General features: G+C 59.9%; 6 protein-coding genes, 3 long non-coding RNA genes and 2 pseudogenes across 9 annotated transcripts; 7 read left to right on the forward strand and 4 right to left on the reverse strand.

Annotated features, from left to right (window-relative positions):
- Positions 1–8,554: 8,554 nt before the first annotated feature.
- Positions 8,555–9,328, forward strand: LOC141972523 (uncharacterized). Its single transcript, XR_012635407.1, has 2 exons — positions 8,555–8,864; positions 9,005–9,328. It is a non-coding gene; the product is annotated as an uncharacterized LOC141972523 (long non-coding RNA).
- A 3,914-nt stretch (positions 9,329–13,242) lies between these two features.
- LOC141972468 (scavenger receptor cysteine-rich type 1 protein M130-like) lies at positions 13,243–235,832 on the reverse strand. Its single transcript, XM_074930334.1, has 17 exons — positions 235,436–235,832; positions 234,531–234,857; positions 234,132–234,446; positions 233,462–233,776; positions 22,477–22,791; positions 20,497–20,805; positions 19,954–20,268; positions 19,049–19,375; positions 18,650–18,964; positions 17,980–18,294; positions 17,445–17,507; positions 17,053–17,367; positions 16,599–16,634; positions 16,180–16,317; positions 15,367–15,462; positions 14,721–14,873; positions 13,243–13,379 (listed from the first exon to the last, which is right to left on the reverse strand). Exons 1-17 carry the CDS (start codon positions 235,830–235,832, stop codon positions 13,243–13,245), a joined length of 4,188 nt encoding a protein of 1,395 aa, XP_074786435.1.
- On the forward strand, positions 26,658–35,903 carry LOC141972500 (E3 ubiquitin-protein ligase PHF7-like; annotated as a pseudogene).
- On the forward strand, positions 56,536–57,572 carry LOC141972426 (olfactory receptor 6E1-like; annotated as a pseudogene).
- On the forward strand, positions 64,027–79,273 carry LOC141972427 (scavenger receptor cysteine-rich type 1 protein M130-like). Its single transcript, XM_074930296.1, is given in 19 exon segments — positions 64,027–64,117; positions 64,711–64,814; positions 67,047–67,321; positions 67,323–67,476; positions 67,478–67,952; positions 69,622–69,930; positions 70,713–71,036; positions 72,706–73,014; positions 73,243–73,557; positions 74,136–74,462; positions 74,547–74,861; positions 75,217–75,531; positions 76,004–76,066; positions 76,144–76,458; positions 76,877–76,912; positions 77,194–77,331; positions 78,049–78,144; positions 78,638–78,790; positions 79,017–79,273. Coding segments are annotated over 19 exon segments (4,371 nt in total).
- On the forward strand, positions 88,663–104,013 carry LOC141972428 (SUN domain-containing protein 5-like). Its single transcript, XM_074930298.1, has 9 exons — positions 88,663–88,929; positions 89,874–89,926; positions 99,388–99,531; positions 100,544–100,637; positions 101,219–101,294; positions 101,846–101,952; positions 102,537–102,704; positions 103,049–103,138; positions 103,583–104,013. Exons 1-9 carry the CDS (start codon positions 88,663–88,665, stop codon positions 103,709–103,711), a joined length of 1,128 nt encoding a protein of 375 aa, XP_074786399.1. The 3' UTR covers positions 103,712–104,013.
- On the reverse strand, positions 141,473–143,792 carry LOC141972519 (sperm-associated antigen 4 protein-like). The gene is made up of 5 exons (XM_074930425.1): positions 143,756–143,792; positions 143,534–143,640; positions 142,782–142,949; positions 142,348–142,437; positions 141,473–141,903 (listed from the first exon to the last, which is right to left on the reverse strand). The coding sequence occupies exons 2-5, from the start codon at positions 143,624–143,626 to the stop codon at positions 141,775–141,777; spliced, it is 480 nt and encodes a 159-aa protein (XP_074786526.1). The 5' UTR covers positions 143,627–143,640; positions 143,756–143,792; the 3' UTR covers positions 141,473–141,774.
- LOC141972529 (uncharacterized) lies at positions 161,074–163,343 on the forward strand. Its single transcript, XR_012635413.1, has 3 exons — positions 161,074–161,118; positions 161,966–162,353; positions 162,951–163,343. It is a non-coding gene; the product is annotated as an uncharacterized LOC141972529 (long non-coding RNA).
- Positions 204,322–209,386, reverse strand: LOC141972515 (SUN domain-containing protein 5-like). The gene is made up of 10 exons (XM_074930422.1): positions 209,345–209,386; positions 208,895–208,959; positions 208,277–208,338; positions 208,036–208,076; positions 207,690–207,783; positions 207,033–207,108; positions 206,375–206,481; positions 205,623–205,790; positions 205,189–205,278; positions 204,322–204,744 (listed from the first exon to the last, which is right to left on the reverse strand). The coding sequence occupies exons 1-10, from the start codon at positions 209,359–209,361 to the stop codon at positions 204,616–204,618; spliced, it is 849 nt and encodes a 282-aa protein (XP_074786523.1). The 5' UTR covers positions 209,362–209,386; the 3' UTR covers positions 204,322–204,615.
- On the forward strand, positions 221,111–223,275 carry LOC141972527 (uncharacterized). The gene is made up of 3 exons (XR_012635410.1): positions 221,111–221,198; positions 222,046–222,433; positions 222,883–223,275. It is a non-coding gene; the product is annotated as an uncharacterized LOC141972527 (long non-coding RNA).
- A 1,027-nt stretch (positions 235,833–236,859) lies between the features above and the next one.
- Positions 236,860–241,152, reverse strand: LOC141972469 (scavenger receptor cysteine-rich type 1 protein M130-like). The gene is made up of 3 exons (XM_074930336.1): positions 240,822–241,152; positions 237,963–238,277; positions 236,860–237,080 (listed from the first exon to the last, which is right to left on the reverse strand). The coding sequence occupies exons 1-3, from the start codon at positions 241,150–241,152 to the stop codon at positions 236,860–236,862; spliced, it is 867 nt and encodes a 288-aa protein (XP_074786437.1).
- Positions 241,153–244,346: the final 3,194 nt, after the last annotated feature.

Genomic DNA, 244,346 nt, shown 5'->3' on the forward strand with positions numbered 1-244,346 from the left:
GTCTACAGCTCCCCCAGCCCCTACGGAGCTCATTATAGCCCCTATGCGACACCCCCAGCCCCTACACAGCTCCTTATAACCCCTCTAAACCCCTCCCCAGGTCCCTACAGCCCCTCTACAGCTCCCCCCAGCCCCTACAGAGCTCACAATAGACCCTCTACAGCCCCCCCAGAGCTCCTTATAACCCCTCTACAGCCCTCCCCAGATCCCCATAGCCCCTCTACAGGCCCCAAGCCCCTACACAGATGGCTATAGCCCCCTTACAGGCCCCCCCGAGCTCCCTATAACCACACTACAGCTCCCCCCACCCCTACAGAGATCATTATAACCGCTCTACAGCCGAACCCAGCCCGTAAAAAGCTCCTCATAACCAATCTAGGGCTCCCCGCTCAGCCCCTACAGAGCTCCCTATAGCCCCTCAACAGCCCCCCCAGCTCCTATAGAGCTCCGTATAACCCCTCTACAGCTCCCCAGCCCCTACAGAGCTCGTTATATAAGCTCTGGACACCTCAGTCCCTACAGAAGTCCCTATAGCCCCTCAACAGCGACCAGAACTCACTATACCCCCTCTACAGCTCCATCAGCCCCTAGAGAGCTCCTTATAACCCCTCTACAGCCCTCCCCAGCTCCCTATAGTACCTCTACATCCCTTCAACAGCCCCTGAGCCCCTACACAGCTCCCTATATACCGTCTACAACCCCCAGCCCTTACAGAGATCCCTATAGGTCCTCTACAGCTCCCACAGCCCCCGCAGAGCTCCTTCTAGCCCCTCTAAAGCCCCCCCAGCTGCTACATGACTCCTTATAATAACTCTACAGCCCACCAGCCCCTACAGAGCTCCTTATAAACCCTCTGCAGCCACCCCAACCCCTACAGAACTCCTTATAGCCCCTCTACAGCCCCCCAAGAGCTCCCTGTAACCACTCTACAGCCCCCTCCAGAGATCATTGTAACACCTCTACAGCCCACCCCAGCCCATACAGAGCTCCTTATAGGCCCTGCACAGCTCCCACAGCCCATTCAGAGCTCCTTCTAGCCCCGCTCAAGCCCGCCAGCCCCTACATGACTCCTTATAACACCTCTACAGCCCACCAGCCCTTACAGAGCTCCCTACAACCCCTCTATAGCACACTGAGCTCCCAATAGGGCCTCTACAGCCCCCCAGTCCCTACAGAGCTCCTTAGAACCACTCTTCTGCCCCCCCAGCCCCTAGAAACCGCCTTACAACCAGTCTTCGGGCCCCGCAGCCCGTACAGAGCATCTTATAATGCCTCTACAGCACCCAGCCCTTACAGAGCTCCTTATAAACCCTCTGCGGTCCCCCAAGCCCCTACAGAGGTCCTTACAGGCCCTGTACAGCTCCCACAGCCCATTCAGAGCTCCTTCTAGCCCCTCTAAAGCCCGCCAGCCACTACATGACTCAATATAGCCTGTCTACAGATCCCCCAGCCCCTACGGAGCTCACAATAAACCCTCTACAGCCCCCCCAGAACTCCTTATAACCCCTCTACAGCCCTCCCCAGATCCCTGTAGCCCCTCTACAGGCCCCAAGCCCCTATACAGATCGCTATAGGCCCCTTACAGGCCCCCCCGAGCTCTCTATAACCACACTACAGCCCCCCCCACCCCTATAGATATCATTATAACCAATCTACAGCCGAACCCAGCCCGTAAAAAGCTCCTCATAACCAATCTAGGGCTCCCCGCTCAGCCCCTACAGAGCTCCCTATAGCCCCTCAACAGCCCCCCCAGCTCCTAGAGCTCCCTATAACCACTCTACAGCCCCCCAGCCCCTAGAGAGCTCCTTATAGCCCCTCTACACGCCACCAGAGCTCTCTATAGCACCACATCAGCCCCCCAGCCCCTCCAGAGCTCCCTATAGGCCCTGTACAGCTCCCACAGACGTACTTAATAGTCCCTCTACCCCCCATGCCAGGCCCTACACGGCTCCTTATATCCCCTCTACAGCCCCCCCCAGCTCCCTAATTTACCTCTACAGACCACCAACCCCTACAGAGGTACTTATAAACCCTCTGCAGTCCCCACAGAGCTCCCTGTAACCACTCTACAGCCCCCTCCAGAGATCATTGTAACACCTCTACAGCCCACCCCAGCCCATACAGAGCTCCTCACAGCCAATCTAGGCCCCCCCCCCAGCCCCTACAGAACAGCATATAGCCCTGCTACAGCCACCTCAGCCCCTACAGAGCTCCCGAGAACCACTCTTCTCCCCCCCCAGCCCCTAGAAACCACCTTACAAACAGTCTTCGGGACCCACAGCCCGTACAGAGCATTTTATAATGCCTCTACATCCCCCCAGCCCTTACAGAGCTCCTTATAAACCCTCTGCGGCCCCCCAAGCCCCTACAGAGGTCCTTATAGGCCCTGTACAACTCCCACAGCCCCTACAGAGCTCCTTCTAGCCCCTCTAAAGCCCCTCCATGACTCCCTATAGCCCCTCTACAGCCCCTACAGAGCTCATTATAGCGCTTCTGCAACACCCCCAGCCCCTACAGAGCTCATTGTAACCCCTATAAACCCCTCCCCAGGTCCCTACAGACCCTCTACAGCCCCTCAGTCCCTACAGAGCTTCCTATAGAACCTCTACAGCCTCCTAGCCCCTACAGAGCTCACAATTGACCCTCTACAGCCCCCTCAGAGCTCCTTATAACCCCTCTACAGCTCTCCCCAGAACCCTATAGTCCCTCTACAGCCCCCCAGAGCTCCTTATAGGCCCTGTGCAGCTCCCACAGCCCCTACAGAGCTCCTTCTAGCCCCTCTAAAGATCCCCCCAGCCCTTACATGACTCCTTATAGCACCTCTACAGCCCACCAGCCCATACAGAGCTCCCTAGAGCCCCTCTACAGCCCCCGAGCCCCTACAGAGCTCCCTATAACCACTCTACAAGCACCCCAGTCCTCAGAGAGCTCCTTATGACCACTCTTCCCACCCCAGCCCCTACAGAGCTCCTTATAATGCCACTACAGACCACCAACCCCTACAGAGCACCCTACAGCCCCTCTACAGCTCCGCCCTGCCTCTACAGAGCTTCTTATAATCCCTACAGCCCCCCAGATCCCACAGAGCTCCCTATATTCCCTCTACAGACCCCAGTCCCTACAGACCCCCCTACCTGCGGGCTGTCCCCATCCGTTATTGGCAGCGATCCGGCCACCAGCGGCCCCTGGGGACGGGAAGAAGAACCGCTCCCACTCCACACCAGTACAGACCAGTAGGAACCAGTGACACCCCCACTCCACACCCCCTGTACATCCCTGGGCACCTCTACTATAGCCCAGTGCCCCACCCACCCATCCCAGTGCAGCCCAACCTCCTCCCAGTCCCTTCCAATATACCTCTGTGCTCCCCCCAGTTCCTCCCAGTCCCCACTCACCTTAGCCCCCCCACCAGGAGGTCAGTGAAGAACTGGGGGTTCAGGTACTCGTTCTGGAGGAGAGAGGCAGAGGGAGAGCAAGAGCCCTCCCAGTATAGCACAGTACTTTCCAGTATGTCCCAGTTCCCCTCCCAGTACTCCCCAGTATGGCCCAGTGACCCTCTTACCGCTCCCTAATACATCCCAGTGTATCCCAGTGACCTTCCTAGTGCTCCCCAATATATCCCAGTATATCCCACTGCTCCCCAGCATGTCCCAGGGCCGCCCCAGACTGTCCTAATGACCTTCCCAGTGGCCCCCAGAGCTCACGGCCAGCAGCAGGTCCAGCTTGGCTCGCAGCAGCAGGTCATCAGCGGTGACGGTGGCCACACGGGGGATTTGGGGACCCCCAACCTCAGGGGAAAGCTCAGCCCCTGCCCTGTCTCCTCTGTGTACCCCAACAGACACTGCACCCCCCAGCCCCCCTGCAGGTGAGGGGGAACTGGGGGGCCCGGCAGGGAACTAGGGACCTACAGCAGAATATTGGGGTGAAAGGGGAGTATTGGGGTGCTGTAATGGGATACTGCTGGGATATGAGGGATACTGGGGGGATACTAGTAGTACTGGGATTGTACAGGGAAATATTGGGGTGCTACAGGGGATATTGGGGTGATACGGGGGATTGAGGTACTATGGAAAAATATTGGGATGCTAGAGAGGGATATTGGGGTTCTGTGGGGGATACTGGAGTGATACAGGAGATACTGGAGTCCCATAGCAAAATACTGGGGTGCTAGTGAGGGACACTGGGGTTCTGTGGGGGATATTGGCATGATATGGGGGGACTGGGGTCCTTGAGGTTTTGGGGTGCCAGTGCAGCTTTTGGGGTACCTGCACAGCATCGACGGTGCCGCGGAAGACGGGGTTCCCGAAGCGGACGGCGCGGCAGTGCCGGGGGGGCCGGGCTGCAGCAGGTTCTGACCGTACTTCTCCAGGATGCTGAGCGCTGTCCGTGGCCCCCCCAAACCCTGTGGCCGCACCCCCCAGCGGCTGGGGGGGACAGGGAGGGTCAGAGAGAGCCCCCAAACCCCCACCGCACCCCCACACTCCCCCTCCCACTGCCCACATTCCCCATTCCCCCATATTTTGAGTGCCTCCCCCGCATTTTGGCTGCCCCCACCTCCCCATTTTGGGGTCCCCCCCAACGCTCCAGGCACAGGTTGTGGCACAGCAGTCGGGCACCGTCCAGGTGTCCACACTTGTCTTGGGGGCGGGGGGGCTGTAGGGGGCCTGGGGACCCCCAAAATCGGGCTCAGCTCTGCCGGTGTCGCCTCCCCGGGGTCCTGGGTCGGAGCCGCCTCCAGTGCCGCACGCAGCGCCCCCCCGAGATCGGGCGGGGGGGCGCCTCACTGCCCCCCGGGGTTCAGGGGAACCCCCCTGGGTCGGGGGGTGCCCCATTCGGAGCGGCCCGCGATGGGGGGGCACCCCTAGGAGGACCCCGCGGTGTGGGGGGAGCCCTCAGGGTCTTGGGGGGCCCTCAGAGGACTCCGGGATGCGCAGGGACCCCCGGCATGTGGGGGGAGTCCCCTCCGCCGGGACGGGGGCGCCGGGCTCGGCCTCTTCCGCCATCACCTGAGGGGCAGAAACCGGGAGAAAAAGGGAAACTTTTACGGGGGGGAGGAACGAAAATAATGTGTTAGCGGGGCAGCGGTGGCACTAATGGAGGCGCAGCCCTCGCCTGGGGTCCCCGAGGGATCCTGCCCCCCAAAACCCCCTGGTCGGGGGATCCCAGTGGGCGGGGGGTCCCTCTCCCCACACTGTCAGGTGGGTCCCGTCCCCCACTGCCAGGTGCCCTGCCGGGGGGTCGAGGGGGGAAGGGGACGGGGATGCGTGAGGGCCCGGGGGTACCAGGGAGAACTCGGGGACCCCCGCCCCAGCGTAGGGCGGTGCCGCGGGGAGGGGGCGCCCAGCGGGGAGCCCCTGCCTACCTCAGGAGCCGGCGAGGAGAAGGGCAGAAGTGCAGGAAGAAGAGAAGGAAGAGAAGGCAGCCGCGCCCGCCCCGACCGGCGCCGACTACAAAATGGCGGCGGCGACTGCGGGGGGGGAAAGCGCCTTCCCGCCCTGGGGCCGTCACGCCGCGCCGGCCCCGCCCCCTCGCTGGCAATGCCCTCACCCGCCATGGCGGCCGCGGCGTCGCCCCGCACCCCCTCCGCGTCCTGCGCATGCTCCTCTCTGGCCCCGCCCCCTCGCTGGCAATGCCCTCACCCGCCATGGCGGACCCCGCTCCCCTCAGGGCCACCGTGATGGCGGCGGCGGCGGCCCCGGCAGCTTCCCCGGGCTCCGGTGAGGCGGGAGGGCGGGTAGGGGAGCCCCGGGGTGGGGGGGCCCTCGGGGGTGGCGTCGCGCCCGCGTCGCGGCCTCCCCCCGCCCGGGGGGTGTGAACCCGGCGGCTCGGGGGGGTCGGGTCCTCCCCCCCCTTCCCCTTCCCCCCCTCGCCTTTCCCTTCCCCGCCCTTCCCGGGGGTCACCGGGGCCGTGACGTCCCGGCGAGCACGGGGGGCGCGGGCCGGCAGCGGCAGCGGGGCCAGGCGGGGCCCGGCGTCCCTGGGGGGCGGCGGGGGGGTCAGGGGCAGCCCCCAGGGACCCCCCCACACCTGCCCCGAGGCAGCGCCCGCAAATCCCCCACAAACCCCCACGGGGACGTTTCCCGGCCCCGCAGAGACCCCCCCAGGTCCCCCCCAGCCCACAGAGACCCCCAGCCCCGGGTCACCGAGGGCCATGGCCCCCACCAGGGCAGCCCCACGTGGAGGCGCAGGGGCTGGAGGAAGTTTTGCACCAGCCCCACGGGGGTGTAGGCCCCCAGCCCCAAATCCTCCAGCCGCTCCTCCCCTCCACACCCCCGGCGGGAGGGGGCCTCTGCCCCACAGCCGGGGGGGGTGACAAGCGGGACCCACAGCAGGGGGGTCCGGACTGAAACCAAGAAACTCCCTCACCAGTCGGAATCCAAAGGCACTGCTCGGCGGGAATTCCTGATCAGCAGCGCTGGGGTCGCCCTGGGCTTTCTCCACCATAAGGGCTCCCCCGAACTAGCGGGGGCCATCAGTTTACACACCCGCCAATCATACACAGGCGTGAATTTCCTGGAAAGGGGTGTTTTATGATCACGACTTCCCGGGATTCCTTTGCACAGCCCCAGCATGCCCAGTGACAAGAGAGTGAGGGGCCTCGGTGGCCGAGGGCAGGAGTACGGGCTCTTCTTCGCGGGGTCGGCTCTTTGTGGAGCAGGAGCCGTGAGGAAGGTCCAGGTGTCGTCCGCCTGCATGGGCGAGATCACCCTCCCTAGACGGTATCTCCGGGCCCTTGTCTTCGAGTTGCCCTTAGCTCGGTTGCCCAAGCACCCACCGAAGGCTGCTACCGGTGAGGTGTATGGGGAGCGTTTTACTTTTGTCCACGCAGACCAAGAGGCCGAGGGAAAACCGCTGAGGAGTCGCTGGGGAACAAACACGAGCAAAACCTTCCTGCCTCGCAGTTCACACTTCATCAGAAATTCCCTGGTTTGAGCCCTTGCAAGACCCACGGTGGGCTCTGTTCGCCCCGTGGTGGGGTGGGGAGGAGAAGGGGGGTTATAGGGGGGTCTGAACTACAGCCCCTGCCCCCCCCTCCCCTTGAGCCCCCCCGCCCTGCCCCAAGTCCCCAATCTGCCCCCCCCGAGCCCCTGTCCTGCCCTGTGGCCCCCTAGACCCCCAACGTGCTCTCCCAGAGCCCCTGTCCTGCCCTGTGCCCCCTCCAGACCCTCAGTCTGCCCCCCCAGACCCCAAGTGTGCCCTCCCAAAATCTCTGTCCTGCCCTGTGGCCCCCCCTACGACTGCCCTAAGACACTCTGTGTTCCAGCCGCTGTCCCCAAGACCTCTCGGCCCTGTGACCAGTGGCCCCTTCTCCCACCACACCCTCCCCCTCCCCTCGACCAGGCTCGGGGTCACCCCTCGGAGTGACTCTTCCCCTTTGTGCCCCCCTTGGCTGCCTGCAGCCTCACTTTGCAGGCGCTGGGCCTTGCCCAGGAGGCGGGGTGGAACCGAAGCGTGGTGAGCTGTGGAAGGCGGCAGCTTCATTCAACAGCTAAGACAAACATGGGTGGTTGTGTGCAGTCGGGGGGCGTGGGCAGGACCGAGCAGGCCGTTGGCACTGAGGCTGCCGTTGGCTCAGCAGGCAGAGCCCCTGCAGGAGGTGGCCGTGGTGCACTGCAGCCTGCGCTGGATCCTCTCCCTCCTGCTGCTCAGGCCTTCCCTCATTTCTGCAGGAGCTCCTGCAAGCAAGTGAAGAATTTTCCACCAACTTCTGGGGTAGAAGGGGGCGGGAGCTGAACCCGCCTGATGGTGTTGGTGTTGGCCTTGGCCTCTGAAGGGGGGTTGAGGGGAAGGCTGGCCGTGGCATTGGAGCAGCCGTTCCTGCTGGGGGCAGCCCCACCTGTACTAGGATCCACTCGTAGTAGTGCTGAGTGGAGGTGTAGATTCCGGGCCGTTTTGCTCTCGCGCAGCCTCTCCCCCAGCTGGTCACCCCAGCGAGCCAGAAGTAGTCAGCACTCCTGTCTTTGCAGACGAGAGGACCGCCGCTGTCCCCCTGCGACGGAGGAAAGAGGGTCACGGTGGTGTCGGGTGGCCGCTGGCAGCACTGGGGCCGGCTCCTTCTCTCTGCCAGCACCCCCAGAGCTGTGTCCGCGGCACAGAGGCTCTGCTCAGGTGCTGGGGCCGACAGGACCTTGTCTGGGAGGGGGTGGTGGGCCCGTGGGGTAGGGCTGGCGCTCATCTCTGCACAGCGACGCTGGCCGGGTGCAAGAGGGATGTTCCAGGGCTGGGAGCCGGACCTCGGGGCTGCCAGGAGCGCTGGGTGGGCTTTCTGGGCAGAGTCCCGGGCCTCTGGGGCAAGTGGGGCCCTGGGCAAGGACCTGCAGCCGGGGAAGGGGAGCCCCAGCAGCGGTGGGGACCCAGCGGTGGTGGGAGGGCGACTGGCCAGGCACAGCCCGTGCCGGGGGGTGTCTGGGCGGCTCTAGGGGGCTGCCGGTGCCGCTGGGCGCTGCCTTAGAGTCACAGAATCCCAGAATCCTTCAGGTCGGAAAATCCCCTCGGGATCATCGAGTCCAACCCTCAGCCCGACTCTACAAAGTTCTCCCCTGCCCCTCATCCCCCCACAGCTCATCCAAATGGCCCTTAAACACACCCGGGGATGGGGACTCTCCCCCCTCCCTGGGCAGCTTCTTCCACTCTCTGACTGTGGGAGACATCGGCCTGTCAGCCCTGCACAGCCCCTGAGCAGCAGCAAGGCTTTGATGAGGAACAGCCCTGGGGAGAAAGATCAGAAACTGCCGAGTTGTGCCGAGGCGTCAGGGGAAAACGAGGGACAGCTGCCACCCTGAGCTGTGGGAAATCCTGACCCGTGAGGAGTTCCCGCCGCGTGAACAGCGCCTGAGCGAGCAGGGGATTGGTCTGCGCAGCGTGTGAGAGTGCTCTGGTGCTGATAGGAGAAAGGATTGATGGCTGTCCAATTGCCGATTTGCTAATTGTGAAGTAAGAGCTTTGGGGAGTGCATAAGTATGTGCTATTGTAATAAGAAAGGGTCTTTCCTTCCGCTCTTCAGTGCAGAGTCCGTGCCCCGGTTGCCACAAGCCTGGATCCAGCCTCACCTGGACTCCTCTCTGAGAAGGAGTTGCGAAAGCAAGGGGATCTGTTCTGAACCTCGTGTCTCAGCGGGAGCTCTTCCTTACCCTTTGTACCTCTCCCATTAGGCAGAAACCTTTGACCAAGTCTGGGATTGAGATTGAATCTACCTGCATCTAAGCTCCATCAGGAGTTGAGAAAGCAAGGGGGTCCATTGTGAACTCTGTGACTCAGCGGGAGGTCTCCCTTACCTTTTTCTGTTTCTGGTCTCTGTGTAAATAATTTTAAATAAATTTGAACTTGATTTTCCTTTGTATGTTTCTTCCAGGTAGTAAGGAATAGAGTGAATGCTGCCACCAGACTTTGCAAAATCACCCTTTTATAACATCACGTTGAACTCACTTTTTGCTAATACCTTCCACAGCGACTCTTCAAGTGATCTAAAACACTCACCCGCAACACACCCGCCCGGGGCTCCAAGGGCCCTGGGCACCCCCTGCCTGGCGGCGGCCTGGGCCAGCTGGCAGGTGACAGCGGGGACCCGGGCAGGCTCACGGGGCACTGGCAGCGCCGTGACAGGGGGCAGCGCTCAGGCAGGGACGGCGGGGACATGGCTGGGGGGGTGAAGCCCCCGCCGGGCGCCTCCGACGTCCTCGGCGGCTGGATAGGGACCCTCTCTGCAGGGGGAGCGAAGAGGGGTGACGGGGTGAGAGCCGGGCGGGCAGAGCTGGCGGGGGAGTTCCCTGGAGAGCAGGAGCCTGAGGAGGAGCGGGAGCCTGCTGCTGCCCCTGCCGTGGGGGTTGGGCGCTGCGGGGTCTCTTTGGGGCAAACAGGGTTTTGGGGGTCTGGCCCCACGGCCATCATTCCACCAGCACCTGCTTCAGCCAGCCTTACGAGGTTTTGCTGCTTCACCCCACAACTCCCCAGCCCAGCGGTTCCCATCCTGCTGTTCTGTCTCCAGGGATGATTTCCCATCCCCACAATGGTTCCCCTCCCAACAGCTTCCCGTCCCAGGGATGGTTTCCCATCTCAAGGACGATTTCTCAGCCCCGCGATGGTTTCCTATCCCGACACTCTCCCCACCTCCATGATCTCCCATCGCAAGCATGGTTTTCTGGAAGGAGGTGAATTCTGTGTCCACGGGGAAGGGACAGGGCAGCGGTGGCCCTGCGATGCTGATGTGTGTGCGCTGCCCCATCCTGCCCCGGCAGTGGGGATGAGCGGGGGGTTGGGGTGTGGAGAAGTTTTTGGAAGATAACGGCCACCTGCTCCTTGATACCGACATGGTAACTCTGTGCTAGCTGCCCCTGTGTAAAGAACTCACTGTTCAATGTTCCTCTCTGGCTGCCACTGCACAGAGAGCTATTGTTCAGCAAATTCCTTACCTAGAGATATGGAGTGAAGTTGAAACACTGAGTAGGAGGTCCATAGGCTCGTGCTTCTTGCGTGTGCTTCTCGCGTTGTACCAATGAAATATGAGTTATATTGTGTGGACAGTGGCTTAGAACCAATCACAGCTTGTTTAGCTGTATGCGATCACGCCCTAATAGTATATAAGATGCTCTGTGCTTAATAAAATTGGATCGAGCTGGCAAACCACATTGGTGTTATTCTGGATACCCGGGCTGTATCCGTCGACACAAAGGAGCACACACTTACTGCTGAAGCCCTGGGAGCGTTACAAGGTGATGTCGCCGTAGCTCTAAGTTGCATACAAGCCCAGTTATGGATGCAAACAGTAGCAGAATCTGTAATAAGGGAAGGAGAGGAGGGTGCACTTCCCACTGAAATTCGAAAAATAGTTTGGGATAGTGCCCAGAGACAGAGACAAAGTTACAATCATGGTGGAACATGGTCAACTTCACCTATAGGCCTGACACGTGTACAGTAACGACTTTTGTGTTAACAATATGTGATGCAAAATTAATCACCATACACCCCATTGTAAGTCTCGGAGTCAATTACAACGGGACCCTGCTGTACCCCTTTGCACATAAGACCTGGGCTATGAATACTGGTAATAAATGGCAAGCAGTAGATCTCGAACCCTGTATCATGAAAGAACAACAGGGATTTATATGTGACAGTAATACCTTAATAACCCAGGGTACCTGTTAGATACTGACCAAAAGATCTGCCACTTTGAAGCACGCCCCAATGTAGATTTGAGGACCGTTGTTGTCTGTACCGGAAAGGGATGTGCATGTCTAAGGACACTGTGTGACACAATAATCATAGATGGGCAAGAGAAGAAATTGATACAGCATCTAAATTATTGTATTCGTAATTTCACCATCATCCTGGGGTGTGATTTCACTTATTCTGCCCTGGTGGTTACACATTCCCTCTTGAAAAGCAGCCTCATGGTAAAGGTACTTCCTGTCCCCACAGGGTTAAATGTCAGTCATATAGAAAGCCTATTAAAACACCCAGACTTGCACCGGACACTGGAAGAAGTTAAGGAAAAAGGGCAAGAAACTTTACTCACAACCTTTCATGATGGGGAAAGGATAAAAAAGGTCTTAAAGATGGTTGAGCAGGAAGGGGAACATAATTGCTGGGATACGCTCTTCAGATGGTCGCCGACAGCTACTGGCACCTTAAACACAGCCCTTCACCCAGTGGTTGCTTTATTAATAGCTGTAGCAATTTTGTTGATCCTTACTGTAGCTATATATGGATGGATCTGGAGACTTACAAAACGCTTGCAAGCTGTGTATGACGCTTTATGTCACAATCCGAGCTTTAAGCAATAAACTGATTGATTTGTAGGATAGCACTAACATATTATAGGACAAGGGAAATAGATTAAGAAGTAGATAAATAAGTAGTAAAAGAATTTACTAAGTAAGAAGAAAAGGGGGGGATGAGACGGGGAGTCTAAACAATCTTAGATTGATGGTGCAAGGCCTGCGCAAAAACAAGGGGAGGCGTATGGGACTGTTCGAACAAGACATACCAGGTGCTGATAACGTTGCTAGGCTGCAATCTCCTAGCCCAAAGAGAAGTTTCTTCTGGTCCTTGAAGTTGTGTGTTCCAGCAACAAATCACCCGAGATTCCAGCACAAACTGGCCTGGCGGTTTGGCCGGGGCCCAGGGAACAACTGAGGCAGCGCAGAGCGACAGGGTGAAAAGTTCATCAGCGAGGAAGAAGAGGTACTTCACCTATCCGACCCTTGCCCAGAAATTTCTGACCCCTGACCGGAGCTTGAAGAGCTCATGGCGCAGGCGCAAGGGGAGGAGACCTGATTACCATGAGGAGCGAGGGGAGGCGGGGGTACACTACGTATATGTACAGGCGTTCCATGAATATGCACTATTCTGTAACGTATCAGCCGGACGGGAGCTGCAAACGGCACGCGTGCTTGTGGTGGAGCGATCCCCCATGCGCCCGGCGCTGAATAAACATACCCACGTTATAACTCCAGAAGTTATAGAGTGATTTCTCTGCAAAACAAGGGAACCTGGAGATGCTGAGGTCAGGCACGGCCCTGCCAAGGGGGTCTGGTGGGGCCGGTGCCCACTTCTTGTTGCTGGGGTGTTTGGTGTCTCCATCCGCCCTGTGTGGGTGGGATTGGAGAGGCACAGGCCTGTCCACAGCCAGGCAGAGGCGGCGATAGCCAGGAGGTGGTGCCTCGGCTGCTCCCCCAGCAAGACACTGGCAACTAAATGGGGTGTGAGACACGGACTTTCCCTTCAGGGTGCCCAGCCCCTGGGCATGGTGAGCCCAAACTCAGAAACAAGGCTGATCTCCCGGGGGCTTTCCGCAGCTGAGCTCTGCCCGGTGTGGGGCTGCAGTGCTGAGGGTTGGGGTCTCACTGCGCTCCCCTCAGGTTCTCAGGAGCTGCAGGAGCACCCCCAGCTCTGGGGCACAGTGACAATCCCGCTTGGCTGCAGAGAACAGACCCAGCCATCAGGGCCAGAGTGTTCCGGTGCCCAAATGCCATGAAACAGGTTCCTTCTGCTCAGGGGTGCTGCCCCCTCCAGCGTACCCAGGCCTGGAATGAAGAGCCAAACCTCTACCAGCTGCCAGAGTAAGGCAGAAATATTATACCTGTGGGAGGGCAGAGCTGGCGGGGAGGTGGCACGGGACAGGCACTGGGCTCTTCTCCCCAGTCCCCGCTTGGGGCACCTTGAGGCCATACTGCCCAGAGGCGCCCACCATCCTGTGTCCAGAAGATAACACTCCCCTCTTCTTCTTTACTTCACTTTCAGACCTTATTCCTCTGAGATGCGGGGCTGGAGCTTATCCCAGCGGGAGTTTGTCAGGGGCTGGAGGCTGTGTTTGCCACGCCCATGTATGTCACCCGTCACCGTGGGGGTCTTGCCCTGGGAACTCTGGTCTCCCATGGGGGCTGCCAGCAAGAAGGCTTCCGGGTGTGGGGCAGAGGGGTGTGTGAACCTCAGCTCCCCCCGGCTCCCCCCAGGGTCACCCCAGGGGTGGAGGAGCTCCCAGCAGGGAATGGGCCAACACTGCAATAGCAGAGGATGTTCCCAACATCTGCCTCCTCCCCGCTTCTGCTCCAGGGCCAGATCCTGCTGTCTGCAGGGCTGCAGAGCTGCGGCTGCTCCCCACAGGGAATCCGGCCAGAGTCCCAGCCCCGTGTGAACAGAAAGTGGCTCTGCACTCTATGCTGGGGCCTGCCCTGAGCACCAAGGGAACTATCTGCATGTTACCATCTCCCCTGGTCAGGCTGGGGCGCTCCGGGCCCTGTGGTCACCTTAGGCTCACTTCTATGAGCCAGAGCCCAGGGCTTCCCCTGACATGGCAGCTCTGTCATGGCCTCTGCACTGCGGGATCCCTGTGGCTGAGTCAGGGCCTGGGGGAAAGAGCAGCCGGAACCCGCGGGTGAGGAGACGGGTGCTCCCACCGGGGTACATCACGGGAACGATCAGAGAGACATTTTGACTAGGAACTGCCTGTGGCCAGCGGGATGGAAATATTTCTGTCACTAAGAGTATTCCCCAGGGACCACAAACCTCTGTCCTGAGACACGGCCCTTCCCTACCACTGAGTCTTTGTTCTCTGCTCCCCCGACCAGCCTCAGGAAATGCCCTGACACCTGGCAGGCAAGGACAGCCCTGGGTCAAAGCCCCCACAGACTTTTAATGAGAACAAATAAGGAGGCCCAGCATAAAAATGGGAATAAAGACAGAGGAAACACCCGCTGATTTCTGCTGCCCATGGGCCAAGGGAGTCGGTTCCCTGGTGCTCACGGCTCTCCCAGCTGCACAGACCTCTCCTCCCTCCCGCCTGCACCCAGCTGCAGGGCAGGGATGGGCTCTCCTGGCCGGGGGCTCAGGGACTGTTGTGCACCAAGCCACAGTGTCACAGGCGTTGGGTCCTCATGGGGATGTGCCACAGACACCTCTTCAGCATCATCATAGCCCATGCTCCCCGGGGACAGGGACGAGGTGTCTCCTTCAGCTCCAGGGACCTCGGCACTTCTCCGGGAGCGGGGGGTGACCCCTGCAAGCAGCAAAGCTGGACGTTTCAGTTCACCCTTGGCGTCTGTACCCCACCACCCTCCCTGCTCCTCACCACATTCAGCTCCTTCTCCCACCTCCAGGCCTTTCAAGGAAAACTCCCAGGCAGGTTCTGCCTTCCCAGGAGGTTTGGGCCTCAGTACAGTAGTGACATGGGGGGCAGCAGGGATGGCACCCTAGGAACAGCCAGCGCTGTCTTTCCCTCTCACCTCTGGGTGCATCCCTGGGGCCTGCTCCCTCCTCCGGCATCCTGGGCATTTCCCACTCTCCCTGCCCAGGCACAGCATCCTCCCCCAGATCAGAAACCTCTCGGGCGTCATCGTAGCCATCTGCTGGGTGATCTCTGGGCAGGACAAGGACATCTGAAAGGAGAGGGGAGCTGGTGACAGAGAGAAGAGACGTCCTGCAGAGCAGAGGGTGGGAGGATGCGCAGGGACCCAGGACTGAGACACTGGGCTTGGCAGCACCACAGGAGATGCCCATGTCCTCCCCATCCCCAATGGTGACACTCAGTGACTCCTCTGTCCATCACATCTCTGCAGGGAGATCAACCCCTTCCTGCCAAACCCTGACTCAAAGTTGCTGCAGAGCTGCCCCAGGCCAGCCCCTGCCCTCACTCCTCAGGTGCCACATGGGGTGCAGGGGCAGGAAGAGAGGGGCTGTCCGGCTGGGACAGTCTGATCTGACTGGGAGAAAGCTTCTCTCTTGGGCCCAGGACCCGGATGCTCTCCCCACAGACCCCACGGACCAAGCACCAGAGGGACCATGGACTGGGGGGCTTCAGGGGATCAGCTCTGGGTTGGGGCCAGCAGAAAGGGTCCTGCAGATGTGCCTCCAGGGAGGACCCACACCCACCTGAGTGACCAAACGTGGCCTGCTTCTCCAAAGCTGGGCTGTAGCCAATCTCCTCATACACGGCCTCGAGGAAGGGCTCCTGAGCTCTCCTGGAGCCTGGGGACAGAAGCAGGGCTGGCACAGGGACAGGCAGAGGGGCAGTGGGATCTCACTGTGCTCCCCCAAACCAGTGCCTTGGGCCAGCCCAGGACTGCTCTGACAGCACAGCCCCACGGTGCTGCCCAGGCACGGCTGCCACATCCCCCGTGAGGGCAACATCGCTGTGGAGATCCTCTGGGGCTGCGTCGCCCTCGCACCATCCCTTTGAAGACAGCGCTCGTGTCCCTCTGGCCCTGGGTCATGTCCCCCTTACCTCACCCTGGAGCAGCTCCCACATGTCCTCTGCACCCGGAGCTTGCCCCTGTCTGCCCCACGGGTCCATAGTGGGGCCCTGTCCTGGGGGTGGGCAGGCCTGGGCAGAGGGAGAGGCTTGGGCCTGACACCGTGGTGATGGGCCCTGCTGCCCCGCACTCCTCCTCGCACCTCCCTTGCCCCAGAGCCCCCTCCAGCAGTACCTAGAGCACTGCCAGCCTTGGCCGTCCCCGCTCTGCCACTTCTCTCCTCGCCCCATCGCTAGCTCCCCCCACCTCTGGGCTCTCTCCAGCCCTTGCAGCTGGTGGCCACGGACAGGCACTCAGTGGGGCAGGACATGAGAAGGTGGCAGCACACAGTCTCATCCCCCACTCTGCTTGTGCCCCTCGCTGACACGCCCCACAGCGCCCCACAGCCCTTCCAGGAGGTATCTCCCCCTGGGACCTCTGGGGAAGGACCCACCTCTGCGCCCAGCCCTGGCGCTCAGCACTTGCCCAGCCAGGAGGGCCAGGAGCAGGCAGAGAAGGGCCCCCAGGATGATGCAGATGATGACGGGCACTGAGACACTCCCGCTGCTGCTCTGACGGCCTCGGGTGGCAACTGCAGGGGAGAGAACATGGGAGAAGTACAAGACGTGGGAGAGGTGGACGCAGAACCAGTCCTGACCCCATCACACAAGGCAGGATTAGCTGGGGGGCTCCAGGAGTGAGTGTGGGGAAGCTTCCACCCTGCTGACAAAATGAAAACTCTCCCTCTCACCCTCCCATCACCCCAGTGCCTCCTCCAGAGAGTTTCACAGCCCAGCAAGGAGCCCCTTCCATCCATCTGTGAGTCACAGCCTGGCCCCGGGGTTACCCAGCCTGAGGGGAAAGGCAACTTACCTGCTTGGGGAGGGGATGTTGCCATCCTGGGTGTCGCTGCAGAGGAGGAAAAGGAGAGCGGGGCTGAGACAGTGGGTGTGCGGAGAGCGGGGAGCCTCCTCCCAGCACACCATGGGGGTGTCTGTAGGTGGCCCTGACACATCCAACCCACATTGCCCCTCCTGTAGTGCCCAAAAGGGAGGCCAGGCCAGGGCCCAGCGCCCCTGCTCGGGGAGGCAGGCAGGATGGCACAGGCAGCCCAGGGGATAGCCCTGGGGCTGCAGGGCCCCATGGGCAGTGGCCAGAGCACATCCAGTTCAACCGAGGCTGCTCCCTGCCTGGCACCAGCCTCCTGCACTCTGCAGGAACATTCTTGCTCTTGGGAGGTCGGGGCCATGTCAGGACCTCATGGACTAAAGGTCTTCCCCAGCTCCCTGCCAGTGCCCGACCAAGGGGTCCCAGCCCTGCCACTCACCTGAGCAGCGCACGGCAGCATCTTCCTTATGCCGGCAAGCACCGCCGTCCCCAGGCCGGGCACAGCAGTCCTGCAGGGACGGCTCCGTCCCCCGGCACTCCACCCGCTCCAGCCAGATGGGGCCCGTCCCCATCCCAAAGGCAGCCTCACGCAGGGCAGACTCCGCAGGGCCACAGCCCAGCTGCCTGCACGCCACCTCGGCATCCCGCATGTCCCAGGAGTCGTCACACACCGTCCCCCAGGAGCCACAGTGCCAGACCTCCACTCTGCCCGAGCACCCGTCCTCACCGCCCACGGCACGAATCTTCTCCCTGCCTGCAGAAGGCAGAGACCTCCCATGGCACCAGGGCAGCAGGCAGAGCCCTGCCAGACACAGAGGGGCAACTCCTTACCGGTGCAGCTCGAGGAGTTGGGGCACGGGGCCAACGGGGCCAGGGGCATTTCTGGGCGTCCCCCTGAAGAAGGAAACACTGCGGTGAGGGGGCTGGTTTGGGGGACCATGCAGACGAGAGCGGGGCTGAGCTCTGCTCGGGCCTCCCTGTACCATCTCGGTCATGGCAGAACTGAGCTGCGGTCGTCCAGGGGACACGCACGGGACCGTGGGGGGACCCCGAGTGCTCAGCCCCAAGAGCTCCCTGGTTCGCAGCGCAGCAGTAGCTTGTCTATGGAGGGGAGGCTCTTCTGAAACCTGTCTGGTCTCTTCTGAGACCTCACCTGGAGATGCCTCTGCCTCCCCCAGGCGCTGCCGGCAGCCTGGGTGGCAACTGCTGCTGGACGGGTGTGGCTGTGGCCGTGTTTGTGCCACTGGCAGCAGAAGGGTCTGACACGGAAAGGAAAAGCCCCTCCCAGCTCTTTCTCTGTGCCTGGCCGTGGCCAGTGGGGAGCAGGAGCTGGGCTGACGGGAGTACCCGGGAGGATCAGAGTTACCGTTGCAGGTGATGTTGGTCTCCTCTCGCGGGTCTTGGCACGACTGTGGGTCCCAGGGAGTGGAGGGACACTGCCAGAAGGAGCCGGTGCTCTCCCCACACTGCACACGATCCAGCCAGGCAGGGCCAGACTCCCTGTAAGGCGGCTGGCGTCTTTCCAGGGTTCCTCCATCGCCACAGCCCAGCTCCTTGCACACCAGCGTCACCGTGTCGGGAGTCATCGAGTTGGAGCAAACGCTCCCCCATGTCCCGTTGTAGAAAACTTGCAGGAGCCCAGAGCAGCCGTCGCCGTTCTCCAGCCTCAGGGCCATGAACTCTGGGAGGAAAAGGCCCCAGAGGGGAACAGGCTGCCCTGGGGTGTGGGAGCCAGGACACCTCTGCACCCCCAGGCCCTCAGCCAGGCAGGGGCAGGGCCAACACGTCCCCTTTGCACCCAGGGCCAGAGAGAAGTCCCTGATGGACACACACCCCTGCCCCTCCCGAGAACCCTCGGGAGGGAATGAGCTCCCCAGGACCCCCAGTGGGACTGAGGGTGCCCAGGCACGGGTGCCCACAGGATGGGCTCGGGCAGGAGCTCAGAGGCAGCCAGGGACAGCCTCAGCCATGCCCGGCTCTCCCCACGTCCTGGCCCCCCCAGGAACCAGGCTCCCACCACCGCTCCCGGCACAGACCTGAGCAGATGACTCCCGCATCCTCTTTGTGCCCGCAGTCGTGCTGCCCCCAGGGCCCAGCCGGGCAGTCCCAGAGAGCAGCTTCGGCCCCGGAGCAGTTCACAGCAGCCAGCCAGATCTGCCCGGAGCCTTCCCCGAAGCGAGCGGAGCCGGCTGCCTCCACTGCCCCTCCGCAGCCCAGCTGGTGGCAGACGACGGCGGCATCAGACAGGTCCCAGCCATCGTCGCAGACCGTCCCCCAGACGCCCTGGTAGTAGATCTCCACTCTCCCCGCGCAGCGCCCGGCCCCGTTCGCCAGCCGCAGCCACCGGCTCCCTGCAGCGGGTACAAACCCCGGTTGCTGCCAGGGACCGCCTGCCCGCACAGACGTCACCCGGGGGCCTGCGCAGTGACACTCACCCCCGCAAACGACTCCCACGTCCTCCGCGACCCCTGCCGCCAGCGCGCTCTCAGGCAGGGAGGTGTTGCAGAGGCTCAGGCTGGCCTCGTGCCCTGCGCACCGGACCCCTCGCAGCCCCACGGGGCCCGTCCCTCGCTCAGCCTTTGGGGGGCTGTAGGCTGTCCCGGCCTCCCCACACCGCAGCTGCCGGCACACCACGCTGGCCTCCTGCACGTCCCACTGGTCATCCAGGACTCTGCCCCACGCCCCGTCCTGGAAGATCTCCACGCGTCCGTCGCACCGGCTCCCTCCGCCCACCAGCCGCAGGGATCCAAAGCCGGCCGAGCCTGGGGAGAGCAGAGATGCCACGGCCAAGGGCGGCACCGGGAGCGTGGCACCCTTCAGGGAGCGGGGCGAGGGGGGATTTCCCCACCAAACGGGACAAGATGGAGCCTGTGCTGAGGAGAAGCGAGGGCAAAGCCTGGGCCCTCCCTGCACCTCACAGCCAGGTCTGCTGCTGCTGGGGGCACCCAGGCAGCTCCTGCTGGGTGCTGGGACGAGGCTCTGCAGGGCTCTCTGCGGGATGGGATGTGGGTGTCTGCAGCCAGAGGGATGGGGCAGAGCCCTGCGGCCCTGTCCCGGGCTCCTTGCACAGTACGAGAACAGAGGAGCCCAGGCCTGGCGGTGTGGCACTGGGGCCTCAGCCCCTGCCCTGGGGGCAGATGCCTGCCTCCCTTCAGGCCTCAGCTCTCCCAAAGCGGAGCGCTCACTCTGAGCAGGGAAAGCCCTCCAGATGGCTCCTGGGGAAGCCAGGGCTTCTCCGCGGAGAAGGTCAGCCTGGTATGGCCACGGGAGCCCTGCTCTGGGTGGCCGTGATGCACACAGATGACAAACGGAGTGAATGCAGCATTCTCCTGGCACTCACCTGAGCAAATGACAGCAGCAGTGTTCCCTCGGGAGCACGGTGAGGCCCCCAGGGCGGTCACTGGGCACTGCTGCAGGTGGGCTTCAGTCCCGTCACAGTGGAAGGAGTCTCTCCAGACAGGGCCAGTCTCTCTCCCAAAATGCTCTCCCCCAGGAATGGACTCAGCAAACCCGCAGTTGAGTTGACGACAGAGAACGTGGGCGTCCGAGAGATCCCAGCGGGAGGCACAGAGGGTCCCCCAGGTCCCCAGCACCTGCACCTCCACCCTCCCCGCACACACTGCGCTGCCGTTCACCAGCCGGAACCCTGTGTACTCTGGGGACAGAGGAGGAGGAGAGAGGGTGGATGGGTGCTCTGGGACCCTCAGCAGCTGCCGGAGAGGCCAGAGGGACAACATGCCCTTGTGCTCCTTCTGCACTATTTTCCTGCTGCAGACAACCCCACCCACCCCTCCTGTCCTCACACCCGGCCCAGCGCGGTCCTTGCTCTGGTGCCCAACCCCCGGCACAGCCCCAGCGTTCAACACCCTCCCTGAGCCCTTACGTGTGCAGCTGACAGCAGCGCTGTTTGCGGGGCTGCAGGGCTGGTCCCCGCGGGACCCCCTGGGGCAGGAGGCCAGGAGGGATTCATTCCCCACACACTGCAGCTCTCCATCCCAGGCGGGACCCGCCCCTTCTCCAAAGGGACTTCCTCCAGGGACAGGCAGGGCTGCGCCGCACTGCAGCTCCCTGCAGAGCACGTCCGCAGCTTTGGCACCAAAGTGGGAATCACAGACAGTTTTCCACTGGTCCCCGTCACGGATCTGCACACGGCCTGAGCAGCGGCTCTTCCCCTCCACCAGACGGACAAATCCTGGAAAAAACCCAAAAGAGCTGGGAGTTCCCAGAGCCCTCTGGCAGTTACATGCCCACATCCCTCATCCCCTCCAAGCAAGCCGTGACCAATTCTCCCATTGCACAGCCCAGAGGAAGCTGCTGGGGGAGTGTTGGTGACACAAACACATCCCGGCCCCCTTGCACCCCTCCACTGCTCCATCACAGCACTCGGGGCTGTGTCTGGCACAGACCCACAGCAGACCCTGCAAACCATGTGGATGCCTTTGGGACCGAAGTGTGAGTCACAGACAGTTTTCCAAAGGTCCTCATCAAGGGTCCCTCTACGTCCTCAGGAGGGGCTGTCCCCTCAGAGCAGCTGCAGAGATTCTGGAGCAGCCAAAGACCCCTGAGAGTTCCCACAGCCCTCTGGCAATTCCCTGACCGATCTCCCAGGTGGCCACAGACAAAAATCCCTACGACATCCCCAGCTGCTCTCAGGGGGTGCTGATGGCCCAAACACATCAGCCCCCACCCTGCTGCTCCTCAGAAATCAGCACAGCACTCGTGGGCTTGCTTCTCTCCCCACAGCCACAGCCACAGGAATCTCTCAGACAAAGTGCTGCTGCCCCAGAGACCTTGGGCTGCCCAGTTCTGGTCCCTGGGCACTGTCACACCCAGAGCACTTGGGGTTCAGGGAAATGGGCCCTGGGGTGTTCCGTTTTGCAGCTTGATCTAGTCCACTGAGCTCAGGGAGATGCATGAGGAACCCCTTGGTGACATGAGAAACAGAACCCATTGCCACATGGGTCTTGTGCTGTTGGGGCGCTGCTGAAGGACAGGAGAAATCACAGGTCTAAATTACAGTGAGGCTGTACTTGCAATCGGTGACTGTGCCACCACCCTGCTCAGGCGCCTACCCAGGAAAGAGGTTCTCAGCCACGGCCAGAGTGCACTGCTGGGCATGCACGTCCCTGCCCGTGGCCGGGCAGAAGGCCGGAGAGTGGAGAGAAGAGCAGCCCTGGGCTTACACGAGCTCCCGGTGCAAGGGCAGGCACAGAGCAGAGACAGCAAGTGCTGACAAATCCCCCGTGGCACCGAGCAGCCAGGGGCCGGGGCAGGCAGGAGAGGCTGGGCAGCAGGTCAGCACTGCCTGGCGGGGCCATGTCCCCATGCTCCGGCTCTCATGGGGTGACCTGGGAGAGGAACGAGGAGCCACGTGCCACCCTGCTCTTCTGACCAAGCCCAGCGCTTCTCCTCTCCATGTAACCCCTTTTCCACCGCGAAGGGACTCGTGACTGCCAGGGGGCACAACCCAACAGCAGCTATCCATCTCATGCCCTCGGCCAGGACTGTGGGTGGCCACAGGAGTCACTTGTGGTGCCTCTGGCACGGGGGCACGTGGCCCTCAGCACTGACAGACAGGTCCTGGGTGAACAGGAGGAGAGAGATGGGAATCGACAGACAGGGCAGGACAGGGATGGAGGGTTCATCTGCGGCACCTCAGGGGCCAGGCACCGTAAGGGCAACCCTGGGCAGGGTCCCACTGGCCTTTCCCCAGGGACTGGGGCACCAGTGATGACAGTGCCAGCTCAGCAGTGTGACCAGCCACATTGGGCACTGCTCTGGTGCCTGACGGCTGATCCCTGAGGGCACTGCCAGGTTCCTTCCACAATCCCAAACCGAGATGGAGAATAAGTTGTCCCCTTACCTGAACACATCACTCCAGCGTCCTCTTCATGGACACAGTTATGTTCACCCCATCCTTTGTGTGTGCAGTCAGACAGGGCAGATTCGGTGCCATTGCAACCAACATCGTCCATCCAAATTGGGCCAGATCCTGGCCCAAAGTGTCCGTACTGAGGAGCTCCAACAGCAAACCCACAGCCCAGCTGCTTACAAACCACTGCTGCATCATTCATGCTCCAGTGGTCACCACACACGGTCCCCCACTGGCCCTGGTGTTTCACCTCCACTCTCCCAGCACAGCGACTGCCGCCATCCGCCAGCCTCACCTCCACAGCTCCTGCAAACACCGACATGAGATGGGTCAGGAGAGCACCAAGCCCCAGCACTGCGGGTCTGAGGGAAGCCCCAGCCCGGGTAGTGTCAGAGGTACCAGGGTGGGAGCCCACTCACCCCCAGGCTGTCCCCAGGGCACTGCAGGGGTCCCTTCTCTCCCCATGGGCTGTGCAAGGCTGCGGGTGACAGCTCCAGCCCTGATGGGTCATTTGCCATCCCACCACACAGGGCATCTTTTCACAGCCCAGTGGCTACCTCCCTCCTGCCCATGGCCACCCGCACATGGCCCAGCCCTGCACTGGGCCCCTGCTCCTCCCCAGCACCCCCTGAACAGCCCCATGTGCCCAGGCCTGCAGCTTCCCATGCAAACTGCCTGCCCCAGCACCATCCAAACCCACCGCCATGCCCAGGGCTTTCCCTGTTCCCACTGAGAGGATCCGGAAGGTCCCTGCACCCACATCCCCTCCTCACCCCCGGTGTCAGCCCAGTCCCTGCACTGGGCCGGGCCCCCCAGCAGGATGTCCCTCTATGGTAGATGCCCCAGTCCCCTTCTCTCAGTGGGGTACAAACTGTCCCTGTGGGGTCAGGGCTCCCCTGGAACAAGGGGGCAGGGAGCAGCACACAAACCCTTCGGGGCACCCGAGAGATTGGCTGTGCCCTGGGGGATCTCTGGGGGCTGCCATCACCCACTAGGCCACCACCGGCTCCAGAGGCTCAGTGACAGGGAACAGGGGGTCCCAAAAGGAACCCCAGGACAGGGTGTCTGTGAATCCAGGCAGGCACAGGCTGCCCTAAGCAGCAGAAGCCTGGAGAAGGAGATGATGCTCTCTCCCACCCAGGTGGGCACAGGGCCCAGGGACTGAGCACATTCGCCCCTCATCTCAGTAGCGCCTGCAAAGAGTCCCCATTCCCCGACAGATCCCGATGACCACGCTGGTACCCGCTGGCCCTGGGCTGTGGGACAAGGGAGATGGCACTTACCCCTGCACAGCTGTACCCAGAGGAGCAGCCACAGCACCTGAGGGGACAGGAGTCCCTCTCTGCCCATCCTGAGCCTCCTGCCCCGCCCGCACGTCCCTGCTGCGCCACGCTCCCTGCCACAGCTCCTGGGGACTCGTGGGGACAATGACGACGGGAGGGCAATATCTCTCTGCACTGCCAGCCCAGCTACAGGAGGAGCCAATCACAGCAGCAGCCCCTTTTTAGACATTATCGGGAGCGATCTCCCCTCCGACACAGCCCAGCCCTCCAATGAACTTCTCCAGTGCCATTCATGACCATATATGAGGGATGGCTCCGCTGCAGGTGTCACGTCACGGTGGCGGTGGGGCGTCACAGGACAGGGTCAGTTGTAGTGGGGGAAATGGGTTTTTCATGCCTTGAAGCCTGCTGTGTGGACCAGGAGCGCTGAGCATCTCCTACACTGGGCACATCCAGGAGCCCAAGGTGCGCGTGTCCAGCCATGCCCCTGCCATGGGAACCGCAGGGCTGGGACTGCCCCGGGGGCTGTGTCAGGACGGGAAGGAACCAGCCCCTGCCCCTGCTTCAGACCCCTCTGTGCTGGGAGCAGCAGCTGGGAAAGGGCCTTAGCCCAGGCCAGAGCCCATCCCCGGAGCGCTGGCTCACCCGCCCCTCCCTGCAGAGCCCCAGGGAAGGGCCCTGCCAGTGAGCTGGAGCTGGAGCTGGGCCCTGTCCCTGTCCCGGCAGCAGACACACAGCTCAGACATATCCCTGACTCTCGGCATGTCACCGAGGGGCCGTTATTCCCCACGGGTGGCTCGGGAGCCGCAGCCTGCAGGTGCACAAACCACAGCCCACGTGAGCTCGCCGCGCTCCCTGCGCTCCCCCCGCAGAGCCCGGGCAGGAAGTCTGTGGTTTCCTCCTGGCGCCGAGCCCAGGCACATCCCTGCGGTGCCCCCGAGCCACCCCACGGGGACAGCTCCAGCCAGGGCTGCAGGGGCTGCTCCTTCGGCCTCGCAGACACGGGGCCGGGCAGCTCCTGCCCCTGCGACGCCCCTCTGAGGCACACGGCCGCTCTGCGCTCAGCCCCACGGCCACGGGGGGCATCGGTGACGGGACCTCACACCCTCCTGTGGCCACCACTGTGTGCCCAGGAGTCACACTGACAGTGACCTCACACCCTCCTGCCGCCACTGCTGGGTGCGCGTGCGTCACGCTGTCACACGCGTGTGCGGCGTAGGGACTTCTGCTGGCCATGGTTCTTCCAAAAAGCCACATCTGGGCACGCTCTAAAGATCCTTTGGTGACATCGGAAGCACCCACACAAGCGATGGGCCAGATCCTGGCCTGTCAGCTGCTCAGGCACCAGCGACATCACAAGCTCACACACAGCCAGGGGCTGCTCCTGGCCTATCTGCTACTCAGCCCCCGGCGATGTCACAGCATCCGCCCCTGCTCTTGGCCTGCTCCTGGCCTATCGGCCGTTCAGACACCAATGACCTCAAACCCGCCGACACAAACTCTGGCTCTGCCCCTGCCCTGTCAGCTGCTCAGGCAGCGGGGACATGATGAGCACCTACACATGCCGTGGGCCTACTCCAGGCCGAGGAGCTGCTCAGGCGTGAGTGACCTCATCAGCACAGACACAGCCGTGGGCCTGCTCCTGCCCTGTCAGCTGCTCAGGCAACAGTGACCTCAAAACACCCTACATGTATTTGTCGTGGTGTGACCCCAGGCAGCAGCTCAGCCCAACAGTCCTCACGCACTCTTTCATTAAATACAAGTTAGTTCTATCCCAGCCAAAACCAGTACAATGCCAGCTGCCTGCTCCTGCCCTGTCAGCCACTCAGGCACCAGTGACCTCACGAGTACAGGTACACCCATCGCCATGTTCTCACTGGTGAGGTACTCGGCCTCCAGTGACCTCACATGCCCCTGTCGAGGCCGTGCACCTGGTCCCGGCCAGTCAGCTGTTCAGCCAGCAGGGACACCACAAGCACAGTCCCAAGGCATTTGTCTCCCTCTTGCCTATCAGCTCCTCAGACACCTCTGACCTGACCACCACGCATCCCTCCGCTTGTGATCTGCTCGCCTACAAGGGAAGCAGGCACAAGTGACCTCGCAAGCTCTGACACAAGTCATGTGCATGCGCTTGGCCTATCAGCTGCTCAGGCACCAGCAATCTCACAAGCCCTACCGTATTCAGCACATTTACACCCAGCACCCCCTTCCCCATCCCCTGACATGACACACACACACAGAGCAGACTGGCTTTGGCTGGTGTGGCTCAGAGGGACCTGGACCAGTCCCAGCACACGCCTGACTCCTCCCCTCACTCAGTCAGCCAGAGTTATTCGGGCCATTCAGTCCGGTTACCAACCGAAGGACAAGGACATTTCTGTAGCACCAGCCTGCACCCCACAGTGCTCCTAGAGGCAGCTGTGAGACCCCCCCAGCCATGGGGAAAGGGAGTTTTCCCCACCAGCACCCTACCCCTCTCTTTGGCACCTCCAAATCCAGTCTGTGGTTCCTGGGCTAACTGGCGAGTTCCTCTGGCTCACATGGTCTTTTCTGGGATCCCCTCTGGGTCCTTTCACTACTGTCCCCATGCACATATTCTTCTGGAGTTGGCATTTTGTCCTGCTTTCCCATGTTCGCAGACAGTGTTGCCTGTGCCTTGCAGCACCAAGAAGAGCTCAGAGTCTGCCCCAGTCTACGCTGCCTGGCCGTCCGGCAGGGCTGGGCTGCTGGGGCCTTCCAGTCCAGCTGGCAGCATCAGGCTCTTCTCTGGCTGTGCCAGGAATGGTGCTGAGGGCCCCTTAGTGGTGTGCTGGGAGGGGCCATTGCCCTGGGGCATCTTCCAGCTTGTCTGTGTCCCCCCACCTTCTTGAGGTCCCCCCCAGCCCAGACATGTCCGGACTTCTGCAGCCTGGTGAGGTAGGGGTGGCTGAGGGATCTGGAGTTCTTAGGCCCATCGGTGTGGAGGCTCCAGGCAACACAGGAGTAGCCTGAGAGTGACCGAGGGGGGATTTCAGAGATGATGGAGATTTTATTTGTAGTAAGATACAGCATGAGAAGGAAGTAATGCCACACAGTGCAGCTGGAGTGGCCCAGACTGCGCACACAGCAATATCAGTCGAAGGGCAGTGCTGTGGTGTGACGAGTCACCCAGAGGGAGACTGGAGCAGCCCCAGGCTTTGTGTTTGCAGGAGCAGCCAGGGAGGACGGAGAGATCTCAGTAAAGGAGGGAAGATGCTGAGCCGAGAGCAGGGTGTGCTAGCCGGGTGGATGTCTCCAGCCTGCAGAGAAAGAGGTGCAGGTGTGGGACATGGTGGGACAGCCTGTGGTGGAGACGGTCGAGGGATGAAGTCTGAAAATCCCCCAACAGGAGATGGGCTCTTTCGGCCCTTGGCTCTGGCTGCTGTCTCAGCCACAGATGCCATGAGGAAGCCCCTTCCCCTTCCAGCACTGGGTGAGATAGGGAATTTAAACAATTTTAGTTAGACGGCGCAGGACTGAGGAGCTTGCGCCAAGATGAGGGGGCTATGCGCGAAGACATACCAGGGGCTGACAGTGTTGCTAAGATATTATCTTCTGGCTCAAACAGAAGCTTCCTATTGTCCTTGAAGTAGTACAAATCAGCAATAGATCACCTCAAATCCTAACACTAATTGGCCTTGCGGTTTAGCTAGGAGCCAGGGAACAACTGAGGCTGCGCACAAGGATAGGGTAAAGAGTTCATCAGCGAGGAAGAGGAGATACTTCATCTGTAAGACCCCCGCCCAGGAATTTGCGACCACCAAAGGAGCTCAACGCGCAGACGCAAGAGGAGGAGACCTAATTACCATGAGAAGCGAGGGGAGGCAGGGAAATATTATGTTTATGTATAAGCATTCTATGAATATGCATTATTATGTAATATATAAGCAGGATGAGAGCTGCAAGGGGCGCACATGCTTGTGGAGGAGCGATCCCCCATGCGCCTGGCGCTGAATAAACATACCTACTTTACAACTTCACAGTTGGAGAGTTAGTTTTTTCCGCAAGTCACTGGGGAAGGGGAAAGCTTTGTTCTAAAAACCCAAACTTCTTCATGGTTCTGAATTTGTTTTCAAAAAAAGAGGTTTTCTGTCACAGCTGGGGCTGTGCAGACGTTCTGCTGTGTGACTGTGCTGTCCTTTTCCCTTGAACTCGGGGGGTTTTGCTCTCTGTAGGGGTCTGTGGTGTCTGCGGGGTTTACCTGTCAGGTTTCCCCAGGGAAAGGGAATTTTAGCCCTTTATTTTTACTTCAGGTGGGAAAGAAGTGACACATTTCATATTCTCTGCTCTCTGTGGGGATTTGGGGGGTTCAGCCTGATGAAACACCTCGGAGCGGTGCTGCAGAGGGTGCCGGTCACCAGAGCCGAGAGGTGCTGCTCAGGAACCGGCATGAAGCCCGAGGGCGAGAGCTGGCCCAGGCGGGCTCTTGCCTTCTGGCTGTGGGACAGTGTTTCCCAGCTGGGAGGTGCTGGGAGAGACGTGGGGGGTGAGCAGGGGTGTGCTGGAGCCCAGCCCCTCTGCAGAGCCCGGCTGCTCCTCTGGCTTTCTGCACAAAGGTCAGTGTCTGTGCAGAGCTTCTACTTCACACCTAACTCACTGAACACGCTGAACTAACCTGACCATAGAGAAGACTGAGGTGAAGAGACCTGTTCTGTCAGTATTGGGTCCAGTGTCTGAACTGTAGTTCTCCCAAGAAGCAGCAGAAGGAGGGGTGTTCCTGCATCCATTCCCGCTCTCTGCTCTGGGATGCTGGGCCCACAGCCCTGCCAGCTGCCGGGTGCAAGGCAAAAGGTCTCTCTTCATTAAAATGACTTGTCTCATTTCAGAAACTGCCCACACAGAGTTCAGAGTTGTACTTTCCATATTCTGTTTGCACACTCGGAGAGAAGCAGTGGGGGGGTTTCAGGGCTGTGCCTGTGAAAGAGGCTTTAGGAGATTCTTGCCTCCCAGATGGGTGATGAAGAGGGTGAGAAAGTCATGGATATTGTTGATGTTCCCCAAAGCAGTTTGCTTTTGTGTAGCTTCTAGCCAGAGGCTGAATATTCGCAGTCTGATTTGGCATCAGCCTCGAAGCCTTTTTTTCCCGGTATGATGTGTGTGCACAGGAGCTGTCTCTTCCATTGTCACGGTTCTCCCTGTAGGTAAATGCTGCACCCGTCTGTACAGATGCTGGGCAGAGCAGAAGCTGTAGTGCCAGTCCACAACGGCAGCTCGGTGCTGGGATCCTGCTGCAGCTCTCCCAAGTGAGGAGGTTTTTGTTTGTTGGTCACGGATGTGTTAGAGGAATTTCCCAGGTTTGGTATCTAATGGGAAACCCCGGGGATGCTTCAGGGTGTCAGGTCTGGTGAAAGATGGTCCGTGTCGGAGTGGCTGCCTCAGTCCTGTGCGCTGGCTCCCCGCAGGGCGGCATCGACACCTGCCAGGTAGGAGCCTGCGACAAGGCAGCGCCCAGCGGCACCAGCAGCCCCCTAGAGCCGCCCAGACACCCCCCGGCACGGGCTGTGCCTGGACAGTCGCCCTCCCACCACCGCTGGGTCCCCACCGCTGCTGGGGCTCCCCTTCCCCGGCTGCAGGTCCTTGCCCAGGGCCCCACTTGCCCCAGAGGCCCGGGACTCTGCCCAGAAAGCCCACCCAGCGCTCCTGGCAGCCCCGAGGTCCGGCTCCCAGCCCTGGAACATCCCTCTTGCACCCGGCCAGCGTCGCTGTGCAGAGATGAGCGCCAGCCCTACCCCACGGGCCCACCACCCCCTCCCAGACAAGGTCCTGTCGGCCCCAGCACCTGAGCAGCGCCTCTGTGCCGCGGACACAGCTCTGGGGGTGCTGGCAGAGAGAAGGAGCCGGCCCCAGTGCTGCCAGCGGCCACCCGACACCACCGTGACCCTCTTTCCTCCGTCGCAGGGGGACAGCGGCGGTCCTCTCCTCTGCAAAGACAGGAGTGCTGACTACTTCTGGCTCGCTGGGGTGACCAGCTGGGGGAGAGGCTGCGCGAGAGCGAAACGGCCCGGAATCTACACCTCCACTCAGCACTACTACGAGTGGATCCTGGAACAGATGGGGCTGTACTGGACACCAAGGGCGGCTCCAACGTCACGGCCATGGAGTCCTTCTCTCAGCGCCTCAACCCCTCTTCAGAGGCCCAGCCCAACACCAGCACAGTCGGGCTGGTTTAGCTCCTGCCCCTTTCGCCTCCAGCAGCTGCTGCAATTCTTTACCCGGCTGCAGGGGCTCCTGCAGATCCTAAAGGGAACAAAGGCTTGAGCAGCAGGAGGAAGAGGATCCAGCGCAGGCGGCAGCGGACCAGGGCCATCTCCTGCTGGGACACTCCCTGCCTGCGGACCCAAAGGCAGCCTCCGTGTCAAAGGCCTGCTCCGTCCTGCCCACGCTCCTCTGAGCGCACACAAACGCTCAGCCTGACTTAGTGGTTGAAATAAAGTTGCCGAGTTTCCCAGCTCGCCACGCTGCAGGCCAGTTCAGTCTCCTGTGCAAGGCAAGGACTTCCATGCCTGGCACCTGCAGGGTGAGGCTGCAGGCAGCCACGTCGGGCACAAAGGGAAAGAGTCCCTCCAAAGGGCTGACCCCGGCCTGGTCGCAGAGGAAGGTGCTCAGAGCCACCCGGCACGGAGGGGACTGGCACATCGGGGCAGAGAGGGGACAGGAAAATGGATGTGACACGCAGACAGCTCTGGGGCACGTGCACACACACACACACACACACCCCCCCCACGCGCACAGGCAGCGCGTGCACACGCTGCAGCACGCACGCACGCGGGATGCAGCCACCCGCACCCCCGCACGCACGCTTGCCAGCAGAGCAGGGTAACGGGGGGAGCAGAGCAAAGGATCCTCCTGTCGCCGACCCCTTGACAGTCTGCAGCTGCTCTCCATCGCTCATCGCCACCCAGACTGAGAAGGCTGAAGGGGTTCGGTTCTCCTGGAGTCGGGGCCAAATAACGGGCACTTGTCGCCGCACATCTGCACTTGGGACTCGTCCACGTCTGACTGACACGACCACGGCTGTGTAACACAGCGCAACACCCACAGTCTGTCCTAACACTCGATAACCGCGCCCAGAGGGCACCGCTCATGAAACAGCAGGGCCAGGCCTGAGGCAGAGATCTGCCCAGGGCAGGGGGAACGGGGAGGAAGATGCCGTGCTGGAAGCGCTGGGCTCCTGAAACTGACGGCAGCACGGGCGCCATCCGGACAAAAAGCTCTGCCGGCTCATTCCCATGGAGTAATTAGCGGGAGGTTTTGCTTTCTGTATGTGTGAGGTTGTCCTGTCCCTTGCTAGAGGGGGGTGTCTCGTGCAGGTGGGCAGTAGGGGACGTCCCGATGGACTCAGCCCTGGCAAATCAAAGCTGTGTCCTAAGGACAGAAAGCAGAGCTGAGCTGAGAGACGGGAGCACTGTGAAAGCCACGGCCTGACGGCCAGGCCAGAAGAGCAGAGCTCTCCAGCCTCCATCCGAAGGGGCCACTCCCAAAGTGCCTCCTGCCCTCTGGTCAGTAAAGCCGTCCCTGACAGAGCGGGGACATCTCTGAGAACGGGCCCGACACCTCCACTAGGAACAGCAGACGAGCCCCAGGTGTCTTCAGCACAGGGTGGGCTGCATTATCGACAGCCAGAGAATTAACTAAATGCCGTTCGACTCATTTGCCTGCTTCATCTGGAGCACTTTTAAATCCCCATACACGGATCCAAGGTGCCGGAGGAATTTTAACCAGGATGCTAAACAGTGGTCAAGAAAGGGATTTTAAATAGACAAATGGAACTTCCTTCAGTGTTGAAGGAGCTGTGAATGAACTGCTCATCCACCCTGGGTACCAGCTCTTGCTAGAAGGAAGATTTATTTGGCTCCATCTTGCTTAAAATACTGAGCTGAATCCGCAGATCCTGTCCTGGAGGAAGAGGTGACCCTGCCCTGAACCTCTGTGCAGCCCCAAACTGCTGCTGCAGGTTAAGGGCCAGAAGCAAAACAGACCAAAGAATGAGCTGACAGAAACTGCTGGGTTTGGAGGCCTGGTATCCCCCTCCCACAAGACACGTCCCAAGACACCTGGGCTAAAGGATTGTTCCTTCCAGTACCAGAGGTCCTACAGCAAACGCCCTTGTTTTCTCCGGGGTTTGGTCACCAGAGAGCTGCCCACCAGCCCCTGGGCAGAAGAGCACACATCCTAATTAAAGGCAACACGTAAAAGCCCAAAACAACAGAAGTCGAGATTCATTGGTGGCATCTGGCAAGTGACAAAGATACAGCAGCTTTTGGTAACAATTCCTTGAAGGGAAAGCCAGAGTTGAGAGGCATCCCCGCTGGGAGGCTCTTACAGAGGAGAGTGTCAAACAGCGTCAGCTGGCAGGTTTGGGCGTTGTCTGGGAAATGTCAAACCCTGTCAAGTACCACAGAGCTCTCTGCAGCCAGGCCCAGCGAGGGACTCCTGTGGGCTCACCTCTGAGAACACAGAGCGATGGGCCCCCAGCCCTGCCGACAGAAAACACCTTCTGAGCAGCGGGCGCAGAGAGTACAGCGCCCTCAAACCACCAAAGCAGCCAGGTCAGCCCCCGGACACCCAGCGTCTCCCCGCAGCACCTGCAGCCACGTCTGCAGCCCAGCCCTGCTGTCAGGAGTCCGCTCGGGCTGGGCGGGTCAGCGCCCGCACGTGGGGGTGCTGATGTCACCGTTCTACGGTGACCGCCAGAGCTGATCCTGCCCATGTATGGGGGTCCTGATGTCACAATGGCCGCTGTGCCCCACGGCAACAGGCCTGTAACAAGGGTCGCTGGGCTCCAGCCGTGCGTCAGTGCGACCTGGGAGGTGAGGAGAGGGCAGGGGAGGGATGGGGCTGGTCGGGGGCTGCTGAGGGAGGAGTGGGGGGTCCCACACCTCGGGGCGCCGGGGCTGTGCTGAGAGCTGACCCGCGCCCCGCTTCTCCCTCAGAGTCAGCCGAGGAGCATCTGGGAGAGACACCCCGGTGCTGCTGGGACAGGGACGCTCCCAACGCTCGCTGAGGACGTGCGCCATGGCCGAGAGGCGAGAGGAGGAGGCCCCCGACTCCATGGAGCAGGGTGAGAGCAAAGTTTCCTCCCACAGCACAGCAGAGGGGCTGTCGGGGGGTCAGCGTGGGGCCGAGCGCGGTGGCAGGGGGAGGCAGTGCCTGCGCTGCCCTTTCCTCGCCACGGCCCCCAGCCCTGCCCCTCAGCCCCTCAGGGACGGGGCAGGGCCCTGGGGACAATCCCTCAGGGATGCTTCCCCCGGCACACAGAGGTGCTCATTCCCGCTGGCATTTGCTCTCTCCCTCCAGAGTGTGTGCTGTGTGGCCAGGCAGCGGCGGACCAATTTCTCTGCGGGCCAAGAGTAGATGTGGAATTCCTGTGTGTGCATTTCTTTTGCATGGTGAGTCCCGCGGGCCAACCTCCTGCTCCCTGACATGCACTCCCAGCCACGCTCTCCTCATCACTCCTCTCTTCTTTTCTCTTCTCTTTTGCAGATTTTTGCCAGTGTGCTTTTTGACTGGCAGGATGACGAATCAGGGGAGCATAAATATGTCACTGAGCACATTGACCACATAGTCGAGCGGGCAGCGTGGAAGGTGAGGACCTGACCAGGTCAGGGAGATTTATATCAGGAGAGGTTTGGGGGAGCTTACCCCAGAGGCCAGGAAAGAAATCTCAGCCCCTCCAAGCAGCTCCAGGACAAAAGCCTTGCTCCCCGCAGCTCCACAGAGGCTCCAGCCCAGGAGCCTCGTGCGCCGGGCGGATCTGTGGGCTGTGACCTGGCAGCGGCCACATCCTGCGCCCTGCCCGGAGGCGTGGGGCTGGCTGGGGAGGCCCTGGGGCTGCCGCTGACGGGGCTGCTCTGCTCTTTCCAGCGATGCTTCGTCTGCGGGGAGAGCGGGGCCGCCATCACCTGCACCCGGCGGGGCTGCGACCGCAGCTTCCACCTGCCCTGTGCCATGGAGGGTGAATGCATCACCCAGTACTTTTACCCATTCAGGTACATCCTCTCCCCTCCTCGCCCCCACCGGGGAAGGACCCAGCGCTTCTCACCTCACCCATCCCTTGCCTCTGCCCCCCAGGTCCTTCTGCAGGGAGCACCGCCCAGAGCAGGAGGTGGAGGCAGCTCTGGAGGAGGACACCGAGTGCCTCATCTGCCTGGAGCCTGTGGGGGACAGAAAGTCCTTCCACACCTTGGTGTGTCCCGCCTGCAAACACGCCTGGTTCCACCGGGGCTGCATCCAGGTAGGAGCCGTTCCCTCGCCCCGGGGACACGGCAGGAGCTGGGCAGCACCAGGGCCTGACTCCTGCTCCTTCTGTTTCCGCTGCAGGGTCAGGGTCGGTACAGCACTATTAGTACCTTCAGCTGCCCCCACTGCAGAGACAGAAATGACTTTCTCAGGGACATGCTCACCATGGGCATCCGAGTCCCCATGAGGTTGGTGTCCTGCCGGCTCACAGCACAGGAGGCTGCAAGCCCTGTGCCGTGCCCGGGGCTCCCCTGCAGTCCTGCCCCTCCGCTGTCCCGTCTGCCTGGGCTTCAGCTTCAGGGAGGAGCTGGAAACCGGGCAGGGGGCAGGAGCAGGGCTGCCCTGCATCGGCCTCATGCTGGGGCAGCAGGGGCTCAGCCATTTCCCTTTCTCCATCAGATTGCTACCACAGGGCAACAGGCCTCCATTTGAAGCACTGATCCTGAACAGCCGCTGCGATGCCCGTGAGTGCCTGTGTCCCGGAGGCAGGGAGCACGCAGAGGAACAGGGGTAAGTTGGCAAAGCAGCACCCTGGGCTCTGCACGGGATCGCTGCCTCGCCAAGAGCTGGAAGCAGAAGGACTGAGAACAGGAGCTGTGCCGCACAACCCCGTGCTGTGGTCGCTTTGTCCTCACAGCCGTGAACGCTTTTGCTTCCCCAGGCCCTGGGAACTGCTGCTGTGCAGCTCCTGCGCTGCCAGGGGCACCCACCAGCGCTGCTCCAGCGTCAGGAACAGCCAGACCAGCTGGGAGTGTGGGAGTTGTGCTGGCCAGGGCACCGGTAAGAGGCAAAGCACCTTCATGCCCCTGGGCTGGGGCCAGGGCCCAGGCAAGGCCTGGCAGCGGGTGCCCAGGCTGGGCTTGGCAGAGCCTCTCTGCCCCAGGAGGGCTGGGGGCACCGCTCCGGCCTCTCCACTGTGGCCTCTGTGCCCCTGACCTTCCCGCTTCCCCTTACAGCCTCCACTGACAGCTCAGAGCTCGCTGGCTCTGGCAATGGTAGCGGCTCAGGATCGGGGTCATCCCACGGCTCGCCAGCACCGGAGAGCAGCAGCCCCAGCACTGGTAGCCAGGCGGCACCGGGGCCGTCCGACTCTCAAGTGCTTCAGGGCAGCAGCAGCAGCTCCAGCTCACCTGGGCCCGAGCACAGGCAACGCCGCTCCCAGGTGCAGCGTCGTGCCCAGACGCCCTACAGCCGGCCCAGAACACGCCGGGAGAGGAGCCGCGCGCCAGCACCAAGGGCTGAGGGCAGCACCCCCGGCCAGGCAGCGCTGGGGACGTCCCCGGGCTCCCCAGTGCCGGAGAGCAGCAGCCCCAGCACCCCCAGCCAGGCGGCACCGGGGCCGTCCCAGGACTCCCCAGCGCTCGAGGGCAGCAGCAGCTCCAGCCGCCGTGGGCCCGTGCGGAGGAGGGACGGCTCCCGCCTGGAACGTCGGGCCCAAACCCCTTACAGCCGGCCCGGACGCAGACGCGGGACCAGCCGTGCGCCGTCCCCACGTGATGGCCCCGATCCCCCTCCACCAGCACAATAAAGTTGTCCGTTGGCCTCTGCCCTGGGAGATTCCCCGCTCATCTGTCGGCTTCCTCCGCCTCTCCCTTTCTCCAGGGGCAGCGTTAGGGGCCGGGCCCAGAGGGTTTCTTCCCCCGGGGCCTGGCAGCCCTTGTCCAGCCCTCCCTCCTTGCGGGCTGGCCTTGGCCGGCTGCCCAGCGCCATGGCCGTGTGCCTCGGGCCTCGCTGGCCCCGCAGCCGGCTCAGTCTCCCCGGGGAAGGGTCACACCAGGGGCAAAGCTCCTTTACTTTACAGGTGCCGACCGGTGCCACGGCTGCAGTTGTGACATGGAGATGGCTGCAGACGGTCTAGCAACTGTAATAAAACAGTAACAGTGATAGAAAGGACAAGCGGGTGCTGCACCCTGTGAGTGCAGTCCTGGCACAAGGAGTTCTTGAGGCGGGACATGAAAGCAAATGAATCTTACCTGGCTCTGATTTTTCTGGCCCGGGAAATCTGTTCCCAGCGTGATGTGTCAGCAAGTACTGGGAAGTGAGTGAAGTGCAGGCCACTGATGTGCTGTAGTGAGCTGGCGGGAAAGCCGTTGTATGAAAACACACCCCTCCTTGCTAAGCAGAAATGGGAATTCTTTAAGAATTGTCTGTTGGGTGCTGGGAGGACTAGTTGGGGACTACATCCCCCCTGTGTCGGCGTGGAACAGACGTCTGGCTCTGGGCTGGCACAGCAGAGCCCCAGCGGGACGAGGCTGTGCCTGTCCAAATGCACAGCTGCCTGAACCGTAGCCACCAGCTTCCAGCAGCACCAGAAAGTGTGCAGGGCTTGAGCTGTGCCGGAGCTGGCTGTAACGCGCCAGGTAAACCTGTTCTCTGGTGTCTGACTGCTGGGGCAGCCTTGCTCTGGCTGGGGAACAGGAGCTCTGGAGGCAGTACTGTGACAGCAGGAGTGCTGTGAAGCAACGAGAGGGAGCAGTGTGTCGAACTGCACCGTCAGACACCGCAGACCTTGGGTGTGACAAAGGGAACTGCTAGAGCACAGGGCAGAGGGCGCGGGAATTGTGTCCTAGGTGGCTTCCTGGGGAAGACGGACTTTTTCTCACGACTTGGCTTGCCCGCTCCCCACTGAGCTTGGGGATGCAGATCTCGGAGCTGCCTCCATTTCCATGGGGCTCTGCTGCCGAGCTGCCCTTCCAAACCCTGTGGAGAACGGACCCGCAGGGGGACGCTAATTACCTTGCATTTTGACCATAATGGCCTGGGGGGAAGAACAGGGGCAGCTGTAAGGAACAAAGGAGATGTTATGTCTGATGATCCCGGATCTTTTTTCCCTGGGCGTTAGGCCTGCTGTGGAAGGCAGGAGGAGGCAGTGGGAGCCCGGGTCTGCTCAGCTGTGTGGGTGCCCCGTTCCTGAATCCCGGCTCAGCAATGGGATGCTTGTTAGAAAGCAGGGATCGAGAAGGGAGACCTGGGCCGAGCTCTTTGCTGGCAGAACTGTGCTGAACTCTGTGGCCTCGCACCAAGAGCTCATTTGCCTCCCAGCGCTGGAGGGCTGAGCAAATGCTCCCCGCGGATGGGAAACAAATTGATCCGTCTCCCCCCTGCCCTTTCCTTCGTCCTTAAGGAAAGGGGGAAAACCCTACTGAAGATGGGGTCCCTGGCACTAAAGCTGAGTTGTGTGGAGTTACTTTCCAAACGGGCATTACCTCTATGAAACCAGAGCAGATGAGGAAGGTCGGGGTGGCTGAGGTTTGGATTTAGCTGCCGCTGTGGCTCTGACAAGGCCATGAGCCCATCCTGCCATAGCTGAGTGTGAGCAGCACAGCCCACTCGAATACCTGCCAGAGTCAGTGTGTCGGACCCCAGGGAGCTCCTCTTCCCCAGGTTCACCAGCTGGAGAAGAGATGGTGTCCATCCTCACCCTGCCGCGGGCTGTGGCAGCCGCCTTCGGGAAAGGAGTGGGCTTGGTCTGGCTCTGGGCAGCGGAATGGGATATTTACCCTGTGCCTCAGAGGTACCTCCTGGGCAGAGCAAAATACTAAGTGATTTTTTTGGTGAATGTTCATTCTCATTCTGATTTCATGCTGTCTGCACTCTTTTGTCGAATCCCGACTGTTCTCCCCAGCTGTCCATCACCCACACTCCTCTTTGATGGCTCTTGTCACAGACAGCCTGGTAAAAAGATCTTGGTTATTTTCTCTTTCCTTTTTTTCCCTTTGACAAGAGCCATGAATTTTTGCAGCTGTCCTGACTCTCCTCCCCTGCGCTCCCTGGGCAGCAGTGTGGCAGTGAGAGCTGCCCCCCCGGGAGGAGATGTGCTCTTCTGCCCAGGGGCTGGTGGGCAGCTCTCTGGTGACCAAACCCCGGAGAAAACAAGGGCGTTTGCTGTAGGACCTCTGGTACTGGAAGGAACAATCCTTTAGCCCAGGTGTCTTGGGACGTGTCTTGTGGGAGGGGGATACCAGGCCTCCAAACCCAGCAGTTTCTGTCAGCTCATTCTTTGGTCTGTTTTGCTTCTGGCCCTTAACCTGCAGCAGCAGCTTGGGGCTGCACAGAGGTTCAGGGCAGGGTCACCTCTTCCTCCAGGACAGGATCTGCGGATTCAGCTCAGTATTTTAAGCAAGATGGAGCCAAATAAATCTTCCTTCTAGCAAGAGCTGGTACCCAGGGTGGATGAGCAGTTCATTCACAGCTCCTTCAACACTGAAGGAAGTTCCATTTGTCTATTTAAAATCCCTTTCTTGACCACTGTTTAGCATCCTGGTTAAAATTCCTCCGGCACCTTGGATCCGTGTATGGGGATTTAAAAGTGCTCCAGATGAAGCAGGCAAATGAGTCGAACGGCATTTAGTTAATTCCCTGGCTGTCGATAATGCAGCCCACCCTGTGCTGAAGACACCTGGGGCTCGTCTGCTGTTCCTAGTGGAGGTGTCGGGCCCGTTCTCAGAGATGTCCCCGCTCTGTCAGGGACGGCTTTACTGACCAGAGGGCAGGAGGCACTTTGGGAGTGGCCCCTTCGGATGGAGGCTGGAGAGCTCTGCTCTTCTGGCCTGGCCGTCAGGCCGTGGCTTTCCCAGTGCTCCCGTCTCTCAGCTCAGCTCTGCTTTCTGTCCTTAGGACACAGCTTTGATTTGCCAGGGCTGAGTCCATCGGGACGTCCCCTACTGCCCACCTGCACGAGACACCCCCCCTCTAGCAAGGGACAGGACAACCTCACACATACAGAAAGCGAAACCTCCCGCTAATTACTCCATGGGAATGAGCCGGCAGAGCTTTTTGTCCGGATGGCGCCCGTGCTGCCGTCAGCTTCAGGAGCCCAGCGCTTCCAGCACGGCATCTTCCTCCCCGTTCCCCCTGCCCTGGGCAGATCTCTGCCTCAGGCCTGGCCCTGCTGTTTCATGAGCGGTGCCCTCTGGGCGCGGTTATCGAGTGTTAGGACAGACTGTGGGTGTTGCGCTGTGTTACACAGCCGTGGTCGTGTCAGTCAGACGTGGACGAGTCCCAAGTGCAGATGTGCGGCGACAAGTGCCCGTTATTTGGCCCCGACTCCAGGAGAACCGAACCCCTTCAGCCTTCTCAGTCTGGGTGGCGATGAGCGATGGAGAGCAGCTGCAGACTGTCAAGGGGTCGGCGACAGGAGGATCCTTTGCTCTGCTCCCCCCATTACCCTGCTCTGCTGGCAAGCGTGCGTGCGGGGGTGCGGGTGGCTGCATCCCGCGTGCGTGCGTGCTGCAGCGTGTGCACGCGCTGCCTGTGCGCGTGGGGGGTGTGTGTGTGTGTGTGTACACGTGCCCCAGAGCTGTCTGCGTGTCACATCCATTTTCCTGTCCCCTCTCTGCCCCGATGTGCCAGTCCCCTCCGTGCCGGGTGGCTCTGAGCACCTTCCTCTGCGACCAGGCCGGGGTCAGCCCTTTGGAGGGACTCTTTCCCTTTGTGCCCGACGTGGCTGCCTGCAGCCTCACCCTGCAGGTGCCAGGCATGGAAGTCCTTGCCTTGCACAGGAGACTGAACTGGCCTGCAGCGTGGCGAGCTGGGAAACCCGGCAACTTTATTTCAACCACTAAGTCAGGCTGAGCGTTTGTGTGCGCTCAGAGGAGCGTGGGCAGGACGGAGCAGGCCTTTGACACGGAGGCTGCCTTTGGGTCCGCAGGCAGGGAGTGTCCCAGCAGGAGATGGCCCTGGTCCGCTGCCGCCTGCGCTGGATCCTCTTCCTCCTGCTGCTCAAGCCTTTGTTCCCTTTAGGATCTGCAGGAGCCCCTGCAGCCGGGTAAAGAATTGCAGCAGCTGCTGGAGGGGAAAGGGGCAGGAGCTAAACCAGCCCGACTGTGCTGGTGTTGGGCTGGGCCTCTGAAGAGGGGTTGAGGCGCTGAGAGAAGGACTCCATGGCCGTGACGTTGGAGCCGCCCTTGGTGTCCAGTACAGCCCCATCTGTTCCAGGATCCACTCGTAGTAGTGCTGAGTGGAGGTGTAGATTCCGGGCCGTTTCGCTCTCGCGCAGCCTCTCCCCCAGCTGGTCACCCCAGCGAGCCAGAAGTAGTCAGCACTCTTGTCTTTGCAGACGAGAGGACCGCCGCTGTCCCCCTGCGACGGAGGAAAGAGGGTCACGGCGGTGTCGGGTGGCCGCTGGCAGCACTGGGGCCGGCTCCTTCTCTCTGCCAGCACCCCCAGAGCTGTGTCCGCGGCACAGAGGCGCTGCTCAGGTGCTGGGGCCGACAGGACCTTGTCTGGGAGGGGGTGGTGGGCCCGTGGGGTAGGGCTGGCGCTCATCTCTGCACAGCGACGCTGGCCGGGTGCAAGAGGGATGTTCCAGGGCTGGGAGCCGGACCTCGGGGCTGCCAGGAGCGCTGGGTGGGCTTTCTGGGCAGAGTCCCGGGCCTCTGGGGCAAGTGGGGCCCTGGGCAAGGACCTGCAGCCGGGGAAGGGGAGCCCCAGCAGCGGTGGGGACCCAGCGGTGGTGGGAGGGCGACTGGCCAGGCACAGCCCGTGCCGGGGGGTGTCTGGGCGGCTCTAGGGGGCTGCCGGTGCCGCTGGGCGCTGCCTTGTCGCAGGCTCCTACCCGGCAGGTGTCGATGCCGCCCTGCGGGGAGCCAGCGCACAGGACTGAGGCAGCCACTCCGACACGGACCATCTTTCACCAGCCCTGACACCCTGAAGCATCCCCGGGGTTTCCCATTAGATACCAAACCTGGGAAATTCCTCTAACACATCCGTGACCAACAAACAAAAACCTCCTCACTTGGGAGAGCTGCAGCAGGATCCCAGCACCGAGCTGCCGTTGTGGACTGGCACTACAGCTTCTGCTCTGCCCAGCATCTGTACAAACGGGTGCAGCATTTACCTACAGGGAGAACCGTGACAATGGAAGAGACAGCTCCTGTGCACACACATCATACCGGGAAAAAAAGGCTTCGAGGCTGATGCCAAATCAGACTGCGAATATTCAGCCTCTGGCTAGAAGCTACACAAAAGCAAACTGCTTTGGGGAACATCAACAATATCCATGACTTTCTCACCCTCTTCATCACCCATCTGGGAGGCAAGAATCTCCTAAAGCCTCTTTCACAGGCACAGCCCTGAAACCCCCCCACTTCTTCTCTCCGAGTGTGCAAACAGAATATGGAAAGTACAACTCTGAACTCTGTGTGGGCAGTTTCTGAAATGAGACAAGTCATTTTAATGAAGAGAGACCTTTTGCCTTGCACCCGGCAGCTGGCAGGGCTGTGGGCCCAGCATCCCAGAGCAGAGAGCGGGAATGGATGCAGGAACACCCCTCCTTCTGCTGCTTCTTGGGAGAACTACAGTTCAGACACTGGACCCAATACTGACAGAACAGGTCTCTTCACCTCAGTCTTCTCTATGGTCAGGTTAGTTCAGCGTGTTCAGTGAGTTAGGTGTGAAGTAGAAGCTCTGCACAGACACTGACCTTTGTGCAGAAAGCCAGAGGAGCAGCCGGGCTCTGCAGAGGGGCTGGGCTCCAGCACACCCCTGCTCACCCCCCACGTCTCTCCCAGCACCTCCCAGCTGGGAAACACTGTCCCACAGCCAGAAGGCAAGAGCCCGCCTGGGCCAGCTCTCGCCCTCGGGCTTCATGCCGGTTCCTGAGCAGCACCTCTCGGCTCTGGTGACCGGCACCCTCTGCAGCACCGCTCCGAGGTGTTTCATCAGGCTGAACCCCCCAAATCCCCACAGAGAGCAGAGAATATGAAATGTGTCACTTCTTTCCCACCTGAAGTAAAAATAAAGGGCTAAAATTCCCTTTCCCTGGGGAAACCTGACAGGTAAACCCCGCAGACACCACAGACCCCTGCAGAGAGCAAAACCCCCCGAGTTCAAGGGAAAAGGACAGCACAGTCACACAGCAGAACGTCTGCACAGCCCCAGCTGTGACAGAAAACCTCTTTTTTTGAAAACAAATTCAGAACCATGAAGAAGTTTGGGTTTTTAGAGCAAAGCTTTCCCCTTCCCCAGTGACTTGTGGAAAAAACTAACTCTCCAACTGTGAAGTTGTAAAGTAGGTATGTTTATCCAGCGCCGGGCGCATGGGGGATCGCTCCTCCACAAGCATGTGCGCCCCTTGCAGCTCTCGTCCTGCTTATATATTACATAATAATGCATATTCATAGAATGCTTATACATAAACATAATATTTCCCTGCCTCCCCTCGCTTCTCATGGTAATTAGGTCTCCTCCTCTTGCGTCTGCGCTTTGAGCTCCTTTGGTGGTCACGAATTCCTGGACGGGGGTCGTACAGATGAAGTATCTCCTCTTCCTCGCTGATGAACTCTTTACCCTATCCTTGTGCGCAGCCTCAGTTGTTCCCTGGCTCCTAGCTAAACCGCAAGGCCAATTAGTGTTAGGATTTGAGGTGATCTATTGCTGATTTGTACTACTTCAAGGACAATAGGAAGCTCCTGTTTGAGCCAGAAGATAATATCTTAGCAACACTGTCAGCCCCTGGTATGTCTTCGCGCATAGCCCCCTCATCTTGGCGCAAGCTCCTCAGTCCTGCGCCGTCTAACTCAAATTGTTTAAATTCCCTATCTCATTCCCCCCTTTTCTTCCTACTTAGTAAATTCTTTTACTACTCAAACCATCTTACAGCTCACTTTTTTAACTAAGTTGTGTTAGTCTACATTACTCTTTTGAAACTCGGGTTATATTTTATCTGTTGTGTGCATTTGCTGCCTTGATGCTTTGCCCTGTATTATTCCTTGCTTTGTTCAGTTAATCCAACATGTTGTATCCAACGTGCAATTTACATCTACTGCCTCACCTGATGGTGTAAAACAGATTCGTGCTGTTCGCCAATCAAAGTCTACTGCTGTATTAATCATTTCAACCTTATATACACATGTATCCTTGTTTATATTTAGGCTAGGTGCTTTTAGGCCTAAACACCACATGCGCGTTGGGCTGGGGGCGTGGAAATCCTTGTTCTTGCTGCGTATTTGGACTTCCATTTTGGAGCTTTGGAATCTATCGCAAGCATGGATATGGATTGCATTTCTGCGCTAGCTTTAATTCTTGTTTTATCGGCTATTGCCTTATTTGTTATTGTAATGTTTCTTCTTTGTCGGTGTGAATGTCAGTTCTGTAAGTTATCTTCACGTTCTTCTGCAGCTTCGCCTGAATCTCCTGAGCAGCAACCACCGCAATCCTCTGTTGGTTCTCCTGCATCTCCTCCTCAGCTATCGTCCTCTTCTGCCGCTGTTTTTACTGCTACTATCCCTGAACCTCAACCATCGTGTTCTTTTGTTGACTTTCCGGAATCTCAGGTTTAGTTTATAAGATGTTTTTGTTCTATAAAGTTAGAAATAGTAGTATTGCTTACTTGTTTTGGTTGAAAATCAAAATAGAATTTTCTAGGCTCACATGACGCATGCGCTTTGGGATAGAAAAGGGGGGGTGCGGAGAGCCTTTTTCCCACTGCGCATGCTGATCCCGACCCCAGCGGACCGGAGCAGCCGACCGCGTGGATCTGCAGGGCCGTAATCAGTTTGTGATATCTTTTGTTAAAAAAATGGATCGCCTTTTGGCACTAATTTTGATTCATGTTGTCTTTTTTTCTCTATTGGCTATTATCTTACTTATCATTATTATACTTTTGTTTTGTCCTGGAATTTGTTGTTCTTGTAGAATATCACTGCGTCCCTCTACTGATTCGTCGGAGCCTCAAACTTTATAAAATTTATAAAATGCTTAGGCTTTGTAAAGTTGATTAGTTTTAAACATGTTATATTTGTTAGATAAAAATGTTCAAGTATTGTTAAAAATATATGTTTGTTAGATAAAAATACTAAAAATGTTTATTGTTGTTAAAAATAGTGTTAAAAATATTGTTACAAATATATACTTGTTAAACTAAGATGTTTTGTAGTAGTTAAGAATAATGTTAAAAATATATACTTGTTAGTTACGGTATTGCACTTTTCCTAGCTTTTCTCTTTCTCTTTCTGTACTGTTATCTTTCACACCACCACGACGGCAGCAATGTTGCGCCATGGAGCGGTGTAAAGACTTTTGGTTTGTCTCAGCATTGCTGCCTCCATGAATACCACTTCCTGGCTACAGCATCTTGTTGTTGTGGAGGAGTACGTTTAGGAGGCGACAAACAGTCCCTGGCAAAACCACGACATCCACCAAAGGCGAAAAACAGCAGCAGCCTTACCAGCACCCACCGAGCTGCACCTGCGCGCGAGCCAGGTGGAGGGGAAGCCACGGCGAGGCTGAAGACGCTGCAGATCGGCCCCTCACCAGCACGACCACCATGGACACCTGGGCACGCGCGTATGGAGGACCACGGGGCGGCACATAGAACAACGAGCCCCGTGGAAATGGGCGGACAGATCGTGGGGACGGGGACTATAAAAGGACAGACTGCGTACTCCTCTCAGAGGGAGAAACTAAAGCAGAAGATTGTTAGAGGATGCTGTTTGGTGGAGACTAACACGGAGCCAGGAACGTGGAGCATCATCGGGCCGCCAGAACATCGCGGGATCCCTGGTCGTGGTGGTGGTAATTAGTTGCGCCTCTACCGTGTTCTTGCTTAGGGATTCCGACCTTTTCCTTCTTTCCTCTCTGTCCTATGGCTCTGATCAATTGTTATAGAGAATAAAGTTTCTAAGGTTATACAGCATCTGACCTCATTCGTGTCTTAATCTCGCTTTTGGCTTGGTTCGTATTCGTAAAAGAGCTATATGGAGAGATAGAGGCCAAGCCAAATTAGTCTCCTATAACTAATTCAGTGTTAGTAGAATCTACCCCAGTCTTTTAAAACTCGGATTATGGTATAAAGCTTCATGCATAATTTGCAGGCGTTTTGTAAGTCTCCAGTTCCATAGATATATAGCTGCAGTAAGAATTAACAAAATTACTACAGATATCAAAAGAACTACTACTGGGTGAAGGACTGTGTTAAAAATTCCGGTTGCCGTTGGTGACCATCCAAGGAGGATGTCCCACCAATGATGTTCTACTACCTTTCGTACTTTCGTCAAAATCTTGTGAATTTGTTCCGTATCATGTGTTACTTTCTATTCTAGAGGAAGTGAAACAAAAAGAGAAGGAGATGCTAATAGTAGTAAGTCTTGGTGCTGTAGCATCTCCTTCACTCTTTCCAAGTTCATTCCTATGGGGGTAGAGCCTATTCTTTGAAACAAGGTGTATTCCGTTTCTATCACTTGGGAGCTCAGTACGGGGATAACATAGTTAAAGTCACACCCTTCAGTTTTAGTGAAATTATATGATTTTTCTGGGCGTGATTCCAAGGCCAGTCTTTAGGTTCCTGGGCACAGGCAAGAAGGATAATTCTAAACCATATTAACAGTTCCAACTCACGGCTGATCAGGTCTCAATCCAAAAGTTTTTGTTTGAATCTGAGTTTTAATGGTCCAGCTTCAGTCACCTCCCAGCGCTGTTTAGGAGCCTTCTTGACCCTAGTATGATGTATCCATGACGTGTGTTCTTTAATTTTCACTGCAGTAAAGGTCGTAAGCAGCACCTGGAACGGCCCCTCCCATTGTGGTTCCAGCGTTTTTTTCTGCAAGAGACTTAACATACACACAGTCTCCAGGCTGTATATCATGTACCGGTCCGTCTAACCCTCTACCCCGAGTTCCGAATACATGTTTCCCAATTTTGTTAAGCTGTTTGCTTAATGCTATCATGTATGAAGTCATAGTTTCCTCCCCAATTTGCACTGACATTCCCTTTTGCACTGCGTAAGGTCTGCCATATAACATCTCAAAAGGACTCAACCCTTCCTTGGCCCTCGGTTTTGCTCGTATGCGCAAGAGTGCCAATGGGAGAGCCTGGGGCCAGGTCAGGTTTGATTCCTGACCGAGTTTTACTATTTGCTGTTACTTCTCTTTGTTCTTTCCCTAGCTTTATTGTAACCAGCGGATCCGCTAGGGTGGATTCCCCAGGTCCCCGTCATTGTTCGTTTAAATTGGCTAGCATCTGCTGCTTGCGGCGGGTTCCTCCTTTCCCTTTATTTTTCCATCTCCCTGGACATTCGCTTTTCCAATGTCCAAATTCTCTACATATGGCACATTGATTTCTTTTGAGTGGGGGCAGTTCCGGTCTCCTCTGCTCCCCTTCCTTGATCACTGCAAGCATTTTCTTATGCCCTTTCTTGTAGTCCTCCTCCCTATTCCGAAATACTCTCCATGCCTCTTCCAATAGTGTCTCTAAGTTCCTGCCCCGGGAGGAGGTACTTTCTGAAGTTTTCTCCTAATATCCCGTGTGGCTTGCCCTAGGAACAGAGAAACCAGATGTTGTATCCCTGCCTCTGAGCTCGGGTCTAAGGTGGTGTTACAGCGCATTGTATCTCTCAGCCGATCCAGGAACTCTGATGGGGACTCGGATGGACCTTGTTTAATTTCATAGAGTGTGGCCCAATTTATTGTTTTAGGGATAGCCCTCTCCATTCCCTTTGCAATCCACTCTCGGTATGCTCTTAATCTCTCCACATGTGCAGACCGATTGGGATCCCATTTCGGGTCATCATGTAAGGGGAGGAACTCCTTATAGTCCCCCCCAGTAGCTCTATAGTGATCCTCAGCCAAATTTTGTGCTGTTTTTAAAACCAGCTGTTTTTCGGTCTCAGTTAAGTGATCCAGTAGCAGCTGCATGTCTTCCCAGTCAGGGTTGTGCTGCCTTATAATGAACCGAAAATGCCTAGTCACACTCTCAGGGTCATTTCGGTAGTTTTTAGCTTTCTTTTCCCGTATCTCTAAATCAGAGGTAGAAAACGGCACTTTAACCAACATAGTGCCCTGGGGTCCCACCGCCTCTCTGAGGGGTGCTTGGAGAGCTTTAGGAGCTCTTCCCCGCGTCCTGGAGGAGATTGGGCTATCTGGAGAAATGGGCTGTTCCTCCGAGTCCTCGTCCTGTTCCCGGGACTGAGGAGGGGGTTTGAATAGGTCCTCCGAGCTCTGCTCTTTCGCCCTTCTAGTCTCATCCGTTCTAGTACACCTCTGTCCGATGCTGCATGATGAGCAGCACCTTTTTAGTTCTCCTTTCATTTCTCCCTTATAATCCTTTTCCAGGGCAAGCACTAAAGGGTCTTGTGGTGGGACTAATCCACAATCCCTCTGCCACTCCGGGGGATTCCGGAGGGTGAAAAACATATCTGCGTAGGACACCTCGTCCCACTTCCCCTCTCTCCGTAAAAATAACATTAATTGTAGTAACGTATGGTAGTCTAAGGTCCCATTCAGTGGCCATTTAGCCTCCTCTTCCAGTTTGTAAAGTGGCCACCACTGATTACAATATTTAATCAGAATTTTCTTACTTTCTGTGCTTCCCCTCCCCGCTATGTCTTTCCAGTGCGTGAGTATGCAATCCAATGGGCTTTTCTTTACAATTCTTCCCTGCTTATTCCCCATTATTATTTCTTCTCAAAATCCTTTCTTTCCACTTACAGCAGTTTCTACACTGTCTTTTAACCTTCTCCCACTCTTCCTCCTTTACTTCCCAAAGTTCCGGTATCTTATGACTTCTTCCACACACTAATAATTATCGACTCCTGTCTTTCGACCGAGAGGTCTAACGACACCTCTTCTTCCCGGCACTCTGCACACCTCGACCTCCTCTTATCAGACGCACAGTACCACTTACATCGACAGTCTACGCACTCTGCTAATACCCATGCGTGGTGAGGATTCCCCTTACCGGGGGGGGCAGGAATACAAAGAAAGCAGGGGATTCTCCCACGGACCCGGGGGGTATAATCGACTGGTTGTTCCCGGTCTAATGCTACCAGCTGCCCAGAAGGAGTTGCATACAGCCCTTCTAGCAGGTATAAATCATTTCCCCGTGCCAACCATTCATTGCTTCTACGCAAATAATCACTAGATTCCAACCCAAACCAACGGAGAAGGGATCCGCTTTCCCGGTTCATGCGATGTTTTCACAAAACATTCAAAGACAGTGCATTACTTAAACAGATAGAAACTTCTCATTTGTTTTGCAGCGGCTGCGTCTCACTCACGCCCTGCAGGCACACAGACACACAGCAGCGGCTGCTCTCACTCTTAAAGGGCCCGTCACACCTTCCACTCACACCACAAAATAAAACAACAACTAGGTCCGTGTAGCGTGTACCATAAACCATTAACAATTTGCCGTAAGTTCAAAACCAGTATATCCACAAGTAGTGCACTATACAATAACAGCCCGGAAAAATAGAGTAAGATCTTACAGGTGACGGTAATTGGTAATTACCAGAGCCCTGCCCAAATGCAACTGCCTCTTATATACCAGTCATCGGTAGCTTGACCCAAAAGACCTTACACCTTTCCCTTGGCTTTCCAAAACCAGAACCAAATGGGTACCCCCTCCTTGGGACTAGGCTGTGCGCCAGACGTCTCTGCGCGTCTTACCAGCAGCCCGTTACCCTTTAAACATACCTTTGTCCGCGATTTAGATGGTCCTTGTCTGCTCCCGCAGTGGACAGCTGGGAGCGGAGTTCCTCCGAGAAAAGCTTGGGGTGCACCTAGGACGTCCACCCTCCAGCAGTGTCCCGGCAGCCGAGTAGAGAAGGTCCCATCTGGGGTGCCAAGACGTCTTACGGAGATAAGATTCTACAACCGTGAAGTTGTAAAGTAGGTATGTTTATCCAGCGCCGGGCGCATGGGGGATCGCTCCTCCACAAACATTTGCACCCCTTGCAGCTCTCATCCTGCTTATATATTACAAAATAATGCATATTCATAGAATGCTTATACATAAACATAATATTTCCCCGCCTCCCCTCGCTTCTCATGGTAATTAGGTCTCCTCCTCTTGCATCTGCGCGTTGAGCTCCTTTGGTGGTCACGAATTCCTGGACGGGGGTCGTACAGATGAAGTATCTCCTCTTCCTCGCTGATGAACTCTTTACCCTATCCTTGTGCGCAGCCTCAGTTGTTCCCTGGCTCCTAGCTAAACCGCAAGGCCAATTAGTGTTAGGATTTGAGGTGATCTGTTGCTGATTTGTACTACTTCAAGGACAATAGGAAGCTTCTGTTTGAGCCAGAAGATAATATCTTAGCAACACTGTCAGCCCCTGGTATGTCTTCGCGCATAGCCCCCTCATCTTGGCGCAAGCTCCTCAGTCCTGCGCCATCTAACTAAAATTGTTTAAATTCCCTATCTCACCCAGTGCTGGAAGGGGAAGGGGCTTCCTCATGGCATCTGTGGCTGAGACAGCAGCCAGAGCCAAGGGCCGAAAGAGCCCATCTCCTGTTGGGGGATTTTCAGACTTCATCCCTCGACCGTCTCCACCACAGGCTGTCCCACCATGTCCCACACCTGCACCTCTTTCTCTGCAGGCTGGAGACATCCACCCGGCTAGCACACCCTGCTCTCGGCTCAGCATCTTCCCTCCTTTACTGAGATCTCTCCGTCCTCCCTGGCTGCTCCTGCAAACACAAAGCCTGGGGCTGCTCCAGTCTCCCTCTGGGTGACTCGTCACACCACAGCACTGCCCTTCGACTGATATTGCTGTGTGCGCAGTCTGGGCCACTCCAGCTGCACTGTGTGGCATTACTTCCTTCTCATGCTGTATCTTACTACAAATAAAATCTCCATCATCTCTGAAATCCCCCCTCGGTCACTCTCAGGCTACTCCTGTGTTGCCTGGAGCCTCCACACCGATGGGCCTAAGAACTCCAGATCCCTCAGCCACGCCACACAGGTCATGTGCACTAGGTCCCAATCCCAGCTTGGCAGACCTTCACTCCACACTCTCCAGTTTTCTGTACATCTCCAGCATGAGGAGACACACCCTGGGACACACCCATGAGTGTGGGCCCAACCAGTGCTGAGTCGAGGGGGATGGTAAGGCAGATTGTTTGCGTGGCCCACGCTCCTCCAAACGCAGCCTCGCAGGCAGCTGCCTTTGTTCATCGTGTCCACACTCTGCTGGCTCATGGGGCATCCCTCGTAGTGCCCAGGTTCTTCTCCTCAGAGTCGCTGCTCGGCCGGTCAGGTCCCAGCCTGTCCTGATCTATGGGGCTACTCACTCCCTGCCCTCCCCATGCAGGACTGGTCACTTCTCCATGTCAAGCTCCAGGTGACTCCCTTCTGCCAAATCCCGGAGATTCTGAGGGTCCCCTGGACTGAATCTCCATCTGCTCAGCTTTTAATGTTTGCATTTCGACGGGTCATCTTGATTGGGGGGTCTCTCACAAGAGAACTGCATGAACCTTTGACATGGTCCCCCACAACTCCCTTCTCTCTAAACTGCAGACATCTGGATTTGATGGACTATTTGGGGTCCGTGCTGGGACCAGTACTGTTTAGTGTCTTCATCAGTGACAGAGACAGTGGGATTGTCACCGAAATCCGGGATAAAAGAACTTACCGACACCAATGTGATGCAGACAAGCAGACACTCCTTTATTGACGGCCGGACGTGTAGGCGAGTATCCTCACCAACGACACGTGCCAGGCACCAAGATCATACATCTTATATGGAACTTACTCATACATATTCATTAAGTCTTCATACATAATCATACAATTTCCCAGAAACCATTAACATATTCTCCTCCTATTTCTGATTCTGCGCAGTAGAGGTTAGAAGTGTCTAGAAATGGGTCTGGGGTGTAACATGAGTAGGTGGCCCATGAGTCGGGGGTCGCGATCTCCCCCTGCCGGAATTACCTTTTGCTCAAGGACACCGTTTTCTTGGCAGGTACCTGCAAGCTGTTACGGTCACTGCCCTCAGTTCCCATTAATCCTGGACCTTGACAACTCCTTGCATGCTTCTAGTCCTATGTATGTATTATAAATCAGCTTACAAATCATCTTGTGTTTTGGTTACCTATGTTTTAACTGTTTCTACTAGATAATTGCGGCCAATCCCTTCGGCCTTGGTACGGGGCTGTACAGGGAACATTTAGAGCAGCAGCTGGTTGTTAGGTTCAAAATACAATAAATGTAAAATGATTTTTACTAAAATATCCCTTCATTCTCTACTTATATTAAAATCAAAACACACTCAAACACAATTTGATCAATTGATAATAAAATCAGTAACAGGATCAAGTGCACCCTCAGCATGTTTGCAGATTACACCAAGCCGAGTGGTGGGATTGCCACGCCTGAGGGACGGGATGCCATCCAGAGGGACCTGGACGTGGTTCCATGTGAATCTTGTGAAATTCAACAAGGCCAAGTGCAAGGTCCTGCACCTGGGTCAAGGCAACCCCCGGCATCAGTACAGGCTGAGGGATGAGAGGATTGAGAGCAGCCCTGCAGAGAAGGCTCTGGGGGGGACTGGTGGATGGAAAGTTGAACAGGAGCTGACAATGTGCACTCACAGCCCAGAAAGCCAACAGCATCCTGGGCTGCATCAGAAGAGGCATGGCCAGCAGGTCGAGGGAGGGGATGGAGCCCCTCTACTCTGCTCTGCTGAGACCCCCCAGAGGGCTGCGACCAGCTCTGGGGTCCTCAGCACAGGAGAGACACGGACCTGTTGGAGAGGGTCCAGAGCAGAGCCACAAAAATGTTCAGAGGGATTGTTCAGCCTGGAGAAGAGAGGGCTCCGGGGAGAATTATTGTTGCCTTTTAGGACCTAGAGGGGGCTTAAAAGAAAGATGGAGGGAGACTGTTTAGCAGAGCCTGTTGTGGCCGGAGAAGGGGTAATGGTTTTAAACTAAGAGGGGTTGGTTCAGATAGACAGAAGGAAGAACATTTCTGTAATGGGGGTGTGAAACACCGGAACAGGCTGCCCAGAGGCGGTAGATGCCCCATTCCTGGAAACAGTCAAGGCCAAGCTGGACGGGGCTTCGTGCAACCTGATCCAGTTGCAGATGTCCCTGCTCATTGCAGGGGCTTGGATTAGGTCAGCTTTAATGGTCTCTTCCAACCCAGTCCGTTCTGTGATTCTATTCTGACTCTTTCACAGCCACCTCCGCATCCATTTTCCTGCCCGGTTCCCTCACCTCTGATTTCCTTCTTCCCCAGCCCCCAGAGATGGTCACCTTCTCTGGTTGGTCCCTCCATAATCTCTTCAGTGACGGCCTCAGTGGGGCATGAAAATACCCTCAGACACATGAAGGTTGCCTTCTGAGTTTCAGTTCTTCAGAGCCTTGTTCTTTCTTCTTTCAGCATCTGCAGTTCAGGAACTTGGCACCAGAGGGATCATTAACGTGCAAAACACCCCAACAAGCCGAGTCTCTGGGCAGAACTTTCCTTAATTCCTCACATTTTATGTGGTTAATTTAAGAGGTTTCAGGAGCACAGTCAATGTGAAAAGCTTTAATACTCGGTATCCGTGAGAAAGAATTTATTCTGTTTGATTTTCCTTCTGTTTTCTGGATTACAGATTCTGTGATATCAGGAATCTCCAATTGTCTCCCCAGTCTCCATGGCCTTTCAAAGATGATGGAGCATGACCCCACTGTGACATCGTCTTGCTCTCTCCACACTCTTGGCTGCAGCCCCTCTGGTGTTGTGGACTGCCAAGGGTTGACCTTGATCAAGCAGCCCCTGATTTGGTTTTCATGGCCACTGACTGTTCTCCTCCAGAGTCTTGCCTTGAGGCCCAAAGGCCTGCGAGACCTTGCTGCTGAAGACTGAGGAAAAGAGGACAGAGAGTATCTCAGATCTTTCTCCACCTGCTCTTACTAAATGTAGCAGTGCCCCCACATTCTCTTTGCCACTTCTGTAACTAATCCTGAAGCAGTAAACACTCATTATGATGCTCTGGAACTCACTTCCACATTTCAGCTGAGTTTTGATACAGACCATTGCCAAGCCTGGAAGATGCTCTCCTTGAAGGCCAGTTGTGCTGAGCTCTGCTTCCCTTCAGCGCTGCTGACCGTGAGATCATCAGTAAAACTCCCCAGAATAGGCCCAAGGCTGCTCCTCTGGTGTCTGGCACCTGCAGCCTTCTAATCTGCTTCCTCACTCCCCTCGGGCACTGGGACCCCACCATTTCAAGGTCAGGACAACTAGTCTGCACACCCCTGGCCAGCTCTGCCTTCCACTCACCCCTTCCCCCTCAGGAATGGGAAGGAAGAAATGCAACAAGAGGCTCAGGAATCAGTTAAGGGCAGGGAGGGATGACTCAACCATTATGGCCACGGACAAAAGACAGACTCGTTAGGAGAAGAAAAGAAGCATCCGTTTAATTAAAGCACTAAGAACAACGTTAACAAACAGAGTGGGACAATGACAAGTATCACCACATCTTAAAAACACCTTCACCCCACCCTGTCTTTTCTCTGAGCACGCCTTTCCTCTTGATTTCCCTTCCGGCTCCCTGCAGCAGAGCAGGTGGGCGGTTCATCACCCGATGCCGGCAGTTGGATGGTTGGAGGTGAGAGGACCCAAAGGCTGTGGCCTCGTGTTCCATCTGGGCTGCCAAAGTGTTGAAGAAGTTTCTTTACCTCGGTTTCTTCAGCTAGTAGTCTCTCAGGCATTGAACCTTATAAAAAATAATTTATTCAGATGGGACAGCCAGAAGATAACCACACAGCTCAACCCGGGTGCCTCTGGAGAGGGACCCCGAAGAAAGAAATCCCTGGGCAGGTAGACCCTTACAATCTCTGCACCCGCCCCTCACACACTCTTCTCGCACCGTTCATGGCGCCCTTCGGCCCCATGGTGATTGCTGCTCTGAGATCTTCGAACTCCTCATTGGATTTCTTCTCTGTCTCCAGGCACGCTGTTCACAGTGTCTTGTTGAGTTGCAGCTTCTGCCAGTGGCTGTAGCCTCCTTATCTCCTGGTTTGCGCTGGCTCTGGAGGCCTTCCCTTGCTTAACCAGGTAAAAGTTTATCATACCGAGGTGAAAGTTCACAGCCTGCAGCTTGTCCCCATCCAGTGTCGGGTGAGGTTTCGAAACAATCCCAAGAGTGAGATTAAGACACAGGCGAGGTGAAACGTTGCCCAAACTTTCAGGCCTTTTTCCTGCGAAGATAGATAATAGCGATAGGACAGAGGGAAGCTGCAAAGGTCAGAACAACTAAACAAGCAAATGGAAGAGATGCGCAAGCTCAGTTACCACCACCATGGATCCAGCGGCATCGCCTTGGTTCGGTCTCGGTGCAGGTGATGGGGAATCCCTCGAAAGAAGAGCACACAGCCCTTTTATCAACCCAGACCCCACGATCAGGCCGCCCATTTCCACAGAGCTCATTATCATATTCGCCGCCCTGTGTCCCTCCATGCGCGCATGCCCAAGTGTTCACGGTGGTTGTACTGGGGGGGGGGTTTGGCCAGCGATGCTTTAGCCTCCGCACATCCTCCTCATCCCGACTTCTTCCCCCAGCCCTGCGTGCCCGTGCAGCTTGGTAGATGTTACGAAAGATGTCGCTGTTCCAGCTGCAGGCAGACACTCTGGTATTTTCAGGGATATTTTTGTCCTCCTCAGGGCACACTCCTTCACAGCAATGGGATGGCGCAAGAGCAGTGCCGAGACAAAACAGCCGACACAATCCCTTACACAGCCTCAGGCATCAGCTAATCCAGCGACTCATGTGGAGTAAGTAACGTGAAACAAGCAGTGTGACAAACCGCACAACACTGTGCTCCAACCCCTGCGTCCCAACGACAGACGATTGTCCCCGAGTGAACAATTCTACTTAAAACTTACTTAGTTAAGCTAAAATCCTGGTATTTCTTAACAGGCCATTAGACCCTCCGTGCCCAGTGTAGAGACCGCTTCTTCCGTGGCATCATCCCTTTGCTGAGAGCAGCCCACAGGGCAACAGCTGCTCTGAAACACGAGCGTCGCTCTCTGCCCCGCTGTGCTGCTGAGCTCCCTCACGCTGACTGCTGTGCTTTGTGCCGACATTCTATGCACCATCCTGAGGACAAGCTCTGGGCAAACCACAGTCAGGCCTTTGCCACCTGCATACCCTTCCCCTGCACATCCTCTATTTCTTCACGCACTATCGCACGTCGGAGCTGTATGTTGGATGATGTGGGGCCTGAGGAGAAGCTGCTTGGTTGTCAGCTGTCTGCAAACATGCAGGTTCCTCTAAGCAATTGCATCCAGCAGAAGAATCATTTTAGATAACTTATGTGTCACCGAACAGCGTAAGGAGACACAACCCTTGAGTGCTTGAGCTGACCCGCAAAACAGAAACTGGAACTGCTGCCTCTGACTCCCCGATTCACTCTGCTCATACTGCTGTAGGTGACTGAGCTCGTGCTTTTGCTCAAATCCAGCCAGGGCATTAATCTCAGGAAGTTTTCCCAGGGAAGCCAGTGCAGAGATTCCCCCCTGTCAGGCTGGAGGCAAAGAACAGGCCGGCACTTGGGACCTGTGACTGCCCTGAACCCCAAGCTCAAGTGTCAGTACAGACATGGGGCACCGCCCTGTACTGAACCTCCCATTTTACTCCTTGTGTAGGTGCTGCCCATTCTGCCCTGGGACAAAGCCTGCGGGAACAACACACTCTGTGAGGAGACTTTGCTTTGCTGCTTCAAACCCACCACCTCCTCCCCTCCCTCTCTTCCCCTGCCATTTGGAATCATCCTGTTTTGGGAGTCATCATCTGCTCTGCTCCTTTCTATGTCTAAAAACAATTGTCAACGTGAAGGGGAAACCGTCAGTCTTTACTGCATATATTTTTCTTGTGCTTCCTTCTCTTCCATGCGTATTTTGATTAAAAAAATATTAACTGAATAGATCGGTGATTTGAGACTTGAGCAGTGAGTTTCATCTCCTTTGCTGCATGTGCCTGGGAGGACTTGTTTTCCCAAGGCTCCCTCTATAGTCAGTGGAGACAAGAGAAAACACCCGAGGCTGGGTCCTCCCAACCTATAACTGGCCTGCCAAAGAAAGGTTACAGATCTCTGCCAGACACCCTTCTCTGACCTGCATTTAGGTCAGGACATTTGACAGTCATAGCAATGAGCAGCTGTTTGGGAACAACTGCATTTCAGTGCAGACGGGCGTCAGGTGAGGCTCTCTGGAACCATAATGAATTTCAGTGGATATTTAGACTGCTGAAGAAGACAAATTTTACTGGACCCAATTTCACCCGCTCCCCTTTTCTGAGGAAACAGGGAGCGAGAAGCTGTGGAGGAAAGCAGGGGATACAGGAGAGATATTTGATATTACTTACCTTGAAACCAACTGATTCTCAGGGAGTCCTAGTCCAAGAAGGCAAGGACTGAAAAGTAGAAAGAACAGCTTTCAACAAACAGATTTGACTTGCTTTGCTTTGATTTGATGGTTTAGCATTTGTGCAAGAGAAGAGTTTTGGCACACAGGTGTGACTCATATTTGCAAGAGGTCTGAGTGAATTTGGTATTTCCCTGGAATGGGGTGAAATAGCTCACAGCCTCTTTAAAATCTCCTGTTCTGGAGAAAGAATCCTTTGGGAGTGTTTGAAAGAGGTAGGAAGAAGACAACCAATGATGTGAGGACTTTAACTGAAAAGTAAACCAAAAATCAGAGGGTGAGAAAAGCCCGAAGGACTATCTCTGTCTGTGTTACGGAGGCAGAGTGCTAGAAAGGAAAGAAGCAGAAAAGGAAGGGTAGAACCTTTCCTGCAGACTGTGAAATGATCACACTCGGGTTTTGCCATGTTCCCATCTCAGCGGATGAACTGAAATTCAGCATGGGACCAGAAAATGAAAATGCAGGTGCTGAGTTCAGCCTAGAGGGCTTCTCAGCGCTTGCCCAAAGGCTGCAGCTCTTTCTCTCTCCGCTCCTTCGGCTCATGCACCTGACATCAGTGACGGGGAACACAACCATCCTCTTCCTCGTGTGTGTGTATCACCGCCTGCAAACCCCCATGTACTGTTTCATCAGCAATCTGTCCTTCCTGGAAATCTGGTTTACATCCTCCACAAGCATCCAGTTGTTTGTGAGCCTGGGTACTGGTAGGAGAACAATCTCTCGGAGCGGCTGCTTTGCCCACTCCTATTTCTGTTTTGCCCTGGGCAGCACAGAGTTTGTTCTCCTGGCTGTCACGTCCTTTGACCGCTCTGGTGCTCTCTGCCAGCCTTTGCGTTATGCTGCCATCATGAAGCCTCAGCTCTGCATCCAGCCTGTGGTTGGTGCTTGGGTCATCGGCATCCTACTCCCGAGTTACCGTCTGCTCCTCCTCTACCAGCTGACTTGCTGCGGCTCCAACCAGATCCACCATTTCTTTTGTGACAACTCCCCCTTATTCAAATTGTCCTGCTCTGACAGCAGCCTGCTCTGGAAAAGAGACTCTGTTTTACTGCCATTTGTCATCCGGGCTTCCTTATGTTTAACTCTGGCCTTTCACATGGGCATCCTTTCCTGTATTCTGCACCTCCCAGCAGCCTCTGGGAGGAAAAAAGCTTTTGCTGCATGTTCTTCCCCTCTCACCACCTTGGCCGTTGCGTATGGAGCTGCATCGCTCTCTCCATGCGTCCTGCAGGAGATGTTTCCTTGGAGACAAACAGAACTGTGGCTTTGCTGAACACTGTCCTGTTCCCATTCTTAAATCCATTCCTCTACACTCTTACAAACAAGACTGTGCTCCTGGCCCTGAAGGAAGCCATTGCCCGTGTGACACTACAGCTTTTCCCCTACTCACGGGGCATTTCTGGACAGCAATTCCAGTGATCTGCTCCCATCAGGTAAATAATATCAGTGCATATGGATGAAACCTCCAAATACAGACGCCTCAGGAAGTTTCTGTTCTTGTTGGACTGTGTCAGGTGGAGTGAGAAGAAGCTCATCTGCACACACAGAGTGACACCAACAATGGCAGGAGCAGTAACTCAGTTAACAGCCTGCCCAGCTGCTCCCAGGCCCATCCCAGCAGAGCCACCAGCTCACCAGGAGCCCCTCTCCACAGACGGAGCAGAGCCCCGAGGCCCAGGGGCAGGGGGGATCCCCATTTGCAGACTCCTGAGGAAGGAACATCTTGTCCCAGCTCCTTCCAGGGCTGCCCTGGGAAGCCACCAGCCCCCTTGGCCAGGGGGGAAACCCACTGAGATGAGGCACTGAGAGCAGCTCTGGATCAGCATCTGGGCTGAGGGGAATCTTGCTGGGGGTGTGGGACACATTGTGGGATGCAGGGGAAGAGCAGGTTTGGATTGCACAGGAGTTATTATGGGATGTGTAGGGGAGGACGCTGACAAGTGCAGTCTATCCACTCTTCTCATTAAACTTAATTTCTCTTTCCTGTGCGAGGGAATCTCACTTCTGCTTGTATGTGTGAACACGGGGGTGTGCGTGCAGAACTGGAGCAGGAGCAGGGGGTCAGACAGCCCATATGTCATTAGTGCCAGCCCCTGAGAGCCTGGAGGGAGAGAACTGAAGAGCCTGTGTGTGACTGGCGTGCTCTGCACCAGCATCTGCAATGGGGCGGCGGCCTCGGAGGCTTCTAAGTCCCGATGCCTGCAACTGGGGAAGCTGGTACCCAGGGGCAGCTACTGAGGAGACTGAGTGTCTGGGCCCAGCTGCTGGAGGGATCCACCCTGTACAGGAATATGGAATGGAATGGAATGGAATGGAATGGAATGGAATGGAATGGAATGGAATAGAATAGAATAGAATAGAATAGAATAGAATAGAATAGAATAGAATAGAATAGAATAGAATAGAATAGCTCAGTTGGGAGGGACCTGCAGTGACCATCTACTCCAAACACCCGACCACTTCAGGTCTGACGAAAAGAGAAATCCTGTTGTTAAGGGCATTGTCCAAATGCCTCTTAAACACTGACAGGCTTTGGGTGTCAACCCCCTCTCTCGGAAGCCTGTTGCAGTGTTTGACTGCCTTCTTGGTAAAGAAATGCTTCCTCATGCCAACTCTGTGCCTCCCCTGATGCAGCTTTGAACAATTCCCATGAGCCCTATCACTGAACAGCATGGCGAGAGCTCAGCACCTCAGTCTCCGCTTGCCCTTCTCAGGAAGCTGCAGAGACCAATGAGGTCACCCCTCAGCCATCTTTTCTCTAAACTAGACAGACCCCGCGTCCTCAGCTGCTCCTCACAGGACATGCCTGCCTGCCCGTTCACCAGCTTTGTTCCCCTCCTCTGGATGCATTCAGGGACCTGCACATCCTTCTTAAATTGTGGGACCCAGGACCTCACCCAGTACTCAGCGTACTCACGTGCAGTCACGGTACTCAGGGCACTCAAGGTACACCTCAGTGCTAAATAATTCAGGATGGTCACCTCCCTTCACTGGCCTCTTGGCTGCCAGGGCACACTGCTGGCTCCTCTTGAGCCTGCTGTGGACCAGCGCCCCCAGATCCCTTTCTGCTCTCCAGCCACCCCTCTCCCAGTCTGTACTTGTGTCCGGCGTTACTTCATCCCAGGTGTAGAATCTGGCATTTGTTCCTGTCAAACATGGTGACTCCTCTGGGTCACGGCTACAGGTGTGTCCCGATCTGATACCGGGGAGGGTTCTTAAACCATCCCAAGAGCGAGATTAAGAGACAAACGAGGTCAGATGCCGTACAACCTTGTGAACTTTATTTTGCATACAACTGGCAATAGCGATAGGACAGAGAGAAAAAGGAAGGGTCAGAATCCCTAAGCAAGGAAACAGTAGAGATGCAGCAAGATGAATTACCACCACCACGAATCCAGCGATGTACCGTTGGCTCGCTCCTGGTGAGGTGATGGTGCTCCAAGCTCCAAAAGCGGTGACAAGGCTGAGAGGGAGAGAGAGAGACAACAGGCATCCCGGCAGAGGAGTAGGCAGTCCTTTATGGTCCCAGTCCTCCTGACTTCTCCACAGAGCCCGCACATTTCCACGGGGCTCATTGTCTCGTGGTCCTCCATGCACGCACGCCCCGGCATTCACGGTGGTCGTGCTGCCTGCACATCTTCTTCACCCTGATTTAACTTTGGGTGGATGTCGTGGTTTTGTCTGGGACAGTTCCAGAGCGTAATTCTCCATGTCCACGGGACACTGAGGCCAGGAGTGGTGGTGGTGCAACAGCACTGTTGAGACAATCAGAGTCCAACACAGTCCCTTACAAGGTGTTAAAGCGAACAGGGCCCAGGAGGGTGCCCTGTGCCGCCCCACGTATGTCCCAGTATGTGCCCTTGGGAAGTTCACGAGTCTCTCTCGGTGCCCAGGAACGTCACCCAGGAGGACTCTAACTCACGGCGCACTCCTCGCCAGAGAAGGCTCGTGCAGCCTGCGGCTCCCTGGGTGGCACTTAGGGCCTCTTTCACAGATGGGAGCAACATTGGCTTGTCCTCACTCTCAAGAGACCTCTACCAATCCCATGACCTTTCAAAAGGAATATTCCAAAGAAATACTGATCTTCCCCTGTTCATTACCACTCTGCTGCCTGTTACATGGTGTATTTAATTTCTTTAATCGTTCATACATTCTCACCTGCCCGGATAAAACGACCATTTCTAGAGTCATCTTTTCAGATGCCGACTGCCCTAGGCAAAGGCCTTTACATTCTTCTCCAGTTTTCCCCTCCCATTCCTCCTTGTTCATTCAGACACCTCTCATCATGCTGCTGCTTTGAGCTCCAGGGACTCAAGCCTTGCCTGTCTTTCAGTACTCTAATTGTCTCAGCCAACTCTTCCATTATCTTTCTGTCTACCTTTTCGTATCTATGTAGCTAAAACATTTCTCATAAGATCATCCCCTGTCGAAAGGTGACCTCATTAGAGACATCTTGTACTTAGCATATGGTCGAGGAGGTGCTTTATTGTTTATGAGACTGGATCATGCTTCACTTCTCTTTGCTTGCAAAGAGGAGAAAATCTTCTGTGCCTGTGTGCATCCAGTTCTCTAAGGAGAGCAGGTGGAGATGGTGCAAGGGAGCTGTGACCTCAGAGAGCAGTGGAGAAGTCTGATGTAAGGGAAAGGGATGTAAATCCCGTCTGGCCAATGACAGAAACGGTGAGACTGGGGCAGTGAGGAGCAAGGCTGTCCATGCAGTGCCAGACCTCAGGGACTGCTTCTCCTACCTGTGCAGAGCTCCTGAGGAGATTCTCTGGATCAATAGCAATCGCAGAATGCTTCTAGCACCTCTTCTCTAATCTGAAATGTAAATAAAGATAACCTTTACAATATAAAACCTTTTTGATTAGAACCTCTATGAAATCTTCCTTCTTAACTACACTGGAACTACTCCAAGTAGCTGTACATGCGTTGAAGACTTGAAGAAAATGAAAGGGAGGGAAATAGCTCGTTCGGGCTTTCAGTATTTTAATGAGCTCCACGGTGTGTTTGGCCCTGAGTCCATGAACCGCAGACACACAGAGACTGAGAAAACTAGTCCAGGAGTCCAAGTCAGCAGCAAAGCTCAACGTGCCTGGAAGCCCTGCTTGGCCCCGCCGAGGGCCAGTACTGACAAAGCCTCCCCAGGGACTCGTCAGAGCAGATAACCGGCGGCGGTGATTGCAGGCAGGCAAAGGCCCCGTGCAGGGGCTGTAATGCTGCAAACCCCCTTGCTTTGTTTTATGGAGCAGAAAGGCCGAGGCAGCTGCCATAGCCAAGGGGACAAACCTTGGTCCTGTTGGGCCTTTTCGCCTTGCCAGAGCCCTTGGCCATCTCGACTGCCGGCTCTCCTACACTGGCCCGTGCCTGCACCTCCTTCCCTCCAGGCTGCAGACACCCATCTTGCTTTCCCACCTGGCTCCCACCCCAACATTTCTCCACCTTCACTGATGTCTCTCCACCCTCACCAGCTGGTCCTTGAAAGACAACGCCATGGTCTTACCCAGACTCCCTCTGGGTGATCCCTTGCACCACAATGCTACCATCTGAGTGAGATTTCTTTTCCTCAAGTGCAGTCTGAACCTCCCAAGATGCACTTTGTTGAGATTTCCTTCTCTTTCAACTAACAAGAAATGGTCCATCATCTCTGAATCCTCTCTTCAAGCACTTGGAGGCTCCTTCTGCAGGTCCCAGAGCCTCCACTTCAGCAGTCTAAAGAAGCCCGGGCTTCTCTTCCCCAAAGGCCCCAAAGCCCATCCTAGCAGATCTTCTCTGGAGAATCTCCAGTTCCTCCTCATTCCTGCAGTTGGCCACATGCGCCCTAACGCAGCCCCATGGGCAGCTGGCCTTACTCAAGGTGACATGCCCCTCTGCCTTGGATGGCATCCCTAGTAGCGACCAGGCCCTTCTCCTCTCGGGGTCACTCCTATGCCAGTCAGGTCCCAGCGTGCCCTCACCTATGGGGCTATTCTGTCCCCAAATGCAGGACTGGCCACTTGGCCTTGTAAAGCTTCATGAGGTTTCTACTGACTGAATCCCAGAGATTTTCAGGGTCCCCCAGCAATGAAGCTCCATCGGGCCAGCTGTTAATGGGCACGTGCAGATGGCTCACCCTGACATGGGCTGCCTCTGACAAGATACCAGCATAAGGACATGCAGGACAGAGCAGATAATAAAAGGAGGCACTTGTGCAATTATATTGTTCACCAAGGGTCACGGTCCCACGGTGAGAAGCTCAGAAAGTGCACAGGAAGGAAAGGGTAAACAGAGACGGGCTATTTGCATGGGAGGGCACAGGGAGGGTCAAGGGAGACATTGTGAGTAGGAAAAGGAAAAGAAAAAGCAAAGCACTGGAAATGCTCAGGGCTGTTTGGAGGTACCTGCCAAGCAGCCCTGCATCTGTGCAACAGTGCCTGGAGTGGGGCAGGAAATCCCAGAGATCATCTGACCACACTTTCTCCGTGACTTCAGCCGTCACCAGGAACCTGAGTGATTTCCCTCCCGTCACGAAGGAAAGATCCCTGGTGAATTGAAAAGCAGAATCCTTCAAGCTGGGAAGGACCTGAGGAGATCTCTAGGCCAAGCTCCTGCCGACAGCAGGGTCACCTCTGGGGTCAGTGCAGGTTGCTGAGGCCTTCCAAATTGATTTTCATCTTCCAAAGCTCCCAAGATGGAGATGACACCAGCTGTCTGGGAAATCTTATCCAGTGTTTGCCTGTTGAAATTTCTTTCAGCCGATGCCCATTGGCCATCATCCTCCCATCATGCACAACAGTGAAGAGCCTGGTTGCTTCTTCAGGATGATGAGGGAAGATCTGAGGAAGAAGCTATGGCAAGGCTGCTATTAGGTCTCCCCAAAGGCGTCTCTTCTCCAGGCTTTGCGCCTTTGCAGCAAAGGTGGCCAATTGCTTTCTGGGCTGCATTAGGAAGAGCACTGCCAGCAGGACGGTGGAGGTGACCCTTCATCTCTCCTCAGCAGTGCTACAGTCTGTCTTGCTCACTTGCCTCGGGCTTTTCAGCCGTACCACTCTCACTTGCACTGCAGCCAAAGCGGCCTTCCACATCTTCCACCAGTCCAGTCCTGTCTTCCTCTGAAAAACAAGTCCAGGAGAGCATCCCCATGTTGGGTCAGGGATCCCCTTCCACCTTCTCTTCAGCCAGTGTCCTCTAGCAGAGGTCCGTGGTCTTCAAAGTGCCCATTGATTACCAGGGCCTAAAACTGTGTCTGTGCTCCACGAAACAGTAAACCCGAGCAGACCCCGGCCTGTGCTGGGCTGGGCCGTGCTCCATGTACAGCTTGGGCTTCAGGCCGTCTTGTGCTGAGTGTGTCCCTTGGGTGCAAGTTAACCTTGACTGTAAAAGAGAAGAGAGCAGGAAGCTCCCACCTGCCAGCAGCAGTCAGGCCATCTGCATGACCTGACCTCTACCCAAGACTGCAGCAACCAGTTCCCATGTGAACATCCTCTTTTGGGGGCAGTAGAAATGATGAGTAAAATAGCTTTCCTTGTAAAAAAAACCTGAAAGAGCTCACAGGAGCAACACGAGATAACACTTCAACATGTGGAATCTGCACGGCTTGCTGCACCAAGATCAGAAGCACATCCTGGGGCAAAACAAGTCTGCTGGGGGGAACCTCAAGAAGGTGGGGGGACACAGACAAGCTGGAAGATGCCCCAGGGCAATGGCCCCTCCCAGGACACCACTAAGGGGCCCTCAGCACCATTCCTGGCACAGCCAAAGAAGAGCCTGATGCTGCCAGCTGGACTGGAAGGCCCCAGCAGCCCAGCCCTGCCGGACGGCCAGGCAGCGTAGACTGGGGCAGACTCTGAGCTCTTCTTGGTGCTGCAAGGCACAGGCAACACTGTCTGCGAACATGGGAAAGCAGGACAAAATGCCAACTCCAGAAGAATATGTGCATGGGGACAGTAGTGAAAGGACCCAGAGGGGATCCCAGAAAAGACCACGTGAGCCAGAGGAACTCGCCAGTTAGCCCAGGAACCACAGACTGGATTTGGAGGTGCCAAAGAGAGGGGTAGGGTGCTGGTGGGGAACTCCCTTTCCCCATGGCTGGGGGGGTCTCACAGCTGCCTCTAGGAGCACTGTGGGGTGCAGGCTGGTGCTACAGAAATGTCCTTGTCCTTCGGTTGGTAACCGGACTGAATGGCCCGAATAGCTCTGGCTGACTGAGTGAGGGGAGGAGTCAGGCGTGTGCTGGGACTGGTCCAGGTCCCTCTGAGCCACACCAGCCAAAGCCAGTCTGCTCTGTGTGTGTGTGTGTGTCATGTCAGGGGATGGGGAAGGGGGTGCTGGGTGTAAATGTGCTGAATACGGTAGGGCTTGTGAGATTGCTGGTGCCTGAGCAGCTGATAGGCCAAGCGCATGCACATGACTTGTGTCAGAGCTTGCGAGGTCACTTGTGCCTGCTTCCCTTGTAGGCGAGCAGATCACAAGCGGAGGGATGCGTGGTGGTCAGGTCAGAGGTGTCTGAGGAGCTGATAGGCAAGAGGGAGACAAATGCCTTGGGACTGTGCTTGTGATGTCCCTGCTGGCTGAACAGCTGACTGGCCGGGACCAGGTGCACGGCCTCGACAGGGGCATGTGAGGTCACTGGAGGCCGAGTACCTCACCAGTGAGAACATGGCGATGGGTGTACCTGTACTCGTGAGGTCACTGGTGCCTGAGTGGCTGACAGGGCAGGAGCAGGCAGCTGGCATTGTACTGGTTTTGGCTGGGATAGAACTAACTTGTATTTAATGAAAGAGTGCGTGAGGACTGTTGGGCTGAGCTGCTGCCTGGGGTCACACCACGACAAACACATGTAGGGTGTTTTGAGGTCACTGTTGCCTGAGCAGCTGACAGGGCAGGAGCAGGCCCACGGCTGTGTCTGTGCTGATGAGGTCACTCACGCCTGAGCAGCTCCTCGGCCTGGAGTAGGCCCACGGCATGTGTAGGTGCTCATCATGTCCCCGCTGCCTGAGCAGCTGACAGGGCAGGGGCAGAGCCAGAGTTTGTGTCGGCGGGTTTGAGGTCATTGGTGTCTGAACGGCCGATAGGCCAGGAGCAGGCCAAGAGCAGGGGCGGATGCTGTGACATCGCCGGGGGCTGAGTAGCAGACAGGCCAGGAGCAGCCCCTGGCTGTGTGTGAGCTTGTGATGTTGCTGGTGCCTGAGCAGCTGACAGGCCAGGATCTGGCCCATCGCTTGTGTGGGTGCTTCCGATGTCACCAAAGGATCTTTAGAGCGTGCCCAGATGTGGCTTTTTGGAAGAACCATGGCCAGCAGAAGTCCCTACGCCGCACACGCGTGTGACAGCGTGACGCACGCGCACCCAGCAGTGGCGGCAGGAGGGTGTGAGGTCACTGTCAGTGTGACTCCTGGGCACACAGTGGTGGCCACAGGAGGGTGTGAGGTCCCGTCACCGATGCCCCCCGTGGCCGTGGGGCTGAGCGCAGAGCGGCCGTGTGCCTCAGAGGGGCGTCGCAGGGGCAGGAGCTGCCCGGCCCCGTGTCTGCGAGGCCGAAGGAGCAGCCCCTGCAGCCCTGGCTGGAGCTGTCCCCGTGGGGTGGCTCGGGGGCACCGCAGGGATGTGCCTGGGCTCGGCGCCAGGAGGAAACCACAGACTTCCTGCCCGGGCTCTGCGGGGGGAGCGCAGGGAGCGCGGCGAGCTCACGTGGGCTGTGGTTTGTGCACCTGCAGGCTGCGGCTCCCGAGCCACCCGTGGGGAATAACGGCCCCTCGGTGACATGCCGAGAGTCAGGGATATGTCTGAGCTGTGTGTCTGCTGCCGGGACAGGGACAGGGCCCAGCTCCAGCTCCAGCTCACTGGCAGGGCCCTTCCCTGGGGCTCTGCAGGGAGGGGCGGGTGAGCCAGCGCTCCGGGGATGGGCTCTGGCCTGGGCTAAGGCCCTTTCCCAGCTGCTGCTCCCAGCACAGAGGGGTCTGAAGCAGGGGCAGGGGCTGGTTCCTTCCCGTCCTGACACAGCCCCCGGGGCAGTCCCAGCCCTGCGGTTCCCATGGCAGGGGCATGGCTGGACACGCGCACCTTGGGCTCCTGGATGTGCCCAGTGTAGGAGATGCTCAGCGCTCCTGGTCCACACAGCAGGCTTCAAGGCATGAAAAACCCATTTCCCCCACTACAACTGACCCTGTCCTGTGACGCCCCACCGCCACCGTGACGTGACACCTGCAGCGGAGCCATCCCTCATATATGGTCATGAATGGCACTGGAGAAGTTCATTGGAGGGCTGGGCTGTGTCGGAGGGGAGATCGCTCCCGATAATGTCTAAAAAGGGGCTGCTGCTGTGATTGGCTCCTCCTGTAGCTGGGCTGGCAGTGCAGAGAGATATTGCCCTCCCGTCGTCATTGTCCCCACGAGTCCCCAGGAGCTGTGGCAGGGAGCGTGGCGCAGCAGGGACGTGCGGGCGGGGCAGGAGGCTCAGGATGGGCAGAGAGGGACTCCTGTCCCCTCAGGTGCTGTGGCTGCTCCTCTGGGTACAGCTGTGCAGGGGTAAGTGCCATCTCCCTTGTCCCACAGCCCAGGGCCAGCGGGTACCAGCGTGGTCATCGGGATCTGTCGGGGAATGGGGACTCTTTGCAGGCGCTACTGAGATGAGGGGCGAATGTGCTCAGTCCCTGGGCCCTGTGCCCACCTGGGTGGGAGAGAGCATCATCTCCTTCTCCAGGCTTCTGCTGCTTAGGGCAGCCTGTGCCTGCCTGGATTCACAGACACCCTGTCCTGGGGTTCCTTTTGGGACCCCCTGTTCCCTGTCACTGAGCCTCTGGAGCCGGTGGTGGCCTAGTGGGTGATGGCAGCCCCCAGAGATCCCCCAGGGCACAGCCAATCTCTCGGGTGCCCCGAAGGGTTTGTGTGCTGCTCCCTGCCCCCTTGTTCCAGGGGAGCCCTGACCCCACAGGGACAGTTTGTACCCCACTGAGAGAAGGGGACTGGGGCATCTACCATAGAGGGACATCCTGCCTGGGGGGCCCGGCCCAGTGCAGGGACTGGGCTGACACCGGGGGTGAGGAGGGGATGTGGGTGCAGGGACCTTCCGGATCCTCTCAGTGGGAACAGGGAAAGCCCTGGGCATGGCGGTGGGTTTGGATGGTGCTGGGGCAGGCAGTTTGCATGGGAAGCTGCAGGCCTGGGCACATGGGGCTGTTCAGGGGGTGCTGGGGAGGAGCAGGGGCCCAGTGCAGGGCTGGGGACTGTGCGGGTGGCCATGGGCAGGAGGGAGGTAGCCACTGGGCTGTGAAAAGATGCCCTGTGTGGTGGGATGGCAAATGACCCATCAGGGCTGGAGCTGTCACCCCCAGCCTTGCACAGCCCATGAGGAGAGAAGGGACCCCTGCAGTGCCCTGGGGACAGCCTGGGGGTGAGTGGGCTCCCACCCTGGTACCTCTGACACTACCCGGGCTGGGGCTTCCCTCAGACCCGCAGTGCTGGGGCTTGGTGCTCTCCTGACCCATCTCATGTCGGTGTTTGCAGGAGCTGTGGAGGTGAGGCTGGCGGATGGCGGCAGTCGCTGTGCTGGGAGAGTGGAGGTGAAACACCAGGGCCAGTGGGGGACCGTGTGTGGTGACTACTGGAGCATGAATGATGCAGCAGTGGTTTGTAAGCAGCTGGGCTGTGGGTCTGCTGTTGGAGCTCCTCAGTACGGACACTTTGGGCCAGGTTCTGGCCCAATTTGGATGGACGACGTTGGTTGTAATGGCACCGAATCTGCCCTGTCTGACTGCACACACAGCGGATGGGGTGAACATGACTGTGATCATCGTTTGGATGCTGGAGTGATGTGTTCAGGTAACGGACAACTATTCTCCATCTCGGTTTGGGATTGTGGAAGGAACCTGGCAGTACCCTCAGGGATCAGCCGTCAGGCACCAGAGCAGTGCCCAATGTGGCTGGTCACACTGCTGAGCTGGCACTGTCATCACTGGTGCCCCAGTCCCTGGGGAAAGGCCAGTGGGACCCTGCCCAGGGTTGCCCTTACGGTGCCTGGCCCCTGAGGTGCCGCAGATGAACCCTCCATCCCTGTCCTGCCCTGTCTGTCGATTCCCATCTCTCTCCTCCTGTTCACCCAGGACCTGTCTGTCAGTGCTGAGGGCCACGTGCCCCCGTGCCAGAGGCACCACAAGTGACTCCTGTGGCCACCCACAGTCCTGGCCGAGGGCATGAGATGGATAGCTGCTGTTGGGTTGTGCCCCCTGGCAGTCACGAGTCCCTTCGCGGTGGAAAAGGGGTTACATGGAGAGGAGAAGCGCTGGGCTTGGTCAGAAGAGCAGGGTGGCACGTGGCTCCTCGTTCCTCTCCCAGGTCACCCCATGAGAGCCGGAGCATGGGGACATGGCCCCGCCAGGCAGTGCTGACCTGCTGCCCAGCCTCTCCTGCCTGCCCCAGCCCCTGGCTGCTCGGTGCCACGGGGGATTTGTCAGCACTTGCTGTCTCTGCTCTGTGCCTGCCCTTGCACCGGGAGCTCGTGTAAGCCCAGGGCTGCTCTTCTCTCCACTCTCCGGCCTTCTGCCCGGCCACGGGCAGGGACGTGCATGCCCAGCAGTGCACTCTGGCCGTGGCTGAGAACCTCTTTCCTGGGTAGGCACCTGAGCAGGGTGGTGGCACAGCCAGAAAAGGCAGGTACAGACTCACTGTACTTCTGCCCTGTGACATGTCTCATTTCCCAGCAGCGCCCCAACAGCCTGAAACCCTGTGGGAATGGGATTCTCTTCTCATATCAGCCAGGGGTTCCTCACACCTGGCCCTGAGCCCAGTGGGGCAGAACAAGCTGCAGCAGCCAACAGCGCCTGGGCCCATTTCCCTGAACCCCAAGTGCTCTGGGTGTGACAGTGCCCAGGGACCAGAACTGGGCAGCCCAAGGTCTCTGGGGCAGCAGCACTTTGTCTGAGAGATTCCTGTGGCTGTGGCTGTGGGGAGAGAAGCAAGCCCACGAGTGCTGTGCTGATTTCTGAGGAGCAGCAGGGTGGGGGCTGATGTGTTTGTGCCATCAGCACCCCCTGAGAGCAGCTGGGGATGTCGTAGGGATTTTTGTCTGTGGCCACCTGGGAGATCGGTCAGGGAATTGCCAGAGGACTGTGGGAACTCTCAGGGGTCTTTGGCTGCTCCAGAATCTCTGCAGCTGCTCTGAGGGGACAGCCCCTCCTGAGGACGTAGAGGGACCCTTGATGAGGACCTTTGGAAAACTGTCTGTGACTCACACTTCGGTCCCAAAGGCACCCACATGGTTTGCAGGGTCTGCTGTGGGTCTGTGCCAGACACAGCCCCGAGTGCTGTGATGGAGCAGTGGAGGGGTGCAAGGGGGCCGGGATGTGTTTGTGTCACCAACACTCCCCCAGCAGTTTCCTCTGGGCTGTGCAATGGGAGAATTGGTCACGGCTTGCTTGGAGGGGATGTGGGATGTGGGCATGTAACTGCCAGAGGGCTCTGGGAACTCCCAGCTCTTTTGGTTTTTTTCCAGAATTTGTCTGTCTGGTGGAGGGGAAGAGCCGCTGCTCAGGCCGTGTGCAGATCCGTGACGGGGACCAGTGGAAAACTGTCTGTGATTCCCACTTTGGTGCCAAAGCTGCGGACGTGCTCTGCAGGGAGCTGCAGTGCGGCGCAGCCCTGCCTGTCCCTGGAGGAAGTCCCTTTGGAGAAGGGGCGGGTCCCGCCTGGGATGGAGAGCTGCAGTGTGTGGGGAATGAATCCCTCCTGGCCTCCTGCCCCAGGGGGTCCCGCGGGGACCAGCCCTGCAGCCCCGCAAACAGCGCTGCTGTCAGCTGCACACGTAAGGGCTCAGGGAGGGTGTTGAACGCTGGGGCTGTGCCGGGGGCAGGGAAGCAGGGCAGGGGCTGTGCGGGCCTTGGCATGAGACCAGGAGGGGTGACCTTGTCTTCTGCAGTCTCAGTTATGCAGGAAAAGAGACAGGAGCCAATGTCCCACTTGTGTTCTCTGCTCAGGAGTTTGGTGCAGGGCTGCAGAAAGGGTCAGGATGGGGACAGAGGGACTGTGTGCCCGTAGTGACTGTAGCCGCTCCTCTGGGTGCAGCTGTGCAGGGGTCAATGCCGGCTGTCCTGTCACAATGTCCTGGGGCCAAGGAGCCCCACAGGGATCCCTCTGGAAATGGGGCTTCTTCCCGAGTGTCAATGTGACAAGGGGGACGGTGAACAGGTTCATTGAGCCTGTGCGGCTCTGAAGGGGAGAAGGGCTTTTCTGTTTGCAGGGCTCCCACGGTTGTGGCCGTTAGTGCCTGGGTGTGTCCATGGATTTGCCACCCTTGGGCACCCTTCCTGGAGCCCGGGCTCTGCCAGCTCTGTTCCTTATGAGCGGGTGGTGGCTAAACTGGTGGCTCTTTGCTCTGTGACCCCAGAGGCACAGCCAGCCTCAGGGGTACCTGGGAAGGGGTGTGGGCTGTTCACCCTTGCCCTGGAGTCAGGGTGAGACCCAGCCTGAGCAGGGGGAGGTTGTGGAGGCAAGGGAAGTGGGGCTTCCCCCAAGGGAACCTGGACAGGGCTTCCCCCAGACCCCCAGCGCTGGGGCTCAGCGCTGTCCTGACTGTTCCTGTGTCAGTGTTTGAAGGTGCTGTGGAGGTGAGGCTGGCGGATGGCGGCAGTCGCTGTGCTGGGAGAGTGGAGGTGAAACAACAGGGCAAGTGGGGAACAGTGTGTGGTGACTCTTGGGACATGAATGATGCAGCAGTGGTTTGTAAGCAGCTGGGCTGTGGGTCTGCTGTTGGAGCTCCTCAGTACGGACACTTTGGGCCAGGAACTGGCCCCATTTGGATGGATGATGTTGACTGTAATGGCACCGAATCTGCCCTGTCTGACTGCACACACGATGGATGGGGTGAAAATGACTGTGATCATACTCATGATGCTGGAGTGATCTGTTCAGGTAAGGGGACACGTTATTTTTCATCTCTGGGGGTGGGATTGTGGAAGGAACCTGGCAGTGCCCTCAGGGATCAACCGTCAGGCACCAGAGCAGTGCCCAATGTGGCTGGTCACACTGCTGAGCTGGCACTGTCATCACTGGTGCCCCAGTCCCTGGGGAAAGGCCAGTGGGACCCTGCCCAGGGTTGCCCTTACGGTGCCTGGCCCCTGAGGTGCCGCAGATGAACCCTCCATCCCTGTCCTGCCCTGTCTGTCGATTCCCATCTCTCTCCTCCTGTTCACCCAGGACCTGTCTGTCAGTGCTGAGGGCCACGTGCCCCCGTGCCAGAGGCACCACAAGTGACTCCTGTGGCCACCCACAGTCCTGGCCGAGGGCATGAGATGGATAGCTGCTGTTGGGTTGTGCCCCCTGGCAGTCACGAGTCCCTTCGCGGTGGAAAAGGGGTTACATGGAGAGGAGAAGCGCTGGGCTTGGTCAGAAGAGCAGGGTGGCACGTGGCTCCTCGTTCCTCTCCCAGGTCACCCCATGAGAGCCGGAGCATGGGGACATGGCCCCGCCAGGCAGTGCTGACCTGCTGCCCAGCCTCTCCTGCCTGCCCCGGCCCCTGGCTGCTCGGTGCCACGGGGGATTTGTCAGCACTTGCTGTCTCTGCTCTGTGCCTGCCCTTGCACCGGGAGCTCGTGTAAGCCCAGGGCTGCTCTTCTCTCCACTCTCCGGCCTTCTGCCCGGCCACGGGCAGGGACGTGCATGCCCAGCAGTGCACTCTGGCCGTGGCTGAGAACCTCTTTCCTGGGTAGGCGCCTGAGCAGGGTGGTGGCACAGTCACCGATTGCAAGTACAGCCTCACTGTAATTTAGACCTGTGATTTGTCCCGTCCCTCAGCAGCGCCCCAACAGCACAAGACCCATGTGGCAATGGGTTCTGTTTCTCATGTCACCAAGGGGTTCCTCATGCATCTCCCTGAGCTCAGTGGACTAGATCAAGCTGCAAAATGCAACACCCCAGGGCCCATTTCCCTGAACCCCAAGTGCTCTGGGTGTGACAGTGCCCAGGGACCAGAACTGGGCAGCCCAAGGTCTCTGGGGCAGCAGCACTTTGAGAGATTCCTGTGGCTGTGGCTGTGGGGAGAGAAGCAAGCCCACGAGTGCTGTGCTGATTTCTGAGGAGCAGCAGGGTGGGGGCTGATGTGTTTGTGCCATCAGCACCCCCTGAGAGCAGCTGGGGATGTCGTGGGGATTTTTGTCTGTGGCCACCTGGGAGATCGGTCAGGGAATTGCCAGAGGGCTGTGGGAACTCTCAGGGGTCTTTGGCTGCTCCAGAATCTCTGCAGCTGCTCTGAGGGGACAGCCCCTCCTGAGGACGTAGAGGGACCCTTGATGAGGACCTTTGGAAAACTGTCTGTGACTCACACTTTGGTCCCAAAGGCACCCACATGGTTTGCAGGGTCTGCTGTGGGTCTGTCCCAGACACAGCCCCGAGTGCTGTGATGGAGCAGTGGAGGGGTGCAAGGGGGCCGGGATGTGTTTGTGTCACCAACACTCCCCCAGCAGCTTCCTCTGGGCTGTGCAATGGGAGAATTGGTCACGGCTTGCTTGGAGGGGATGTGGGATGTGGGCATGTAACTGCCAGAGGGCTCTGGGAACTCCCAGCTCTTTTGGGTTTTTTCCAGAATTTGTCCGTCTGGTGGAGGGGAAGAGCCGCTGCTCAGGCCGTGTGCAGATCCGTGACGGGGACCAGTGGAAAACTGTCTGTGATTCCCACTTTGGTGCCAAAGCTGCGGACGTGCTCTGCAGGGAGCTGCAGTGCGGCGCAGCCCTGCCTGTCCCTGGAGGAAGTCCCTTTGGAGAAGGGGCGGGTCCCGCCTGGGATGGAGAGCTGCAGTGTGTGGGGAATGAATCCCTCCTGGCCTCCTGCCCCAGGGGGTCCCGCGGGGACCAGCCCTGCAGCCCCGCAAGCAGCGCTGCTGTCAGCTGCACACGTAAGGGCTCAGGGAGGGTGTTGAACGCTGGGGCTGTGCCGGGGGTTGGGCACCAGAGCAAGGACCGCGCTGGGCCGGGTGTGAGGACAGGAGGGGTGGGTGGGGTTGTCTGCAGCAGGAAAATAGTGCAGAAGGAGCACAAGGGCATGTTGTCCCTCTGGCCTCTCCGGCAGCTGCTGAGGGTCCCAGAGCACCCATCCACCCTCTCTCCTCCTCCTCTGTCCCCAGAGTACACAGGGTTCCGGCTGGTGAACGGCAGCGCAGTGTGTGCGGGGAGAGTGGAGGTGCAGGTGCTGGGGACCTGGGGGACCCTCTGTGCCTCCCGCTGGGATCTCTCGGACGCCCACGTTCTCTGTCGTCAACTCAACTGCGGGTTTGCTGAGTCCATTCCTGGGGGAGAGCATTTTGGGAGAGAGACTGGCCCTGTCTGGAGAGACTCCTTCCACTGTGACGGGACTGAAGCCCACCTGCAGCAGTGCCCAGTGACCGCCCTGGGGGCCTCACCGTGCTCCCGAGGGAACACTGCTGCTGTCATTTGCTCAGGTGAGTGCCAGGAGAATGCTGCATTCACTCCGTTTGTCATCTGTGTGCATCACGGCCACCCAGAGCAGGGCTCCCATGGCCACACCAGGCTGACCTTCTCCGCGGAGAAGCCCTGGCTTCCCCAGGAGCCATCTGGAGGGCTTTCCCTGCTCAGAGTGAGCGCTCCGCTTTGGGAGAGCTGAGGCCTGAAGGGAGGCAGGCATCTGCCCCCAGGGCAGGGGCTGAGGCCCCAGTGCCACACCGCCAGGCCTGGGCTCCTCTGTTCTCGTACTGTGCAAGGAGCCCGGGACAGGGCCGCAGGGCTCTGCCCCATCCCTCTGGCTGCAGACACCCACATCCCATCCCGCAGAGAGCCCTGCAGAGCCTCGTCCCAGCACCCAGCAGGAGCTGCCTGGGTGCCCCCAGCAGCAGCAGACCTGGCTGTGAGGTGCAGGGAGGGCCCAGGCTTTGCCCTCGCTTCTCCTCAGCACAGGCTCCATCTTGTCCCGTTTGGTGGGGAAATCCCCCCTCGCCCCGCTCCCTGAAGGGTGCCACGCTCCCGGTGCCGCCCTTGGCCGTGGCATCTCTGCTCTCCCCAGGCTCGGCCGGCTTTGGATCCCTGCGGCTGGTGGGCGGAGGGAGCCGGTGCGACGGACGCGTGGAGATCTTCCAGGACGGGGCGTGGGGCAGAGTCCTGGATGACCAGTGGGACGTGCAGGAGGCCAGCGTGGTGTGCCGGCAGCTGCGGTGTGGGGAGGCCGGGACAGCCTACAGCCCCCCAAAGGCTGAGCGAGGGACGGGCCCCGTGGGGCTGCGAGGGGTCCGGTGCGCAGGGCACGAGGCCAGCCTGAGCCTCTGCAACACCTCCCTGCCTGAGAGCGCGCTGGCGGCAGGGGTCGCGGAGGACGTGGGAGTCGTTTGCGGGGGTGAGTGTCACTGCGCAGGCCCCCGGGTGACGTCTGTGCGGGCAGGCGGTCCCTGGCAGCAACCGGGGTTTGTACCCGCTGCAGGGAGCCGGTGGCTGCGGCTGGCGAACGGGGCCGGGCGCTGCGCGGGGAGAGTGGAGATCTACTACCAGGGCGTCTGGGGGACGGTCTGCGACGATGGCTGGGACCTGTCTGATGCCGCCGTCGTCTGCCACCAGCTGGGCTGCGGAGGGGCAGTGGAGGCAGCCGGCTCCGCTCGCTTCGGGGAAGGCTCCGGGCAGATCTGGCTGGCTGCTGTGAACTGCTCCGGGGCCGAAGCTGCTCTCTGGGACTGCCCGGCTGGGCCCTGGGGGCAGCACGACTGCGGGCACAAAGAGGATGCGGGAGTCATCTGCTCAGGTCTGTGCCGGGAGCGGTGGTGGGAGCCTGGTTCCTGGGGGGGCCAGGACGCGGGGAGAGCCGGGCATGGCTGAGGCTGTCCCTGGCTGCCTCTGAGCTCCTGCCCGAGCCCATCCTGTGGGCACCCGTGCCTGGGCACCCTCAGTCCCACTGGGGGTCCTGGGGAGCTCATTCCCTCCCGAGGGTTCTCGGGAGGGGCAGGGGTGTGTGTCCATCAGGGACTTCTCTCTGGCCCTGGGTGCAAAGGGGACGTGTTGGCCCTGCCCCTGCCTGGCTGAGGGCCTGGGGGTGCAGAGGTGTCCTGGCTCCCACACCCCAGGGCAGCCTGTTCCCCTCTGGGGCCTTTTCCTCCCAGAGTTCATGGCCCTGAGGCTGGAGAACGGCGACGGCTGCTCTGGGCTCCTGCAAGTTTTCTACAACGGGACATGGGGGAGCGTTTGCTCCAACTCGATGACTCCCGACACGGTGACGCTGGTGTGCAAGGAGCTGGGCTGTGGCGATGGAGGAACCCTGGAAAGACGCCAGCCGCCTTACAGGGAGTCTGGCCCTGCCTGGCTGGATCGTGTGCAGTGTGGGGAGAGCACCGGCTCCTTCTGGCAGTGTCCCTCCACTCCCTGGGACCCACAGTCGTGCCAAGACCCGCGAGAGGAGACCAACATCACCTGCAACGGTAACTCTGATCCTCCCGGGTACTCCCGTCAGCCCAGCTCCTGCTCCCCACTGGCCACGGCCAGGCACAGAGAAAGAGCTGGGAGGGGCTTTTCCTTTCCGTGTCAGACCCTTCTGCTGCCAGTGGCACAAACACGGCCACAGCCACACCCGTCCAGCAGCAGTTGCCACCCAGGCTGCCGGCAGCGCCTGGGGGAGGCAGAGGCATCTCCAGGTGAGGTCTCAGAAGAGACCAGACAGGTTTCAGAAGAGCCTCCCCTCCATAGACAAGCTACTGCTGCGCTGCGAACCAGGGAGCTCTTGGGGCTGAGCACTCGGGGTCCCCCCACGGTCCCGTGCGTGTCCCCTGGACGACCGCAGCTCAGTTCTGCCATGACCGAGATGGTACAGGGAGGCCCGAGCAGAGCTCAGCCCCGCTCTCGTCTGCATGGTCCCCCAAACCAGCCCCCTCACCGCAGTGTTTCCTTCTTCAGGGGGACGCCCAGAAATGCCCCTGGCCCCGTTGGCCCCGTGCCCCAACTCCTCGAGCTGCACCGGTAAGGAGTTGCCCCTCTGTGTCTGGCAGGGCTCTGCCTGCTGCCCTGGTGCCATGGGAGGTCTCTGCCTTCTGCAGGCAGGGAGAAGATTCGTGCCGTGGGCGGTGAGGACGGGTGCTCGGGCAGAGTGGAGGTCTGGCACCGTGGCTCCTGGGGGACGGTGTGTGACGACTCCTGGGACATGCGGGATGCCGAGGTGGCGTGCAGGCAGCTGGGCTGTGGCCCTGCGGAGTCTGCCCTGCGTGAGGCTGCCTTTGGGATGGGGACGGGCCCCATCTGGCTGGAGCGGGTGGAGTGCCGGGGGACGGAGCCGTCCCTGCAGGACTGCTGTGCCCGGCCTGGGGACGGCGGTGCTTGCCGGCATAAGGAAGATGCTGCCGTGCGCTGCTCAGGTGAGTGGCAGGGCTGGGACCCCTTGGTCGGGCACTGGCAGGGAGCTGGGGAAGACCTTTAGTCCATGAGGTCCTGACATGGCCCCGACCTCCCAAGAGCAAGAATGTTCCTGCAGAGTGCAGGAGGCTGGTGCCAGGCAGGGAGCAGCCTCGGTTGAACTGGATGTGCTCTGGCCACTGCCCATGGGGCCCTGCAGCCCCAGGGCTATCCCCTGGGCTGCCTGTGCCATCCTGCCTGCCTCCCCGAGCAGGGGCGCTGGGCCCTGGCCTGGCCTCCCTTTTGGGCACTACAGGAGGGGCAATGTGGGTTGGATGTGTCAGGGCCACCTACAGACACCCCCATGGTGTGCTGGGAGGAGGCTCCCCGCTCTCCGCACACCCACTGTCTCAGCCCCGCTCTCCTTTTCCTCCTCTGCAGCGACACCCAGGATGGCAACATCCCCTCCCCAAGCAGGTAAGTTGCCTTTCCCCTCAGGCTGGGTAACCCCGGGGCCAGGCTGTGACTCACAGATGGATGGAAGGGGCTCCTTGCTGGGCTGTGAAACTCTCTGGAGGAGGCACTGGGGTGATGGGAGGGTGTGAGGGAGAGTTTTCATTTTGTCAGCAGGGTGGAAGCTTCCCCACACTCACTCCTGGAGCCCCCCAGCTAATCCTGCCTTGTGTGATGGGGTCAGGACTGGTTCTGCGTCCACCTCTCCCACGTCTTGTACTTCTCCCATGTTCTCTCCCCTGCAGTTGCCACCCGAGGCCGTCAGAGCAGCAGCGGGAGTGTCTCAGTGCCCGTCATCATCTGCATCATCCTGGGGGCCCTTCTCTGCCTGCTCCTGGCCCTCCTGGCTGGGCAAGTGCTGAGCGCCAGGGCTGGGCGCAGAGGTGGGTCCTTCCCCAGAGGTCCCAGGGGGAGATACCTCCTGGAAGGGCTGTGGGGCGCTGTGGGGCGTGTCAGCGAGGGGCACAAGCAGAGTGGGGGATGAGACTGTGTGCTGCCACCTTCTCATGTCCTGCCCCACTGAGTGCCTGTCCGTGGCCACCAGCTGCAAGGGCTGGAGAGAGCCCAGAGGTGGGGGGAGCTAGCGATGGGGCGAGGAGAGAAGTGGCAGAGCGGGGACGGCCAAGGCTGGCAGTGCTCTAGGTACTGCTGGAGGGGGCTCTGGGGCAAGGGAGGTGCGAGGAGGAGTGCGGGGCAGCAGGGCCCATCACCACGGTGTCAGGCCCAAGCCTGTCCCTCTGCCCAGGCCTGCCCACCCCCAGGACAGGGCCCCACTATGGACCCGTGGGGCAGACAGGGGCAAGCTCCGGGTGCAGAGGACATGTGGGAGCTGCTCCAGGGTGAGGTAAGGGGGACATGACCCAGGGCCAGAGGGACACGAGCGCTGTCTTCAAAGGGATGGTGCGAGGGCGACGCAGCCCCAGAGGATCTCCACAGCGATGTTGCCCTCACGGGGGATGTGGCAGCCGTGCCTGGGCAGCACCGTGGGGCTGTGCTGTCAGAGCAGTCCTGGGCTGGCCCAAGGCACTGGTTTGGGGGAGCACAGTGAGATCCCACTGCCCCTCTGCCTGTCCCTGTGCCAGCCCTGCTTCTGTCCCCAGGCTCCAGGAGAGCTCAGGAGCCCTTCCTCGAGGCCGTGTATGAGGAGATTGGCTACAGCCCAGCTTTGGAGAAGCAGGCCACGTTTGGTCACTCAGGTGGGTGTGGGTCCTCCCTGGAGGCACATCTGCAGGACCCTTTCTGCTGGCCCCAACCCAGAGCTGATCCCCTGAAGCCCCCCAGTCCATGGTCCCTCTGGTGCTTGGTCCGTGGGGTCTGTGGGGAGAGCATCCAGGTCCTGGGCCCAAGAGAGAAGCTTTCTCCCAGTCAGATCAGACTGTCCCAGCCGGACAGCCCCTCTCTTCCTGCCCCTGCACCCCATGTGGCACCTGAGGAGTGAGGGCAGGGGCTGGCCTGGGGCAGCTCTGCAGCACCTTTGAGTCAGGGTTTGGCAGGAAGGGGTTGATCTCCCTGCAGAGATGTGATGGACAGAGGAGTCACTGACTGTCACCATTGGGGATGGGGAGGACATGGGCATCTCCTGTGGTGCTGCCAAGCCCAGTGTCTCAGTCCTGGGTCCCTGCGCATCCTCCCACCCTCTGCTCTGCAAGACGTCTCTTCTCTCTGTCACCAGCTCCCCTCTCCTTTCAGATGTCCTTGTCCTGCCCAGAGATCACCCAGCAGATGGCTACGATGACGCCCGAGAGGTTTCTGATCTGGGGGAGGATGCTGTGCCTGGGCAGGGAGAGTGGGAAATGCCCAGGATGCCGGAGGAGGGAGCAGGCCCCAGGGATGCACCCAGAGGTGAGAGGGAAAGACAGCGCTGGCTGTTCCTAGGGTGCCATCCCTGCTGCCCCCCATGTCACTACTGTACTGAGGCCCAAACCTCCTGGGAAGGCAGAACCTGCCTGGGAGTTTTCCTTGAAAGGCCTGGAGGTGGGAGAAGGAGCTGAATGTGGTGAGGAGCAGGGAGGGTGGTGGGGTACAGACGCCAAGGGTGAACTGAAACGTCCAGCTTTGCTGCTTGCAGGGGTCACCCCCCGCTCCCGGAGAAGTGCCGAGGTCCCTGGAGCTGAAGGAGACACCTCGTCCCTGTCCCCGGGGAGCATGGGCTATGATGATGCTGAAGAGGTGTCTGTGGCACATCCCCATGAGGACCCAACGCCTGTGACACTGTGGCTTGGTGCACAACAGTCCCTGAGCCCCCGGCCAGGAGAGCCCATCCCTGCCCTGCAGCTGGGTGCAGGCGGGAGGGAGGAGAGGTCTGTGCAGCTGGGAGAGCCGTGAGCACCAGGGAACCGACTCCCTTGGCCCACGGGCAGCAGAAATCAGCGGGTGTTTCCTCTGGTTTTATTCCCATTTTTATGCTGGGCCTCCTTATTTGTTCTCATTAAAAGTCTGTGGGGGCTTTGACCCAGGGCTGTCCTTGCCTGCCAGGTGTCAGGGCATTTCCTGAGGCTGGTCGGGGGAGCAGAGAACAAAGACTCAGTGGTAGGGAAGGGCCGTGTCTCAGGACAGAGGTTTGTGGTCCCTGGGGAATACTCTTAGTGACAGAAATATTTCCATCCCGCTGGCCACAGGCAGTTCCTAGTCAAAATGTCTCTCTGATCGTTCCCGTGATGTACCCCGGTGGGAGCACCCGTCTCCTCACCCGCGGGTTCCGGCTGCTCTTTCCCCCAGGCCTGACTCAGCCACAGGGATCCCGCAGTGCAGAGGCCATGACAGAGCTGCCATGTCAGGGGAAGCCCTGGGCTCTGGCTCATAGAAGTGAGCCTAAGGTGACCACAGGGCCCGGAGCGCCCCAGCCTGACCAGGGGAGATGGTAACATGCAGATAGTTCCCTTGGTGCTCAGGGCAGGCCCCAGCATAGAGTGCAGAGCCACTTTCTGTTCACACGGGGCTGGGACTCTGGCCGGATTCCCTGTGGGGAGCAGCCGCAGCTCTGCAGCCCTGCAGACAGCAGGATCTGGCCCTGGAGCAGAAGCGGGGAGGAGGCAGATGTTGGGAACATCCTCTGCTATTGCAGTGTTGGCCCATTCCCTGCTGGGAGCTCCTCCACCCCTGGGGTGACCCTGGGGGGAGCCGGGGGGAGCTGAGGTTCACACACCCCTCTGCCCCACACCCGGAAGCCTTCTTGCTGGCAGCCCCCATGGGAGACCAGAGCTCCCAGGGCAAGACCCCCACGGTGACGGGTGACATACATGGGCGTGGCAAACACAGCCTCCAGCCCCTGACAAACTCCCGCTGGGATAAGCTCCAGCCCCGCATCTCAGAGGAATAAGGTCTGAAAGTGAAGTAAAGAAGAAGAGGGGAGTGTTATCTTCTGGACACAGGATGGTGGGCGCCTCTGGGCAGTATGGCCTCAAGGTGCCCCAAGCGGGGACTGGGGAGAAGAGCCCAGTGCCTTTCCCGTGCCACCTCCCCGCCAGCTCTGCCCTCCCACAGGTATAATATTTCTGCCTTACTCTGGCAGCTGGTAGAGGTTTGGCTCTTCATTCCAGGCCTGGGTACGCTGGAGGGGGCAGCACCCCTGAGCAGAAGGAACCTGTTTCATGGCATTTGGGCACCGGAACACTCTGGCCCTGATGGCTGGGTCTGTTCTCTGCAGCCAAGCGGGATTGTCACTGTGCCCCAGAGCTGGGGGTGCTCCTGCAGCTCCTGAGAACCTGAGGGGAGCGCAGTGAGACCCCAACCCTCAGCACTGCAGCCCCACACCGGGCAGAGCTCAGCTGCGGAAAGCCCCCGGGAGATCAGCCTTGTTTCTGAGTTTGGGCTCACCATGCCCAGGGGCTGGGCACCCTGAAGGGAAAGTCCGTGTCTCACACCCCATTTAGTTGCCAGTGTCTTGCTGGGGGAGCAGCCGAGGCACCACCTCCTGGCTATCGCCGCCTCTGCCTGGCTGTGGACAGGCCTGTGCCTCTCCAATCCCACCCACACAGGGCGGATGGAGACACCAAACACCCCAGCAACAAGAAGTGGGCACCGGCCCCACCAGACCCCCTTGGCAGGGCCGTGCCTGACCTCAGCATCTCCAGGTTCCCTTGTTTTGCAGAGAAATCACTCTATAACTTCTGGAGTTATAACGTGGGTATGTTTATTCAGCGCCGGGCGCATGGGGGATCGCTCCACCACGAGCACGCGCGCCGTTTGCAGCTCCCGTCCGGCTGATACGTTACAGAATAGCGCATATTCATGGAACGCCTGTACATATACGTAGTGTACCCCCGCCTCCCCTCGCTCCTCATGGTAATCAGGTCTCCTCCCCTTGCGCCTGCGCCATGAGCTCTTCAAGCTCCGGTCAGGGGTCAGAAATTTCTGGGCAAGGGTCGGATAGGTGAAGTACCTCTTCTTCCTCGCTGATGAACTTTTCACCCTGTCGCTCTGCGCTGCCTCAGTTGTTCCCTGGGCCCCGGCCAAACCGCCAGGCCAGTTTGTGCTGGAATCTCGGGTGATTTGTTGCTGGAACACACAACTTCAAGGACCAGAAGAAACTTCTCTTTGGGCTAGGAGATTGCAGCCTAGCAACGTTATCAGCACCTGGTATGTCTTGTTCGAACAGTCCCATACGCCTCCCCTTGTTTTTGCGCAGGCCTTGCACCATCAATCTAAGATTGTTTAGACTCCCCGTCTCATTCCCCCCTTTTCTTCTTACTTAGTAAATTCTTTTACTACTTATTTATCTACTTCTTAATCTATTTCCCTTGTCCTATAATATGTTAGTGCTATCCTACAAATCAATCAGTTTATTGCTTAAAGCTCGGATTGTGACATAAAGCGTCATACACAGCTTGCAAGCGTTTTGTAAGTCTCCAGATCCATCCATATACAGCTACAGTAAGGATCAACAAAATTGCTACAGCTATTCATAAAGCAACCACTGGGTGAAGGGCTGTGTTTAAGGTGCCAGTAGCTGTCGGCGACCATCTGAAGAGCGTATCCCAGCAATTATGTTCCCCTTCCTGCTCAACCATCTTTAAGACCTTTTTTATCCTTTCCCCATCATGAAAGGTTGTGAGTAAAGTTTCTTGCCCTTTTTCCTTAACTTCTTCCAGTATCCGGTGCAAGTCTGGGTGTTTTAATAGGCTTTCTATATGACTGACATTTAACCCTGTGGGGACAGGAAGTACCTTTACCATGAGGCTGCTTTTCAAGAGGGAATGTGTAACCACCGGGGCAGAATAAGTGAAATCACACCCCAGGATGATGGTGAAATTACGAATACAATAATTTAGATGCTGTATCAATTTCTTCTCTTGCCCATCTATGATTATTGTGTCACACAGTGTCCTTAGACATGCACATCCCTTTCCGGTACAGACAACAACGGTCCTCAAATCTACATTGGGGCGTGCTTCAAAGTGGCAGATCTTTTGGTCAGTATCTAAGCAGGTACCCCGGGTTATTAAGGTATTACTGTCACATATAAATCCCTGTTGTTCTTTCATGATACAGGGTTTGAGATCTACTGCTTGCCATTTATTACCAGTATTCATAGCCCAGGTCTTATGTGCAAAGGGGTACAGCAGGGTCCCGTTGTAATTGACTCCGAGACTTACAATGGGGTGTATGGTGATTAATTTTGCATCACATATTGTTAACACAAAAGTCGTTACTGTACGCGTGTCAGGCCTATAGGTGAAGTTGACCATGTTCCACCATGATTGTAACTTTGTCTCTGTCTCTGGGCACTATCCCAAACTATTTTTCGAATTTCAGTGGGAAGTGCACCCTCCTCTCCTTCCCTTATTACAGATTCTGCTACTGTTTGCATCCATAACTGGGCTTGTATGCAACTTAGAGCTACAGCGACATCACCTTGTAACGCTCCCAGGGCTTCAGCAGTAAGTGTGTGCTCCTTTGTGTCGACGGATACAGCCCGGGTATCCAGAATAACACCAATATGGTTTGCCAGCTTGATCCAATTTTATTAAGCACAGAGCATCTGATATACTATTAGGGCGTGATCGCATACAGCTAAACAAGCTGTGATTGGTTCTAAGCCACTGTCCACACAATATAACTCATATTTCATTGGTACAACGCAAGAAGCACGAGCCTATGGACCTCCTACTCAGTGTTTCAACTTCACTCCATATCTCTAGGTAAGGAATTTGCTGAACAATAGCTCTCTGTGCAGTGGCAGCCAGAGAGGAACATTGAACAGTGAGTTCTTTACACAGGGGCAGCTAGCACAGAGTTACCATGTCGGTATCAAGGAGCAGGTGGCCGTTATCTTCCAAAAACTTCTCCACACCCCAACCCCCCGCTCATCCCCACTGCCGGGGCAGGATGGGGCAGCGCACACACATCAGCATCGCAGGGCCACCGCTGCCCTGTCCCTTCCCCGTGGACACAGAATTCACCTCCCCCCAGAAAACCATGCTTGCGATGGGAGATCATGGAGGTGGGGAGAGTGTCGGGATAGGAAACCATCGCGGGGCTGAGAAATCGTCCTTGAGATGGGAAACCATCCCTGGGACGGGAAGCTGTTGGGAGGGGAACCATTGTGGGGATGGGAAATCATCCCTGGAGACAGAACAGCAGGATGGGAACCGCTGGGCTGGGGAGTTGTGGGGTGAAGCAGCAAAACCTCGTAAGGCTGGCTGAAGCAGGTGCTGGTGGAATGATGGCCGTGGGGCCAGACCCCCAAAACCCTGTTTGCCCCAAAGAGACCCCGCAGCGCCCAACCCCCACGGCAGGGGCAGCAGCAGGCTCCCGCTCCTCCTCAGGCTCCTGCTCTCCAGGGAACTCCCCCGCCAGCTCTGCCCGCCCGGCTCTCACCCCGTCACCCCTCTTCGCTCCCCCTGCAGAGAGGGTCCCTATCCAGCCGCCGAGGACGTCGGAGGCGCCCGGCGGGGGCTTCACCCCCCCAGCCATGTCCCCGCCGTCCCTGCCTGAGCGCTGCCCCCTGTCACGGCGCTGCCAGTGCCCCGTGAGCCTGCCCGGGTCCCCGCTGTCACCTGCCAGCTGGCCCAGGCCGCCGCCAGGCAGGGGGTGCCCAGGGCCCTTGGAGCCCCGGGCGGGTGTGTTGCGGGTGAGTGTTTTAGATCACTTGAAGAGTCGCTGTGGAAGGTATTAGCAAAAAGTGAGTTCAACGTGATGTTATAAAAGGGTGATTTTGCAAAGTCTGGTGGCAGCATTCACTCTATTGCTTACTACCTGGAAGAAACATACAAAGGAAAATCAAGTTCAAATTTATTTAAAATTATTTACACAGAGACCAGAAACAGAAAAAGGTAAGGGAGACCTCCCGCTGAGTCACAGAGTTCACAATGGACCCCCTTGCTTTCTCAACTCCTGATGGAGCTTAGATGCAGGTAGATTCAATCTCAATCCCAGACTTGGTCAAAGGTTTCTGCCTAATGGGAGAGGTACAAAGGGTAAGGAAGAGCTCCCGCTGAGACACGAGGTTCAGAACAGATCCCCTTGCTTTCGCAACTCCTTCTCAGAGAGGAGTCCAGGTGAGGCTGGATCCAGGCTTGTGGCAACCGGGGCACGGACTCTGCACTGCAGAGCGGAAGGAAAGACCCTTTCTTATTACAATAGCACATACTTATGCACTCCCCAAAGCTCTTACTTCACAATTAGCAAATCGGCAATTGGACAGCCATCAATCCTTTCTCCTATCAGCACCAGAGCACTCTCACACGCTGTGCAGACCAATCCCCTGCTCGCTCAGGCGCTGTTCACGCGGCGGGAACTCCTCACGGGTCAGGATTTCCCACAGCTCAGGGTGGCAGCTGTCCCTCGTTTTCCCCTGACGCCTCGGCACAACTCGGCAGTTTCTGATCTTTCTCCCCAGGGCTGTTCCTCATCAAAGCCTTGCTGCTGCTCAGGGGCTGTGCAGGGCTGACAGGCCGATGTCTCCCACAGTCAGAGAGTGGAAGAAGCTGCCCAGGGAGGGGGGAGAGTCCCCATCCCCGGGTGTGTTTAAGGGCCATTTGGATGAGCTGTGGGGGGATGAGGGGCAGGGGAGAACTTTGTAGAGTCGGCCTGAGGGTTGGACTCGATGATCCCGAGGGGATTTTCCAACCTGAAGGATTCTGGGATTCTGTGACTCTAAGGCAGCGCCCAGCGGCACCGGCAGCCCCCTAGAGCCGCCCAGACACCCCCCGGCACGGGCTGTGCCTGGCCAGTCGCCCTCCCACCACCGCTGGGTCCCCACCGCTGCTGGGGCTCCCCTTCCCCGGCTGCAGGTCCTTGCCCAGGGCCCCACTTGCCCCAGAGGCCCGGGACTCTGCCCAGAAAGCCCACCCAGCGCTCCTGGCAGCCCCGAGGTCCGGCTCCCAGCCCTGGAACATCCCTCTTGCACCCGGCCAGCGTCGCTGTGCAGAGATGAGCGCCAGCCCTACCCCACGGGCCCACCACCCCCTCCCAGACAAGGTCCTGTCGGCCCCAGCACCTGAGCAGCGCCTCTGTGCCGCGGACACAGCTCTGGGGGTGCTGGCAGAGAGAAGGAGCCGGCCCCAGTGCTGCCAGCGGCCACCCGACACCACCGTGACCCTCTTTCCTCCGTCGCAGGGGGACAGCGGCGGTCCTCTCGTCTGCAAAGACAGGAGTGCTGACTACTTCTGGCTCGCTGGGGTGACCAGCTGGGGGAGAGGCTGCGCGAGAGCGAAACGGCCCGGAATCTACACCTCCACTCAGCACTACTACGAGTGGATCCTAGTACAGGTGGGGCTGCCCCCAGCAGGAACGGCTGCTCCAATGCCACGGCCAGCCTTCCCCTCAACCCCCCTTCAGAGGCCAAGGCCAACACCAACACCATCAGGCGGGTTCAGCTCCCGCCCCCTTCTACCCCAGAAGTTGGTGGAATTCTTCACTTGCTTGCAGGAGCTCCTGCAGAACCTGAGGGAAGGCCTGAGCAGCAGGAGGGAGAGGATCCAGCGCAGGCTGCAGTGCACCACGGCCACCTCCTGCAGGGGCTCTGCCTGCTGAGCCAACGGCAGCCTCAGTGCCAACGGCCTGCTCGGTCCTGCCCACGCCCCCCGACTGCACACAACCACCCATGTTTGTCTTAGCTGTTGAATGAAGCTGCCGCCTTCCACAGCTCACCACGCTTCGGTTCCACCCCGCCTCCTGGGCAAGGCCCAGCGCCTGCAAAGTGAGGCTGCAGGCAGCCAAGGGGGGCACAAAGGGGAAGAGTCACTCCGAGGGGTGACCCCGAGCCTGGTCGAGGGGAGGGGGAGGGTGTGGTGGGAGAAGGGGCCACTGGTCACAGGGCCGAGAGGTCTTGGGGACAGCGGCTGGAACACAGAGTGTCTTAGGGCAGTCGTAGGGGGGGCCACAGGGCAGGACAGAGATTTTGGGAGGGCACACTTGGGGTCTGGGGGGGCAGACTGAGGGTCTGGAGGGGGCACAGGGCAGGACAGGGGCTCTGGGAAAGCACGTTGGGGGTCTAGGGGGCCACAGGGCAGGACAGGGGCTCGGGGGGGGCAGATTGGGGACTTGGGGCAGGGCGGGGGGGCTCAAGGGGAGGGGGGGGCAGGGGCTGTAGGTCAGACCCCCCTATAACCCCCCTTCTCCTCCCCACCCCACCACGGGGCGAACAGAGCCCACCGTGGGTCTTGCAAGGGCTCAAACCAGGGAATTTCTGATGAAGTCTGAACTGCGAGGCAGGAAGGTTTTGCTCGTGTTTGTTCCCCAGCGACTCCTCAGCGGTTTTCCCTCGGCCTCTTGGTCTGCGTGGACAAAAGTAAAACGCTCCCCATACACCTCACCGGTAGCAGCCTTCGGTGGGTGCTTGGGCAACCGAGCTAAGGGCAACTCGAAGACAAGGGCCCGGAGATACCGTCTAGGGAGGGTGATCTCGCCCATGCAGGCGGACGACACCTGGACCTTCCTCACGGCTCCTGCTCCACAAAGAGCCGACCCCGCGAAGAAGAGCCCGTACTCCTGCCCTCGGCCACCGAGGCCCCTCACTCTCTTGTCACTGGGCATGCTGGGGCTGTGCAAAGGAATCCCGGGAAGTCGTGATCATAAAACACCCCTTTCCAGGAAATTCACGCCTGTGTATGATTGGCGGGTGTGTAAACTGATGGCCCCCGCTAGTTCGGGGGAGCCCTTATGGTGGAGAAAGCCCAGGGCGACCCCAGCGCTGCTGATCAGGAATTCCCGCCGAGCAGTGCCTTTGGATTCCGACTGGTGAGGGAGTTTCTTGGTTTCAGTCCGGACCCCCCTGCTGTGGGTCCCGCTTGTCACCCCCCCCGGCTGTGGGGCAGAGGCCCCCTCCCGCCGGGGGTGTGGAGGGGAGGAGCGGCTGGAGGATTTGGGGCTGGGGGCCTACACCCCCGTGGGGCTGGTGCAAAACTTCCTCCAGCCCCTGCGCCTCCACGTGGGGCCGCCCTGGTGGGGGCCATGGCCCTCGGTGACCCGGGGCTGGGGGTCTCTGTGGGCTGGGGGGGACCTGGGGGGGTCTCTGCGGGGCCGGGAAACGTCCCCGTGGGGGTTTGTGGGGGGATTTGCGGGCGCTGCCTCGGGGCAGGTGTGGGGGGGTCCCTGGGGGCTGCCCCTGACCCCCCCGCCGCCCCCCAGGGACGCCGGGCCCCGCCTGGCCCCGCTGCCGCTGCCGGCCCGCGCCCCCCGTGCTCGCCGGGACGTCACGGCCCCGGTGACCCCCGGGAAGGGCGGGGAAGGGAAAGGCGAGGGGGGGAAGGGGAAGGGGGGGGAGGACCCGACCCCCCCGAGCCGCCGGGTTCACACCCCCCGGGCGGGGGGAGGCCGCGACGCGGGCGCGACGCCACCCCCGAGGGCCCCCCCACCCCGGGGCTCCCCTACCCGCCCTCCCGCCTCACCGGAGCCCGGGGAAGCTGCCGGGGCCGCCGCCGCCGCCATCACGGTGGCCCTGAGGGGAGCGGGGTCCGCCATGGCGGGTGAGGGCATTGCCAGCGAGGGGGCGGGGCCGGAGAGGAGCATGCGCAGGACGCGGAGGGGGTGCGGGGCGACGCCGCGGCCGCCATGGCGGGTGAGGGCATTGCCAGCGAGGGGGCGGGGCCGGCGCGGCGTGACGGCCCCAGGGCGGGAAGGCGCTTTCCCCCCCGCAGTCGCCGCCGCCATTTTGTAGTCGGCGCCGGTCGGGGCGGGCGCGGCTGCCTTCTCTTCCTTCTCTTCTTCCTGCACTTCTGCTCTTCTCGCCGGCTCCTGAGGTAGGCAGGGGCTCCCCGCTGGGCGCCCCCTCCCCGCGGCACCGCCCTACGCTGGGGCGGGGGTCCCCGAGTTCTCCCTGGTACCCCCGGGCCCTCACGCACCCCCGTCCCCCTCCCCCCTCGACCTCCCGACAGGGCACCTGGCAGTGGGGGACGGTACCCCCCTGACAGTGTGGGGAGAGGGACCCCCCGCCCACTGGGATCCCCCAACCAGGGGCTTTTGGGTGGCAGGATCCCTCGGGGACCCCAGGCGAGGGCTGCGCCTCCATTAGTGCCACCGCTGCCCCGCTAACACATTATTTTCGTTCCTCCCCCCCGTAAAAGTTTCCCTTTTTCTCCCCGTTTCTGCCCCTCAGGTGATGGCGGAAGAGGCCGAGCCCGGTGCCCCCGTCCCGGCGGAGGGGACTCCCCCCACATGCCGGGGGTCCCCGCCCATCCCGGAGTCCTCTGAGGGCCCCCCCAAGATCCTGAGGGCTCCCCCCACACCGCGGGGTCCTCCTACGGGTGCCGCCCCATCGCGGGCCGCTCCGAATGGGGCACCCCCCGACCCAGAGGGGTTCCCCTGAACCCCGGGGGGCAGTGAGGCGCCCCCCCGCCCGATCTCGGGGGGGCGCTGCGTGCGGCACTGGAGGCGGCTCGGACCCAGGACCCCGGGGAGGCGACACCGGCAGAGCTGAGCCCGATTTTGGGGGTCCCCCGGCCACCCCATCCAAGACAATTGTCGACAACTGGACGGTGCCCGACTGCTGTGCCACAACCTGTGCCTGGAGCGTTGGGGGGGACCCCAAAATGGGGGAGGTGGGGTCAGCCTAAATGCGGGGGAGGCACCCAAAATATGGGGGAATGGGGAATGTGGGCAGTGGGAGGGGGAGTGTGGGGGTGCGGTGGGGGTTTGGGGGCTCTCTCTGACCCTCCCTGTCCCCCCCAGCCGCTGGGGGGTGCGGCCACAGGGTTTGGGGGGGCCACGGACAGCGCTCAGCATCCTGGAGAAGTACGGTCAGAACCTGCTGCAGCCCGGCCCCCCCGGCACTGCCGTGCCGTCTGCTTCGGGAACCCCGTCTTCTGCGGCACCGTCGATGCTGTGCAGGTACCCCAAAAGCCGCACTGGTACCCCAAAACCTCAAGGACCCCAGTCCCTCCATATAACCCCAATATCCCCTATAGCACCCCAATATTCCCCTGTACAATCCCAGTACTCCTAGTATCCCCCCAGTATCCCTCATATCCCCGCAGTATCCCATTACAGCACCCCAATACTCCCCTTTCACCCCAGTATTCTGCTGTAGGTCCCTAGTTCCCCCCCGGGCCCCCCAGTTCCCCCTCACCTGCAGGGGGGCTGGGGGGTGCGGCGTCTGTTGGGGTACACAGAGGAGACAGGGCAGGGGCTGAGATTTCCCCCGAGGTTGGGGGTCCCCAAATCCCCCGTGTGGCCACCGTCACCGCTGATGACCTGCTGCTGCGAGCCAAGCTGGACCTGCTGCTGGCCGTGAGCTCTGGGGGCCACTGGGAAGGTCATTAGGACAGTCTGGGGCGGCCCTGGGACATGCTGGAGAGCAGTGGGATATACTGGGATATATTGGGGAGCACTAGGAAGGTCACTGGGACACACTGGGATATATTAGGGAGCGGTAAGAGGGTCACTGGGCCATACTGAGGAGTACTGGGAGGGAAACTGGGACATACGGGAAAGTACTGTGCTATACTGGGAGGTCTCTTGCTCTCCCTCTGCCTCTCTCCTCCAGAACGAGTACCTGAACCCCCAGTTCTTCACTGACCTCCTGGTGGGGGGGCTAAGGTGAGTGGGGACTGGGAGGAACTGGGGGGAGCACAGAGCTATATTGGGAGGGACTGGGAGGAGGTTGGGCTGCACTGGGATGGGTGGGTGGGGCACTGGGCTACAGTAGAGGTGCCCAGGGATGTACAGGGGGTGTGGAGTGGGGGTGTCACTGGTTCCTACTGGTCTGTACTGGTGTGAAGTGGGAGCGGTTCTTCTTCCCGTCCCCAGGGGCTGCTGGTGGCCGGATCGCTGCCAATAACGGATGGGGACAGCCCGCAGGTAGGGGGGTCTGTAGGGACTGGGGTCTGTAGAGGGAATATAGGGAGCTCTGTGGGATCTGGGGGGCTGTAGGGAATTATAAGAAGCTCTGTAGAGGCAGGGCGGAGCTGTAGAGGGGCTGCAGGGTGCTCTGTAGGGGTTGGTGGTCTGTAGTGGCATTATAAGGAGCTCTGTAGGGGCTGGGGTGGGAAGAGTGGTCATAAGGAGCTCTCTGGGGACTGGGGTGCTTGTAGAGTGGTTATAGGGAGCTCTGTAGGGGCTCGGGGGCTGTAGAGGGGATGTACAGGTACTATAGGGAGCTGGGGAGGGCAGTAGAGGGGTTATAAGGAGCTCTGTAAGAGCTGTGGGAGCTGTACAGGCCCTATAGGGAGCTCTGTAGGGGCTGGCGGGTTGTAGAATGGCCTTAGGGACCTGGGAAGGGGTTTAGAGGGGTTATAAGGACCTCTGTAGGGGCTGCGGGTGTTGCAGAGGGGCTATAATGAGCTCTGTATGGGCTGGTGGGAGCTGTAGAGTGGTTATAGGGAGCTCTGTAGGGGCTGTGGGGGTTTTAGCAGGGCTATATGGAGCTCTGTTGGGTCGTAGGGGGGGCCCTAGATTGGCTATGAGGAGCACAGTACAGGCTAGGGTGGGCTGTAGAGGGTCTATAGGGAGCTCTGTAGTGGCAGTTGGGGCTGTAGAGGGTTTATAAGGAGCTCTATAGGGGCTGGGGGTCTGCAAAGGGGCTCTAGGGAGCACTGTAGGGACCGGGGGGCTGTAGAGGTGCTATAAGGAGTCATGTAAGGGCTGGGGGGTCTTTAGAGAGGGTATAAGGAGCTCTGTAAGGGCTGGGGGGCTGTAGAGGCATTATAAGATGCTCTGTACGGACTGCGGTGCCCGAAGACTGGTTGTAAGGCGGTTTCTAGGGGCTGGGGGGGGAGAAGAGTGGTTCTAAGGAGCTCTGTAGGGGCTGAGGTGGCTGTAGCAGGGCTATATGCTGTTCTGTAGGAGCTGGGTGGGGGGCCCTAGATTGGCTATGAGGAGATCTGTATGGGCTGGGGTGGGCTGTAGAGGTGTTACAATGAGCTCTGGAGGGGGCTGTAGAGTGGTTACAGGGAGCTCTTGGGGGGCTGTAGAGGGGCTATAAGGAGTTCTGTAGGGGTTGGGGGGGGCTGCAGAGGGTTTATAAGGAGCTCTGTAGGGGCTGGTGGGCTGTAGAGTTATTATAAGGAGTCATGTAGCAGCTGGGGGGGCTTTAGAGGGGCTAGAAGGAGCTCTGCGGGGGCTGTGGGAGCTGTACAGGACCTATAGGGATCTCTGTAAGGGCTGGGGGTTGTAGACGGTATATAGGGAGCTGTGTAGGGGCTCAGGGGCTGTTGAGGGGATGTAGAGGTACTATAGGGAGCTGGGGAGGGCTGTAGAGGGGTTATAAGGAGCTCTCTAGGGGCTGATGGAGCTGTAGAGGGGGTATAGGGAGTTCTGGTCGCTGATGAGGGGCTATAGGGACTTCTGTAGGGACTGAGGTGTCCAGAGGTTATATAACGAGCTCTGTAGGGACTGGGGGGCTGTAGAGGCCCTATTGGGAGCTCAGTGTGCTATAGAGGGGTTGTAGGGAGCTCTGTAAGGGCTGGTGGGCTGTAGAGGTGCTATAAGGAGTCATGTAGGGGCTGGGGGGGCTGTAGAGGGGGTATAGGGAGCTCTGTAGGGGCTGGGGGGCTGTAGAGGGATTACAGGAAGCTCTGTAGGGACTGAGGGGCTGTAGGGACCTGGGGAGGGGTTTAGAGGGGTTATAAGGAGCTGTGTAGGGGCTAGGGGTGTCGAAGAGGGGTTATAATGAGCTTTGTAGGGGCTGGGGGGGCTGTAGAGGGGCTATATGGAGTCATGTAAGGGCTGGGGGGCTTTAGAGGGGCTAGAAGGAGCTCTGTAGGGGCTGTGGGAGCTGTACAGGGCCTATAGGGAGCTCGGTAAGGGCTGGGGGTCTGTTGAGGGTATATAGGGAGCTCTGTAGGGGCTGGCGGGTTGTAGAGTGGCCTTAGGGACCTGGGGAGGAGTTTAGAGGGGCTATAAGGAGCTCTGTAGGGGCTGCGGGTGTTGCAGAGGGGCTAGAATGAGCTCTGTATGGGCTGGTGGGAGCTGTAGAGTGGTTATAGGGAGCTCTGTAGGGACTGTGGGGGTTTTAGCAGGGCTATATGGAGCTCTGTGGCGTTGTAGGGGGGGCCCTAGATTGGCTATGAGGAGCACAGTACAGGCTAGGGTGGGCTGTAGAGGGTCTATAGGGAGCTGTGTCGTGGCAGTTGGGGCTGTAGAGGGTTTATAAGGAGCTCTATAGGGGCTGGGGGACTACAGAGGGGCTCTAGGGAGCTCTGTAGGGACCGGGGGGCTGTAGAGGCTCTATTGGGAGCTCAGTGCTATAGAGTGTCTGTAGGGAGCTCTGTAGGGGCTGGTGGGCTGTAGAGGTGCTATAAGGAGTCATGTAAGGGCTGGGTCGTCTTTAGAGGGGCTAGAAGGAGCTCTGTAGGGGCTGTGGGAGCTGTAGAGGGACTATAGGGTTCTGGGGAGAGCTGTAGAGGGGTTTTAAGGAGCTCTGTGGGGGCTGTAGAGGGTCTGTTGTGAGCTCTGTAGGGGCTAGGAGGCTGTAGAGGTTCCATAGGAAGCTCTGTACGGACTGAGGGGCTGTAGAGGGTCTGTAGGGACCTGGGGAGGGGTTTAGAGTGGTTACAAGGAGCTCTGTAGGGGCTGGGGAGGCTGTAGAGGTGCTTTAGGGAGTCATGTAGCGGCTGGCGGTCTTTAGAGGGGCTATAAGGAGCTCTGTGGGAGCTGTACAGGGCCTATAAGGACCTCTGTAGGGGCTTGGGAGGCCGCAGATAGTGTATAAGGAGCTCTGTAAGGGCTGGGGGGCTGTAGAGGCATTATAAGATGCTCTGTACAGACTGCGGTGCCCGAAGACTGGTTGTAAGGCGGTTTCTAGGGGCTGGGGGGGGAGAAGAGTGGTTCTAAGGAGCTCTGTAGGGGCTGAGGTGGCTGTAGCAGGGCTATATGCTGTTCTGTAGGGGCTGGGGAGGGGGGGCCATAGATTGGCTATGAGGAGCTCTGTATGGGCTGGGGTGGGCTGTAGAGGTGTTACAATGAGCTCTGGAGGGGGCTGTAGAGTGGTTACAGGGAGCTCTTGGGGGGCTGTAGAGGGGTTATAAGGAGCTCTCTAGGGGCTGATGGAGCTGTAGAGGGGGTATAGGGAGTTCTGGTCGCTGTTGAGGGGCTATAGGGACTTCTGTAGGGACTGAGGTGTCCAGAGGTTATATAATGAGCTCTGTAGGGGCTGGGGAGCTGTAGAGGGGTTGTAGGGAGCTCTGTAGTGGCTGTTGGGGCTGTATAGATGCTATAGGGAGCTCTGTAGGGGCTACTGTGCTGTAGAGGGTCAATAAGGAGCTCTGTAGGGACTGGCGGAGGCTGTAGAGGGCCTCTAGGCAGGTCTGTAGAGGTTGTAGGGCTCTGTAGGGGCTATAAGTATCTCTGTAGGCACTGGGGGCTTTAGAGGGGTTATAAGTACCTCTGTAGGGGCTGGTGGTCTGTAGAGGTAATTTAGGGAGCTGGGGGGGGCTGTAGAGGGGATATAAGGAGCCGTGTAGGGCCTGGCATGGGGGGTAGAGGGACTATTAAGTACGTCTGTGGGAGCTGTACAGGGCCTATAGGGAGCTCTGGAGGGGCTGGGGGGCTGATGAGGTGCTATAGAGAGCTCTGGTGGCGTGTAGAGGGGCTATAAGGAGCTCTCTAGGGGCTGGGGGGCTGTAGAGTGGTTATAGGGAGCTCTGTAGGAGCTGGGGGGGCTGTAGAGGGGGTACAGGGAGCTCTGTAGGGGCTGGGGGCCTGTAGGGGGGCTGTAGGGACCTGGGGAGGGGTTTAGAGGGGTTATAATGAGCTTTTAGGGGCTGGGGGAGCTGTAGACGGGCTATATGGAGTCATGTAGGGGCGGGGGGGGCTTTAGAGGGGCTAGAGGGAGCTCTGAATGGGCTGTGGGAGCTGTACAGGGCCTATAAGGAGCTCTGCAGGAGCTGGGGGGCTGTAGAGGCATTATAAGATGCTCTGTACGGGCTGCGGTGCCCGAAGACTGGTTGTAAGGCACTTTGTATGGGCTGGGGGGGCGAAGAGTGGTTCTAAGGAGCTCTGTAGGGCCTGGGGGGCTGTAGAGGCCCTATTGGGAGCTCAGTGTGCTGTAGAGGGGTTGTAGGGAGCTCTGTAATGGCTGGTGGGCTGTAGAGGGACTTTAGGAACCTCTGTAGGGACTGAGGGGCTGTAGAGGTGCTGTAGGGACCTGGGGAGGGGTTTAGAGGTGTTATAAGGAGCTCTGTAGAGGCTGGGGGTGTCGAAGAGGGGTTATAATGAGCTCTGTAGGGGCTGGTGGGATGTAGAGGTGCTATAAGGAGTCATGTAGGGGCTGGGGTGGCTTTAGAGGGGCTAGAAGGATCTCAGTATGGGCTGTGGGAGCTGTACAGGCGCAATGGTGAGCTCTGTAGGGGCTGGGGTGAACTGTAGAGGGACTATAAGATTCTCTGTAGGGACTGAGGGGCTGTAGAGGGTCTGTAGGGACCTGGGGAGCGCTTTAGAGGGGCTATAAGGAGCTCTGTAGGGGCTGCGGGTGTTGCAGAGGGGCTATAATGAGCTCTGTATGGGCTGGTGGGAGCTGTAGAGTGGTTATAGGGAGCTCTGTAGGTGCTGTGGGGGTTTTAGCAGGGCTATATGGAGCTCTGTGGCGTTGTAGGGGGGGCCCTGGATTGGCTATGAGGAGCACAGTACAGGCTAGGTTGGTCTGTAGAGGGTCTATATGGAGCTCTGAAATTGCAGTTGGGGCTGTAGAGGGCTTATAAGGATCTCTATAGGGGCTGGTGGGCTGTAGAGGCCCTATTGGGAGCTCAGTGTTCTATAGAGTGTCTGTAGGGAGCTCTGTAGGGGCTGGTGGGCTGTAGAGGTGCTATAAGGAGTCATGTAGGGGTTGGGGGGGGTGTTTAGAGGGGCTAGAAGGAGCTCTGTAGGGCTGTGGGAGCTGTACAGGGTCTCTAAGGAGCTCTGTAGGGGCTGGGGGGCTGTAGACGCATTATAAGATGCTCTGTACGGGCTGCGGTGCCTGAAGACTGGTTGTAAGGCACTTTGTATGGGCTGGGGGGGAGAAGAGTGGTTATAACCAGCTCTGTAGGGGCTGGGGTGCCTGTAGAGTGGTTCTAGGCAGCTCTGTAGGGCTAGGGGGGGCTTTAGAGGGGCTATGAGTATATCTGTATGGTTTGGGGTGGGCTGTAGAGGGGTTATAGGGAGCTCTGGTGGACTGTTTAGGGGCTCTAGGGAGCTCTTTTGGGGTTGGTGTGCTGTGGAGGCATTATAAGGAGCTTTGTAGGGGCTGGGGGAGCTGTAGAGGGGCTATAGGGAGCTCTGTAGGGGCTTGGGGACTGTAGAGGTGCTATAAGGGGCTCTGTAGGGGCTGGGGGGAGCTGTAGAGGGACTATAGGGAGCTCTGTAGGGATTGGCGGCCTGTAGTGGTATTATAAGGAGCTCTGTAGGAGCTGGGTTGGTGAAGACTGGTCATAAGGAACTCTGTAGGGATTGAGGGGGCCACAGAGGGTCTATAAGGAGCTCTCTGGGGACCGGGGTGCTTGTAGAGTGGTTATAGGGAGCTCTGTAGGGACTAGGGGGGCTGTAGCAAGGCTATAGGGAACTCTGTAGGGGCTGGGGTGGGCTGTAGAGTGGTTACAGGGAGCCCTGGGGGGGCTGTAGAGGGGCTATAGCAAGCTCTGTAGAGGCTGGGGGGAGTTGGAGAGGGGCTATAGTGAGCGGTGTAGGAGCTGGGATAGCTGTAGAGGGGCTGTACGGAGCTCTGTAGGGGCTAGTGGGCTGTAGGGAGCTCTGTAGGGTCTGTAGAGAGGTTAAAAGGAGCTCTGTAGGAGCTGGGGCTTGCTGTAGAGAGACTATAGGGAGGTCTGTAGGGTCTGTGGGGGGCCGAAGAGTGGTTATAAGGAGCTCTGTAGGGGCTGGGGTGCCTGTAGAGTGGTTCTAGGCAGCTCTGTAGGGCTAGAGGGGGCTTTAGAGGGGCTATGAGGATATCTGTAGGGTTTGGGGTGGCTGTAGAGGGGTTATAGGGAGCTCTGGTGGACTGTTGAGGGGCTATAGGGAGCTCTGTAGGGGTTGGTGTGCTGTGGAGGCATTATAAGGAGCTCTGTAGGGGCTGCGGGAGCTGTAGAGGGGCTACAGGGAGCTCTGTAGGGGCTCCGGAGACTGTTCAGAGTGTATATGGAGCTCGCAGGGGGCTGTAGAGGGGCTATAGGAAGCTCTGTAGGGGCTGAGGGAGCTGTACAGGGCCTATAGGAGCTCTCTAAGGGCTGGGGGGCTGTAGAGGCTATATATGGAGCTCTGTAGGGGCTCGGGAGCTGTTGAGGGGATGTAGAGGTACTATAGGGAGCTGGGGAGGGCTGTAGAGGGGTTATAAGGAGCTCTCTAGGGGCTGATGGAGCTGTAGAGGGGCTCTAGGGAGCTCTGGTCACTGTTGAGGGGCTTAGGGACTTATGCAGGGACTGGGGGTCTGCAGAGAGGCTATAAGGAGCTCTATAGGGGCTGGGCGGAGCTGTAGAGTGGTTATAGGGAGGTCTGGGGGGCCTGTAGAGGGGCAATAGCGAGAGGGCTGGAGAGGTGCTATAAGGAGCTCTTTAGTGACGGGGAGGGCTTTAGAGGGGCTATGAGGAGCTCTGTGGGGGGCTGTAGAGGGACTATAGGGAGTTGGGGAGGGCTGTAGAGGGGTGATAGGGAGCTCTGGGGGGCTGTTGGGGGGCTATAGGGAGCGCTTTAGGGGTTGGTGGGCTGTAGAGGCATTATAAGGAGTATAACTGTAGAGGCAGGGGGGAACTGTAGAGGGGTTACAGGGAGCTCTGTGGGGGCTCGGGGGGCTGTTCAGGGTGTATATGGAGCTCTGTAGGGGCTGGGGGGGTGTAGAGGGTATATAGGGAGCTCTGAAGGGGCTTGGGGGGCTGGTGAGGGTCTATAGAGTGCTCTGTAGGGGATCGGAGGGCTGTAGAGGTACTATAGAGAGCTGGGGCGTATGTAGGGGTTTATAAGGAGCTCTGTCGGGGCTGGGGGAGCTATCGATGGGCGATAGGGAGCTCCGTAGGGGCCTCGGGGCTATAGGGAGCTCGGGGGGGGGGGTGCTGTAGGGGGCTATTAAGGAGCTCTGTAGAGGCAGGGGGGTGATATAGAGGGGCTATAGGGAGCTCTGTAGGGGTTGGTGGGCTGTAGTGGCATTATAGGAGCTCTGTAGGGGTTGAGGGGCCGCAGAGGGTCTGTAAGGAGCTCTCTGGGGACTGGGGTGCCTGTAGAGTGGTTATAGGTGTCTTGCGGAGATAAGACTCTACAACCGTGAAGCTGTAAAGTAGTGTGGTGGTTTGACTCTGGCTAAATGCCAGGTATCCACCAAGTCCCTCTATCACTTCCCCCCCCCCCTTCCCTTTGTTTTCTCAACAGGGTAAAGAGGGGAAAGAAGATAAACTAACCCTTGTGGGTGAAACAAAAGCAGTTTTAATATAAGCAAAGCGAAGCCAAAGTCCGCGCGCGGAAGCAAAAGCAAACAGATTTATTCTCTCCTTCCCATGGACAGGCGCTGTGGGGCCTTCTCGGGAAGCGGGGCTCCAATACGCGGAGTGGTTGCCTCGGAGGACCGAGGGTGACCCACCCCTCCCTCCTTTCTCCCGGCTTTATACTGAGCCGACGTCACAGGGTCTGGAATATCCCTTGGGTCGGTTCGGGTCAGCTGTCCTGGCTGTGTCCCCTCCCGAGATCTCGCCCACCCCGTCCCGCTGGGGGAAATGTCAGGAAGAGCCTTGGTGCTGTGTGAGCACTGCTCAGCAGCAGCCACCACACCAGGGAGCTGCCAACACCCTGCAGCTCCCAGCACAAACCACAGCACCACGGGGCTGCTGTGAGGGAAAACCGATTCCGGCTCAGCCAGACCCAGTACAAGTAGGAACGTTTATCCGGCGCCGGGCGCATGGGGGATCGCTCCACCACAAGCACGCGCGCCGTTTGCAGCTCCCGTCCGGCTGATACGTTACAGAATAGTGCATATTCATGGAACGCCTGTACATATACGTAGTGTACCCCCGCCTCCCCTCGCTCCTCATGGTAATCAGGTCTCCTCCCCTTGCGCCTGCGCCATGAGCTCTTCAAGCTCCGGTCAGGGGTCAGAAATTTCTGGGCAAGGGTCGGATAGGTGAAGTACCTCTTCTTCCTCGCTGATGAACTTTTCACCCTGTCGCTCTGCGCTGCCTCAGTTGTTCCCTGGGCCCCGGCCAAACCGCCAGGCCAGTTTGTGCTGGAATCTCGGGTGATTTGTTGCTGGAACACACAACTTCAAGGACCAGAAGAAACTTCTCTTTGGGCTAGGAGATTGCAGCCGAGCAACGTTATCAGCACCTGGTATGTGGCTCTCCCCCCTTTTCTTTGTCCGTGCACAGGCCTCTGTCTTGTGCCATCTGACCAAAGTTACTCAAATCCCCTATCTCAGCACTCAAAATATGGGGGCAGTGGGAGGGGGAGTGTGGGGGTGCGGTGGGGGTTTGGGGGCTCTCTCTGACCCTCCCTGTCCCCCCCAGCCGCTGGGGGGTGCGGCCACAGGGTTTGGGGGGGCCACGGACAGCGCTCAGCATCCTGGAGAAGTACGGTCAGAACCTGCTGCAGCCCGGCCCCCCCGGCACTGCCGCGCCGCCTGCTTCGGGAACCCCGTCTTCCGCGGCACCGTCGATGCTGTGCAGGTACCCCAAAAGCTGCACTGGCACCCCAAAACCTCAAGGACCCCAGTCCCCCCATATCACCCCAATATCCCCCACAGAACCCCAGTGTCCCTCACTAGCACCCCAGTATTTTACTGTGGGACTCCAGTATCTCCTGTATCACTCCAGTATCCCCCACAGAACCCCAATATCCCTCTCTAGCATCCCAATATTTTTCCATAGTACCTCAATCCCCTGTATCACCCCAATATCCCCTGTAGCACCCCAATATTTCCCTGTACAATCCCAGTACTCCTAGTATCCCCCCCAGTATCCCTCATATCCCCGCAGTATCCCATTACAGCACCCCAATACTCCCCTTTCACCCCAGTATTCTGCTGTAGGTCCCTAGTTCCCCCCTGGGACCCCCAGTTCCCCCTCACCTGCAGGGGGGCTGGGGGGTGCGGCATCTGTTGGGGTACACAGAGGAGACAGGGCAGGGGCTGAGCTTCCCCCTGAGGGTGGGGGTCCCCAAATCCCCCGTGTGGCCACCGTCACCACTGATGTCCTGCTGCTGCGAGCCAAGCTGGACCTGCTGCTGGCCGTGAGCTCTGGGGGCCACTGGCTAAGGTGAGCGGGAACTGGGGGAAACTGGGGCGAGCACACAGCTATACTGGGAGGAGGTTGGGCTACACAGGGATGGGTGGGTGGGGCACGGGGCTATACTGGGGGTGCCCAGGGATGTACAGGGGGTGTGGAGTGGGGGTGTCACTGGTTCATACTGGTCTGTACTGGTGTGAAGTGGGAGCGGCTCCTCTTCCTGCCCCCAGCGGCCACTGGTGCCTGATTTGGTGCCAATACCAGATGGGGACGGCCCGCAGGTAGGGGGGTCTGTAGGGACTGGGGTCTGTAGAGGGGCTATAGGGAGCTCTGGAGGGGCTGGGGGGGGTGTGTGGAGTGGTTCTGTAGGGCTCGGGGGGGGCTATAGGGGGGTTCTATAGGGGCTGTTGGGGGCTGGAGGTGCTCTATGGGGCTTCTGTAGGGGTAGGGCGGTGCTGGGGGGGGCTCTAGGGGCTGCAGGGGTGCTTCTGGGGTTGCGTGTGGGACTGTAGGACCCCTACAGGGCCCCTATAGATCCTGAGAGTGTCCCCCTGTGACTCTGGTGGGTCGGGCACCTCCTGCAAGGGAGCGTTGCTGACAGCGCTGGATAAATCACCGGCTCCTCTGCTCCCACGCAGGATGACCCAAAGAAGCCGCAGCTTTTGCTGGCTCTTCTTAGGGAAGCCTCTCCTGGGAAGCCCCGGCAGCTCTGGTAGCGGATACCTGAACAGAGTGTTTTTCCCTTTCAGGAGCTGAGACGTGTGTGTGCGGCACCCCTGGAGACCCTGCGGTAAGAGACGTTTCCTGAGCTGGAATTGTGTCTGTGCAGCAGTCTTGGCTGACCTCGTGCTACCTGCACTCCTTTTCCTAACAGCCAGGGCTCTGGTACTTCCCTCCTGCCTTTGCCTTTTGCTCAGCCTGGCGAGGAAGGGGAGCACGTGCGGAGCAGGGAAGGCACACGTGTCTGCTGCTTGCTGAGCTCAGACGGTTCCCAGAGGGGATGGGCAGCTCTCTGACAAGAGCGGCTTTTGTCTTCCTGCAGGAACTGGCAAACTTTGTTGGCAGAGCAAACCCAAAACAAGGAGCGTCTGCGGGAGCAGGTGGCTCAGCTGAAGGCGAAGTTCAGCAGCGCAGAGGTGACCCTGCATTTTGGGGAAGGAGGGGTGGCTGGGCAGAACCCCCGAGAAAGCACTCCTCGGGGTTGTTGGTGGGCTCAGACCGCTGACTGCAGCGAGCCAGCCTTTGCCAGGGGCTTGCTGGGTGAGCTGCTGCGCTGCGCAGGCCCTTCTCCGGGCCCGGTTTCTCTGGGCCGCTTCAGGCAGCGGAGGACTCCCGGCAGCCTTCCCTCGGCACGCCGGGGCCTCTGCCTGCTCTGGCCGGGCCCCGGGGGCAGTGGTGAGACCCAGGTGTGCTCACGGGGTCAGCCAACGCCGGCGGGGCCTGGGACCGTCTCCCGACCGAGCTGGAGAGCGTGGAGGGTGGGCACGGGACGGTGGGGACCCTCATCAACCCGCCTCGGGGCTGCGGCCACGGCCACGGCACAGATCCTGTTCCTCAGGCCTGGTGGCTCACACCAGCAGCAGAGCGTCTCTGGGCTCTGCGGACAAGGCTTGGCTTGCACCTCGGGCACTGCCCCTTTGCCTCTGCAGGCGCTAGTGGCCACGCTGCTCTGCCCGCTGACATGGTCCTTTTCTGTGTTCATTCACATCTTTACCAGGAAGTTCAGGACAGCAGCCAGGCAGCGCCTGCCAAAGTCTCTGCCGCGACGTATGACTGGGCCCTGAAAAGCTCTGGTATGGACGCAAGCAGCCCCACCTCCTTGCCCTGCGCTTGCCTGTAGCCCTGCCCAGAGGAGGCCGTGCTCTCCAAAGCGGGGCAGCTGAAATGCTGCCTGGGGTCCCCGAGCCAGGCTGTGGCCGAGCGGCTCTCTCGGGCTCCCTCCCAGTCCTGCCCTTGGCCCCTGCGCGGGGGCCTCTGGCGCTGCCCCCGCACACGCTGCTGCGCTGATGGAGGGGCTCTTCCTGCGGCTGCGTCCGCGAAGGGAACGGCTGGGTCACCCTTTGCTGCCCACGCGGCGAGCCCTCGGCTTTGCTCCGCTGTCGTCGCCCCGGCGCCTGCTGCCCCCCAGCACCCTCAGACCTTCTCCTCGTGGCGCCGTGGCGGCAGCAGTCGCCAGGCACGGGGATGCCGTCCCTGCCCCGCGCAGCCGGGCGCCCCCGCGGCCTGGGGGTGAGAACAGCGCTGACAGACGTGGAGCTGCTCGGCGGCACCAGAAATAGTGTCTGAGCACCGGGTGCTCCTGGTCTGGGGCCTCTGGCAGTGACCTGCTCTCCCTCCCTTACAGGTGCCTCCATTGACATGCGGAGAACTTCGGAGGCCTTCAGCTGCACACACTGGCGCTGCAGCGTTGTGGAGTGGTTCTCTCAGTCCACACCTGATGCTGTTTTGGAGGTACTGTAGCGGAACTCACGGGTGCTGGTTTCCTTCCCTCCGGTGAAGCTGGGACCGACCTCGGGGCTCTCCCCTCAGTGCAGGGCAGTGCCGCTCCAGCCCGCAGTGCCCATCAGGTTCCTGAAGCCAAAGCTCGGACACAGGGCTGGGCCTGCTGGAGAGGAGCGGTTCCCCTCAGGAGGGGAACGGGGCTGAGCTGAGCGGAGCTGCTGCCCCTTGCCCACAGGCCTCTGTCCCAGCTGAGTGAAAGACTTTCTCCCTGGTGACCCCCTTTCCACACCTGTCCCTAACGGTGCCTTTTCAGGGGTGGGGGGTGCCCTGCTGAGCGCTGGGCAGAGAGGTGTTTCTGTAAGGCCCTGACTAGGGTGGCTTCGTAACCAGTGTTCTCCTCTTTTCCGTAACACTGAGAGCCCCCTCTGTCGGGCAGGGAAGGCGGCCTCCTGCTTCTGTCCGCCCCTCACGGGCGCCTCATTTCCGAGCTGCAATAGCCCCCCCAGACACGCCGGTCCCGTGCTCCGAGCGGCGCGAGCTGTGTCGTCCCCGACGCGCTCTCGCCCCTCACTGCTCTCTCGTCCTGCCTGCAGCCGGATATGTCCCCAGGGAACTGCTGGCCTCTGCCGAGGCACCAGGGCCAGGTGGTCATCAGGCTGCCAGCACGAGTCCATCTGACCGCCGTCAGCGTGCAGCACATCTACAAAGATGTGTCTCCGTCCGGGACCGTCGTCAGCGCCCCCAGAGACGTCGCTGTCTTCGTAAGTCTCTGCCGGGCGCGTCTGGTGGGGTCTGGCCCTGGGGGAAAGCCGTGACAGGGACTCGCCTGCGGCCTTCTGTGCGTTCCCTGGGGCTTGTGTCCTGCTCTCTGCTGAGCACCGCGCTGCCCTGGGGGGACGCTTCGAGGGCTCCATCCCTCTCGGGACATCTTCTGGCCGAAGCACCTCCGGGTTCTTGACCCTGAGGAGCCTGAGCTCCGCCCCGGGCAGTGTCAGACAGCTGCTGGAGCCCGGGAGAGGCCGGGTACCTGCCCGGGCTGAGCCAGCGCGCACGTCCCCTCTGTGGGGCTGAGTCTGAACTGCTCTGCTTGTGCTTTGGCCCCAAGGGACTGGACGCGGATGGAGAGGAGGAAGCGCTGCTCCTGACGTTCACCTACGACGTGACCAAAGAGGCCATTCAGACCTTCCCTCTGAAGGTACGCTCCACGCGCGGGGGAGGATGCCGGGGGGCGAACCAGGCTTGGCTGGGAGCCCACGGCAGGGGGGTGTGAACGCTTCCTCCCTGGGCACAGGGCCCCGGGCCCCCGCCCAGAGAGCCCTGGCGGGGCTGAGGCGCAGGCGGTGGTTCTCCTCGCAGCAGAGCGTCCCCTTCTCTGCGGGAGGCAGGCAGAGCGGGCAGCGGGGCCTGGAGGGCCAGAGCAAGGGGCAGGGGGGCGCAGCCCCGGCCGGGCCGGCACGCAGAGGAGGCCAGGAGCCTTCCCCCGTCCCGTGCCCCGGCCTCCCCAGCAGCCCCGGTGGCAGCAGCCGCTCCCACCCGCCGCCGGGAGCTGGTTCCTGAGCAGGAGCAGGGCCGGCAGGGAGGGACTGACTGCACTGTCGCTCTTAACCCCTCTGCCTCCCTTTCCCTCTTGTCTTCGCAGACCGCGCCGTTTCCCAGAGCCTTTTCGTATGTCAAGTTCCTTGTGAAGAGCAACTGGGGCAACCCCGAGTACACCTGCGTTTACCGAGTGCAGGTGCACGGGCTGAGGGCGGGCGCAGGAACCAGCTGAGCCCTGTCCTGCTCTGGGCCAGGCGGGAGTTCCCTCTCCGTGGCCGAGGGGAGCACGGCCGAGGGCAGGGCTGCCTTGGAGCGTTCCACGTGGGGTCACGTCCCGCTCCCCGTCCAGGCGGACGCTGCTCCCCCGCGCCCCGTTTCGGTTCCGGGGTGGTGGCGGATTCTCTGGAGCGGTCGGGTCGCTGCTGGGACGGGCCCAGACCGGCCACCGCTCGGTGACCGCCTTCACCTGCTCGGCCTTGCTGTTGTTGTGTTGGTCCTGTTAGTACTAGTAAATCTTTTAGTTCAACCTGTGAATTTCCTCTTTTGTCCCTCTCCTGTTTCACCGGGCTGGGGTGGGGGGAAGTAAACAACTGGCCACGTGGCGATTGGCTGCTGGCCGAGTTCAAACCACAACACACCAGAGAAGAACAAGAAGGACCAACAGAAGAAAAGAGGGAAGAAATAACTAAAGGCTGTGGCCTTTCAGCTCAGCGTGGATTTGTCTCCATCGGGGGGGCACCAGAAGAGCCCTGGGGGGGCGGGGGTGCCCACTGCTATGGCCCCTGCCCAGCCTGCCGGTGGGTGTGGGGGCACCAGCAGCCCTGGGGCCAGCTCCTGGGGGCTCTCGGGGCCGGGGGGGAGCCCCTTCCCCACCCCGTGAGCGTCCCGGGCCGGGTCTCGCTGCTCTGTCCGGCAGCCGTTTGTGCCCGGGGACACCCAGACACAGACTGCGCCCTGCCGCCAGGCCCCCCCTGCTCAAGGCCTGGAAATAATTAATCGCCAGAGAGCGGCTGCGCAGATCCGGCCAGTGCACGCATTTCATTTCCCGCCGTAACAAAACTTCCTCAGCATCTCCTTCCTTCTCTTCCTCCCTGGAAGAGGAGGGTACAGGGGGGGCCCGGCGCTGGGGGAGACGCTCTTCCTGCGCCTCCTCCTTCCGAGAGTCTTTTTCCTTTACCTTTGTATTACAAAACACACAACGGCCTGGGGAATACCTTGCACAGTCTATTATTAAGGCCACACACATATATCAAATTTGCTCGTCCCAAAAACTATATGGACAATTAGCTGGCACTTTACCTGGTTAAAAATACCGCTGATACCAGACAAGTTGTGAACCACCAGACAGCTCCAGGCAGTCATCGCTTCCTACCCCCTCCACACCTTCACAGCTGAAGTCGCACGCTTCTCTCACATTCAGAATCACAGGCACCTTACGCGAAGCAATAAATATTTACATATACGTGCAAAATCACCCACAGAAGCAGCTCACGAGCCCCCACGGCAGGGAGCAGCACTAGAACCGAGAGGCTCCCGGTCCTCACGGAGCTGGACAGTGCTGTGGCACGAGCACAAGTTCAGTGCCAAGATGCTGCTCAAGAACACACTCTGCACTGCTGACATCTGGGCTCTGACCAAGTGTTCACTGACTTCACACACTGATCAGGGTACCTCCCGACTAGAAGCACTGCTGCCTTACCAACAACATAACTACCCGTAACCAGTTTACAAGAAAATCTAGTCAAACTCTCCATGAAAGAGTGTGATTCCTCCAGCTCCTATCACAGACGGGTACACAAAATGCTTCAGGTAACAGACAAAACTCCTCCCCAACAGACGGAGATTGGCCTCTTCTTGAGGGTTCAGCTACCTATGACAATTAAAAGGGGTCTTCTTTTCTCATTCTGATAATAGAACCTAGTCAGCAATGAGTATGTTCAATGCATTTTGAAAAAGTCCGAATAAACTAATAGAGACAGGTAAATACCACCAAGAATTCACACTTGACAAATTCTTCTAAGAGACGACTTATAGATGGCTTTTTGATTTCCAAAAGCGTCATAATCATGTAGGAGCTACTTCTGTATGAAACAGGTCATGACCCGGGGGAAATAAAGTCCCTTGTGTGTAAGGCACTAGCTGAGTCCTTTAGGGACTGGGTTCCTTTTCAGAACGTACCACAGATTCCCTCGGCGATCTTTAGAGAAATTATTTGGTTTATGCCTTCACACTCTGTATCTAAGGAGGGCCAGTACCTTTTTCGTCACCTTTCTTTGTGTGGTTTGCTAAGTATGCAAATTCTCTGCCATGGGAAACGTCCCTTCTCCGCGGGCTGCACCACACATTGCACCATGGAGGCTCTAACCCAGACAAGGACTAAAGTAAGGAATTTCCATCCATCCCTCAGCGCTGAGGGGGAAAGAGCTACGGATTCAAGTGTGCATCTGACACAGGTCACCCTGTAGGACGCAGACCGACGTATTAAAAACACAAGTGTTGCGGTGAGGGAATAGCTGTCTTTTTCTACCTGCCAAGCCACAGAGCTGTGGCGCTCAGATCACAGCTAACCCTTGCAGGAGGTTAAAACCTTCGCAGGAACAAAAGCACAGACACCGATATGACGGTTACTACTTGTTCAGCTTTTTAGCTGTGCAAATGCCTTATATATGCTCCTTAAAGGGACCCACCTGAAGCATGGCTGTGTTTTGGTCACATCCTTCTTTGGCATCTTTGATTGGTTCCCTATTCTTCCCGTACATCGCGAGCTCTTCCGCGCGCCTCTCCCTACACACAAGCAATTTGTTGTTTTTAAATAGGTTCAGTGCACCAAAACTCACAAACAAACAAAAAGCAAACAACAAAAACCATTAATGGGGAAAAACCTCGGGTTTGACCTTCACCAGTAAACCCAGCGCCATCCACTGACCCCGTGTTTCTGTGCCCGGTGTGCCCGCCCGCAGCTCCGCACAGCAGCAGGGCTCTTCTCAACCCCGGGCTCTGCCCAGGGACACGAGAAATCACAGCGCTGCCAGCTCACAGCAAAGGCTCCAGGCTCTCGCCTCTGAAGCAAAACCCTTCAGATCTGCACTTAGGCATTTTAGACAAAGTCCACCAGCAATGCAAACAGCTCCGTCCACCACAAAAACAACCCCGGCTGCTATCGGTACGTGTGCCGCCGGGCACGTGTTATCAAGGGCAGAAACCCAGGGCCTGGAGCATCGCTTCACCGCGGGTGTATCCAGAAACACACGATCCTGGAGATCCTGGCACCACTGCCCGGGGTTCCTCCCGCACCAAAAAGAGTTCTGACACTTCTACGCGTTTCCTTCCCGTTTACACCCAGCACCAACCGGGGCATCAATTCCTGTTTCTCGAGCCGTTACACTCTTGCCTTGATTAAAGCGTTTCATAACAGCCACCGCAGGCCAGACTCTCACCCAGATCTCCGGGAACCTCGGCAGATGGGTCTGGAGGGGAACGCCCGGTACCGCCGGGGGTCTGACAGCGGCGTTCCCTCGAGACAGCTCCCCTCCAGCTTTCCAAAACCCCCGAAAACACCCACAGTCCCGGTCAGACCGAGAAGGAGCGGGAAAACGGATCCTTTGCTCAACCTCACTGTTGCCCAAAGTGCAATTTCCACGCGGCCCTGGCGCCCAGAAACCCCCATTTTATTCTCACGTTTTCAACCCTCCTCCGCGCTCTCGACCCGCCCCTCGCGCAGTTTCTCTCTCCCGCGACCACGCGCAGACCCTGAGCGGATCCCCCCGCGTGTTCCCGGCCGCCCGCCCCGGGTCCCCGCGCAGAGCCCGCGGGAATCCCCCGCCCGGAGGAACCGCTGTCCCGGGACCGAGCGGCCGCGCCCGGCCCCGCCGGCCCCTCCGGCGGCACCGCCCCGCCGGCCCCGCGGCGGCACCGCGCAGCGCCGAGCGCCGCGGCGCCGACGCCGGGACGCGGCGAGCGGAGCGAGCGGCCGGCAGCGGCCTCGGGGCGACGGAGCCGCGGCCCGCGGCGGCGCTTCCCGCCGGCCCCGCGCCTCGCTCCGCGCCCCCCCGCGCACGGCCCAGCCGCCCCCCCGGCCCCTCCCGCGCCCCCGAGCGCAGCCTGACCGCGGGAGCGGAGCCGCGGGGCGATCCGCGCCGTCCCCGCCGCCGCCGGGGAGCCGCCGCGCGTCCGCGCGGGACCGCGCCCGCGCGGGGGGGGCCGCGCCGGCGGCCGTCTCCGCGCGGGGCTCCGCGCCCGCCCGGCCCCGGTGCCCGGCGCCTCCGGCCCTGCGCGACGGGGCCGCCGCGCCCGCGGCGAGGGGGGCGCCCGCGTCTCCCGGGGCCGGTCGCGCGGGGCCGCGGCCGCGTCTCGGCTCCGGGCGGGGCCGGGACTCCGCGGGCGGGGCCGCGTCCGCGCACGGTCCCCGCGCCGCCGCCGCCGGGCGCTCTGCGGGGCTGGAGCGGCGCCGCCCGCCCCGCCCGCCCCGCCCGCGCTGCCCGCGCCCCGCAGCGGCGGCCGGGCCGCGGGCGGGGGGCGCCGGGCGGGGGCTCGGTGTCTCCCGGCACTGCCTGGGCTCGGCCTGCCCCGCGCGGCCGGGCTGAGGCGCCTCCAGCCCCGGGGGTGCCGAGGGGGCAGCGTCGGGGCCCAGCGCCGCCCCCCGCCGTCTGCCCGGCCCCGGGGCGCGGAGGGCGCTCAGGTGTCTCCCGCCGTGGCTGGCAGCTCCCGGCAGCAGAGGATCCCGGAGCCACGGCCCGGCTGCGGCGGGCGCGGGAGCAGGGCACGGGGCCGGGGGTGGGCGTCATTCTGGGGTCTCGTTGCCAGGCACCCCCGGACGGCGTCGAACCGGGAGAGCTCCGCTAGATGCCTTTGCCGGCGCATGACGCTCTTTCCGGAGCTCCCTTTAAAACGCACAAGCTGTTCTGTGTCCGGGCGCTGCCGTCCCCGCCCCGCAGTCACCCAAAACCCACCACGACGCTTGGGTGCGCTGCCAGTCTGCCGCGAGCCCGGGCGGAAAGAGCCGTTCTGCCCCGCGGGGACGTCCCAGGCGACGTCAGCACGAAGCGCAGGGGCCGGGTGGGAAGGCCGGGGGAAGCTCGCGCTGGTGCCGATGGCCCCCGCGGAGCTGGAGGAGGAGCCGCTGGCCGGGGGCTCCAGCGGGGACCACGGGGCCCTGGCAGCAGCCCCCGGCCTCGGCTGCGCTTGGGGACCAGCAGCCCCCGGTTCTCGGCCTTTGCAGAGGAGACGACGCGGCCTCCGCGGGGGGGTGTCTGGGAGCCCTGGGCAGGGCTGGGGATCCCTCCTGGAGCCAAGGGCTTGCTGAAGCCTCCTCTGCCCGCCTGGGGCACCTCGGGGCGGCCCTTCCCTCCAGGCACCTCCCTGCAGCTCTGAGGTTGTCCCCGACGCTGGCTCGGAGCTCAGGGGGACGAGTGGCACCATGTGCGTGCGGGGAGCAGGGGAGGGGAGAGGCACGAGGGCTCCGCGCCAGGTCAGACAGCCCGGGCCAGGGGCTCTCCCTTTCCCAGGCAGGCTCCGACCTTCCGCTCCCACGCGCGCACACGAAGACACCCCCCTGAGATCCGGTACCTGCCCAGGCCTCAGCCCCTGCCCCACGTTTCCCCAGAGCTGCCTCAGGCAGACACCAGCCCCCGGGGCTCCCAGAGCTGTCGGTGGGGCAGAGGTCCCAGGAAGGACCAGGGGGCAGAAAGCCAGCCTGCCCCCAGCTCTGCTCTGCCTGGGAAAGCCGAGCCCAGCCCAGCCCAGCCCCACCTCTGCGGGGAGAGCAGCTGGGCGAGGGGCAGGGGGACGGGGCTGCCTCCAAACCCAGCTCAGCTCCCCTCGGGGCTTGACGCCGCTGCTTCTGCCTGACAGGAGGGACCGAGGAGCTCCCGGTCCAGCTCTGCTGTGGGCTTGGAAGAACGACAAAGACCGGCTGTATTCAGTCTAAGAGTATTTTCTGTATTTAGAAAAAGAGCACAACGGGTGGCCGAGGGCATCCAGAGCAGAAGGGGTGGTCGGGGGCACCCAGAGCTCTCGTGCGCGGAGCAGCCGCTACTTCTTGCCACGTTTCTTGTTGGATTCCATCAGGAGCAGCCCCTGCTTCTTGATGTCTTCCCGGGAGAAGACAAGGTCGTCTTCGTCATCAGAAGCAGGGGGGTCTGGAGGAGAGAGCAGAGAGGAGCGGGTTGGGGAGGGTCTGCGGGGCCACCTCCGCTGTGCCCGTGTCCCCGGGGAGATGTGGCCCGTTTTGGAGGGCTGGTGGCGTCCCAGAGAGCCCCGGGCCAGGCCCTCGGGCACAGGCACTGTGACGGGCTCTCCCAGCCCAGCGTCCCAGGGTGACCTGCAGGGCCTGGGGATGCCACCGCTGGGGTCCCCCCCCAACACTGCTGGGGCTTCCCACAAAGGTCTGGAGCTGGGGGGCGGTGGGTTCACCCCGGCTTTGGGAAAAAAGCTGCCAAAAGCTCCTTGTCTGCTCCAATGGAAAGTACCAACGGGTGATGCACAAGGCGACTGCTCACCACCCACCGGCCAACAGCCCGCTCCTGGCCAGTGACCCCGACAGAACGAAGATCCCGCTGCTGCGAAACACAGCCCTGGGGCTGTGCTCCCTCCCAGCTGGAGAAAATTAACTCTATCCCGGCTGAAACCAGGAAACTCTTGTAGCAGATAAAACCTACTCTGGCGGTGTGGGAGAGAACCGGACATGGGCGAGCAAATGCTCCAGGTGACCGCAAGGGAGAGACGGGGCAGGCTGGAGGGTTTCTGCCGGATCGAAGCAGAAGGTCCGGGCTCCGTGCCGGGGTGTGAGAACCCTCTGGGACGAATCGGGGGGTCCAGGAAGGTGCTGAGGGGACATGATGGGGGCCTGGGGACACCCCGAGAGGAGTCATGGCCCAGTGGCGAGCTGGGTAACCGCCCCGCACAGCGGAACCCTGCCCCACCCGGCCTGGGTGACGCGTCACAATGTGACCCCCTTTGTGACATCACTCCGTGTCACCCCCGGCACCGTATCTGAGCAGCGCAGCCCCGCAGTGTCTGACAGGACCGGAAAGGGACAGGGCAGGAGCGCAGCGAGGAGACTCCTGAGCACAGCCCGCGTCTTTTCCCATCGCTCCTTAAAGCTGAACCCCCCCACCGTCCCTCAGCCATTTCTGAGGATGGCAGAGAGACCCCCCAGCAGCCCCAGGGTGGTTTGGGAGGAGGTCGGGGCTCCCCAGGAGAGCAGCTCTCTGCCGGAGCCCTGGGAGGTGTCCACGGTCCAGCCACTGGGGATGGGTGAGTGAGGGGGCTGACGCCAGGACCCCGTTTCCCCCGTTTCAAGCTCTTTTCACCCCTTGGGAGGCTGGTTGGCCGAGATGGCCGTTGTCTTACCGACTCTTCTGTGATTCTGTGTAGACGAGACGCTGCCAGAGGAGATTCCAGAGGAAGCGGGATGGGATTCTGACGGCGCCTGGTTGCTTTCTTTACTTGACTGCAGCGACATGAGGACGGTAACGAGCTCCCCCCTCGCCGGGACCCTTGTCCGTGTCATCGGCTTGTGTGAGCAAAGGGACCCAGCGGTGGTCGAGCTGCTCAGCCAAGCTCAGCGTGACACGTCTTCCCCCGTCCTTCCTCCCGTAGGTGTTTGGCGAATACTTCTGGCCTTCTCAGAAGACGGACGTTCTCCTCGTGGCCATCGAGGCCTTGACGGCAGACGATGCCCACGACAGGCAGATGGGCAGTGACATCGTGGACATGGCCACGACAGACCCCGTGTCCTGGCTGACGGATGTAAGTGCCCCGTGGCTGGATTGTCCTTCCGTGTCAAGACGTGTCAAATCTTGTTCTTCCCTCCTGCCCTAACCGGGCTCTCTCGGGCACCCAAAGCCACGTCAAGGCAGCAGGGAGGGGTGGGAAGGGCAGCACCATCCTCACCCATGTCCTCTCCAGGTGCCAAAAATCCTGAGACACATCCACAGAAATGTGGAGCGGATCCGCGAGGAGCCGGCCCGGCGCAGCCTGCACTCACTGCTGCTGCTGCTGACAGACTGGAGCCCCAGGGAGGTGGTCAGGAGCCTTCTGAGCATCTCTCCAACGTGTGACAGGTACCAGCCCTGACAGCCTTGAGGGCTCGTTCCCCACGGGGAGAGTGGCCCAGAGACTCTCTGGCTGCCAGACCCACGGGAAACTGCGGGATATCCCCGAGGAGCAGGGCTCTCCATCCCGCCGCGCTTCCCCCTGCAGCCAGAGCCGGCCCAAGCAGAGCCCCTGCCCCACGGGAACAGAACCTCACCCCCCTCGGCCTCCCCGGGCACCCCGAAATGAGGGGGTGGGCAGGGCCGGGGTCCGGGGGAGCCGAGGCAGCTCTGCTGAGCGAGTTGGCTCTGGCTCCGCAGGGCGGCCATGGCCATGTGGGAGGTGATGATCTCCGTGCCCTGGGCTCTGCGGAGAGTCATGTCGGAGCTGCTCGGCGTGCTGCAGGACTGGCGGCTGTGCAGGGTGTTCAGCTCTGCCACGGATGACGCCTGCATCTACCCCTTGGCGGTGAGTGACCCACGCCCAGCCCCACCGCTCTGCCTTCCTCCTCCTTCCCCTGCTCAGCACCAGCCAGACCCCCGTGCCACACGCTCGGGCCCACCCCACGCTGGTTTGGCCCCACCAAGCCTGTCCCGGCACAGGCAGCGCTCTGCCCTCCCCCCTGCCGGCATCCCCCTGCCCAGCTCCGCAGCCTGGAGACCCCGGGAAGGGGCAGAAACCAGAGTCGAGGCAGTTGCTGGTCCTGGGTCAGAGACGTGGGGACTCGGAGGTGGCCGCAGGGGGAGAGGAGACCCTTGCCATGGACCGTGCTGGTGCGGGGAGGGAGCCCTGCAGCTCTGCTGGTCTCTCACCGCTGTCTCCATTGTAGCTCCTGGCCTGCGCTAACATCGACAGGAAGGAGTTTTCTGCCCTCTACAAAGCCCAGCGGTACCTGAGGCATCCCAGCCCAGTGATGCTCTCGCTGGTGCTCACGGGCCTCATCACGCTGTCGCAAACACCTGGAACGGTGAGTGGGGGGTCGGCAAGGGGAGCCACATCGGCAGGTGGGGGCTGGGGCGGTGGGGGGGTCTTTCACCGCTTCACAAAAAGGCAACGGTGTGTTTCGTACAGGCCAGAAAACTCCCGGTGCTGCTCCCTGACGTACTGGAGACCCTGACAGATGCCGACGCCGATGTCAAGACGAAGGTCCTGGTGTTGTTCATCAACGTGCTGGGTCACGTGAAGAGGGAGGAGGCCAACCTCATCTCCCTGAGCCTGGCGGAGAAGCTCCTGCCCCTCTTCGATGATGTAAGGCTGCCATGGGAGCCTGAGCCGAGGCGATGGCTGCAGGATGGGTGCCCTTCAGGGTGGCCATGCGGGAAGCTTCTGGGCAGGGGTCCCCCCCTTACTCCTCTTGTGTAGCCTTTGGGGGCTCTTCCCCTCCCCGCTCCTCTTCCGGGCCCTTTCAGGGCTCCGGGGCGTTGAGCCACAGCTGCAGGTCTGGCCGACGGCTCCTGCGTTCAGGCTCGGACCCCGGAGCAGCTCCTCTCCCCCGGCCACGCTGCCGCCCTGCTCCCTGTGGGCGAGGAGCGGCTGGTGCTGAGCTCCCTCTGTCCTCCTCCCTGCCAGGAGTGCAGCCGGGTGCGGGAGCTCTCCATCCGCCTCTTCAAAGATGTGATGAAGACCGCGGTGTGGAGAAATAAGAAAAAAATGGTGAAGAAAGTGCAGGGGGTGTTGCTGCCTCTGTTCTTCCACACCAACGAGCCCATCGAGAGCGTGGCCAAGGTGCGGTGACCAGCGATCGGTGTCGCGGGGAAGGGTGTGCTGACACCACGGGGGTGGCCTGGGCGTGAGGGACAATGGGAATATGTGTCACGGCAGGTCCCGCTGCACTGGTCCCAGTGCTGCAGAGCTGGAGGGGGAGGTGGGGCCCCCCCAGCCCAGAGGAAGGGTCCCTGCAGCCCCAAGCACCAGCAGGGCTGGGGAACTGGGCACAGACATTTCCCTGCTCAGCAGCGGCCTGTGGCCACCGAGCCCCCGAGTCCCCACGGGCTTTGTGTGCTTTGAGCCCCCATCCCTGTCCCCCGGGGCTGTGCCAGGCCCAGAGCAGGAGGATGCCAGGTCTCCTTCCCCGGGCTCTGGTGCCATCGCCCGGCCTCTGCTTCTCCACAGGCTTCCTGGGACACCCTCCGCGCCTGTGCAGTGTTCCTGGGCTGGAGGAGGCTCAGCTCCCTGGCCGAGACAGAGCAGACACACCTGATTAGAGAGTGCTTGGTAAGGACAAGCCCCAAACCCTCAGGGCGGGCTGGACGGGGGCTGCAGCTGTGCCGTGGGGGGCGCTGTGCCGCTCTGCATCGCCACCCTGCTCCAGCCCCGCTGCCCCAGCTGCACCCTCCTTCCCTGCCCTCCAGCACGCAGCCCCCAGGGCTCTTCTCCAGGAGAGCCCGGCCCAGCTGGGCCCTGGCAGCGGGACGGAGGGGTCTCGGCACCCCCAGCCCCCTCTACCTGCGGCTCTCTCTGCCCCTCAGCCCCACGGGGCTCCTGGCTGGGAGACGGGACTCACTGGGAGGGAGCGGGGGTGCTGGCAGGAGGGACTGCTCCGGATGGCTGCGGAGGGTCTGTACCAGCTCCGTGCTCCCGTGCTCCCTCAGATAACGCACAAGAGGAACAGCGTGGACGAGTATCTGCTCCAGAGCCTGCCCTACCTGAAGGACCCTCAGGCCACCATGCGAGAGGAGGCCGTCAGGTTCATCGGTGAGTGCCCTATTTCTGGCCTCCTGGCCCCAGTCCCCACTGGTGGGGCTCGCTGGGGGTCTTGCTGGATCCCAGCGCCCTCAGGTGCTGTCCTTGCTGGAGGACAGCCCTGCCCAGGGGGAGCAGAGCTCTGACTGGTGCTCTGTGCCCCAGGTCTTGCTGCGCGGCACTGGAGGATCCTCAGGTGGAAGAAGCTCTGGGAGATCTGCCACAGTGGTGAGCGGGGGCAGTGCTGTGCTGGCGGGGGCTGGTGGGGCAGGGGACAGAGCCTGGGCTGCTGGGCTCTCTGCGGGCAGGGGGGTTCACCTCTGCTCCCTTTCCTTCTCTTGCAGCCCTCCAGTCCTTGGGCAACGATGTGGAGTCGTCGATCAGGTCCCTGGCAGCTCAGACCATCCTCATCCTGACAGCTCTAAAGCAGAAGCCAAGGTCAGGATGGAGCCTGCGGTCGCTGTGCTGCTGCGCCTGATGAGCCTCGGAGAGGTGCAGTTCTCAGGGAAACGGCCGTACTTCAATAAATCTTTTTTTTAAATCAAGCTGGAGCAACAAGCCCAGTCCCATGGTGTCCTTCCCACAGGGACCCCCCGAGCAGTGTCCCTCTGCCACTGCGCCCAGGGCCACACCCCCGCACCCAGGGTGTCCCGCGAGACCACAAAGCCCGGAGAGGAGGAGGAGGAGGGAAGCTTTAGCCCATCCTGCCCCTCCCAAGGCGTCTCAGGGCACAAAAAGGCACCCACGCGCCCAGCTGGCACATCACCATTTGTCCCAGGACCCCACTAGCTCCCACTGGACCCTTCTTGCACCCCATTACTGCCCCCAGGACCCCAATATCTCCCCCAGAAACCGTCCCCAGGAGCCCATTAGACCCACAGCCCACCCCCGACACTAATAACCCCCTCAACTCCCCCATGGCCCAAATAACACCCCCCAAGTAACAAGACGCCATTACATCCTTCCAGACCCAGAACCGCAAGGAACGGTCCCTAACATCTCCAGGACCCCCACACCCCCCCGACTCCATTACACTCCCTCTAGGACCCAAATAACCCCCACAGGGACCCCAATAACCCCCACAACTCCCACAGAACCCCAATAACACCCCCAATAACCCCCCGGGTCCCCAGTGCCCCCTCACGGCACAGGCAGGAGTGCGGGCAGGTGCTGGGGGGACACAACGTGCTGGAGCCCCCCGGGGTCCCCCTGGCCCCACAGGGCCCACTGCCTGCCACACTCTGCCAGGGCTCCGTGGGCTCCAGGGAGGCGGCCTGGGCAGGAGGCCTCCAGCTCTCCATGGCCTCCCCTGAGGGGTGTTCCTGCAGAGATTCGGGTCACCCAGGCAGTGGGAATTCCTCCTTTCTAAACACTCCTGTGTGCTGGCGGTGATGGAATGTTTCTCCCGCCAAGGTGGCACCAGCCCCGGCAGCCCCAGCACTAGTGGTGGTGGCTCCGGCCCAGCAGTGGGTGAGCCAGGGGCTGGGCCCATTTCCCTGGGGGGTGGGATCGCTGGGGAAGGGGAACGCTTTGCTCTAAAAACCCAAACTTCTTCATGGTTCTGAATTTGTTTTCAAAAAAAGAGGTTTTCTGTCACAGCTGGGGCTGTGCAGACGTTCTGCTGTGTGACTGTGCTGTCCTTTTCCCTTGAACTCGGGGGGTTTTGCTCTCTGCAGGGGTCTGTGGTGTCTGCGGGGTTTACCTGTCAGGTTTCCCCAGGGAAAGGGAATTTTAGCCCTTTCTTTTTACTTCAGGTGGGAAAGAAGTGACACATTTCATATTCTCTGCTCTCTGTGGGGATTTGGGGGGTTCAGCCTGATGAAACACCTCGGAGCGGTGCTGCAGAGGGTGCCGGTCACCAGAGCCGAGAGGTGCTGCTCAGGAACCGGCATGAAGCCCGAGGGCGAGAGCTGGCCCAGGCGGGCTCTTGCCTTCTGGCTGTGGGACAGTGTTTCCCAGCTGGGAGGTGCTGGGAGAGATGTGGGGGGTGAGCAGGGGTGTGCTGGAGCCCAGCCCCTCTGCAGAGCCCGGCTGCTCCTCTGGCTTTCTGCACAAAGGTCAGTGTCTGTGCAGAGCTTCTACTTCACACCTAACTCACTGAACACGCTGAACTAACCTGACCATAGAGAAGACTGAGGTGAAGAGACCTGTTCTGTCAGTATTGGGTCCAGTGTCTGAACTGTAGTTCTCCCAAGAAGCAGCAGAAGGAGGGGTGTTCCTGCATCCATTCCCGCTCTCTGCTCTGGGATGCTGGGCCCACAGCCCTGCCAGCTGCCGGGTGCAAGGCAAAAGGTCTCTCTTCATTAAAATGACTTGTCTCATTTCAGAAACTGCCCACACAGAGTTCAGAGTTGTACTTTCCATATTCTGTTTGCACACTCGGAGAGAAGCAGTGGGGGGGTTTCAGGGCTGTGCCTGTGAAAGAGGCTTTAGGAGATTCTTGCCTCTCAGATGGGTGATGAAGAGGGTGAGAAAGTCATGGATATTGTTGATGTTCCCCAAAGCAGTTTGCTTTTGTGTAGCTTCTAGCCAGAGGCTGAATATTCGCAGTCTGATTTGGCATCAGCCTCGAAGCCTTTTTTTCCCGGTATGATGTGTGTGCACAGGAGCTGTCTCTTCCATTGTCACGGTTCTCCCTGTAGGTAAATGCTGCACCCGTTTGTACAGATGCTGGGCAGAGCAGAAGCTGTAGTGCCAGTCCACAACGGCAGCTCGGTGCTGGGATCCTGCTGCAGCTCTCCCAAGTGAGGAGGTTTTTGTTTGTTGGTCACGGATGTGTTAGAGGAATTTCCCAGGTTTGGTATCTAATGGGAAACCCCGGGGATGCTTCAGGGCGTCAGGGCTGGTGAAAGATGGTCCGTGTCGGAGTGGCTGCCTCAGTCCTGTGCTCTGGCTCCCCGCAGGGCGGCATCGACACCTGCCAGGTAGGAGCCTGCGACAAGGCAGCGCCCAGCGGCACCGGCAGCCCCCTAGAGCCGCCCAGACACCCCCCGGCACGGGCTGTGCCTGGCCAGTCGCCCTCCCACCACCGCTGGGTCCCCACCGCTGCTGGGGCTCCCCTTCCCCGGCTGCAGGTCCTTGCCCAGGGCCCCACTTGCCCCAGAGGCCCGGGACTCTGCCCAGAAAGCCCACCCAGCGCTCCTGGCAGGACCGAGGTCCGGCTCCCAGCCCTGGAACATCCCTCTTGCACCCGGCCAGCGTCGCTGTGCAGAGATGAGCGCCAGCCCTACCCCACGGGCCCACCACCCCCTCCCAGACAAGGTCCTGTCGGCCCCAGCACCTGAGCAGCGCCTCTGTGCCGCGGACACAGCTCTGGGGGTGCTGGCAGAGAGAAGGAGCCGGCCCCAGTGCTGCCAGCGGCCACCCGACACCACCGTGACCCTCTTTCCTCCGTCGCAGGGGGACACCGGCGGTCCTCTCGTCTGCAAAGACAAGAGTGCTGACTACTTCTGGCTCGCTGGGGTGACCAGCTGGGGGAGAGGCTGCGCGAGAGCAAAACGGCCCGGAATCTACACCTCCACTCAGCACTACTACGAGTGGACCCTGGAACAGATGGGGCTGTACTGGACACCAAGGGCGGCTCCAACGTCACGGCCATGGAGTCCTTCTCTCAGCGCCTCAACCCCTCTTCAGAGGCCCAGCCCAACACCAGCACAGTCGGGCTGGTTTAGCTCCTGCCCCTTTCCCCTCCAGCAGCTGCTGCAATTCTTTACCCGGCTGCAGGGGCTCCTGCAGATCCTAAAGGGAACAAAGGCTTGAGCAGCAGGAGGAAGAGGATCCAGCGCAGGCGGCAGCGGACCAGGGCCATCTCCTGCTGGGACACTCCCTGCCTGCGGACCCAAAGGCAGCCTCCGTGTCAAAGGCCTGCCCCGTCCTGCCCACGCTCCTCTGAGCGCACACAAACGCTCAGCCTGACTTAGTGGTTGAAATAAAGTTGCCGAGTTTCCCAGCTCGCCACGCTGCAGGCCAGTTCAGTCTCCTGTGCAAGGCAAGGACTTCCATGCCTGGCACCTGCAGGGTGAGGCTGCAGGCAGCCACGTCGGGCACAAAGGGAAAGAGTCCCTCCAAAGGGCTGACCCCGGCCTGGTCGCAGAGGAAGGTGCTCAGAGCCACCCGGCACGGAGGAGACTGGCACATCGGGGCAGAGAGGGGACAGGAAAATGGATGTGACACGCAGACAGCTCTGGGGCACGTGCACACACACACACACACACACACACACACCCCCCACGCGCACAGGCAGCGCGTGCACACGCTGCAGCACACACGCACGCGGGATGCAGCCACCCGCACCCCCGCACGCACGCTTGCCAGCAGAGCAGGGTAATGGGGGGAGCAGAGCAAAGGATCCTCCTGTCGCCGACCCCTTGACAGTCTGCAGCTGCTCTCCATCGCTCATCGCCACCCAGACTGAGAAGGCTGAAGGGGTTCGGTTCTCCTGGAGTCGGGGCCAAATAACGGGCACTTGTCGCCGCACATCTGCACTTGGGACTCGTCCACGTCTGACTGACACAACCACGGCTGTGTAACACAGCGCAACACCCACAGTCTGTCCTAACACTCGATAACCGCGCCCAGAGGGCACCGCTCATGAAACAGCAGGGCCAGGCCTGAGGCAGAGATCTGCCCAGGGCAGGGGGAACGGGGAGGAAGATGCCGTGCTGGAAGCGCTGGGCTCCTGACGCTGACGGCAGCACGGGCGCCATCCGGACAAAAAGCTCTGCCGGCTCATTCCCATGGAGTAATTAGCGGGAGGTTTTGCTTTCTGTATGTGTGAGGTTGTCCTGTCCCTTGCTAGAGGGGGGTGTCTTGTGCAGGTGGGCAGTAGGGGACGTCCCGATGGACTCAGCCCTGGCAAATCAAAGCTGTGTCCTAAGGACAGAAAGCAGAGCTGAGCTGAGAGACGGGAGCACTGTGAAAGCCACGGCCTGACGGCCAGGCCAGAAGAGCAGAGCTCTCCAGCCTCCATCCGAAGGGGCCACTCCCAAAGTGCCTCCTGCCCTCTGGTCAGTAAAGCCGTCCCTGACAGAGCGGGGACATCTCTGAGAACGGGCCCGACACCTCCACTAGGAACAGCAGACGAGCCCCAGGTGTCTTCAGCACAGGGTAGGCTGCATTATCGACAGCCAGGGAATTAACTAAATGCCGTTCGACTCATTTGCCTGCTTCATCTGGAGCACTTTTAAATCCCCATACACGGATCCAAGGTGCCGGAGGAATTTTAACCAGGATGCTAAACAGTGGTCAAGAAAGGGATTTTAAATAGACAAATGGAACTTCCTTCAGTGTTGAAGGAGCTGTGAATGAACTGCTCATCCACCCTGGGTACCAGCTCTTGCTAGAAGGAAGATTTATTTGGCTCCATCTTGCTTAAAATACTGAGCTGAATCCGCAGATCCTGTCCTGGAGGAAGAGGTGACCCTGCCCTGAACCTCTGTGCAGCCCCAAACTGCTGCTGCAGGTTAAGGGCCAGAAGCAAAACAGACCAAAGAACGAGCTGACAGAAACTGCTGGGTTTGGAGGCCTGGTATCCCCCTCCCACAAGACACGTCCCAAGACACCTGGGCTAAAGGATTGTTCCTTCCAGTACCAGAGGTCCTACAGCAAACGCCCTTGTTTTCTCCGGGGTTTGGTCACCAGAGAGCTGCCCACCAGCCCCTGGGCAGAAGAGCACATCTCCTCCCGGGGGGGCAGCTCCCACTGCCACACTGCTGCCCAGGGAGCGCAGGGGAGGAGAGTCAGGACAGCTGCAAAAATTCGTGGCTCTTGTCAAAGGGAAAAAAAGGAAAGAGAAAATAACCAAGATCTTTTTACCAGGCTGTCTGTGACAAGAGCCATCAAAGAGGAGTGTGGGTGATGGACAGCTGGGGAGAACAGTCGGGATTCGACAAAAGAGTGCAGACAGCATGAAATCAGAATGAGAATGAACATTCACCAAAAAAATCACTTAGTATTTTGCTCTGCCCAGGAGGTACCTCTGAGGCACAGGGTAAATATCCCATTCCGCTGCCCAGAGCCAGACCAAGCCCACTCCTTTCCCGAAGGCGGCTGCCACAGCCCGCGGCAGGGTGAGGATGGACACCATCTCTTCTCCAGCTGGTGAACCTGGGGAAGAGGAGCTCCCTGGGGTCCGACACACTGACTCTGGCAGGTATTCGAGTGGGCTGTGCTGCTCACACTCAGCTATGGCAGGATGGGCTCATGGCCTTGTCAGAGCCACAGCGGCAGCTAAATCCAAACCTCAGCCACGCCGACCTTCCTCATCTGCTCTGGTTTCATAGAGGTAATGCCCGTTTGGAAAGTAACTCCACACAACTCAGCTTTAGTGCCAGGGATCCCATCTTCAGTAGGGTTTTCCCCCTTTCCTTAAGGACGAAGGAAAGGGCAGGGGGGAGACGGATCAATTTGTTTCCCATCCGCAGGGAGCATTTGCTCAGCCCTCCAGCGCTGGGAGGCAAATGAGCTCTTGGTGCGAGGCCACAGAGTTCAGCACAGTTCTGCCAGCAAAGAGCTTGGCCCAGGTCTCCCTTCTCGATCCCTGCTTTCTAACAAGCATCCCATTGCTGAGCCGGGATTCAGGAACGGGGCACCCACACAGCTGAGCAGACCCGGGCTCCCACTGCCTCCTCCTGCCTTCCACAGCAGGCCTAACGCCCAGGGAAAAAAGATCCGGGATCATCAGACATAACATCTCCTTTGTTCCTTACAGCTGCCCCTGTTCTTCCCCCCAGGCCATTATGGTCAAAATGCAAGGTAATTAGCGTCCCCCTGCGGGTCCGTTCTCCACAGGGTTTGGAAGGGCAGCTCGGCAGCAGAGCCCCATGGAAATGGAGGCAGCTCCGAGATCTGCATCCCCAAGCTCAGTGGGGAGCGGGCAAGCCAAGTCGTGAGAAAAAGTCCGTCTTCCCCAGGAAGCCACCTAGGACACAATTCCCGCGCCCTCTGCCCTGTGCTCTAGCAGTTCCCTTTGTCACACCCAAGGTCTGCGGTGTCTGACGGTGCAGTTCGACACACTGCTCCCTCTCGTTGCTTCACAGCACTCCTGCTGTCACAGTACTGCCTCCAGAGCTCCTGTTCCCCAGCCAGAGCAAGGCTGCCCCAGCAGTCAGACACCAGAGAACAGGTTTACCTGGCGCGTTACAGCCAGCTCCGGCACAGCTCAAGCCCTGCACACTTTCTGGTGCTGCTGGAAGCTGGTGGCTACGGTTCAGGCAGCTGTGCATTTGGACAGGCACAGCCTCGTCCCGCTGGGGCTCTGCTGTGCCAGCCCAGAGCCAGACGTCTGTTCCACGCCGACACAGGGGGGATGTAGTCCCCAACTAGTCCTCCCAGCACACAACAGACAATTCTTAAAGAATTCCCATTTCTGCTTAGCAAGGAGGGGTGTGTTTTCATACAACGGCTTTCCCGCCAGCTCACTACAGCACATCAGTGGCCTGCACTTCACTCACTTCCCAGTACTTGCTGACACATCACGCTGGGAACAGATTTCCCGGGCCAGAAAAATCAGAGCCAGGTAAGATTCATTTGCTTTCATGTCCCGCCTCAAGAACTCCTTGTGCCAGGACTGCACTCACAGGGTGCAGCACCCGCTTGTCCTTTCTATCACTGTTACTGTTTTATTACAGTTGCTAGACCGTCTGCAGCCATCTCCATGTCACAACTGCAGCCGTGGCACCGGTCGGCACCTGTAAAGTAAAGGAGCTTTGCCCCTGGTGTGACCCTTCCCCGGGGAGACTGAGCCGGCTGCGGGGCCAGCGAGGCCCGAGGCACACGGCCATGGCGCTGGGCAGCCGGCCAAGGCCAGCCCGCAAGGAGGGAGGGCTGGGCAAGGGCTGCCAGGCCCCGGGGGAAGAAACCCTCTGGGCCCGGCCCCTAACGCTGCCCCTGGAGAAAGGGAGAGGCGGAGGAAGCCGACAGATGAGCGGGGAATCTCCCAGGGCAGAGGCCAACGGACAACTTTATTGTGCTGGTGGAGGGGGATCGGGGCCATCACGTGGGGACGGCGCACGGCTGGTCCCGCGTCTGCGTCCGGGCCGGCTGTAAGGGGTTTGGGCCCGACGTTCCAGGCGGGAGCCGTCCCTCCTCCGCACGGGCCCACGGCGGCTGGAGCTGCTGCTGCCCTCGAGCGCTGGGGAGTCCTGGGACGGCCCCGGTGCCGCCTGGCTGGGGGTGCTGGGGCTGCTGCTCTCCGGCACTGGGGAGCCCGGGGACGTCCCCAGCGCTGCCTGGCCGGGGGTGCTGCCCTCAGCCCTTGGTGCTGGTGCGCGGCTCCTCTCCCGGCGTGTTCTGGGCCGGCTGTAGGGCGTCTGGGCACGACGCTGCACCTGGGAGCGGCGTTGCCTGTGCTCGGGCCCAGCTGAGCTGGAGCTGCTGCTGCTGCCCTGAAGCACTTGAGAGTCGGACGGCCCCGATGCCGCCTGGCTACCAGTGCTGGGGCTGCTGCTCTCCGGTGCTGGCGAGCCGTGGGATGACCCCGATCCTGAGCCGCTACCATTGCCAGAGCCAGCGAGCTCTGAGCTGTCAGTGGAGGCTGTAAGGGGAAGCGGGAAGGTCAGGGGCACAGAGGCCACAGTGGAGAGGCCGGAGCGGTGCCCCCAGCCCTCCTGGGGCAGAGAGGCTCTGCCAAGCCCAGCCTGGGCACCCGCTGCCAGGCCTTGCCTGGGCCCTGGCTCCAGCCCAGGGGCATGAAGGTGCTTTGCCTCTTACCGGTGCCCTGGCCAGCACAACTCCCACACTCCCAGCTGGTCTGGCTGTTCCTGACGCTGGAGCAGCGCCGGTGAGTGCGCCTGGCAGCGCAGGAGCTGCACAGCAGCAGTTCCCAGGGCCTGGGGAAGCAAAAGCGTTCACGGCTGTGAGGACAAAGCGACCACAGCACGGGGTTGTGCGGCACAGCTCCTGTTCTCAGTCCTTCTGCTTCCAGCTCTTGGCGAGGCAGCGATCCCGTGCAGAGCCCAGGGTGCTGCTTTGCCAACTTACCCCTGTTCCTCTGCGTGCTCCCTGCCTTCGGGACACAGGCACTCACGGGCATCGCAGCGGCTGTGCCTCATGATCAGTGCTTCAAATGGAGGCCTGTTGCCCTGTGGTAGCAATCTGATGGAGAAAGGGAAATGGCTGAGCCCCTGCTGCCCCGGCATGAGGCCGATGCAGGGCAGCCCTGCTCCTGCCCCCTGCCCGGTTTCCAGCTCCTCCCTGAAGCTGAAGCCCAGGCAGACGGGACAGCGGAGGGGCAGGACTGCAGGGGAGCCCCGGGCATGGCACAGGGCTTGCAGCCTCCTGTGCTGTGAGCCGGCAGGACACCAACCTCATGGGGACTCGGATGCCCGTGGTGAGCATGTCCCTGAGAAAGTCATTTCTGTCTCTGCAGTGGGGGCAGCTGAAGGAACTAACAGCAGTGTACTGAGCCTGATCCTGCAGCGGAAACAGAAGGAGCAGGAGTCAGGCCCTGGTGCTGCCCAGCTCCTGCCGTGTCCCCGGGGCGAGGGAACGGCTCCTACCTGGATGCAGCCCCGGTGGAACCAGGCGTGTTTGCAGGCAGGACACACCAAGGTGTGGAAGGACTTTCTGTCCCCCACAGGCTCCAGGCAGATGAGGCACTCGGTGTCCTCCTCCAGAGCTGCCTCCACCTCCTGCTCTGGGCGGTGCTCCCTGCAGAAGGACCTGGGGGGCAGAGGCAAGGGATGGGTGAGGTGAGAAGCGCTGGGTCCTTCCCCGGTGGGGGCGAGGAGGGGAGGGGAGGTACCTGTATGGGAAAAAGTACTGGGTGATGCATTCACCCTCCATGGCACAGGGCAGGTGGAAGTTGCGGTCGCAGCCCTGCCGGTTGCAGGTGATGGCGGCCCCGCTCTCCCCGCAGACGAAGCATCGCTGGAAAGAGCAGAGCAGCCCCGTCAGCGGCAGCCCCAGGGCCTCCCCAGCCAGCCCCACGCCTCCGGGCAGGGCGCAGGATGTGGCCGCTGCCGGGTCACAGCCCACAGATCCGCCCGGCGCACGAGGCTCCTGGGCTGGAGCCTCTGTGGAGCTGCGGGGAGCAAGGCTTTTGTCCTGGAGCTGCTTGGAGGGGCTGAGATTTCTTTCCTGGCCTCTGGGGTAAGCTCCCCCAAACCTCTCCTGATATAAATCTCCCTGACCTGGTCAGGTGCTCACCTCCTGCGCTGCCCGCTCGACTATGTGGTCAATGTCCTCAGTGACATATTTATGCTCCCCTGATTCGTCATCCTGACAGTCAAAAAGCACACTGGCAAAAATCTGCAGAAGAGAAGAGAAAAGAAGAGAGGAGTGATGAGGAGAGCGTGGCTGGGAGTGCATGTCAGGGAGCAGGTTGGCCCGCGGGACTCACCGTGCAAAAGAAATGCACGCACAGGAATTCCACATCTACTTTTGGGCCGCAGAGAAATTGGTCCGCCGCTGCCTGGCCACACAGCACACACTCTGGAGGGAGAGAGCAAATGCCAGCGGGAATGAGCACCTCTGTGTGCCGGGGGAAGCATCCCTGAGGGATTGTCCCCAGGGCCCTGCCCCGTCCCTGAGGGGCTGAGGGGCAGGGCTGGGGGCCGTGGCGAGGAAAGGGCAGCGCAGGCACTGCCTCCCCCTGCCACCGCGCTCGGCCCCACGCTGACCCCCCGACAGCCCCTCTGCTGTGCTGTGGGAGGAAACTTTGCTCTCACCCTGCTCCATGGAGTCGGGGGCCTCCTCCTCTCGCCTCTCGGCCATGGCGCACGTCCTCAGCGAGCGTTGGGAGCGTCCCTGTCCCAGCAGCACCGGGGTGTCTCTCCCAGATGCTCCTCGGCTGACTCTGAGGGAGAAGCGGGGCGCGGGTCAGCACAGCCCCGGCGCCCCGAGGTGTGGGACCTCCCACTCCTCCCTCAGCAGCCCCCGACCAGCCCCATCCCTCCCCTGCCCTCTCCTCACCTCCCAGGTCGCACTGACGCACGGCTGGAGCCCAGCGACCCTTGTTACAGGCCTGTTGCCGTGGGGCACAGCGGCCATTGTGACATCAGGACCCCCATACATGGGCAGGATCAGCTCTGGCGGTCACCGTAGAACGGTGACATCAGCACCCCCACGTGCAGGCGCTGACCCGCCCAGCCCGAGCCGACTCCTGACAGCAGGGCTGGGCTGCAGACGTGGCTGCAGGTGCTGCGGGGAGACGCTGGGTGTCCGGGGGCTGACCTGGCTGCTTTGGTGGTTTGAGGGCGCTGTACTCTCTGCGCCCGCTGCTCAGAAGGTGTTTTCTGTCGGCAGGGCTGGGGGCCCATCGCTCTGTGTTCTCAGAGGTGAGCCCACAGGAGTCCCTCGCTGGGCCTGGCTGCAGAGAGCTCTGTGGTACTTGACAGGGTTTGACATTTCCCAGACAACGCCCAAACCTGCCAGCTGACGCTGTTTGACACTCTCCTCTGTAAGAGCCTCCCAGCGGGGATGCCTCTCAACTCTGGCTTTCCCTTCAAGGAATTGTTACCAGAAGCTGCTGTATCTTTGTCACTTGCCAGATGCCACCAATGAATCTCGACTTCTGTTGTTTTGGGCTTTTACGTGTTGCCTTTAATTAGGATGTGTGCTCTTCTGCCCAGGGGCTGGTGGGCAGCTCTCTGGTGACCAAACCCCGGAGAAAACAAGGGCGTTTGCTGTAGGACCTCTGGTACTGGAAGGAACAATCCTTTAGCCCAGGTGTCTTGGGACGTGTCTTGTGGGAGGGGGATACCAGGCCTCCAAACCCAGCAGTTTCTGTCAGCTCGTTCTTTGGTCTGTTTTGCTTCTGGCCCTTAACCTGCAGCAGCAGTTTGGGGCTGCACAGAGGTTCAGGGCAGGGTCACCTCTTCCTCCAGGACAGGATCTGCGGATTCAGCTCAGTATTTTAAGCAAGATGGAGCCAAATAAATCTTCCTTCTAGCAAGAGCTGGTACCCAGGGTGGATGAGCAGTTCATTCACAGCTCCTTCAACACTGAAGGAAGTTCCATTTGTCTATTTAAAATCCCTTTCTTGACCACTGTTTAGCATCCTGGTTAAAATTCCTCCGGCACCTTGGATCCGTGTATGGGGATTTAAAAGTGCTCCAGATGAAGCAGGCAAATGAGTCGAACGGCATTTAGTTAATTCCCTGGCTGTCGATAATGCAGCCTACCCTGTGCTGAAGACACCTGGGGCTCGTCTGCTGTTCCTAGTGGAGGTGTCGGGCCCGTTCTCAGAGATGTCCCCGCTCTGTCAGGGACGGCTTTACTGACCAGAGGGCAGGAGGCACTTTGGGAGTGGCCCCTTCGGATGGAGGCTGGAGAGCTCTGCTCTTCTGGCCTGGCCGTCAGGCCGTGGCTTTCACAGTGCTCCCGTCTCTCAGCTCAGCTCTGCTTTCTGTCCTTAGGACACAGCTTTGATTTGCCAGGGCTGAGTCCATCGGGATGTCCCCTACTGCCCACCTGCACAAGACACCCCCCTCTAGCAAGGGACAGGACAACCTCACACATACAGAAAGCAAAACCTCCCGCTAATTACTCCATGGGAATGAGCCGGCAGAGCTTTTTGTCCGGATGGCGCCCGTGCTGCCGTCAGCTTCAGGAGCCCAGCGCTTCCAGCACGGCATCTTCCTCCCCGTTCCCCCTGCCCTGGGCAGATCTCTGCCTCAGGCCTGGCCCTGCTGTTTCATGAGCGGTGCCCTCTGGGCGCGGTTATCGAGTGTTAGGACAGACTGTGGGTGTTGCGCTGTGTTACACAGCCGTGGTTGTGTCAGTCAGACGTGGACGAGTCCCAAGTGCAGATGTGCGGCGACAAGTGCCCGTTATTTGGCCCCGACTCCAGGAGAACCGAACCCCTTCAGCCTTCTCAGTCTGGGTGGCGATGAGCGATGGAGAGCAGCTGCAGACTGTCAAGGGGTCGGCGACAGGAGGGTCCTTTGCTCTGCTCCCCCCATTACCCTGCTCTGCTGGCAAGCGTGCGTGCGGGGTTGCGGGTGGCTGCATCCCGCGTGCGTGCGTGCTGCAGCGTGTGCACGCGCTGCCTGTGCGCGTGGGGTGTGTGTGTGTGTGTGTGTGCACGTGCCCCAGAGCTGTCTGCGTGTCACATCCATTTTCCTGTCCCCTCTCTGCCCCGATGTGCCAGTCCCCTCCGTGCCGGGTGGCTCTGATCACCTTCCTCTGCGACCAGGCCGGGGTCAGCCCTTTGGAGGGACTCTTTCCCTTTGTGCCCGACGTGGCTGCCTGCAGCCTCACCCTGCAGGTGCCAGGCATGGAAGTCCTTGCCTTGCACAGGAGACTGAACTGGCCTGCAGCGTGGCGAGCTGGGAAACTCGGCAACTTTATTTCAACCACTAAGTCAGGCTGAGAGTTTGTGTGCGCTCAGAGGAGCGTGGGCAGGACGGAGCAGGCCTTTGACACGGAGGCTGCCTTTGGGTCCGCAGGCAGGGAGTGTCCCAGCAGGAGATGGCCCTGGTCCGCTGCCGCCTGCGCTGGATCCTCTTCCTCCTGCTGCTCAAGCCTTTGTTCCCTTTAGGATCTGCAGGAGCCCCTGCAGCCGGGTAAAGAATTGCAGCAGCTGCTGGAGGGGAAAGGGGCAGGAGCTAAACCAGCCCGACTGTGCTGGTGTTGGGCTGGGCCTCTGAAGAGGGGTTGAGGCGCTGAGAGAAGGACTCCATGGCCGTGACGTTGGAGCCGCCCTTGGTGTCCAGTACAGCCCCATCTGTTCCAGGGTCCACTCGTAGTAGTGCTGAGTGGAGGTGTAGATTCCGGGCCGTTTTGCTCTCGCGCAGCCTCTCCCCCAGCTGGTCACCCCAGCGAGCCAGAAGTAGTCAGCACTCTTGTCTTTGCAGACGAGAGGACCGCCGGTGTCCCCCTGCGACGGAGGAAAGAGGGTCACGGTGGTGTCGGGTGGCCGCTGGCAGCACTGGGGCCGGCTCCTTCTCTCTGCCAGCACCCCCAGAGCTGTGTCCGCGGCACAGAGGCGCTGCTCAGGTGCTGGGGCCGACAGGACCTTGTCTGGGAGGGGGTGGTGGGCCCGTGGGGTAGGGCTGGCGCTCATCTCTGCACAGCGACGCTGGCCGGGTGCAAGAGGGATGTTCCAGGGCTGGGAGCCGGACCTCGGGGCTGCCAGGAGTGCTGGGTGGGCTTTCTGGGCAGAGTCCCGGGCCTCTGGGGCAAGTGGGGCCCTGGGCAAGGACCTGCAGCCGGGGAAGGGGAGCCCCAGCAGCGGTGGGGACCCAGCGGTGGTGGGAGGGCGACTGGCCAGACACAGCCCATGCCGGGGGGTGTCTGGGCGGCTCTAGGGGGCTGCCGGTGCCACTGGGCGCTGCCTTGTCGCAGGCTCCTACCTGGCTGGTGTCGATGCCCCCCTGCGGGGAGCCAGCGCACAGGACTGAGGCAGCCACTCCGACACGGACCATCTTTCACCAGACCTGACGCCCTGAAGCATCCCCGGGGTTTCCCATTAGATACCAAACCTGGGAAATTCCTCTAACACATCCGTGACCAACAAACAAAAACCTCCTCACTTGGGAGAGCTGCAGCAGGATCCCAGCACCGAGCTGCCGTTGTGGACTGACACTACAGCTTCTGCTCTGCCCAGCATCTGTACAGACGGGTGCAGCATTTACCTACAGGGAGAACCGTGACAATGGAAGAGACAGCTCCTGTGCACACACATCATACCGGGAAAAAAAGGCTTCGAGGCTGATGCCAAATCAGACTGCGAATATTCAGCCTCTGGCTAGAAGCTACACAAAAGCAAACTGCTTTGGGGAACATCAACAATATCCATGACTTTCTCACCCTCTTCATCACCCATCTGGGAGGCAAGAATCTCCTAAAGCCTCTTTCACAGGCACAGCCCTGAAACCCCCCCACTGCTTCTCTCCGAGTGTGCAAACAGAATATGGAAAGTACAACTCTGAACTCTGTGTGGGCAGTTTCTGAAATGAGACAAGTCATTTTAATGAAGAGAGACCTTTTGCCTTGCACCCGGCAGCTGGCAGGGCTGTGGGCCCAGCATCCCAGAGCAGAGAGCGGGAATGGATGCAGGAACACCCCTCCTTCTGCTGCTTCTTGGGAGAACTACAGTTCAGACACTGGACCCAATACTGACAGAACAGGTCTCTTCACCTCAGTCTTCTCTATGGTCAGGTTAGTTCAGCGTGTTCAGTGAGTTAGGTGTGAAGTAGAAGCTCTGCACAGACACTGACCTTTGTGCAGAAAGCCAGAGGAGCAGCCGGGCTCTGCAGAGGGGCTGGGCTCCAGCACACCCCTGCTCACCCCCCACATCTCTCCCAGCACCTCCCAGCTGGGAAACACTGTCCCACAGCCAGAAGGCAAGAGCCCGCCTGGGCCAGCTCTCGCCCTCGGGCTTCATGCCGGTTCCTGAGCAGCACCTCTCGGCTCTGGTGACCGGCACCCTCTGCAGCACCGCTCCGAGGTGTTTCATCAGGCTGAACCCCCCAAATCCCCACAGAGAGCACAGAATATGAAATGTGTCACTTCTTTCCCACCTGAAGTAAAAATAAAGGGCTAAAATTCCCTTTCCCTGGGGAAACCTGACAGGTAAACCCCGCAGACAGCACAGACCCCTGCAGAGAGCAAAACCCCCCGAGTTCAAGGGAAAAGGACAGCACAGTCACACAGCAGAACGTCTGCACAGCCCCAGCTGTGACAGAAAACCTCTTTTTTTGAAAACAAATTCAGAACCATGAAGAAGTTTGGGTTTTTAGAGCAAAGCGTTCCCCTTCCCCAGCGATCCCACCCCCCAGGGAAATGGGCCCAGCCCCTGGCTCACCCACTGCTGGGCCGGAGCCACCACCACTAGTGCTGGGGCTGCCGGGGCTGGTGCCACCTTGGCGGGAGAAACATTCCGTCACCGCCAGCACACAGGAGTGTTTAGAAAGGAGGAATTCCCACTGCCTGGGTGACCCGAATCTCTGCAGGAACACCCCTCAGGGGAGGCCATGGAGAGCTGGAGGCCTCCTGCCCAGGCCGCCTCCCTGGAGCCCACGGAGCCCTGGCAGAGTGTGGCAGGCAGTGGGCCCTGTGGGGCCAGGGGGACCCCGGGGGGCTCCAGCACGTTGTGTCCCCCCAGCACCTGCCCACACTCCTGCCTGTGCCGTGAGGGGTCACTGGGGATCCAGGGGGTTATTGGGGGTGTTATTGGGGTTCTGTGGGAGTTGTGGGGGTTATTGGGGTCCCTGTGGGGGTTATTTGGGTCCTAGAGGGAGTGTAATGGAGTCGGGGGGGTGTGGGGGTCCTGGAGATGTTAGGGACCGTTCCTTGCGGTTCTGGGTCTGGAAGGATGTAATGGCGTCTTGTTACTTGGGGGGTGTTGTTTGGGCCATGGGGGAGTTGAGGGGGTTATTAGTGTCGGGGGTGGGCTGTGGGTCTAATGGGCTCCTGGGGACGGTTTCTGGGGGAGATATTGGGGTCCTGGGGGCAGTAATGGGGTGCAAGAAGGGTCCAGTGGGAGCTAGTGGGGTCCTGGGACAAATGGTGATGTGCCAGCTGGGCGCGTGGGTGCCTTTTTGTGCCCTGAGACGCCTTGGGAGGGGCAGGATGGGCTAAAGCTTCCCTCCTCCTCCTCCTCTCCGGGCTTTGTGGTCTCGCGGGACACCCTGGGTGCGGGGGTGTGGCCCTGGGCGCAGTGGCAGAGGGACACTGCTCGGGGGGTCCCTGTGGGAAGGACACCATGGGACTGGGCTTGTTGCTCCAGCTTGATTTAAAAAAAAGATTTATTGAAGTACGGCCGTTTCCCTGAGAACTGCACCTCTCCGAGGCTCATCAGGCGCAGCAGCACAGCGACCGCAGGCTCCATCCTGACCTTGGCTTCTGCTTTAGAGCTGTCAGGATGAGGATGGTCTGAGCTGCCAGGGACCTGATCGACGACTCCACATCGTTGCCCAAGGACTGGAGGGCTGCAAGAGAAGGAAAGGGAGCAGAGGTGAACCCCCCTGCCCGCAGAGAGCCCAGCAGCCCAGGCTCTGTCCCCTGCCCCACCAGCCCCCGCCAGCACAGCACTGCCCCCGCTCACCACTGTGGCAGATCTCCCAGAGCTTCTTCCACCTGAGGATCCTCCAGTGCCGCGCAGCAAGACCTGGGGCACAGAGCACCAGTCAGAGCTCTGCTCCCCCTGGGCAGGGCTGTCCTCCAGCAAGGACAGCACCTGAGGGCGCTGGGATCCAGCAAGACCCCCAGCGAGCCCCACCAGTGGGGACTGGGGCCAGGAGGCCAGAAATAGGGCACTCACCGATGAACCTGACGGCCTCCTCTCGCATGGTGGCCTGAGGGTCCTTCAGGTAGGGCAGGCTCTGGAGCAGATACTCGTCCACGCTGTTCCTCTTGTGCGTTATCTGAGGGAGCACGGGAGCACGGGGCTGGTACGGACCCTCCGCAGCCATCCGGAGCAGTCCCTCCTGCCAGCACCCCCGCTCCCTCCCAGTGAGTCCCGTCTCCCAGCCGGGAGCCCCGTGGGGCTGAGGGGCAGAGAGAGCCGCAGGCAGAGGGGGCTGGGGGTGCTGAGACCCCTCCGTCCCGCTGCCAGGGCCCAGCTGGGCCGGGCCCTCCTGGAGAAGAGCCCTGGGGGCTGCGTGCTGGAGGGCAGGGAAGGAGGGTGCAGCTGGGGCAGCGGGGCTGGAGCAGGGCGGCGATGCAGAGCGGCACAGCGCCCCCCACGGCACAGCTGCAGCCCCCGTCCAGCCCGCCCTGAGGGTTTGGGGCTTGTCCTTACCAAGCACTCTCTAATCAGGTGTGTCTGCTCTGTCTCGGCCAGGGAGCTGAGCCTCCTCCAGCCCAGGAACACTGCACAGGCGCGGAGGGTGTCCCAGGAAGCCTGTGGAGAAGCAGAGGCCGGGCGATGGCACCAGAGCCCGGGGAAGGAGACCTGGCATCCTCCTGCTCTGGGCCTGGCACAGCCCCGGGGGACAGGGATGGGGGCTCAAAGCACACAAAGCCCGTGGGGACTCGGGGGCTCGGTGGCCACAGGCCGCTGCTGAGCAGGGAAATGTCTGTGCCCAGTTCCCCAGCCCTGCTGGTGCTTGGGGCTGCAGGGACCCTTCCTCTGGGCTGGGGGGCCCCACTTCCCCCTCCAGCTCTGCAGCACTGGGACCAGTGCAGCGGGACCTGCCGTGACACATATTCCCATTGTCCCTCACGCCCAGGCCACCCCCGTGGTGTCAGCACACCCTTCCCCGCGACACCGATCGCTGGTCACCGCACCTTGGCCACGCTCTCGATGGGCTCGTTGGTGTGGAAGAACAGAGGCAGCAACACCCCCTGCACTTTCTTCACCATTTTTTTCTTATTTCTCCACACCGCGGTCTTCATCACATCTTTGAAGAGGCGGATGGAGAGCTCCCGCACCCGGCTGCACTCCTGGCAGGGAGGAGGACAGAGGGAGCTCAGCACCAGCCGCTCCTCGCCCACAGGGAGCAGGGCGGCAGCGTGGCCGGGGGAGAGGAGCTGCTCCGGGGTCCGAGCCTGAACGCAGGAGCCGTCGGCCAGACCTGCAGCTGTGGCTCAACGCCCCGGAGCCCTGAAAGGGCCCGGAAGAGGAGCGGGGAGGGGAAGAGCCCCCAAAGGCTACACAAGAGGAGTAAGGGGGGGACCCCTGCCCAGAAGCTTCCCGCATGGCCACCCTGAAGGGCACCCATCGCCTCGGCTCAGGCTCCCATGGCAGCCTTACATCATCGAAGAGGGGCAGGAGCTTCTCCGCCAGGCTCAGGGAGATGAGGTTGGCCTCCTCCCTCTTCACGTGACCCAGCACGTTGATGAACAACACCAGGACCTTCGTCTTGACATCGGCGTCGGCATCTGTCAGGGTCTCCAGTACGTCAGGGAGCAGCACCGGGAGTTTTCTGGCCTGTACGAAACACACCGTTGCCTTTTTGTGAAGCGGTGAAAGACCCCCCCACCGCCCCAGCCCCCACCTGCCGATGTGGCTCCCCTTGCCGACCCCCCACTCACCGTTCCAGGTGTTTGCGACAGCGTGACGAGGCCCGTGAGCACCAGCGAGAGCATCACTGGGCTGGGATGCCTCAGGTACCGCTGGGCTTTGTAGAGGGCAGAAAACTCCTTCCTGTCGATGTTAGCGCAGGCCAGGAGCTACAATGGAGACAGCGGTGAGAGACCAGCAGAGCTGCAGGGGGCTCCCTCCCCGCACCAGCACGGTCCATGGAAGGGTCTCCTCTCCCCCTGCGGCCACCTCCGAGTCCCCACGTCTCTGACCCAGGACCAGCAACCGCCTCGACTCTGGTTTCTGCCCCTTCCCGGGGTCTCCAGGCTGCGGAGCTGGGCAGGGGGATGCCGGCAGGGGGGAGGGCAGAGCGCTGCCTGTGCCGGGACAGGCTTGGTGGGGCCAAACCAGCGTGGGGTGGGCCCGAGCGTGTGGCACGGGGGTCTGGCTGGTGCTGAGCAGGGGAAGGAGGAGGAGGAGGAGGAGGAGGAAGGCAGAGCGGTGGGGCTGGGCGTGGGTCACTCACCGCCAAGGGGTAGATGCAGGCGTCATCCGTGGCAGAGCTGAACACCCTGCACAGCCGCCAGTCCTGCAGCACGCCGAGCAGCTCCGACATGACTCTCCGCAGAGCCCAGGGCACGGAGATCATCACCTCCCACATGGCCATGGCCGCCCTGCGGAGCCAGAGCCAACTCGGTCAGCAGAGCTGCCTCGGCTTCCCCGGACCCCAGCCCTGCCCACCCCCTCATTTCGGGGTGCCCGGGGAGGCCGAGGTGGGTGAGGTTCTGTTCCCGTGGGGCAGGGGCTCTGCTTGGGCCGGCTCGGCTGCAGGGGGAAGCGCGGCGGGATGGAGAGCCCTGCTCCTCGGGGATATCCCGCAGTTTCCCATGGGTCTGGCAGCCAGAGAGTCTCTGGGCCACTCTCCCCGTGGGGAACGAGCCCTCAAGGCTGTCAGGGCTGGTACCTGTCACACGTTGGAGAGATGCTCAGAAGGCTCCTGACCACCTCCCTGGGGCTCCAGTCTGTCAGCAGCAGCAGCAGCGAGTGCAGGCTGCGCCGGGCCGGCTCCTCGCGGATCCGCTCCACATTTCTGTGGATGTGTCTCAGGATTTTTGGCACCTGGAGAGGACACGGGTGAGGATGGTGCTGCCCTTCCCACCCCTCCCTGCTGCCTTGACGTGGCTTTGGGTGCCCGAGAGAGCCCGGTTAGGGCAGGAGGGAAGAACAAGATTTGACACGTCTTGACACGGAAGGACAATCCAGCCACGGGGCACTTACATCCGTCAGCCAGGACACGGGGTCTGTCATGGCCATGTCCACGATGTCACTGCCCATCTGCCTGTCGTGGGCATCGTCTGCCGTCAAGGCCTCGATGGCCACGAGGAGAACGTCCGTCTTCTGAGAAGGCCAGAAGTATTCGCCAAACACCTACGGGAGGAAGGACGGGGGAAGACGTGTCACGCTGAGCTTGGCTGAGCAGCTCGACCACCTCTGGGTCCCTTTGCTCACACAAGCCGATGCCACGGACAAGGGTCCCGGCGAGGGGGGAGCTCGTTACCGTCCTCATGTCGCTGCAGTCAAGTAAAGAAAGCAACCAGGCGCCGTCAGAATCCCATCCCGCTTCCTCTGGAATCTCCTCTGGCAGCGTCTCGTCTACACGGAATCACAGAAGAGTCGGTAAGACAACGGCCATCTCGGCCAACCAGCCTCCCAAGGGGTGAAAAGAGCTTGAAACGGGGGAAACGGGGTCCTGGCGTCAGCCCCCTCACTCACCCATCCACAGTGGCTGGACCGTGGACACCTCCCAGGGCTCCGGCAGAGAGCTGCTCTCCTGGGGAGCCCCGACCTCCTCCCAAACCACCCTGGGGCTGCTGGGGGGTCTCTCTGCCATCCTCAGAAATGGCTGAGGGACGGTGGGGGGGTTCAGCTTTAAGGAGCGATGGGAAAAGACGCGGGCTGTGCTCAGGAGTCTCCTCGCTGCGCTCCTGCCCTGTCCCTTTCCGGTCCTGTCAGACACTGCGGGGCTGCGCTGCTCAGATACGGTGCCGGGGGTGACACGGAGTGATGTCACAAAGGGGGTCACATTGTGACGCGTCACCCAGGCCGGGTGGGGCAGGGTTCCGCTGTGCGGGGCGGTTACCCAGCTCGCCACTGGGCCATGACTCCTCTCGGGGTGTCCCCAGGCCCCCATCATGTCCCCTCAGCACCTTCCTGTACCCCCCGATTCGTCCCAGAGGGTTCTCACACCCCGGCACGGAGCCCGGACCTTCTGCTTCGATCCGGCAGAAACCCTCCAGCCTGCCCCGTCTCTCCCTTGCGGTCACCTGGAGCATTTGCTCGCCCATGTCCGGTTCTCTCCCACACCGCCAGAGTAGGTTTTATCTGCTACAAGAGTTTCCTGGTTTCAGCCGGGATAGAGTTAATTTTCTCCAGCTGGGAGGGAGCACAGCCCCAGGGCTGTGTTTCGCAGCAGCGGGATCTTCGTTCTGTCGGGGTCACTGGCCAGGAGCGGGCTGTTGGCCGGTGGGTGGTGAGCAGTCGCCTTGTGCATCACCCGTTGGTACTTTCCATTGGAGCAGACAAGGAGCTTTTGGCAGCTTTTTTCCCAAAGCCGGGGTGAACCCACCGCCCCCCAGCTCCAGACCTTTGTGGGAAGCCCCAGCAGTGTTGGGGGGGGACCCCAGCGGTGGCATCCCCAGGCCCTGCAGGTCACCCTGGGACGCTGGGCTGGGAGAGCCCGTCACAGTGCCTGTGCCCGAGGGCCTGGCCCGGGGCTCTCTGGGACGCCACCAGCCCTCCAAAACGGGCCACATCTCCCCGGGGACACGGGCACAGCGGAGGTGGCCCCGCAGACCCTCCCCAACCCGCTCCTCTCGGCTCTCTCCTCCAGACCCCCCTGCTTCTGATGACGAAGACGACCTTGTCTTCTCCCGGGAAGACATCAAGAAGCAGGGGCTGCTCCTGATGGAATCCAACAAGAAACGTGGCAAGAAGTAGCGGCTGCTCCGCGCACGAGAGCTCTGGGTGCCCCCGACCACCCCTTCTGCTCTGGATGCCCTCGGCCACACGTTGTGCTCTTTTTCTAAATACAGAAAATACTCTTAGACTGAATACAGCCGGTCTTTGTCGTTCTTCCAAGCCCACAGCAGAGCTGGACCGGGAGCTCCTCGGTCCCTCCTGTCAGGCAGAAGCAGCGGCGTCAAGCCCCGAGGGGAGCTGAGCTGGGTTTGGAGGCAGCCCCGTCCCCCTGCCCCTCGCCCAGCTGCTCTCCCCGCAGAGGTGGGGCTGGGCTGGGCTGGGCTCGGCTTTCCCAGGCAGAGCAGAGCTGGGGGCAGGCTGGCTTTCTGCCCCCTGGTCCTTCCTGGGACCTCTGCCCCACCGACAGCTCTGGGAGCCCCGGGGGCTGGTGTCTGCCTGAGGCAGCTCTGGGGAAACGTGGGGCAGGGGCTGAGGCCTGGGCAGGTACCGGATCTCAGGGGGGTGTCTTCGTGTGCGCGCGTGGGAGCGGAAGGTCGGAGCCTGCCTGGGAAAGGGAGAGCCCCTGGCCCGGGCTGTCTGACCTGGCGCGGAGCCCTCGTGCCTCTCCCCTCCCCTGCTCCCCGCACGCACATGGTGCCACTCGTCCCCCTGAGCTCCGAGCCAGCGTCGGGGACAACCTCAGAGCTGCAGGGAGGTGCCTGGAGGGAAGGGCCGCCCCGAGGTGCCCCAGGCGGGCAGAGGAGGCTTCAGCAAGCCCTTGGCTCCAGGAGGGATCCCCAGCCCTGCCCAGGGCTCCCAGACACCCCCCCGCGGAGGCCGCGTCGTCTCCTCTGCAAAGGCCGAGAACCGGGGGCTGCTGGTCCCCAAGCGCAGCCGAGGCCGGGGGCTGCTGCCAGGGCCCCGTGGTCCCCGCTGGAGCCCCCGGCCAGCGGCTCCTCCTCCAGCTCCGCGGGGGCCATCGGCACCAGCGCGAGCTTCCCCCGGCCTTCCCACCCGGCCCCTGCGCTTCGTGCTGACGTCGCCTGGGACGTCCCCGCGGGGCAGAACGGCTCTTTCCGCCCGGGCTCGCGGCAGACTGGCAGCGCACCCAAGCGTCGTGGTGGGTTTTGGGTGACTGCGGGGCGGGGACGGCAGCGCCCGGACACAGAACAGCTTGTGCGTTTTAAAGGGAGCTCCGGAAAGAGCGTCATGCGCCGGCGAAGGCATCTAGCGGAGCTCTCCCGGTTCGACGCCGTCCGGGGGTGCCTGGCAACGAGACCCCAGAATGACGCCCACCCCCGGCCCCGTGCCCTGCTCCCGCGCCCGCCGCAGCCGGGCCGTGGCTCCGGGATCCTCTGCTGCCGGGAGCTGCCAGCCACGGCGGGAGACACCTGAGCGCCCTCCGCGCCCCGGGGCCGGGCAGACGGCGGGGGGCGGCGCTGGGCCCCGACGCTGCCCCCTCGGCACCCCCGGGGCTGGAGGCGCCTCAGCCCGGCCGCGCGGGGCAGGCCGAGCCCAGGCAGTGCCGGGAGACACCGAGCCCCCGCCCGGCGCCCCCCGCCCGCGGCCCGGCCGCCGCTGCGGGGCGCGGGCAGCGCGGGCGGGGCGGGCGGGGCGGGCGGCGCCGCTCCAGCCCCGCAGAGCGCCCGGCGGCGGCGGCGCGGGGACCGTGCGCGGACGCGGCCCCGCCCGCGGAGTCCCGGCCCCGCCCGGAGCCGAGACGCGGCCGCGGCCCCGCGCGACCGGCCCCGGGAGACGCGGGCGCCCCCCCCGCCGCGGGCGCAGCGGCCCCGTCGCGCAGGGGCGGAGGCGCCGGGCACCGGGGCCGGGCGGGCGCGGAGCCCCGCGCGGAGACGGCCGCCGGCGCGGCCCCCCCCGCGCGGGCGCGGTCCCCCGCGGACGCGCGGCGGCTCCCCGGCGGCGGCGGGGACGGCGCGGATCGCCCCGCGGCTCCGCTCCCGCGGTCAGGCTGCGCTCGGGGGCGCGGGAGGGGCCGGGGGGGCGGCCGGGCCGTGCGCGGGGGGGCGCGGAGCGAGGCGCGGGGCCGGCGGGGCGGCGCCGCCGGAGGGGCCGGCGGGGCCGGGCGCGGCCGCTCGGTCCCGGGACAGCGGTTCCTCCGGGCGGGGGATTCCCGCGGGCTCTGCGCGGGGACCCGGGGCGGGCGGCCGGGAACACGCGGGGGGATCCGCTCAGGGTCTGCGCGTGGTCGCGGGAGAGAGAAACTGCGCGAGGGGCGGGTCGAGAGCGCGGAGGAGGGTTGAAAACGTGAGGATAAAATGGGGGTTTCTGGGCGCCAGGGCCGCGTGGAAATTGCACTTTGGGCAACAGCGAGGTTGAGCAAAGGATCCGTTTTCCCGCTCCTTCTCGGTCTGACCAGGACTGTGGGTGTTTTCGGGGGTTTTGGAAAGCTGGAGGGGAGCTGTCTCGAGGGAACGCCGCTGTCAGACCCCCGGCGGTACCGGGCGTTCCCCTCCAGACCCATCTGCCGAGGTTCCCGGAGATCTGGGTGAGAGTCTGGCCTGCGGTGGCTGTTATGAAACGCTTTAATCAAGGCAAGAGTGTAACGGCTCGAGAAACAGGAATTGATGCCCCGGTTGGTGCTGGGTGTAAACGGGAAGGAAACGCGTAGAAGTGTCAGAACTCTTTTTGGTGCGGGAGGAACCCCGGGCAGTGGTGCCAGGATCTCCGGGATCGCGTGTTTCTGGATACACCCGCGGTGAAGCGATGCTCCAGGCCCTGGGTTTCTGCCCTTGATAACACGTGCCCGGCGGCACACGTACCGATAGCAGCCGGGGTTGTTTTTGTGGTGGACGGAGCTGTTTGCATTGCTGGTGGACTTTGTCTAAAATGCCTAAGTGCAGATCTGAAGGGTTTTGCTTCAGAGGCGAGAGCCTGGAGCCTTTGCTGTGAGCTGGCAGCGCTGTGATTTCTCGTGTCCCTGGGCAGAGCCCGGGGTTGAGAAGAGCCCTGCTGCTGTGCGGAGCTGCGGGCGGGCACACCGGGCACAGAAACACGGGGTCAGTGGCTGGCGCTGGGTTTACTGGTGAAGGTCAAACCCGAGGTTTTTCCCCATTAATGGTTTTTGTTGTTTGCTTTTTGTTTGTTTGTGAGTTTTGGTGCACTGAACCTATTTAAAAACAACAAATTGCTTGTGTGTAGGGAGAGGCGCGCGGCAGAGCTCGCGATGTACGGGAAGAATAGGGAACCAATCAAAGATGCCAAAGAAGGATGTGACCAAAACACAGCCATGCTTCAGGTGGGTCCCTTTAAGGAGCATATATAAGGCATTTGCACAGCTAAAAAGCTGAACAAGTAGTAACCGTCATATCGGTGTCTGTGCTTTTGTTCCTGCGAAGGTTTTAACCTCCTGCAAGGGTTAGCTGTGATCTGAGCGCCACAGCTCTGTGGCTTGGCAGGTAGAAAAAGACAGCTATTCCCTCACCGCAACACTTGTGTTTTTAATACGTCGGTCTGCGTCCTACAGGGTGACCTGTGTCAGATGCACACTTGAATCCGTAGCTCTTTCCCCCTCAGCGCTGAGGGATGGATGGAAATTCCTTACTTTAGTCCTTGTCTGGGTTAGAGCCTCCATGGTGCAATGTGTGGTGCAGCCCGCGGAGAAGGGACGTTTCCCATGGCAGAGAATTTGCATACTTAGCAAACCACACAAAGAAAGGTGACGAAAAAGGTACTGGCCCTCCTTAGATACAGAGTGTGAAGGCATAAACCAAATAATTTCTCTAAAGATCGCCGAGGGAATCTGTGGTACGTTCTGAAAAGGAACCCAGTCCCTAAAGGACTCAGCTAGTGCCTTACACACAAGGGACTTTATTTCCCCCGGGTCATGACCTGTTTCATACAGAAGTAGCTCCTACATGATTATGACGCTTTTGGAAATCAAAAAGCCATCTATAAGTCGTCTCTTAGAAGAATTTGTCAAGTGTGAATTCTTGGTGGTATTTACCTGTCTCTATTAGTTTATTCGGACTTTTTCAAAATGCATTGAACATACTCATTGCTGACTAGGTTCTATTATCAGAATGAGAAAAGAAGACCCCTTTTAATTGTCATAGGTAGCTGAACCCTCAAGAAGAGGCCAATCTCCGTCTGTTGGGGAGGAGTTTTGTCTGTTACCTGAAGCATTTTGTGTACCCGTCTGTGATAGGAGCTGGAGGAATCACACTCTTTCATGGAGAGTTTGACTAGATTTTCTTGTAAACTGGTTACGGGTAGTTGTGTTGTTGGTAAGGCAGCAGTGCTTCTAGTCGGGAGGTACCCTGATCAGTGTGTGAAGTCAGTGAACACTTGGTCAGAGCCCAGATGTCAGCAGTGCAGAGTGTGTTCTTGAGCAGCATCTTGGCACTGAACTTGTGCTCGTGCCACAGCACTGTCCAGCTCCGTGAGGACCGGGAGCCTCTCGGTTCTAGTGCTGCTCCCTGCCGTGGGGGCTCGTGAGCTGCTTCTGTGGGTGATTTTGCACGTATATGTAAATATTTATTGCTTCGCGTAAGGTGCCTGTGATTCTGAATGTGAGAGAAGCGTGCGACTTCAGCTGTGAAGGTGTGGAGGGGGTAGGAAGCGATGACTGCCTGGAGCTGTCTGGTGGTTCACAACTTGTCTGGTATCAGCGGTATTTTTAACCAGGTAAAGTGCCAGCTAATTGTCCATATAGTTTTTGGGACGAGCAAATTTGATATATGTGTGTGGCCTTAATAATAGACTGTGCAAGGTATTCCCCAGGCCGTTGTGTGTTTTGTAATACAAAGGTAAAGGAAAAAGACTCTCGGAAGGAGGAGGCGCAGGAAGAGCGTCTCCCCCAGCGCCGGGCCCCCCCTGTACCCTCCTCTTCCAGGGAGGAAGAGAAGGAAGGAGATGCTGAGGAAGTTTTGTTACGGCGGGAAATGAAATGCGTGCACTGGCCGGATCTGCGCAGCCGCTCTCTGGCGATTAATTATTTCCAGGCCTTGAGCAGGGGGGGCCTGGCGGCAGGGCGCAGTCTGTGTCTGGGTGTCCCCGGGCACAAACGGCTGCCGGACAGAGCAGCGAGACCCGGCCCGGGACGCTCACGGGGTGGGGAAGGGGCTCCCCCCCGGCCCCGAGAGCCCCCAGGAGCTGGCCCCAGGGCTGCTGGTGCCCCCACACCCACCGGCAGGCTGGGCAGGGGCCATAGCAGTGGGCACCCCCGCCCCCCCAGGGCTCTTCTGGTGCCCCCCCGATGGAGACAAATCCACGCTGAGCTGAAAGGCCACAGCCTTTAGTTATTTCTTCCCTCTTTTCTTCTGTTGGTCCTTCTTGTTCTTCTCTGGTGTGTTGTGGTTTGAACTCGGCCAGCAGCCAATCGCCACGTGGCCAGTTGTTTACTTCCCCCCACCCCAGCCCGGTGAAACAGGAGAGGGACAAAAGAGGAAATTCACAGGTTGAACTAAAAGATTTACTAGTACTAACAGGACCAACACAACAACAGCAAGGCCGAGCAGGTGAAGGCGGTCACCGAGCGGTGGCCGGTCTGGGCCCGTCCCAGCAGCGACCCGACCGCTCCAGAGAATCCGCCACCACCCCGGAACCGAAACGGGGCGCGGGGGAGCAGCGTCCGCCTGGACGGGGAGCGGGACGTGACCCCACGTGGAACGCTCCAAGGCAGCCCTGCCCTCGGCCGTGCTCCCCTCGGCCACGGAGAGGGAACTCCCGCCTGGCCCAGAGCAGGACAGGGCTCAGCTGGTTCCTGCGCCCGCCCTCAGCCCGTGCACCTGCACTCGGTAAACGCAGGTGTACTCGGGGTTGCCCCAGTTGCTCTTCACAAGGAACTTGACATACGAAAAGGCTCTGGGAAACGGCGCGGTCTGCGAAGACAAGAGGGAAAGGGAGGCAGAGGGGTTAAGAGCGACAGTGCAGTCAGTCCCTCCCTGCCGGCCCTGCTCCTGCTCAGGAACCAGCTCCCGGCGGCGGGTGGGAGCGGCTGCTGCCACCGGGGCTGCTGGGGAGGCCGGGGCACGGGACGGGGGAAGGCTCCTGGCCTCCTCTGCGTGCCGGCCCGGCCGGGGCTGCGCCCCCCTGCCCCTTGCTCTGGCCCTCCAGGCCCCGCTGCCCGCTCTGCCTGCCTCCCGCAGAGAAGGGGACGCTCTGCTGCGAGGAGAACCACCGCCTGCGCCTCAGCCCCGCCAGGGCTCTCTGGGCGGGGGCCCGGGGCCCTGTGCCCAGGGAGGAAGCGTTCACACCCCCCTGCCGTGGGCTCCCAGCCAAGCCTGGTTCGCCCCCCGGCATCCTCCCCCGCGCGTGGAGCGTACCTTCAGAGGGAAGGTCTGAATGGCCTCTTTGGTCACGTCGTAGGTGAACGTCAGGAGCAGCGCTTCCTCCTCTCCATCCGCGTCCAGTCCCTTGGGGCCAAAGCACAAGCAGAGCAGTTCAGACTCAGCCCCACAGAGGGGACGTGCGCGCTGGCTCAGCCCGGGCAGGTACCCGGCCTCTCCCGGGCTCCAGCAGCTGTCTGACACTGCCCGGGGCGGAGCTCAGGCTCCTCAGGGTCAAGAACCCGGAGGTGCTTCGGCCAGAAGATGTCCCGAGAGGGATGGAGCCCTCGAAGCGTCCCCCCAGGGCAGCGCGGTGCTCAGCAGAGAGCAGGACACAAGCCCCAGGGAACGCACAGAAGGCCGCAGGCGAGTCCCTGTCACGGCTTTCCCCCAGGGCCAGACCCCACCAGACGCGCCCGGCAGAGACTTACGAAGACAGCGACGTCTCTGGGGGCGCTGACGACGGTCCCGGACGGAGACACATCTTTGTAGATGTGCTGCACGCTGACGGCGGTCAGATGGACCCGTGCTGGCAGCCTGATGACCACCTGGCCCTGGTGCCTTGGCAGAGGCCAGCAGTTCCCTGGGGACATATCCGGCTGCAGGCAGGACGAGAGAGCAGTGAGGGGCGAGAGCGCGTCGGGGACAACACAGCTCGCGCCGCTCGGAGCACGGGACCGGCGTGTCTGGGGGGGCTATTGCAGCTCGGAAATGAGGCGCCCGTGAGGGGCGGACAGAAGCAGGAGGCCGCCTTCCCTGCCCGACAGAGGGGGCTCTCAGTGTTACGGAAAAGAGGAGAACACTGGTTATGAAGCCACCCTAGTCAGGGCCTTACAGAAACACCTCTCTGCCCAGCGCTCAGCAGGGCACCCCCCACCCCTGAAAAGGCACCGTTAGGGACAAGTGTGGAAAGGGGGTCACCAGGGAGAAAGTCTTTCACTCAGCTGGGACAGAGGCCTGTGGGCAAGGGGCAGCAGCTCCGCTCAGCTCAGCCCCGTTCCCCTCCTGAGGGGAACCGCTCCTCTCCAGCAGGCCCAGCCCTGTGTCCGAGCTTTGGCTTCAGGAACCTGATGGGCACTGCGGGCTGGAGCGGCACTGCCCTGCACTGAGGGGAGAGCCCCGAGGTCGGTCCCAGCTTCACCGGAGGGAAGGAAACCAGCACCCGTGAGTTCCGCTACAGTACCTCCAAAACAGCATCAGGTGTGGACTGAGAGAACCACTCCACAACGCTGCAGCGCCAGTGTGTGCAGCTGAAGGCCTCCGAAGTTCTCCGCATGTCAATGGAGGCACCTGTAAGGGAGGGAGAGCAGGTCACTGCCAGAGGCCCCAGACCAGGAGCACCCGGTGCTCAGACACTATTTCTGGTGCCGCCGAGCAGCTCCACGTCTGTCAGCGCTGTTCTCACCCCCAGGCCGCGGGGGCGCCCGGCTGCGCGGGGCAGGGACGGCATCCCCGTGCCTGGCGACTGCTGCCGCCACGGCGCCACGAGGAGAAGGTCTGAGGGTGCTGGGGGGCAGCAGGCGCCGGGGCGACGACAGCGGAGCAAAGCCGAGGGCTCGCCGCGTGGGCAGCAAAGGGTGACCCAGCCGTTCCCTTCGCGGACGCAGCCGCAGGAAGAGCCCCTCCATCAGCGCAGCAGCGTGTGCGGGGGCAGCGCCAGAGGCCCCCGCGCAGGGGCCAAGGGCAGGACTGGGAGGGAGCCCGAGAGAGCCGCTCGGCCACAGCCTGGCTCGGGGACCCCAGGCAGCATTTCAGCTGCCCCGCTTTGGAGAGCACGGCCTCCTCTGGGCAGGGCTACAGGCAAGCGCAGGGCAAGGAGGTGGGGCTGCTTGCGTCCATACCAGAGCTTTTCAGGGCCCAGTCATACGTCGCGGCAGAGACTTTGGCAGGCGCTGCCTGGCTGCTGTCCTGAACTTCCTGGTAAAGATGTGAATGAACACAGAAAAGGACCATGTCAGCGGGCAGAGCAGCGTGGCCACTAGCGCCTGCAGAGGCAAAGGGGCAGTGCCCGAGGTGCAAGCCAAGCCTTGTCCGCAGAGCCCAGAGACGCTCTGCTGCTGGTGTGAGCCACCAGGCCTGAGGAACAGGATTTGTGCCGTGGCCGTGGCCGCAGCCCCGAGGCGGGTTGATGAGGGTCCCCACCGTCCCGTGCCCACCCTCCACGCTCTCCAGCTCGGTCGGGAGACGGTCCCAGGCCCCGCCGGCGTTGGCTGACCCCGTGAGCACACCTGGGTCTCACCACTGCCCCCGGGGCCCGGCCAGAGCAGGCAGAGGCCCCGGCGTGCCGAGGGAAGGCTGCCGGGAGTCCTCCGCTGCCTGAAGCGGCCCAGAGAAACCGGGCCCGGAGAAGGGCCTGCGCAGCGCAGCAGCTCACCCAGCAAGCCCCTGGCAAAGGCTGGCTCGCTGCAGTCAGCGGTCTGAGCCCACCAACAACCCCGAGGAGTGCTTTCTCGGGGGTTCTGCCCAGCCTCCCCTCCTTCCCCAAAATGCAGGGTCACCTCTGCGCTGCTGAACTTCGCCTTCAGCTGAGCCACCTGCTCCCGCAGACGCTGCTTGTTTTGGGTTTGCTCTGCCAACAAAGTTTGCCAGTTCCTGCAGGAAGACAAAAGCCGCTCTTGTCAGAGAGCTGCCCATCCCCTCTGGGAACCGTCTGAGCTCAGCAAGCAGCAGACACGTGTGCCTTCCCTGCTCCGCACGTGCTCCCCTTCCTCGCCAGGCTGAGCAAAAGGCAAAGGCAGGAGGGAAGTACCAGAGCCCTGGCTGTTAGGAAAAGGAGTGCAGGTAGCACGAGGTCAGCCAAGACTGCTGCACAGACACAATTCCAGCTCAGGAAACGTCTCTTACCGCAGGGTCTCCAGGGGTGCCGCACACACACGTCTCAGCTCCTGAAAGGGAAAAACACTCTGTTCAGGTATCCGCTACCAGAGCTGCCGGGGCTTCCCAGGAGAGGCTTCCCTAAGAAGAGCCAGCAAAAGCTGCGGCTTCTTTGGGTCATCCTGCGTGGGAGCAGAGGAGCCGGTGATTTATCCAGCGCTGTCAGCAACGCTCCCTTGCAGGAGGTGCCCGACCCACCAGAGTCACAGGGGGACACTCTCAGGATCTATAGGGGCCCTATAGGGGTCCTACAGTCCCACACGCAACCCCAGAAGCACCCCTGCAGCCCCTAGAGCCCCCCCCAGCACCGCCCTACCCCTACAGAAGCCCCATAGAGCACCTCCAGCCCCCAACAGCCCCTATAGAACCCCCCTATAGCCCCCCCCGAGCCCTACAGAACCACTCCACACACCCCCCCAGCCCCTCCAGAGCTCCCTATAGCCCCTCTACAGACCCCAGTCCCTACAGACCCCCCTACCTGCGGGCCGTCCCCATCTGGTATTGGCACCAAATCAGGCACCAGTGGCCGCTGGGGGCAGGAAGAGGAGCCGCTCCCACTTCACACCAGTACAGACCAGTATGAACCAGTGACACCCCCACTCCACACCCCCTGTACATCCCTGGGCACCCCCAGTATAGCCCCGTGCCCCACCCACCCCTGTGTAGCACAACCTCCTCCCAGTATAGCTGTGTGCTCGCCCCAGTTTCCCCCAGTTCCCGCTCACCTTAGCCCCCCCACCAGGAGGTCAGTGAAGAACTGGGGGTTCAGGTGCTGGTTCTGGTAGAGGGGCAAGGGGAGAGTAAGAGCCCTCCCAGTATGGCGCAGTGCTCCCCAGTATGTCCCAGTGACACTCTTAGCGTTCCCCAATATATCCCAGTATGTCCCAGTGCCCTTCAGTACAGCCCAGTAACCCCCCCGTGTCTCCCAGTGTGTCCCAGTGACCTTCCTAGTGCTCCCCAATATATCCCAGTATATCCCACTGCTCCCCAGCATGTCCCAGGGCCGCCCCAGACTGTCCTAATGACCTTCCCAGTGGCCCCCAGAGCTCACGGCCAGCAGCAGGTCCAGCTTGGCTCGCAGCAGCAGGTCATCAGCGGTGACGGTGGCCACACGGGGGATTTGGGGACCCCCACCCTCAGGGGGAAGCTCAGCCCCTGCCCTGTCTCCTCCGTGTACCCCAACAGACGCCGCACCCCCCAGCCCCCCTGCAGGTGAGGGGGAACTGGGGGTCCCAGGGGGGAACTAGGGACCTACAGCAGAATATTGGGGTGAAAGGGGAGTATTGGGCTGCTGTAATGGGATACTGCGGGGATATGAGGGATACTGGGGGGGATACTAGGAGTACTGGGATTGTACAGGGGAATATTGGGGTGCTACAGGGGATACTGGGGTGATATGGGGGATTGAGGTACTATGGAAAAATATTGGGATGCTAGAGAGGGATATTGGGGTTCTGTGGGGGATACTGGAGTGATACAGGAGATACTGGAGTCCCACAGTAAAATACTGGGGTGCTAGTGAGGGACACTGGGGTTCTGTGGGGGATATTGGGGTGATATGGGGGGACTGGGGTCCTTGAGGTTTTGGGGTGCCAGTGCAGCTTTTGGGGTACCTGCACAGCATCGACGGTGCCGCGGAAGACGCTGTTCCCGAAGCGGGCGGCGCGGCAGTGCCGGGGGGGCCGGGCTGCAGCAGGTTCTGACCGTACTTCTCCAGGATGCTGAGCGCTGTCCGTGGCCCCCCCAAACCCTGTGGCCGCACCCCCCAGCGGCTGGGGGGGACAGGGAGGGTCAGAGAGAGCCCCCAAACCCCCACCGCACCCCCACACTCCCCCTCCCACTGCCCCCATATTTTGAGTGCTGAGATAGGGGATTTGAGTAACTTTGGTCAGATGGCACAAGACAGAGGCCTGTGCACGGACAAAGAAAAGGGGGGAGAGCCACATACCAGGTGCTGATAACGTTGCTAGGCTGCAATCTCCTAGCCCAAAGAGAAGTTTCTTCTGGTCCTTGAAGTTGTGTGTTCCAGCAACAAATCACCCGAGATTCCAGCACAAACTGGCCTGGCGGTTTGGCCGGGGCCCAGGGAACAACTGAGGCAGCGCAGAGCGACAGGGTGAAAAGTTCATCAGCGAGGAAGAAGAGGTACTTCACCTATCCGACCCTTGCCCAGAAATTTCTGACCCCTGACCGGAGCTTGAAGAGCTCATGGCGCAGGCGCAAGGGGAGGAGACCTGATTACCATGAGGAGCGAGGGGAGGCGGGGGTACACTACGTATATGTACAGGCGTTCCATGAATATGCGCTATTCTGTAACGTATCAGCCGGACGGGAGCTGCAAACGGCGCGCGTGCTCGTGGTGGAGCGATCCCCCATGCGCCCGGCGCCGGATAAACGTTCCTACTTGTACTGGGTCTGGCTGAGCCGGAATCGGTTTTCCCTCACAGCAGCCCCGTGGTGCTGTGGTTTGTGCTGGGAGCTGCAGGGTGTTGGCAGCTCCCTGGTGTGGTGGCTGCTGCTGAGCAGTGCTCACACAGCACCAAGGCTCTTCCTGACATTTCCCCCAGCGGGACGGGGTGGGCGAGATCTCGGGAGGGGACACAGCCAGGACAGCTGACCCGAACCGACCCAAGGGATATTCCAGACCCTGTGACGTCGGCTCAGTATAAAGCCGGGAGAAAGGAGGGAGGGGTGGGTCACCCTCGGTCCTCCGAGGCAACCACTCCGCGTATTGGAGCCCCGCTTCCCGAGAAGGCCCCACAGCGCCTGTCCATGGGAAGGAGAGAATAAATCTGTTTGCTTTTGCTTCCGCGCAAAACCTGGCATTTAGCCAGAGTCAAACCACCACACTACTTTACAGCTTCACGGTTGTAGAGTCTTATCTCCGCAAGACACCTATAACCACTCTACAGGCACCCCAGTCCCCAGAGAGCTCCTTACAGACCCTCTGCGGCCCCTCAACCCCTACAGAGCTCCTATAATGCCACTACAGCCCACCAACCCCTACAGAGCTCCCTATAGCCCCTCTATATCTCCTCCCTGCCTCTACAGAGCTCCTTAATAGCCCCCTACAGCACACCCCCCCGAGCTCCCTATAGCCCCGAGGCCCCTACGGAGCTCCCTATCGCCCATCGATAGCTCCCCCAGCCCCGACAGAGCTCCTTATAAACCCCTACATACGCCCCAGCTCTCTATAGTACCTCTACAGCCCTCCGATCCCCTACAGAGCACTCTATAGACCCTCACCAGCCCCCCAAGCCCCTTCAGAGCTCCCTATATACCCTCTACAGCCCCCCAGCCCCTACAGAGCTCCATATACACCCTGAACCCTTATAACCCCTCTACAGCCCTCCCCAGCTCCCTATAGTACCTCTGCATCCCCTCAACAGCTCCCGAGCCCCTACAGAGCTCCATATATAGCCTCTACAGCCCCCCAGCCCTTAGAGAGCTCCTATAGGCCCTGTACAGCTCCCTCAGCCCCCACAGAGCTCCCTGTAACCCCTCTACAGTTCCCCCCTGCCTCTACAGATCTCCTTCTAATGCCTCTACAGCCCACCAACCCCTAAAGCGCTCCCTATAGCCCCCCAACAGCCCCCCAGAGCTCCCTATCACCCCTCTACAGCCCTCCCCAACTCCCTATAGTCCCTCTACAGCCCCCCACAGAGCTCCTCATAGCCCCTCTAAAGCCCTCCCTGTCACTAAAGAGCTCCTTATAGCACCTCTCCAGCCCTCTCGCTATTGCCCCTCTACAGGCCCCCCAGACCTCCCTATAACCACTCTACAGCTCCGCCCAGCCCCTATAGAGCTCGTTATAGCCTCTCTGCGGACCCCCAGTCCCTGCATAAGTCCCTAAGCCCCTCAACAGTGACCAGAGCTCCCTAGAGCCCCTCTACAGCTCCATCAGCCCCTAGAGAGCTCCTTATAACCCCTCTACAGCCCTCCCCAGCTCCCTATAGTACCTCTGCATCCCCTCAACAGCTCCCGAGCCCCTACAGAGCTCCATATATAGCCTCTACAGCCCCCCAGCCCTTAGAGAGCTCCTATAGGCCCTGTACAGCTCCCTCAGCCCCTACAGAGCTTCCTATAGCCCCTCTACAGCCCCCCGCGAGCTCCATATACACTCTGAACAGTCTCCGGAGCCCCTACAGAGCTCCCTATAGCCCCTCTACAGCTCCCGCAGCCCCTACAAAGCTCCTTATAATGCCTCCACAGCACACCAACCCCAAAAGAGCTCCCTATAGCCCCTCAACAGTCCACCAGAGCTCCCTATAACCCCTCTACAGCCCACCCCAAACCCTACAGATATACTCATAGCCCCTCTAAAGCCCCCCCTAGCCCTACAGAGCTGGTTATAACCACTCTTCTCCCCCCCAGCCCATACAAAGTGCCTTACAACCAGTCTTCAGGCACCGCAGCCCATACAGAGCATCTTATAATGCCTCTACAGCCCCCCAGCCCCTACAGAGCTCCTTAGAGACCCTGTACAGCTCCCACAGCCCTACAGAGCTCCTTCTAGCCCCTCTAAACACCCCCCCCAGCCGCTACATGACTCCTTATAGCACCTCTACAGCCCACCAGCCCCTACAGAGCTCCCTACAGACACTCTATAGAACACTGAGCTCCCAATAGGGCCTCTACAGCCCACCAGCCCCTATAGAGATCCTTATAAGCCCTCTACAGCCCCAACTGCAATTTCAGAGCTCCATATAGACCCTCTACAGCCCACCCTAGCCTGTACTGTGCTCCTCACAGCCAATCTAGGGCCCCCCCTACAACGCCACAGAGCTCCATATAGCCCTGCTAAAACCCCCACAGCACCTACAGAGCTCCCTATAACCACTCTACAGCTCCCACCAGCCCATACAGAGCTCATTATAGCCCCTCTGCAACACCCGCAGCCCCTACAGAGCTCCTTATAGCCCCTCTAAAGCGCTCCCCAGGTCCCTACAGACCCTCTACAGCCCCTCAGTCCCTACAGAGAATCTTATAGTCCCTCTACAGTTCACCCCAGCCCCTACAGAGCTCACCATTGCGCCTGTACAGCTCCCACAGCCCATACTGAGATCCTTCTAGCCCCTCTAAAGCCACCCCAGCCCCTACATGACTCCTTATAGCATCTCTACATCCCACCAGCCCCTACCGAGCTCATTATAACCCCTCTTCGACACCCCCAGCCTCTACAGAGCTCCTTATAACACCTCTAAACCCCTCCCCAGGTCCCTACAGCACCTCTACAGCCCCTCAGTCCCTACAGAGGTTCCTAAAGTCCCTCTACAGCCCACCAGCCATTACAGAGCTCCCTACAACCCCTCTACAGCACACTGAGCTCCCAATAGGGCCTCTACAGCCCCCCAGTCCCTACAGAGCTCCTTAGAACCACTCTTCGCCCCCCCAGCCCATACAAAGTGCCTTACAACCAGTCTTCGGGCACCGCAGCCCGTACAGAGCATCTTATAATGCCTCTACAGCCCCCCAGCTCCTGCAGAGCTCCTTATAGGCCCTGTACAGCTCCCCCAGCCCCTACAGAGCTCCCTATACCCCCTCTACAGCCCCCCCAGCCCCTACATGACTCCATATAGCCCGTCTACAGCACCCCCAGCCCCTACATGACTCCATATAGCCCGTCTACAGCTCCCACAGCCCATACAGAGCTCATTATAGCCCCTCTGTGACACCCCCAGCCCCTACACAGCTCCTTATAACCCCTCTAAACCCCTCCCCAGGTCCCTACAGCCCCTCTACAGCTCCCCCCAGCCCATACAGAGCTCACAATAGACCCTCTACAGCCCCCCCAGAGCTCCTTATAACCCCTCTACAGCCCTCCCCAGATCCCTGTAGCCCCTCTACAGGCCCCAAGCCCCTACACAGATCGCTATAGGCCCCTTACAGGCGCCCCCGAGCTCCCTATAACCACACTATAGCCCCCCCGCCCCTACAGAGATCATTATAACCGCTCTACAGCCGAACCCAGCCCGTAAAAAGCTCCTCATAACCAATCTAGGGCCCCCCCCTCAGCCCCTACAGAGCTCCCTATAGCCCCTCAACAGCCCCCCCAGCTCCTACAGAGCTCCCTATAACCACTCTACAGCCCCCCAGCCCCTAGAGAGCTCCTTATAGCCCCTCTACACGCCACCAGAGCTCTCTATAGCACCTCATCAGCCCCCCAGCCCCTCCAGAGCTCCCTATAGGCCCTGTACAGCTCCCACAGACGTACTTAATAGTCCCTCTACCCCCCATGCCAGGCCCTACACGGCTCCTTATATCCCCTCTACAGCCCCCCCAGCTCCCTAAATTACCTCTACAGACCACCAGCCCCTACAGAGGTACTTATAACCCTCTAAAGCCCCCAGTGCCTACAGAGATACTTATAGCCCCTACAGAGCCCTACAACCTCTACAGACCTGCCTAGAGGCCCTCTACAGCCTCTGCCAGTCCCTACAGAGCTCCTTATTGACCCTCTACAGCACAGTAGCCCCTACAGAGCTCCCTATAGCATCTATACAGCCCCAACAGCCACTACAGAGCTCCTTACAACCCCTCTACAGCTCCCCAGCCCCTACAGACCTCGTTATATAACCTCTGGACACCTCAGTCCCTACACAAGTCCCTATAGCCCCTCAACAGCGACCAGAACTCACTATACCCCCTCTACAGCTCCATCAGCCCCTAGAGAGCTCTTTATGACACCTCTACAGCCCTCCCCAGCTCCCTATAGTACCTCTACATCCCCTCAACAGCCCCTGAGCCCCTACACAGCTCCCTATATACCGTCTACAACCCCCAGCCCTTACAGAGATCCCTATAGGTCCTCTACAGCTCCCACAGCCCCCACAGAGCTCCTTCTAGCCCCTCTAAAGCCCCCCCAGCTGCTACATGACTCCTTATAATAACTCTACAGCCCACCAGCCCCTACAGAGCTCCTTATAAACCCTCTGCAGCCCCCCCAACCCCTACAGAACTCCTTATAGCCCCTCTACAGCCCCCCAAGAGCTCCCTGTAACCACTCTACAGCCCCCTCCAGAGCTCATTGTAACACCTCTACAGCCCACCCCAGCCCATACAGAGCTCCTCATAGCCAATCTAGGGCCCCCCACCCAGCCCCTACAGAACAGCATATAGCCCTGCTACAGCCACCTCAGCCCCTACAGAGCTCCTTAGAACCACTCTTCGCCCCCCCAGCCCATACAAAGTGCCTTACAACCAGTCTTCGGGCACCGCAGCCCGTACAGAGCATCTCATAAAGCCTCTACAGCTCCCCAGCCCTTACAGCGCTCCTTATAAACCCTGTGGCCCCCCAAGCCCCTACAGAGATCCTTATAGCCCCTCTAAAGCCCCTCCAGCCCCTACATGACTCCTTATAGCACCTCTACAGCCCCCCAGCCCTTACCGAGCTCCCTACACCCCCTCTAGAGCACACTGAGCTCCCAATAGGGCCTCTACAGCCCCCCAGTCCCTACAGAGCTCCTTATAGGCCCTGTACAGCTCCCACAGCCCATACAGAGCTCCTTATAGGCCCTCTAAAACCCGCCAGCCACTACATGACTCCCTATAGCATCTCTACAGCCTCCCCAGCCACTACAGAGCTCATTACAGCCCCTCTGCAACACCCCCAGCCCCTATAGAGCTCCTTGTAACCCCACTAAACCCCTCCCCAGGTCCCTACAGACCCTCTACAGCCCCTCAGTCCCTACGGAGCTTCCTATAGAACCTCTACGGCCTCCTATCCCATACAGAGCTCACAATAGACCCTCTACAGCCCCCCCAGAGCTCCTTATAACCCCTCTACAGCTCTCCCCAAAACCCTATAGTCCCTCTACAGCCCCCCAGCCCCTACAGAGCTCCTTCTAGCCCCTCTAAAGACCCCCCAGCCCTTACATGACTCCAAATAGCACCTCTACAGCCCACCAGCCCCTACAGAGCTCCCTACAGACACTCTATAGCACTGAGCTCCCAATAGAGCCTCTACAGCCCCCCGGTCCCTACAGAGCTCCCTAGAGCCCCTCTGTAGCCCCCCAGCCCCTATAGAGCTCCTTATAAACCCTCTACAGCCCCAACTGCCACGACAGAGCTCCCTATAGACCCTCTACAGCCCACCCTAGCCTGTACTGTGCTCCTCATAGCCAATCTAGGGCCCCCCCTACAACGCCACAGAGCTCCATATAGCCCTGCTAAAACCCCCACAGCCCCTACAGAGCTCCCTATAACCACTCTACAGCTCCCACCAGCCCATACAGAGCTCATTCTAGCCCCTCTGCAACACCCGCAGCCCCTACAGAGGTCCTTATAACCCCTCTAAACTCCTCCCCAGGTCCCTAAGGCCATTCTACAACCCGCCAGCCCCTACAGAGCTCCCTATATACCCTCAACAGACCCCCAGCCCTTACCGAGCTCCCTATAGGCCCTGTACAGCTCCCACAGCCCCTACAGAGCTCCTTCTAGCCCCTCTAAAGCCCCCCAGCCCTTACATGACTCCATATAGCCCCTCTACAGCCCCCCCAGCCCCTACAAAGCTCATTATAACCCCTCTTCGACACCCCTAGCCCCTACACAGCTCCTTATAACCCCTCTAAACCCCTCCCCAGGTCCCTACAGCCCCTCAGTCCCTACAGAGCTTCCTGTAATCCCTCTACAGCCCCCCAGCCCCTACAGAGCTCCATAGAACCCCTCTACAGCCCCCCCAGCCCCTACATGACTCCTTATAGCACCTCTACAGCCCACCAGCCCTTACAGAGCTCCCTACAACCCCTCTATAGCACACTGAGCTCCCAATAGGGCCTCTACAGCCCCCCAGTCCCTACAGAACTCCTTAGAACCACTCTTCTGCCCCCCCAGCCCCTAGAAACCGCCTTACAACCAGTCTTCGGGCCCCGCAGCCCGTACAGAGCATCTTATAATGCCTCGACAGCCCCCCAGCCCTTACAGAGCTCCTTATAAACCCTCTGCGGTCCCCCAAGCCCCTACAGAGGTCCTTACAGGCCCTGTACAGCTCCCACAGCCCATTCAGAGCTCCTTCTAGCCCCTCTAAAGCCCGCCAGCCACTACATGACTCAATATAGCCTGTCTACAGATCCCCCAGCCCCTACGGAGCTCACAATAAACCCTCTACAGCCCCCCCAGAACTCCTTATAACCCCTCTACAGCCCTCCCCAGATCCCTGTAGCCCCTCTACAGGCCCCAAGCCCCTATACAGATCGCTATAGGCCCCTTACAGGCCCCCCCGAGCTCCCTATAACCACACTACAGCCCCCCCCACCCCTATAGATATCATTATAACCAATCTACAGCCGAAGCCAGCCCGTAAAAAGCTCCTCATAACCAATCTAGGGCTCCCCGCTCAGCCCCTACAGAGCTCCCTATAGCCCCTCAACAGCCCCCCCAGCTCCTACAGAGCTCCCTATAACCACTCTACAGCCCCCCAGCCCCTAGAGAGCTCCTTATAGCCCCTCTACACGCCACCAGAGCTCTCTATAGCACCTCATCAGCCCCCCAGCCCCTCCAGAGCTCCCTATAGGCCCTGTACAGCTCCCACAGACGTACTTAATAGTCCCTCTACCCCCCATGCCAGGCCCTACACGGCTCCTTATATCCCCTCTACAGCCCCCCCCAGCTCCCTAATTTACCTCTACAGACCACCAGCCCCTACAGAGGTACTTATAAACCCTCTGCAGTCCCCCCAGAGCTCCCTGTAACCACTCTACAGCCCCCTCCAGAGCTCATTGTAACACCTCTACAGCCCACCCCAGCCCATACAGAGCTCCTCACAGCCAATCTAGGCCCCCCCCCCAGCCCCTACAGAACAGCATATAGCCCTGCTACAGCCACCTCAGCCCCTACAGAGCTCCCGAGAACCACTCTTCTCCCCCCCCAGCCCCTAGAAACCACCTTACAAACAGTCTTCGGGACCCACAGCCCATACAGAGCATTTTATAATGCCTCTACATCCCCCCAGCCCTTACAGAGCTCCTTATAAACCCTCTGCGGCCCCCCAAGCCCCTACAGAGGTCCTTATAGGCCCTGTACAACTCCCACAGCCCCTACAGAGCTCCTTCTAGCCCCTCTAAAGCCCCTCCAGCCCCTCCATGACTCCCTATAGCCCCTCTACAGCCCCTACAGAGCTCATTATAGCGCTTCTGCAACACCCCCAGCCCCTACAGAGCTCATTGTAACCCCTATAAACCCCTCCCCAGGTCCCTACAGACCCTCTACAGCCCCTCAGTCCCTACAGAGCTTCCTATAGAACCTCTACAGCCTCCTAGCCCCTACAGAGCTCACAACTGACCCTCTACAGCCCCCTCAGAGCTCCTTATAACCCCTCTACAGCTCTCCCCAGAACCCTATAGTCCCTCTACAGCCCCCCAGCCCCTACAGAGCTCCTTCTAGCCCCTCTAAAGATCCCCCCAGCCCTTACATGACTCCTTATAGCACCTCTACAGCCCACCAACCCCTACAGAGCTCCCTACAGCCACACTATAGCACTGAGCTCCCAATAGAGCCTCTACAGCCCCCTGGTCCCTACAGAGCTCCCTAGAGCCCCTCTGTAGCCCCCCAGCCCCTATAGAGCTCCTTATAAACCCTCTACAGCCCCAATTGCCGCTACAGAGCTCCCTATAGACCCTCTACAGCCCACCCTAGCCTGTACTGTGCTCCTCATAGCCAATCTAGGGCCCCCCCTACAACCCAACAGAGCTCCATATAGCCCTGCTAAAACCCCCACAGCCCCTACAGAGCTCCCTATAACCACTCTACAGCTCCCACCAGCCCCTACAGAGCTCATTCTAGCCCCTCTGCAACACCCGCAGCCCCTACAGAGGTCCTTATAACCCCTCTAAACTCCTCCCCAGGTCCCTAAGGCCACTCTACAACCCGCCAGCCCCTACAGAGCTCCCTATATACCCTCAACAGACCCCCAGCCCTTACCGAGCTCCCTATAGGCCCTGTACAGCTCCCACAGCCCCTACAGAGCTCCTTCTAGCCCCTCTAAAGCCCCCCAGCCCTTACATGACTCCATATAGCCCCTCTACAGCCCCCCCAGCCCCTACAAAGCTCATTATAACCCCTCTTCGACACCCCTAGCCCCTACACAGCTCCTTATAACCCCTCTAAACCCCTCCCCAGGTCCCTACAGCCCCTCAGTCCCTACAGAGCTTCCTGTAATCCCTCTACAGCCCCCCAGCCCCTACAGAGCTCCATAGAACCCCTCTACAGCCCCCCCAGCCCCTACATGACTCCTTATAGCACCTCTACAGCCCACCAGCCCTTACAGAGCTCCCTACAACCCCTCTATAGCACACTGAGCTCCCAATAGGGCCTCTACAGCCCCCCAGTCCCTACAGAACTCCTTAGAACCACTCTTCTGCCCCCCCAGCCCCTAGAAACCGCCTTACAACCAGTCTTCGGGCCCCGCAGCCCGTACAGAGCATCTTATAATGCCTCTACAGCCCCCCAGCCCTTACAGAGCTCCTTATAAACCCTCTGCGGTCCCCCAAGCCCCTACAGAGGTCCTTACAGGCCCTGTACAGCTCCCACAGCCCATTCAGAGTTCCTTCTAGCCCCTCTAAAGCCCGCCAGCCACTACATGACTCAATATAGCCTGTCTACAGATCCCCCAGCCCCTACGGAGCTCACAATAAACCCTCTACAGCCCCCCCAGAACTCCTTATAACCCCTCTACAGCCCTCCCCAGATCCCTGTAGCCCCTCTACAGGCCCCAAGCCCCTATACAGATCGCTATAGGCCCCTTACAGGCCCCCCCGAGCTCCCTATAACCACACTACAGCTCCCCCCACCCCTATAGAGATCATTATAACCAATCTACAGCCGAACCCAGCCCGTAAAAAGCTCCTCATAACCAATCTAGGGCTCCCCGCTCAGCCCCTACAGAGCTCCCTATAGCCCCTCAACAGCCCCCCCAGCTCCTACAGAGCTCCCTATAACCACTCTACAGCCCCCCAGCCCCTAGAGAGCTCCTTATAGCCCCTCTACACGCCACCAGAGCTCCCTATAGCACCTCATCAGCCCCCCAGCCCCTCCAGAGCTCCCTATAGGCCCTGTACAGCTCCCACAGACGTACTTAATAGTCCCTCTACCCCCCATGCCAGGCCCTACACGGCTCCTTATATCCCCTCTACAGCCCCCCCCAGCTCCCTAATTTACCTCTACAGACCACCAGCCCCTACAGAGGTACTTATAAACCCTCTGCAGTCCCCCCAGAGCTCCCTGTAACCACTCTACAGCCCCCTCCAGAGCTCATTGTAACACCTCTACAGCCCCCTCCAGAGCTCATTGTAACACCTCTACAGCCCACCCCAGCCCATACAGAGCTCCTCACAGCCAATCTAGGCCCCCCCCCCCAGCCCCTACAGAACAGCATATAGCCCTGCTACAGCCACCTCAGCCCCTACAGAGCTCCCGAGAACCACTCTTCTCCCCCCCCAGCCCCTAGAAACCACCTTACAAACAGTCTTCGGGACCCACAGCCCATACAGAGCATTTTATAATGCCTCTACATCCCCCCAGCCCTTACAGAGCTCCTTATAAACCCTCTGCGGCCCCCCAAGCCCCTACAGAGGTCCTTATAGGCCCTGTACAGCTCCCACAGCCCCTACAGAGCTCCTTCTAGCCCCTCTAAAGCCCCTCCAGCCCCTCCATGACTCCCTATAGCCCCTCTACAGCCCCTACAGAGCTCATTATAGCGCTTCTGCAACACCCCCAGCCCCTACAGAGCTCATTGTAACCCCTATAAACCCCTCCCCAGGTCCCTACAGACCCTCTACAGCCCCTCAGTCCCTACAGAGCTTCCTATAGAACCTCTACAGCCCGCCAGCCCCTACAGAGCTCACAATTGACCCTCTACAGCCCCCTCAGAGCTCCTTATAACCCCTCTACAGCTCTCCCCAGAACCCTATAGTCCCTCTACAGCCCCCCAGAGCTCCTGATAGGCCCTGTGCAGCTCCCACAGCCCCTACAGAGCTCCTTCTAGCCCCTCTAAAGATCCCCCCAGCCCTTACATGACTCCTTATAGCACCTCTACAGCCCACCAGCCCATACAGAGCTCCCTAGAGCCCCTCTACTGCCCCCGAGCCCCTACAGAGCTCCCTATAACCACTCTACAAGCACCCCAGTCCTCAGAGAGCTCCTTATGACCACTCTTCCCACCCCAGCCCCTACAGAGCTCCTTATAATGCCACTACAGACCACCAACCCCTACAGAGCACCCTGCAGCCCCTCTACAGCTCCGCCCTGCCTCTACAAGCTTCTTATAATCCCCTACAGCCCCCCAGATCCCACAGAGCTCCCTATATTCCCTCTACAGACCCCAGTCCCTACAGACCCCCCTACCTGCGGGCTGTCCCCATCCGTTATTGGCAGCGATCCGGCCACCAGCGGCCCCTGGGGACGGGAAGAAGAACCGCTCCCACTCCACACCAGTACAGACCAGTAGGAACCAGTGACACCCCCACTCCACACCCCCTGTACATCCCTGGGCACCTCTACTATAGCCCAGTGCTCCACCCACCCATCCCAGTGCAGCCCAACCTCCTCCCAGTCCCTTCCAATATACCTCTGTGCTCCCCCCAGTTCCTCCCAGTCCCCACTCACCTTAGCCCCCCCACCAGGAGGTCAGTGAAGAACTGGGGGTTCAGGTACTCGTTCTGGAGGAGAGAGGCAGAGGGAGAGCAAGAGCCCTCCCAGTATAGCACAGTACTTTCCAGTATGTCCCAGTTCCCCTCCCAGTACTCCTCAGTATGGCCCAGTGACCCTCTTACCGCTCCCTAATATATCCCAGTGTATCCCAGTGACCTTCCTAGTGCTCCCCAATATATCCCACTGCTCCCCAGCATGTCCCAGGGCCGCCCCAGACTGTCCTAATGACCTTCCCAGTGGCCCCCAGAGCTCACGGCCAGCAGCAGGTCCAGCTTGGCTCGCAGCAGCAGGACATCAGCGGTGACGGTGGCCACACGGGGGATTTGGGGACCCCCAACCTCGGGGGAAATCTCAGCCCCTGCCCTGTCTCCTCTGTGTACCCCAACAGACGCCGCACCCCCCAGCCCCCCTGCAGGTGAGGGGGAACTGGGGGGCCCGGCAGGGAACTAGGGACCTACAGCAGAATATTAGGGCGAAAGGGGAGTATTGGGGTGCTGTAATGGGATACTGAGGGGATATGAGTGATACTGGGGGGGATACTAGGAGTACTGGGATTGTACAGGGAAATATTGGGGTGCTACAGGGGATATTGGGGTACTATGGAAAAATATTGGGATGCTAGAGAGGGATATTGGGGTTCTGTGGGGGATACTGGAGTGATACAGGAGATACTGGAGTCCCATAGCAAAATACTGGGGTGCTAGTGAGGGACACTGGGGTTCTGTGGGGGATATTGGGGTGATATGGGGGGACTGGGGTCCTTGAGGTTTTGGGGTGCCAGTGCAGCTTTTGGGGTACCTGCACAGCATCGACGGTGCCGCAGAAGACGCTGTTCCCGAAGCGGACGGCGCGGCAGTGCCGGGGGGGCCGGGCTGCAGCAGGTTCTGACCGTACTTCTCCAGGATGCTGAGCGCTGTCCGTGGCCCCCCCAGACCCTGTGGCTGCACCCCCCAGCGGCTGGGGGGAACAGGGAGGGTCAGAGAGAGCCCCCAAACCCCCACCGCACCCCCACACTCCCCCTCCCACTGCCCACATTCCCCATTCCCCCATATTTTGAGTGCCTCCCCCGCATTTTGGCTGACCCCACCTCCCCCATTTTGGGGTCCCCCCCAACGCTCCAGGCACAGGTTGTGGCACAGCAGTCGGGCACCGTCCAGGTGTCCACACTTGTCTTGGGGGGGGGGGGCTGTAGGGGGCCTGGGGACCCCCAAAATCGGGCTCAGCTCTGCCGGTGTCGCCTCCCCGGGGTCCTGGGTCCGAGCCGCCTCCAGTGCCGCACGCAGCGCCCCCCCGAGATCGGGCGGGGGGGCACCTCACTGCCCCCCGGGGTTCAGGGGAACCCCCCTGGGTCGGGGGGTGCCCCATTCGGAGCGGCCCGCGATGGGGGGGCACCCCTAGGAGGACCCCGCGGTGTGGGGGGAGCCCTCAGGATCTTGGGGGGGCCCTCAGAGGACTCCGGGATGCGCAGGGACCCCCGGCATGTGGGGGGAGTCCCCTCCGCCGGACGGGGGCGCCGGGCTCGGCCTCTTCCGCCATCACCTGAGGGGCAGAAACGGGGAGAAAAAGGGAAAATTTTACGGGGGGGGAGGAACGAAAATAATGTGTTAGCGGGGCAGCGGTGGCACTAATGGAGGCGCAGCCCTCGCCTGGGGTCCCCGAGGGATCCTGCCACCCAAAACCCCCTGGTCGGGGGATCCCAGTGGGCGGGGGGTCCCTCTCCCCACACTGTCAGGGGGGTCCCGTCCCCCACTGCCAGGTGCCCTGTCGGAGGGTCGAGAGGGGAGGACGGGGGTGCGTGAGGGCCCGGGGGTACCAGGGAGAACTCGGGGACCCCCGCCCCAGCGTAGGGCGGTGCCGCGGGGAGGGGGCGCCCAGCGGGGAGCCCCTGCCTACCTCAGGAGCCGGCGAGGAGAAGAGCAGAAGTGCAGGAAGAAGAGAAGGAAGAGAAGGCAGCCGCGCCCGCCCCGACCGGCGCCGACTACAAAATGGCGGCGGCGACTGCGGGGGGGGGGAAAGCGCCTTCCCGCCCTGGGGCCGTCACGCCGCGCCGGCCCCGCCCCCTCGCTGGCAATGCCCTCACCCGCCATGGCGGCCGCGGCGTCGCCCCGCACCCCCTCCGCGTCCTGCGCATGCTCCTCTCTGGCCCCGCCCCCTCGCTGGCAATGCCCTCACCCGCCATGGCGGACCCCGCTCCCCTCACGGCCACCGTGATGGCGGCGGCGGCGGCCCCGGCAGCTTCCCCGGGCTCCGGTGAGGCGGGAGGGCGGGTAGGGGAGCCCCGGGGTGGGGGGGCCCTCGGGGGTGGCGTCGCGCCCGCGTCGCGGCCTCCCCCCGCCCGGGGGGTGTGAACCCGGCGGCTCGGGGGTGTCGGGTCCTCCCCCCCCTTCCCCTTCCCCCCCTCGCCTTTCCCTTCCCCGCCCTTCCCGGGGGTCACCGGGGCCGTGACGTCCCGGCGAGCACGGGGGGCGCGGGCCGGCAGCGGCAGCGGGGCCAGGCGGGGCCCGGCGTCCCTGGGGGGCGGCGGGGGGGTCAGGGGCAGCCCCCAGGGACCCCCCCACACCTGCCCCGAGGCAGCGCCCGCAAATCCCCCCACAAACCCCCACGGGGACGTTTCCCGGCCCCGCAGAGACCCCCCCAGGTCCCCCCCAGCCCACAGAGACCCCCAGCCCCGGGTCACCGAGGGCCATGGCCCCCACCAGGGCGGCCCCACGTGGAGGCGCAGGGGCTGGAGGAAGTTTTGCACCAGCCCCACGGGGGTGTAGGCCCCCAGCCCCAAATCCTCCAGCCGCTCCTCCCCTCCACACCCCCGGCGGGAGGGGGCCTCTGCCCCACAGCCGGGGGGGGTGACAAGCGGGACCCACAGCAGGGGGGTCCGGACTGAAACCAAGAAACTCCCTCACCAGTCGGAATCCAAAGGCACTGCTCGGCGGGAATTCCTGATCAGCAGCGCTGGGGTCGCCCTGGGCTTTCTCCACCATAAGGGCTCCCCCGAACTAGCGGGGGCCATCAGTTTACACACCCGCCAATCATACACAGGCGTGAATTTCCTGGAAAGGGGTGTTTTATGATCACGACTTCCCGGGATTCCTTTGCGCAGCCCCAGCATGCCCAGTGACAAGAGAGTGAGGGGCCTCGGTGGCCGAGGGCAGGAGTACGGGCTCTTCTTCGCGGGGTCGGCTCTTTGTGGAGCAGGAGCCGTGAGGAAGGTCCAGGTGTCGTCCGCCTGCATGGGCGAGATCACCCTCCCTAGACGGTATCTCCGGGCCCTTGTCTTCGAGTTGCCCTTAGCTCGGTTGCCCAAGCACCCACCGAAGGCTGCTACCGGTGAGGTGTATGGGGAGCGTTTTACTTTTGTCCACGCAGACCAAGAGGCCGACGGAAAACCGCTGAGGAGTCGCTGGGGAACAAACACGAGCAAAACCTTCCTGCCTCGCAGTTCAGACTTCATCAGAAATTCCCTGGTTTGAGCCCTTGCAAGACCCACGGTGGGCTCTGTTCGCCCCGTGGTGGGGTGGGGAGGAGAAGGGGGGTTATAGGGGGGTCTGAACTACAGCCCCTGCCCCCCCCTCCCCTTGAGCCCCCCCGCCCTGCCCCAAGTCCCCAATCTGCCCCCCCCGAGCCCCTGTCCTGCCCTGTGGCCCCCTAGACCCCCAACGTGCTTTCCCAGAGCCCCTGTCCTGCCCTGTGCCCCCTAGACCCCCAACGTGCTCTCCCAGAGCCCCTGTCCTGCCCTGTGCCCCCTAGACCCCCAACGTGCTCTCCCAGAGCCCCTGTCCTTCCCTGTGGCCCCCTAGACCCCCAACGTGCTCTCCCAGAGCCCCTGTCCTGCCCTGTGCCCCCTCCAGACCCTCAGTCTGCCCCCCCAAACCCCAAGTGTGCCCTCGCAAAATCTCTGTCCTGCCCTGTGGCCCCCACTATGACTGCCCTAAGACACTCTGTGTTCCAGCCGCTGTCCCCAAGACCTCTCGGCCCTGTGACCAGTGGCCCCTTCTCCCACCACACCCTCCCCCTCCCCTCGACCAGGCTCGGGGTCACCCCTCGGAGTGACTCTTCCCCTTTGTGCCCCCCTTGGCTGCCTGCAGCCTCACTTTGCAGGCGCTGGGCCTTGCCCAGGAGGCGGGGTGGAACCGAAGCGTGGTGAGCTGTGGAAGGCGGCAGCTTCATTCAACAGCTAAGACAAACATGGGTGGTTGTGTGCAGTCGGGGGGCGTGGGCAGGACCGAGCAGGCCGTTGGCACTGAGGCTGCCGTTGGCTCAGCAGGCAGAGCCCCTGCAGGAGGTGGCCGTGGTGCACTGCAGCCTGCGCTGGATCCTCTCCCTCCTGCTGCTCAGGCCTTCCCTCAGGTTCTGCAGGAGCTCCTGCAAGCAAGTGAAGAATTCCACCAACTTCTGGGGTAGAAGGGGGCGGGAGCTGAACCCGCCTGATGGTGTTGGTGTTGGCCTTGGCCTCTGAAGGGGGGTTGAGGGGAAGGCTGGCCGTGGCATTGGAGCAGCCGTTCCTGCTGGGGGCAGCCCCACCTGTACTAGGATCCACTCGTAGTAGTGCTGAGTGGAGGTGTAGATTCCGGGCCGTTTCGCTCTCGCGCAGCCTCTCCCCCAGCTGGTCACCCCAGCGAGCCAGAAGTAGTCAGCACTCCTGTCTTTGCAGAGGAGAGGACCGCCGCTGTCCCCCTGCGACGGAGGAAAGAGGGTCACGGTGGTGTCGGGTGGCCGCTGGCAGCACTGGGGCCGGCTCCTTCTCTCTGCCAGCACCCCCAGAGCTGTGTCCGCGGCACAGAGGCGCTGCTCAGGTGCTGGGGCCGACAGGACCTTGTCTGGGAGGGGGTGGTGGGCCCGTGGGGTAGGGCTGGCGCTCATCTCTGCACAGCGACGCTGGCCGGGTGCAAGAGGGATGTTCCAGGGCTGGGAGCCGGACCTCGGGGCTGCCAGGAGCACTGGGTGGGCTTTCTGGGCAGAGTCCCGGGCCTCTGGGGCAAGTGGGGCCCTGGGCAAGGACCTGCAGCCGGGGAAGGGGAGCCCCAGCAGCGGTGGGGACCCAGCGGTGGTGGGAGGGCGACTGGCCAGGCACAGCCCGTGCCGGGGGGTGTCTGGGCGGCTCTAGGGGGCTGCCGGTGCCGCTGGGCGCTGCCTTAGAGTCACAGAATCCCAGAATCCTTCAGGTCGGAAAATCCCCTCGGGATCATCGAGTCCAACCCTCAGGCCGACTCTACAAAGTTCTCCCCTGCCCCTCATCCCCCCACAGCTCATCCAAATGGCCCTTAATCACACCCGGGGATGGGGACTCTCCCCCCTCCCTGGGCAGCTTCTTCCACTCTCTGACTGTGGGAGACATCGGCCTGTCAGCCCTGCACAGCCCCTGAGCAGCAGCAAGGCTTTGATGAGGAACAGCCCTGGGGAGAAAGATCAGAAACTGCCGAGTTGTGCCGAGGCGTCAGGGGAAAACGAGGGACAGCTGCCACCCTGAGCTGTGGGAAATCCTGACCCGTGAGGAGTTCCCGCCGCGTGAACAGCGCCTGAGCGAGCAGGGGATTGGTCTGCACAGCGTGTGAGAGTGCTCTGGTGCTGATAGGAGAAAGGATTGATGGCTGTCCAATTGCCGATTTGCTAATTGTGAAGTAAGAGCTTTGGGGAGTGCATAAGTATGTGCTATTGTAATAAGAAAGGGTCTTTCCTTCCGCTCTTCGGTGCAGAGTCCGTGCCCCGGTTGCCACAAGCCTGGATCCAGCCTCACCTGGACTCCTCTCTGAGAAGGAGTTGCGAAAGCAAGGGGATCTGTTCTGAACCTCGTGTCTCAGCGGGAGCTCTTCCTTACCCTTTGTACCTCTCCCATTAGGCAGAAACCTTTGACCAAGTCTGGGATTGAGATTGAATCTACCTGCATCTAAGCTCCATCAGGAGTTGAGAAAGCAAGGGGGTCCATTGTGAACTCTGTGACTCAGCGGGAGGTCTCCCTTACCTTTTTCTGTTTCTGGTCTCTGTGTAAATAATTTTAAATAAATTTGAACTTGATTTTCCTTTGTATGTTTCTTCCAGGTAGTAAGCAATAGAGTGAATGCTGCCACCAGACTTTGCAAAATCACCCTTTTATAACATCACGTTGAACTCACTTTTTGCTAATACCTTCCACAGCGACTCTTCAAGTGATCTAAAACACTCACCCGCAACACACCCGCCCGGGGCTCCAAGGGCCCTGGGCACCCCCTGCCTGGCGGCGGCCTGGGCCAGCTGGCAGGTGACAGCGGGGACCCGGGCAGGCTCACGGGGCACTGGCAGCGCCGTGACAGGGGGCAGCGCTCAGGCAGGGACGGCGGGGACATGGCTGGGGGGGTGAAGCCCCCGCCGGGCGCCTCCGACGTCCTCGGCGGCTGGATAGGGACCCTCTCTGCAGGGGGAGCGAAGAGGGGTGACGAGGTGAGAGCCGGGCGGGCAGAGCTGGCGGGGGAGTTCCCTGGAGAGCAGGAGCCTGAGGAGGAGCGGGAGCCTGCTGCTGCCCCTGCCGTGGGGGTTGGGCGCTGCGGGGTCTCTTTGGGGCAAACAGGGTTTTGGGGGTCTGGCCCCACGGCCATCATTCCACCAGCACCTGCTTCAGCCAGCCTTACGAGGTTTTGCTGCTTCACCCCACAACTCCCCAGCCCAGCGGTTCCCATCCTGCTGTTCTGTCTCCAGGGATGATTTCCCATCCCCACAATGGTTCCCCTCCCAACAGCTTCCCGTCCCAGGGATGGTTTCCCATCTCAAGGACGATTTCTCAGCCCCGCGATGGTTTCCTATCCCGACACTCTCCCCACCTCCATGATCTCCCATCGCAAGCATGGTTTTCTGGGGGGAGGTGAATTCTGTGTCCACGGGGAAGGGACAGGGCAGCGGTGGCCCTGCGATGCTGATGTGTGTGCGCTGCCCCATCCTGCCCCGGCAGTGGGGATGAGCGGGGGGTTGGGGTGTGGAGAAGTTTTTGGAAGATAACGGCCACCTGGTCCTTGATACCGACATGGTAACTCTGTGCTAGCTGCCCCTGTGTAAAGAACTCACTGTTCAATGTTCCTCTCTGGCTGCCACTGCACAGAGAGCTATTGTTCAGCAAATTCCTTACCTAGAGATATGGAGTGAAGTTGAAACACTGAGTAGGAGGTCCATAGGCTCGTGCTTCTTGCGTGTGCTTCTCGCGTTGTACCAATGAAATATGAGTTATATTGTGTGGACAGTGGCTTAGAACCAATCACAGCTTGTTTAGCTGTATGCGATCACGCCCTAATAGTATATCAGATGCTCTGTGCTTAATAAAATTGGATCGAGCTGGCAAACCACATTGGTGTTATTCTGGATACCCGGGCTGTATCCGTCGACACATGATCATGACAGCCCTCGTTAGCATATTGAGGGTGTTAACTTTAATATGCATTTCGTGGATAATGAAGTAAAGTTCATTCACCGGACACATGGCCCTTGAAATCTGCCCAGGTGCCCCAGGGCAGAGCCGTCCTGTCTCCACAGGGCTCCCTCCCCCAGCTGTATGGGGCAGCGTTATCAGCTTCGGCCTCCACAGGATGCACCCTGCGACTCAGAGTTTTGTCTTGTGAGTGTTTGAGGCATTTCTTCGATCAGCCTCAACTTTTGCTTTCCCAGGCTGTTTGTCTTAGTTTCTCACAGGCCTGGTTTCTCGTCTCTCACACAAACATATAACCAAAAACAATTTTAACATGTTTAAAACTAACTTTATAAAACCTAAACATTTTATAAACTAATTTTGAGGCTCTGACGAATCAGTAGAGGGATGCAGCGATATCCTCCAAGAAAAGCAGTTACAGGGACAAAAGAAAAGTATAACAGTGATAAATAATAGCCAACAGGGAAAAAAAGACAACATGAATCAAAACTAATGCTAGAATGCCATCCATTTTTTTTTCAGTTATAAACAAAAGATATCACAAACTGATTAGGGCCCTGCAAATCCACACAGTCGGCTGCTCCAGTCTGCTGGGGTCGGGATCAGCATGCGCAGAGGAAAAAATAAGGCTTTCCACCCCTTTCCCCATCCTAAAGCGCATGCGTCATATGAGCCTAGAAAATTCTATTTTAATTTTAAACCAAAACAAATAAACAATACTGCTATTTCTAACAATTATTAAAGCTAATTAACTTTATAGAACAAAGGCATCTTATAAACTAAATTTGAAATTCTGGAGAGTCAGCAAAAGAACACGAGGGCAGTTGAGGTTCAGGCAAAACAAAAGAACATGGGGGTTGAGGCTCAGGTAAAAGAGCGGAAGAGGTCGATGGTTGAGGTTCAGGAACAGCGGCACAGGAGGACGATGGTTGAGGAGGAGAGGCAGGGGAGCGCAGTGGTTGTTGCTCAGGCGAGGTGACAGAAGAAGGTTCAGGCGAAGCAGCAGAGGAACGTAAAGGTAACTTGGAAAACTGACATTCACACCGACAAAAAAGGAACATTACAAAAACAAATAAGGCGATAGCCGATAAAACAAGGACTAAAGCTAATGCGGAAATGCAATCCATATACATGGTGCGATAAATTCCAGAGCTCCAAAATGGTGGTCTGACTCGCCTGAGGGGGGGGGGGGTGTTTCCATCTCCGCAGCAAGAAAATGGATTTCCACACCCCAGCCTAAAGCGCATCTGTTGTTTAGGCCTAACAGCACCTATCCTAAATATAAACAAGGACACACGTGTGTATACATAAGGTTTAAATGATTGGTGCAGCGGCAGACTTTGATTGGCGAACAGCATGAATCTGTTTTACACCATCAGGTGAGGCAGTAGATGTAATTGCACGTTGGATACAACATGTTGGATTAACTGAACAAAGCAAGGGATGATACAGGGCAAAAACATCAAGGCAGCAAATGCATGTAACAGATAAAATAAAAGCTGTTTTACCCATGGTGCTCCGGGTAACCAAGACCATAAATCACCACTCCAGCCATTCCATGTTTGAACAGGGACGTGGGCCAGTTTCCTAATGTCTGTAGTTCGCTGAAGGACTACTTCACCTACATCGTCTATTTCCAAACAATTAGAAACATTTCATTTTCCACACACCCCTCCCTCTTCTGCTAGTAGATAGTCCAACACCACGCCATGCTGAAGGATTGCAGTGCGCATCTGTTGAGATTGTTGGGTTAAAATGTCTATAGCATTAGCAGTTTTATGGGCAATAATTTCTAAAACTGCTTGTAGTCGACTCATGCGATTCAAATTACAAATCGGTTCTCTTGTCCCTGATATTGGTTCATTGGGATTCCAGGTTGCAGGCCCGTAATGCTTAATTATTCTTTCGGGAGGCCACTCATTTTCTCCCCACTTTTGAGTTCTACCAATTTTGAACAGATCGCTTGCTGCGGACAATCCTTTTGTCCCCTAATTTGTCATATAGTCTTATTCCCAATTGAGGACCATCTGCCTCTGGAAGAAGGAAAAACAGAGGGCGAATAATCCCTATAGAACAAATCCCTGACCGGTTTGCTGGTGGGTGTTTGTAGGCAGTACATCCACAAATCCAATAATGGCCTTTCTGGGCTTTGGCACCGTTTGCAAATGGTCCAGCTGCAGTTTTTTGGAATTTGAAAGTAAGTTGTGTTTCTGTCCCCCAAGGGGCTAAAGAACTCATTAAGGTAACCATTTGCTCGAGCGGTACAACACCAGGCACCAGTGTCATTTTTCCACTCACAAGCTCGATGATAAAAATAATCTTCCCGTAATTTAGCATACGCAGTTTCATTTTTGTTTGACCAAAACCCCTGAAATCCTTTGTTACGCCCATTTTCATCAAGCCACATCCATATATAAACACCTCTATTTTTATTCACCAATTTCTGTCTGAGGGTCCACTGACACTTTTTCCCACATTAACCCCGCCCTTCTGGGTGCGATTTAACCAAAATTTACCCATACTAGGAAGTTGCATTGGCCATGTTTCACTACCATCCCAGGTGGTGTTACCAGTTTCACTATAGTTACTTACAATTTGTGCTGGGGTGAGGGGTGTAGGGACCCACGGCTAGCTTGACAATCCTAGAGGTCCTCCACAAACCCAGCAGCGACTTAAAGGTTTGGCTTACAGGTTTTGCTAACAAAACAAAGTCATTATCCTCAAAGGGGGTGTTATGGGTTGGGTGGGGAGATGGGGAATTGGTTTTCCTTCACTCCCATAGGTAAATGCACAAATATTATAATTAAAAGTAGCATATGCATCCTAACCAAATTATACTAAAATCTGCATCTGCTTCACTTCTTCTGTGCGTGCGTCTGTGTCGCCTCCTTCCTCCTGAAAGTGAAACAAAAGAACAAATTTGCTTCTCGGGTTAGAAAGAGGGAACAATCCACCTAGTGTGAATCTTGTGAGTTTTCCCACAGGCATCTTTTGCCTTCCAGGTGTATTTATTAAGGGCTGTGTCCAACACCCGTGGCACTTTGCCCACTGTGGGGAGTTCAACCAAGACAGGTTGTCCTGGGAAATGGGATGGATTGCTGGCCTGGTCGGGACCATGTGGGGCTGTGCTCCAGACAGACGCTTCAGTTGCCTCTGGCTGGGCAGCTGGCGTCCAACTGTGCACTAAATAGGCTGTGGGTGGCAGGCCGGGCTCCAAGGCAGCTCTGAATAGGACCTGTCTGGCCAGCGGTGACAGTCCACGAGGGATGCAAGTCGGCTCTGCCTGAACTACCTCTTGTCCAGGCGGACTCTAAGTTGCCTCTGGCTGGCCAGGTGGTGTCCAGCTGGGCCCGGGGTTGCAGACCAAAAGGGCTGAAAGACAGCTCTGAGTTGGATCTGGCTGGGCAGCTGGGGATGTAGGGCTCTGGGTGTCCTGCACGGTTGAAAGAGGGCTCTGAGGAGGCTCTGGCTTGTGGGCTGGTAAAGGAAGGTGGCATCTGGCTCTCTGGCTACTGGGCTAGGGAAGGAAGGTGGCCTCTTGACATATGGCAAATCAGCTAGGTAATTAATGACGCCTCTGGCTTTCTGGATAACGGCTAGGAAAGGAAGTTGGCCTCGGACTGTCTGGCTGACGGGCTAGGGAAGGAAGGAGACCTCTGGTTTTCTCTTCAATGGGCTAGGGGAAGAAGAGAGCCAGAAGCCACCTTCCTTCCCCAGCCCATTAGCCACAGAGGTAGAGGACATCTTCCTTCCCTGGCCATTAGCCAGCGAGACAGAGGCATCCTTCATTCCACAGGCCATCAGCCAGAGGCCACCTTCCTTCCCTATTATATAACCAGAGAGCTAGAGGCCACCTTCCTGCTTTACTAGCCACAGAGCCAGAGCCCACCTTCTTGAATTAATTAGCCAGTGCCAAAGCCACCTTCCTTACGTTCTTTGCCAGAGAGCAAGCTTCCTGTGCTCTTAGCCAGAGACGCATAGGCCACCTGCCTTCCCTTGCCCATCAGTCCATTAGCCAAAGGCCACCTTCATTCCCTAGCCCATTAGCCAGAGAGCGAGAGGGCACATCACATCACTAGGCTGTTAGCCAGAGAGGCAGAGGCCACTATCCTTCCCTGGCTGATTAGCTAGAAAGCCAGAGGCCACCTTCCTCCCCTAGCCAATCAGCCAGGGAGACAGAGGCCACCTATGTTCCCTAGCCCATTAGCCAGTGGCAAAGCTCTTTCCTTAGCCCATCAGCCCATTAGTCAGAGGCTGCCATATTTCCTAGCTCATTAGCCAAAGAGCAAACGGCCACCTTCCTTCAGTAGCTGAAGAACCAGAGAGACAGAGGCCACCTTCCTTCCCTATACCTTTAGTCAGAGAGCCAGAGGCCACCATCCTTCCCTCGCCATTAGCCAAATAACCAGGGTGGCTTCTGCCACTCTCTAATATTCTAGGGAAGGGGCCTGTGGCTCTCTGGCTCATGGTATAGTAAAGGAAGGTGGCCTCTAGATATATGGCTGATGGGCTAGGGAAGGAATTTGGCCTCTGGCTATGTGGCTAATGAGCTAGAGAATGAAGGTGGCCTCAGTCTCTCTGGCTAAAGGGCTAAGAAACGAAGGTGGCTTCTGGCTCTCTGGGTATTGGGCTAGGGAGGGAAGATGGATTAGGTCTGTCTGGCAAATGGGCTAGGTAAGGAAGGTGGCGTCTGGCTCACATGCTAATGGGCTAGGGAAGGAGGTGGCCTCTGGCTCTCTGGCTGATGGACAAGGGAGGAAAGTTGGCTGCTGGCTGTTTGGCTAATGGGCTAAAAATCAAAGGGGGCTTCTGGATCTCTGACTTAATGGGCTAAGGAAGGAAGGTGGCCTCTGGCTCTCTTGCTATTGAGCTGGGCAAGAAAAGTGGCTTCTTACTCACTGCCTGATTGGCTAGGGAATGAAGATGGCCTCTAGTTCTCTGGCTAATGGGCTAAGGAGGGAAGGTGGCCTCTGGCTTTCTTGCTGAGGGGCTAGGGAAGGAATGTTGCTTCTGGCTCTCTGGTTAATGAGGTAGAAAAGTAAAGTGGCCTCTGGCTCTCTGGCTATTGGACTACGGAAGGAAGGTGGCTTCTGGCTCTCTGGCAAATGCACTAGGAAAGGAAGGTGGCCTCTGAATATCTGCCTGACAGCCTGGGGAAGGAAGGTGGCTTCTGGCTTTGTGGCTAATGGGCTAGGGAAGGAAGGTGGCCTCTGTCTAGCTAATGAGCTAAGAAGCCGAGGTAGCTTCTGGCTTTCTGGCTAACGGGCTAGGGAAGAAAGTTTTCCTCTGAGTCTGTTTGATGATCTGGGGATGGAAGGTGGCCTCTGCCTCTCTTGCTGATGGGCTAAGGAAGGAAAGCAGTGTCTCCCTCACTGGCTAATGGGGTCGGGAAAGAAGGTGGCCTATCTCTTTCCGGATAGAAATCAAGGTGGCGTCTAGATCTCTGGCTGGTGGGCTAGGGATGGAAGGTGGCCTCTGCCTCTCTGGCTAGAGGCCTAGGGAAGTAAGGTGGTTTCTGGCTCTCTTCTTTCCCTAGCCCATTGAACAGAAAACCAGAGGCCACCTTCCTTCCTTAGCCTATGAGTCACAGTGCCAGAGGGCACCTTCCTTTCCTAGCCCATTAGCAAGTGAACCAGAGGCAATCTTGCTTCCCTAGCCATTATGCAGAAAGCCAGAGGCTGAACTAATACCGTAGCTGATTAAACATATATAAAGAGCCCACCTTCTTTCCCTAGCCCTTCAGCGAGACAGACAGAGGCTGCCTTCTCTAGCCCATTATCCGTTGAGACAGAGGCCTCCTTTCTTCTCTAGCCCATTAGCCAGAGAGCCAGATGCCTCCTTCCTTCCCTACTCCATTGGTCAGAGAGCCAGAGGTCACCATCCTTCCCTAGCCCATAAGCCAAAGTTCAACTTTCTCTCCTAGGCCATTAGCCAGAGATCCAGAAGCCATATTCTTTACCTATGCCATTTTTTAGACAGACAGAGGCCACCTTCTTCCCTAGACCATTATCCATTGAGACAGAGGCCATCTTCCTTCTCTAGCCCATTATTCAGAGAGCCTGATGCCTCCTTCCCTCCCTACCCCATGAGCCAAAGAGACAAATTTCCACTTTCTCTCCTAGCCCATTAGCCAGAGATCTAGAAGCCACATTCTTTTCTTATCCCATTGTTCAGACAGACAGAAGCTGCCATCCTTCTCTATCCCATGAGCCAGACATGGGAATTTTCCGTCCCTAGCCCATTAGCAGGAGGGCCAGAGGCCACCTTCCTTCCTTAACCCTTTATCCAGAGAGCAAGAGGTCACCTTCCTTCCCTAGCCCATTAGCCAGGGAGACAGAGGTCACCTTCCTTCTGTAGCCAATTAGTCAGAGAGCCAGCAGATGCCTTCATTCCTTAGCCCATTAGACACAAAGAGGTCACCGTCCTTCCCTCAAAAATCAGCCACAGAGCCAGAGGGCAACTTGTTTCTCTGGCTGATGGGCTAGGGAAGGCTGATGAGCCAGAGGCCACCTTCTTTCCCTAGGCCATTAGCCATAAAGCCAGAGATTCCCTTCCTTCTGTAGCCCCTTAGGTAGAGAGCCAGAGACAAAATACCTTCCCTACACTGAAGCCAGAGAGCCAGAGGCCACCTTCCTTCCTTAGATCATCAGCCAGAGAGACAGAGGTCACTTTCCTTCCCTAGTCCATTAGCCAGAGAGCCAGCAGCAAAATTCTTTCCCTAGCCCTGTAGCCAGGGACCAGAGGCCACCTTCCTTCCCTAGCTCATTACCGAGACTGCCAGAAGCCACCACCTTCATTAGCCAAATAGCCAGAGACACAGAGGTCACCTTCCTTCCCTAGTCCATTAGCCAGAGAGCCAGAGGGCAACTTCCTTCCCTAGCCAATTAGTCATTGAGCAAGAAGCCTCCTTCCTTTAACAGCCCATTAGCCAGATGCCTCCTTCCTTCCCTAATGCACTAGCCAGAGAACAACAGGCCACCATCCTTCCTTAGCCCATTAGGCAGAGAGCCAGATACCTCCTTCATTCCCTAGCCCATCAGACAGAGGCCACATTCCTTCCCTACCCCATTAGCCACAGAGCCAGAAGCCAGCTTTCCTCCCTAGCCCATAGGCCACAGAGCCAGAGGGCAACTTCCTTCCCTAACCCATCAGACTACCTTCTGCCCTGGCCCATTTTCGAGAGAGACAGAAGTCGCCTTCATCCCCTAGACCATTAGGAAGAGCCAGAGGTCACCATTCTTACCTAGACCGTTATCCACAGAGACAGAGGTTACGTTCCTTCCCTAGCCCATCAGCCACAGAGACAGATGCCTCCTTCCTTTCCTAGCCCTTTCGCTAGAGTTCCAGAGACGTCCTTCCCTCCCTAGACCAGTAGCCAGATAGACAGAGGCCACATTCCTTTTCTACTTCATTAGTCAGAGAGCCAGAAGCCACCTTCTTTCCCTACTCCATTACTCAGAGAGCCAGAGGTCACCTTCCTTCCCTAGTGCATTAGCCACAGAGCCAGTAGTCACCTTTATTCCCTACCCCATGAGCAGGAGAGACAAAGTTCAGCTTTTTCTCCTAGCCCATTAGCCAGAGATCCAGAAGCCACCTTCTTTTCCTATCCCATTCTTCAGACAGACAGAATCTGTCATCCTTCCCTATCCCATGAGCCAGAGAGAATGACGCAAATTTCTTTCCTTAGCCCATTAGCAGGAGAGCCAGAGGCCACCTTCCTTCACTAGGCCATAAGCCAGAGAGACAGAGGCTGCCTTCCTTTTGTAACCCATTAGCCAGAGAGCCAGAAGCCACTTTCATTGCCTTGCCCTGTAGCTAAAGTGCCAGAGGCACTTTCCTTCCTTAACCCTTTATCCAGAGAGGAAGAGGTCACCTTCCTTCCCTAGCCCATTAGCCGGGGAGACAGAGGTCACCTTCCTTCCGTAGCCAATTAGTCAGAAAGCCAGAGGCTGCATTCTTTTCCTAGTACATTATTCAGAGAGCAAGAGGCCCCCCGTCCTTCCCTAGCCTATTAGCAATATAGCCAGAGGCATATTTCCTTCCCTATCCCATGAACCATTGAGCCAGACGCCACCTTCCTTTCCTAGCCCCGTAGTCAGACAGCCAGAGGCCACCTTTCTTTCCTAACCAATTAGCAGGAGAGCCAGAGGTCATCTTTCTCCTCTGGTCCATTAGCCAGGTAGCTAGAAATCACCTACCTTCCACATACCACCAACCACAGGCCACCTTCGTTCCCTAGCCCATTAGTCAGAGACACAGAGGCCACATTTCTTCCCTAGCCCCGTAGCCATAGAGCCAGAGGCCACCTCCCTTTCTGAAACCATTAACAGAGAGCCAGAAGCCACCTTCCTTCCCTAGCTCATTAGTCAGAGAGACAGAGGCAGCCTTCCTTCTGTAGCCCATTAGCCGGGGAGCGAGAGGGCACCTTCCCTCTTTAGCTCATTAGCTAGAGAACCACAGGCCAATTTATATCCCTAGCCCATCAGTCAGAGAGCCAGGGGCCACATTCTTCCCTCGTCCATTAGACATACGCCCATAGGCTGCCTTCCTTCCCTAACTCATTAGCCAGTGAGCCAGAGCCCACCTTCTTCCCTAGCCCATCAGCCAGAGAGCCAGCAGCCACCTTCCTTCCCTAGCTCATTAGTTGGAGAGACAGAGGCAGCCTTCATTCCATACCACATTAGCCAGAGAGACAAACTTCCTTCTCCAGCCCACTATCAGGAGAGCCAGAGGCAACCTTCGTTTGCTAGCCCACTAGAGAAAGAGCCAGAAGCCACCTTAATTCCCTACCTAATTAGCCAGAGCCGGAGGCAAACTTCATTCCCTAGCCCATTAGACAGAGAGCAGGAGGTCAACTTCTGTCCCTAGACCATTAGTCAGAGAGCCAGAAACCACCTTCCTTCCACAGCCCGTTAGCCAGAGTCAAGTTACCTTCACTAGCCCATTAGAAGAGAGCCAGAGGCCACCTTCTTTCCCTAGCCCATTAGCAGGAGAGCCAGAGACAACCTCCCTTCCCTAGCCTATTAGACAGAGAGACAGAATCGACCTTACTCCCTAGCCCATTAGCCAGTGATCCAGAGGCTGCCTTCCTTCCATCGCCCATTAGACAGAGAGACAGAGGCAAACTCCCTTTGCTAGCCCATTAGAAGGAGAAACAGAGACCACCTTCCTTCCCTAACACAATAGCCAGAGAGACAGAGGTCAACTTCCTCCCCTAGGCCATCAGCCAGAGAGCCAGAAGCCACCTTCCTCCCCTAGGCCATTAGACAGAGCCAGATGCCGCCTTTCTTCCGTAGCCCATTACCCAGAGAGCCAGAGGCAAAATGCCTTTGCAAACCCTCTAGCAGAGATCCAGAGCTCACCTTCCTTCCCTAGTCCATCACCCAGGGAGACAGAGGCCTCCTTTCTTCCCTAGCCCATTAGGCAGAGAGACAAAGGCAACTTTCCTTCCCTAGCCCTGTAGCCAGAGAGCCAGAGGCCACCTTCCTTCTCTAGCCCATCAGCCAGAGCCTCCTCAGAGCTCTTTCACCTGTTCAGGACAGACGGACACCTACATCCCTAGCTGGCCAGCCAGAGCCTACTCAGAGCCTCATGGACCACCCCTAGCCAAGAGAGCCCACTCAGAGCATTCCTGTGACACGGACAGACAGGTCAGAGCCCTGAAACCAGCCAGCCATCGCCACCCTGGAGATGTCTTCACGTCTGGCCTGACACCCAGAGCTGACTGAGCTTGGGAGAGCCACGTGGACATTAGCTAGCCATCCAGAGGCAACATAGAGCCCACCCAGACCATAGGTCAGCCAGGTGGAGTCTGTTCAGAGTGTTCTTGGACCCCAGCTCACCAGCCACATCCTACTGAGAGCCCTTTTGGCCTGCAGGCTGCCAGCCACAGCCTACTTGGAGCCCTCTTGCTCCAAAGCTGCCCAGCCAGATCCCACTCAGAGCTGTCTCTCAGCCGTTTCGGCCCGCCACCCAGAGCCTCCTTAGACCCCAGCAGGACACCGCCTGGCCAGCCAAAGGCAATGTGGAGCATCTCAAGGGAGCCAGGAAAAGAGGAGAATTTCCAGGATTAATCTCTTGCCCCTCCAGACCACTGCTAAGTAGCTGAATGCTTTCTAAATCAAGTCTTGCTACCCAGGAAGCCTCACCCATCACCTTTATATTCCAGTCCCTCTCTACTTTATCACTTTGCTACTGTCATCCTGCAATTCCTTACAAAAGCTTGACCATAGCTGAGAGAATGAACAGGAGCCCAGTGTTACACCTTCCTGCTATTTAACGCACTTCAGCTGTCAGCTGACAGTGAGATGGACCAAGCTCCCTTCCAAGGGTCTGCTGGAGATTCCCCAGCTCCACATACTCTAACCTCCTGCTGTGGCTCCTGCCTTCAGTATTTACAGCGTATTTACCCTTTCCCAGCATCTGATCTCTGCTATCCTGGCGTGGCAACTTTGCAACTCCTTCTTTACTCTTTTTCTGGCATCTGGAGCACATTCCATAGAAGCATTTGGGTTGGAAAAGATTTTTAAGATGATCAAGTCCAACCATAAACCCAGCACTGGCAAGTCCACCACTAGTCTCCCTGGACGTTCGCAGGAATTGCTTCTCGGAAAATCATCTATGGATTTCAAATGCCAGGAAAGGGCAGGGAGGGGGAGTTGGATTTGCAGTTAGGACACCTGCTGCATTTTTCATCCTCAGCCTCCACAGCATTTTCTAGACAGAGCAAGAGTAAGCTAAGCCCTCACGTACACACCGTGCAGAACAGAATTCAGGCCGGAACAGCCCAAAGGCCCTCTGCAAACCAAGGCGGGCAAGGCCAGCGGCGGCGAGGCAGGCAGCCCCAGACCCCTCCACGTTTCACCCATAGCCGCAGCCCCAAGGAACAAAGGGAGACAGGCCAGCACTTTCTCTCCTCGGGAGCAAAGCTCGCTCCCTGCCCAGTTCTGCTCGGGGGGAGAAGGGCTCCAGCTCCCAGCCCCCAGACACGGAAAGTGCCGTAGCCTCCAGGTGCCTCTCGCCCAGCACAAGAGTCCCCCCGCCCCGTGCTCCAGGAGTAACCTCCCCCCTCGCATCCTCCCCAAAAAAGCAGCTTCTGTGCAGGGACACAGATGCCGCAGGAGGGCGAGTGCAGCCCGCGGCCAGCAGAGGTTGGGCAGGATCGAGGGCACCTGCCCCAGGCACCCCCTTCTCGCACAAGGGATGCACCCAGCCCCACGGCGTGGAGAAGGGGGTGTCACTGACACCCCCCCACCCCCCCCCCCCCGCCCCCCGAGCTCCCCCGCAGCCCTGGTCCCTGCTCTGCTCTGCTCCCAAGCCCCCCCCTGCCCGTGGCTGAGCTGCCCGGGCAGCACCAGCACCCAGAGCCCCACTGCAGCTTTTGGCCAGGGAGGGGATGCAGACACCACCCCCCCAGCATTCCTCACCTCTCCCACTCTGCAGGGGCCATGCGGACACACTCACGGAAGCATCCCCGCTGCCAGACGAGCTGTTGCCCCCATTGCCAGGCAATTGGGTGTCCCAGCTGGCCCCAACACCACCATGGCAACGGCGGCGATGTGGTGGTGGGGGCCAGCTCCAGGACATGAGGGCAGAGGGCACAGGGATGCCCAGCGCCCAAAGCCCCCAGTGAGCACAGCAAGCAGGCCCTGAAACCGCCTCCAGCACAGCCGCAGCCCCGGGTGCGTCACCCCGGCACGGGGCAGCGGCTCCAGACAGTCCCTCGCTGACCCTGTTCCGCTCCCTGACCCTGTCCTGGGCCTCACCAGCCCAGGGGAGGCCCACGCTTTCAAAAAGAGAGCCCAGAAGCTGAAATTGACACCATCCCCCCATGCTCAGGACCATGGACTCAGAGGAGCTGCGGGCGTTTATATCACTGCCCCCTCTCCACTCCTGGGCTTGGACATACCCACCTCTGCTCCCAGGGACCCACAAGCCCCTCTTCCCTTGCCCACACTCTCTCTGCCCCATGAGCTCCCCTCTGCTTTCCTGCACAATATCCAGCTGTAACCAGTAAGCTCAGCTTGGAGCCATCATTCCCAGCTCACACTTGGCTCTCAGCTGGCTGCCTGCCTTTCTGACTCCAAGAGGACACATGTGGGGCAGCCCAGGGCATGGAGAGGGGATCACACTGGCACACAGCCCAGCACAGGAGCAAGGAGCCACCTCAGCGCTTCAGACAAGCCACCCTCCTCCATCCTAGCAGGCTCTGACCCAAGCAGGCTGCTGACCCTGCCCTCTCCAGAGGCACAGGGAACTGTTGGTTCATGTAGGGAGCCGCTCTACGGGGCTGAAAATCCTTCCCCCATCCCCTGGGCAACGCTGCCGGCACAGCTCTCATCCTCCTGCAGAAACACACGAGCGTGCAGCCAAGGGCAGCAGCAGGCGTGTGGCATTATTAACCTCTCTCTTGGTGCAGTGCTGGAAGGACACCGGGCACCATCAGCCTGCATCCCCCGACAGCCCTGCTGCAGGCTCCGAGACAAAGCCCCAGCACGGGCACCGCCCCGCTTCTGAAAATCCAGAAAGAGTCAATTGGTTTTTCAAATAAAGCGAAAAGTCCTTGGCCCCAACAAGTGTAATGCCTCCTAGGATTCCTTTTTCTGCAGTACTATGGAACCGTTTAACCCAGCCAGCTGTCTTCGTGTAAATGCAGAAGAAAATTTACAAGCCTCGAGGAGTTAATCGCAGCTCAAGGGAATCCCTGACGTGGAGGTTAGCAAGGCAGTAGCTGTGAGGCTGTGCCTGCCAGCAGACAGTGCCACAGGAAGGCGGGCCAGGTCTGGATGGAGGCTCGGGCCTGACTCAGCAGTGCACTGCCTTTAGGCATCTTGGCCTAAACAAGAAAGTGGGCAGCTGTCGAGGGCATTGATCACCTACAGGGTTACAGGATGCTTCGACAGTTGTTCTGGGGCTCACTCTACCTTAATCCCGACTGTCCTGGCTTTGTGTTTCCTCTGGCAGCTAACACCCACCTAAGTCCCCAGCACTGTGAGGGCAGAAACACGCTGCAGTACCAGCACCTGTAGGAGCAGGGCTTAGTGGCCTTTCCCAGTCACAGGGGCAGAGCAGGGCTCGGTCTCTCCTCCTCCACACCCAGCTCTTCTCCTCAGCTGGCAGGGTCCTGCCAGGGCATTCTCCATCCCACCCAGTGCCACGGGGCACCACAGGCTGGGGAGCACCAGGCCCTCCTCTCCTCCACCCAAGGAGGGCACAGAGCCTCCTTCAGAGCCCAAGCACATGGCAGCTCTCTACTGCTGGGCATCTCACACATTTAAAACCATGGCAATACCTGAGCACCCACAGCCCAGCAAGATCCTCCCATGCTCAGCTCCAAGGACCACGCTAAATGCCACAAGTGGTCCTTCCCTCCAACTTCTCCAGGCCAAGAAAAAAAAATCTTGATGTGCTTTACCTGCTCCACAACAGCTTGGTTGGCATTTGCAGGCTCTGGCATCACTTGGCAGCTCCATTTGCAGTGGGACAGGTCTCCTTGGCTCCTGTCTTCACAGCAAATCCATCACCCAAAGCCCCAGCAGGTCCAGTACCTCTCCTGCAGGGCACCAGCAAACACCAACATCTGGGTCTGTGACCTGAAGAAAGGAGAGGAAGATTAAAAACCCAACAGCTCTAAGTGGGACACAGGGAAGGGACAAACCCAGGCCGTGACATGCATTTCAGCCTCAGCCCGCAGCAGCCCCAGGCACAGTCCTGGCAGCCGCAAAGCCCCCCAGCATGTTCAGAAGCAGTGCTGGGGAAGGGGCAGCTGGCTTTCTTTGTGCCTTGTGAAGCACTGAAGGGACAAGCTGGTCTCCTGGCCACTGCCAGCCCAGCGGGTGCAGCTCCCTGCAGCACTCGGGCTGTGCCAAGAGGTGTGGGGCAGCCTGAAGGCACCAGCTCTGCTGGGCGAGGAAGTTACAACGTGAACAGGCATCAAGAAAAAAGGCAAAGTGGAACGTGACTCCCAGCACATTCCATTTTGGCAGTGGGAGCAGAGGGGCAGATTTTCATTTTCCAAGCTGAACGAGCTCCTCAGGTTCTTCCTTTGAACCTCTTCCCGTCCTTCACACATCCCAAGAACTAAAGAGGCAGCAACAAAACCAGCCCCAAACATCTCCTGTAGATTCACCTTGAGAGAAACCTCATGAAAAAACAGCTTGGTAAGAAGCACATGGCCTCCAAAGCAGAGGGGAAAACCCTTCAAAACACAAAGCAGGAGTGGAGCCACTCAGGAAATTAGAGTGGTTGATCAGAAACGCTGATAGGTCTGCGCAGGGAGCACCAAAGGCCTGAAAGAATGAAACCGCCAAGCCACTGGTACCATTTAAAACAGCTAGGATTTTAGAAGACAAGACAGTAGCCACATTTAAAAAAACAAAAACAAAAACAAAAAACAAAAACCCCCACAAAAACGAGGATAAAAAATTAAAAGATAGGCACTCCAGTGGGTCCAGAAACAGCCAGGTTTGCATCTCAGTGACCACCAGCACAAACATCTCTGAGGTTCAAGGCTCAGCGCGGCAGGACAGACCCACCCAACCCCGAGCTGCCAGCCTCAGGGCAGAGCTTTTGTTTCCCATTCCGGGTCTGTTACAGGAGCAGCTCGGGAGGGTAGGCAGTTGGAGCAGCCTCTCTCTGCCTAGGATGAAAACAGGGACCTGCGTGCCCCAGGTGTGACTCCCTGTCACACTGAAAAGTCTTCCCAGTGCACCCTGGCACCGATCTCATTAAAGAGAGGGAGGGGGAGCAGGTGGAAACAAAAAGCAGCTGTCAGCTGCCAACCACCGACCCCATCCGACTCCATCCCTGTCCCCACTGTGGCAGAGGCACCACTGGCTGCTCCTGGAAGGCCAACAACAAGGCCAGCAGGAGACAGGAGGATTCAGGTGGGCAATAAACAGCAGGAGCAGATGAAATCTTGGTAAATAAGAGATCCTTTGTCAGGAAGAAATTCATCTGCCATCAGGAAAGATGACACGTGAGGACTGTGCTGCGTCCAGGACCATCCTGTCCCTGCCAACAGTCAGGAGCGGTGTGCTGGCTGGAACAGCCACCATGTCTCAAGCCTCTCCAGCACGTCTCTGCCTCCAGACACCAGCGATCCCAGCAGCAAAGTCCCGGTCCATGAGCTGGGATCCCCGGCAGGGGCTGCGGGAATCACACTCCTATCTCACAGCCTCTAGTTCAGGTATTCAAGCACTCCAGGAAGCCTCAGCAGACCCAGGTGATGTTCTGTGAGCAAGAGCATAGAGAAGGTACATACATCCACCCGCCTTCCTTCCCAAGGGTTTGCTTCATTCGAAACCCCAGAGCATCCCCCGTGGGCTCCACCACAGAGACAGCCCTGACACAAAACCACACAGGGACTCCCAGGGCAACCAGCCACAGAGAAGAAACCTTGCCCCATTTCCTCAACCAATCCAAAAGCTTCTCTTATCTTCTATAGATAGAAAAAAAAAAAAAAAAAATTCCCCCCCATGCCAGAGACAGCACCTAAGGGTGACACTGAAGGTCACAGACTTGCACTCATCTAATGGCAGCTCTGGCAGGGACCAGGCGAGGTGTTTGATCTCACAGGGACTCAACTTCCCTACCTGCCAGGCCAGGCCAGCAACACAGATTTGGGAAAAGGCAAAGTCACAAGGACAGCAAACAGCTCCCATTCCACACGGTGCTGTGAAGGCTGTGGAGAGGCTTAACTACCCTCTCTGCAGTCAGCCTCTCTGGGCAGCCTAGTGTTTTCCACACCATACAGAATAAACTTTCTTAGTAGAAAATGGTGTCTTTTACCAGACTAACTTGATGGGAACAAAAAGTTTTCCTGACAAACTTTACCTTCTCCATACCCTTACAGCATGTTGGCTGGATCAACGTTCTTTAAATTATGTGCCTACAGCAGTCCTGAAAGGCAGGGGAAAAGCCTCTCAGCTTGGTGGGTAGAACTGGGATGCAGATGGTATTGCACAGGAGAATTAAGGTGTAAGTCGTTATGCATCGGCTTTTCTCCTGCCTACAAGCAGGGTCCTGTCCCACGGAAGACACGAGGTGTCACACTCCCCATTCGCTGTGGGCTTCGATGCCCAGCACATCTGCAGCCAAGTTACAGCTGCCTGCCTCCGCCCTTGGCCACCCACCCAAAAACCCTGAACAGCCTCAAGGCCCTCAGCATCCTCCGTGTCTAAGGAAAAACAGAGCAGGGCACCAGGACCTTCTCGAGGCATCCATCAGCTGAACTTCAGACAGAGAAACAAATATCTAGGGTTTCTCTTTAGCACGGCCTCCAGGCACATACCTTCTTCCAACCCTCCCTGGCTGCTGCTCCCACCTTTTTCATCAGGAACTAGATGCTAATTTCTCCCAGACAGGTTCACAATATCTTGCTGGGCTGAACACAGACAGATGGCTTCTGTTTAATTTTCCTATGACTAGAAAACAGAGGTTTTCAAACCTGTTTGGAACCTTTTTTTTTTTTTTTTTCCCTGACTGGTCTCACCAGCACTAGGAACTCCTTTCACAAAATGATATCTCATTAAAAATACATCTGGGATTAACCAAGCCAGCTACATCAAACCTTCCCAAGGAAGAGCTGGGCTGCAGGGGAGCTGGTGAACCTCCTTACGGAGCAGATCTGGGTAACCAGCCCAGCAAGGAGACTGCTCAGGAAGCCTCCTTGGGAGTAACACTTCTACTCCATGAGCCAGAGCAGTGCCAGCTTTGCCGGCTGACTCTGGGAGGCTCCAGCTGCTGGCAGAACACGGCTCTCTCCTCCGCTGGTTTGCAAGCCCTCCCTCCCCAGGCAGAGACAGCACATGAGGTAGCCAACCTCCCTCCAGACAGGACATCTGGGCCTGTAACGGCAGCGTCGATCCCTGGGCTCGGCTTCCTTCCTCTCCACAGCTCAGAGCTTTTCTGCCTCGTTGGACTCACTGGTCCCTCCCTGCCCTGAACTCGAGAGAGGGCCCTGGGGAGGTCGGACTGGCCCCTCCACGTTTTCTAACTTGCTGGGCTGTACCTCTGTGCAATCCACAGGCCCTGCACACAAGGGCAGCCCTTTATTTAGTCTCTCTAGCAGACTCAAAGTGAGCTGAAAAGCAGCTGGGGAGAAGCGTTCACTTGGGAAAGCGGGATTTCTTCTTCCCAGCGAGCGGCATTTGCAGGGCAGCAGACAAACTGGCTGACATTTGCCGAGAGCTCTGAAGGCACACAACCCTCTAGAAAAGCCCATTATCAGTCCTGCTGTGATTGGCCCACAAAGCTTGTCCATCTCCCACAAAAGCTACGACACAGAAGCACAACCCTTGCACACATCCTCTCTCCCTGGGAACTAACCCTACGCTCGTCCCCCTTGACTTAACTGTCCCCTTGAGCCCACAGAAAAATTTCCAGGCCTAGAAACACCTGGTGTGAAATGAAAACAAAGGTCAGATATCCAGTGCAACCCCTCCTGGGGACGTATGCCCAACAAGAACCCCTCTCTCATTACGGTCACCATCCAGGTAAGCCAGAAACAGCTGCTCTTGGGGAGAGAAGCGAGTCCGAGATGGACATCCAGACAGACAGGGGCTGGTGCAAACCAAAGGGCTTCAGCCAGAAAACACTGAAGAGAGGCCAGAGTCCCAAACAACCTGAGAGTAGAGCATGTGGTAAATGGGCTGAGGGAAAGAGGAAAAGGGTTCCCGAAGCCGCCAAGGCTTTTCCACGGGGCAGGAAAAGTCAGGAAGCAGGTAGCATTGCTGAGAGTCAGGGCAGCTGTGAGTGAGCCCAGCGCATGGGCTCAGAGAAGCAGAGCTGTAACTCGTACTGAGCGCCAGGATTTGCTCAGCTACGATGTGTCAAACACTCAGTAAACCACAGTTCTGGTTTGTTTAGTTGTGGGTGTTTTGTGGGAGGTTTTTGGTTTTGTTTTGTTTTGTTTCCGCTGGATGAATAATCTTTTCTATCAGGCTGTAATCAGGAACCCAACTCCAATTTGCCTGGAAGAGCCTTCCCTCTGATCAGGAACCTGGAAATCTCAGCTCAGCCACTCACAAGTTTCGTGCTCGCAGGGAGACTGCGCAGCAGATCAGACACCACAAGTAGTCACTGCAAAAATCAGGGAAAACCAGAGCTGCTGCTTGCCAGCGGAGCAGGGTAATGGGGGGAGCAGAGCAAAGGATCCTCCTGTCGCCGACCCCTTGACAGTCTGCAGCTGCTCTCCATCGCTCATCGCCACCCAGACTGAGAAGGCTGAAGGGGTTCGGTTCTCCTGGAGTCAGGGCCAAATAACGGGCACTTGTCGCCGCACATCTGCACTTGGGACTCGTCCACGTCTGACTGACACGACCACGGCTGTGTAACACAGCGCAACACCCACAGTCTGTCCTAACACTCGATAACCGCACCCAGAGGGCACCGCTCATGAAACAGCAGGGCCAGGCCTGAGGCAGAGATCTGCCCAGGGCAGGGGGAACGGGGAGGAAGATGCCGTGCTGGAAGCGCTGGGCTCCTGAAGCTGACAGCAGCACGGGCGCCATCCGGACAAAAAGCTCTGCCGGCTCATTCCCATGGAGTAATTAGCGGGAGGTTTCGCTTTCTGTATGTGTGAGGTTGTCCTGTCCCTTGCTAGAGGGGGGTGTCTCGTGCAGGTGGGCAGTAGGGGACGTCCCGATGGACTCAGCCCTGGCAAATCAAAGCTGTGTCCTAAGGACAGAAAGCAGAGCTGAGCTGAGAGACGGGAGCACTGGGAAAGCCACGGCCTGACGGCCAGGCCAGAAGAGCAGAGCTCTCCAGCCTCCATCCGAAGGGGCCACTCCCAAAGTGCCTCCTGCCCTCTGGTCAGTAAAGCCGTCCCTGACAGAGCGGGGACATCTCTGAGAACGGGCCCGACACCTCCACTAGGAACAGCAGACGAGCCCCAGGTGTCTTCAGCACAGGGTGGGCTGCATTATCGACAGCCAGGGAATTAACTAAATGCCGTTCGACTCATTTGCCTGCTTCATCTGGAGCACTTTTAAATCCCCATACACGGATCCAAGGTGCCGGAGGAATTTTAACCAGGATGCTAAACAGTGGTCAAGAAAGGGATTTTAAATAGACAAATGGAACTTCCTTCAGTGTTGAAGGAGCTGTGAATGAACTGCTCATCCACCCTGGGTACCAGCTCTTGCTAGAAGGAAGATTTATTTGGCTCCATCTTGCTTAAAATACTGAGCCGAATCCGCAGATCCTGTCCTGGAGGAAGAGGTGACCCTGCCCTGAACCTCTGTGCAGCCCCAAACTGCTGCTGCAGGTTAAGGGCCAGAAGCAAAACAGACCAAAGAACGAGCTGACAGAAACTGCTGGGTTTGGAGGCCTGGTATCCCCCTCCCACAAGACACGTCCCAAGACACCTGGGCTAAAGGATTGTTCCTTCCAGTACCAGAGGTCCTACAGCAAACGCCCTTGTTTTCTCCGGGGTTTGGTCACCAGAGAGCTGCCCACCAGCCCCTGGGCAGAAGAGCACATCTCCTCCCGGGGGGGCAGCTCTCACTGCCACACTGCTGCCCAGGGAGCGCAGGGGAGGAGAGTCAGGACAGCTGCAAAAATTCATGGCTCTTGTCAAAGGGAAAAAAAGGAAAGAGAAAATAACCAAGATCTTTTTACCAGGCTGTCTGTGACAAGAGCCATCAAAGAGGAGTGTGGGTGATGGACAGCTGGGGAGAACAGTCGGGATTCGACAAAAGAGTTCAGACAGCATGAAATCAGAATGAGAATGAACATTCACCAAAAAAATCACTTAGTATTTTGCTCTGCCCAGGAGGTACCTCTGAGGCACAGGGTAAATATCCCATTCCGCTGCCCAGAGCCAGACCAAGCCCACTCCTTTCCCAAAGGCGGCTGCCACAGCCCGCGGCAGGGTGAGGATGGACACCATCTCTTCTCCAGCTGGTGAACCTGGGGAAGAGGAGCTCCCTGGGGTCCGACACACTGACTCTGGCAGGTATTCGAGTGGGCTGTGCTGCTCACACTCAGCTATGGCAGGATGGGCTCATGGCCTTGTCAGAGCCACAGCGGCAGCTAAATCCAAACCTCAGCCACGCCGACCTTCCTCATCTGCTCTGGTTTCATAGAGGTAATGCCCGTTTGGAAAGTAACTCCACACAACTCAGCTTTAGTGCCAGGGATCCCATCTTCAGTAGGGTTTTCCCCCTTTCCTTAAGGACGAAGGAAAGGGCAGGGGGGAGACGGATCAATTTGTTTCCCATCCGCGGGGAGCATTTGCTCAGCCCTCCAGCGCTGGGAGGCAAATGAGCTCTTGGTGCGAGGCCACAGAGTTCAGCACAGTTCTGCCAGCAAAGAGCTCGGCCCAGGTCTCCCTTCTCGATCCCTGCTTTCTAACAAGCATCCCATTGCTGAGCCGGGATTCAGGAACGGGGCACCCACACAGCTGAGCAGACCCGGGCTCCCACTGCCTCCTCCTGCCTTCCACAGCAGGCCTAACGCCCAGGGAAAAAAGATCCGGGATCATCAGACATAACATCTCCTTTGTTCCTTACAGCTGCCCCTGTTCTTCCCCCCAGGCCATTATGGTCAAAATGCAAGGTAATTAGCGTCCCCCTGCGGGTCCGTTCTCCACAGGGTTTGGAAGGGCAGCTCGGCAGCAGAGCCCCATGGAAATGGAGGCAGCTCCGAGATCTGCATCCCCAAGCTCAGTGGGGAGCGGGCAAGCCAAGTCGTGAGAAAAAGTCCGTCTTCCCCAGGAAGCCACCTAGGACACAATTCCCGCGCCCTCTGCCCTGTGCTCTAGCAGTTCCCTTTGTCACACCCAAGGTCTGCGGTGTCTGACGGTGCAGTTCGACACACTGCTCCCTCTCGTTGCTTCACAGCACTCCTGCTGTCACAGTACTGCCTCCAGAGCTCCTGTTCCCCAGCCAGAGCAAGGCTGCCCCAGCAGTCAGACACCAGAGAACAGGTTTACCTGGCGCGTTACAGCCAGCTCCGGCACAGCTCAAGCCCTGCACACTTTCTGGTGCTGCTGGAAGCTGGTGGCTACGGTTCAGGCAGCTGTGCATTTGGACAGGCACAGCCTCGTCCCGCTGGGGCTCTGCTGTGCCAGCCCAGAGCCAGACGTCTGTTCCACGCCGACACAGGGGGGATGTAGTCCCCAACTAGTCCTCGCAGCACCCAACAGACAATTCTTAAAGAATTCCCATTTCTGCTTAGCAAGGAGGGGTGTGTTTTCATCCAACGGCTTTCCCGCCAGCTCACTACAGCACATCAGTGGCCTGCACTTCACTCACTTCCCAGTACTTGCTGACACATCACGCTGGGAACAGATTTCCCGGGCCAGAAAAATCAGAGCCAGGTAAGATTCATTTGCTTTCATGTCCCGCCTCAAGAACTCCTTGTGCCAGGACTGCACTCACAGGGTGCAGCACCCGCTTGTCCTTTCTATCACTGTTACTGTTTTATTACAGTTGCTAGACCGTCTGCAGCCATCTCCATGTCACAACTGCAGCCGTGGCACCGGTCGGCACCTGTAAAGTAAAGGAGCTTTGCCCCTGGTGTGACCCTTCCCCGGGGAGACTGAGCCGGCTGCGGGGCCAGCGAGGCCCGAGGCACACGGCCATGGCGCTGGGCAGCCGGCCAAGGCCAGCCCGCAAGGAGGGAGGGCTGGGCAAGGGCTGCCAGGCCCCGGGGGAAGAAACCCTCTGGGCCCGGCCCCTAACGCTGCCCCTGGAGAAAGGGAGAGGCGGAGGAAGCCGACAGATGAGCGGGGAATCTCCCAGGGCAGAGGCCAACGGACAACTTTATTGTGCTGGTGGAGGGGGATCGGGGCCATCATGTGGGGACGGCGCACGGCTGGTCCCGCGTCTGCGTCCGGGCCGGCTGTAAGGGGTTTGGGCCCGACGTTCCAGGCGGGAGCCGTCCCTCCTCCGCACGGGCCCACGGCGGCTGGAGCTGCTGCTGCCCTCGAGCGCTGGGGAGTCCTGGGACGGCCCCGGTGCCGCCTGGCTGGGGGTGCTGGGGCTGCTGCTCTCCGGCACTGGGGAGCCCGGGGACGTCCCCAGCGCTGCCTGGCCGGGGGTGCTGCCCTCAGCCCTTGGTGCTGGCGCGCGGCTCCTCTCCCGGCGTGTTCTGGGCCGGCTGTAGGGCGTCTGGGCACGACGCTGCACCTGGGAGCGGCGTTGCCTGTGCTCGGGCCCAGGTGAGCTGGAGCTGCTGCTGCTGCCCTGAAGCACTTGAGAGTCGGACGGCCCCGGTGCCGCCTGGCTACCAGTGCTGGGGCTGCTGCTCTCCGGTGCTGGCGAGCCGTGGGATGACCCCGATCCTGAGCCGCTACCATTGCCAGAGCCAGCGAGCTCTGAGCTGTCAGTGGAGGCTGTAAGGGGAAGCAGGAAGGTCAGGGGCACAGAGGCCACAGTGGAGAGGCCGGAGCGGTGCCCCCAGCCCTCCTGGGGCAGAGAGGCTCTGCCAAGCCCAGCCTGGGCACCCGCTGCCAGGCCTTGCCTGGGTCCTGGCTCCAGCCCAGGGGCATGAAGGTGCTTTGCCTCTTACCGGTGCCCTGGCCAGCACAACTCCCACACTCCCAGCTGGTCTGGCTGTTCCTGACGCTGGAGCAGCGCCGGTGGGTGCCCCTGGCAGCGCAGGAACTGCACATCAGCAGTTCCCAGGGCCTGGGGAAGCAAAAGCGTTCACGGCTGTGAGGACAAAGCGACCACAGCACGGGGTTGTGCGGCACAGCTCCTGTTCTCAGTCCTTCTGCTTCCAACTCTTGGCGAGGAAGCGATCCCGTGCAGAGCCCAGGGTGCTGCTTTGCCAACTTACCCCTGTTCCTCTGCGTGCTCCCTGCCTCCGGGACACAGGCACTCACGGGCATCGCAGCGGCTGTTCAGGATCAGTGCTTCAAATGGAGGCCTGTTACCCTGTGGTAGCAATCTGATGGAGAAAGGGAAATGGCTGAGCCCCTGCTGCCCCGGCATGAGGCCGATGCAGGGCAGCCCTGCTCCTGCCCCCTGCCCGGTTTCCAGCTCCTCCCTGAAGCTGAAGCCCAGGCAGACGGGACAGCGGAGGGGCAGGACTGCAGGGGAGCCCCGGGCACGGCACAGGGCTTGCAGCCTCCTGTGCTGTGAGCCGGCAGGACACCAACCTCACGGGAACTCGGATGCCCATGGTGAGCATGTCCCTGAGAAAGTCATTTCTGTCTCTGCAGTGGGGGCAGCTGAAGGTACTAATAGTGCTGTACCGACCCTGACCCTGCAGCGGAAACAGAAGGAGCAGGAGTCAGGCCCTGGTGCTGCCCAGCTCCTGCCGTGTCCCCGGGGCGAGGGAACGGCTCCTACCTGGATGCAGCCCCGGTGGAACCAGGCGTGTTTGCAGGCGGGACACACCAAGGTGTGGAAGGACTTTCTGTCCCCCACAGGCTCCAGGCAGATGAGGCACTCGGTGTCCTCCTCCAGAGCTGCCTCCACCTCCTGCTCTGGGCGGTGCTCCCTGCAGAAGGACCTGGGGGGCAGATGCAAGGGATGGGTGAGGTGAGAAGCGCTGGGTCCTTCCCCGGTGGGGGCGAGGAGGGGAGAGGATGTACCTGAATGGGTAAAAGTACTGGGTGATGCATTCACCCTCCATGGCACAGGGCAGGTGGAAGCTGCGGTCGCAGCCCTGCCGGGTGCAGGTGATGGCGGCCCCGCTCTCCCCGCAGACGAAGCATCGCTGGAAAGAGCAGAGCAGCCCCGTCAGCGGCAGCCCCAGGGCCTCCCCAGCCAGCCCCACGCCTCCGGGCAGGGCGCAGGATGTGGCCGCTGCCGGGTCACAGCCCACAGATCCGCCCGGCGCACGAGGCTCCTGGGCTGGAGCCTCTGTGGAGCTGCGGGGAGCAAGGCTTTTGTCCTGGAGCTGCTTGGAGGGGCTGAGATTTCTTTCCTGGCCTCTGGGGTAAGCTCCCCCAAACCTCTCCTGATATAAATCTCCCTGACCTGGTCAGGTGCTCACCTCCTGCGCTGCCCGCTCGACTATGTGGTCAATGTGCTCAGTGACATATTTATGCTCCCCTGATTCGTCATCCTGCCAGTCAAAAAGCACACTGGCAAAAATCTGCAGAAGAGAAGAGAAAAGAAGAGAGGAGTGATGAGGAGAGCGTGGCTGGGAGTGCATGTCAGGGAGCAGGAGGTTGGCCCGCGGGACTCACCATGCAAAAGAAATGCACACACAGGAATTCCACATCTACTCTTGGCCCGCAGAGAAATTGGTCCGCGGCTGCCTGGCCACACAGCACACACTCTGGAGGGAGAGAGCAAATGCCAGCGGGAATGAGCACCTCTGTGTGCCGGGGGAAGCATCCCTGAGGGATTGTCCCCAGGGCCCTGCCCCGTCCCTGAGGGGCTGAGGGGCAGGGCTGGGGGCCGTGGCGAGGAAAGGGCAGCGCAGGCACTGCCTCCCCCTGCCACCGCGCTCGGCCCCACGCTGACCCCCTGACAGCCCCTCTGCTGTGCTGTGGGAGGAAACTTTGCTCTCACCCTGCTCCATGGAGTCGGGGGCCTCCTCCTCTCGCCTCTCGGCCATGGCGCACGTCCTCAGCGAGCGTTGGGAGCGTCCCTGTCCCAGCAGCACCGGGGTGTCTCTCCCAGATGCTCCTCGGCTGACTCTGAGGGAGAAGCGGGGCGCGGGTCAGCTCTCAGCACAGCCCCGGCGCCCCGAGGTGTGGGACCCCCCACTCCTCCCTCAGCAGCCCCCGACCAGCCCCATCCCTCCCCTGCCCTCTCCTCACCTCCCAGGTCGCACTGACGCACGGCTGGAGCCCAGCGACCCTTGTTACAGGCCTGTTGCCGTGGGGCACAGCGGCCATTGTGACATCAGGACCCCCATACATGGGCAGGATCAGCTCTGGCGGTCACCGTAGAACGGTGACATCAGCACCCCCACGTGCGGGCGCTGACCCGCCCAGCCCGAGCGGACTCCTGACAGCAGGGCTGGGCTGCAGACGTGGCTGCAGGTGCTGCGGGGAGACGCTGGGTGTCCGGGGGCTGACCTGGCTGCTTTGGTGGTTTGAGGGCGCTGTACTCTCTGCGCCCGCTGCTCAGAAGGTGTTTTCTGTCGGCAGGGCTGGGGGCCCATCGCTCTGTGTTCTCAGAGGTGAGCCCACAGGAGTCCCTCGCTGGGCCTGGCTGCAGAGAGCTCTGTGGTACTTGACAGGGTTTGACATTTCCCAGACAACGCCCAAACCTGCCAGCTGACGCTGTTTGACACTCTCCTCTGTAAGAGCCTCCCAGCGGGGATGCCTCTCAACTCTGGCTTTCCCTTCAAGGAATTGTTACCAGAAGCTGCTGTATCTTTGTCACTTGCCAGATGCCACCAATGAATCTCGACTTCTGTTGTTTTGGGCTTTTACGTGTTGCCTTTAATTAGGATGTGTGCTCTTCTGCCCAGGGGCTGGTGGGCAGCTCTCTGGTGACCAAACCCCGGAGAAAACAAGGGCGTTGACTGTAGGACCTCTGGTACTGGAAGGAACAATCCTTTAGCCCAGGTGTCTTGGGACGTGTCTTGTGGGAGGGGGATACCAGGCCTCCAAACCCAGCAGTTTCTGTCAGCTCGTTCTTTGGTCTGTTTTGCTTCTGGCCCTTAACCTGCAGCAGCAGTTTGGGGCTGCACAGAGGTTCAGGGCAGGGTCACCTCTTCCTCCAGGACAGGATCTGCGGATTCAGCTCAGTATTTTAAGCAAGATGGAGCCAAATAAATCTTCCTTCTAGCAAGAGCTGGTACCCAGGGTGGATGAGCAGTTCATTCACAGCTCCTTCAACACTGAAGGAAGTTCCATTTGTCTATTTAAAATCCCTTTCTTGACCACTGTTTAGCATCCTGGTTAAAATTCCTCCGGCACCTTGGATCCGTGTATGGGGATTTAAAAGTGCTCCAGATGAAGCAGGCAAATGAGTCGAACGGCATTTAGTTAATTCCCTGGCTGTCGATAATGCAGCCCACCCTGTGCTGAAGACACCTGGGGCTCGTCTGCTGTTCCTAGTGGAGGTGTCGGGCCCGTTCTCAGAGATGTCCCCGCTCTGTCAGGGACGGCTTTACTGACCAGAGGGCAGGAGGCACTTTGGGAGTGGCCCCTTCGGATGGAGGCTGGAGAGCTCTGCTCTTCTGGCCTGGCCGTCAGGCCGTGGCTTTCCCAGTGCTCCCGTCTCTCAGCTCAGCTCTGCTTTCTGTCCTTAGGACACAGCTTTGATTTGCCAGGGCTGAGTCCATCGGGACGTCCCCTACTGCCCACCTGCACGAGACACCCCCCTCTAGCAAGGGACAGGACAACCTCACACATACAGAAAGCGAAACCTCCCGCTAATTACTCCATGGGAATGAGCCGGCAGAGCTTTTTGTCCGGATGGCGCCCGTGCTGCCGTCAGCTTCAGGAGCCCAGCGCTTCCAGCACGGCATCTTCCTCCCCGTTCCCCCTGCCCTGGGCAGATCTCTGCCTCAGGCCTGGCCCTGCTGTTTCATGAGCGGTGCCCTCTGGGCGCGGTTATCGAGTGTTAGGACAGACTGTGGGTGTTGCGCTGTGTTACACAGCCGTGGTCGTGTCAGTCAGACGTGGACGAGTCCCAAGTGCAGATGTGCGGCGACAAGTGCCCGTTATTTGGCCCCGACTCCAGGAGAACCGAACCCCTTCAGCCTTCTCAGTCTGGGTGGCGATGAGCGATGGAGAGCAGCTGCAGACTGTCAAGGGGTCGGCGACAGGAGGATCCTTTGCTCTGCTCCCCCCATTACCCTGCTCTGCTGGCAAGCGTGCGTGCGGGGGTGCAGGTGGCTGCATCCCGCGTGCGTGCGTGCTGCAGCGTGTGCACGCGCTGCCTGTGCGCGTGGGGTGTGTGTGTGTGTGTGTGTGTGTGCACGTGCCCCAGAGCTGTCTGCGTGTCACATCCATTTTCCTGTCCCCTCTCTGCCCCGATGTGCCAGTCCCCTCCGTGCCGGGTGGCTCTGAGCACCTTCCTCTGCGACCAGGCCGGGGTCAGCCCTTTGGAGGGACTCTTTCCCTTTGTGCCCGACGTGGCTGCCTGCAGCCTCACCCTGCAGGTGCCAGGCATGGAAGTCCTTGCCTTGCACAGGAGACTGAACTGGCCTGCAGCGTGGCGAGCTGGGAAACTCGGCAACTTTATTTCAACCACTAAGTCAGGCTGAGCGTTTGTGTGTGCTCAGAGGAGCGTGGGCAGGACGGAGCAGGCCTTTGACACGGAGGCTGCCTTTGGGTCCGCAGGCAGGGAGTGTCCCAGCAGGAGATGGCCCTGGTCCGCTGCCGCCTGCGCTGGATCCTCTTCCTCCTGCTGCTCAAGCCTTTGTTCCCTTTAGGATCTGCAGGAGCCCCTGCAGCCGGGTAAAGAATTGCAGCAGCTGCTGGAGGCGAAAGGGGCAGGAGCTAAACCAGCCCGACTGTGCTGGTGTTGGGCTGGGCCCCTGAAGAGGGGTTGAGGCGCTGAGAGAAGGACTCCATGGCCGTGACGTTGGAGCCGCCCTTGGTGTCCAGTACAGCCCCATCTGTTCCAGGATCCAATCGTAGTAGTGCTGAGTGGAGGTGTAGATTCCGGGCCGTTTCGCTCTCGCGCAGCCTCTCCCCCAGCTGGTCACCCCAGCGAGCCAGAAGTAGTCAGCACTCCTGTCTTTGCAGACGAGAGGACCGCCGCTGTCCCCCTGCGACGGAGGAAAGAGGGTCACGGTGGTGTCGGGTGGCCGCTGGCAGCACTGGGGCCGGCTCCTTCTCTCTGCCAGCACCCCCAGAGCTGTGTCCGCGGCACAGAGGCGCTGCTCAGGTGCTGGGGCCGACAGGACCTTGTCTGGGAGGGGGTGGTGGGCCCGTGGGGTAGGGCTGGCGCTCATCTCTGCACAGCGACGCTGGCCGGGTGCAAGAGGGATGTTTCAGGGCTGGGAGCCGGACCTCGGGGCTGCCAGGAGCGCTGGGTGGGCTTTCTGGGCAGAGTCCCGGGCCTCTGGGGCAAGTGGGGCCCTGGGCAAGGACCTGCAGCCGGGGAAGGGGAGCCCCAGCAGCGGTGGGGACCCAGCGGTGGTGGGAGGGCGACTGGCCAGGCACAGCCCGTGCCGGGGGGTGTCTGGGCGGCTCTAGGGGGCTGCCGGTGCCGCTGGGCGCTGCCTTGTCGCAGGCTCCTACCCGGCAGGTGTCGATGCCGCCCTGCGGGGAGCCAGCGCACAGGACTGAGGCAGCCACTCCGACACGGACCATCTTTCACCAGCCCTGACACCCTGAAGCATCCCCGGGGTTTCCCATTAGATACCAAACCTGGGAAATTCCTCTAACACATCCGTGACCAACAAACAAAAACCTCCTCACTTGGGAGAGCTGCAGCAGGATCCCAGCACCGAGCTGCCGTTGTGGACTGGCACTACAGCTTCTGCTCTGCCCAGCATCTGTACAGACGGGTGCAGCATTTACCTACAGGGAGAACCGTGACAATGGAAGAGACAGCTCCTGTGCACACACATCATACCGGGAAAAAAAGGCTTCGAGGCTGATGCCAAATCAGACTGCGAATATTCAGCCTCTGGCTAGAAGCTACACAAAAGCAAACTGCTTTGGGGAACATCAACAATATCCATGACTTTCTCACCCTCTTCATCACCCATCTGAGAGGCAAGAATCTCCTAAAGCCTCTTTCACAGGCACAGCCCTGAAACCCCCCCACTGCTTCTCTCCGAGTGTGCAAACAGAATATGGAAAGTACAACTCTGAACTCTGTGTGGGCAGTTTCTGAAATGAGACAAGTCATTTTAATGAAGAGAGACCTTTTGCCTTGCACCCGGCAGCTGGCAGGGCTGTGGGCCCAGCATCCCAGAGCAGAGAGCGGGAATGGATGCAGGAACACCCCTCCTTCTGCTGCTTCTTGGGAGAACTACAGTTCAGACACTGGACCCAATACTGACAGAACAGGTCTCTTCACCTCAGTCTTCTCTATGGTCAGGTTAGTTCAGCGTGTTCAGTGAGTTAGGTGTGAAGTAGAAGCTCTGCACAGACACTGACCTTTGTGCAGAAAGCCAGAGGAGCAGCCGGGCTCTGCAGAGGGGCTGGGCTCCAGCACACCCCTGCTCACCCCCCACATCTCTCCCAGCACCTCCCAGCTGGGAAACACTGTCCCACAGCCAGAAGGCAAGAGCCCGCCTGGGCCAGCTCTCGCCCTCGGGCTTCATGCCGGTTCCTGAGCAGCACCTCTCGGCTCTGGTGACCGGCACCCTCTGCAGCACCGCTCCGAGGTGTTTCATCAGGCTGAACCCCCCAAATCCCCACAGAGAGCAGAGAATATGAAATGTGTCACTTCTTTCCCACCTGAAGTAAAAATAAAGGGCTAAAATTCCCTTTCCCTGGGGAAACCTGACAGGTAAACCCCGCAGACACCACAGACCCCTGCAGAGAGCAAAACCCCCCGAGTTCAAGGGAAAAGGACAGCACAGTCACACAGCAGAACGTCTGCACAGCCCCAGCTGTGACAGAAAACCTCTTTTTTTGAAAACAAATTCAGAACCATGAAGAAGTTTGGGTTTTTAGAGCAAAGCTTTCCCCTTCCCCAGCGATCCCACCCCCCAGGGAAATGGGCCCAGCCCCTGGCTCACCCACTGCTGGGCCGGAGCCACCACCACTAGTGCTGGGGCTGCCGGGGCTGGTGCCACCTTGGCGGGAGAAACATTCCGTCACCGCCAGCACACAGGAGTGTTTAGAAAGGAGGAATTCCCACTGCCTGGGTGACCCGAATCTCTGCAGGAACACCCCTCAGGGGAGGCCATGGAGAGCTGGAGGCCTCCTGCCCAGGCCGCCTCCCTGGAGCCCACGGAGCCCTGGCAGAGTGTGGCAGGCAGTGGGCCCTGTGGGGCCAGGGGGACCCCGGGGGGCTCCAGCACGTTGTGTCCCCCCAGCACCTGCCCACACTCCTGCCTGTGCCGTGAGGGGGCACTGGGGACCCGGGGGGTTATTGGGGGTGTTATTGGGGTTCTGTGGGAGTTGTGGGGGTTATTGGGGTCCCTGTGGGGGTTATTTGGGTCCTAGAGGGAGTGTAATGGAGTCGGGGGGGTGTGGGGGTCCTGGAGATGTTAGGGACCGTTCCTTGCGGTTCTGGGTCTGGAAGGATGTAATGGCGTCTTGTTACTTGGGGGGTGTTATTTGGGCCATGGGGGAGTTGAGGGGGTTATTAGTGTCGGGGGTGGGCTGTGGGTCTAATGGGCTCCTGGGGACGGTTTCTGGGGGAGATATTGGGGTCCTGGGGGCAGTAATGGGGTGCAAGAAGGGTCCAGTGGGAGCTAGTGGGGTCCTGGGACAAATGGTGATGTGCCAGCTGGGCGCGTGGGTGCCTTTTTGTGCCCTGAGACGCCTTGGGAGGGGCAGGATGGGCTAAAGCTTCCCTCCTCCTCCTCCTCTCCGGGCTTTGTGGTCTCGCGGGACACCCTGGGTGCGGGGGTGTGGCCCTGGGCGCAGTGGCAGAGGGACACTGCTCGGGGGGTCCCTGTGGGAAGGACACCATGGGACTGGGCTTGTTGCTCCAGCTTGATTTAAAAAAAAGATTTATTGAAGTACGGCCGTTTCCCTGAGAACTGCACCTCTCCGAGGCTCATCAGGCGCAGCAGCACAGCGACCGCAGGCTCCATCCTGACCTTGGCTTCTGCTTTAGAGCTGTCAGGATGAGGATGGTCTGAGCTGCCAGGGACCTGATCGATGACTCCACATCGTTGCCCAAGGACTGGAGGGCTGCAAGAGAAGGAAAGGGAGCAGAGGTGAACCCCCCTGCCCGCAGAGAGCCCAGCAGCCCAGGCTCTGTCCCCTGCCCCACCAGCCCCCGCCAGCACAGCACTGCCCCCGCTCACCACTGTGGCAGATCTCCCAGAGCTTCTTCCACCTGAGGATCCTCCAGTGCCGCGCAGCAAGACCTGGGGCACAGAGCACCAGTCAGAGCTCTGCTCCCCTGGGCAGGGCTGTCCTCCAGCAAGGACAGCACCTGAGGGCGCTGGGATCCAGCAAGACCCCCAGCGAGCCCCACCAGTGGGGACTGGGGCCAGGAGGCCAGAAATAGGGCACTCACCGATGAACCTGACGGCCTCCTCTCGCATGGTGGCCTGAGGGTCCTTCAGGTAGGGCAGGCTCTGGAGCAGATACTCGTCCACGCTGTTCCTCTTGTGCGTTATCTGAGGGAGCACGGGAGCACGGGGCTGGTACGGACCCTCCGCAGCCATCCGGAGCAGTCCCTCCTGCCAGCACCCCCGCTCCCTCCCAGTGAGTCCCGTCTCCCAGCCAGGAGCCCCGTGGGGCTGAGGGGCAGAGAGAGCCGCAGGCAGAGGGGGCTGGGGGTGCCGAGACCCCTCCGTCCCGCTGCCAGGGCCCAGCTGGGCCGGGCCCTCCTGGAGAAGAGCCCTGGGGGCTGCGTGCTGGAGGGCAGGGAAGGAGGATGCAGCTGGGGCAGCGGGGCTGGAGCAGGGCGGCGATGCAGAGCGGCACAGCGCCCCCCACGGCACAGCTGCAGCCCCCGTCCAGCCCGCCCTGAGGGTTTGGGGCTTGTCCTTACCAAGCACTCTCTAATCAGGTGTGTCTGCTCTGTCTCGGCCAGGGAGCTGAGCCTCCTCCAGCCCAGGAACACTGCACAGGCGCGGAGGGTGTCCCAGGAAGCCTGTGGAGAAGCAGAGGCCGGGCGATGGCACCAGAGCCCGGGGAAGGAGACCTGGCATCCTCCTGCTCTGGGCCTGGCACAGCCCCGGGGGACAGGGATGGGGGCTCAAAGCACACAAAGCCCGTGGGGACTCGGGGGCTCGGTGGCCACAGGCCGCTGCTGAGCAGGGAAATGTCTGTGCCCAGTTCCCCAGCCCTGCTGGTGCTTGGGGCTGCAGGGACCCTTCCTCTGGGCTGGGGGGCCCCACCTCCCCCTCCAGCTCTGCAGCACTGGGACCAGTGCAGAGGGACCTGCCGTGACACATATTCCCATTGTCCCTCACGCCCAGGCCACCCCCGTGGTGTCAGCACACCCTTCCCCGCGACACCGATCGCTGGTCACCGCACCTTGGCCACGCTCTCGATGGGCTCGTTGGTGTGGAAGAACAGAGGCAGCAACACCCCCTGCACTTTCTTCACCATTTTTTTCTTATTTCTCCACACCGCGGTCTTCATCACATCTTTGAAGAGGCGGATGGAGAGCTCCCGCACCCGGCTGCACTCCTGGCAGGGAGGAGGACAGAGGGAGCTCAGCACCAGCCGCTCCTCGCCCACAGGGAGCAGGGCGGCAGCGTGGCCGGGGGAGAGGAGCTGCTCCGGGGTCCGAGCCTGAACGCAGGAGCCGTCGGCCAGACCTGCAGCTGTGGCTCAACGCCCCGGAGCCCTGAAAGGGCCCGGAAGAGGAGCGGGGAGGGGAAGAGCCCCCAAAGGCTACACAAGAGGAGTAAGGGGGGGACCCCTGCCCAGAAGCTTCCCGCATGGCCACCCTGAAGGGCACCCATCCTGCAGCCATCGCCTCGGCTCAGGCTCCCATGGCAGCCTTACATCATCGAAGAGGGGCAGGAGCTTCTCCGCCAGGCTCAGGGAGATGAGGTTGGCCTCCTCCCTCTTCACGTGACCCAGCACGTTGATGAACAACACCAGGACCTTCGTCTTGACATCGGCGTCGGCATCTGTCAGGGTCTCCAGTACGTCAGGGAGCAGCACCGGGAGTTTTCTGGCCTGTACGAAACACACCGTTGCCTTTTTGTGAAGCGGTGAAAGACCCCCCCACCGCCCCAGCCCCCACCTGCCGATGTGGCTCCCCTTGCCGACCCCCCACTCACCGTTCCAGGTGTTTGCGACAGCGTGATGAGGCCCGTGAGCACCAGCGAGAGCATCACTGGGCTGGGATGCCTCAGGTACCGCTGGGCTTTGTAGAGGGCAGAAAACTCCTTCCTGTCGATGTTAGCGCAGGCCAGGAGCTACAATGGAGACAGCGGTGAGAGACCAGCAGAGCTGCAGGGCTCCCTCCCCGCACCAGCACGGTCCATGGCAAGGGTCTCCTCTCCCCCTGCGGCCACCTCCGAGTCCCCACGTCTCTGACCCAGGACCAGCAACCGCCTCGACTCTGGTTTCTGCCCCTTCCCGGGGTCTCCAGGCTGCGGAGCTGGGCAGGGGGATGCCGGCAGGGGGGAGGGCAGAGCGCTGCCTGTGCCGGGACAGGCTTGGTGGGGCCAAACCAGCGTGGGGTGGGCCCGAGCGTGTGGCACGGGGGTCTGGCTGGTGCTGAGCAGGGGAAGGAGGAGGAGGAGGAGGAGGAGGAAGGCAGAGCGGTGGGGCTGGGCGTGGGTCACTCACCGCCAAGGGGTAGATGCAGGCGTCATCCGTGGCAGAGCTGAACACCCTGCGCAGCCGCCAGTCCTGCAGCACGCCGAGCAGCTCCGACATGACTCTCCGCAGAGCCCAGGGCACGGAGATCATCACCTCCCACATGGCCATGGCCGCCCTGCGGAGCCAGAGCCAACTGGGTCAGCAGAGCTGCCTCGGCTCCCCCGGACCCCGGCCCTGCCCACCCCCTCATTTCGGGGTGCCCGGGGAGGCCGAGGGGGGTGAGGTTCTGTTCCCGTGGGGCAGGGGCTCTGCTTGGGCCGGCTCTGGCTGCAGGGGGAAGCGCGGTGGGATGGAGAGCCCTGCTCCTCGGGGATATCCCGCAGTTTCCCGTGGGTCTGGCAGCCAGAGAGTCTCTGGGCCACTCTCCCCGTGGGGAACGAGCCCTCAAGGCTGTCAGGGCTGGTACCTGTCACACGTTGGAGAGATGCTCAGAAGGCTCCTGACCACCTCCCTGGGGCTCCAGTCTGTCAGCAGCAGCAGCAGTGAGTGCAGGCTGCGCCGGGCCGGCTCCTCGCGGATCCGCTCCACATTTCTGTGGATGTGTCTCAGGATTTTTGGCACCTGGAGAGGACACGGGTGAGGATGGTGCTGCCCTTCCCACCCCTCCCTGCTGCCTTGACGTGGCTTTGGGTGCCCGAGAGAGCCCGGTTAGGGCAGGAGGGAAGAACAAGATTTGACACGTCTTGACACGGAAGGACAATCCAGCCACGGGGCACTTACATCCGTCAGCCAGGACACGGGGTCTGTCGTGGCCATGTCCACGATGTCACTGCCCATCTGCCTGTCGTGGGCATCGTCTGCCGTCAAGGCTGCGGGGCGCGGGCAGCGCGGGCGGGGCGGGCGGGGCGGGCGGCGCCGCTCCAGCCCCGCAGAGCGCCCGGCGTCGGCGGCGCGGGGACCGTGCGCGGACGCGGCCCCGCCCGCGGAGTCCCGGCCCCGCCCGGAGCCGAGACGCGGCCGCGGCCCCGCGCGACCGGCCCCGGGAGACGCGGGTGCCCCCCCCGCCGCGGGCGCGGCGGCCCCGTCGCGCAGGGGTGGAGGCGCCGGGCACCGGGGCCGGGCGGGCGCGGAGCCCCGCGCGGAGACGGCCGCCGACGCGGCCCCCCCCGCGCGGGCGCGGTCCCCCGCGGACGCGCGGCGGCTCCCCGGCGGCGGCGGGGACGGCGCGGATCGCCCCGCGGATCCGCTCCCGCGGTCAGGCTGCGCTCGGGGGCGCGGGAGGGGCCGGGGGGGCGGCCGGGCCGTGCGCGGGGGGGCGCGGAGCGAGGCGCGGGGCCGGCGGGAAGCGCCGCCGCGGGCCGCGGCTCCGTCGCCCCGAGGCCGCTGCCGGCCGCTCGCTCCGCTCGCCACGTCCCAGCGTCGGCGCCGCGGCGCTCGGCGCTGCGCGGTGCTGCCGCGGGGCCGGCGGGGCGGCGCCGCCGGAGGGGCCGGCGGGGCCGGGCGCGGCCGCTCGGTCCCGGGACAGCGGTTCCTCCGGGCGGGGGATTCCCGCGGGCTCTGCGCGGGGACCCGGGGCGGGCGGCCGGGAACACGCGGGGGGATCCGCTCAGGGTCTGCGCGTGGTCGCGGGAGAGAGAAACTGCGCGAGGGGCGGGTCGAGAGCGCGGAGGAGGGTTGAAAACGTGAGGATAAAATGGGGGTTTCTGGGCGCCAGGGCCGCGTGGAAATTGCACTTTGGGCAACAGCGAGGTTGAGCAAAGGATCCGTTTTCCCGCTCCTTCTCGGTCTGACCGGGACTGTGGGTGTTTTCGGGGGTTTTGGAAAGCTGGAGGGGAGCTGTCTCGAGGGAACGCCGCTGTCAGACCCCCGGCGGTACCGGGCGTTCCCCTCCAGACCCATCTGCCGAGGTTCCCGGAGATCTGGGTGAGAGTCTGGCCTGCGGTGGCTGTTATGAAACGCTTTAATCAAGGCAAGAGTGTAACGGCTCGAGAAACAGGAATTGATGCCCCGGTTGGTGCTGGGTGTAAACAGGAAGGAAACGCGTAGAAGTGTCAGAACTCTTTTTGGTGCGGGAGGAACCCCGGGCAGTGGTGCCAGGATCTCCGGGATCGCGTGTTTCTGGATACACCCGCGGTGAAGCGATGCTCCAGGCCCTGGGTTTCTGCCCTTGATAACACGTGCCCGGCGGCACACGTACCGATAGCAGCCGGGGTTGTTTTTGTGGTGGACGGAGCTGTTTGCATTGCTGGTGGACTTTGTCTAAAATGCCTAAGTGCAGATCTGAAGGGTTTTGCTTCAGAGGCGAGAGCCTGGAGCCTTTGCTGTGAGCTGGCAGCGCTGTGATTTCTCGTGTCCCTGGGCAGAGCCCGGGGTTGAGAAGAGCCCCGCTGCTGTGCGGAGCTGCGGGCGGGCACACCGGGCACAGAAACACGGGGTCAGTGGCTGGCGCTGGGTTTACTGGTGAAGGTCAAACCCGAGGTTTTTCCCCATTAATGGTTTTTGTTGTTTGCTTTTTGTTTGTTTGTGAGTTTTGGTGCACTGAACCTATTTAAAAACAACAAATTGCTTGTGTGTAGGGAGAGGCGCGCGGCAGAGCTCGCGATGTACGGGAAGAATAGGGAACCAATCAAAGATGCCAAAGAAGGATGTGACCAAAACACAGCCATGCTTCAGGTGGGTCCCTTTAAGGAGCATATATAAGGCATTTGCACAGCTAAAAAGCTGAACAAGTAGTAACCGTCATATCGGTGTCTGTGCTTTTGTTCCTGCGAAGGTTTTAACCTCCTGCAAGGGTTAGCTGTGATCTGAGCGCCACAGCTCTGTGGCTTGGCAGGTAGAAAAAGACAGCTATTCCCTCACCGCAACACTTGTGTTTTTAATACGTCGGTCTGCGTCCTACAGGGTGACCTGTGTCAGATGCACACTTGAATCCGTAGCTCTTTCCCCCTCAGCGCTGAGGGATGGATGGAAATTCCTTACTTTAGTCCTTGTCTGGGTTAGAGCCTCCATGGTGCAATGTGTGGTGCAGCCCGCGGAGAAGGGACGTTTCCCATGGCAGAGAATTTGCATACTTAGCAAACCACACAAAGAAAGGTGACGAAAAAGGTACTGGCCCTCCTTAGATACAGAGTGTGAAGGCATAAACCAAATAATTTCTCTAAAGATCGCCGAGGGAATCTGTGGTACGTTCTGAAAAGGAACCCAGTCCCTAAAGGACTCAGCTAGTGCCTTACACACAAGGGACTTTATTTCCCCCGGGTCATGACCTGTTTCATACAGAAGTAGCTCCTACATGATTATGACGCTTTTGGAAATCAAAAAGCCATCTATAAGTCGTCTCTTAGAAGAATTTGTCAAGTGTGAATTCTTGGTGGTATTTACCTGTCTCTATTAGTTTATTCGGACTTTTTCAAAATGCATTGAACATACTCATTGCTGACTAGGTTCTATTATCAGAATGAGAAAAGAAGACCCCTTTTAATTGTCATAGGTAGCTGAACCCTCAAGAAGAGGCCAATCTCCGTCTGTTGGGGAGGAGTTTTGTCTGTTACCTGAAGCATTTTGTGTACCCGTCTGTGATAGGAGCTGGAGGAATCACACTCTTTCATGGAGAGTTTGACTAGATTTTCTTGTAAACTGGTTACGGGTAGTTATGTTGTTGGTAAGGCAGCAGTGCTTCTAGTCGGGAGGTACCCTGATCAGTGTGTGAAGTCAGTGAACACTTGGTCAGAGCCCAGATGTCAGCAGTGCAGAGTGTGTTCTTGAGCAGCATCTTGGCACTGAACTTGTGCTCGTGCCACAGCACTGTCCAGCTCCGTGAGGACCGGGAGCCTCTCGGTTCTAGTGCTGCTCCCTGCCGTGGGGGCTCGTGAGCTGCTTCTGTGGGTGATTTTGCACGTATATGTAAATATTTATTGCTTCGCGTAAGGTGCCTGTGATTCTGAATGTGAGAGAAGCGTGCGACTTCAGCTGTGAAGGTGTGGAGGGGGTAGGAAGCGATGACTGCCTGGAGCTGTCTGGTGGTTCACAACTTGTCTGGTATCAGCGGTATTTTTAACCAGGTAAAGTGCCAGCTAATTGTCCATATAGTTTTTGGGACGAGCAAATTTGATATATGTGTGTGGCCTTAATAATAGACTGTGCAAGGTATTCCCCAGGCCGTTGTGTGTTTTGTAATACAAAGGTAAAGGAAAAAGACTCTCGGAAGGAGGAGGCGCAGGAAGAGCGTCTCCCCCAGCGCCGGGCCCCCCCTGTACCCTCCTCTTCCAGGGAGGAAGAGAAGGAAGGAGATGCTGAGGAAGTTTTGTTACGGCGGGAAATGAAATGCGTGCACTGGCCGGATCTGCGCAGCCGCTCTCTGGCGATTAATTATTTCCAGGCCTTGAGCAGGGGGGGCCTGGCGGCAGGGCGCAGTCTGTGTCTGGGTGTCCCCGGGCACAAACGGCTGCCGGACAGAGCAGCGAGACCCGGCCCGGGACGCTCACGGGGTGGGGAAGGGGCTCCCCCCCGGCCCCGAGAGCCCCCAGGAGCTGGCCCCAGGGCTGCTGGTGCCCCCACACCCACCGGCAGGCTGGGCAGGGGCCATAGCAGTGGGCACCCCCGCCCCCCCAGGGCTCTTCTGGTGCCCCCCCGATGGAGACAAATCCACGCTGAGCTGAAAGGCCACAGCCTTTAGTTATTTCTTCCCTCTTTTCTTCTGTTGGTCCTTCTTGTTCTTCTCTGGTGTGTTGTGGTTTGAACTCGGCCAGCAGCCAATCGCCACGTGGCCAGTTGTTTACTTCCCCCCACCCCAGCCCGGTGAAACAGGAGAGGGACAAAAGAGGAAATTCACAGGTTGAACTAAAAGATTTACTAGTACTAACAGGACCAACACAACAACAGCAAGGCCGAGCAGGTGAAGGCGGTCACCGAGCGGTGGCCGGTCTGGGCCCGTCCCAGCAGCGACCCGACCGCTCCAGAGAATCCGCCACCACCCCGGAACCGAAACGGGGCGCGGGGGAGCAGCGTCCGCCCGGACGGGGAGCGGGACGTGACCCCACGTGGAACGCTCCAAGGCAGCCCTGCCCTCGGCCGTGCTCCCCTCGGCCACGGAGAGGGAACTCCCGCCTGGCCCAGAGCAGGACAGGGCTCAGCTGGTTCCTGCGCCCGCCCTCAGCCCGTGCACCTGCACTCGGTAAACGCAGGTGTACTCGGGGTTGCCCCAGTTGCTCTTCACAAGGAACTTGACATACGAAAAGGCTCTGGGAAACGGCGCGGTCTGCGAAGACAAGAGGGAAAGGGAGGCAGAGGGGTTAAGAGCGACAGTGCAGTCAGTCCCTCCCTGCCGGCCCTGCTCCTGCTCAGGAACCAGCTCCCGGCGGCGGGTGGGAGCGGCTGCTGCCACCGGGGCTGCTGGGGAGGCCGGGGCACGGGACGGGGGAAGGCTCCTGGCCTCCTCTGCGTGCCGGCCCGGCCGGGGCTGCGCCCCCCTGCCCCTTGCTCTGGCCCTCCAGGCCCCGCTGCCCGCTCTGCCTGCCTCCCGCAGAGAAGGGGACGCTCTGCTGCGAGGAGAACCACCGCCTGCGCCTCAGCCCCGCCAGGGCTCTCTGGGCGGGGGCCCGGGGCCCTGTGCCCAGGGAGGAAGCGTTCACACCCCCCTGCCGTGGGCTCCCAGCCAAGCCTGGTTCGCCCCCCGGCATCCTCCCCCGCGCGTGGAGCGTACCTTCAGAGGGAAGGTCTGAATGGCCTCTTTGGTCACGTCGTAGGTGAACGTCAGGAGCAGCGCTTCCTCCTCTCCATCCGCGTCCAGTCCCTTGGGGCCAAAGCACAAGCAGAGCAGTTCAGACTCAGCCCCACAGAGGGGACGTGCGCGCTGGCTCAGCCCGGGCAGGTACCCGGCCTCTCCCGGGCTCCAGCAGCTGTCTGACACTGCCCGGGGCGGAGCTCAGGCTCCTCAGGGTCAAGAACCCGGAGGTGCTTCGGCCAGAAGATGTCCCGAGAGGGATGGAGCCCTCGAAGCGTCCCCCCAGGGCAGCGCGGTGCTCAGCAGAGAGCAGGACACAAGCCCCAGGGAACGCACAGAAGGCCGCAGGCGAGTCCCTGTCACGGCTTTCCCCCAGGGCCAGACCCCACCAGACGCGCCCGGCAGAGACTTACGAAGACAGCGACGTCTCTGGGGGCGCTGACGACGGTCCCGGACGGAGACACATCTTTGTAGATGTGCTGCACGCTGACGGCGGTCAGATGGACTCGTGCTGGCAGCCTGATGACCACCTGGCCCTGGTGCCTCGGCAGAGGCCAGCAGTTCCCTGGGGACATATCCGGCTGCAGGCAGGACGAGAGAGCAGTGAGGGGCGAGAGCGCGTCGGGGACAACACAGCTCGCGCCGCTCGGAGCACGGGACCGGCGTGTCTGGGGGGGCTATTGCAGCTCGGAAATGAGGCGCCCGTGAGGGGCGGACAGAAGCAGGAGGCCGCCTTCCCTGCCCGACAGAGGGGGCTCTCAGTGTTACGGAAAAGAGGAGAACACTGGTTACGAAGCCACCCTAGTCAGGGCCTTACAGAAACACCTCTCTGCCCAGCGCTCAGCAGGGCACCCCCCACCCCTGAAAAGGCACCGTTAGGGACAGGTGTGGAAAGGGGGTCACCAGGGAGAAAGTCTTTCACTCAGCTGGGACAGAGGCCTGTGGGCAAGGGGCAGCAGCTCCGCTCAGCTCAGCCCCGTTCCCCTCCTGAGGGGAACCGCTCCTCTCCAGCAGGCCCAGCCCTGTGTCCGAGCTTTGGCTTCAGGAACCTGATGGGCACTGCGGGCTGGAGCGGCACTGCCCTGCACTGAGGGGAGAGCCCCGAGGTCGGTCCCAGCTTCACCGGAGGGAAGGAAACCAGCACCCGTGAGTTCCGCTACAGTACCTCCAAAACAGCATCAGGTGTGGACTGAGAGAACCACTCCACAACGCTGCAGCGCCAGTGTGTGCAGCTGAAGGCCTCCGAAGTTCTCCGCATGTCAATGGAGGCACCTGTAAGGGAGGGAGAGCAGGTCACTGCCAGAGGCCCCAGACCAGGAGCACCCGGTGCTCAGACACTATTTCTGGTGCCGCCGAGCAGCTCCACGTCTGTCAGCGCTGTTCTCACCCCCAGGCCGCGGGGGCGCCCGGCTGCGCGGGGCAGGGACGGCATCCCCGTGCCTGGCGACTGCTGCCGCCACGGCGCCACGAGGAGAAGGTCTGAGGGTGCTGGGGGGCAGCAGGCGCCGGGGCGACGACAGCGGAGCAAAGCCGAGGGCTCGCCGCGTGGGCAGCAAAGGGTGACCCAGCCGTTCCCTTCGCGGACGCAGCCGCAGGAAGAGCCCCTCCGTCAGCGCAGCAGCGTGTGCGGGGGCAGCGCCAGAGGCCCCCGCGCAGGGGCCAAGGGCAGGACTGGGAGGGAGCCCGAGAGAGCCGCTCGGCCACAGCCTGGCTCGGGGACCCCAGGCAGCATTTCAGCTGCCCCGCTTTGGAGAGCACGGCCTCCTCTGGGCAGGGCTACAGGCAAGCGCAGGGCAAGGAGGTGGGGCTGCTTGCGTCCATACCAGAGCTTTTCAGGGCCCAGTCATACGTCGCGGCAGAGACTTTGGCAGGCGCTGCCTGGCTGCTGTCCTGAACTTCCTGGTAAAGATGTGAATGAACACAGAAAAGGACCATGTCAGCGGGCAGAGCAGCGTGGCCACTAGCGCCTGCAGAGGCAAAGGGGCAGTGCCCGAGGTGCAAGCCAAGCCTTGTCCGCAGAGCCCAGAGACGCTCTGCTGCTGGGGTGAGCCACCAGGCCTGAGGAACAGGATCTGTGCCGTGGCCGTGGCCGCAGCCCCGAGGCGGGTTGATGAGGGTCCCCACCGTCCCGTGCCCACCCTCCGCGCTCTCCAGGTCGGTCGGGAGACGGTCCCAGGCCCCGCCGGCGTTGGCTGACCCCGTGAGCACACCTGGGTCTCACCACTGCCCCCGGGGCCCGGCCAGAGCAGGCAGAGGCCCCGGCGTGCCGAGGGAAGGCTGCCGGGAGTCCTCCGCTGCCTGAAGCGGCCCAGAGAAACCGGGCCCGGAGAAGGGCCTGCGCAGCGCAGCAGCTCACCCAGCAAGCCCCTGGCAAAGGCTGGCTCGCTGCAGTCAGCGGTCTGAGCCCACCAACAACCCCGAGGAGTGCTTTCTCGGGGGTTCTGCCCAGCCACCCCTCCTTCCCCAAAATGCAGGGTCACCTCTGCGCTGCTGAACTTCGCCTTCAGCTGAGCCACCTGCTCCCGCAGACGCTGCTTGTTTTGGGTTTGCTCTGCCAACAAAGTTTGCCAGTTCCTGCAGGAAGACAAAAGCCGCTCTTGTCAGAGAGCTGCCCATCCCCTCTGGGAACTGTCTGAGCTCAGCAAGCAGCAGACACGTGTGCCTTCCCTGCTCCGCACGTGCTCCCCTTCCTCGCCAGGCTGAGCAAAAGGCAAAGGCAGGAGGGAAGTACCAGAGCCCTGGCTGTTAGGAAAAGGAGTGCAGGTAGCACGAGGTCAGCCAAGACTGCTGCACAGACACAATTCCAGCTCAGGAAACGTCTCTTACCGCAGGGTCTCCAGGGGTGCCGCACACACACGTCTCAGCTCCTGAAAGGGAAAAACACTCTGTTCAGGTATCCGCTACCAGAGCTGCCGGGGCTTCCCAGGAGAGGCTTCCCTAAGAAGAGCCAGCAAAAGCTGCGGCTTCTTTGGGTCATCCTGCGTGGGAGCAGAGGAGCCGGTGATTTATCCAGCGCTGTCAGCAACGCTCCCTTGCAGGAGGTGCCCGACCCACCAGAGTCACTGACCTCCACTAGTCCCTCGGTGCACGTGCTCCACGCTGGCAGCGAGGTCCAGCAGTAACCACCAGCTGCAATTCACATCACAAAGAGACAGTTACTTGCCTGGGGTTGCCAGCCATGCCTGCAGTCACCTTGTCTCCTCCCTGTCGCCTTGGGGCTGGGGCCGCTGGTGCGGTAACGTGGGGTGCAGAGAGAGGACACGCCTCTGACCGGGAGCCATCCCCCCAGGCTTGAGGGCACTGCGCAGCCGTGCTCTTCAGGTGCGCTCAGTGCCCCAGAGCTGCTCCCCATTCCCCCTCGCTGCTTCGGTGAGCACCGAGACCAGGCTGCACGGGCTAGGAGAGGCACCTCTCCACCAGTCTCCCTGCACGGCCCCTCTGGGAGCCCCCAGTTCAGGCTTGGAAATACCTGCAGCCTTCTCTCGCAGGCTTGCAGACTTGCACCAGCAGCCAAGCAGCAGCATGGCTGGAGACTCCCAGTCTTACTGGTAGTCCAAAAGCAAGTCCCAGTCAAGGACATACTCAGGAAGCACTTGGGCCACGGGAGTTTCCACACACACTGGCCGGGAAGGAAAGCTGGGCAGCAGAAAGCTGGCACCCAGCATGTTTGCTCATGCGAACTCACCAAGAGCCACCGCGAGCAGCACGATGACTTGTAGAAACCTCTTCTTATGCGAGGCCACCCGTTGCCTGAAAAAGAGGGAGTCCTGCGTCTATCCACGAGCCGAGTCTTGAGCAAAGCCCTTCATCAGTGGATTTCCATTTTCAGGCTGAAAAGCCTCTGTTTTGGAAGCTGCTGCTGCCAGAGACCCAACAGAGCAGCGCCCAGGAGCAGCGCCATTTCCATCCGCACCGGTCAACACTGCCGGCAGCTCTTCCCCAGAGGGAGGGCGTCAGAAGCACCTCCCAAAAGGGAACGAAAATCGTCCCGGCAAGTAAAGAGGTGGAGCAAATGAAGACTCCTTTTCAGCAGTCTGGCTGGGGAACACCCCCTGCTCCCCCTGTGGCTTGCACTGGCCCTCGGCCATCCCCTTCCTCCCCATCCCCATCCCCAGCAGAAACATGTAGTACGTACATGGCGAAGATGCACATGCCCAGCAGAATTCTCCCCAGGGAGGCGAGGTGTGGATGGCACGGAAGGCTGGAAACCGTCCCTGGGCAAAGAAACCAGAGAAGAGTCAGGCCTGGCTCTGGAGGTCTCTTCTCGAGCATCCCCAGCCACGCACGTCCCAGCTCCCTGCGGGGAGGCGGGCACCGAGTCCTACACGCTCCCTCCCCGGGGCAAGGAGCAGCGCAGCCCCCGCTTCTCCTGCCGCTCGGGACACGTGCCCAGAGCCCTGGCACAGCGCGGCTCTCCGGGTTCACCCCCAGCACTCCCCAGCAAGCAGCAGCTCTGAGCTTACCTGCAGTTTCTGCTGCCGCCTTGCCACAGCTGTTGGAGCCAGAGGCTGCAGGCAAAAAGCGCACTGCCACCTCCATCTCCACGCAGAGGCTCCTATGGGAGGGAAAAGAGATGCCGATTGCCGAGCGTCCCCACGCTGCGTGAGCCGAGGCCTCTGCCAGAGGTCGGCCTCGGGAAGCCTCCCAGGGGCTGTCCCCGTCCCCACTGCGGGGAGGGGGGGCAGCACAGCTGGGCTGCTTCCAGGGTGCCCCCCTCCCCTCCCCATCCTCTGCTCTACAGGCCTGCAGCGGGAGAGGAGGCAGCACAGGCTGCTGTGCCCCCCCGCAGCCAGCCACCCCTCTCCCCTCAGCCAGGCACGACCAGCCAGGCTCTCAGCCCACCCCCCACACAAGGGGCTTCGCAGGCCACGGGCTCTCCTTCAGAGACCCCTGGCGCTTCCCCACGCTGCTCCGTGCCCCAGCGCCCGTGTTGAGCCGCGTCCCTGCTGCCCCCGACCTGACGCCCCGGGCAGCAGCGGCCCACTTCTTACCCACTGCTCTCCACGGGCTGGGGCTCAGCCGCGCTGCCCTCGCTCCCCAGGGAGCCCCTGGGGGCCCCTCGGCATCTCCTCAGGGGTGCCCTTCTCGGCATCTCCTCACGGGTACCCGCTCTGCTCCGCGCCCTCCGCCCCAGCAGCGTGACCTGCTCGGGGCAGCAGCCGCACGGCACCTGTGGGCTCCTGCCCGCGCACCGCGGGGCTTGGTGGGCGCCAGCTGTGACGTCACAGGGGCAGCTGCGACCTCACAGGGGGGCTCCGTGGGGCTGAGCGGGCGGGGAGTCCCTGGGGCTGCCCGGGGCAACACGGCCGCTGCCACCGGGCACATAGAGATCCCCGACAGAGCAGCCAGAGCAGAGCGGCAAGGGCTGGGAAAGCTCTTCTTGCGACGGGGTTACGGCGGAGGGGAGACAGCTCTAAAAATCTCTCTCAAGCCCCTTCGTCCCGCTCGGCTTCTGCTGTCGCAGCAGGAACTTTCACCCTCCTTAAGGTTTCCTGGCTGACGCAGGAACAAGCAGTAGGTCTGGCCTGGCTGGCTGCTGCGTCCCCCCGCGCCCGCTGGGTGTCCCCTGCAGAGCTGCCCGCTGCGGAGAGATCCTCAGTAAACCCCTGTCAGGCAGGGGACAGAGAAATGGAGAATTAATTAGAAACCTGATCTGATCCACTGGTTCACCTCTAGAGCCCTGTTTCTGAAGAAGGCCCTCTTCTGTGCTACTCCTGATTTTTTTAATAACACTTATTTAAAAAAATAAGAACTGTTTCTCTTCTGCAGCCTGTCAGAGCTGGGGGAGTCAGCAGGGACCCTGCCTCTGCTCCCACTCTGCGCAGTCCCTGGGAGATAAGTGCCGTCCCAGCAGGCTCCCCCGCTCTAAGCCCAGGGCACAAAGGGGTGTCCCTGATGTCCCCCCCCGCCAGGCTCCCCGGGGGCTTATTTTCCGGTCAGCTCCCCTTTCACTGCAGCGGCTTCTCCTGGGACAGGCTGTGGTCAGGCCCTTTAAGGACACGCTCCAGGGGAGCGGGAACCTTGTAAACACCCCGGTCACAGCTCCCTGGAGAAGTTCTCCTGTTCCAAAGGAAGAAAAAAATATTTCTCACTTAAAGAGATTCTTTCCCTTACCTTCCTTAAATTGATGGCACAATGGAAATAAAACACGTTCAGAGTGTTAGATGTTTAAAACTACTTGATACCAATTTCATGCATACAATTGGGTTTAAATTGAAGTTGCCCGTACAATTAAACAGAACACAGATTGGATTTAAAGTTCCATTTCTGAAATGTGGAAATTCAAATTTCAATTTTTGGAAATTTCAAATTCAGACATTTCAATTCCACACACCTCAAATTCAAAATGCGGACATTTCAAAATTCGGCATTTCCAAATCCCAAATTCCAACATTCCAAACCCCGCACATTTCAAGTTTAACATTCAGAAAATTCAAATTTAGAGTTTGGAGTTTTCCACAATCTGGAAATTTCAAATTTCAGACCTTTCAAGTTCAAAACTGACCTGGGGGCTGAGGGGGCCGTCGGGCGAGGCGCGGGCACTCGCAGACCCCGCGGGGGACGCTGGGGCCGGGGTTCAGGAAGGCGCAGGAGGCGCAGGTGCAGCCCCCACCACGCTGCTGGTGTTGGGGGGAGGCCCCAGAGTCAGAGGGGGGCCCTACAGCACTGGAGAGGAAAAAAAAAGGGGGTGAGACCCCACAGATACCCGTAATCGCCATAGGGGATCTGGGGGGGCTGTTGAGGGCTGCACCCTGGGGTCCCCCCATGGGGGCTGGCTGGGGAAGGGGATGCCTGGAGAAGGAAGGGGGCGGGGGGACACTCAGGATCTATAGGGGCCCTACAGTCCCACATGCGACCCCCAGGAGCACCCCAGACCTTCTACATCTCCCTGCAGCCCCTAGAGCCCCCCCTGCACCCCCCTACCAACATAGATAATCCATGGAGCACCTCCAGCCCCAAACAGCCCCTACAGAAGCCACATATAGCCCCCCCCAGGACCTACAGAGCCGTTCTACACACCCCCCAGCCCATACAGAGCTCCCTATAAGCCCTCTACAGCACCCCCCAGCTCCCTATAGTCCCCGTATAGCCCCCCGAGTCACTACAGAGCTCCCTATGTACCCTATACAGCCCCACCAAAGCTCCCTATAACCCCTCTACAGCCCCCCCAGCCCCAACAGAGATCCCTATAGCCCCTCCAGAACTGCCCCAGACCCTACAGAGCTCCTTATAGCCTCTCTATAGACCCCCCAACCCCCTGCAGAGCTCCATATAGCCCCTCTACAGGCCCTGAGCCCCTACAGAGATCGCTCTAGCCCCCTTAAAGGCACCCCCGAGCTCCCTATAACCACACTATAGCCCCCCCGCCCCTATAGAGATCATTATAACCGCTCTACAGCCAAACCAAGCCAGTAAAAAGCTCCTCATAACCAATCTAGGGCCACCCCCTCAGCCCCTACAGAGCTCCCTATAGCCCCTCAACAGCCCCCCCAGCTCCTACAGAGCTCCCTATAACCACTCTACAGCCCCCCAGCCCCTACATGACTCCACATAGCCCCTCTACAGCCCCCCCAGCCCCTACAGAGGTCCATATATACCCTCTAAACCCCTCCCCAGGTCCCTACAGCCCCTCTATAGCTCCCCCCAGCCCCTACAGAGCTCACCATAGCCACTCTACAGCCCCAACCGAGCTCCTTATAACCCCTCTACAGCCCTCCCCAGATCCCTATAGTCCCTCTACAGCCCCCCAAGCCCTACAGAGATCCTTATAAACGCTCGTGGCACCCCAAGCCCCTACAGAACTCCCTATACCCACTCTACAGCCCCCCCAGCCCCTACATGACTCCTTATAGCACCTCTACAGCCAACCAGCCCCTACAGAGCTCCTTATAAACCCTCTGCACCACCCCCAACCCCCTACAGAATTCCTTATAGCCCATCTACAGCCCCCCAAGAGCTCCTTATAACCACTCTTCTCCACCCCACCCCCCAACCCCTACAAAGCACCTTACAACCAGTCTTCAGGCCCCCCAGCCCATACAGAGCATCTCATAAAGCCTCTACAGCTCCCCAGCCCTTACAGCGCTCCTTATAAACCCTGTGGCCCCCCAAGCCCCTACAGAAGTCCTTGTAGGCACTGTACAGCTCCCACAGCCCCTACAGAGCTCCTTCTAGCCCCTCTAAAGCCCCTCCAGCCCCTCCATGACTCCTTATAGCACCTCTACAGCCCACCAGCCCTTACAGAGCTCCCTACACCACCTCTAGAGCACACTGAGCTCCCAATAGGGCCTCTACAGCCTCCCAGTCCCTACAGAGCTCCTTCTAGCCCCTCTAAAGAGCCCCCCAGCCCTTACATGACTCCTTATAGCACCTCTACAGCCCACCAACCCCTACAGAGCTCCCTACAGCCACACTATAGCACTGAGCACCCAATAGAGCCTCTACAGCCCCCCGGTCCCTACAGAGCTCCCTAGAGCCCCTCTGTAGCCCCCCAGCCCCTATAGAGCTCCTTATAAACCCTCTACAGCCCCAATTGCCACTACAGAGCTCCCTATAGACCCTCTACAGCCCACCCTAGCCTGTACTGTGCTCCTCATACCCAATCTAGGGCCCCCCCTACGACCCAACAGAGCTCCATATAGCCCTGCTAAAACCCCCACAGCCCCTACAGAGCTCCCTATAACCACTCTACAGCTCCCCCCAGCCCCTACAGAGCTCATTATAGCCCCTCTGCAACACCCGCAGCCCCTACAGAGGTCCTTATAACCCCTCTAAACTCCTCCCCAGGTCTCTAAGGCCACTCTACAACCCGCCAGCCCCTACAGAGCTCCCTATATACCCTCAACAGACCCCCAGCCCTTACCGAGCTCCCTATAGGCCCTGTACAGCTCCCACAGCCCCTACAGAGATCCTTCTAGACCCTCTAAAGCCCCCCAGCCCCTAAATGACTCCATATAGCCCCTCTACAGCACCCCCAGCCACTATAAAGCTCATAATAACCCCTCTTCAACACCCCTAGCCCCTACAGAGCTCCTTATAACCCCTCTAAACGCCTCCCCAGGTTCCTAAAGCCCCTCTACAGCCCCTCAGTCCCTACAGAGCTTCCTATAATCCCTCTACAGCCCCAGAGCCCCTACAGAGCTCCCTATACCCCTTCTACAGCCCCCCCAGCCCCTACATGACTCCTTATTATAGCACCTCTACAGCCCACCAGCCCTTACAGAGCTCCCTACAACCCCTCTATAGCACACTGAGCCCCCAATAGGGCCTCTACATCCCCCCAGTCCCTACAGAGCTCCTTATAACCACTCTTCTCCCCCCCAGCCCCTACAAAGTGCCTTACAACCATTGTTCGGGCACCGCAGCCCGTACAGAGCATCTTATAATGCCTCTACAGCCCCCCAGCCCCTGCAGAGCTCCTTACAGGCCCTGTACAGCTCCCACAGCCCATTCAGAGCTCATTCTAGCCACTCTAAAGCCCCCACAGCCCATCCATGACTCCATATAGCCTGTCTACAGCTCCCCCAGCCCCTACGGAGCTCATTATAGCCCCTATGCGACACCCCCAGCCCCTACACAGCTCCTTATAACCCCTCTAAACCCCTCCCCAGGTCCCTACAGCCCCTCTACAGCTCCCACAGCCCCCGCAGAGCTCCTTCTAGCCCCTCTAAAGCCCCCCCAGCTGCTACATGACTCCTTATAATAACTCTACAGCCCCCCAGCCCCTAGAGATCTCCTTATACCCCCTCTAAAGACCCCCCACCCTTACATGACTCCTTATACCACCTCTACAGTCCCCCGGTCCCTACAGAGCTCCCTAGAACCCCTCTGCAGCCCCCCCAGCCCCTACATGACTCCTTATTATAGCACCTCTACAGCCCACCAGCCCTTACAGAGCTCCCTACAACCCCTCTACAGCACACTGAGCTCCCAATAGAGCCTCTACAGCCCCCCAGATACTACAGAGCTCCTTAGAACCACTCTTCTCCCCCCCAGCCCCTACAAAGTGCCTTACAACCAGTCTTCGGGCCCCGCAGCCCGTACAGAGCATCTTATAATGCCTCTACAGCCCCCCCAGAGCTCCTTATAGGCCCTGTGCAGCTCCCACAGCCCCTACAGAGCTCCTTCTAGCCCCTCTAAAAACCCCTCCAGCCCTTACATGACTCCTTATAGCACCTCTACAGCCCACCAACCCCTACAGAGCTCCCTACAGCCACTCTATAGCACTGAGCTCCCAATAGAGCCTCTACAGCCCCCCAGTCCCTACAGAGCTCCCTAGAGCCCCTCTGTAGCCCCCCAGCCCCTATAGAGCTCCTTATAAACCCTCTACAGCCCCAACTGCCACTACAGAGCTCCCTATAGACCCTCTACAGCCCACCCTAGCCTGTACTGTGCTCCTCGTAGCCAATCTAGGGCCCCCCCTATGACCCAACAGAGCTCCATATAGCCCTGCTAAAACCCCCACAGCCCCTACAGAGCTCCCTATAACCACTCTACAGCTCCCCCCAGCCCCTACAGAGCTCATTATAGCCCCTCTGCAACACCCGCAGCCCCTACAGAGGTCCTTATGACCCCTCTAAACTCCTCCCCAGGTCCCTAAGGCCACTCTACAACCCGCCAGCCCCTACAGAGCTCCCTATATACCCTCAACAGACCCCCAGCCCTTACCGAGCTCCCTATAGGCCCTGTACAGCTCCCACAGCCCCTACAGAGCTCCTTCTAGCCCCTCTGAAGCCTCCCAGCCCCTACATGACTCCATATAGCACCTCTACAGTGCCCCCAGCCACTACAAAGCTCATTATAACCCCTCTTCGACACCCCTAGCCCCTACAGAGCTCTTTATAACCCCTCTAACCCCTCCCCTGGTCCCTACAGCCCCTCTACAGCCCCTCAGTCCCTACAGAGCTTCCTATAATCCCTCTACAGCCCCTCAGTCCCTACAGAGCTCCCTATAACCACTCTACAGCCCCCCAGCCCCTAGAGAGCTCCTTATAGCCCCTCTACACGCCACCAGAGCTCTCTATAGCACCTCATCAGCCCCCCAGCCCCTCCAGAGCTCCCTATAGGCCCTGTACAGCTCCCACAGACGTACTTAATAGTCCCTCTACCCCCCATGCCAGGCCCTACACGGCTCCTTATATCCCCTCTACAGGCCCCCCCAGCTCCCAAAATTACCTCTACAGACCACCAGCCCCTACAGAGGTACTTATAACCCCTCTAAAGCCCCCAGTGCCTACAGAGATACTTATAGCCCCTACAGAGCCCTACAACCTCTACAGAGCTGCCTAGAGCCCCTCTACAGCCTCCCACAGCCCCTACAGAGCTCCTTATTGACCCTCTACAGCACAGTAGCCCCTACAGAGCTCCCTATAGCATCTATACAGCCCCAACAGCCACTACAGAGATCCTTACAACCCCTCTACAGCTCCCCAGCCCCTACAGAGCTCTTTATATAACCTCTGGACACCTCAGTCCCTACAGAAGTCCCTATAGCCCCTCAACAGCGACCAGAACTCCCTATACCCCCTCTACAGCTCCATCAGCTCCTAGAGAGCTCCTTATAACCCCTCTACAGCCCTCCCCAGCTCCCTATAGTACCTCTACATCCCCTCAACAGACCCTGAGCCCCTACACAGCTCCCTATATACCGTCTACAACCCCCAGCCCTTACAGAGATCCCTATAGGTCCTGTACAGCTCCCACAGCCCCCGCAGAGCTCCTTCTAGCCCCTCTAAAGCCCCCCCAGCTGCTACATGACTCCTTATAGTAACTCTACAGCCCACCAGCCCCTACAGAGCTCCTTATAAACCCTCTGCAGCCACCCCAACCCCTACAGAACTCCTTATAGCCCGTCTACAGCCCCCCAAGAGCTCCATGTAACCACTCTACAGCCCCCTCCAGAGCTCATTGTAACACCTCTACAGCCCACCCCAGCCCATACAGAGCTCCTCACAGCCAATCTAGGCCCCCCCCCCCAGCCCCTACAGAACAGCATATAGCCCTGCTACAGCCACCTCAGCCCCTACAGAGCTCCCGAGAACCACTCTTCTCCCCCCCCAGCCCCTAGAAACCACCTTACAAACAGTCTTCGGGCACCGCAGTCCGTACAGAGCATCTTATAATGCCTCTACAGCCCCCCAGCCCTTACAGAGCTCCTTATAAACCCTCTGCGGCCCCCCAAGCCCCTACAGAGGTCCTTATAGGCCCAGTACAGCTCCCACAGCCCCTACAGAGCTCCTTCTAGCCCCTCTAAAGCCCCTCCAGCCCCTCCATGACTCCCTATAGCCCCTCTACAGCCCCTACAGAGCTCATTATAGCGCTTCTGCAACACCCCCAGCCCCTACAGAGCTCATTGTAACCCCTATAAACCCCTCCCCAGGTCCCTACAGACCCTCTACAGCCCCTCAGTCCCTACAGAGCTTCCTATAGAACCTCTACAGCCTCCTAGCCCCTACAGAGCTCACAATTGACCCTCTACAGCCCCCTCAGAGCTCCTTATAACCCCTCTACAGCTCTCCCCAGATCCCTATAGTCCCTCTACAGCCCCCCAGAGCTCCTTATAGGCCCTGTGCAGTTCCCACAGCCCCTACAGAGCTCCTTCTAGCCCCTCTAAAGACCCCCCAGCCCTTACATGACTCCTTATAGCACCTCTACAGCCCCCTGGTCCCTACAGAGCTCCCTAGAGCCCCTCTGCAGCCCCCCAGCCCCTATAGAGCTCCTTATAAACCCTCTACAGCCCCAACTGCCACTACAGAGCTCCCTATAGACCCTCTACAGCCCACCCTAGCCTGTACTGTGCTCCTCATACCCAATCTAGGGCCCCCCCTACGACCCAACAGAGCTCCATATAGCCCTGCTAAAACCCCCACAGCCCCTACAGAGCTCCCTATAACCACTCTACAGCTCCCACCAGCCTATACAGAGCTCATTATAGCCCCTCTGCAACACCCGCAGCCCCTACAGAGGTCCTTATAACCCCTCTAAACTCCTCCCCAGGTCCCTAAGGCCACTCTACAACCCGCCAGCCCCTACAGAGCCCCCTATAGGGCCTGTACAGCTCCCACAGCTCTTACAGAGCTCCTTATAACCCCTCTACAGCCCTCCCCAGCTCCCTATAGTACCTCTACATCCCCTCTACAGCCCCCGAGCCCCTACAGAGCTCCCTATAACCACTCTACAAGCACCCCAGTCCCCAGAGAGCTCCTTATGACCACTCTTCCCACCCCAGCCCCTACAGAGCTCCTTATAATGCCACTACAGACCACCAACCCCTACAGAGCGCCCTGCAGCCCCTCTACAGCTCCGCCCTGCCTCTACAGAGCTTCTTATAATCCCTACAGCCCCCCAGATCCCACAGAGCTCCCTATATTCCCTCTACAGACCCCAGTCCCTACAGACCCCCCTACCTGCGGGCTGTCCCCATCCGTTATTGGCAGCGATCCGGCCACCAGCGGCCCCTGGGGACGGGAAGAAGAACCGCTCCCACTCCACACCAGTACAGACCAGTAGGAACCAGTGACACCCCCACTCCACACCCCCTGTACATCCCTGGGCACCTCTACTGTAGCCCAGTGCCCCACCCACCCATCCCAGTGCAGCCCAACCTCCTCCCAGTCCCTCCCAATATACCTCTGTGCTCCCCCCAGTTCCTCCCAGTCCCCACTCACCTTAGCCCCCCCACCAGGAGGTCAGTGAAGAACTGGGGGTTCAGGTACTCGTTCTGGAGGAGAGAGGCAGAGGGAGAGCAAGAGCCCTCCCAGTATAGCACAGTACTTTCCAGTATGTCCCAGTTCCCCTCCCAGTACTCCCCAGTATGGCCCAGTGACCCTCTTACCGCTCCCTAATATATCCCAGTGTATCCCAGTGACCTTCCTAGTGCTCCCCAATATATCCCAGTATATCCCACTGCTCCCCAGCATGTCCCAGGGCCGCCCCAGACTGTCCTAATGACCTTCCCAGTGGCCCCCAGAGCTCACGGCCAGCAGCAGGTCCAGCTTGGCTCGCAGCAGCAGGACATCAGCGGTGACAGTGGCCACACGGGGGATTTGGGGACCCCCAACCTCGGGGGAAATCTCAGCCCCTGCCCTGTCTCCTCTGTGTACCCCAACAGACGCCGCACCCCCCAGCCCCCCTGCAGGTGAGGGGGAACTGGGGGGCCCGGCGGGGAACTAGGGACCTACAGCAGAATATTGGGGTGAAAGGGGAGTATTGGGGTGCTGTAATGGGATACTGAGGGGATATGAGGGATACTGGGGGGGATACTAGGAGTACTGGGATTGTACAGGGAAATATTGGGGTGCTACAGGGGATATTGGGGTGATACGGGGGATTGAGGTACTATGGAAAAATATTGGGATGCTAGAGAGGGATATTGGGGTTCTGTGGGGGATACTGGAGTGATACAGGAGATACTGGAGTCCCACAGTAAAATACTGGGGTGCTAGTGAGGGACACTGGGGTTCTGTGGGGGATATTGGGGTGATATGGGGGGACTGGGGTCCTTGAGGTTTTGGGGTGCCAGTGCAGCTTTTGGGGTACCTGCACAGCATCGACGGTGCCGCAGAAGACGCTGTTCCCGAAGCGGGCGGCGCGGCAGTGCCGGGGGGGCCGGGCTGCAGCAGGTTCTGACCGTACTTCTCCAGGATGCTGAGCGGTCCATGGCCCCCCCAAACCATGTGGCTGCACCCCCCAGCGGCTGGGGGGGACAGGGAGGGTCAGAGAGAGCCCCCAAACCCCCACCGCACCCCCACACTCCCCCTCCCACTGCCCACATTCCCCATTCCCCCATATTTTGGGTGCCTCCCCCGCATTTTGGCTGCCCCCACCTCCCCCATTTTGGGGTCCCCCCCAACGCTCCAGGCACAGGTTGTGGCACAGCAGTCGGGCACCGTCCAGGTGTCCACACTTGTCGTGGGGGGGGGGGGGCTGTAGGGGGCCTGGGGACCCCCAAAATCGGGCTCAGCTCTGCCGGTGTCGCCTCCCCGGGGTCCTGGGTCCGAGCCGCCTCCAGTGCCGCACGCAGCGCCCCCCCGAGATCGGGCGGGGGGGCACCTCACTGCCCCCCGGGGTTCAGGGGAACCCCCCTGGGTCGGGGGGTGCCCCATTCGGAGCGGCCCGCGATGGGGGGGCACCCCTAGGAGGACCCCGCGGTGTGGGGGGAGCCCTCAGGATCTTGGGGGGCCCTCAGAGGACTCCGGGATGGGCGGGGACCCCCGGCATGTGGGGGGAGTCCCCTCCGCCGGGACGGGGGCACCGGGCTCGGCCTCTTCCGCCATCACCTGAGGAGCAGAAACGGGGAGAAAAAGGGAAACTTTTATGGAGGGGAGGAACGAAAATAATGTGTTAGCGGGGCAGCGGTGGCACTAATGGAGGCGCAGCCCTCGCCTGGGGTCCCCGAGGGATCCTGCCACCCAAAAGCCCCTGGTCGGGGGATCCCAGTGGGCGGAGGGTCCCTCTCCCCACACTGTCAGGTGGGTCCCGTCCCCCACTGCCAGGTGCCCTGTCGGAGGGTCGAGAGGGGAGGACGGGGGTGCGTGAGGGCCCGGGGGTACCAGGGAGAACTCGGGGACCCCCGCCCCAGCGTAGGGCGGTGCCGCGGGGAGGGGGCGCCCAGCGGGGAGCCCCTGCCTACCTCAGGAGCCGGCGAGGAGAAGAGCAGAAGTGCAGGAAGAAGAGAAGGAAGAGAAGGCAGCCGCGCCCGCCCCGACCGGCGCCGACTACAAAATGGCGGCGGCGACTGCGGGGGGGGGGGAAAGCGCCTTCCCGCCCTGGGGCCGTCACGCCGCGCCGGCCCCGCCCCCTCGCTGGCAATGCCCTCACCCGCCATGGCGGCCGCGGCGTCACCCCGCACCCCCTCCGCGTCCTGCGCATGCTCCTCTCTGGCCCCGCCCCCTCGCTGGCAATGCCCTCACCCGCCATGGCGGACCCCGCTCCCCTCAGGGCCACCGTGATGGCGGCGGCGGCGGCCCCGGCAGCTTCCCCGGGCTCCGGTGAGGCGGGAGGGCGGGTAGGGGAGCCCCGGGGTGGGGGGGCCCTCGGGGGTGGCGTCGCGCCCGCGTCGCGGCCTCCCCCCGCCCGGGGGGTGTGAACCCGGCGGCTCGGGGGTGTCGGGTCCTCCCCCCCCTTCCCCTTCCCCCCCTCGCCTTTCCCTTCCCCGCCCTTCCCGGGGGTCACCGGGGCCGTGACGTCCCGGCGAGCACGGGGGGCGCGGGCCGGCAGCGGCAGCGGGGCCAGGCGGGGCCCGGCGTCCCTGGGGGGCGGCGGGGGGGTCAGGGGCAGCCCCCAGGGACCCCCCCACACCTGCCCCGAGGCAGCGCCCGCAAATCCCCCCACAAACCCCCACGGGGACGTTTCCCGGCCCCGCAGAGACCCCCCCAGGTCCCCCCCAGCCCACAGAGACCCCCAGCCCCGGGTCACCGAGGGCCATGGCCCCCACCAGGGCGGCCCCACGTGGAGGCGCAGGGGCTGGAGGAAGTTTTGCACCAGCCCCACGGGGGTGTAGGCCCCCAGCCCCAAATCCTCCAGCCGCTCCTCCCCTCCACACCCCCGGCGGGAGGGGGCCTCTGCCCCACAGCCGGGGGGGGTGACAAGCGGGACCCACAGCAGGGGGGTCCGGACTGAAACCAAGAAACTCCCTCACCAGTCGGAATCCAAAGGCACTGCTCGGCGGGAATTCCTGATCAGCAGCGCTGGGGTCGCCCTGGGCTTTCTCCACCATAAGGGCTCCCCCGAACTAGCGGGGGCCATCAGTTTACACACCCGCCAATCATACACAGGCGTGAATTTCCTGGAAAGGGGTGTTTTATGATCACGACTTCCCGGGATTCCTTTGCGCAGCCCCAGCATGCCCAGTGACAAGAGAGTGAGGGGCCTCGGTGGCCGAGGGCAGGAGTACGGGCTCTTCTTCGCGGGGTCGGCTCTTTGTGGAGCAGGAGCCGTGAGGAAGGTCCAGGTGTCGTCCGCCTGCATGGGCGAGATCACCCTCCCTAGACGGTATCTCCGGGCCCTTGTCTTCGAGTTGCCCTTAGCTCGGTTGCCCAAGCACCCACCGAAGGCTGCTACCGGTGAGGTGTATGGGGAGCGTTTTACTTTTGTCCACGCAGACCAAGAGGCCGACGGAAAACCGCTGAGGAGTCGCTGGGGAACAAACACGAGCAAAACCTTCCTGCCTCGCAGTTCAGACTTCATCAGAAATTCCCTGGTTTGAGCCCTTGCAAGACCCACGGTGGGCTCTGTTCGCCCCGTGGTGGGGTGGGGAGGAGAAGGGGGGTTATAGGGGGGTCTGACCTACAGCCCCTGCCCCCCCCTCCCCTTGAGCCCCCCCGCCCTGCCCCAAGTCCCCAATCTGCCCCCCCCGAGCCCCTGTCCTTCCCTGTGGCCCCCTAGACCCCCAACGTGCTCTCCCAGAGCCCCTGTCCTGCCCTGTGCCCCCTCCAGACCCTCAGTCTGCCCCCCCAGACCCCAAGTGTGCCCTCCCAAAATCTCTGTCCTGCCCTGTGGCCCCCCCTACGACTGCCCTAAGACACTCTGTGTTCCAGCCGCTGTCCCCAAGACCTCTCGGCCCTGTGACCAGTGGCCCCTTCTCCCACCACACCCTCCCCCTCCCCTCGACCAGGCTCGGGGTCACCCCTCGGAGTGACTCTTCCCCTTTGTGCCCCCCTTGGCTGCCTGCAGCCTCACTTTGCAGGCGCTGGGCCTTGCCCAGGAGGCGGGGTGGAACCGAAGCGTGGTGAGCTGTGGAAGGCGGCAGCTTCATTCAACAGCTAAGACAAACATGGGTGGTTGTGTGCAGTCGGGGGGCGTGGGCAGGACCGAGCAGGCCGTTGGCACTGAGGCTGCCGTTGGCTCAGCAGGCAGAGCCCCTGCAGGAGGTGGCCGTGGTGCACTGCAGCCTGCGCTGGATCCTCTCCCTCCTGCTGCTCAGGCCTTCCCTCAGGTTCTGCAGGAGCTCCTGCAAGCAAGTGAAGAATTCCACCAACTTCTGGGGTAGAAGGGGGCGGGAGCTGAACCCGCCTGATGGTGTTGGTGTTGGCCTTGGCCTCTGAAGGGGGGTTGAGGGGAAGGCTGGCCGTGGCATTGGAGCAGCCGTTCCTGCTGGGGGCAGCCCCACCTGTACTAGGATCCACTCGTAGTAGTGCTGAGTGGAGGTGTAGATTCCGGGCCGTTTCGCTCTCGCGCAGCCTCTCCCCCAGCTGGTCACCCCAGCGAGCCAGAAGTAGTCAGCACTCCTGTCTTTGCAGAGGAGAGGACCGCCGCTGTCCCCCTGCGACGGAGGAAAGAGGGTCACGGTGGTGTCGGGTGGCCGCTGGCAGCACTGGGGCCGGCTCCTTCTCTCTGCCAGCACCCCCAGAGCTGTGTCCGCGGCACAGAGGCGCTGCTCAGGTGCTGGGGCCGACAGGACCTTGTCTGGGAGGGGGTGGTGGGCCCGTGGGGTAGGGCTGGCGCTCATCTCTGCACAGCGACGCTGGCCGGGTGCAAGAGGGATGTTCCAGGGCTGGGAGCCGGACCTCGGGGCTGCCAGGAGCGCTGGGTGGGCTTTCTGGGCAGAGTCCCGGGCCTCTGGGGCAAGTGGGGCCCTGGGCAAGGACCTGCAGCCGGGGAAGGGGAGCCCCAGCAGCGGTGGGGACCCAGCGGTGGTGGGAGGGCGACTGGCCAGGCACAGCCCGTGCCGGGGGGTGTCTGGGCGGCTCTAGGGGGCTGCCGGTGCCGCTGGGCGCTGCCTTAGAGTCACAGAATCCCAGAATCCTTCAGGTTGGAAAATCCCCTCGGGATCATCAAGTCCAACCCTCAGCCCGACTCTACAAAGTTCTCCCCTGCCCCTCATCCCCCCACAGCTCATCCAAATGGCCCTTAATCACACCCGGGGATGGGGACTCTCCCCCCTCCCTGGGCAGCTTCTTCCACTCTCTGACTGTGGGAGACATCGGCCTGTCAGCCCTGCACAGCCCCTGAGCAGCAGCAAGGCTTTGATGAGGAACAGCCCTGGGGAGAAAGATCAGAAACTGCCGAGTTGTGCCGAGGCGTCAGGGGAAAACGAGGGACAGCTGCCACCCTGAGCTGTGGGAAATCCTGACCCGTGAGGAGTTCCCGCCGCGTGAACAGCACCTGAGCGAGCAGGGGATTGGTCTGCACAGCGTGTGAGAGTGCTCTGGTGCTGATAGGAGAAAGGATTGATGGCTGTCCAATTGCCGATTTGCTAATTGTGAAGTAAGAGCTTTGGGGAGTGCATAAGTATGTGCTATTGTAATAAGAAAGGGTCTTTCCTTCCGCTCTTCGGTGCAGAGTCCGTGCCCCGGTTGCCACAAGCCTGGATCCAGCCTCACCTGGACTCCTCTCTGAGAAGGAGTTGCGAAAGCAAGGGGATCTGTTCTGAACCTCGTGTCTCAGCGGGAGCTCTTCCTTACCCTTTGTACCTCTCCCATTAGGCAGAAACCTTTGACCAAGTCTGGGATTGAGATTGAATCTACCTGCATCTAAGCTCCATCAGGAGTTGAGAAAGCAAGGGGGTCCATTGTGAACTCTGTGACTCAGCGGGAGGTCTCCCTTACCTTTTTCTGTTTCTGGTCTCTGTGTAAATAATTTTAAATAAATTTGAACTTGATTTTCCTTTGTATGTTTCTTCCAGGTAGTAAGCAATAGAGTGAATGCTGCCACCAGACTTTGCAAAATCACCCTTTTATAACATCACGTTGAACTCACTTTTTGCTAATACCTTCCACAGCGACTCTTCAAGTGATCTAAAACACTCACCCGCAACACACCCGCCCGGGGCTCCAAGGGCCCTGGGCACCCCCTGCCTGGCGGCGGCCTGGGCCAGCTGGCAGGTGACAGCGGGGACCCGGGCAGGCTCACGGGGCACTGGCAGCGCCGTGACAGGGGGCAGCGCTCAGGCAGGGACGGCGGGGACATGGCTGGGGGGGTGAAGCCCCCGCCGGGCGCCTCCGACGTCCTCGGCGGCTGGATAGGGACCCTCTCTGCAGGGGGAGCGAAGAGGGGTGACGGGGTGAGAGCCGGGCGGGCAGAGCTGGCGGGGGAGTTCCCTGGAGAGCAGGAGCCTGAGGAGGAGCGGGAGCCTGCTGCTGCCCCTGCCGTGGGGGTTGGGCGCTGCGGGGTCTCTTTGGGGCAAACGGGGTTTTGGGGGTCTGGCCCCACGGCCATCATTCCACCAGCACCTGCTTCAGCCAGCCTTACGAGGTTTTGCTGCTTCACCCCACAACTCCCCAGCCCAGCGGTTCCCATCCTGCTGTTCTGTCTCCAGGGATGATTTCCCATCCCCACAATGGTTCCCCTCCCAACAGCTTCCCGTCCCAGGGATGGTTTCCCATCTCAAGGACGATTTCTCAGCCCCGCGATGGTTTCCTATCCCGACACTCTCCCCACCTCCATGATCTCCCATCGCAAGCATGGTTTTCTGGGGGGAGGTGAATTCTGTGTCCACGGGGAAGGGACAGGGCAGCGGTGGCCCTGCGATGCTGATGTGTGTGCGCTGCCCCATCCTGCCCCGGCAGTGGGGATGAGCGGGGGGTTGGGGTGTGGAGAAGTTTTTGGAAGATAACGGCCACCTGCTCCTTGATACCGACATGGTAACTCTGTGCTAGCTGCCCCTGTGTAAAGAACTCACTGTTCAATGTTCCTCTCTGGCTGCCACTGCACAGAGAGCTATTGTTCAGCAAATTCCTTACCTAGAGATATGGAGTGAAGTTGAAACACTGAGTAGGAGGTCCATAGGCTCGTGCTTCTTGCGTGTGCTTCTCGCGTTGTACCAATGAAATATGAGTTATATTGTGTGGACAGTGGCTTAGAACCAATCACAGCTTGTTTAGCTGTATGCGATCACGCCCTAATAGTATATCAGATGCTCTGTGCTTAATAAAATTGGATCGAGCTGGCAAACCACATTGGTGTTATTCTGGATACCCGGGCTGTATCCGTCGACACAAAGGAGCACACACTTACTGCTGAAGCCCTGGGAGCGTTACAAGGTGATGTCGCCATAGCTCTAAGTTGCATACAAGCCCAGTTAAGGATGCAAACAGTAGCAGAATCTGTAATAAGGGAAGGAGAGGAGGGTGCACTTCCCACTGAAATTCGAAAAATAGTTTGGGATAGTGCCCAGAGACAGAGACAAAGTTACAATCATGGTGGAACATGGTCAACTTCACCTATAGGCCTGACACACGTACAGTAACGACTTTTGTGTTAACAATATGTGATGCAAAATTAATCACCATACACCCCATTGTAAGTCTCGGAGTCAATTACAACGGGACCCTGCTGTACCCCTTTGCACATAAGACCTGGGCTATGAATACTGGTAATAAATGGCAAGCAGTAGATCTCAAACCCTGTATCATGAAAGAACAACAGGGATTTATATGTGACAGTAATACCTTAATAACCCAGGGTACCTGCTTAGATACTGACCAAAAGATCTGCCACTTTGAAGCACGCCCCAATGTAGATTTGAGGACCGTTGTTGTCTGTACCGGAAAGGGATGTGCATGTTTAAGGACACTGTGTGACACAATAATCATAGATGGGCAAGAGAAGAAATTGATACAGCATCTAAATTATTGTATTTGTAATTTCACCATCATCCTGGGGTGTGATTTCACTTATTCTGCCCCGGTGGTTACACATTCCCTCTTGAAAAGCAGCCTCATGGTAAAGGTACTTCCTGTCCCCACAGGGTTAAATGTCAGTCATATAGAAAGCCTATTAAAACACCCAGACTTGCACCGGACACTGGAAGAAGTTAAGGAAAAAGGGCAAGAAACTTTACTCACAACCTTTCATGATGGGGAAAGGATAAAAAAGGTCTTAAAGATGGTTGAGCAGGAAGGGGAACATAATTGCTGGGATACGCTCTTCAGATGGTCGCCGACAGCTACTGGCACCTTAAACACAGCCCTTCACCCAGTGGTTGCTTTATGAATAGCTGTAGCAATTTTGTTGATCCTTACTGTAGCTATATATGGATGGATCTGGAGACTTACAAAACGCTTGCAAGCTGTGTATGACGCTTTATATCACAATCCGAGCTTTAAGCAATAAACTGATTAATTTGTAGGATAGCACTAACATATTATAGGACAAGGGAAATAGATTAAGAAGTAGATAAATAAGTAGTAAAAGAATTTACTAAGTAAGAAGAAAAGGGGGGGATGAGACGGGGAGTCTAAACAATCTTAGATTGATGGTACAAGGCCTGCGCAAAAACAAGGGGAGGCGTATGGGACTGTTCGAACAAGACATACCAGGTGCTGATAACGTTGCTAGGCTGCAATCTCCTAGCCCAAAGAGAAGTTTCTTCTGGTCCTTGAAGTTGTGTGTTCCAGCAACAAATCACCCGAGATTCCAGCACAAACTGGCCTGGCGGTTTGGCCGGGGCCCAGGGAACAACTGAGGCAGCGCAGAGCGACAGGGTGAAAAGTTCATCAGCGAGGAAGAAGAGGTACTTCACCTATCCGACCCTTGCCCAGAAATTTCTGACCCCTGACCGGAGCTTGAAGAGCTCATGGCGCAGGCGCAAGGGGAGGAGACCTGATTACCATGAGGAGCGAGGGGAGGCGGGGGTACACTACGTATATGTACAGGCGTTCCATGAATATGCGCTATTCTGTAACGTATCAGCCGGACGGGAGCTGCAAACGGCGCGCGTGCTTGTGGTGGAGCGATCCCCCATGCGCCCGGCGCTGAATAAACATACCCACGTTATAACTCCAGAAGTTATAGAGTGATTTCTCTGCAAAACAAGGGAACCTGGAGATGCTGAGGTCAGGCACGGCCCTGCACAGGGGGTCTGGTGGGGCCGGTGCCCACTTCTTGTTGCTGGGGTGTTTGGTGTCTCCATCCGCCCTGTGTGGGTGGGATTGGAGAGGCACAGGCCTGTCCACCGCCAGGCAGAGGCGGCGATAGCCAGGAGGTGGTGCCTCGGCTGCTCCCCCAGCAAGACACTGGCAACTAAATGGGGTGTGAGACACGGACTTTCCCTTCAGGGTGCCCAGCCCCTGGGCATGGTGAGCCCAAACTCAGAAATAAGGCTGATCTCCCGGGGGCTTTCCGCAGCTGAGCTCTGCCCGGTGTGGGGCTGCAGTGCTGAGGGTTGGGGTCTCACTGCGCTCCCCTCAGGTTCTCAGGAGCTGCAGGAGCACCCCCAGCTCTGGGGCACAGTGACAATCCCGCTTGGCTGCAGAGAACAGACCCAGCCATCAGGGCCAGAGTGTTCCGGTGCCCAAATGCCATGAAACAGGTTCCTTCTGCTCAGGGGTGCTGCCCCCTCCAGCGTACCCAGGCCTGGAATGAAGAGCCAAACCTCTACCAGCTGCCAGAGTAAGGCAGAAATATTATACCTGTGGGAGGGCAGAGCTGGCGGGGAGGTGGCACGGGACAGGCACTGGGCTCTTCTCCCCAGTCCCCGCTTGGGGCACCTTGAGGCCATACTGCCCAGAGGCGCCCACCATCCTGTGTCCAGAAGATAACACTCCCCTCTTCTTCTTTACTTCACTTTCAGACCTTATTCCTCTGAGATGCGGGGCTGGAGCTTATCCCAGCGGGAGTTTGTCAGGGGCTGGAGGCTGTGTTTGCCACGCCCATGTATGTCACCCGTCACCGTGGGGGTCTTGCCCTGGGAACTCTGGTCTCCCATGGGGGCTGCCAGCAAGAAGGCTTCCGGGTGTGGGGCAGAGGGGTGTGTGAACCTCAGCTCCCCCCGGCTCCCCCCAGGGTCACCCCAGGGGTGGAGGAGCTCCCAGCAGGGAATGGGCCAACACTGCAATAGCAGAGGATGTTCCCAACATCTGCCTCCTCCCCGCTTCTGCTCCAGGGCCAGATCCTGCTGTCTGCAGGGCTGCAGAGCTGCGGCTGCTCCCCACAGGGAATCCGGCCAGAGTCCCAGCCCCGTGTGAACAGAAAGTGGCTCTGCACTCTATGCTGGGGCCTGCCCTGAGCACCAAGGGAACTATCTGCATGTTACCATCTCCCCTGGTCAGGCTGGGGCGCTCCGGGCCCTGTGGTCACCTTAGGCTCACTTCTATGAGCCAGAGCCCAGGGCTTCCCCTGACATGGCAGCTCTGTCATGGCCTCTGCACTGCGGGATCCCTGTGGCTGAGTCAGGGCCTGGGGGAAAGAGCAGCCGGAACCCGCGGGTGAGGAGACGGGTGCTCCCACCGGGGTACATCACGGGAACGATCAGAGAGACATTTTGACTAGGAACTGCCTGTGGCCACCGGGATGGAAATATTTCTGTCACTAAGAGTATTCCCCAGGGACCACAAACCTCTGTCCTGAGACACGGCCCTTCCCTACCACTGAGTCTTTGTTCTCCGCTCCCCCGACCAGCCTCAGGAAATGCCCTGACACCTGGCAGGCAAGGACAGCCCTGGGTCAAAGCCCCCACAGACTTTTAATGAGAACAAATAAGGAGGCCCAGCATAAAAATGGGAATAAAACCAGAGGAAACACCCGCTGATTTCTGCTGCCCATGGGCCAAGGGAGTCGGTTCCCTGGTGCTCACGGCTCTCCCAGCTGCACAGACCTCTCCTCCCTCCCGCCTGCACCCAGCTGCAGGGCAGGGATGGGCTCTCCTGGCCGGGGGCTCAGGGACTGTTGTGCACCAAGCCACAGTGTCACAGGCGTTGGGTCCTCATGGGGATGTGCCACAGACACCTCTTCAGCATCATCATAGCCCATGCTCCCCGGGGACAGGGACGAGGTGTCTCCTTCAGCTCCAGGGACCTCGGCACTTCTCCGGGAGCGGGGGGTGACCCCTGCAAGCAGCAAAGCTGGACGTTTCAGTTCACCCTTGGGGTCTGTACCCCACCACCCTCCCTGCTCCTCACCACATTCAGCTCCTTCTCCCACCTCCAGGCCTTTCAAGGAAAACTCCCAGGCAGGTTCTGCCTTCCCAGGAGGTTTGGGCCTCAGTACAGTAGTGACATGGGGGGCAGCAGGGATGGCACCCTAGGAACAGCCAGCGCTGTCTTTCCCTCTCACCTCTGGGTGCATCCCTGGGGCCTGCTCCCTCCTCCGGCATCCTGGGCATTTCCCACTCTCCCTGCCCAGGCACAGCATCCTCCCCCAGATCAGAAACCTCTCGGGCGTCATCGTAGCCATCTGCTGGGTGATCTCTGGGCAGGACAAGGACATCTGAAAGGAGAGGGGAGCTGGTGACAGAGAGAAGAGACGTCCTGCAGAGCAGAGGGTGGGAGGATGCGCAGGGACCCAGGACTGAGACACTGGGCTTGGCAGCACCACAGGAGATGCCCATGTCCTCCCCATCCCCAATGGTGACACTCAGTGACTCCTCTGTCCATCACATCTCTGCAGGGAGATCAACCCCTTCCTGCCAAACCCTGTCTCAAAGTTGCTGCAGAGCTGCCCCAGGCCAGCCCCTGCCCTCACTCCTCAGGTGCCACATGGGGTGCAGGGGCAGGAAGAGAGGGGCTGTCCGGCTGGGACAGTCTGATCTGACTGGGAGAAAGCTTCTCTCTTGGGCCCAGGACCTGGATGCTCTCCCCACAGACCCCACGGACCAAGCACCAGAGGGACCATGGACTGGGGGGCTTCAGGGGATCAGCTCTGGGTTGGGGCCAGCAGAAAGGGTCCTGCAGATGTGCCTCCAGGGAGGACCCACACCCACCTGAGTGACCAAACGTGGCCTGCTTCTCCAAAGCTGGGCTGTAGCCAATCTCCTCATACACGGCCTCGAGGAAGGGCTCCTGAGCTCTCCTGGAGCCTGGGGACAGAAGCAGGGCTGGCACAGGGACAGGCAGAGGGGCAGTGGGATCTCACTGTGCTCCCCCAAACCAGTGCCTTGGGCCAGCCCAGGACTGCTCTGACAGCACAGCCCCACGGTGCTGCCCAGGCACGGCTGCCACATCCCCCGTGAGGGCAACATCGCTGTGGAGATCCTCTGGGGCTGCGTCGCCCTCGCACCATCCCTTTGAAGACAGCGCTCGTGTCCCTCTGGCCCTGGGTCATGTCCCCCTTACCTCACCCTGGAGCAGCTCCCACATGTCCTCTGCACCCGGAGCTTGCCCCTGTCTGCCCCACGGGTCCATAGTGGGGCCCTGTCCTGGGGGTGGGCAGGCCTGGGCAGAGGGAGAGGCTTGGGCCTGACACCGTGGTGATGGGCCCTGCTGCCCCGCACTCCTCCTCGCACCTCCCTTGCCCCAGAGCCCCCTCCAGCAGTACCTAGAGCACTGCCAGCCTTGGCCGTCCCCGCTCTGCCACTTCTCTCCTCGCCCCATCGCTAGCTCCCCCCACCTCTGGGCTCTCTCCAGCCCTTGCAGCTGGTGGCCACGGACAGGCACTCAGTGGGGCAGGACATGAGAAGGTGGCAGCACACAGTCTCATCCCCCACTCTGCTTGTGCCCCTCGCTGACACGCCCCACAGCGCCCCACAGCCCTTCCAGGAGGTATCTCCCCCTGGGACCTCTGGGGAAGGACCCACCTCTGCGCCCAGCCCTGGCGCTCAGCACTTGCCCAGCCAGGAGGGCCAGGAGCAGGCAGAGAAGGGCCCCCAGGATGATGCAGATGATGACGGGCACTGAGACACTCCCGCTGCTGCTCTGACGGCCTCGGGTGGCAACTGCAGGGGAGAGAACATGGGAGAAGTACAAGACGTGGGAGAGGTGGACGCAGAACCAGTCCTGACCCCATCACACAAGGCAGGATTAGCTGGGGGGCTCCAGGAGTGAGTGTGGGGAAGCTTCCACCCTGCTGACAAAATGAAAACTCTCCCTCTCACCCTCCCATCACCCCAGTGCCTCCTCCAGAGAGTTTCACAGCCCAGCAAGGAGCCCCTTCCATCCATCTGTGAGTCACAGCCTGGCCCCGGGGTTACCCAGCCTGAGGGGAAAGGCAACTTACCTGCTTGGGGAGGGGATGTTGCCATCCTGGGTGTCGCTGCAGAGGAGGAAAAGGAGAGCGGGGCTGAGACAGTGGGTGTGCGGAGAGCGGGGAGCCTCCTCCCAGCACACCATGGGGGTGTCTGTAGGTGGCCCTGACACATCCAACCCACATTGCCCCTCCTGTAGTGCCCAAAAGGGAGGCCAGGCCAGGGCCCAGCGCCCCTGCTTGGGGAGGCAGGCAGGATGGCACAGGCAGCCCAGGGGATAGCCCTGGGGCTGCAGGGCCCCATGGGCAGTGGCCAGAGCACATCCAGTTCAACCGAGGCTGCTCCCTGCCTGGCACCAGCCTCCTGCACTCTGCAGGAACATTCTTGCTCTTGGGAGGTCGGGGCCATGTCAGGACCTCATGGACTAAAGGTCTTCCCCAGCTCCCTGCCAGTGCCCGACCAAGGGGTCCCAGCCCTGCCACTCACCTGAGCAGCGCACGGCAGCATCTTCCTTATGCCGGCAAGCACCGCCGTCCCCAGGCCGGGCACAGCAGTCCTGCAGGGACGGCTCCGTCCCCCGGCACTCCACCCGCTCCAGCCAGATGGGGCCCGTCCCCATCCCAAAGGCAGCCTCACGCAGGGCAGACTCCGCAGGGCCACAGCCCAGCTGCCTGCACGCCACCTCGGCATCCCGCATGTCCCAGGAGTCGTCACACACCGTCCCCCAGGAGCCACGGTGCCAGACCTCCACTCTGCCCGAGCACCCGTCCTCACCGCCCACGGCACGAATCTTCTCCCTGCCTGCAGAAGGCAGAGACCTCCCATGGCACCAGGGCAGCAGGCAGAGCCCTGCCAGACACAGAGGGGCAACTCCTTACCGGTGCAGCTCGAGGAGTTGGGGCACGGGGCCAACGGGGCCAGGGGCATTTCTGGGCGTCCCCCTGAAGAAGGAAACACTGCGGTGAGGGGGCTGGTTTGGGGGACCATGCAGACGAGAGCGGGGCTGAGCTCTGCTCGGGCCTCCCTGTACCATCTCGGTCATGGCAGAACTGAGCTGCGGTCGTCCAGGGGACACGCACGGGACCGTGGGGGGACCCCGAGTGCTCAGCCCCAAGAGCTCCCTGGTTCGCAGCGCAGCAGTAGCTTGTCTATGGAGGGGAGGCTCTTCTGAAACCTGTCTGGTCTCTTCTGAGACCTCACCTGGAGATGCCTCTGCCTCCCCCAGGCGCTGCCGGCAGCCTGGGTGGCAACTGCTGCTGGACGGGTGTGGCTGTGGCCGTGTTTGTGCCACTGGCAGCAGAAGGGTCTGACACGGAAAGGAAAAGCCCCTCCCAGCTCTTTCTCTGTGCCTGGCCGTGGCCAGTGGGGAGCAGGAGCTGGGCTGACGGGAGTACCCGGGAGGATCAGAGTTACCGTTGCAGGTGATGTTGGTCTCCTCTCGCGGGTCTTGGCACGACTGTGGGTCCCAGGGAGTGGAGGGACACTGCCAGAAGGAGCCGGTGCTCTCCCCACACTGCACACGATCCAGCCAGGCAGGGCCAGACTCCCTGTAAGGCGGCTGGCGTCTTTCCAGGGTTCCTCCATCGCCACAGCCCAGCTCCTTGCACACCAGCGTCACCGTGTCGGGAGTCATCGAGTTGGAGCAAACGCTCCCCCATGTCCCGTTGTAGAAAACTTGCAGGAGCCCAGAGCAGCCGTCGCCGTTCTCCAGCCTCAGGGCCATGAACTCTGGGAGGAAAAGGCCCCAGAGGGGAACAGGCTGCCCTGGGGTGTGGGAGCCAGGACACCTCTGCACCCCCAGGCCCTCAGCCAGGCAGGGGCAGGGCCAACACGTCCCCTTTGCACCCAGGGCCAGAGAGAAGTCCCTGATGGACACACACCCCTGCCCCTCCCGAGAACCCTCGGGAGGGAATGAGCTCCCCAGGACCCCCAGTGGGACTGAGGGTGCCCAGGCACGGGTGCCCACAGGATGGGCTCGGGCAGGAGCTCAGAGGCAGCCAGGGACAGCCTCAGCCATGCCCGGCTCTCCCCGCGTCCTGGCCCCCCCAGGAACCAGGCTCCCACCACCGCTCCCGGCACAGACCTGAGCAGATGACTCCCGCATCCTCTTTGTGCCCGCAGTCGTGCTGCCCCCAGGGCCCAGCCGGGCAGTCCCAGAGAGCAGCTTCGGCCCCGGAGCAGTTCACAGCAGCCAGCCAGATCTGCCCGGAGCCTTCCCCGAAGCGAGCGGAGCCGGCTGCCTCCACTGCCCCTCCGCAGCCCAGCTGGTGGCAGACGACGGCGGCATCAGACAGGTCCCAGCCATCGTCGCAGACCGTCCCCCAGACGCCCTGGTAGTAGATCTCCACTCTCCCCGCGCAGCGCCCGGCCCCGTTCGCCAGCCGCAGCCACCGGCTCCCTGCAGCGGGTACAAACCCCGGTTGCTGCCAGGGACCGCCTGCCCGCACAGACGTCACCCGGGGGCCTGCGCAGTGACACTCACCCCCGCAAACGACTCCCACGTCCTCCGCGACCCCTGCCGCCAGCGCGCTCTCAGGCAGGGAGGTGTTGCAGAGGCTCAGGCTGGCCTCGTGCCCTGCGCACCGGACCCCTCGCAGCCCCACGGGGCCCGTCCCTCGCTCAGCCTTTGGGGGGCTGTAGGCTGTCCCGGCCTCCCCACACCGCAGCTGCCGGCACACCACGCTGGCCTCCTGCACGTCCCACTGGTCATCCAGGACTCTGCCCCACGCCCCGTCCTGGAAGATCTCCACGCGTCCGTCGCACCGGCTCCCTCCGCCCACCAGCCGCAGGGATCCAAAGCCGGCCGAGCCTGGGGAGAGCAGAGATGCCACGGCCAAGGGCGGCACCGGGAGCGTGGCACCCTTCAGGGAGCGGGGCGAGGGGGGATTTCCCCACCAAACGGGACAAGATGGAGCCTGTGCTGAGGAGAAGCGAGGGCAAAGCCTGGGCCCTCCCTGCACCTCACAGCCAGGTCTGCTGCTGCTGGGGGCACCCAGGCAGCTCCTGCTGGGTGCTGGGACGAGGCTCTGCAGGGCTCTCTGCGGGATGGGATGTGGGTGTCTGCAGCCAGAGGGATGGGGCAGAGCCCTGCGGCCCTGTCCCGGGCTCCTTGCACAGTACGAGAACAGAGGAGCCCAGGCCTGGCGGTGTGGCACTGGGGCCTCAGCCCCTGCCCTGGGGGCAGATGCCTGCCTCCCTTCAGGCCTCAGCTCTCCCAAAGCGGAGCGCTCACTCTGAGCAGGGAAAGCCCTCCAGATGGCTCCTGGGGAAGCCAGGGCTTCTCCGCGGAGAAGGTCAGCCTGGTATGGCCACGGGAGCCCTGCTCTGGGTGGCCGTGATGCACACAGATGACAAACGGAGTGAATGCAGCATTCTCCTGGCACTCACCTGAGCAAATGACAGCAGCAGTGTTCCCTCGGGAGCACGGTGAGGCCCCCAGGGCGGTCACTGGGCACTGCTGCAGGTGGGCTTCAGTCCCGTCACAGTGGAAGGAGTCTCTCCAGACAGGGCCAGTCTCTCTCCCAAAATGCTCTCCCCCAGGAATGGACTCAGCAAACCCGCAGTTGAGTTGACGACAGAGAACGTGGGCGTCCGAGAGATCCCAGCGGGAGGCACAGAGGGTCCCCCAGGTCCCCAGCACCTGCACCTCCACCCTCCCCGCACACACTGCGCTGCCGTTCACCAGCCGGAACCCTGTGTACTCTGGGGACAGAGGAGGAGGAGAGAGGGTGGATGGGTGCTCTGGGACCCTCAGCAGCTGCCGGAGAGGCCAGAGGGACAACATGCCCTTGTGCTCCTTCTGCACTATTTTCCTGCTGCAGACAACCCCACCCACCCCTCCTGTCCTCACACCCGGCCCAGCGCGGTCCTTGCTCTGGTGCCCAACCCCCGGCACAGCCCCAGCGTTCAACACCCTCCCTGAGCCCTTACGTGTGCAGCTGACAGCAGCGCTGTTTGCGGGGCTGCAGGGCTGGTCCCCGCGGGACCCCCTGGGGCAGGAGGCCAGGAGGGATTCATTCCCCACACACTGCAGCTCTCCATCCCAGGCGGGACCCGCCCCTTCTCCAAAGGGACTTCCTCCAGGGACAGGCAGGGCTGCGCCGCACTGCAGCTCCCTGCAGAGCACGTCCGCAGCTTTGGCACCAAAGTGGGAATCACAGACAGTTTTCCACTGGTCCCCGTCACGGATCTGCACACGGCCTGAGCAGCGGCTCTTCACTTCCAGCAGACGGACAAATCCTGGAAAAAACCCAAAAGAGCTGGGAGTTCCCAGAGCCCTCTGGCAGTTACATGCCCACATCCCACATCCCCTCCAAGCAAGCCGTGACCAATTCTCCCATTGCACAGCCCAGAGGAAGCTGCTGGGGGAGTGTTGGTGACACAAACACATCCCGGCCCCCTTGCACGCCTCCACTGCTCCATCACAACACTCAGGGGGCTGTGTCTGGGACAGACCCACAGCAGACCCTGCAAACCATGTGGGTGCCTTTGGGACCGAAGTGTGAGTCACAGACAGTTTTCCAAAGGTCCTCATCAAGGGTCCCTCTACGTCCTCAGGAGGGGCTGTCCCCTCAGAGCAGCTGCAGAGATTCTGGAGCAGCCAAAGACCCCTGAGAGTTCCCACAGCCCTCTGGCAATTCCCTGACCGATCTCCCAGGTGGCCACAGACAAAAATCCCCACGACATCCCCAGCTGCTCTCAGGGGGTGCTGATGGCCCAAACACATCAGCCCCCACCCTGCTGCTCCTCAGAAATCAGCACAGCACTCGTGGGCTTGCTTCTCTCCCCACAGCCACAGCCACAGGAATCTCTCAGACAAAGTGCTGCTGCCCCAGAGACCTTGGGCTGCCCAGTTCTGGTCCCTGGGCACTGTCACACCCAGAGCACTTGGGGTTCAGGGAAATGGGCCCTGGGGTGTTGCGTTTTGCAGCTTGATCTAGTCCACTGAGCTCAGGGAGATGCATGAGGAACCCCTTGGTGACATGAGAAACAGAACCCATTGCCACATGGGTCTTGTGCTGTTGGGGTGCTGCTGAAGGACAGGAGAAATCACAGGTCTAAATTACAGTGAGGCTGTACTTGCAATCGGTGACTGTGCCACCACCCTGCTCAGGCGCCTACCCAGGAAAGAGGTTCTCAGCCACGGCCAGAGTGCACTGCTGGGCATGCACGTCCCTGCCCGTGGCCGGGCAGAAGGCCGGAGAGTGGAGAGAAGAGCAGCCCTGGGCTTACACGAGCTCCCGGTGCAAGGGCAGGCACAGAGCAGAGACAGCAAGTGCTGACAAATCCCCCGTGGCACCGAGCAGCCAGGGGCTGGGGCAGGCAGGAGAGGCTGGGCAGCAGGTCAGCACTGCCTGGCGGGGCCATGTCCCCATGCTCCGGCTCTCATGGGGTGACCTGGGAGAGGAACGAGGAGCCACGTGCCACCCTGCTCTTCTGACCAAGCCCAGCGCTTCTCCTCTCCATGTAACCCCTTTTCCACCGCGAAGGGACTTGTGACTGCCAGGGGGCACAACCCAACAGCAGCTATCCATCTCATGCCCTCGGCCAGGACTGTGGATGGCCACAGGAGTCACTTGTGGTGCCTCTGGCACGGGGGCACGTGGCCCTCAGCACTGACAGACAGGTCCTGGGTGAACAGGAGGAGAGAGATGGGAATCGACAGACAGTGCAGGACAGGGATGGAGGGTTCATCTGCGGCACCTCAGGGGCCAGGCACCGTAAGGGCAACCCTGGGCAGGGTCCCACTGGCCTTTCCCCAGGGACTGGGGCACCAGTGATGACAGTGCCAGCTCAGCAGTGTGACCAGCCACATTGGGCACTGCTCTGGTGCCTGACGGCTGATCCCTGAGGGCACTGCCAGGTTCCTTCCACAATCCCACCCCCAGAGATGAAAAATAACGTGTCCCCTTACCTGAACAGATCACTCCAGCATCATGACTATGACTACAGTCATTTTCACCCCATCCATCGTGTGTGCAGTCAGACAGGGCAGATTCGGTGCCATTACAGTCAACATCATCCATCCAAATGGGACCAGTTCCTGGCCCAAAGTGTCCGTACTGAGGAGCTTCAAGAGCAGACCCACAGCCCAGCTGCTTACAAACCACTGCTGCATCATTCATGTCCCAAGAGTCACCACACACTGTTCCCCACTTGCCCTGTTGTTTCACCTCCACTCTCCCAGCACAGCGACTGCCGCCATCCGCCAGCCTCACCTCCACAGCACCTTCAAACACTGACACAGGAACAGTCAGGACAGCGCTGAGCCCCAGCACTGGGGGTCTGGGGGAAGCCCTGTCCAGGTTCCCTTGGGGGAAGCCCCACTTCCCTTGCCTCCACAACCTCCCCCTGCTCAGGCTGGGTCTCACCCTGACTCCAGGGCAAGGGTGAACAGCCCACACCCCTTCCCAGGTACCCCTGAGGCTGGCTGTGCCTCTGGGGTCACAGAGCAAAGAGCCACCAGTTTAGCCACCACCCGCTCATAAGGAACAGAGCTGGCAGAGCCCGGGCTCCAGGAAGGGTGCCCAAGGGTGGCAAATCCATGGACACACCCAGGCACTAACGGCCACAACCGTGGGAGCCCTGCAAACAGAAAAGCCCTTCTCCCCTTCAGAGCCGCACAGGCTCAATGAACCTGTTCACCGTCCCCCTTGTCACATTGACACTCGGGAAGAAGCCCCATTTCCAGAGGGATCCCTGTGGGGCTCCTTGGCCCCAGGACATTGTGACAGGACAGCCGGCATTGACCCCTGCACAGCTGCACCCAGAGGAGCGGCTACAGTCACTACGGGCACACAGTCCCTCTGTCCCCATCCTGACCCTTTCTGCAGCCCTGCACCAAACTCCTGAGCAGAGAACACAAGTGGGACATTGGCTCCTGTCTCTTTTCCTGCATAACTGAGACTGCAGAAGACAAGGTCACCCCTCCTGGTCTCATGCCAAGGCCCGCACAGCCCCTGCCCTGCTTCCCTGCCCCCGGCACAGCCCCAGCATTCAACACCCTCCCTGAGCCCTTACGTGTGCAGCTGACAGCAGCGCTGTTTGCGGGGCTGCAGGGCTGGTCCCCGCGGGACCCCCTGGGGCAGGAGGCCAGGAGGGATTCATTCCCCACACACTGCAGCTCTCCATCCCAGGCGGGACCCGCCCCTTCTCCAAAGGGACTTCCTCCAGGGACAGGCAGGGCTGCGCCGCACTGCAGCTCCCTGCAGAGCACGTCCGCAGCTTTGGCACCAAAGTGGGAATCACAGACAGTTTTCCACTGGTCCCCGTCACGGATCTGCACACGGCCTGAGCAGCGGCTCTTCCCCTCCACCAGACGGACAAATCCTGGAAAAAACCCAAAAGAGCTGGGAGTTCCCAGAGCCCTCTGGCAGTTACATGCCCACATCCCACATCCCCTCCAAGCAAGCCGTGACCAATTCTCCCATTGCACAGCCCAGAGGAAGCTGCTGGGGGAGTGTTGGTGACACAAACACATCCCGGCCCCCTTGCACCCCTCCACTGCTCCATCACAGCACTCAGGGGGCTGTGTCTGTCTCAACAGCAGCACTATTCAGACAAACTGCGGCTGCACAAGGTGCCCTGTGCTGCCTGGCATGGTCCCCCAGCACCGCAGAGGTGTGCGCAGTTGGGGTCCAGGAGAAGTGACCCAGATGATAATGACTGCGGCAGCCTGCTCAGTCCCTGCAGTGTATGGGACCAGGTGGGACATTCACCTTGATGCAGCCATAAATCGAACCAGCTCCCAGGGGTATTCTGGGACTTTGGGACGTTCCTGTTAGCAGGGGGATTTCAGAGAGCACAGAAATGGTGCAGCTGTTACCATGTCTGGTGCCTGTGCAGCCCCCTCCAATGGCTGCTCTGAGGGGGTGTCGTCAGCCAGGGACACAGGACTCTGCCAGAGAGCACAGGTCCCAACACGACAGCCAGGCAGAGGGGCAGGGCAGCGGCACACGCCCCTGGGCTCACACTGGCTCGGAGGGTCACGGCAGGCAGAGGTGAGAGTCAGCGAGTGTTGCCCAAGCCCCTGTTTCATGGGGCAGTGTGGGGAGCTGTGGGCAGGCAGGAGGGGTTGGGCAGCAGGGCAGCACTGCCTGCATGGGGCCCTGTCCCTGCAGGGCTGTCACGGCCCCAGGGATGTCCTCGTGCCAGCCTGGGCACGCGGTGATGCAGTAGGGAGCAGCCAGAGCCAAGCAGCTGCCAAGCTCCGAGGCCTCACAGTGCCGCATCCCCCAGGCGAGCCCCGGGGACAGGAGGCGCAGGGCTGTGTGCCGGCCCGCTCCTCTGCCCAGGGCCAGCGCCCATGCTCTCTGAAAAGCCTTTTGGTTCAGTCGAGGTACTCGTGCCTGGGAGGGGGGTGACCCAGGGGACCAGCCGTCTCATGCTGTTCCTCCAAGGTCTGGTGTCTGTGAAAGTTCCCCCCAGGTTTCTCCAGCACAGGGACCCTCAGCATTGCTGGCTGGGAACTGGCAGAATGGGTGCAGAGCAGTGGTCAACAGTGGACACACTGGGGCAGGGATGGAAGGTTCATCTGCAGCCCGAGACAGTGACTGAAGGGGCTGAGGCCCTGTGGCAGGGTCAGTTCACCCTGGGGTAGGCTCCCTCCGGGCTTTCCCCAGGGGCTGGGGACATCAGCAATGACAGTCCAAGCTTGGCAGCGTGACCGGCCACACTGTGCTGTGCTCCAGCACCCGCTTGGTCTCTCTGAGGACAGAGACAGATCCCTTCCACCCTCCCAGCACCAGAGGTGGGGAATACCTTGTCCCCTTACCTGAGCACATCACTCCAGCATCACGGGCATATTCGCACTCATGTTCACCCCATCCGCTGTGTGTGCAGTCAGACAGGGCAGATTCGGTACCATTACAACCGACATTATTCATCCAAGTGGGGCCAGATCCTTCCCCAAATTCTCCATATTTAGGAGCTCCAACAGCAGACCCACAGCCCAGCTGCTTACAAACCACTGCTGCATCATTCATGCTCCAGTAGTGACCACACACGGTCCCCCACTGGCCCTGGTGTTTCACCTCCACTCTCCCAGCACAGCGACTGCCGCCATCCGCCAGCCTCACCTCCACAGCTCCTGCAAACACCGACATGAGATGGGTCAGGAGAGCACCAAGCCCCAGCACTGCGGGTCTGAGGGAAGCCCCAGCCCGGGTAGTGTCAGAGGTACCAGGGTGGGAGCCCACTCACCCCCAGGCTGTCCCCAGGGCACTGCAGGGGTCCCTTCTCTCCTCATGGGCTGTGCAAGGCTGGGGGTGACAGCTCCAGCCCTGATGGGTCATTTGCCATCCCACCACACAAGGCATCTTTTCACAGCCCAGTGGCTACCTCCCTCCTGCCCATGGCCACCCGCACATGGCCCAGCCCTGCACTGGGCCCCTGCTCCTCCCCAGCACCCCCTGAACAGCCCCATGTGCCCAGGCCTGCAGCTTCCCATGCAAACTGCCTGCCCCAGCACCATCCAAACCCACCGCCATGCCCAGGGCTTTCCCTGTTCCCACTGAGAGGATCCGGAAGGTCCCTGCACCCACATCCCCTCCTCACCCCCGGTGTCAGCCCAGTCCCTGCACTGGGCCGGGCCCCCCAGGCAGGATGTCCCTCTATGGTAGATGCCCCAGTCCCCTTCTCTCAGTGGGGTACAAACTGTCCCTGTGGGGTCAGGGCTCCCCTGGAACAAGGGGGCAGGGAGCAGCACACAAACCCTTCGGGGCACCCGAGAGATTGGCTGTGCCCTGGGGGATCTCTGGGGGCTGCCATCAGCCACTAGGCCACCACCGGCTCCAGAGGCTCAGTGACAGGGAACAGGGGGTCCCAAAAGGAACCCCAGGACAGGGTGTCTGTGAATCCAGGCAGGCACAGGCTGCCCTAAGCAGCAGAAGCCTGGAGAAGGAGATGATGCTCTCTCCCACCCAGGTGGGCACAGGGCCCAGGGACTGAGCACATTCGCCCCTCATCTCGGTAGCGCCTGCAAAGAGTCCCCATTCCCCGACAGATCCCGATGACCACGCTGGTACCCGCTGGCCCTGGGCTGTGGGACGAGGGAGATGGCACTTACCCCTGCACAGCTGTACCCAGAGGAGCAGCCACAGCACCTGAGGGGACAGGAGTCCCTCTCTGCCCATCCTGAGCCTCCTGCCCCGCCCGCACGTCCCTGCTGCGCCACGCTCCCTGCCACAGCTCCTGGGGACTCGTGGGGACAATGACGACGGGAGGGCAATATCTCTCTGCACTGCCAGCCCAGCTACAGGAGGAGCCAATCACAGCAGCAGCCCCTTTTTAGACATTATCGGGAGCGATCTCCCCTCCGACACAGCCCAGCCCTCCAATGAACTTCTCCAGTGCCATTCATGACCATATATGAGGGATGGCTCCGCTGCAGGTGTCACGTCACGGTGGCGGTGGGGCGTCACAGGACAGGGTCAGTTGTAGTGGGGGAAATGGGTTTTTCATGCCTTGAAGCCTGCTGTGTGGACCAGGAGCGCTGAGCATCTCCTACACTGGGCACATCCAGGAGCCCAAGGTGCGCGTGTCCAGCCATGCCCCTGCCATGGGAACCGCAGGGCTGGGACTGCCCCGGGGGCTGTGTCAGGACGGGAAGGAACCAGCCCCTGCCCCTGCTTCAGACCCCTCTGTGCTGGGAGCAGCAGCTGGGAAAGGGCCTTAGCCCAGGCCAGAGCCCATCCCCGGAGCGCTGGCTCACCCGCCCCTCCCTGCAGAGCCCCAGGGAAGGGCCCTGCCAGTGAGCTGGAGCTGGAGCTGGGCCCTGTCCCTGTCCCGGCAGCAGACACACAGCTCAGACATATCCCTGACTCTCGGCATGTCACCGAGGGGCCGTTATTCCCCACGGGTGGCTCGGGAGCCGCAGCCTGCAGGTGCACAAACCACAGCCCACGTGAGCTCGCCGCGCTCCCTGCGCTCCCCCCGCAGAGCCCGGGCAGGAAGTCTGTGGTTTCCTCCTGGCGCCGAGCCCAGGCACATCCCTGCGGTGCCCCCGAGCCACCCCACGGGGACAGCTCCAGCCAGGGCTGCAGGGGCTGCTCCTTCGGCCTCGCAGACACGGGGCCGGGCAGCTCCTGCCCCTGCGACGCCCCTCTGAGGCACACGGCCGCTCTGCGCTCAGCCCCACGGCCACGGGGGGCATCGGTGACGGGACCTCACACCCTCCTGTGGCCACCACTGTGTGCCCAGGAGTCACACTGACAGTGACCTCACACCCTCCTGCCGCCACTGCTGGGTGCGCGTGCGTCACGCTGTCACACGCGTGTGCGGCGTAGGGACTTCTGCTGGCCATGGTTCTTCCAAAAAGCCACATCTGGGCACGCTCTAAAGATCCTTTGGTGACATCGGAAGCACCCACACAAGCGATGGGCCAGATCCTGGCCTGTCAGCTGCTCAGGCACCAGCGACATCACAAGCTCACACACAGCCAGGGGCTGCTCCTGGCCTATCTGCTACTCAGCCCCCGGCGATGTCACAGCATCCGCCCCTGCTCTTGGCCTGCTCCTGGCCTATCGGCCGTTCAGACACCAATGACCTCAAACCCGCCGACACAAACTCTGGCTCTGCCCCTGCCCTGTCAGCTGCTCAGGCAGCGGGGACATGATGAGCACCTACACATGCCGTGGGCCTACTCCAGGCCGAGGAGCTGCTCAGGCGTGAGTGACCTCATCAGCACAGACACAGCCGTGGGCCTGCTCCTGCCCTGTCAGCTGCTCAGGCAACAGTGACCTCAAAACACCCTACATGTATTTGTCGTGGTGTGACCCCAGCCAGCAGCTCAGCCCAACAGTCCTCACGCACTCTTTCATTAAATACAAGTTAGTTCTATCCCAGCCAAAACCAGTACAATGCCAGCTGCCTGCTCCTGCCCTGTCAGCCACTCAGGCACCAGTGACCTCACGAGTACAGGTACACCCATCGCCATGTTCTCACTGGTGAGGTACTCGGCCTCCAGTGACCTCACATGCCCCTGTCGAGGCCGTGCACCTGGTCCCGGCCAGTCAGCTGTTCAGCCAGCAGGGACATCACAAGCACAGTCCCAAGGCATTTGTCTCCCTCTTGCCTATCAGCTCCTCAGACACCTCTGACCTGACCACCACGCATCCCTCCGCTTGTGATCTGCTCGCCTACAAGGGAAGCAGGCACAAGTGACCTCGCAAGCTCTGACACAAGTCATGTGCATGCGCTTGGCCTATCAGCTGCTCAGGCACCAGCCATCTCACAAGCCCTTACACAAGCCATGTGCCAGCTCCCAGACAGTGACCTGCTCAGGCACCAGTGCCCTCAC

The sequence above is a fragment of the Athene noctua genome, chromosome 33 (genome assembly GCF_965140245.1).
Source record: "Athene noctua chromosome 33, bAthNoc1.hap1.1, whole genome shotgun sequence".
NCBI classification, from domain to species: Eukaryota; Metazoa; Chordata; class Aves; order Strigiformes; family Strigidae; genus Athene; species Athene noctua.

What these genes read in the sequence shown, in the direction of transcription:
- LOC141972515 (XM_074930422.1), bottom strand. An exon ending in CTGGGCCCTGAAAAGCTCTG is followed by an intron (nt 206,482 to 207,032) that starts GTATGGACGCAA and finishes CCTCCCTTACAG; the next exon opens with GTGCCTCCATTGACATGCGG. An exon ending in CCAGAGACGTCGCTGTCTTC is followed by an intron (nt 205,279 to 205,622) that starts GTAAGTCTCTGC and finishes TTTGGCCCCAAG; the next exon opens with GGACTGGACGCGGATGGAGA.
- LOC141972428 (XM_074930298.1), top strand. Translation starts at nt 88,663, where the DNA reads ATGGGGCACCCCCCGACCCAGAGGGGTTCCCCTGAACCCCGGGGGGCA. An exon ending in CTGGGCCCTGAAAAGCTCTG is followed by an intron (nt 101,295 to 101,845) that starts GTATGGACGCAA and finishes CCTCCCTTACAG; the next exon opens with GTGCCTCCATTGACATGCGG. An exon ending in CCAGAGACGTCGCTGTCTTC is followed by an intron (nt 102,705 to 103,048) that starts GTAAGTCTCTGC and finishes TTTGGCCCCAAG; the next exon opens with GGACTGGACGCGGATGGAGA.
- LOC141972519 (XM_074930425.1), bottom strand. Translation starts at nt 143,626, where the DNA reads ATGCGGAGAACTTCGGAGGCCTTCAGCTGCACACACTGGCGCTGCAGC. An exon ending in CCAGAGACGTCGCTGTCTTC is followed by an intron (nt 142,438 to 142,781) that starts GTAAGTCTCTGC and finishes TTTGGCCCCAAG; the next exon opens with GGACTGGACGCGGATGGAGA. An exon ending in TTCAGACCTTCCCTCTGAAG is followed by an intron (nt 141,904 to 142,347) that starts GTACGCTCCACG and finishes TTGTCTTCGCAG; the next exon opens with ACCGCGCCGTTTCCCAGAGC.
- LOC141972468 (XM_074930334.1), bottom strand. Translation starts at nt 235,832, where the DNA reads ATGTTGTCCCTCTGGCCTCTCCGGCAGCTGCTGAGGGTCCCAGAGCAC. An exon ending in CGTGGGAGTCGTTTGCGGGG is followed by an intron (nt 18,965 to 19,048) that starts GTGAGTGTCACT and finishes TACCCGCTGCAG; the next exon opens with GGAGCCGGTGGCTGCGGCTG. An exon ending in TGCTGCCGTGCGCTGCTCAG is followed by an intron (nt 16,635 to 17,052) that starts GTGAGTGGCAGG and finishes CCTCCTCTGCAG; the next exon opens with CGACACCCAGGATGGCAACA.
- LOC141972469 (XM_074930336.1), bottom strand. Translation starts at nt 241,152, where the DNA reads ATGTCGGTGTTTGCAGGAGCTGTGGAGGTGAGGCTGGCGGATGGCGGC. An exon ending in TGCTGGAGTGATGTGCTCAG is followed by an intron (nt 238,278 to 240,821) that starts GTAAGGGGACAA and finishes CAGTGTTTGAAG; the next exon opens with GTGCTGTGGAGGTGAGGCTG. An exon ending in TGCTGGAGTGATCTGTTCAG is followed by an intron (nt 237,081 to 237,962) that starts GTAAGGGGACAC and finishes CCTGTCCTTCAG; the next exon opens with CAGCACCCCAACAGCACAAG.